The sequence below is a fragment of the Homo sapiens genome, chromosome 2 (assembly GCF_000001405.40).
Source record: "Homo sapiens chromosome 2, GRCh38.p14 Primary Assembly".
NCBI classification, from domain to species: Eukaryota; Metazoa; Chordata; class Mammalia; order Primates; family Hominidae; genus Homo; species Homo sapiens.
Window position 1 is genome coordinate 126466598 of NC_000002.12, and position 288358 is coordinate 126754955.

The following is a 288358-nucleotide window of genomic DNA, read 5'->3' on the forward strand; positions in this document are numbered from 1 at the left end:
ACCTAATATTTATCAGTGGCTTAGCATACGCCAAGCCTATAACGTACTTTATCTGCATTATTTCATTTTTGTTTTACAACAGATTTCTGAGGTAGATGTAATTATTGATCCTATTTACTGAACCCTGCTTTATAGGAGCTCATCAGCGAGGAGAAACAGCTAATAACAAAACACTGTGGATATTACATTCAGTCAAAGAAGTATCTGGGCACACTTGATTGGCAGCCCCTGCTGGGCATTGAGTTGTACAACATTGGACAAGACAGGCATAGTGTTGGGCCCCAGGTACCCCTGGGTCAGCAGGAGCAGATAAGCAAGGACAAAACAGCCACTGTGGGGGCCTTCCCGTGATTTGTGGAAAAACATCATAGGGCCAGGGTATCTCATCCAAGCTAAGAGTACATTTTCTGAAGAAAACAAGCATTCTAGTTTCTAATGACTGAGTGACAACCCTTCCCAACCTTGAAACAACAATGTCTTATTATCTCTAGTGGCTCTGAGGGTTCCCCAGGCTTGGCGGGCAGTCCTCGTCTTGCTTGGAATCTCTCCAGTCATTGCACTTCGATGCTGGACACAGCTGGAGATACCTGAGGTCTCGACCTGGCTGAACTCTGCGATGACTCCCTCACTCACAGCTCTGACCCTAGGCTGGCCAAGCATCCTCACCTGCGTGTGACCTCCCCACATGGCTGGCTGGACTCCTTCCGAGCACAGTGAAGGGAGGGGTACCTCTGCACGATGCCAACTGCCACCAGAACCTGCATTCCAAGACAGCATTTTAGAAAGTATAGGCATCCATGGCCTAGGTTGGAAGGCACTCAGAGGAGCATATGCCACATTCAGTGGGGTGTAAGTGAACCCCAAGCCAGCCAAGATTGAAGAAGGGGTGCAGCCTACAAAAGGCATGATTGCAAAGAGGCTGGTTCATCAGGTACCACGGGGACTCTCCACCACAGGAAGGGGCAGGGGGTGTGACTCGTGCATGAAAAAAAACCTGAGTTCCGGAGCAATTATAGGAAATGCTGTCATTCACCGAAGATCTACTCATTAGGCAACAGACACTTCACAGTTCTTATTTCTAGTAATAACAGAATAGTTTTAGAAATATAAAACATTCATATATTATACATAATAAAATACATTTCTAATTATGGCCTTCTTACATAGTAGGTATCACAACTTTTTGTTTTAAAAAGTGGAAACTCAGATTCAGAGAACTGGAGTGACTGGGCTCACATTTCCTTGTGAGCAGCCACAGTGGGATCTGAAACTGAAACAAGGTGAGTTTGACTCAAGCCACACAGAGGTCACCTCTGCCTCAGTGATCAGCAAATCATTCTTAAAGGAGGTGATGCCTGGCTGGGCACGGTGGCTCAGGCCTGTAATCCCAGCACTTTGGGAGACCAAGGCGGGTGGATCACCTGAGGTCAGGAGTTCAAGACCAGCCTGGCCAACATGATGAAACCCTGTCTCTACTAAAAATACCAAAATTAGCTAGACGTGGTGGCAGGGACCTGTAATCTCAGCTACTTGGGAGGCTGAGGCAGGAGAATTGCTGGAACACGGGAAGCAGAGGTTGCAGTGAGCTGAGATCTCACCATTGCACTCCAAATTCCGGGCGACAAAAGCAAGACTCTGTCTAAAAAAAAAAAAAAAAAAAAGAAATAGGAAAACTGCATTTGAACAATTCCTGGTTTAGAGTCTTTACTCTGCTCTTGTTGCTAAGGTAGGAAGTGCAGGGCCTAGGTGGAGCTTAGGGTGCACAGGAAGGCAAGGAAAGCTCCTGGAGGGCGATGCACTCCAGGCCACATCACAGAGTCTCCATCCGTAGCAGCTGAGAGTCAGAGGACGATTTTGAGTAGGCAGGTAGCATACTCTAGTCCTCTAGGCCTTCCTGGAGAGGTGTGAAGGTCTAAGCTCAGTGGGATCCAAGCTCTTCTCTTGATAGACAGAGGGACAGCCCTCTGCTGTGGCTGAACAGACTGACCTGGAAGGCAGCAAGTGTGCTCAGTCATAACACCTCCTCATGTGTTTAGCACCAAACCTGCCACACATTGGGTGACGATTGAATAATGGATGGATGGAGGCTTTATATAAATAAAAATTAACATCATTGGCGGCTTTTAAGAAAGAAACCTGCGGACAAAATCCTGCATTGTCCTTTCCTATGAGGCCAACCAGAGCCATCCACTGCCTCTGCTTGAAGTGCTGTGTGATCACATGGCCAAGCTCCGTGCCTCTCTTTCTGACTTTCTCTGCTTGCATCAGACCCTCCTAGGTTGGCTGCAGCTGTTGCCTATGCCAGCAGCCTGCCTTGAGGTTCTCTGTGTTTTTCTGCCTCCCCTCTCTTCTCAGGACACACAGTCCTCCTGGACAATGGCCCTCAACCCTTTGGTTAGCCACCACTGTGAGCTACTGAAGGACACTTCTCAAGTTGATATCCCCAACCCTGACTCTTCTCCTTGTCTCTTCCTCCTGAGGTCTCAAATGCACTACCCAAATCTGAATTCATTGTCTCCCCCAAAATCTTAATGGGTTCTTCTTAGCTGAGACTATGGTGCCACCATCTAGTAAGTCAGGAATCTGACAGCTAGTCTCAGCTCTCCGGTTTGATTTGCTATCACATGACATTAGTCATGGAGTCACAGCACTTTTGCCTTCACTTGCCCTCTCCTGGCCAGTGGTCCCACCACTCATCACCCTCCATACACCCTCATCACTTTGCAGCAGCCTCTCTCCTGGTTTCTCTGGCTCCAGGTTCGACCCTCTGCTTCGTCTCCAAATGATATCCTTCTGAAAGGCAGACTCTCTCATACCACTCCAAGATTCAGTAGTTTAATATTGTCATGCTAAAGCTCTGTAGAATAATTTTTGCTCATGACCAATGCCCACCATTCTCCCTGCACACACCTGTTTGCTTGGGCCTCCTACAAATCCTCAGATGCTACTCCTCCAGCCCCCTCAGATCCAGCCTGACTTGCTTTTAAGCCTCTGTACCCTCTGTTCCCTGATTCCTTCTACTGGGAATAATCCTCCCTCTCTCAAATCCTGGGTGAATACGCAACCCTTCAAGAAGCACCTTTGGGAGGCCGAGACAGGTGGATCAGGAGGTCAGGAGTTCGAGACCAGCCTGACCAACATGGTGAAACCCCGTCTCTACTAAAAATACAAAAATTAGTTGGGCATGATGACGTGCGCCTATAATCCCAGCTACTCAGGAGGCTGAAGCAGGAGAATCTCTTGAACCCAGGAGGCGGAGTTTTCAGCAAACCAAGATCACACCACTGCACTCCAGCCTGGGCGACAGAGCAAGACTCTGTCTAAAAAAAAAAAAAAAAAAAAGAAGCACTTTCAGCAGTGGAAGTCAGTGTTGCCCTCCTCCCTGCCCCACTCTATGTTGTGATCACAGTACCTTCAAATCAATTGACGGTGACAAGAGATACCTTTGCCTGTCAGAGCCATCCAGAGAAGTCAAGAAAATCCCATTCGAAAAGAATTACTTTCCAGCCTGTTTCTTAATTCCTAAAACACCTTTCCCATTCACACACTTGCCCTTATAGAAGGAAGTCCATGACTTACATCCATGCCTATGGGTGCAAAATAACCTTTGCTGTAAGCAACCTTGGCGGATGCAGGGAACAGGGACACTGCAGGTGCTCAGAGAAGGGTACAGAATGCAAAGATTGGTCATTGCAGGTGTGCTCAAGGCCACACTGGGTGCTTTCTCACCTTCGAAGCCCATCATACCAAGCCCAGGGCTGAGCTTGCTATGGATGCCCAGCCACATTATACAGTGTGATAAAACTGTTAAACTGCAAACCACACACCTTCTATTCCCAGGGCAGGATACCCCAGCCACTGGAATTTTATCTGTAAAGAGATCCCCTGCTGGCCTGTTACCATTGCTCAGGGTGCCTCATTTCCAACCCACGTGTCCAAGGATCCCTGTTCCAAATACTCCAGCAAGGGTGAGGGATCCTGGGGAACTGGCATTTGGTAAAAGTAGATTCTATTCCTTCACACTCCACTAGGCACTATCAACAAGCACTGTCTCATTTAAGCCTCTCTCAATTTGAAATGTGCTTATCTGCCATTATTCAGGGAACCACAAAGGTTAACCGACTTATTATCATCACATGACTTGTGACCTAGCCAGACGCCAGCCCAGGTCTCTGGGACTCCAGGCATCAAGTTGATCCTACTCTGCCACGCACGCCTCTCTGACTTGGTACCTGACGCCACAGAATATTCATTCCAGCTCCCTGTGACCTTTTCTACATTAACTTTCTTCTAGCTTCAGCAATGATGCTATTACAGATTTCTATTATTTGCAGATACTCACTGTGGGTGATTTCTCTAGAAAAAACACCCTGTCTCTGCTATGATAAGGTATGTGTACCAAAAGCTTGCGATTTGCTTTTTCACCTTTCTTTGTCTTTTGACAGTGGATATTTTTCTAAGCCCCACTTTTCTGCTTGTATTAACAGCATCTTATTTTTAGAAAATTACTTCTTAGGGTTCTTCTGATGCACCAGAAGCCTGTCCTCTCAAATGTGATTTCCATTACACCATCTTTCCAAAAGATGTGAAAGGGCAGGAGATAAGTAGTAGTTTGAAGTGCCAGAAAGAATCCTTTAATTGAGCAACAAAAGAGGAGGTTTTGATGCACTCCTCAAGCACAGAGTCCAGAAAACGAGAAGCTGGGGCATTTGCAAAGAAAAAAAAAGCCAAGTCGGTTCCTCACAAGCAGCCACTGGGGAGGAAATCTCAGTTTTGCAGAGGAATGAGGAGTGGAAAGGTGCCCTAGAAAAATACCTGGAAGAAGGTTCTGGGAACCCAGATTAGCTGGCATTTCCAGTATTCCCCATGAGTCAATAAAATCCAGAATCCGTGAAAGTGCTTTTATGGATAGGTGGGGGTGATAGAAACCTCTGTAGGTATCCATTTAGCTATTTTTAGATTTTTTCTATTTTTATATTACATTACGAATCAAGATTTCAAGATATTTATGAGGATACGCACTATACAAGCAAAAGGACTGAGCATTATGTGTGTCACACATAGGGGCTTAATAAATATGAGTTTGAGTGAATGAATGAATTAATTAATTAATGGAGATGACTGCAAGAAGAGACCAGGTGGTATGGATGGAAACCTAATGAACTGCCACACACTGAACCAATTTGGCTACCAACTTTTTGGAAGGCCAGTGTGGAAAGAAAAACAGGACCCTGGAATTTAGCCTTGATTCTCCTGCTGACCAATTTAGGGTCTGGGGCAGCTCCTCTCTGGGTGTCGATTTCTTTACTCATTGCACAACACTCCTGTGAGCCTCTGGCAGGTGGGACCTGCCCCCCATCCTCATCTTCCCCATCAGAAGTGGCTCCAAGTCCCTCGGTAAATGTTTGTTGAATGAATACTCTCCATTCATTTTACAGCCAAGCCTTCTGTCTGACATACTTCACACAATTTACATTGTCCCTTCCCCTTCATGACACTGACCACAGTGTAGAGCCCGCCTCCCCTGCGGATGAGATGGGACGGGACACCCAGCACCCATCACCCACTCACCGGGCCCTCCCCAGGCTCTGACTCAGGAGCTCCCCGTGGCACACACCTCATGGCTCTTCTGCAGAAGCTGACATCTCCAAAGAGATGTGGAAAAGGACACTGGGACACGGATGCTGGAGCCACAAAGTGCTTTTCTGGGAAGCTGGGGGGAAAAGCCTTGGGAAAACACACCTCTTTAATAGTCCCTGAGTCCCTGATTCCTTTAGGATTGTTCTCCGTGCCCACCCACCAATAACTCGCTTGGCATGTGCTGAAATGGAATCACAGGGCCATCTAATGCCCACTAGTGTTAATGCCAACCTTGTTTTGAGAAGACGTCCCTTATTCAGTGGGATTTTACCCTATATTGTGGCTAAGAGAATATCCTAAAGACAGGTACTTCAACTTTCAGAATAAATTAATGTGTAGGAAAATAATCTATATACAACACTCTTTTTTGCATCTGCATTCTCTGATTGCAAATTCTAACTACAAACTAGAGATATGTCCTTCTGGGAAACCTTTTGATCTGGAGACCACACTTATGCACACAAACAACTTATTGATGTACACACATCTGAGGGGAAAGCATTTCCTAATAAATGATTAATAACACTCAAAGCTAACTGTTCAATGGGAATGAAAAAGAGCTAGGCTTCTTTTTCATATTTGCCAGAAGAGCTTAGCTATATAAAAATGGAATAAAAACAAACAAGGTTGTCAATTAAACTAAGCAAAATATTTGAATGTTATAATTTCCCCAGGTTTTTCTCCAATTACCTTTTTAAATCTCTCAAGCAAGAGACGTGACACTTCATTTGGTGACAGAATAGCAGTCCATCAAACCAGCATTGGAACACTCCTGGAAATGGGTGCATACCCACAACTGGGTCTTTCTCTCTCTCCCTGGCATATATATATACTCTCAACTCATGACAGTATGAGGAGAATCTAGGGATCATGTTCATTAAGATACAACAAATGCCTTTAGGGAATGTAGAGCAAATCGGTTCACTTACAAATTCTTTGACTCTTTTTCCCAGGCATCTTCTGTGGCCAACACTAAATGAGTGAAGAAATATGTATCAATAGTGGAAAAACTATGAAACTGTGGCAGAGCCAACAGGAAGTAGAGCAGGGAAGGAGAGGGAAGGAGCTATGTATTTAAGAAAAAATAGAAAAGGTCTCACTACCCTGAGTCTTCAGCCTGAAACCAAGAAGATGGAGCCCCAGGGCTGTGGAGAGCTGTGATGTAAAGACTGGAGAATATAGCATGCAAATAGGTCCAAACTTCAAGGACAATATTTGACATTCTAGGGACTACGTGACTTGAAGGGGTTTAGCAGCCACACACGACAAACTCATGTTTAGGTACTTACTACTACACACAAAGACACATATACACACACACAAATACATTAATATATATGTGTATACATATGTGTGTATGTATACATAATTTCATAGTTATGGCACGCAGCTTGTAGAAAGTTTTAAAATACTGAAAAATAAAATAATGAAAAAGGAAAGTCCCCTGTCATGACACTGTCTCTCAGTAGCATTTTGGGATATTTTGAGGTGGCTTCTTTTCCCATGTAGTTAGAAAATAGAAAAGTAGATTTAGAAAAATAAAATCTGACAAGTAGATAGTCTAATAGACAGAGATAATTTAAAGAGTGGAAAATATAGATATATCATTAGAGAAATGCAAATTAAAACCACAATGAGATATTATCTAACACCAGTTAGGATGGCTACAATCAAAAAGTCAAAAAATAACAGATGCTGGAAAGGTTGTGGAGAAAAAAGAATGCTTATACACTGTTGGTGGGAGTGTAAATTAGTTCAGTCATTGTGGAAGACAGTGTGGCAGTTCCTCAAAGACCTAAAGACAGAAATACCATTTGACTCAGCAATCCCATTACTGGGTATATTCCCAAAGGAATACAAATCATTCTATTATAAAGACAAACGCTTGTGTACATTCATTGAAGCACTATTCACAATAGCACAGACGTGGGGTCAACCTAATTGTTCATCAGTAATAGACTGGGTAAAGAAAAAGTGGTACATATACACCATGGAATACTATGCAACCATAAAAAAGAATGAGATCATGTCCTTTGCAGGGACATGGAAGGAGCTATAGGCCATTATCCTTAGCAAACTAACACAGGAACAGAAAACCAAATACCACAAGTTCTCACTTATAAGTGGGAGCTAAATGATGAAAACACATGGACACATAGAGAGGAACAACACACACTGGGGGTATCAGAGAGTGGAGCATGGAAGGAGGGAGAGGATTAGGAAAAACAATTAATGGGTACTAGGCTTAAAAACTGGGTAATGAAATAATCTGTACAACAAACCCCCATGACACAAATTTACCTATGTAACAAACCTGTACTTGTACCCCTGAACTAAAAATCAAAGTTTAAAAAATATAGACATATATTACAAATGTAAAGGCACATATTAACATATATGTTAAAAATCATGCTGTGTCCATCATTTTATATTCTGCTTTTTTCCATTTCTTATACAATGTATTTTTCCTTGCTATTAAATAGTCTTGGAAATAGAATTCTTAAGGGCTGATTGTATTTCTACATTTGGATATGATTTAATTTATTTACTATCCTATTGTGAATCATTTTACATTATATAGTATAGAATATAGTATATGATGTATAATATATAATATAATATATAAATATATTATAAACATAATATAAAGCCCTTTATATTATACATATAATTATATTATAAATATTTATATTATATATAAATATTATAAATAAGTCCTTTATATTATAAATATATTATAAATATAATATAAAGCCCTTTATATTATAAATATAAAGCCCTTTATATTTTAAATATTATATTATAAATATAATATATAAAAATTTATATATTATAAATATAAATATATTTATATTATAAATATATAAATTTATATCTAACATATTATATAAAGCCCTATTTGAATATGTTAGAGAGCCAGAAAGTTAGAGATAGTTTTTACAGCCAAGATTTGGAAGAGGGATGTCAAGAAAAGCAAGCTCAATATTTGGCACGACTTCTCCCCTTAAGTGATTGCCAATTTTAAAAATAGCTAAAGAGTAGCTGGGAGGCTGAATGGGGGCTTTATCCATGCTGTCGGTTTGAGGGTACCTGAACTGGAGACCAGAGCCTGCCGAGGACAAGATTGGCAAACAGCACAGGATTTGCACTGGGTGTTGTAAGAGCTATGCCCTTGAAATAAGACAAAATTAGAAGGAGACATGAACCCCAAGTTTTAATCATCTTAATCCCTAATTTGATTAAGGCTTTTTACCCCTAGCCAGCTACTTGCAAGGGCAAACAGATCTTCTATGAATAAAAATAACATTATTAAGAGCTCCAAATTATCTTTAGACATTTTCAAATACAAGGTCCAACCTTAAAGCAAAAATTATTATGCACATAACAATATAGGACTTGACAAAAACAACAAAAACAGACAATAGACACAAGGACAAGAAATTCAATAGACCAGAGGGCTATAGGAGGAGTGGTTGAGAATATTAAAAAATGGACAAAATGCATCCAGCTTCAGATTGAAAGACATAAATGTTATGAGCTGAATATTTGGGACTCTCCAAAATTCATGTGTTGAAACTCTAGCCCCCAATGTAATGGTATTAGAAGGTGAGGCCCTTTGAGAGGTGATTAGATTTAGATGAGGTCTTGAGGAATTAATTAGTGTCATAAAGTCCTCATAAAGGAATTAGAAAAACACCAGAGCTTTTTTTTCTCTGCTATATGAGGGCACAGTGAGAGGGTGGCCATCTACGAGCTAGAAGAGAGTGTCACCAGGAACCAAATCTGTGGGGACCTTGACCTTGGACTTTCCAGACTCTTCAACTGTGAGAACTGAACATCTGTTATTTAGACCACTCAGTCTATGGCATTTTGTTACATCAACCCAAAGTGACCAAAACAATAAGAAAAAGTCAGATCTAGGTACATCATAATAAGAATAATGAAAACCAAAGACTATGAGAATAAGACATATGACCTTCAAAGAGTAACAATAAAATTGAGAGCTAACTTCTGTATACAAAGTATGGAAGTCAGAAGCCAGTGAACATGGAATTCTATGTTAAAGTTATGGGATGGGGTAAAGAGAACTGCCAAATAGGAATTCTATATCAAACAAGATATCCTTGAGAACAAAGATAAAATAGACATTTTTACCAAACGTGAAAAAGAGAATTTATCATGAGCAGACATGCACTAAAGGAGATATTAAAGGAAATACTTTGGGACAAATGAAAATTATGTCTGTTTGAAGTTTAGACATTCAGGAAGGATGAAGAAATGGGAAATAGGCAGGTAACTCTAAATAAATAATGACAAGATAAGATAATGTTAATGATAAAAAATGGAGTATTAAAATACACTGAAAAGTGACACAAAAAGTGAGAGACGGTGAACAAAGTTAAAGTGTTCTGACATTGTTACTTATCAAGAAAGCAATAAAAAGAAAACACCTAATACTTTAATATGTTAAGGGTTCATGTTGTAATATTTAGACTCGCCACTTCAAAAGCCAGGCACCGTTATAAGAGTTTTCACTGCTAGGTAATTTCTGTGGATTTCAGAGCCTGATTGACAGGGCAGCGTTCCCAGGCACCAGAGGCAACTAGGGAAGCTTGAGTGTTCAGGACAATGAAGACAATTCACTTATCAATAGCTTATCCTGGACGTCCCCTACTTTGACTAACAACAAATGCCAGCAGTGCATCCCAGGCCCTGCCAGATGCAAGCTGCACAGACACAGGAGATTGTCAATGTGAATTTCAACTCCACAGGTGCACCCAAAAGTAGGAATTATCTAGTATTTAGTGGAAAGTCAAAAGTTCGGGTAAGTAAAAGCAAACTCAACAAACAAAAGAACTTAATCCATACAAACAAAACAAACAAATATGCTCACAACCATAAGAAAAATAATCATAAGAGAAAATCTACTAGAAATCATAAAAATTTAAATTATGTTTACTAAAAAAAAATATCTCAGATGAAGAGTAGAATAAACACAGCCGAAAGCAAAGAATGAACCGGATGCCTGCGGAATACACGCTGAACATAGCACGAATGATAGAAATATGAAAAGTATGTAAAGAAACATCATAAAAATGAAAATAAACCACAAATTTCAAGGTCCATCTAAAAGAAGATTGAAGAGGAATGAATAGAAAATAATCCCTAATGAAAGAAATACTGATAAAGCGCTCCATATCTGACAGTAAGCAAAAAACCAGAAAAGCCTTTCCATGGTAAATCATGCAAAAGTCTTGGATTAAATATAATACAAATAATGTTGAAAAATGCCACCTACTCTTAAAAAAATGAAAGAAAAGTGCTGAAGTCAAAACCAACCAGGGAACTATGAGGACACTGAAGTTGTGGCTGCCCTCAGCTCATGCATCTTCTGTAATGTGGATGTTGGGTTTGAAAGGGCACATAAAAAGGCTTTCAAGTAGTGCAAAATGGAACTTGGGGACTGTGATTCTAGCATCAGTACAGGTCCTGCAAATGGTTTTGAATGCAGGGAAGGGTGGACTACAGAAATTCTATCTTCTGAAATGAAAAACAAATAAAAAAGCAAATCCATCTCAAAATAGACTGAGGATGGAAAAGAATGTCTCCTCTGAGCTTTTTTTCTTTTTTTGAGACGGAGTCTCACTCTGTCTCCCAGGCTGGAGTGCAGTGGCGCGATCTCGGCTCACTGCAAGCTCCGCCTCCCGGGTTCCCGCTATTCTCCTGCCTCAGCCTCCCGAGTAGCTGGGACTACAGGCGCGTGCCACCACGCCAGGCTATTTTTTTTTTTTTCGTATTTTTTCATAGAGACGTGGGGTTTCACCGTGTTAGCCAGGATGGTCTCCAACTCCTGACCTCGTGATCTGCCCACCTCTGCCTTCCTCTGAGCTTTTTCAGTCACGGGCTTGGAGTGCAAATTTACATTCTTACATGATTGATGTGATGCCACCATAATTGAAGATAACTTAATTTTAAGTAATCCTTGCTTAGTAGCAGTCTGGGGCAACTAGCCAAAGCAACACAATTTTCCTCTGAGTGGAAGCCAGTCTTCACTGAATTTACAACAAGCATATGTAATCTGAAATTTGTCTTTGTGTCGTGTATGTGTGTGTGAGTGTGTGTGTTTTGAAGAAAGTCATCATAAATATACATAAGCAGAAACAACTGCCCAAAATTTCACATAATAGAGTTATCAAAACAGAACATAAAACAAGTATGAATAGAATAACCAAAGAAATAAAATAAATGCATTTTTAAAATGAGAAAAAAAAATGATGTCTAAACTATCAGCCAAATACCACTGCACACCAACCAGAATGGCTCAGATGTTACAGAGCAGGGCTTCCCCAACCGCCAGGCCATGGACCAGTGCCAGTCCATGGCCTGTTAGGAACTGGGCCGCACAGCAGGAGGTGAGCATGGGCAAGTGAGTAAAGCTTCATTTGTAGTTACAGCTGCTCCCCATCACTTGAATTACCATCTGAGCTCCACCTCCTGTCAGATCAGCTGCGGCATTTGATTCTCACAGGAGCGTGAACCCTATTGTGAACTAGGCATGTGAGGGATCCAGGTTGTGCACTCCTTTTGAGAATCTAATGCCTGAAGATCTGAGGTGGAGCTGAGGCAGTGATGCTAGTGCTGGGGAGCAGCTGCAGATACAGATTAACGTTAGCAGAGAGGTTTGACTGCACAGAGACCATAATAAATCAATTGCTTACAGACTGATACAAAATCCTATCAGTGAGTGGCAAGTGACAATTAAGCCGCATCTGGTGACAGGCTTTATAGTGGCAAGACTCACTTGGTGTACTTCAATTGTACAGCTGCATCTAGTGGCCTTAAAAGAATGTTTGGGACAACTTCAAATCTCCATACGTTCTGGATTAAAGTCAAGGTGGAATATCCTGAGACTGCCACAAAAGCAGTGAAAAGCCTGCTTCCATTTCCAATATCCTATCTTTATGAAGTGGGGTTTTCTGCAGTGACAGCAGCCAAAATGAGATTATGGAGTAAACTGGACATAAGCAACACACTTTGGGTGTCACAGTCTCCCATCACCCCCAGATGGGACTCTCTAGTTGCAGGAAAACAAGCTCAGGGCTCCCACTGTGATATGGTTTGGCTGTGTCCCCACCCAAATCTCATCTTGAATTGCAGCTCCCATAGTCCCCACATGTCATGGGAGGGAGCCAGTGGGAGGTAACTGAATCATGGGGGTAAGTTTTTCCTGTGCTGTTCTTGTGATAGTGAATAAGTCTCACCAGATCTGATGGTTTTATAAAGGACAGTTCCCCTGCACACGCTTTCTTGCCTGCCGCCATGTAAAGTGTGACTTTGCTTCTCCTTTGCCTTCCACCATGATTGTGAGGCCTCCCCAGCCATGTGGAACTGTAAGTCCATTAAACCTCTTTTTCTTTATAAATTACCCAGTCTCAGGTATGTCTTTATTAGCAGCATGAGAACAGACTAACACACTGATTCTACATTATGGTGAGTTGTATAATTATTTCATTACATATTACAATGAAATAATAATAGAAATAAAGTCCACAGTAAATGTAATGTGCTTGAATCATCCTGAAACCATTCCCTCACCACTCCACCACTGGTCTGTGGAAAAACTGTCATCCATGAAATGGGCCCATGATGCCAAAAACATTGGTGACCACTGATATAGTGAGTAGAAAAATCAAATTTGGTGACAATGTGGCATTGTTGGTGGAATATAAATGGGTGCACTTTGGAAGTACATACTAAAGTTCAACATACACCAGTTCTATGATTGAGTATGGCTCTATCTTGCTCCTACCTATATACCCATAGACAAGTGCAAAATATGCACCAGATGACAAGGTCTAGAGCCACTGCTCATAAAAAGCCCCAATCTGAAACAATCTAAATCTCCTTTGCCAATACAAGCAAAAAGTAAATTGTGGTATAATCATTCATAAGAATAAGGCAATGAAAAATAATGAAGCATTGCTAATTGCGATGATGCAATCAATCTTATAAAGATAATATCAAACAAGAAAAGACAAACTCAAAAGAGAAAATACTGTATTCATTTTATTTATTGAAATTGAGAAACAGCCAAAAGTATTTGTGTTAGAAAGGAGGAGTGTGGTTACCATGGGGCAGAGGCAGGCAACGCCTGGAAGGGACCACAAAGAGTCACCCAGGACACTGTTAATTCACTATCTATAAAATCTAATGCTTTGTTTGTTTACTAGATATCAACTTCATTTGTTAAAATGCATGTTGTATTATATTTCAATTTAAAGGCTACCAGGAAGATTTGAAATACAACTAAATATAACCACTTCAAAACAGCAGATTTGATAAAATAAAGAATAAATTAGAAAACATAAAAATAGGTCTGAAGATTTTATCAAGAGTGAAGCACAACAAAGTAAGAAAATGAAAAATATGAGAGATTGAGATATAAAGCACATAGAAAAATAACATCTAACATATATCTACGTGGAGTTCTGGCAGAAGAAAAAATAGAAAATATGGGAGCTACAATATTCAGAAGAATCATTAGATGCCCAAGTCATCAGATTCACGAAAAACAACAAATCTTAATGAAGATACACAATCATAAACCTATATCTAGATGTAGTATATAAAGAAACATCCCAATACCAGGGGAAAATAGATGATTGTTAAAGTAATCAGAAAGGAAAAACAGATTAATATGAAAAGATGACAAACAAATTGGCAAAAGATTTCTCTTAAACAACAGAAGCCAAATGGTAATTAAATAATATCTCAAAGTCCCTAGAGAAGATGACCATAAATATAGGATATTGTACCCACTAAAAGTACTAACATGGATAACGAAGCAAATAAAGGCAGTTCCAGATAAACAAAACCCAAAGCAAAATTGTAGGGATGCACTAGCGGGAAAAGAAGCAAAATTATCCTAGAGATAATACTAGCTGATAAGATGATACTAGGACAAACTCCTGCCAATACTACACAAATTTTTGAAAAATAATTACAATTTCTGGAAAGTATAATTTTTTAAAACTGACTGAAGAACATATGAATAATTAATAAATATGTAATAAGGTGACTCTATATCCCAGTTTGTTGATGTTAGTTCTGGTCTGTGTCTATTGTCCCAGGGGATTTCTTTTTCTTTTTTTGAGACAGGGTCTCACTATGTTGTCCACGCTGGTGTGCAGTGGTACAATCTTGGCTCACTGCAACCTCCACTTCCTGGGTTCAAGCAATTCTCCTGCCTCAGCCTCCCGAGTAGCTGGGACTACAGGCACGTGCCGCCATGCCCAGCTAATTTTTGTGTTTTTAGGTGAGATGGGGTTTCACCATGTTGGCCAGGCTGGTCTCGATCTCCTGACCTGGTGATCCACCCGCCTCGGCCTCCCAAAGTGCTGGTATTATAGACGTGACCCACCATGCCCGGCCTGCAATTTCTACTTCCCGGGTTCAAGATACTATCCTGCCTCAGCCTCCTGATTAGGTGGGATTACAATCACAGTCCACCACGCCCGGCTAATATTTGTACTTTTAGTAGAGACAGGGTTCCATAATGTTGGTCAGGCTGGTCTCGAATTGCTGACCTCAGATGATCCACCCACCTCAGCCTGCCAAAGTGCTGGGATTACAGGCATGAGGTACCACACCCAGCCACAGTGAAAATACTAATAGTGATTTTTTTCACTCTCAAAATTGGTTTGGATAACACATTTTATTGTTACTTGTCTACAATTACCAAGGCTTTAGTGTCCATTGTTAAGAAACATTTAAAAATATATTACATCAAATATATAAAAGCTCTTATAAGAAAAAACACATCATAATACACAACTAATGTGAGGTGATGATAAAACACATGCTAGACAAGGTCTGCATGATGAAGGGTAATTATGAGCCAGTGTGATTTTTGAATAGGAATACATATTGCTAAACAAAATATAACAAACAGGATTCAGCAAGTTATTGTAAAAAATGACTAAATTGTTGGATTCATCTAAAGATGCAAAGAAACTTTAATAGGTATATATAGTCACGTGCCACATAATCATGTTTGGATCAGCAATGAACCATGTACGCAATGGTGATCACATAAGTTTATAATCCCATATTTTTACTGTACCTTTTCTATGTTTAGATATGTTGAGATACACAAATGTTTACTATTATGTTACCATTGCCTACAGTACTCAGTACAGTAACCCGCTGTACCATCTAAGTTGGTATAAAGTACACTCCGTGAAGTTCAAACAATGATGGAATCGCCTAGTGACATATTTGTCAGAATATGTCTCTGTCGTTAAGCAACGCATGACTGTATTTGATATTTTTTAAATGATAGTTTGAATAAATGTAGAAAATGCATTAGGTAAAATTTAAAACAAAGTAATGGTTAAAAGTGAGGCAGGATTTTTCTCGGAGCCGCATCGCCAGCCGGAGACCTCCACGGCCAGCGACACCACCCACTGGATCTCATTCATCCTGGGCTCCCTGCAGAAGGCACCCTGCCCACTCAGCCTGGTGGGCTTCACTTGGCTTGCAGTCCCCCCTAGATCCCATGCTAGCCGAAGGATCTGCGTTCAGCCTGAATCTGGGCAGGACGTGCCACAACCTGTTTCTGCCTTGGGCGCCAGCACCTGGCTGAAGGGAACGCAGTGCCAAAACAGGGATGCCAGTGACCCCGAAGCCTCAGAAGGGATGTTACAGCGTCCTAACAGCTCTTTTAGTCCTGTTGTCTCACCCTGGCTGTCCGCCCTGATGCTGCTTCCTGTCACATGTGGCTGCCCTCTGCTGGCATAAGACAGAGGGCTACATACAGTTTTACAGCCTTTTTCCATACCTGTGTTCAGCGGGTCCTGAGTTCTTGTCCTGCATCCAAGAAGAATGAGGTTATGCTGGCAACCCAAGGGTGAGGAGAGTTTTACTGAGTGACAGCTCTCAGCAGAGAAGGCACCCAAGAGGGAACCCCTTCTCTGAAGTCGAGTAGTCTCTTCCCACCAGAAGAGACCACTCCCCTCTCCGCCCAAAGGCAGCCAGTCTCTCTCTAGTGTGGCTGAATCTGGGGCTTTATATGAGCTCAGAACGGAGGCGTGCATGCTGATTGGTTTGTGAGTATGCAAAAAAAGGCTAAAACAAAGGCACCACTCAAAGATGGGCATGACAGTGTAAAAAACCAACTAGGGAAGGGTAGGTATATGTAAACTAGGGGAAGGGTGGGGATCAATCAGAGGAAAGCATGCCTAACAAGAAGAGAGGTTCTCAATCGGGTTCGTGGATTTATCCGAGACTTTTTAGCTTTGCTTTCAGGTTTTAATCTGTCTTTGGTTTGAAGGTGGGATTTTAACGGGGACCCACCTCTGTCTGCCTAGTATTTGTCTGCCTTTTGCCGCTATCAAAAGCAAACAACTTTCAGCAAATTAGGCATGTGAGGACCATCTTTAATTGTAGAAAGTATATCTATAATATACTTATAATTCTAGCATTGTTTTATATACAACTTTTTTTAGTAGTTCTAGCTGTGCTGTGAGATATCCTGTTAGCTAGCTAGGCAGCTAGTTAGTACGTGTGTATGTATATAGTAAACATAATATGACATATAGATTATATATTACATACATAGTATTATGTATTATAAAACATAATTATATATAGAATTAGCTATATATGAAAAAGAAATAAAAATAAAATAATTACAAGATCATAAGTTAATTTACATGTAAAACAAGAGAATTTACATACAAATTATTAGAATTATTATTTTTTGGAAGTTCAGAAAGACTCAAGTCAGCAAAATGGCAGAGGAGTCAGCTTCAAACTCCTGTTCCTCCAAAGAAGCACCAGAAAATAAGCAGAAACTGCATGAACCAACTGTGTCAGAACTCTGGACAACAAGGAAGGTTTACAGAAGCAAGTGAAGGCTGTAGGACAGCATTGTGGTGTATTACCCACCTTTGTCCCACCCTCCCCACTGCTAGGTGCTGACCTTGAAGACTAAAACCAACATTCTCAGTGTAGGCCTAGGACCTTGCTTCCAGAGTGAGCAGAGTGGAGCTTATTCTCATCTGCTGTTTGTGTGCTCTCACCTGTCTGGGGGCTACCTGAGGACTAACAGGAGGAGCTTGTTTCTGTTTCACTCAGGATAACTTTAAATTCCATAACTCCTGACACTTCTTGGAATGGAAGAATTAACTTTCTCACGTGCAACTTAATCAGTGGCCGTCATCTCTAAAGCCAGGAATAGGCTGAAGCCTATGGCAGGGCGGGAGGACCCTCAGTCTCAGATATGCTTATAAGAGATTAGTTTTGTTTAAAATAAATGAAACAAGACATTGCATTTTCATTCTAGAAACAGCCATTGATATTCATATTTGATTCAGGCTTGTTATGAATAGCCAGAGCTTTGCTTTTCCCATCCTGAGCAGCAGTGCCCTTACTGCAGATCCAAAAAGAGACTCTATCAATATATTCCCATCAATACTCAAAGGAGTCACTTCAGCCCTTGTGGTGGCAACAATTAGCTGAGAATAACGAGGAGGAAATTTACAGAATAAGACTCCACGCACTGCCACTCTCCAGAGAGGGTGAAGTGTACGCCGGAGAACTCTACACATAACCAGGTTTTGTGTCCATTTTTACTTTTCCATCACTAGGGAACATCTCTCCGAGTGTCTGATTTTTTACTGTGTTTCTCTTTAAGCACTGCACAAATGTTGCTGCTGCTTTTCTGTGTATCCTGCTTACTCTTGCTCCATATAATGTGATAAAGAGCTTAAATTTAATATAATGACATATCTGTGTTTAAAGTTACTTTACTACATGTTTTCTGTATTTGTTCTATATGTTCTATAATCCCTTTTCATTCTTATCTTCCTTTGAGTCAATCAAGAAATATTTTAATCATTCAATTTACCTATTAGCTTATTATAAATTATTTTATTCTTTTCTTCCTTTTTCTTTTTTTTAAAACTTTACTTTAAGTTCCGGGATACATGTGCAGAGTGTGCAGGTTTGTCATAGGTATACATGTGCCATGGTGGTTTGCTGCACCCATCAACCCATCATCTAGGTTTTAAGTCCTGCATGCATTAGGTATTTGTCCTAACGCTCTCCCTCCCCTTGCTCCCAACCCCCAACAGGCAATGGTGTGTGTTGTTCCCCTCTCTGTGTCCATGTGTTCTCATTGTTCAGCTCCCACTTATGAGTGAGAATATGCAGTGTTTGGTTTTCTGTTCCTGTGTTAGTCTGCTGAGAATGATTATTTTATTCTTTTCAATGGTTACATGCTTCTTTGACATATTAAAGCATAATATGAGTTCTTTGTACATGTTTTAGACAATGCAAATACTTTAAAACAATGTAACTCTTAAATCCCCTTCACACAAATGTGACATTATTATTTTTATGTATTTTAATTTTCCATTGACATTAAAGCCTATGAGACTGATTTTTTTTATAGTCCATATAAATTTAGATTTACCTTTCCCATATACACTGTTCCAGGACTATTTATTCACTTCTGTGTTTCCATACTTCCATCTAAAGTTATCTTTCCTCTGCTCAAATAAATCCCTCTAGAATTTATTTTAATGAAGATCTCTGAGTTGTGAAATTGTTGCTTTTGTTTGTCTAAAGATGCACTTAGTTTACTTTCATTTTTGGAGGATTTTTTAAATATAAAATTATATGTTGGCATTTATTTTATAGTAATACTTTTTAAATGGTGTTCCATGTCTCTGGATTCAATAATTTCTACTGAGAAGACTGTGGTTCTTTGGAAGTAATATTTTATTTTATCTATCTCATTTAAAATTATCTCATTGACTTTGGTATGTGGCAGTTTTACTCTGATGTGCCTAGTTATATATCTAGTTGCATATTTCTCCTTGGGGCTTGTAAATCTTCCTGAACCTGTGATTTGATATTTTTAATTGGTTTTGGCAAGTTACTTGCCAGTATCTCCTCAAATACTGCTGTGCCCTAGTCTTACTCCCCTCTTCTCTTAGGACTTTAGTCACACATATAAAGTCATTTTCACTCTTTCTCATGTGTCATTTATGTTATTTTGTGTTTTTAATTTTTTCTCTCTATGCTTCAATTCAGATATGTCTATGGACTATTTTATAGTTTTCATAACCTTTTCGTTTTTTTTAATTTGCTGTTAAATCACATATTGGACTTTTAATTTTATATATTTTTCATTTCTATAATTCCTGCTTGTCTTATTTTTGGATTCCAAGTTTCTGTAAAAATTGTCCTACTTGTCACTTATTTTGTTGAAAATATTACTATTTTAAAGTCTGTTTCTGATAACTTTGATGACTAAGGATCCATATGGGCCCATTTTTATGGTCTTTTTCCCTTCCTTTTTTAATTTAATTTAATTTAATTTTTTTGAGACAGAGTCTCACTCTGTTGCCCAGGCTGTAGTGCAGTGGCACAGTCTCAGCTCACTGTGACCTCTGCCTCCAGGTACAAGTGATTTTCCTGCCTCAGCCTCCCAAGTAGCTGAGATTACAGGCGTCTGCCATCATGCCTGGCTAATTTTTGTATTTTTAGTAGAGATGGGGTTTCTCTGTGTTGGCCAGGCTGGTCTTGAACTCCTGACCTCAGGTGATCCACCTGCCTTGGCCTCCCAAAGTGCTGGAATTACAGGCGTGAGCTACTGCGCCTGGCCTTCCCCTCCTTTTTGTAAAAAAAAAATTTAGTCCAGACTCTTGGTATACCTAGTAGTTTGAATTGAATGCCACACAGTTTTGTATTAGAATTTACACAGATAACTTTAAGCTCTGTCTGATTCTATCTTCTTCCAAGTAAGCATTTATTTTGAGTAGACAGTCTTACCCTGGTTTGAGCTCAGTTTTCTGAGAGTGGATTTACATCCTTACTCCTCCTATGAAGTTCATTCTTACTCCAACTAGTGGAAGTTGCAGTGTTTACCAAGCTCTTTTGGCAAGTTCAGAATTTCCCTCTGTCTTCTCAGCCAGGTGCAACTGCTATTTCTGCTCAACTCCCTATTCTCTTATTTACTGCTTTCCTCTTGCCTTCTGAACCCCTGTGCCTAAAGAGGAACAAATATCTTAGGAAGAAGGGTGAGACAGTTGGCTGTGAATACCTAAAGCACTTCCTCCTCTCTGCCATCTTGGTCTATCCTCACCTGACTGCCTTGTAGTCTAGGAGTTCAGGTTCAATTTCCCTATCCCCATGAGGCTGCAGAAGGCTCTGCTTGGTTTCCCAAGTTTTAGTTATTGCTTCCTGCTTGGCTTCTGAGCCTCCAAGCTCCACGCCACTTATGAACTGTCAAATGCCTCTATGGAGAAATCCTGGTGGAATATTGGCCGCATCTTAATATGCTTTCCTTTCTCTCAGATTCTGATCTTTTACGCTCTGGCTGGTTTAGTAGTCCTCTAACACCTTCAAAAAGATTTGGTTTTATATTTTGTTTCCACTTTGTAGTTGTTGTCAGTGGGAGCATCAGTCTATTAAAAGCAGGTTGCCCTTACTGAAGATGGGAAATCCAAAGGTCACTTATAGACGCTTGCTTTTATAATCAATATTCTGATACTAGTTGGATTCACTGAAAATATTCTCTGAAAAGTCAGTTACCTGCCTTACTTAATATTTGGGAAAGACAAAAATACCTTTCTCCATCTCTTTCTCTTTGTTCTATTCCGTTCATCTCCTTGTCCATTTGCCCAAATGATCATTCCTCTGCCTTCTAGTATCTTCAGTCTGTGATGAAACAGAGGGTTATAATTTACACTTTCCTACAGGAAGAACCATTATGTCTTTGGGATCTGGACTGGAAGTTAAACACTCAACTTAAAGAAACACGATGTTATTACACCATTAATTCTTCCTTCATGACTGTAAAAGTTTAGCATAGGTGTTTAGTCATTGTACTTCTAGTAGCATAAAGAGGACAGCTGTATACTCCCTAACCTTAAACCTGCCTAACTTAGTTACAGCAATGGATTCTCCGGGACTCCAACTAGATTCACTCTACAAAGCTAAATATGCATATTCCAGCTGGCCACACTATTGGATGCTGACAGTACAAAGCTGAATCTATTTCTGGGCATTGCCATCGGCTGTAGGAACTTCCAAGTTCAAGATTACACCTCCATAAAAGAAGCTGATACAGGGAAACAAAGGCCTTGTTCCTGTGAAGGGCTGTCTCAGCTCAAGAGTGTATCATGGATTGACTGGGGCCTCAGTTGAGACCACATTGCAGGTCAGCTTTCCCCTCCACCAAATTCTGACTTTTCATTTCTTTACAGGTTTTTCTTCTGTGATCACACTCCAAAAAGCCTTTTGCATGTCACTTCCCATCTTAGAGTTTACTTTCAGGGAACTTAATCAAAGGCATTCACCTAATGTTTGCTGTAATTGTCCATTTCATTTCCTAGTGCCCACACTAGCTTAGCGTCCCTTGCTGTAATGTTAAATTCAACCTTAGGCAGATGGCATGCAGCTGCAGGGGCAATTTGGGTCAAAGCAGGAAAAAAAGTTGGTGAGAAAATAATGACATGCCCACCTAAGCTAATTTTTAATCAGTTCAGCTCTGGAGTTTACAAGATAAACACAGTAGAGTGAACAACAGGGATTAATGGAAGCTAAATGTCTATTTACCAGCTTTGATAATGAGCCTATTATAAAAACAGGCACACAAGAGCATGTGGACTGAACAGATAGGTGTTGAGGATAGACTGGTGAAAGTTTCTGTCTTGCTATTTCTAATGATTTCTAGGCTCGAAAGAGAACTAATTATACTTGGCTTGATTTACTCTTACCTTCTGCAGCTCACAAAGTCAGGGTACACCACTGGAGAAAAATACAGAACAAGATTTTACTTCAGAGGAAATTTAAAATTAGGAAGTAACCAAAATATGAATAATTAACAAGTTGACTAAAGATAGCTGTAACTCTCAGTTATTTTGGCATGTGTTATAATTCTGACAAAGAGTAATTGGTTTCCATTGATTCTGTGAAGTAATTTGAACAAAAGGAGAGTTAAATTCATTGCAAACTCCTTTGTGGAAATCTGTGGACATAACGATGGATGGTTGATTTAGGAAGCAGTCAATATTTCCATAGATACAGGATTTACCTTAAGCAGCTTGTAAAATTCCCTCTGTTGCTAAATCCCAAGTGGCCTGTAATACACAATCTGCTCCATTTTATTTCAGTGTTTCCTTGTTTTTTAAAAAAATCTTGCATTCAGTACAAACAATATGAAATCTGTATTCTGATTCAAGCTTAGATTATGTTACCTCGAAGCCCCAACACATTCAATCTGTTTCTGAAAGCTATATTATACAGTCTTCAGCATTAGTAATAAAATATAACTTATCAAGAAAACCAGCATGCTATCAAATAAAACCCTCAGAGATTAAAATTCAAAGAGAAAACAGTAAAATTGGAAGGTAGTAAAGGTGAGCAGTTTAAGAACTCTTACCATGGAGAGCGGTGAGAATCATGCAGGTTTATTTGAATCATCTCCATCTTTCTCTAGAATTAAGGTCCATGGAAATAAGGAGTATCTGTCTACCACTTAGAACAGCACATAGTAAGAACTCAATAAATATTGAATAGATTAATAAAAAAGAAAGACTGGATGAAAGCTATGTAACTAATTTTTCCAAGCAATTAAAGAGAAAAGATGCATCAGATTTATTTTTAAAAAGAAGAAAATAAAACCTAAAAATTTTCATATGAAGAGCATAAAGCTCTTAAATGTTCAATTTTCTGTCCATGGCAGTGAAGGCCACTGCAGGAAAAAAGTTGTAAGGATTCTGACACCTGGTAAAGCTCATGATAGTGTTGATAGCAAAAAATTATCTGTGGCCAAGCACGGTGGCTCACGCCTGTAATCTCAGCACTTTGGGACACCAAGGCTGGCGGATTGCTTGAGGCCAGGAGTTCAAGACCAGCCTGGCCAATATGGCGAAACCCCATCTCTACTAAAGACACAAAAATTAGCCAGGCATGGTGTCTCATGCCTGTAATCCCATATTCTTGGGAGGCTGAGGCACGAGAATTGCTTGAACCTGGGAAGCAGATGTTACAGAGAGCCAAGATTGCACCACTGCACTTCAGTCTGGGCACCTGGGTGACAGAGCAAGACTCTGTCTCAAAAGATAAAAAAAAAAAAAAAGATTATCTGTAAAACATACTCTCATAATCCTGGCTTAAGAGGGTAGAATAAAGATATCTTCTTAGAAATGAACTTGAGGGAAGAAAAAAACACAATTAAAGATAATATCAAAAGAAAATAGAAAATACCTATATCCACAATATACAATTTATGAAGAAAACATGCTAAATACTATAAATATTGATCCAGGATGGTAAAGGCTATCTAGTGAATATATTGATCTCTTCAGGTTTATGAAAGAGTCAGAAGTCTTCAAAATAGATTTTATAACCCAAGGAACCACATGATAATTCCTTATTTCAATTGAAACAAAAAGATAAGGTTATCCAACAATCTAGAAAGGTAGCCTTGAAGCCTGCTGGACATTCGTGGAATGGTAAATAATATGGTGCTAGACAAAAAGGTACCAGAGATTTAAAGAGAAATTCACATTTTGCATGGAATGATGAAGTGAAAATTGTGAATGCTAAAAGGCTCTGCAGCTATTGGAGGTATAAGTAAAATTATACACACACACACATACACACAATCACACAGGCACACAATCACACAATCACTTTATTAAGGATTTTACAGTAATCCAGGAAGGCATTCTGTTAATCAGCAGAAGAGTCATGCCTGGGAGGTCAGTGAAATTTTATGAACAAGAAAGTGCCACTTATGTTGCTGAATTTCTTTAATTTATACTTCTGGTACATTCTTAAGGATGTCATTTTTTGGTTAGAACAGTAAAGCTTACTCTTCACCTTTCCTCTATCCCCTTTAAGACATGAGTGAGAATTCAAAAGGAAATATTAGCATTCCAACTAAAAATATGCAAAGTAAAAAATAAGAAAGGGAAAAAAACACCTATACAATTGATAAATATGCACTAGACATATTACACAAACTACATGATGAAATTTTGATCAGCATTTCAACTTGAAATTAAAGAAATAAAATATGGTCTTTATAAATAAAAATATATATATACACAAGATCTCAGACAAAAAAATATAAAACAAGAAAATGACATAAAAAGTGAGTCAGGAAAATATAATTATAAGGATTCCAGGAAGATATTGGGAATATAATAATAGTTTTTTAATTTTTCTCATTCCCCTAAAGCACACACAGATGGCAACTAGAATAAGCTAAAGAAAAACACGAAGACAACATATATTATGATAATTGGTGAGCAAGTACCCTACAGACTCCAACATGGGAAAACAGAAATACCAACAACATGTATCAGATCTGCAGAGAAAAAGACAACAGGGCTTATCGTGGCAATGGAAACAGACAAACACTAAAGTTAACAGTAAGTATTCACTGCAAAGTATGAATGCACAGCTAAGAAGAGCAATCAAAACTTGGAGGGAGCTCTAAAGTGTCCAATTCAGATCACTACAGAGAACTTTATACTGGAGCAATACACGTTCTGAGGAATCCCAAAATTTACTAATGAAAACTTCATTCCAGGAGGAAGAGAAACTGAGGAGAAGCTTTTGGAGATAGAACCCACATTGAACAAGAAGTAAATAAAAAGGAAGATCCAAATATAACCAAAAACGGAAGCAGAAAGAGCAGATGTCAGAAAACATGAAGCCATATTTTTATCTCTTTGGGAAAACAACAGAAATGAGATCTCCAGAGAAATAAAGCTGTAAATAAAAGTTATCCTGAATGCATCTCTCTCTTTAAAGTCACAGAATGCTTTCATATAATAAAAAAACAACCCCAGAAAGCCATGTTTTCAAAATGAAGCAAAAGAAATTAAGAGATGACAGACTCTAAGAAAAGATAACAATAAAGCATAATTAGAAAATACTCAAAAATCAGGGTGATTAAGTAAAGAATGACTGGAAAATAGAAGTGATAAAATTCAGCAAAGTTGTTTCTCAACTATCATTTCAGAAATGAGTATTTAACAGAAAGAATGCAAGATAACATAACAGATCATGACTTGTGTCAAAATTATTCAAAAGAAAAAATTAAATTGGAAACAAAATGATTCACAAGAAAATTAGTAGATATTTTCAATGAAAAGAGTCAAACTGTAAAATATTTGAAGAAATTTTTCCTGAACCAAATATGAGGACCATGACCTATAACACAATACCGAGGGATCCTGTGACCAGGTGCCCAAGGTGGTCAGGCTACAGCTTGGTTTTATAGATTTTAGGGAGACATAAGACATCAATCAATATATGTAAGAGGTATGTTAGTTCAGTCCAGAAAAGTGGGACAACTCAAAGTGGGGGTTGGCGGGGAGCTTCTGGGTCATAAGTGGATTCCAACATTGGCAATTGGTTAAAAGAGTTAAGTTATTATCTAAAGACCTGAAATCATTAGAAAGGAGTATGTGGGTTAAGATAAGGGGTTTTGGAGACCAAGGTTCTTATTAGGAGATGAAGCATCTTGGTAGCAGGCTTCAGAGAGAATAGATGTTAAATGTTTCTTTTATTCTGTTTTTATTTCTTCTAAAAAAAAAGAAATGGGAGGCCGGGCACTGTGGCTCATGCCTATAATCCCAGCACTTTGGGAGGCCGAGGCAGGCAGATCACGAGGTCAGGATATCGAGACCGAGACCGTCCTGGCTAACATGGTGAAACCCCGTCTCTACTAAAAACACAAAAAATGTAGCTGGGCGTGGTGGCGGGCGCCTGTAGTCCCAGCTGCGTGGGTGGCTGAGGCAGGAGAATGGCGTGAACCCGAGAGGCGGAGCTTGCAGTGAGCTGAGATCGCACCACTGCACTCCAGCCTGGGCCACAGAGTGGGACTCCCTCTCAAAAAAAAAAAAAAAAAAAAAAAAAAGAAATGGGATAAATGTTCAGAACGTGCAGGTTTGTTACATACGTGTACATGAGCCATGGTGGTTTGCTGCACCTTTTGACCCATTCTCTAAGTTCCCTCCCCTCACCTCCCACCCCCAAACAGACCCTGGTGTATGTTGTTCCCCTCTCTGTGTCCATGTGTTCTCGTTGTTCAACTCCCACTTATGAGTGAGAACATGAGGTGTTTGGTTTTCTGTTCCTGTGTTAGTTTGCTAAGGATGATGGCTTCCAGCTTCATCCATGTCCCTGCAAAGGACATAATTTCATTCCTTTTTATGGCTGCATAATATTCAATGGTGTATATGTACCACATTTTTTAAATCCAGTCTATCATTGATGGGCATTTCGGTTGGTTCCATGTATTTGCTATTGTAATTAGTGTAAATGTTTCTTATCGGACTTAACAAGGTGCCAGACTATTAGTTAATTCTCTTCTGGATCAGGAAAAAGACCTGGAAAGGGAAGGAGATTCTGTACAGAATGTAGATTTTCCCCATAAGAGACAGCTTTGCAGGATCATTTCAAAATATGTCAAATAAATATATCCTGGGTAAAAATACTTTGATTTCTTTCAGGACCTGCTGTCTGTCATGTTGGCATCTCATTGCTACAAAGAGTTGGTTTTGTCAGTCTTAAGGTCTCCGTTTTAATGTTAATGCTAATCAGTTGTGCCTAAATTGTAAAGGGAGGAGAGAATAATAAGGTATGTCTGACCCCTTTTTCCAATCATGGCCTGAACTAGTTTTTTAGATTAATTTTTGTAATACCTTTGGCCAAGAGGAGGGGGGCTTAGAATTTTATTTTTGGTTTCTGATATAGAAAAGAGGCAAATGAAATTCAATATACATAGATTTAGAGCACCTGAAGAAGAAAGTAAAAGCAATGAATGACACAAATAATAAAAATATATTTCAAGAAAACTTTTCCAAATTAAAATATCATATGAATCTATATATCAAAATAGCATGCAACATACCTGTGAACATCTACTATACAACACTAAAATTATTGCACCAGGAAAAAAGAAACAAGCAGAAAGAAGAAGAAGAAAGAAAGAAAAAAGAAGGATGGGAAGAAAAGGGGAAGGGGAAGGGGAGAAGAATCCTTTCAAACTTCTGGCAAGTAACTAATAAAAGTCAAATAACTTATGAAGAAAAAAAACCCTTATGGTCATTAGATTTTTCAAGAGCAACATTTTATATCACAGTATATTTAAAATATTCAATAAAGTAAAATTTAAGTCAAGGATTTTATATCCAGTCCATATAATATTCAAGTGTAAAAGGCACAGGCACAGTTTGATTTTTCTGCAAAAATAGAAGGACTATTGCTTTCATGATCTTTCCTGAATATCTAAAGAATAAGCTTCAGACAACCTAAATGACTGAAATTACATAAATATAAGGCAGGTGATGAACATAAAATTATGTATTTTCCATGGGGGTAAATAGTGAGTACAATAGAGTATGTACTGACTTTTTGCTGTGACAATAAAGATTTAGCTAAACCATCAAAAATAGGTACAGTGATTGACTAAAATGATGATGTGGTGACTTCTGTGAACTGCTGTTCCACAATAGCAATGAAAATACTAGCAAAGCAAAATTAACCATTAACCATTTCACAACTCTGGAAACTAACCACAGCTACAGAAAACCAAAAATCATTTATCCAAAAACAACTACTGAATATCAGTAAATCAGGGCAGGGTGTGCAACATTTTGATTATTCCCATTCCTACTTCATTGGCAGCTCAATAGTCTTATAGCCATGAAAAGCCAGCATTCATTCTTGCAACCAATCAAAATCATTTACCTCAACTAAAACTCCATTAAAAATAAAATCTTCAGAGCACAGTCAATATTTTGTCTAAACTTCCAGCTCCCAGAAAAAACTCTGTTCCCAGGTACTATGGCTATTCAATTTAACTCAGAGCTCAGCTCATCAGGAAGAAAATTTTAAAAGCCCTACCCCATGGCATTTCCAGAACAATAGCAATTTCTTGACAACACCGCAGCTTCCTGAAGCTAAGACTTGATTTGCTTATGGCAAACAAGAGCCTAGCCTGAAATATAAAAGGAAATAATTGAGAACAAGATGATCATAAGGAACTGGAATGTTCTGACATATTTCTGAAGATTGCAAAGGCTGTACTCATGCGCAAATCTGTACCCATGCCCAAGATAAAAGATAAGACCCAGTCACCACTGGCTGGTCTGGCAGCCCTGCACAAGCAGGAGGTCAAAGCTTGTAAACTACCTGAAACATGAAGTTATGCCTTCTCACACAGATCCCCTTTGCAAAGGGAGGAAGATAAACAAGTAAAACATGTCAGGAAATCTTCTGACCTGTATTGGCTGATCACAATGACATAAGGATGAACGCTAGAAAGCTAAGCATAAAAATTAAAACAGGCCAGGCACAGTGGTTCACGCCTCTAATCCCAGCACTTTGGGAGGCCGAGGTGGGTGAATCATGAGGTCAGGAGCTCGAGATCAGCCTGGCCAACATGGTGAAACCCCATCTCTACTAAAAATACAAAAAATTAACTGGGCATGGTGGCAGGCACCTGTAATCCCAGCTACTCAGGAGGCTGAGGCAGGAGAATTGCTTGAACCCGGGAGGCAGAGGTTGCGGTGACCCAAGATTGGGCCATTGCACTACAGCCTGGGCAACAGGCAGGGCAAGACTCTGTCTCAAAAAAAAAAAAAAATTAGAGCAGATTTTTTAAAAAGTAGCAGAGAACTCAGTGACTTCAATTCCAGAGAATGTAGAATCTACAGGATTAGTTCAGATAATTCCCTAAACAAGTAAATAGCAAGAGGAAAGTAATTAGCAACAAAATAAAAAAATTAAAACCCAAAAAGATAGAAAACTAGAAGGGGAAAAAGCATCTGATTAAAGTTGTTACAGTATATTATCTAAAATATTTAGTTTCCAACAAAAAGATAATTATGAGAAATGCAAAGAAATGGAAAACTATTCCACATACACAGGGGAAAAAACCAATAGAAAATTTCCCTGAGAGAGTCCAGATTTTAGACTTAGTAGACAAAGACTTAAAAGTAGCTATTATAAATGTTTAAATAACTAAAATAAATCGTGAGTAAAGAATTAAAGAAAAATACGAGAACTGTCTTGTCAAATAGAGAATATCAGTAATAATGTTGAGTAGAATATCTTGATATTGATAATGCAATAGAAAATGTAAAAAGAACTAAATATAAATTCTGAAATTGAAAAGTATAGTAACTAAAATGTTAAAACCCACTAAAGGGAAATAAATAGCCTATTTGAGCAAGCAAGAGAAAGAACAAGTGAACTTGAATAGAAGTCAAGAAAGATTACTCAGATCAGAAAGGAAGAAAAATGAGCAGAACTTCAGAAACTTGTCAAGAATACAAAAATACACACAATAGGCATCTGAGAAGAACACAAATGAAGTGGCAATGTTTATCTGGGGAAAACCCAAGGTTTGTTTTCTCACAATAAGGAAAACGGAAACGTAGATGCACAAGGTGTGGGTTTAAGAGTGGAAAGTTTAGGCCAGGCACGGTGGCTCACGCCTCTAATCCCAGCACTACAGGCAGCTGAGGCAGGCAAATCATGAGGTCAGGAGTTTGAAACCAGCCTGGCCTATCAGGGGAACCCGCCCCCAATATTTCAACATAAGTTCTTTTTATTTTCCGTAAGTGTCAGCCGGCTGAGAAATAAAGAGAAAGAGTACAAAGGGAGGAATTTTACAGCTGGGCTGCCGGGGGTGACATCATATATCGGTAGGACCATGATGCCCACCTGAGCTGCAAAACTAGCAAGTTTTTATTAAGGATTTCAAAAGGGGAGGGGGTGTAAGAACAGGGAGTAGGTACAAAGATCACATGCTTCAAAGAGCAAAAGGCAGAACAGAGATCACATGCTTCTGAGGAAACAGGACAAGGGCAAAATCAGAACTCCTGATAAGGGTCTGTGTTCAGCAGTGCACGTATTGTCTTGATAAACATCTTAACAGAAAACAGGGTTCGAGAGCAGAAAACTGGTCTGACCAAAAATTTACCAGGATGGAGTTTCCCAATCCTAGTAAGCCTGAGTGTACTGCAGGAGACCAGGGCATATCTCAGTCATTATCTCAACCGCATAGGACAGACATTCCCAGAGCAGCTGTTTATAGACCTCCCCCCAGGAATGAATTCCTTTCCCAGAGTATTAATATCAATATTCCTTCCTAGGAAAAGAATTTAGCAATATCTCTCCTACTTGCAAGTCCATTTATAGGCCCTCTGCAAGAAGAAAAATATGGCTCTTTTTTCCTGACCCCACAGGCAGTCAGACCTTATGGTTGTCTTCTCTTGTTCCATAAAAATCTCTGTTATTATGTTCTTTTTCAAGGTGCACTGATTTCATATTGTTCAAACACACATTTTAAAAACAATTTGTACAGTTAACACAATTATCATAGTGGTCCTCAGGTGACGTACATCCTCAGCTTACAAAGATAACAGGATTAAGAGATTAAAGTAAAGACAGGCATAAGAAATATAAAAAGTATTATTTGGGAACTGACAAATGTCCATGAAATTTTCACAATTCATGTTCCTCTGCCGCAGCTCCAGCCTGTCCCTCCATTCGGGGTCCCTGACTTCCCTCAACACTGGCCAAAATAGTGAAACCCCGTCTCTACTAAAAATACAAAAATTAGCCAGGCATGGTGGCACATGCCTCTAGTCCCAGCTACACAGGAGACTGAGGCAGGAGAATCACTTGAACCTGAGGGACGGAGGTTGCAGTGAGCAGAGGTCGCACCACTGCACTCCAGCCTGGGCAACACAACGAGACTCCATCTCAAAAAAAAAAAAGAGTGGAAAGTTTCATAGGTGAAAGAAACAAGAGAAAAGCTCCCTCATGTAGAGTAAGGAGTATTCGGAAAAGATTTCCCTCAGCAGCAGAATGCAGTTGGTTTTACAGAGCAGCTTGAGGAGGCAGTGTCTGATTTACACAGGGCCCAGGGGATCGGTTGAACCAGATGTTCCATTTACATAGCCCATGAAGAGGCTGGCCATCCCACCTTAATCTTTTATTATGCAGATGGGGTCTCTACCTGGACGGCGCCATGACACCCACACACTTAGCCACAAAGAAAAGAGAAGAGAAAAACCTCCATGCTGGATATACCTGGTGTCCAGCACAGCTGCTGGCAATTACCTATGCAAGCTTCCAGCTTGCTTATCTGTGCTTGCAGCTTGATTTTTCAGGCTGCTTTGTGTTGAAAAGAAATGATTTGGGGGCTGCTTTTTTATTTTATTTATTTATTTATTTGAGACAGAGTTTCATTCTTGTTGCCCAGGCTGGAGTGCAATGGCATGATCTCGGCTCACTGCAACCTCCACCTCACAGGTTCAAGTGATTCTCCTACCTCAGTCTCCCAAGTAGCTGGGATTATAGGAACCTGCCACCCCCAGCTAATTTTTGGTATTTTTAGTAGAGACGGGGTTTCACCATGTTGGCCCAGGTGGTCTCAAACTCCTAACCTCAGGTGATCCACCACCTTGGCCTCCCAAAGTGTTGGAATTACAGGCATGAGCCACCACACTTGACCAACTTTTTTATTTTTTATTAGAAGATAAATCTTACTGAGGACTCCCAAACCCTCACTAACAGCTTAAGTAATTTCTTTTTAACTCCTATATTACAAAGAGAATGGGGTATAAAAAATATGTGAAAGAATTATGGCTAAAAACTTCCCAAATCTGATTTAAAATATTATACTTCCAAGAATTTCAACAAACTCCAAGTAAAGCAAAATAAAATTTGAAAATCCATACCTAGAAAAATTATGGTCAAAATGACATCACATAAAAATAACTCATTAACAGCTTACACTTCTCATCAGAAATCATGGAGACTAAGGACAGCCGATAGCATCTTCAAAGTGTTTAAAGAGATTGTCAACCAGCAGAACTATCCTTATCCAGCAAAACTACCCTTCAAAAATAAAGATGAACTGAAGACATTCCCACATAAACTAAAACTAAAAGAATGTGCTACTAACAGCTCTGCCCTACAATAAATACTAAGGGGGTTTTTGGGCTACAATGAAAGGATATTTGAATATATTCACAAAAAATAAAAAGCACCAGTAAAGATAACTGGATAATATGAATGTATTTTTGTTTGGAACTGTCTTTCTTATAATTGACCCAAAAGACTGTGACAAAATGCAGTATTATAAAGCAGTGTTGAAGGGCTTATAATGTAAGAAGTGATTGCTGACATTAATAATACAAAAGAGAGGGGTTAGAAAAGAAAGTATATTAGAGCAAAGTTAGCATATACTATTGAAATTAAGTTAATATCAACCTGAACAAGATTATTTAAATGTAAGATGCTAATTATAATCTCCAGAAAGACAAATAAGAAAATAATTCAGAAAATAGTAAAGGAAACAGCAAGAGAATTAAAATGCTATACTAAAAAATTATCTATTTAACAGAAAAGGCAGGAATCAAGGACTAGAAAACAAAACAAAGCAAAACAAAAAGACGTATAAAAAATAGCAAATATGACAAATTGAAAGCTTATCTAATCTGTAATTATAATAAATATGAATGGATTAAATACTCCAATCATAAGGTAAAGATAAGCAGAAAATATTTTTGTATGACCCAACTATATACTATCTACAAAACACATACTTTATATTCAAAAACAAACAAGTTGAAAGTAAAATGATCAAAAAGACACACCATTCAAGTACTAAACAAAAGAAGGCCATAGTGGTTGTACTTATGTAAATAAAATGATTGTATGAGAAAGAAACTTTTAGTAGAGACAAAGAAATTGTATTTATTAGGTAAATCTATAAGTAAATATGCATCTAATACATGAAGCAAAATACATTAAGCAAAAACTTCTAGAATTGAAGAGAGAAACTGACAATTAGAATAGTAGTTGGGTTTTCAATACCTTCCTTGTAGTAATGAATAAAATAACTAGGTATGAAATAAATGAGTCTGTAGAATAGCTAAAAAATACCATAAACCAACTAGAGCTAACAGGCATTTACACAACACACTTCTCAACAATGTAGAATACATGTACTTCTCAAGCATGCAGGAAACACTTTCCAGGATACATCAAATGCTAAGGCTAAATAAATTTAAATTGCTTAGAGTCATACAATACATATTCTCTGACAAAAATAGACTTAAATTAGAAATCCATAACAAAATGAAATGTGAGAAATTCACCAATATGTGGAAATTAGACAACACATTCACAAAGAACTTAGGAGTCAATAATAAATCATAATAGAACTCAAAAACATTTTCAAACTTACAATATACTAAAACTTATGGATTGCAACTATAGCAATGCTTACATGGAAATGTATAGCTGTAATATAGAGCAATAAAAAATAAAAAATCTCAAGTTAATAATAAGCAGTAGGAGTAAAACAATAAAAATTGAGTGAAAATAAATGAAATATGGAATAGAAAAGCAATAGAGAATACTAACAAAACCAAAAGTTGATTCATTGAAACGTTTAACAAATTAATAATCTTTAGCTTATGCTGACCAAGAAAAGCAGACTGAAAATACAAATTAATACATTTATAAATAAAAGAGGCTGTATCACTACCAACTTTGCAGAAATAAAACAGATTGTAAGAAAATGTCATAAACAACTGTATGTCAACAAATGAGCTCACTTAAAATGGACAAATTCTTAGAAAGATACAACCAGCTGAAACTGGCTCAAAAGAAATAGAAAATATATATATATACACTATAGAGATCAAAGTAGTGATTTCAAAACTTTCTAAAGGAAAAGTACAAGCCCACAGAGCATCACTAATGAACTCTACCAAATATTTTAAATATCAATACTAATACTTTATAAAATCCTCCATAAAATGAGAGGAAGAAACACATCCCAACTTATCCTATGAAGTATTTCTTGATACCAAAGCCAGAAAAAGACATTACAATAAATGAAAACTACAGACTAATGTCCTTTCTGACTATACACGCAAAAATATTCAACAAAATACTAAAAAACTGAGCCCAGCAACATAAGAGAATTTCATGCTAAGACTACACGGAATTTATCGCAGCAATTCAACATTGGATTAACACCCAAAAATGAGTCAATATAATACACCATATTAATAGAATAAAGGACAAAAACAATATAATCTTCTCAACCGATGAGAAAAAAAAGACATTTTTTAAAATCCAAAATACTTTAATGATAAAAAACATATTAAAAATTATGAATAAAAGGGAACTTCCTCATCCTGATAAAGGGTATCTGATCAAAATCCACATATAACATCACATTAGGTGGAGAAAGATTGAATAATTTCCCACTCAGATCAGGAAAAATGCAATAATAACCACCTTTGCCCTTTCTATTCAACATTGTGCTGAAACATCCAGTATTCAACTGGATACCAATGTATGGTGGTAGGACTAGCCAAGGTGATTACACAAGAAAATAATTTTTAAAATTCTGTGAGAAAAGGAAGAAGTAAAGCTATTTTTCTTTAAAGATGCCAGGATCCTTTATATAGAAAATCCTAACACATCTACTAAAAAACTACTGGGACTAATAAGAGCAAGGTTGAGGTTATGAGATCAATATACAAAAATCAATTGCACTTCTATATACTAGCAATGAACAATTCAAAAATGAAATTAATAAAACTTGTATTTGTAATGGTATTCAAAGAGTAAAATATCTAGGAATAATTTTTTAAAATAAGTTCAAAACTTGTATACTGAATATCACCAACACTGTTGAAAGAAGTTTCAAAGATTAAAATAAATAGAAATGTAAAAGATTGAAATAAATACTACTTCAGTCTCTACTTGTTATTTTATGTTTGTAAATCAAAAAATTAATAATATTGTTAAAATGCTAGTATATCCCAATTTCATCTACAGATTCAATGCAATCCCTATTAAAATTCTAACTAGTCATTTATCAGAAATTGGCAAGCTGATCCTAAAATATATATGCAAATGCAAGGAACCAAAAATAACCAAAACAATCCTGAAAAAGAATAACAAATGGACTCCCACGTTGCCCATTTTTAAAATTACTACAAAGCTATGGGAATCAAGACAGTGTGGTACTGGCATAAAGACATACAGAGAGATCAATGAACTAGAATTGAGAGTACAGAAATAAACCCTCCCCATTTATGGCCAATTGACATTTTACACAGATACCAAGACAATTCGGTTTGAAAATGTTGTCTTTTTAATGTATGGTGGTAGGACAACTGGATACCCACATGCAAAAGAATAAAGGTGGATTCCTTACTTATATCATAATTAATTTACAAACAATTCCTCACAAATAATTAACTTTAAATTAATCATAAATGTGAATGTAAGAGTTAAAATTTTAAAAACCCACAGGATTATCATGATGTTAGATTAGTCAATGGTTTCTTTGATGTGACACCAAAAGCATAAGCAATAAAAGAAATAATAGATAAATTGGATTTCATCAAAACTACGAACTTTTATTATTCATAGGACACAATCAAGAAAGTGAAAATACAATCCACAGAATGGGAGGAAATACATATAAATCACATACATATATGTATACAAAGCAACTTCTATCAAAATCTTTAAAGAACTCTTATAATTCAATAATAAGACAAAAACTGAATTAAAATATAGACAAATTATTTCAATTGCTGTTTTTCCAAAGAAGATAATTTAAACAGCCAAGAAGCATAGGAAAATATGTTCTACATCATTAATCATTAGGGAGATGAAAATTATAACACAAAATTAAATTTAAAAGCCATCCTTACAAATAAAAAATAAATTAAGCAAATGATGCTAATTGAGTATTTATTTGGTAGCATAATGATGCAGGAAGACACTATTCTGGCTGACTTTAAAACAGTGATTTTTGAATGTACATACTCAGTGGGGATATACCCTAAGGAGAGAAGTAATTACCGCATACACACACTTAAACCTCTTTGCTAATAGTATTAACATTATCATTAGGAAATTGTGTGTTTGTGTGATACAAAATAAAGAAAAATCATTATGATGTTTAATTAGTGGAATCTGAAGTATCAGTATGAACTCACAAAGTGAGTTTTGGAAAATTTCTTTATCCACCAAAAAAGCCTAAAAGCAACAATTAACCAGAAGCAGTGAACACCCCGCATGCTCAGAATACTTTCTCTAAATATTATTTCCAACTAAGATAAACCAGAGTTCCTTGGAAAAATTATTCCATATTCTAGAGCTGGGGCAAGTAAAAACGGTACAAAATGGGGCTATAACTTTTTTTTTTTACCATTAGAAAGCAAGAAAAATATCAAATACCGCAAGGTTCATGTTCTAAGTGAGGAAAGCAAAGATCACCTGGTGGCCATCATGCAGGCCATCCAGAGGCAACACTCCTTATCTGAGGAATTCAGAAGTAATTACACTTCCCTATTCTATTATCTAAAGCTGGCACCTGGTTCCAGGCACCTTTCCCAAAAAGGTGTAAGTAATTAGCTTTTCTGTACATCTCCGGAATGAATGCATGTATATTGTAACTCATTGTGCAACCCTTGCTGACATTAAGGCACCAAAATGTCTACTAATGTAATCATTTATTATGATCTATGTGGCTAATATGGTTCAAATTGCCCTTAAGCTCCAACTTTAAGGTCTATAAATATCCCAAAGGAAAAATCCACAGCAGAACACTCAGTCCTTTCCTTCTTAGGCAGCACTCTGCACTCTGCTGCAACATTCTTTAATATAACTTTATTTTTCAAACCTCTACTATTGTCAGTAGATTCTTCTTACCAACCTATGAGTTGACCACTTTCCAATGGCAAGGCTCTGACATCTCCCCGCAAAAAGCACTCATGGCCAGAGTTTAACAAGGTACTCCTGTCCAGATTAGAAAATGTGAGCATTAATGAGGTTAATAACTGCAATGGGTTGTGGCACATCGAACAAGTCTAAATCCAGGAGTTCATAAAGATACAAAAGGAATAACAACAAAGCAAATCGAACTACTTCTCGTTGCTGTTCTTTGAAGGATGCTGAGAAAACAACTCATTATTTTGAAAAAAGAAAGCAATAATTAAGCATTTATCCTGCCTCTCCTATATGAACTATGCCACACAATAATTATATACTGATAAGAGAAAGTTTCTTCTAATAAAAGTCTTCCATCAAATAAACAAGAAAGAAATTATAGAAAGGTGTTAAAGAGAACTAAATATGGCCTGAGAAGGACTCCATAATTCTATATTTGAGTTCTTGTGGACTGACTGTAACCTAACTTAATAAGTAGACAACATTGAAAACCTAGCTTAGGAGTATGCGCCGGTAAAAATCACTGAGTCTTGGCTAATCCTCGCAGCTGTACTTCAACCACTCATACACTGTTGAGTGTTCAAACTGTGTTCAAATAAGGCAACCGTCAACGTGTCACCAATCCAGCTGTTTCTGTAGCTCACTTCCGATTTCTGTACATCTCTTTACTTTTTTTGTCTATAAATTTGTTCTGACCACAAGGCACACCTGGAGTCTCTCTGAATCTGCTGTGCTTCCAGGGGCTGCCTGATTCACAAATTGTTCGTTGCTCAATTAAACTCCTTTAAATTTAATTCAGCTGAAGTTTTTCTTTTAACAAAGGGATATCTGACATTAGCAATTCCCAGTGAATTACTGGATCTAGACAATGATTATCAATGGCTTCTAATATAATTGAAAAAGAAAAATCAGACATTCCTGATGAAAGTCCCCTACAACTATTAAGAAATACTCTTACAAAACTAAATCAGACATCAATTTGATACAAAGTCTCTAGATTTAATCCTAAATTTAGAGAAAATATAATGTGCATAAGAACATGATAAATGATACCAGGTTCCAAATGGATTCCATCCATCTTTCAGTTAACAGATTGCGCAAGTGCTTTCAAAACATTTCCAGAACATAATGATCAAAAGTTCCCAAATTATATTTATAAAACCATCCTACTCTGGATATCAAATTATGGCAAACACAGCACAATGACATGAGTCATAATGAAATATACTAACAATTGTCATTGTAAATGTCCTAAATGATATATTAACAAGCAGTCTTGAAGGACATTAATATTGAAATAGGTGGCCAGCAAATGCCTTACACAATGATCTTCATCATTAGCAGAAAAGGAGCGGATATCACTGTAGCTACTGGACAGCCAATATTTAATAAAATTCAATACCCGTTCTTGACTTTAAAAAAAGTAAGATTCTTAATAAAGTAGCCAAAGATTAAGCCAAAAGCCAGCATTATGCTTGATAGCAAAACACTGAAAGGATCCTTAATAAAATCAAGAGTAAATAAAGTTAGCTCTTCTCCTCACTACTTTTATCATTATTCTGGAGGCCCTAGCCAGTACAAGAAGACAAGGAAAAGAAATATGAGGCATAAAATTTGAAAGGATTTAAAATTATTGTCATTTGCCAAAGACAATAGAACATAGCTAGAAAGCCCGAGTCAGCTGAACACAATTAAGAACTAAAAGAGAACCCAGTAAAGTGGCTGATTATAAAATCAACATATAAAATTCAATAGCTTCCCACTATAAAAAGATCAACCACTTAGAAAACATAATGAGAAAAAGATTGTAATTATAATTGCAACAACGAATAAAAATATAATCGTTAACAAGAATGTGTTAGCACTCTATGAAAAAATTTTTAATTGCTAAAGAATGATAAAAAAGTCATAATGAATGGAAAGATACACTATATTTTGGGGTGAAAAAGTCAATATTATAAAGCTATCAAGAGTCTATAAACCTATAAGGTGTCAAAACTATAAATCTATAAATTTAAATTTATGAGATACTGATATTTTAGAAAGGAAGAGTAGGTAATAGGGACAGACAAGCTGATTTAACAGTAATAAAAAGGTAAACATTAAAGTATATCCAGAATAATTCTGAAGACTTTTTGAAGTATTATAAGGTATAGCAATTCTGAACTTAATATTTGCACATGAATGGAGGACAGACATCAATGAAATGAAAAAGAGAGTCCAAAAATAAGTTAAATGTAGTATAAGATATAATGTTAGGAAAAAGCAATTAGAAAAAGATGGATTAATCAATACATGGTGTTTGGACAAATGGCTAATCCTCTGGAAAGTAATGGAAAATGGATTCCTACTCCAGTCTTCACATCAAAATTATTTCTATATGGATCAAAGGTTTTTAAAAACCTAGAAAATACTGGAATAACCATGAAAGGATTTCAAAAATGATACCACCCAAATTAATTTGTAAATTAAATCCAAGATTCATCAGAAACTGAACAAGATTTTTCCATGAAATTTGACAATCTACTCCTAAAATTCTTACAAAGTAAAATATGTTTGTCTTAGAAAGTAAAACAAATTCTTACGAAGTAAATGGTATGCAACATTTTAATGAAGAAAAAAGATAGACCCATTTGCCCTACCTCACAATGAAAATAAAATGCACGCCCTCTATTCATTTCTTTAAAAGCAAATATTTATCAAGTGTAACCAAGTACCTGCATTTTTCTAAGAGAGAGTTTAACTATTTTTATGAATATTTTCTCTTTTCTTTCCCTCTCCCTTTTCCCCCTGTTCTCTGCTTCCTACTTAGCCGTTTAGAAATGTAAATACAACTTTTCACCTCCCACTCATCAGATATTCCTTACAGGGCAAGTTCATCCATGTGCTCAAAGAGGGATCTCTCCTCCAGAATTGACAGTTGATTTGCAAACCAAAGCCTGCCACCATGAACCCTCACCTCCAGGGGGTCACCTCAACAGAGCATGTCAAAAGTATGCCCATTTGGCCACTTTTACAATTTACTTCTGCCCAGGAAGATGCCAACTCAACTGCCTGGTAAATGAGGCACCCAGACAGCAGGGAGGATCCTGCCCTTGCTCATTTCCTCCTCTACCTTATAAAAATGACCACTCTCTACTCCAAAAGTGAAGCCATACTGCTTCTTCCCCAAGCTAGCTCTGGAATAAATTCACTTGCTTTGTAAATAGCCTTGCTCTTGTTAACTGGACTCTGCATGCAGTGAGCAACTAACCTGCTTTTTGGTTACATAAGTACTGTCTTTATCCTCTCTGACCTTAATTAAACCCTTTGTAAATTAAGGTCAATAAATGTCCCAGTGTAGTTCACTGTTGTTTTATTTCGTTTTTCAGTTCTGTGTGAGACAAGGATGTCTGTGTAAAACCCCTTTGAAGCACATGTTTTCTGTGCTCGCTGTGGCCTTTGTTGAAGAGTAATTGAAGAGTAACTGCTCACTGTCCCTAGAAAGAGCACACTGATTACTTGTCAGTGGCCTGTTATCTGAGGCAGGGTCCGAGCACATGACCTATTGAATTCCCACTGACTGACGGGAAGTGAAGGACACACCCATTGCCAAAACAGAGTCTTCCTTGTGTAAACACATATTCCCCTGGTTAGGAAGAGCCTGCTCCACAGTGGCTGCCTGGTAGTATTTTTCTCCCAGTGCTTTGTTGACAAATGAACAAGATTTGACACTAACTAGCGGTGAAATATGGCTCCCAGTACTGAGGTGACTGGTCCTCTCTGTTTCGATGACACATATTATTGAAGGCCCCTTCAGGACATTTTACCTCCAAATGAATTTTTTTTGTTGTTAAAGAAAGAGAGAATGCACTGAGCAGATTTATGAGCCCTGCCTGTCTGCCTGGGAAACTAGCTGTTTTGACATAGTCTCCAGAAGATGCCTCGGGTATTGAATTAACTCAACTCCGAGAGGCCATCACACCGGACAGCCAAGCTTTATTCATTTTCCAGCCCCTAACAACACCTGATCCAAGGTGCGTTAGCATCCAAAGGAACTGCTAGGATTGGCTGAACACCTTAGAGGACTCATTCATTTGTTTACTCATTCATATAATCAGTATTTATGAAATGCGTAATATAAACCAGATATTGTCCTAGGTTCTAAAGACACAAAGGTAAGCCAGTCAGGCAAAAACTGCTACCTTCAAGGAGCTCACATTCTAATATGATATACAGTATCACATTTATCATATTTGTGTTATTAATATTCATGTTAGCAGGATTCAAATAAAAAGTAAGTCTACACTTCCGGAGGCCGAGGCCGGTGGATCACTTGAAGTCAGGAGTTCAAGACCAGCCTGACTAACATGGTGAAACCCCTTCTCCACTAAAATTACAAAAATTAGCCAGGTGTCATGGCGGGCACCTGTAATCTCAGCTGCTTGTGAGGCTGAGGCATGAGAATCACTTCAACCTGGGAGGCAGAGGTTGCAGTGAGCCGAGATTGCACCACTGAACTCCAGCCTGGGTGACAGAGAGAGACCATGCCAAAAAAAAAAAAAAAAGCCTAGAGCTCCACAGAGAAGTTGCAACAGGAAGTGGAAACAGAGCAGGCATATGGAAGCAGTGTAGACAATAAACCTATGTGACCTCGTCTTTAATGGGGATGTTTTTCAGGTCGCTTCAGGTCGCCATCTATTGAGTATATAATATTGTGGTACACCAGTGGACAGACCACAATTCTGATTAACTTACAAGTAGAAAGTGGCAGGCTCAAAATAGGACATCAGCCTGTGTGCTTATCCAGTCCCTATTTCCTGTCTGTTTCAGCTCCCTCAAAGTGTTTCACATCATTCCTAATGATACTTCAAATACTAAATGATACTACTAGGAAATCACAACTTTAGTTTAACGTGGCTTTCTATCTTTGATCCATTGTTAAGCTCCCCATAGTAATTTACTCACTTCTTGCTATGCCATTGAATCTTACCAGTAATGTTCTGTTGCAACTATTTTGTATACTCACTTATTGGATAAGGAAACCGAGATTCAGAAAGGTTTGGTCAACCTCATGAGGTCACACAGCCAGAAGGGAATAAACGCATAGGCAGTCCCAGGTCTTCCTGCTTCACATCTTGCATTCTGGACAGTGCTATTAGATGTTGTGCTCTATATAATGCTCTCAGGTGTTACTAGGGGGAGCAGAGATGGTAAGTCATGGTCCTTGTCCTCTATCAATTTATAATCTAGTGTGGAAATAAAGCATCGACAAATAATTGCAAGGCAGGACTATATATTTTTAATGAATAAAACTCTTAAATCTAGGTAATAACAAGAAGGAAAATCTACAAAGCTCATATTACAAGAGAAGGCATGCGAGAGCGTATGCTGTCCCGGCAATTGGGATTGGCTAGAAAGGCTACAGATTACAGTTCACTGCAAAGGCTGATCACTGAGAATTCTTGCTGGTGGAGAGAATATACCTAGACTGTTTTTCCGAGTTGAAGTTGTATATATAACCCAACCAGAAATCAGAAGCTCTGGTTCCCCTCTTTTTCTCAGACCACATACTCTTCCAGAAAAGCCCTATATTCTTTTCCCCATTCTCTTATAGCCATTTCAGTCAAGACTTCATGCAAAATCAGCCTCCTCCAGGGAACTGTGCTGTCCAGGCCTGTGCCCTGCTGAAGTGGGAAAGGCTGTTCTCCCCATCTGAGGCTCACCTGTGGTGGAATCAAATGACCCAGCACCAGGCACTGCTCCTGGGCAGGAGGGGCATTGATAAATGTTTGCTTTCGTGAGAGGAAAATAAAATCTTGGGACCCCAACTCGCTATGCAAAAAGGAAAAAATTAAGCTGAAAGCTGAGTCATGTAAGAAACTGCCTTTCTGTTTGCTCCTAAGCAAATAGCAACAGATTAAAGGCCAGATATCTCCACAGGTTCTATGTTCACTTTATCTAATGTAAAGTGCCAATTTATTGAGCACAAAATGAATACATAATTGACGATTTCCCTACCTGCTCCTTTTCTCTAGCAAAATGTGAATTCAGTAATGTGACCACATGTTCTTTCTTTTCCCTCCAGCCTGCTTTTCTCCTTTAAATATTGAGGCCCTCAAAATAATCTTTGGAGAAAGACACAGACTGCAGGCCGTTTCCATGATTTCTGTGTTTCTTTCTTACAGGCATGTCCTTAACCTTGACAAAATAAACTTCTAAATTCATTAAGACCTGTCACAGATGCTTTTTGGTTTGCACTGAGATGCATCAACTTCCTGCAAATTGCTAGGGAAGCAGATGCCTGGACCTGTAAGAGAAATTTTCATTGTGCTTTTGCATCCTGAGAATAGTAATTAATTTTATTTTTGACTGTCTCAGAAGAAGTTTTGTTATATTCTCTACCCTTGCCTAGAGTGTTACAGAATATCTTGGCTGGGGCAATGTGGGGGATGGGAGTGTCTTTCTAGAGGAAGAAATAATTCATGGAATTCTTTTTTCAAATTCCCATGAAATCCTCAGTGCCTCAGGGGCCAAGTTAACAATCTGGTTTTTGTTAGGTTTCTGCTAGGTCCGTTTTCATCATGAAGTTGTAGAAAGTAAAGTCTCCACATTGTTATGAACCTTTAATCTTCTTGTCATCTGTATTTCAGGTCAAACAGCTGATAATGTGTGGAAGAGGCACTGCATCCCAAGATTACCATGAGCAAGGGATTTGGAATCCAATAGAAGAAGTTTGCGTCACTGAGATATCCAGGTGCAATCCTGTGGTCACACTTGACTCTTCCTTCCCTTCCTCTTTCCTCAGTCACAGGGTTCTGCTGGTCTTCATGAGGAATCACCTCCCATAGCCACGCCCACCACCAACCCCCACCCAGCCTATGTTGGGTGGTATCAGCAGCATCCTCACTGGCCCCTACCTCCCCTTACAAATGCATCAGTCATCTCTGCACTTGATCGCTGCATTATTTGGTTCTCATTATTTGCCTTCTAAAGCTTAACATTAGCCTTGAGGGGGGAAAAGAGGAAAGCCTTGGTGGAACTTGACCTGTATCGCTTCCCTGCCACAGCACCCTGCACCCCTTACTCTCGCCCTGCTCTGGTGCAGGGCCCAGCTCCCAGGCTGACGCCTCCTTGAGTCTAGTGGTGGGTAAAGCCGAGTGCCTGTCGGCTCATTGGATTTAAAGTGAGTTCTTCCAAGGCATTCCCTGATTCACTGTTGAGGACGGGGTCCTCCATCTCTCCCTCTCTTTCCTCACCACCCTCCTCCTCAGCTTAGAGCTTCCCTGTTTTTGGTGGAGATGGACATGTGGCATGAATAAGACAAATCCTCTTTGTCTTATGTTTTACATCTTGGACTTTGCCTCCTAAAATAATAACCTGACAACTTTTTTTTTAAATGGGTTCATCTGCTTTGGACATGACCCTGCTGGGGAAAATGACTCACGGAAGACAGCATTAATATTCTAATTTCCCAAATTATTTCTCTGCCTTGTCCCAGTGTGTGGTCCTTCTAGCTGCCATCCCTCCCAGAGGTGTTTGGGAAGCTTTCCACAGCAATCTTATAGTAAGGCAGCATTCGGCAGGAAACCAAGCAGGCCCACTTCAGGCTTGACCCTGGACCTGGCTGTCCCAGAGCACCCCACTAGACCATGAGGTCTGTGTGGGCCATCCTGTTCCATCGCCTATCCCTTCTTGTAACAGAGATAATGAAGCCATGAAATTTTGTTAAATGAATTAATGGACGATCCATCTTCACCCTGTACCACCCTACTTCCCACAGGAAGGCTCCTGCTAACTGCAAAGAGCCCTTAAGTACCCATGTGAATAATACAGGAGGTTTAGGAAACGTTTTCCTCTTAATATGGGAAAAGGGACTATTCTTAATGTAAGTTCCTTTGGACCAGAATGTGTCACTGGCCAAGAAAAAGAAAAAATGTGATCGTATAAGCAGGTATGAATATGTCAAGTCATTAATATCAGCCTCCATGCAGCAAATTGCTTGTCACGCTTCATTTATACTCATTTATGAAGAAACAGGAGTATTTGCAGAGAGAGGCCATAAATATATTTTACATCGCTCTCTGGAAGCTTTCATCTCCTGGCTTGGAAGAGTCTGACAGGGGTTCCCAGCCCAGGCGGACTGTGAAGGCAGAGCAGAGTCTGAGAGGAAGCGAGAGGGGCAGGGGAAGGAAAGAAAAGGGAAAAAAAGGATTGTCTACTAAGCAGGAGCTATAAAAATTTATGAGTCTGAAGCAGGCCTGGATTTATGCATTGAGACAATTTCGTTAAACTAAATGAAAGTTAATCTGTTGTAAATCTTCACAGTTCTCGGTGATTCTGCAGAAATTCATTTACAGTAATTGGGAATAAGAGGAAACATAATGAACTCACTGATCCTGATGTATCTGAGGTCACTGTGGACATGAGAAAATGCCCTGCCTGCATTTAGAAGGATACGTAGCCATGGAGGTACCTGTCACCTGTGTGTTCTGACCGCGAGGGGGACAGAGCCAGTGTGCTGGTCCCATCCCAACCCCCAAGTGCAGCATGACCTGCCTCGTGCTGCGTTTCCATGTCATCTGTACTCATGTGCCCAAGCCTTCAAAAGACCCACCAGGATGAGGTTGCCCGCCCTGCTTCTGGCCTGCACCATGAGCTCCCCTGCTGGATACTGGCTGATGGGCAGATGCCTTGCGTTGCAGCCACCTGCTGGGGTGACACAACTGATGCCTCTGGCAGTTGTTCCTGACTCCTCCCACTCCCAGAATCATCTCTGTCTGGCTCTGGACCCCAAAATCAGCCACTCAGACAAGTCTTTCAGATTCCACTGAATCTTGTTCAATCCTCTGTCATCGACTTATTAAGTGATCTATAGCCAGTGGATTCCAAACATGGAATCATTTTATTCACTTTTTCTGTAATCACTGCTTTCACCATGCTGCCCAACTTTCATCTCATCTTTAATGACATGCTATGTGAATTTTACACATCTCGGTCACTTCTGGTTTTTGAAAGTTAGCATTGTTTGAACCTCTCTTTTACCTTGGATGACAACTTTTCCCTTCGCCTCTTAATCCAGGCATCTGGCTCCAGGAAGGCAGAATGGGGAGGAGGGGGGATGGCTGGCTTTCTCACGCTTGCTCACCTCCTTCTGCTGGAGGCTAAGAGGGCTGTCAGGAGTCAGTCTGAGTCACCCCTGAGGATGGATGAGGAAATGCCAGGTCTCTCTCTGGCTTATCCAGCTGTATCCTTTGGCAGGCTCTGCTCTGTGCTGGACTGTAAGGATGACATGCCTGGTCTTCTTGGGTCTCTGCTCATCTATACCCTGGCTTTTTCCACTGCCGTGACCCTCTTTGGTCCCTGCTGGTGGTCCATGTCACACTCAGAGGGTAAAGGAACCCCTGGACTTCCTGAGATATAACTGGGTGATGAGAACACAGAATGTAGCCTGGGAAGGAGAGGTTTGCAGCTGTTAGACTCAGTAAAGTCTAACAACTAGAAACCTCCACTGTGCCAGAGGGACATATGTCGCTGCTTCTGTGTGGTTGAAGGAGGAACACAAGTTCATCTTTATCAAATTCCAGCAATAAGCTGCACTTCATATATGTTTTCTTATTCCATCCTTAACACCTCTGCAAAATAGATATCACACTTCTGGTGTCTATATGGGAATAAAAATAAGCAGAAATTTCATGGGCATGCATTGTATGATGTGCCATGGGAAAAGACTTTAGGGTTTAGGTGGAGAGCAAAGGAGTCCAGAGGGCACAGAATGGATGTTTTGGCAGTGCAAGGAGGCAGGGAGTGGCAGTGATTTGGGAAGAGAAGTAAAAACTGATTGCAGTGTACAGGAATGGAAAGTAGTTCTAATTCCCTAGAAAAACAAATGAGGGTTTGATGCCTGTGAGCATTGTGTTGTGAGCAAGCAGTTCCTTTCTGGGCCCTATTCCCTAAGCCTGTATATAAGCACAGAAACCCCTAAGAAACCTATATGGTGAGACTCCTCTAGTCTATCTCGAACCAAAGAAGCCTCTTGCAGGAAAGGGGAGTTTCTGGGATCATTAGGCCCTGCCTGAATTAATGTTAATTCAATACTCTGGTGTACCTTTGTGATTAGAACACCTGACCCATATATTGACTGGAACCAAAAGTTCTTAGAAGGGGGTGGATGGATATGCTAACCTGGACACATTTCTTAAAACTATATTAGGAAGTTTATTTTAATTTTTTCCACGCTTCATGTATTTAGGGAGGAAACTCAAGCCCAGACAGGTTAAAACTGTAGCCCAGTTTACAGTGCTCCTAAATGGAAAATTCAGAGCACTGGCTCAATTGTTTTCATTCCTCAGCACCTGGCAAGACCTTCCTTTCCCAAATAATGATTTGTTGACAGACTGGTGTTTGACATGCCATGCTACACATGAAAACATATTTTTTTTTTTTTGAGACAGAGTCTCGCTCTGTCGCCCAGGCTAGAGTGAGATGGAGTGATCTCGGCTCACTGCGACCTCTGCTTCCCAGTTTCAAGCGATTCTCCTGCCTCGGCCTCCTGAATAGCTGGGACTACAGGCTCCCGCTACCACTCCTGGCTAATTTTTTGTATTTCTAGTGGAGACAGGGTTTCACCATATTGGCCAGGATGGTCTCGAACTCCTGACCTTGTGATCCGCCTGCCTCGGCCTCTCAAAGTGCTGGGATTACAGGTGTGAGCCACCACGCCCAGGCTGAAAACATGAATTTTAAAGGACAAATTTTTTGTGGTACTTGTAGTTTTCACAATTTAAGTCTCATTAATCATTAGTTCTTCTTTTCAAACAAGCTTATCAGGTGGGAGTAAGTGCTGAGGCTGAGAAGGCAGTGAAGGCACAAAGATTCCTACGGGTGGATTCCAGAATTGTTCTGACAAGTCTCTGATACCATGTGGGTGTCCCACAATCCAATTCAGCTTTGACACCAACTACCCAGAGTTAGTGCAGACCCCACACATTAAAAACAAAGTCTCTCAGGTGACTATCCTCACTTCAGACAACAGTGGCAAGTGTGGATGTCCCAAACCATCCCTACCTTTTCCCCACCAGCTACAAATTCCAAAATACGATGTTTCCACCAAACTAAACAGACCACAATTCACCTCTGATGCTGACCACCCAAGATTAGTGTCAGATCCCACACCGGGTTTGGCCCTTGACGAGACAGACCTCAGTCAGATGTCAGCTGCAAGTCTTAGGACCATACACACTTCTGACTGACTGACTGTAAATCTAAGGGTTTCCATAACCCTCTCAGTTTTGATAATTTATTACACTGACTCCTAGAACTTCCTGAAAGTTCTATACTTATAATTCTAGTTTTATCTTAATGGACCTAGATCCAGAATAGCCAAATGAGGAGACGCAAAGGGCAAGATCTGGGGGTAGGGAATGGATCCTTCGTGCCCTCACCTCATGGAATCAGAGTGTGTCACTGTCTCAGCACATGAATCCATTCACCAACCAGGAAGATCCACTGAGCCTCTGTGTCCAGAAGTTTTTACTAGGGTTTCATCACATGGGAATGATTTATTAAATCACTGGCCATGTGATGGAACTCAACTTCCAGCCCTTGTCCCCTCTCTAAGGTCAGATGGCTGAAAGTTTCAGTGCTCTAATCACATGGCTGGTCTTTGTGATGACTAACTCTCATCCAGAAGTTATCTAGGGACCCATCAAGAGTCAGCTCACATGTGCCAGTCACTCAGGAAATTCCAAGGGTTTTTGAAGCTCTACGACAAGAACTGGAGATAAAGAGCAGATATATTCTTTATTATACCACACAATGAGATGGAGGAATAGCATCATTACAAGGAAGAAGGAACCCAGGAGGGGAGCCAGAGGTTCTCAACTTGGGGATACAATAATGAGTGAAAACAGATATGGTTCCTGCCTGAATCCAGTGGCTCTAGGGAATCAATATGGTGTAGTGTTTAAGAACACAGCTCTGGTCCTTCCTGCCTCTTACTTGCTGTGAGACTTCAAATAGCTTTGTAATCTCTCTGAGCTTGTTTTCCATATCTGTTTAAATATGGTGCTAGAAATAGGCCTACCCTCAAAGTCTTGTTGTGGAGATTTAATGAGATAATCCATGAAATGTGCTTAAAACAGTGTTTGGCATAAAGTAAGATTACTATAACCAGCATCACCTTTATTGTAGTGAAGAAGACAGACATGAAAAGTCTGTGAAATAATAATTACATAATTCTCTAAGCAATCAAGGAAAGTAAATAAGTTTTATTATAGTCATGTTTTTAAAACTGGGAGTCATAACTCATTGATGAGTCATAAAATCAATTTAGTAAGTAACGGAATTTCTGAAAGCTGAAATAAAATAAATAAAATACATAGTATCCCTAAAAAATTATTTCCATTGCATGTGTGTGAATGTGTTTGTGTCTATGCATGTGTGTGTGTGTGTGTGTGTGTGTGTGTGTTGTACTGAGTCACAATGGAAAATGTATTTCTTCACCTGGGCTGTAATTTCAGCTTACTAGACTGTGAGTTCTTTTATAGGACTGTAAGCTATTTGAAGGCAGGATAACATTATAATGATCTTTCAATTTCTAAAAGTCAAACAGGTCCATGTACAAAATACACATCAGTAAATGAGTGTTCATTAAAAGAGATTGATTGGTGGATACAGTTGGATTCTAGATGTCTTCACTGAATATGGGACATAAACAAATGTTTTTGAGATATACTGAAGTGGAGACAGAAAACAGGTAAGTTCTGGACCCTGTTCTCTAAGACTATATGTAAACAAAGAAAACCTCAGAAATGCTAGGCACAGTGGCTCAAACCTGTAATCCCAGCACTTTGGAAGGCCGAGGCTGGAGAATTGCTTCAGGCTAGGAGTTTAAGACAAGCCTGGACAACACAGTGAGACCCTGTCACTACAAAAAATAAAAAATAAATTATCTGAGCATGGGGGCTAGCACCTGTAGTCTCAACTACTCGAGAAGCTGAGGTGAGAGGATCGCTTGAACCTGGGAGTTCAAGGCTGCAGTGAGCTATGATTGTACCACTGCACTCCAGCCTGGGTGACAAAGTGAGACCCTGTCTCTAAAAACTAATAAAATAAAATAAAACCACTAGAATATAATCAAGAGAGTATTCTTTTGCTTATTCAAGAAATATTAAATAAGTATCTACTATGTAACTAGCACTATTCTAGGAGCAGAGGATAAAGTACTGAGCAAAGAACCTGTGCTAGTGGAAACTGAATTCTAACAAAGGAGATAGAAAATTAGCACCCAGATATATATATTCTGATAAAACACAGATAAATGCTCTGCGGAAAAGCAAAGCAGAAGGAGGAGAGAGTGCCTCAAGCTGCTTTCCTAGATGTGGAGATCAGAGAAGGACTTGGAAAAGCTGATGTCAGAGCACAGACCCAGATGTAGAGTTGAGCCATCAGCTGTCTTGGGAAAGAGCACTGCAAGAAAAGAAAATGCAAGAGCAGGTGTCTGAAGATGGGGTGTGTTTGATGCGTTTAAGGAAGAGCAAGAAGGTTGCAGTGGCTGAAGATGAGAGAGTGACGACATTGTGTGTGTGTGCATGTGTGTGCATGCATAATCAGGCAACCAAATGCTATTCATGATGAGCTAGGAAAAGAGGACAATGACACCTTGAAGATAAAAGAAATAGCATGCAATGGGCAACCATTATGTACCAATGACAATGGATTCCTTCATTTAACCCTCACAACAGCCACCATGACAATAACATTAGCTAATAATGTATCAGTTAATATCTTAATCACTTGTGTGTATGACCTCATTTATAAGAAACCTGTGAAGCTTTATAAAAGAGAAAAGAGGCTCAGAGATTTGAAATAATTTGCCCAAGTGATTTGGTCTAAGAACAAGCCAACTTGGATTTTGAATGATTGCCACATCGCCCCACATTCTGATTGCCCTCACACTGTCTCTTTATGGAGGGATATTTGAGATTGTGTCAGACTCAGGTAGATCTGGGAAGGCAGAACAAGCATGAGAAGGAAGGGACATTTCAGGTATATCAGCTTAGATTGAAGCCAGGTAAGAGGGTGGGGGCCCTGCAGGGCTGTAGAAGGAAGCACGACCCATGTGAGGGGTCTGCAGGCAATTCTGCTCCCGCGCTCCCTTTGCCAAGTGCCACCTGCCATCACAGTGGGAAAAGGGCAGCTACCTGAATTGTCATGGCCCAGTGGGGACTCACAAGCAATGAAGCTGCCCTCAAACAAAGCTGACAACGTTCTGGTGAGGAGAAGGGCTAAGGCTCAGGAAGGGATGTCCTTGAAGGATGCAGGATGCTGGACTGGAGCTGTTGCCATGGTGATAGTCCAAGAGTGCCAGTGTGCTGCCTTCCCTCCACTCTGCCCTTTCTGAACAGGTGCTGTGAGTGGGTGGCCTGGCAAGGATGCTTTCCATTATGCCCCAGACTGACTCCCAGATAACCTCCCATCAGTGTCAGCTCTAGACCCTGAAAGCCTGGTAGGAGACGAATTTTCTCACCTGCAGTGGATAGAAGGTGCAGGTGTGCCTGCAAATGCAGGGAAACACCACCCCATTAATCAAAGATGCCCCACATCCACTGACATATAAAAGGACCTACAAGACAAAGAGAGGAGCAGTGGGCATGCCAGAAACCTGTGCGTCTCATAAGTGATAGGGACAAGAGGCAGAAAAATTCTAGGCAGAAAAAGGCAGGGTTCCTAGTGAAGCCCCACCCTCAGACCTAAAGCCAGAGCCCAAAGTGAGAACTTTACATCCTCATTTTCCCACTGGAATGTTGCCTTTTCCAAAATCACCCTAGCCTGCCCACCTCCCATCCTGTACCCATAAAAACCCCAGGCCCAAACTGACAAAGGCATGGCAGAGAAGGAGAGAAGAGAAGAAGCAGCCAGACATCGGAAAGAAACATTTTGACTTCAGAGGGACAGCTTGACGGCGGGACCTCAGAGAAGAGTTCAGCTGGGGACCACCAAACTCCAGGGGAAGACCACCTTCCCACTCCATCCCCTTTCCAGCTCTTCATCCCACTGACAGCCACTTTTATTGGCAATAAAATCCCCCACATTTACCATCTTCAATACGTTCATGTCACCTGATTCTTCCTGGATGCCAAACAAGAGCTCAGGATACAGAGGGCTGTCACACTGAGCCCTTAAACACTCAAGCCATCCACAGGCAGGAAAACTAAAAGAGCACACTGCAACACATGCCCTCTGGGACTCTGGGGGTTGCGGGTACTCCCTACCTGCTGCCCCAAGGCCACACAGAGTTCAGCTCCTGCTAGCGCCCAGAAGCACTCATCCCAGCCCCTGCACCCACTCACCTGTGTGCTCCTCCTCCCATGAGGGGTTGAGAGCTGCAGGCTGAGTAAGTCCTGTGAAGGAGTCAAGAAAAATTTCCTGTTTCATAATCAACGTCCTGCATAAAATGTATAGCTTAATGCACAGTGCAGAATTTAACCTTGCTTAAAAGGAGGCCTGACCTTTGCCCTTGGCTACTGGGAACTGATCTCTAGGCTCCTGGAATGTCATACCTGATGGAGTGACTTGGCCTGGGGGTCTTGAGTTCCCCTGGATAGCTAACAGTGTGATTTAGAATGGGGGCTGTCCACATTGGATACTAACAAAGTGACCTGGGGTGGGGGCTTTTGGTCACACAATATCAGTCAGCTAAAGGAGGGCTGAAAACTGAGGTCAATCATGTGGACAACTAATCAGTCACACCTACGTGATGGAGCTCTACTACAGACTCTGCACACCAAGGCTCAGGTGAGCTTCCCTGGTTGGCAGTACTCAGTGTGAATGGTCACACATGAATGCAAGGAGGGAAACATTGCCCTCACTCCACAAAGGGAGGACGACTAGAAACTCTGCACTTCATCCCCTCCTGGACTCTCCTCTAGATATCTCTTCCCTTGGTCAACTTTTATCTGTATCTTTTCCCTGTAACAAACTGTAACTGCAAGTACCACTGCTTTCATGAGTTTTGTGAGTGCTTTTAGTGAATTATCAAAAACAGAGGGTAGCTTGGGTGCCCTCCCAAAATTTCAATTGTTGTCAGATGTAAGGGTGGTCTTGTGTGAGCTGATCCCTGGCTTTCACACTCACCAACTGGTAGATGATGCCTGGGGTCCATTCTCCCACTGGTCTTGGCTGGCTATGACATCCCAGGTCTCTGGGTGTCAGCATGTGCATTTCAGCATGTGCGTCTCTAAATTTGACATGATATGTACGAAATATGGCTGCTGTGAGGATTAAATCATGTGCTAACACAGGAGTGACCTGCAGAATAAACCATAACAATCCAGAAATTATCTACCACTCTTCCTCACTCCCTCTGGTCTTACCAAACAAGCCAAACTCACTCCTAACCTCTGGACTTTTACTTTGCTTCCCCCTGTCCTGGGAAGGAGTGCCCAGCACCTCCCATCACATAGGTCTCAGCTCACATGTCCTTTCCTTCAGGGGGTCTTCCTTGGCTCTCTCCAACTTAGCTCTCACCCCGGGCAGCTCCAACCACTTCTCTCTGTCTTACTTTCTTCATAGCCATTGTCACCAGCTGAAGTTCTCTTGATCATGTCTTGATTCATGGGTTTAATGTCCATCTTTCTCTACAGAATTAAGCTCCAGAAAAGTAGTTCCAGATAGGTCTTGTTCATAGCTGAATTTATGGAGCCTACAGCTATACTTGGCCCATAGTAGAAGGAGGATTTGTTGAGTTAATGAATCTCTTTCTTAATTCAAGTGAAAATCAAAGACCAGCCAACACAGAGAAAGAGACCGGTGGACAGCACACAGCTCCATTGACACAGATACCAGCATGAGAATATTTCAACTAAACCCTTTCCCCACCTTGTCCAAGTTTCCTCACCTTTTAAACAGATGTGAATTTGGTTTTAATAAAGTGAATTGAATGTGAAATTTTTCCAGGTGAAGTCAAAGCTTTGAACTCATGTTGGGTTCCATTTTTGTGAAGCCAATAGTTATTGTTGATGGTAGTAGTTATGTTTGGTTTTTCTGTTGTTTTCTTTGCTTTTTTGGAAAGCGAGGAGAAATATTTTTGGTGCTTCATTTTTGTTTTTTAGCTTGTGGTTTTGTAATGAAATAAAAAAGAAATGGCACAGTCAGAAGAGAGAAGTGTCAAAGAAAACCTCAGCATATGTGTGGATGAAGGAGGCAAATGAAAAGGAAATGTTAATTATGTGTCTGTGACATGCCTGGATTATAGGGCAGCATGTCTTCCATGAAGCCCCTCTCAGATCTCTTCCTAGTGTGGCTGCTGAGAGGATTGCGGGAGGAAGCATGAATAAATCCCTGGCACGTGGTGGGCTCCACAAATGCCAGACCACCCTAGATCTGGTCCTGGCAAATAACTCCAGAATTCAAATTCTAAGGCTTTCCTTGATTGGGCAGGATTTTTGCACCTGTAATGTTTCACAGAGTGGAGAGTAATGCATTTGATAATGGCAAGGTGTCCCCTGAAGGGGGATAAATTGTGCAAATTGGCTTCTCTAAAGAGTAGGCCCCTTGATGCTGCCCTTCAGGCTGACAGAGACACAGGCACTGCCACCTTTACCCTGAGGGGTGTCATGAACAAGGCAGACACAACTTTGGAGATGTGTGCACATGAAACACACATATCTCTGTATGTGTATGTGTATGTGTGTGTGTGTAGTCTCTCTCTCTCGCTATGTGTAATAAACTGACTTTATATTAATGCTGTCAGTATTTTATATATTATATTAATATATATTGTCAGTTTATTTTGATAAAGGAAAAGAAAGTGAGAGAGAACTCCAAATCCAAACACAACCAGGAATAGAAATCCAGAGTGAACACAGACAACATGAATGGCTTTTGGGTGTGCCCTTTTCATCCCTTTGTAGTCATTGTGGTTACCTCCCAAATGTAGCTCTCCTCTCTTTAAAATCGCCCTATTTAGATGCACGTCCACATCTCTCCCTGTGTTTTCTTCAAAATAATCTTCACTCAGCTCTAAGGCAGAGCACATCATTTGTTAGCAGATCTCATAGGATGTGTGTGTAGGTGTGTATATAGAAAGAGATTTATTATAAGGAATTGGCTCACATGATTACAGAGGCTGATAAATCCCAAGATCTGCAGTCAGCAAGCTGGAAATTCAGAAAAGCTGATGGTGTAAATTTCAGTCCAAAATCCAGCAGGCTCCAGACTCAAGAAGAATCAATGTTTCTGTTAAAGTCCGAAGGCAAGAAGAGACAGATCTCCCAGCAGTCAGAAAGGAGGAGTTTCCTCTTACTCATGAAAGGGTTGGCATTTTTGTTCCATTCAGGACTTCAACAGATTGAGTACGGCCCATACACATAAGGAAGAGCAACTCACTTCACTCAGTTTACCAGTCCAAATGTTAAACTTATCTAGAAACGCCTGCACAGACATGCCCAGAATAATGTTTGACCCAATGTCTAGGCACTCTGTGGTCCAGTCAAGTTGACTCATAACATGAACCCTCACAAGTCCACATCCACATACATCTCCTTAAACCATACTTAACTGTAAAATAAAGACAATAACAAGGCCATGACTCTGCTGCACATGATACAACTATCCTTTGTACAATATAAATGGTACTAACTCCTCCAGAAGAGAAGGTAAAGTCCTTCAGTGCTGTTAACTCTCCTCCTTGATATCCATTGTTTAAATACCATGATATAAAATTAGCACTATTTAATACTATGATATAAAGTAAATAGATCTCACATTACATGATAAGAGGAGAGGAGAAACAAAGTTATTTTTATATGTACATGTTTAAAGACACACAACACATGGTGATTCATCAAAGATCTAGAAAGAGAAACACCATTTGACTCAGCAATTTCATTACCGGGTATATACCCAAAGGAATATAAATCATTCTGTGATAAAGATACATACACACATGTGTTCATTGCCACACTATTCACAACAGCAAAGACATGAAATCAACCCAAATGCCCACCAATGATAGACTGGATAAAGAAAAGGTGGTACATATACACCATGGAATACTATGCAGCCATAAAAAGAATGAGATCATGTCTTTTGTGGGAACATGGATGGAGATGGAGGCTATTACCCTTAGCAAACTAACACACGAACAGAAAACCAAATACCACATGTTCTCACTTATAAGTGGGAGCTGATGTTGAGAACACATGGACACATGGGGGAACAACACATCCTGGGTCCTGTTTGAGGGGGTGGGGAGAAGGAGAGCATGAGGAAGACCAGCTAATGAATGCTGGGCTTAATACCTAGGTGATGGGATGATCCCTGCAGAAAACTACCATGGCACACCTATGTTACCTATGTAACAAACCTGCACATCCTGCACATGTACCCCTGAGTTTGAAATAAAAGTTGAAGAAAAAATATTTAAAAATAAACACACACACATGTTCATAACAAAATAAGGAGAAAATACCCATGCCAATTTCAGTCCTCATTTCTCTAATTGATCATATAGTTGTAGCTGGTGTTAAAATTTCAATAACACTTGTAAATCATGACATGAACAATTTTATTCAAGGCCATTGTAGTAGATATAGGGACAACTATAATGGGATTTTGCAATAGAGGACAGAAATTGGGCTCAACCCTGAATACAGCATGGACAAGTGGGAATTTATAGCCAAAAATCAGGGTGGCAGTCAGTGGTTAGAAAATTACTAATAGAAAACTTCAGCGTAAGAGGGATTCTGGCTAAATAGACCTAACAGAATTCTTGCTTAAGACAGGCCAGGGTAATCTGACATCACCCAGGGGATAGTGGAGGATGAGGAATCTGATCAGGTATCAAGAGTGATCAGAAACTATGATCGTGCCACTGCACTCCAGTCTGGATGACAGAATAAGACCCCATCTGGACCAAAAAAAGAAAAGTGAGTGATCAGATATTGAGGATGATGGGGGTGATTCTTACTAAACTGACTTAGCAGGGTTCTTTGCTAAAACTGGACTTTACGAGGAAGCACACAAATGAACCTAGGAGAAGGTTCAGGGACTTGAATAAAAATGGGATCAAGCCAAGAATCTCTGTCACTGGTATTCACGATTTACCTTCTTCCATTACTAATTCTGCATTTGCTTTGCTATTAGCAAGCAGTTCAGCTGGTCATAGTTCTTAATCTGGTGGGATGTCTTAGTCAGTTTGGGCTGCTGTCACAGAATGCCACAGACTGGATGACTTAAACAATGAAAAAAATGTATTTCTAACCATTCTGGAGGCTGGAAGTTCAAGATCAAGGATCTAGAGGATCAGGTGAAGGCCCTCTTCCTGGTTTGCAGTCTATGTTCTCACTGTGACCCAAGTGGTGGAGAGCAGGCAGAGACGGCTAACACGCATGTGTCTTCTTAGAAGTGCACTCAACTTATTCATGAGGGCTCTGCTTTTATGACCTAATTACTTCTCAAAGGTCTCACCCCCTAGTATCATCACATTAGGGGTTAGGCTTTTGCCATATAAATTTTGAGGGGACACAAGCATTCAATCCATAACAAGAAGTAACCCAAACCTTTGTTCCTGAAGGATCTGGACCATTCATAGTCCTGTCTGGACTGGGTTATTTTAGTTTCTTATTGACTTTTATCATAGAATGTGGTAACAATAAGACACACCCTAAGGGGTCTCCTGTATTCCAGCACTTACCTTTACCTCCACTGTGGAGTAGTAGTTCAATATCTCCTTAGTAGTCAGCGTCTATCACCCTGACCAGCACACTAACTCTCTTCTTCGTCTGTTAACTAAGTGGCATAAGGAGTCCAAAGTGGCTGGGTAGCAGTCTTAACTTCCAGTTCAATGGAATAACTCTCTTGGTGGAAGCATTCCTACCTCTGGAACTAAGACCTCTAGGCCAGCAGAGCATAATAGGAAGGAAAAATTCTGCTGTAGGTCACTAGGGGTAATAGTGAGTGGTGCCACTCCTATTTCTATCCTTTAATTCCTAGACCCATAAATCTTGGCCATGAGAGAAACAGTATCATATATTGAATGTATATTGAATACTTATTCAGAGTATTCACATCCTTATGGAAAACCCTGCCCAAGCCTTACAAGATAACGTCGCCTAGCTGGCACTGTAACTGGGTCTTAAAAAGGCCATTCTACCTTTATATAAAACTAGCTGCAGGTGTGAAATATGGTAAGATCAGTGAATTCCATGGACATGGGTCCATTGCCACACTCTTTTTCTGTAAAGTGAGTTCTGTAATTAGAAACCATGCTGTGTGGAATACCATGACTATGGACCATTCAGGTAGCTGGCTGATCACCAGGGAATGGGACCACATTGGAGGCTTAGTGTTGGTCTTTGCTGCTGGCAGATTGGGCACTCAGGATAAAGCATTCTGTAAATACATGAATGATAGTTTTGGCAGAAGCATTGTGTGTAAGGAAGGAAAATCTATATCCAAAGTAAATGTCTATTCCACTAAGAACAAAGCACTGCCCTTTCTGTGATGGAAGTTGTTTTAGTCCATTTGTACTGCTATAAAAGAATACCCAAGGCTAGGTAATTTATAAAGAAAAGGGGTTTATTTGGCTCGCAGTTCTGCAGATTGTACAAGAAGCATGGTGCCAGCATCTACTTCTGGTGAGGAGCTCAGAAGGTTTCTACTCATGGCAGAAGGCAAAGAGAAGCTCTGTGTGCAGGTCACATGAAGAGAGGGGAATCAAGAAATAAAGGGAGGAGGTGCCAGTCTCTTTTTAACAATTAGCTTTTGCAGGAACTAATAGAGTGAAAAATCACTCATTTAGGATGGCACCAAGCCATTTATGAGGGATCTGCCCTAATGACCCAAACACATTAAATTTCAACATGAGATTTGGAGAGGCCAACCAAACCAAACTACAGCATTCCACCTTTGGCTCCCCAAATCTCTTGTCCTTCTCACATGGAAAATACAATCATCCCTTTCCAGTAGTCCCCAAAAGTCTTACCTTGTTCCAGCATCAATTCACAAATACAAAATTGAAAGTCTTATCTGGGACTCAAAGCAAGTTTTTTCCAGCTATAAGCCTGTAAATCAAAAATAAGTTACGTACTTCCAAGTTGCAATTGTTGTACAAGCATTTGGTAAACATTTCTATTCCAAAAGTGTGAAATCGACGAAAAGAAAGGGGTAATAGGCCCCATGCAAGTCTGAAATCAGCAGAGCAAGCATTAAACCTTAATGTTTCAAAAAAATTCTTGACTTCATGTTCTCATCCTAGGCACACTGGTGTGAAAAGTGGGCTCTCAAGGCACTGAGCAGCCTCATCCCCATGGTTTTGCTAAGCATGGCCCACATGGCTGTTCTCATGGTTTGAAGTCTAGTGCCTACAGCTTTTTCAGTCGGTGGTTGCATATGGCTGATGGCTCCACAATTCTGGGGTTAGGAGGGCAGCAGCCCTGCTCTCACAGCTCCACTGGGCACTGCCCTAGTATAAGTTTTCTGTAGTGGCTCCAACCCTGCAGAGGCTTCTGCCTGGGAATCCAAGCTTTCCAACACATTTTCTTAAATCTAGGTGGAAGCTGCTGAGCCTCCCCATCTCTTTCATTCTGGGTTCCTGCAGACTTGGCACCACATGGCAGCTGCCAAGGCTTAATGCTGTGCTCTCTGGAGCAGCAACCCAAGCAGTACCTGAGGCCCTTTGAACCATCTTAAACCAGAGTGGCCAGGGTGTGAGCAGCAGCCTCCTGAGGTGGGCATAGGGAAGAAGTGCTCCATGTGGGTTCCCAAAACCATTGCATTCTCCTCAGCCTCTGGGCCTGTGATGAGAGCAATAGTTTTGAAAATTTCTGAATTGCCTTCAGGGCCATTTTCCCATTGTCTTGACTATTAGCACCTGTCTCCCTTTAATCCCTGCTAACTTCTCCAGCAAGTAAGTGTTTCCCAGCACCCTTGGATTACTGAAAATGATCTTTCCTTTTCTAGCACATGGCCAGGCTGTGAATTTTCCAAATTTTTACACTCTGCCTCCCTTTTACTTGTTAATTCCAGCTTTAGGTCATTCTTTTGCTGCCATATCTGGTTGTAAACTGTTAAAAGCAGCTATGATGCTAAGAAATTTCTTTTGCCAGATACCTGAGGTCTTCAGTCTTAAGTTTACCCTAGCACAAAGCCCTGAGGCATAAATACAATGCAGCCAACTTCTTTATTACACCATAGCAAGAGTGATCTTTCCTCATTTCCATCTGAGACCTGGTCAGCATGGCCTTAACTGTGTATATTTTTGTCAATATTTTGGTTACAACCGCTAAACCACCCTCTAAAAAGTTCCAAACTTTCTTTCATCTTCCTGTCTTCTTCTGAGCCCTCCAAACTCTTCCAACTTCTGTGCCTTAGCCAGTTCCAAAGCTGCTTCCACATTTCCAGGTATGTGTATAGCAACACCCCACTCCTCAGTGCCAATTTTCTGTCTTAGCGCATTTGTGTTGTTATAAAATAGTACCGGAGGCTAGGTAATATATAAAGAAAATAGATTTATTTGACTAGTCATTCTGTAGTCTTTATAAAAAGCATGGCACCAGCATTAGCTTCTGGTGAGGACCTCAGTCCGCTTCCACTTACAGTAGAAGGCAAAATGGAGCTGGTATGTGTAAAGATCATATGGTGAGAGAGGAAGCAACAGAGACTGGGGAGGTGCCAGGCTCTTTTTAACAACCAGCTCTCCCGGAAACTAACATAGCGAGAACTCACTCACTACCACGAGGATGGCATGAAGCCATTCATGAGGGATTCACCCCCGTGACTCAAGCACCTTCCATTAAGCCCCGTCTCCAACACGGGGGATCAAATTTCAACGTGAGGTTTGGAGGGGTCAAACAACCCAAATCATAGCAGAAGCAGACCAAAGTAATCAACCTGTCTCCAGGTGCTGGCTGATTACCAGGGAATGGGGCCACATTGGAGGCTTAGTATTGGTCTTTGCGCTGGCAGATGGCACACTCAGCAATGTCCACAGCCAGTTCAGCCATGGTGAGTGGAAGTCCATATTGCTGAGCTCATGCATAACCTCCATCCCTGCCACCGTGGCCACTTGGTTCATGAACCCATTAGGCAATGATGGCCAATGGAACTGGAAAAAAAATGCTACCTAGTGGGTTCTGAGGAAAATAGCTCCTCTTTCTTGAGAGAGTTTTCAGAGGAGGACTTTTCCTTTCTTGATGTGGACCTGGAAACCTGCAGGTCTAGGAGCTTGCAACCACAAGGGGGAGCCAGGTACAGGCAAAGCAGAAAGACACCTAGCCCTCCTCACTTTACTGAGCTGCTGAATGTCCAACCCTGGGCCTAGAACTCCATGGGCACTTCGTATGAACCAATTACCACTTAAGCTAGCTGAGTTGGTTTGCAAACATACTAGCATCCTACTTAACGCAACTGCACGTGTCCTGTCCTCACCAAACTATTAGCTCTACATCATTTGTTCATTTATTTATCCATGCATTCATTCAACAAATAGATGACCTACTTTGCATCAGCTACTTAGTAAGCACTTGGAGTAGAGTCCTCAGTATTACATGGAATACATGAGCCTTCTCTTTATGCTCGGAATGTAGAAATAAGTACAAAGAATTTTTATTAAAATAAAAAAGGATGGGCTGTGCGTGGTGGTTCATGCCTGTAATCCAAACACTTTGGGAAGTTGAGGTGGGTGGTTTGCTAGAGCCCAGGAGTTCGAGATCATGCCCGGCAACATGGCAAAACCTCATCTTTACAAAAAAAATACAAAAATTAGCCAGGCATGGTGGTACACACTTGTAACTCCAGCTACTCATGAAGCTGAAGTGGGAGGATTGCTTGGGCCTGGGGAGGTCGAAGCTGCAGTGAGCCATGATCACAACACTGCACTCCAGCCTGGGCAACAGGCTGTCTCAAATTTTTTTAAATAAGTAAATAAATAAGGATGTGGAATAGTAAGACAGGTGCCATTATTAAGGTGGTATAAGATACAGAATGAAACAAGGAGAGCATTAATCAACTCTACCTTAACTGGAGAAAAGAATAGTCTTATTTTTTCCATCAACTTTTATTTTCAGTTCCAGAGTACATGTACAGGATGTGAAGGTTTGTTATATAGGTAAATGTGTGCCATGGTGATTTGTTGCAGAGATCAACCCATCGCCTAGCTATTAAGCCCAGCATCCATTAGTTATTATTCCTGATGCTCTCCCTCCCCCATCTCCCACAATAGGCCCTAAGGTGTGTTGTCCCCACCATGTGTCCATGTGTTGTCATTGTACAGCTCCTCCTTATATGTGAGAATACGCAGTGTTTGGTTTTCTGTTCCTGCATTAATTTGCTGAGGATAATAGCCTCCATCCGTGTCCCTGCAAAGGACATGATCTCATTTCTTTTTATGGCTGCATAGTATTCCATGGTGTATATGTACCATATTTTCTTTATCCAATCTATCACTGATGGGCATTTGGGTTGATCCCATGTCTTTGCTATTGTCAATGGTGCTGCAATGGACATAAGTGTGCATGTATCTTTATAATGAATGATTTCTATTCCTTTGGGTATATACCCGGTAATGGGATTGCTGGGTCAAATGGTATTTCCACTTCTACATCTTTGAGGAATCGCCACACTGTCTTCCACAATGGTTGAACTAATTTACATTCCTACCAACAGTGTAAAAGTGTTCCTTTTTCTTTGCAACATCACCAGCATCCGTTGCTTCTCTACTTTTTAATAATCACCATTCTGACTGCTGTGAGGCGATATCTCATTGTGATTTTGATATGCATTTCTCTAATGATCAGTGATGGTGAACTTTTTTTCACATGTTTGTTGACTGCATGAGTAGCTTCTTTTGAGAAGTGTCTGTTTATGTCCTTTGCCCCACTTTTTAAATAGGGTTGTTTGTTTTTTTCTTGTAAATTTGTTTAAGTTCAAGAAAGAAATTGCCTTAAAAGCCTCCACAGAAAATATCTTTTACAACAAGGAGACATTCTTTTCAGGCAGAAAGGTGGTCAAGGATACCTCAGGCAGAAAAATAAGCATGTTCAAGACTCAGAGGTATGAAATAGCAGGAAACAGCGCAAGGGATTAGATTAGTATGATTAGAATGTGTGGATATGAAAAAAAGCAACGTTGGGAGACAAAGCTGAATAACTAAGGAGGTAAGGATATGGAGGGCTTTGCATGCCACCATTAGGGAGACCCTGCAGGGTTTTAAGCAGTAATTTTCCATTTGGAAGCTGCTCACAGAGTCACCTTACCCCCAGAAAGCCTTCTATAATATTTTTCAATGAGCCCTGAAACGTACTCTATCAAATTTGGTAGCCTGCAATTCTCTGGCATAATACCAGAGTCCAACACCCAGAAAGGTCCAGATCTGGTGTACTGGTGACTCAGTTCGCTCTCTGGAGTAAGTAGGTAGTGTATTAAGCCTGGTCAATCAAAATTGAGGATCCTTGGTGACTTCAAATTTATCCAATGGCATTTGCCCTTGAAATAAATTAAGGAGACTGCTTTGATTTACTATCATAGTGAGGGTTCTTTGTGATGTAATTACAAGGAAACATGGGCAAGAAGGAAGTATTTGTTTTATTTGATGTGTTAAGTTTTACATTCACTTTATATGAACATAGCATCACCCTCCCTAGAGTTTGGCATTTGGATAACTTGTTAAATAATTAAAAGATTTTTGTTATTTCCTTTGACAGCTTCTTGATTATTTTTCTCAGGCCTGGAGGAAAGGTTAGCAAGCACCATAAAAATGTGTGCGCCCTCCATTGCAGCCAGACTGGTCTGCAAAATGCTCCCTGGATCCTCAACTTCCATTCCTGTTCCAGTGCCTTTGCTTAAGCTGTTCCCCCAAGAGTAATGCTCTTTTATCTGTATGTCCCTATGCTTTTGTTTATCAAAGTTCAAGTCCTCTTTCATGAGATCAGGTTGGAAAAAAGCCCTGGGATGGCAGTGGGAAGACCTAGTTGTGAGAAGTTTGCAGAGTCTGCACCTGAAGATAGCTGAGCCTCAGTTTCTTTAATTGTAAAATGTGCTATTACAATAGTGCAATTCAAGACACAAGTGTTGAGAAATTAATAGAGATAATTAAGATAGTGTCACTTTTGTGAGAAATTTACAGACTGAATGGGGAAAGACATACAGACTCTCACACACACGTAAGTAATTATAGCAGGTAAATATTATTGCACAATATGGGAAATTATGTCAGTAATTTCCAAAACTGCACCAAACTAATACTCTATAATTTTTTGCTCTCATAGTTTATTCAGCATTTTATACTTAATTCGTCATACTGTTTATATGAGTTTAACTTCCTTTTCAAACTCAATTAAAGTATAAATACGTATTTAAAGAAACATTTGCAATATGCTTTAGAGTTGACAGAGATGTCATTGGTAATAGCTAATTAAGTTATCACATTAAATCAGTGACTAAGTTATTGTTCTTCTTTTACAGAATAAGGAACTCTGAGGTGAGAGCACCTGTCCAATATCAGAGAGGTAAGTTGCGGAGCCACAGTGTAAGCCTTACTAGTTTTCTTTCTGTGCCACGATGCTTGGTCTGCATGCCCTTAAGTCAGGGTTCAGATGTTAAGCCACTGTCCTTTTCCCTACCTATCCTACACCCAAATCAACTCTCTGCTCTATACTACTTTAATCCTAAAATATCCTTCTTCTTCCAACTTGCTTGTCTCTTTAGAACAGACACCCCTCTCTCTCTGCCTATAATCCTCATCACACACTGAACTACTCACCTCATCCCTCCCATCCACATCCAGACTTTTCTCCCTTGACTCTTTCTTCTCAGTGGCTCTCCCCCTCTGCTCACTGAAAAATGTTAAAATGCCGATTCATTCAAAGCCAACATTATGAAGTGGCTGCTCTATACCAAGCCTTGAGTTGGACGTAGGGGTTACAATGATGAATGAGGCCAGTCATGGTGGCCTTTAATCCCAGCACTTTAGGAAGCCAAGGTAGGCAGATCACTTGAGCCTAGAGTTCAAAACTAGCTTGGCCAACATGGCCAAATCCCATCTCTACAAAAAAAATTTACAAAATACTAAAATTACTCGGGCATGATGGCATGTGCCTGCAGCCCCAGCTCTTCAGGATGCTGAGATGTGAGAATCACTTGAGCCCAGGAGCTCAAGACTGCAGTGAGCCATGATACACCACTGCACTCCAGTCTTGGTGACAGAGTAAGACCTTGTCTAAAAAAATAAAAGACGAATAAGACATAGGCTTTCTCCTCAGTGAGGTCATAATCTAGCCTTGGGAGTCAGACAAGGCCATAAAACTACTTCTCTGCAAGAAATTCTTGCTCTTACTAAATTTTGGGTGGAGATCAAGAGAAGATTGTGATTTTAAAAATGTGGAACCATGAAAATCCTGGCCAAATACCCAACCACACATTTAAAATTGATCAACTTGCCACTCCCCATAAATGTTTCAGTGATAATTTATCCCCAAACCCAACTGCAAGGTATTCTCTGTACCCTAAGTTGCCTTCCCTACAATAATCAGCCTTTTCTTCAAATATCTTCGGCTAGAAATTCCATCTCATTCCTAAAAGTATTCTGCCTCCCTTCTTTTTTTTTTTTTTTTTCTTTTGACAGAGTCTTGCACTGTCTCCCAGGCTGCAGTGCAATGGCGCAATCTCGGCTCACTGCAACCTTCATCTCCCAGGTTCAAGCAATTCTCCTGCCTCGGCCTAGTGAGTAGCTGGGATTACAGGCACCTGCCACCATGCCTGGCTAGTTTTTGGTATTTTTAGTAAAGACAGGATTTCACTATGTTGGCCAGGCTGGTCTCAAACCCTTGACCTTGTGATCTGCCCTCATCAGCCTCCCAAAGTGCTGGGAGCCACCACAGACGTGAGCCACCACGACCGGCCTTTGCCTCCCTTTCAAGGCGATGTCTTCTCCTTATACCATCTACATTTTGCAAAGTGGGCAGGGTTTGTCCCACGTTCCCTGACATTCTTCTGGTTAGTCCCATGTGCTTTTGAAGAGGAAGGGCTCGATGCCCTAAACCAGAAAGAATACAGTGCTCCATTTCTAATTTAGTGTCTTGTCATCATAGCCCACCCCATCAAAGAAAAATTTTAGATGGGTTTGTTTCCTTTATAGTGTAATTTGTGATGTAACAACATCAAAGTACACACGGCAATTGTCCTTACAGACACCAGAATATAATCCCATTTGGGAAAAAGAATAATTCTCTTATGAGTAGTACTGGCCTGTCCTTTGAAGAATAGTAAGCCCACCACCATTGTGATTTGATGCATTGAGTGGTTGGGCAGGTGTCCAACCAAAGTACTCATGGGCACAAGCTCAGATACCCCAGTACCAACTATTTTAATTAGAGGTTTTTTTCTGACCAAAGAAGACTAGTGAACAGTCAACCAACCAATTCACCCTACATACAAAAATTACAGTTATTCTAAGGGCTGAAAGTAAAAACACTGGGTACTACAAAAGCATATAATGGGTGGGAGGGCTGAACTAGTCTAGAGAACAGAAAGGAGATGTAAAAAAGGTTTTAAGCTGAAAACTATCAAAGATCAGGAATTAGCCTAGAAAAGGGAAAGGGGCTTTCAGAGGGCAAGCATTGTCAAAGGCTCTGGGGCAGGAAAGAACTGGGCACATTCAAGGAACTCATGGATGAAGAACTGGTGGGACTGGAGCAGGGTGAGCCATAGGGCAGTGATGAGCTCAGAGGCTGAGGCATTTGGCAGAAGCCACATCAGTGTAGGGCCTTAGAAGCCAAGCCATGTCAGATTTTGGCCTTGATCTTAAATAAATAAAAAGTGATTTAAGGATTTGGGTAAGGAGGTAAGGAGGAAATCGATTTATTTTCTAAAAAGACAGTGTCAGGGAGGAAAGCCTACTCCATCCTCCTAGGGTTCCTGATTAGGTCTAAAAATAAAACCGGCAAAGACAGATGGATAGGAGAAAGCACACAAATTTATTGAATAAAAGTTTTACATGACATGGGAGCCTTCAGAAATGAAGATCCAAAGACTCAGGAACAACTGTCTATTTTTGTGCTTAGGTTTGATGGAGAACAGACGGCCATGTAGAAATGTGGTTGGACCAAAGGGTATGATCTAATGGTGAGAGACTGAAGCGGGGAAAACCTAGCTAGACCTGTCTTTCAGATTCTTCTTGGCCTCTCTGTGTGGCATTCCTTTCCCCTGGGTGTAGGGCAGGACCTCTGGAATGAGGGTCTTATGATCTACTTTCAAACAAAGTAGGTCAGAGAATTTCTTTATAGCCAGCTCCTACACAGAAAGGCAGAGGAAGGTCAGAGTAGTATTTCTAGGTTTTATGGCTTGCTTTAGGGAAGGAGAATTCTAGTTTCTAGGTCTGCCTTGGGGGAGAAACAGGAACAAGAGAAAGGAGGGTGGGAGAAGGTTGAAAGACCTTGCTTCTAAGGCCCTTTCAATCTACTTCCGTTGAAAGCACTCAGCATGCCAAGGTGCCATAGTTTGGGGTATCATGTTCTGACCCCAGCAACGGCTCAGACTACTGCACAGGAAACAGGTACAGAGAGGGAAGTGGATTGCAGGGGTTTCAGTTGGAAAGACGTGACAGTGGTTAAGGAGAGGAAAAGGGGGGCCTGGACTCTTCCCTGAAAGGGCTGTGAATTGGGTGTAGCTCAATGTCACTTACAGAAAGAGCCCTCATGGTAGCATTCTGTGTGACGTCAAGCCCCGCATCCTGTAGACCAGTGAGTGGGTCCACAGGAAGTCCCTGAGGTGTTCTGAGAGCAATACATTTACAAAACCTTGGGGCAAAGCCAGAAGGACAGTCGGGGGCTATAGGAATGGATAAGACTTGTGGACATGCTTAGGCACAAGAGCTTTTTAGAGGATTAAATGAGAAGAAGCATATTAACTCTTTTGTCTAAGACACAGAATATTTTTAAAAGCTCTTCAAATACTGGCTAGCATTGCTTGATTCCACCCCCTGTTCTATGACCTGCATCGTGGCTCTCAGCTCCATGAAAGGAAAGGTGAGCCTCGTATGTAGCTTTTTCTCCAGCATTAAGCACAGTTTCTGGTATACATACATCAGGTTATCTGTGAGTCCTTGTTGATTAAGTTAAAGTAGTAGATTAAAAACTTTCCCAAGATAGGAATTCTGGCTTCAGAACCTCCTGTTTCCCTTATGACACACTAAGGTGCCCGGAAAAATCAAATCCAACAAATGTTTAAGATTGATCCTAGAATTTCTAAAGAATGGGTCTTACTCCAACTCAAGGTCTGAGAAAACCCAAGGAAAGGCCTCCCACAGGAGTGTAGACCCAAAGAAGTGGCTTCTTGACCAGGGCACAGTAGGAAAAGGCTGCCCAATGTGGCTGCTGAGGAAAGAGCCACAAATGACCACAAAGGCAGGGCACAGCATCTATTGTGAAAGCCCAGCCAAGGACAAAGCAGGGAGGACTGAAAACCAGGCTGGAAGCTTAATGAGCTGACTAGCAGTGTGGAATGCGAGTGAAGAATGGGGCAAGCAAGTGGTTACGAACTAAGACCATGAGGACGCAGCAAGCCTGGCCCTGCCACAGTTGAGTCATGACCATCGTCCCGGGCAGAGGAGACTTGCAGTCAGAAGAAACCGTGCAGGGAAGATCTCCAGAGAAACATCCTGGGTGCAGTGCTGAAAGGGGACAGCACTACAGGAAAACATCCAGGAGAATGTCCAGAAGATGGTATAATAGAGGAGGAGAAGGAGAGAGAAAGCTTCAGGGAGTCAGTACTCAGAAGCAGCCCCCTGTGGTGGGAAAAACACGGGCCCTGGGTCAAACCAGAGACCAATTCCCTGGAGCCACATGGAGTCTCCAAATTGTGGGGGACCATGAATGCTTTCTCACCAAGATGATCTGACTATGAAATGAGATGAAGTACATAAAGCACCTTGCACAGTGCATGGCCCACTCGAGATGTGTTCCCTGAAGTCATGCATTTAATACATATTTAATGAGCACCTACTATGTACCAGGCAGTGTCCTGAGAACTAAAGGTGCAGTAGTGAATGAAACAAAATCTCTGTCTTCAGGAAGCTTATATTTGAGAGGAAATGGCAAAAGATAGATAAACAAATACATTTACTAGTTAGAGGCAGGGAGCAAAAAGAGCCATAAAAATATAAGACAATGTAAGTGTGCTTAGATAGAATGGTCTTCAAGTGGTATTTGAACAGATATCTAAGTGAGGTGAGTGAGGGGGCCATGCACAGATCTGGGGGAAGAATGTTTTAGGCAAAGAGAACAGCAAGAGTAGAGATCCTGAGATGGGATGTGCTTGGTGGGTTCAAGAGGTAGTAGATTCTTTTTCTTCTCATTCTGTTCCTTCAGGGCAGCTTGACACATGACATCTGTGGACATTCCAATCCTCAGTCCTGAAGCTGTATCAGTCATTCTTTGAGAGATGTATTCCATATTCATTCCTTCATCTGCACATCTCCCAATCTGTAAGCAGAGTGTTCACATCATTTAGAGAGATAAGATTCAGTCACAGAACTAATGTGTCCCTAGGCCCAATGGTGGCCCCCAGCCCCTGGACCCCTAGATTTTTAGATCTCACACACTACTCAGAGTACCTTTCAATGCATGTGACAGCAGGGCACATGCTCAGGAGGGAGTGAGACTACTCACAAAGAGTGAGTGATGGAAGATAGAAAGAAGGTGGAGAAAGGGGCAGAGAGGTCCATGAACACACCCCCTTCTCATTTCTGAATAGAAAATAGAGGCTTGGATTGTACCTCCTAGACAGGCTCTCCCCAGGGCTGCTTAATGGAGAAGGCAGGTGGGAGTGGAAAGGCAGGGGGAGGTCTGGGACATTTTCTTTTGCTTTGTTGGCTTTGTAAAGCTAAAAAAAAAATCCACCAACTGTGATTCTAGTCCTGATTGCAAAACATTCTGTTATTTAGCTCTGGGGCTGCAGTTAGCAGATTGTCAGTTTGGCCTCACAGTGAAGCAGCAGCCAAAAAAGATGAGATATTTTAATTTCCTGAGCAGGTGCAGATATCAGGATTGGTTTCAGAATACCTGTGAAAAATGAAATAGAGGTGGGGAAGGAAAGCAAGAACTGATGTGATGTGGGCTGGGGGTTGGAGGTACCCAGAGAAGGAAGAGAGAGATGAAGCAAAAATGAGGAGAATACAAGCATGTGAGAGGAAACACCATGAGAAACAGAAGCAGGGAGACAGGGAGATGTTGGTCAAAGGGTAGAAGGTATCAGTTAGATGTAAAAATAAGCTTTTGAGTTATACTGTGCAGTGTAGTAACTGTCATGAATAATAATGTATTGTGTATTTCAAAATTGCTAGGACAGTAATTTTAAATGTTCTCACCACAAAAAAATGATGAGCATGAGAGGTGATAGATATGTTAATTTACTTGATTTAATTATTCTATGATGTATACATATATCAAAATATCACATTTTACCTCTAAAACAATTATAATTTTTCAATTAAAAATAAAAATACATTTTAAAATACAGTAATTTTTAAAAAGAAACAGAAAAAAGGAGGCAGCCAGAAGAAGCCTGATGACCTTAGAAAAATTACTAAAAATTTTGGGCTCAAAGTGGGAAGGGTTGTTCCATGCATTTGCTCCCTGGCCGGTTCAATCCTCTGTATTGTCAAGGTCGGCACCAACTCGCAAAGTGCCTTTCTGAAAATCTGAAGGACACCACTCCCTGTAGGCACGGCCCCTGCCCTAACTGTCCTCAGCAAGCCCAGCCTGGGCTGTCTTTCACCCATGCACACGCCTTTGTGCAAATCACCACCTGCACCCCCCACCTGGCGATCCTGTTCCTATGATAAAATTGATTTTCAGTAAGGCAGCAAGACTTTGAAGTGTTGGGAAACAGACAATATTGAGAAAGAAGGGGGCAGAGAGTGTGAGAAGTAGCAGGTAGAATAACACAGCCCAAAATGCATGGCTACAAAGTTGTCAAACAGCCTAAGGCAGGCACCAAGGCCACATCTCAAAGGGAATAGTCAATCTCCTAAAATAGAGCCATTAATAAGGTAGAAAGAGGCAGGGCACCTGCCCAGATCCCACACTCTGATTGCCTTCCCACCACTCTCTCAGCCTCACACATTCAATAAATGAATGCATGCCTTTACTAGCATGTAAATCCTTTCCTAGCCTATCCCAGTCTATCAGTGATGATGGGAATGAGAAGGAATAGGAGAGAATGTAAAGACTATCTTATATGTGCCTGAGGTCTGTGTTTGCATTAATTCACTCAGCAAGCATTTATATAGTGTGCGGTAGGTGCTAAATAGTCCTCTAGGTACTGGCCATGTAACAGCATCAAGATAATCGGATTCCTTTCCTCAGGAGACTGATGTGATGATATAGGAGATAACAAAAAGGGACTAAATAAAATGGTTAAAAGCATGGGTAGGCATGGTGATAATAACAATGTGGTTCATGCCTCAAGATTGTGTAATGATTAAATTAAAGGATACGTGTAGTGTGGCTCAGTGTGTGGCTCTGAGTGGGTGCTCCGCGACACTAATTATCTTTCAATATTTCTTTCTCTCCAACCCCAAACTCTAGTAATGGGAAGAAACTAGCAGTTTCCAATGTACAAATCTAGAAGAGTGTTGCTTGCACTGTTACAACAAGAAAAATGTTCATAAGACTTCAAATTCATGACTGTCCTTGAGCTCATTAAAGAACTGAGATGATAAGACAAAACTAATGGAGAATTTGGAGGGTAAGTCACTGGCAGAGAGAAACAAGACCCAACAAGATACCTCTGAATGCCAGTAAGACAAATTAGCAAGAACATTTTAATAAATTACTAAAATCTGAGCATGGCCTAGTGTGACAGTGTGAAACCCCCACAGGCCACAGACAGAGAGAGGTGCACACCCTCTGGCAGGCTTTTCCTCCGGGATCTCAGGACTTGCTCCCAGAGAAAGTCAGGCAGAATCCTGAGAATGCTTCCCTTTCGAGATTGCTGGTGGATGCAGGATACAGGAGTCATTATTGAGATCTGCCCACACCCATTTGCCTATTTTCTCTACAGAACAAAAATCTTAATAAATCTTGATTAATTAAAAGGCAACAAAAATAGTTGCCTGTAGGCACTGGAGAAAACCCTCATCAGCTGGGAGAAGGGACCAGGAAAAAAAAAAACTACTTATGGAAGAGGGACAGGAATACATGCTATAGCCACCAGCTTCTGGGAAATGGATGGAAAAACTTGAAAAAGCCACACCCTCAGGAACCAGATTCACAGTGACTGCCCAGAGCAAAGGCTTAGTCATAACATCAGACAAGGTATCACCTTTGCCTCTCACATCGTACTAACAAGCACTGAGTGCACACGAAGGAAAATAGAACTGAGCGCCATGAGAGAAAAATATCCTCTCTGCTATGCAGCACATAGTGAAAATACAAAGCTAAACATGTAGACCTAGAGCCACAATTGGGGTCAGCATTGAGAAAAAATGCTGTGGTTTATTAGCTCACACACCAACTGCATTTTACTGGTGGAACGTGAAGCCCCTGGTGCACTGAGGGCAACAAAAGAAACAACAAATATCAAACCAAGCCCAACTCCCAACTAGATTAACACAACCCACTCCACATTGAAAACCTAGCAGACAAAGTTGTACCCACCTTCCAACATTAAAACATTGTCTTAGGTATACGATACGTCTGACTTTGAAAAACAACAGAAACAACAGGTTAAGGTACATGCCAGAAGGCAAGAAAAAGCAAGAGGTAAAGCGATAGTCAGAACCAGACTCGCCTGATGAGACACAAACTTTTGCAGACTTTTCCTCTATTAATCTCTTCAGACTCTATAGGAAAAGGAAGATCCAGCTCTGTCAGTAAAAACAACATAAAAGTCAAATAGAGAATTTCAGTAAAGAGACAAAAGCTATAAGAAAGAATCAAATGAAAACGTTAACAATCTAAAACACAGTCATGGAGATGAAAAATGACTTAAACAGGCCAATCAGTACACTCAACATAGCTAAGGAAACTGTCAACAAACTGAAAAAGTTGAATGGAAACTACTCAACTAAAAAAAAGTGAAAAATGAGAAAAAGAAAAGAACAATAGCAATGACAAAACAATAGAACATCAAGGGCTATGAACCACATTAAAAGATCTACTCATCAGAACCTCATAAAGAGAAGAGAGACTGTGAAAGAAGAAATATTGAAGAAATATTTCCCAAGATTTTTCCAAAGTTAGTGACAGACACCAAACCACAGACCCTAAGAGCTCACAGAGAGCAAACAGCATAAAAACCAAATAAGCCACAACTAGGCAAATGATATTCAAACTGCTGCAAACTGAAGACAAAAGAAAATCTTGAAGACAGATAGAGAAAAAAGGCACATTACCTACAGAGGAAAATAAAATTAATTATTTCAGACTTATCATTAGTAACCATGCAAGCAAGAAGCCAATGGCACATCTTCAAAGTCTGGGAGAAATAAACTGCCAAACCATAATTCTATACTCAATGAAAATAAACTTCAAAAGTGAAGAAGAAATAATTATTTCTCAGATAAATAGAAACTGAGGTAATTCATTGCCAACTGACATACTTTATAAGCAACATTGAAAAAAAAAAACTTCAAGCAGAAACATGGAAATACACAAGGAAATAAATAGTATAAGGAATGGAATAAATGGAGATGAAATAAGTTTTTTCTTACTTTACATTTCCTTGAAAGATAACTAATGTTTAAAGTAAATAGTGGAAGTGAATTATGTATTTATGATATATATAATATAAAAGTTAAATATACAAGAACAAAGTTATAAGAAGTAGATGAGAGGAATTGGGAATATAGTGATATAAGATGGTCTAATTATATGGTAAATTGCATAATATTATTTGGGGGGTAGAATAGCATTATTTTAAATATATAATGCAATTTTTAGAAAGGAGCATAAGTCAATAGAAGACATAAAATTTTAAAAATGCTCAAATGAGTCCAAGGAAGGAAGAAATAAAAGAAAAATAAACAAAGAACAAATGGAACCAATAGAAAATATATGCAAAGATGATAGGTTTAATTAGGCATAAAAATAATCACTTTAAAATTAGTGATTTCAATATGCTATTTAAAAGATACATTATTAGATTAGATTATTTTAAAAAAGAAACCTCATGTATCTGTATCTATATCTATCTGTTATCTATCTATCTACATAGTCTACAAGAAACACACTTTAAATATAGAAAGTAAGAGACAAAAATAAACAGAATTGGCAGGAGTTATAGAGAGAAAACTGCAAGTAAATCTTAGAAATAAGAGAAAGCAAGACAAGCTAGACCCTAGAATAGCATGCGACTATCACTTGTATCACTTCTCTGCTAAAATTATTTAACAGATTGCTAAATTCCATATAAAATGTAGAAAATTAGAAAAAGCATCATTCTTATCATCATTTTTTGCCAAAGAAAAACCTGAAAAATGTGAAAATTTGCAATTTATTTTTAATCCATCAGAGAGCCAAGGTCACAGGACAACGAGTTAACTTGAAAGCTAAAGAAAGACAGGAACCTTCAAATAGAAACAGGATGTAATCACTTACTTACCTGAGGCGGACACTGCTAGACACCAGAAATAATAATTCAGCTAATGATTTTAATGAATTGTTTGATACAGTGCATGGGCTAGTGAGAGAATATAGAATCCCTAGGTTCTGTAAACACAAGAGGTATTTATACCCACTTGAAGGCTCTCCTTCATGATTCTAACTGAATGCTCACCAAAAAAAAAAAAAAAGAATAAATAAATAAATAAAATAAATGGGAGAAGGAGGAGTGCAGAAAAATCATCCCTCATGGCACAGGCCTTGGGTAGGGGAATAGAAGTAGTCATGAGAAAGGCACAAATACCTGTCTACATCCCCTATTCCTCTTACAGTACAAAGATTGAACTATACTGGAAGGGAAAAAATAAATAAATAAAACTCTTGACATTATCAAATTATAGAAAGCCTAGTACAGGTGGGAGTAGAGAGTGAAAAACAATCTTCTATCATAAAAGAAGTAAAGAAATAAGTGCTAGACCCAGCCATAAAACTGAGAGTACAAAAGGATCATTGAGAAGGCACAAATCCCAAGAACCATGGAGACAGCATGTTCCTAATACTAAGGCGATAATTTCCACCACAACACCACATCAAACTAACAAAAATGAAGCAACAAGTAATATTGATATAATGCTGGCATAAAGCAAAAAGGATGTACACTTGCTTTTTTTTTTCTGAGATACAGCATAAAAGAAATAACTAAAAGTGAAAGTTGAACAGACTTAGAGAAAAATCATCTGGCAAACCAGGGCCCTGCCCCACTGAAGAATGTGCGAAAAGAGTTTCAAGGCTGTAGCACAGTGTAAGTAACCATAGCAACAACAAATTTCAACCCAGTTCAGCTCATGAATAGACTTGGCCCCTTACATAAAAGGTCTAGCATAAGGAGAGACATGCCAGTTTTTAGGTATAAACATGATTTATCTTATTCTCTACAGAACTATACAAGATATCCAACTTTCAGCAAAAAAGTATGAGGCATAAAAACAACCAAGGGAAAAAAAATACAATATCAAGAGATTAAGAAACCAACACACCAAAAGAGATATGACACTAATGTTAGAAATATCATAAAGGAAATTTAAATAACTAAGATTTATATGTTAAAAGCCCTAAGGAAAAAGTATTTCACAACAAATAACAGGTGGGTTACATAAGCCGAGAGATAAAACTCTAAAGAATGAACCAAAGGAAATTCTAGAAGTTAAAGAAAGTATTTTATAGTGTCATTAGTAGATTTGGGACAGATAAGGAAATAATCAGTAAAACTGAGTATCCAGCAATAGAAATGATACAAATAGAAACACAAAAAAAAACAGAAAAAAAAATAAAAGTACAGACCATCCAAAAGTGATGGGATAGTATGTCAAATGATGTAACATATGTGTAATTGGAATCTAAGTAGGGGAAGATAGTGAAGAAATATTTGAAGAAATAATCAAACATTTTCCAAAATTATGACCAAACCATAGATCTAAAATGCTCGGAGAATAATAAGCCAATAAAGAACAAAATAAAAACATGCTTAAACAGAAAACATCTACACATATTATTTTCAAACTACTGAAAACTCAATACAGATAAAATCTAAAAAGCAGTCATAGAAAATAAAAACATTACCTACAGATAAACAAGGAAAAGAATTACAGCTGACTTACCTTCAGGAACTATGCAAGCCAGAGGAAAATGGAGGGACATCTCTAAAGTGTCAAAAGGGCGAAAATGTTAATTCAGAATTCTATATCTAGCCAAGATGTCTTTTAATTCAGAAAGAAAAATAAACATTTCCACAGTAAAACAAAAGTGAAAGACTTCGTTGCTCTTAGACCTGTGGCTACAAGAAATATGCAAGGAAGTTCTTCAATCAACAACAATTACAATACTACAGATAATTTAGATCTATACAAATTGGTGTATGATGCTATAAATAAAATAAACGAAGATAAATATAAAATTTATTTTGTTCTTAACAACTCTAAAAAACAACTGACAGCCTAAAGCCAAAATAGTAGCAATGTATTTTGTGATTATAACATCTGTAAAAGTAAAAAGGTATGACAAAAATAGCATAAAGGATATGATTTAAGAATTGAGAGTATATTAGTAAAAGATATGTTGCACAACAAATAAGATGGCATAATATTTTTGAAGGTATACTCCAATTACCTAAATTTTAAACCCTAGGTAAATTTTTAAAACAATTTCAAAAGGATATATAAATATTAAGCCAATAATGGATATAAAATTGAATCATAAAAATAAGCAATCTAAACAAAGGCAAAAAGGGGAAAAAGAAAACAAAATACAATAAAAAATTAGAAGAAGATGTTAACATATTAATTTAACCTATATCTTATTAAGATATAATAAGGTAGAAGGTTTTAATCCAAATTTATCAATAATTACATTAAATAGAAATGGTATAAGCAATTTATTTAAAAAGAGACTGGTAAAATGAATTGACAAAAGACTAACTGTCTGCAACAAACACATTTTAAATATAAATACAAAAATACGTTAAAAATATAAGTATAGAAAGATAGGTACCATGTAAAAAGTAACCAGAAGAAAGCTGGAGAAGCTAGAGAAGCTATATTAATATTTAAGAATATTAACAAAGGTAAAGAGGACCACTATGTAATCACAGAGAGGTTAATTATCAAAGAAATATAAACGTCCTAAACGTCTGTATACCTAAAAAGAAGATTTTAATATGGATTAGGCAAAAACTGATAGATCTGAAAGGAGAAGCAAACAAATCCACACATATTAGTGGAGATTCTGATACTTATATCTCAGAATATAAGTACACTTATATATACTTATTCTGATACTTATAAAATCAAGTAGACAGAAAATCTGTAAGAATATAGATAGAGGAAGATAGATCAGATGGCCAGAACAGCACTGGCAATCAACTTGAATTAACTGATATTTACAGAACATCCTCCAAAAAGCAGAATACAATTTTTTTCAAGATCACATGGAACATTCCCCAGTTTACACCATAATCTGGGCACAAAAAAAGCAAATCTTAACAAATTGGATGAAATTTAAATTGTACAAAATATGTTCATATATTATAGAATTAAGAAGAAATCAAGGTATCTTCAAATATTTGAAAATTAAATAGTACATTTCTAGCCAATGGCTCAAAGAACAAATTACAAGAAAAATTAGAAAATGGTTTAAAATGAATGAAAATGAAAATAAAATATAACAAAATGCATGCTGCATGGAATGCTGCTGAAACAGTCGTTGGAGAAAATTTTATAGCATTAAGTCTTCATATTATAAAAGAAAAGATCCCAAATCAATGATTAGGGTACCTTAAGAAACTTTGAAAAATCAAATTAAATTGAAAATAAGCAGAAGAAAGTAAATAATAACAATATTACCACAAATTGATGAAATTGAGAACTTTCTTTCTTCCCTAAAATAGAGATAATCAATAAAACCAAGAGCAGGACCTTTGAAAAAAAATAATTACATTGATAAACCTCTACCTAGACTAACCAAAAATAAAGAAAACATGAATTTAAAGTATCAGAAATGAAAGAAGCACATCATGGCAAATTCTACAGACCAACTAAAAAGGATAACGAACTACTACAAACTCTATGCTCATGAATTTGACATGTTAAATGAACTGGAAAAGTGCTTTGAAATACTAAACTCATTCAAGAAGACACAAACATCTTGGATAGTAAAATATTTATTAAAGAAATTAAATAGGCTGGGAGTGGTGGTTTGCACATGAAACCCCAGCAATTTGGGAGGCCAAGGTGGGAGGATCACTTGAGCCCAGGGGTTTGAGATCATCCTGGTCCACATAGCAAGACCCCATTGTTACAAATAATAAAAATATTAGCTGAGTGTGGTGGCATGTGCCTGTGGTCCCAGTCACTCCAGAGGCTGAGGTGGGGGATGCTTGGGCCTGGGAGGTTGAGGCTACAGTGAGCCATGTTTGCATCACTGTACTCCAGCCTGAGTGACAGCAAGACTCTGTCTTTAAAAAAAAAAAAAAGGAAAGAAAAGAAAAAAATTACATTTATAGGAAAGACATTCAGCAAAGAAAATTTCACAGACTGTTAGTTTTACTGTTGAATTCTTCCACACATTTAAGAAGTAAAAAGTACAAATCCTATGAAAATATTTCAGAATATATAAAGTAAGGGCCGTTTCACAACTATTTTATTAGCTCATTTGGTATTACGTTACCAAGATACCAAATGAGACAATGACAGTACAAGAAAAAGAAAACTAAAGAATAGTATCCCACATGAACATTAGTGCAAAAATTCTCGACAACATACTAGCAAACCAATTTCAACAATTCATAAAAGGGATAATACATCATCACCAAGTGTGACTTATGAATGTAAGTCTGGATCAACATGCAAAATTAGATCAATGTAATTCACCCTGTTAACAGAAAAATAAACCAATAGATCTATAGATATAGAAAAAGTCTTTGACAACATACACATCCATTTGTGATAAAAACTCTAAGCATACTGGGAATAAAAGGGATCTTCCTCAACTTCCTAAAGAACATCTACAAAATAACCTACACTTAAAGTCATACACAATGATGAAGTATTAAATGCTTTTCTCTGAAAATAATAACATCTAAGGGTATCTGTTCTCACCATTTTAATTCAGTTTTTTTTTTTTTCTAGACAGGGTCTCACTCTGTTGCCCAGGCTGGAGTGCAGTAGTGTGATTATGGCTCACTGCAGCCTCCACCTCCCAGGCTCAAGGGATCCTCCCACCTCAGCCTCCCATGTAGCTGGGACCAAAAGTTTGTGGCACTACATCCAGCTAATATTTTTATTTTTTGTAGAGACAGGGTCTCACTTTGTTGCCCAACATGGTCTCAATCTCCTGGGCTCAAATGATGCTCCCACCCACAGCCTCCCAAAGTGCTCAGATTATAGATGTGAGCTACCATGCACGACCCTTTTTTTTTGGTTTTAACAGAAGATCTTGGTCAGCAAAATAAAGCAAGAAAAAGAAATAAAAGACATATAGGTTCACAAAAGAAGAACTAAAACTGTTTCTGTATGTAGAACTAACAAGTGGCTTTACCAAGGTCCCAGGAAACAATACATATCAATGTGCCAATATTCTATATATGATTTCACACATGGTTGACAAGTTGAATCTAGAATTTATATGGAAAAGAAACTAGAATTGTCAAAAGCTATTCAGGAAAAGAAGAGTTAGTGTACTCCTGCTACCTGGTATTATAAAGTTGTGGTGATAAAAATGGTGTTATTGAAGAAAAGATCGAACAGAACAGAGTACCCAGAGTTATACCACACATCTATTGTGATTTTATCTTTAACAAAGGTAGAAAGACAATTTACTGAAGAAAGAATTGTGCTTTCAACAAATTATGCTGGAATAATTGAATATCTATGCCAAAGTAATTAAAAAGAAAGAAACTCTGAGCCATGTGTTTACATCTCACTGAAAAATTATATTAAAATTGTCATGACCTAAATGTAAAGTCTATGAAACTTCTAGAAGAAGACATAGACAATCGACATAACCTTGAATTCTGAAAAGTGTTGTTAGATACTATGCCAAAAATGTAATCGAGTAAACAATATATAAATTGAATTTCATCAAAATTAAAAACTTATGATGTTCAAAAGATACTTTTTAAAAACAGGCTCTTGCTCTGTCACCCAGGCTGGAGTACAGTGGTGCAATAGCTCACTGCAGCCTCAACCCCCTGGGCTCAAGTGATGCTTCCACTTCAGAAAAAGACACTCTTAAAAGGGTGAAAATAATAAGATACCAAGGAAAAGATAATGGGTCTAAAGTGATCAAAGGCTTGAGAAGCAGCTTCTTGATTCCCTTGCCCTGTTGCGCCTCTGCCGTCACCATGAGAAGAGCTTGCTCCAACTAACCTACCGGCTTCCAGAAGGGGATAATAGATGCACAGAGCAGAGTTTAACCCAGAGTAGTCAATCCACAGACCCATGAGAAAAAGTATCTGTTTTAAACAATTTTGTTTGGGTGTATTTTATTGAACAGCATATTTTTTGTTAAACCTTAAAGGCAGGGAAACAACACTTTCTGGGAAGTAAGATTTAGGGTGGAACACTCCACTGTGTTTGAGTTAGAAATACCTACCTTAGAATTCTGGCTCCACTTCTATTTGACCATAAGTAAGTTTTTAAAATTATTTTATCCTTTGTTTCTTTGTCTGTTAAAATTGGACACTATCATAGAATTATGTATTATATATTACTTATGTGTAACAGCCCAGTCTGCTATAGGTGAGATTTATGTTTAAGATTTCACCTAGAATAGAGTGGGATCTTATACATAAGATATATTGCTTTATATTGGCAAGATTTAAAAGGACAAGAGAGTCCTTTGGATTTTATTAATACTATTGATAAATAAGGAAAAGAAGGAGAACCAGGAGTTTGTTGGCTTAACTTCAAATTGGATTTCTGACTAGCTCCCAGTAGAAGGTCAGAACAAATCTTTGTCAACGCAGGGTAATGTGAAATCATTCATGTATTAGTTATTTTAAAAAAGCAAGTTATCAAAGCAGTATAAATCAAAAGTGGCAGCTCCTCCCATGGAGCTGAACGTATTGACTTGCGGTAGCCACTGGTAGCCACGGCCCGATAGCACAACACTTGGCTTTCTTACTCTCATGCTGCCATTAAGCACGTTGAAAACACTGACAACCTAATGAGGCATTTCCCAAAATGTGATCTATGGAATAATATTTTCTTCGAATGTTACTAGATGAATCATGGGGAAAAATGTGTTCCATATTCAAAGTTGTTTTAAAACTTTGGGGCTAAACAAAATTCCGTCTTTACTACATTAACACATTTGTGCATCTCCAGAAAAGCAAGATAAAGAAAGACACTGCATGCAGTGTACAGAATTACCCACACTCGCTGACCACAAACACGTATTCACTAAGAGGCATCTTGTGGCACTGCATCTTAGAGAACATATCTAGGTAAATGCTGAGTTTCTAAAAATATCTGCCATGATTGTAAGTTTCCTGAGGCCTCCCCAGCCATGCTTCTTGTATAGCCTGTGGAACTGTGAGTTAACTAAACCTCTTTTCTTTATAAATTAACCAGTCTTATGTAGTTCATTATAGCAATGCAAGAATGTACTATAATACAAGCAGCCAGAGAAAATAGACACATTATGAACAGAACAAGTGTGAGAATGATAGATGGTTTCTCATTGGAAATAAGGCATGGCAGAAGACAGTGGAGCACCATCTTCAAAGTAATAGATTAAAAAGTCAACCTAGAATACAATACCTAGTAAAAAAATTTTTTTAAATAAAGAGGTTTTACAGTGGAAAACCTGAGAAAATATATCACTCTTAGAACTGCACCCAAGAAATGTTAAATGAAGACCTTGAGATTGAAGGGAAAATAGAAACAGATCTCCCAGAAATAACAAAGAGCAATAGAAATGTTCAATGCATACATAAATACAAAAAGCTATTTTTCTTATATATTGTTAATAAATTTTATTGAGTGAGAATTAGCTATTTAAAGCAAACATAACAAAAAAAAGAAATATACTACTGATACAAGCAACATGTTTGAGACTCAAAATCGTGCTAAGTATAAGAAGCCAGATCTCCCTCCAAATTGCCTGTTTCCATTTATATGAAATTCTCATGAACATACATACAAAATTGCTACTGAACATAAAAACAAAATATTAGCACACTGGATCCAACAATGCATAGAAAGAATTATTCACCACAATCAAGTGGGATTTGTCCCAGGTGTTCAAGGCTGGTTTAACATTCAAAAATCTATTAATATAACCAATTACATTCAAAGGCTAAAGAAGAACAATTATATGATCAGTAAAAGAAAGCATTTGACAAGATTCAACATGCATTCATAACATGAACTCTCAGCAAGGTAGAATATGGGAACCTTTGTTCCCTTGATAAAGAACATCTGCAGAAAAGCCACAGCTAAGACTATACTTAATGGTGAGAAACTGGATGTTTTCTGCCTAAGAAGGGAACAAAACAAGGATGTTGCCTCTCACCACTTCGATCAACATTGTCCTGGAAGTCTTGTCTAATGCAATAAGATAATAGAAGAAAATAAAAGGTGTACAGATTAAGAAAGAAGAAATAAAACTATCTTTGTTTATGGATGACATGATTGTTTATGTAGTAAATCTCAAAGAAATAACAAAAATAAAACCCATCTGGAAGTAATAAGCAATTATCGCAAGGTTGCAAGATACAAAGTTAATATTAAAACATCTATTTCTCTTATGCCAGCAATGAAGAACTGCACTTGAAATTTAAAATACAATACCTTTTACATTAGCATCAAAAAATACTTAGGTATAAACCTAACAAAATATATACAATGATCTGTTTAAGGAAGTCTACAAAATTCTGATGAAAGAAATTAAAGATGTAAATAAATTAAGAGATAGTTGATATTCACATACAGAGAGACTCAATTTGCTTAAGATGTCAGTTCTTCCCAACCTGATGTATAGACTCAAAGCAGTCACAATCAAAACCACAGCAAGTTATTTTGTGGATATCAAAAAACTAATCTTAAAGTTTATATGGAAAGATAAAACACAATACAATATAGAAAATATCTTTATATCTGGAAAGATAGAAGCCAACACAATACAGAATCACAAAGCTAGATAACTAATACTACCTGACTTCAAACCTTCTTATAAAGCTGCAGTAGTCAAGACACTGTGATATTGGTGTCTCGTTTACTTACACAAAAACACATATATGTCAAAATTCATCATTTTGTCCACTTAAAATATGTGCACTTCAGTATAAGTCAATTATACTTTAGCAAAACTGGAAGAAAGAATATCATAAAGCATATTACCCAAGTATGTGAAACAGAGACAAGAAGCAGGAAGGCCACTGAAATTAAACATATATTGTCCCTCTGGCCTTGAGCAGGAAGAATATTTACATAAAAGAAAAGAAAATATTTTACCCCAAAAGGTCTTTCAGTAAAGCAATAATTTTAGACATGATATGTGAAAGAAATGAAATGAAAAGAAACTGGAAGCCAAAATAATGAAGGACAGTAGAGCTACAGTAGAAATAACACCACCGATAAGCCACATCTCATCTGTGACCCAGCCCCTAGACTGGAGAAAAATACTGGATACCATTGAGATGAGGTAGAAAAGAATAGAGTCATGGAAATGCCTGTGACTTAAAGCAATTTCTTATGAGACAAATCGGCCGTGAGAATGCCAAAGATGAGAGGAAAGATACTCCTGGGACAGGGAAGTAAACTATTTTCTGAACGTATGTTTGCAACACGGCATCTAAAACAAAAGTCATTCAAATACCACTTCAATGTTGTTTAATCATTCATGTTTCTTTCTTGTTTAATTAATGGTATCCTTGCATCCTCAATTTGATTTTTCAGCTACGCCTGGTTAAATATTGGGTTTACTTCTTAGGTTGACTCATATTCGTGTCTGGCACCACTGTTTGCAAGACTATGTCAGGCTGAGCTCAGTGGCCTCAGCATCTTCCTTCAGAGAGAGGCTCCTAAAATCACTTCACATAAAATGAAATAATGAGACAATGTAAGCCAGCAGAGAGAACACAATCTTAAGAGATAGAAAGACTTAGGAAATAGAAATAAAAAGGAGATAGAATTCCAATTCCAGCATAGTATTTATCAACTATGATATTTGGAGTATCAGTTAGGGCTTCAGCAGAAAACAGATTCTACCTCAAATGTCTCAGACACTTTAATAAAATGTAACCTACAGAATATGGGCTAAGATATGGAAAACCGGGAATGTTGAGGCATCCAGAGACTATGAAAATGTGGAAGTCATTATCAACCCTAGGCCTAAAGGACCAGGGAAAGAATTGCTGTTATCAGGGCCTATCAAGACCTGGAGTCACCAAGAGTGACAGTTGCTGAAGTCATGGGGAGAGGCAGCAACTGGTGGAACCTTGGCCAAAAGTAGGAAAGGAGGTTGAATAATACCAAATACTCCTTCCACCCTCTGACGTCCTGCCAGTAACTCCCACTGACCAAGCCAAGTGGAAACTAGCTGGTGTGGAAGTCCAGGTGTCTCAGCTCATAGCAACTAGCCTCCTGGGGTACAGAGCAAGACGGAGAAGGGCAGAAATAGATATAGTGGTGGTAAGGGGGTTCTCTAGAGGGACAGAACTAATATATATATATGTGTGTGTGTATGTATATATATATAAAGGGAAGTTTTTTAAGTGTTAACTTACACAATCACAAGGTCCCACAGTAGGCTGTCTGCAAGCTTGAGGAGCAGGCAGAGCCAGTCCAAGTCTCAAAACTGAAGAACTTGGAGTCCGATGTTCAAGATCAGGAAGCATCCAGCACAGGAGAAAGAGGTAGGCTGGGAGGCTCGGCTAGTCTCTCCTTTTCACATTTTTCTGCCTGCTTTACATTCTCTGGCGGCTGATTAGATGGTGCCCACCAAATTAAGGGTGGGTCTGCCTTCCCCAGCCCACTGACTCAAATGTTCATCTCCTTTGGCGACATCCTCACAGACATACCCAGGATCAATCCTTTGCATCCTTCAGTCCAATCAAGTTGACATTCAGTATTATCCATCACAGGGGAGTATAAAAAATAACAAACACATTTGTTAGTCATTTGGAGTTAGTGTCCTAAATTATCTGAACCTCGATTCTTTCATGTGTAGAAAGTGGATCAGAGCACCTATCTCACAGGCTTTTTAAAAAAGAATAAATGAGCTTTGCAGTATAAAGCATTTAGCACATTGTGGGTCTCGTAGAAATGATTCGGCAAATGTTGGTTTCCTTCTTCTACAGCATCAGGTAGACATGGACACAAAGTAGATCCTCAGACTATGCCTGAAGAATCTATCAAAACAGAAGTTCCTGAGGTTACAGAATCCACAGCATCTGAGAGGACCTTCCTCCAGGTGTGAGATCACAGAAGAGGGGTACAGCCTAAGCATTGGGGCATAGCAGCCAGTGGGGGTCAGACCATATCAATAGCAATCTAATGTACAGTTTGAAACTTATAGCAACCAGATTTTATCAATGATTTCCTCATTCCAAAATAGCAGCGTGAAATAAATCTTAAGAGATGGTATGCCAGCCTATACAATGATCCTCTCAAGAGTTGAGAATACATATTTTGGTAATTAGCTCATGATGACTGATATGTATTCGAACACAGTATGTTCAAACTATTTGCAAACGAGTCTAGCAAGGAGCAGATCTAAGTCTCACATTTGGCAAGTATAACTAAAGCAATGTTTTATTGGTAATTAATGCCTATCTTAATGCAACCAATATCAGATTTGTGGGTGGCTTGCAAGCCACAACAATATACCGCTCAGGAGAGGGACGAAAGACCTCTCACAAGAGTATACTCATAATATTTTCTGGCAGAAAAACGAAATTAAGAAAACTAGGAAAAGGAATTCCTACTATCACTAGTACTCACAGATTTCTCTGGCAAAACTCCACAGTTCCCCTCAAGACATATTGTTGAGTGTTTGGCCCACTTACACCATCACACAAGGTAGAATGACATTTGCTATATTCAGCCTAGATTCCTCGGTCTGACTTAAATCCCTCTAGAATTTGTCTTGCCAATATATTCATTTATTCATTCATAAATGTTCCTTGGATAAATTGTTCTGTCCCCAGAGACACAAAGATCAATGAGACATGGTCATTAATCCTGGGAAGCTCTTAGTTGTATGGAAAAGCAAGCCATGTAGACTAAGTATGTCCAGTGGTTAGAGGCACATTCAGTGTAGATTTGAACACAAAGTAGTCGTGAATTCTACCTGGAGAAGAGCTGAAATGCTATGTACCACCCTCCTCTACCTCAGCATACCCATTCATTTAGTACCATGTCTGATTGGCCCCTACACTAGACACAAGATGAGGCTGGGAACACAGCCAGCAGAGATATTACGTGTGCCTATCATGCTCCTGTGAGAATTATGTGTGGTAAAAAAAATATATATATATGAAAACCAGCTAGCAGAGCCAGAAAATTATAATGACTAAATTTTGAAGGAAGGGGGAGAAGGAGGATGACCAGAGGGAGGAAAAGTAAAAGGAAGAAGAAAATGTCTCATGGGTTCCCATTGCTATACTATCATCCACAAAGGCCAGAATGGGGTGTGTTATAAGACAGTTTCCTGAAGTGCTAATCTAGTTTATAGTGCCTTCCCTCCGCCCAGTCTTTTTACGTGGAAATAAAATGAATCTCTTCTCAGGATAGTTTATAACACAAGAGAGACTGAAACAGCAAAGAAGAAAGAAGTTATTTTCTCTCAGCAAATGAGCAAAGTAGTCTTCATTGTGATGTTCTCAGTGGATGCTTGAGCACTTTGTTCTTTTGAGTTCAATCACTTTATTTTAAAACCCCTGTTTATATGCCTGTCTGTGAACTAGGAAATTGGTGTCAATTCAATTACACAGGCATTTTTTTAGCAGCTATGATGTGCCCAGCACTGTTCCAGGAACCGGGTTCTGTTCTAAGTGCCAGATTCCCTTGTTAAAAGTCACTACTGCCCTCAAGAATCTTCCACTGTAAGAGAGAAGTTAAATGTAACAATAATAAATAAATTGCAATACAATAAATACAACTTGATCAGTGCAATAATAAAAGTCTACTAACAGGCAGAAGGAGTTTAGAAAAGAAGAGAAATGACTATCAGGAGAATTAAAGGAGGATTTCTGGAGGGAAAAAAACAAAAACATCTGCTTGATAGGTTTAAATAGTGAGTGTGAAGTGATGTCACAGAAATGGTGGACTAGGGTGCTTCAGAAATTGGTCATCCAAATGAGGCACCCACTAAGCTAGCAAAATCTGAGATAATCAACTTTATTTTTTTTTTTTTTGAGACAGTCTCACTCTGTTGCCCAGGCTAGAGTGCAGTGGCGTGATCTAGGCTCACTAGGCTCACTGCGACCTCTGCCTCCCGGGTTCAAGTGATTCTCTTGCCTCAGCCTCCCGAGTAGCTGGGATTACAGGCACTCACCACCACACCACCATGCCCAGCTAATTTTTTGTATTTTTAGTAGTGATGGGGTTTCACCATGTAGGCCAGGCTGGTCTCGAACTCCTGACCTCAAGTGATCCGCCCACCTTGGTCTCTCAAAGTGCTGGGATTACAGGCTGAGCCACTGCACCCGGCCTGAAATATCAACTTTTTTGGGATTCTGGGATCCAGTCAAAAACATATTGCAATCAAAGGAGTGCTTAATGAAGAAAAAGGCTGCGAAAAACAGATGATAAAGCATCGTGGCAGTTTTTGCTTACCCGCCTGCTATCTTCCACTCCCTAGATCAGCAGTAACTGTGGGGGTGACAACTCACATTCCTGGAATGGCTTGCTAGTGTCAGAGAGGCAATGTAGACAATTTTTTCTCAAAACTTGTGGTTATGCATTTTGACCTGTCTAGTGGTTGTCTGAGGGATTGATAGATAGGCTTTCCCTTTGTTGTGCTCCCTTGGAATAGAGTGATTTTCCAGGCAGCCTCTGTAGAAAGCACTTAAAGATGGATGGCCAGCTAATGCAAGGGATGGTGGACAGACCCAACAGCTGGAAAGGAGAAAGCTGGAGAGGAATATCCTTTTTTTTTTTCCTCCATTGCACTTTTATTTGAATGTAATATTTGGGACAATTATTCAAAAGGGCCAATATTTCCCAATTTAATCTGAGGTCATAATAAAACAAGCAACTAAACAGTGTTTGGGATTTCGGTTTCTCACCCTTATCATCAAGACTCACTGCCTCCCATCATCAGTATTTATTGAGCATTTACAGTATACTAGGCACAGTAGAACATACGGAAAACATTGTCCCTGCTTTTGAGGAGCTTACATTCTAACATTCTAAAAGAAAAAATACACCTCTTTTAAAATGGCATTTTTGTTTGGTGTTTTCTGCAAAGTACTGAGGAAATATTTTGTAAAGTGAGCTTTGGGTATAATTTAGCCCCATCATTATTTAGAGAATAGAGAAGGAAGAAAGAGGAAGGATTTTAAAGGCAGACAATGACAGATCATTCAGGATAGGTAGGGTTTTAAAGGGAGATAAACACAATCTCGTCAACTAAGGAGACAATTGCTGCAGTAAATAGGATGAGGGAAATAGTCTGTGGGATGCAAGCAAAGGAAGCAGGGTGCCTTAGACATTGAGTGGAGCCAGAAAGATCATGCGGCCTTTTTCCAAGTACATGGCCACCAAGTAGGAATGGTTGGTGACAAGACAGATGGCTAAAAAAGGAAGGTAATCTTGTGCACCTGACAAACAGAATAAAGGATCAAAATCGAAGGCAGGCTGTAGGAGTATCAAGAAATTCTTAAAAACCGAAAAGTGATTTGGAAGCACAAAACTTATAGTTAATGCTACCCATTGTCATGATGGGCCAAGAACATTGTGGCTTCTTAAGTTAGAAAATGCCATATACCAAAATTTTAAATGGAACATATTAACATTTTTTTCCAATTAATCTCCCCTCTCCCAGAAAAAATAGGAACTCATTTTTTTCAGGGTGGGGAGGAAGAGACGGGATCATGGGACATGGAAACAGTAGTTATATTAGTAGTATTTTTTGTTGTTATGATAAATTTTTTGTTTAAACTTACTAAAAGCCCATTAGCTGCCAAGAGGGAATAAGGAATAAATTTCAAAAATGTACAATTTCCTTTAGAGAAATTTCAGAACCAAAAGACTAATTTACACGAAAAGCTGTAGAGAAAGTAGTTGAAAAGTCCATTCATAAAACTTTTATTCCACTTACATGAATTTAATACACGTGTTCTTAACAATTATGCTTGGATTATCCACGAACATTTCATAAGACATTAAACAAAGCTAGCCATCATCTCAAGTTATTTCCTTGTTAACTATTTTTACAGCACATGCATGTTAGGCAAGTATCAAAAAAAAATCACAAAAGCAAAAAACCTAAAAAAAAGTTAAATACATGGGTTTTTGTTTTACTGCTGTGCTTGATATACATGAAGCAATGAATACCAAGCAATTCATTTTTACTGCATCTTTACTTTTACATTTGTTCTTAGGTTGCCTAAAACATTTAAATACAAATAAAATGAGTGTAGCAAAAATAATGAAAGCTAACAGCAGGTAACTTTACAAATAATGGAATGTGAACTGTTTCTGCCCTTATCCAGAGTAAAATGGGTCACAACTTTATCTAAAGGAAAACTTCTGCAGCTGTAGTCAAAGGTGTGCACAATGAGACTGAGTATTCCACAGATATACATGGTTTAACATGTGGTATCCATGGGGTATGTTTCTACCACAGCCTTGTAAAGTGCTCCAAACCTTAAAAGTACCCACAATTACTACACCTCTGACTGGAATCAATGATCCCTTTTATTCTCCACCAGGACAAACCAATATGTAGGCAGTTTTCTTTGCTTAGACATGGAAGCAGTTTTACACTGGCCCTTGTGAAGCCACAATGTACCAAAAGTACTATGCCAAACATTTATAACTTGTATAAAAATTCCACATCCCAATATTGGCCACCTCAAGATGAAAACAGATACCTCCCTAAATGTTGACTGGCTCTACTCCCTTAATATTAAACATAAAAACCACATGGGAAATATAGAAATCCAAATAGAAGTAACATAAACCTGTCATAAATCATAAACAAAAAACTATTTGTGGGACAGCATGGATGACAAATGGTCTACTGTGTAAATTTTAGAATGAGGCAGACAAAAGTTGGAAGGCCGGTTAATTTTCCCCTCCTTCTCCTGCTTCAGCTTCGTCTCCTTGGGTATCCGATGTCCACAATGTCAAGTTGTCTCTCAGTAATTGCATTATTAGCATGCTGTCTTTGTATGACTCTTCACTTAATGTATCAAGTTCAGCAATGGCTTCATCAAAAGCGGTCTTTGCAAGACAGCAGGCTTTCTCTGGGGAGTTCAGAATCTCATAATAGAACACAGAAGTTAAGGGCCAGACCCAATCTGACAGGATGTGTTGGTTGCATTTCTTTTTTGCTGATTTCAAAAGCTTCTTGGTATGCTTGTTGTGACTGATCCACAATCCCTATCTTGTCATCACCAGCAGTAACCTCAGTCAAGTAACGGTAGTAATCTCCTTTCATTTTCAAATAGAAGACTTTGCTCTCTGCTTGTGAAGCATTGGGGATCAAGAACTTTTCCAAAAGAGACAATACATCATTACAGATATCTCTTAGCTCCGTCTCAATTTTCTCTCTGTGTTCTCGAGCCATCTGCTGTTTTTTCTCAGCACCTTCCGTTTTTTGTTCAATACTTGAGACGACCCTCCAAGATGACTTACGGGCTCCTACAACATTTTTATAAGCAACTGAGAGAAGATTCCTCTCCTCATTGGATAATTCAGCTCCTTGCTTAGTTACAGACTTCATGCAGGCTGCCATGTCATCATATTGCTCAGCCTGCTCGGCCAGTTTGGCCTTCTGAACCAGCTCATTTTTATCCGTGACTGGATGTTCTGTGTCCGGAGTGGGTGGTGGCTGTGGACGAACAGGGGCTCAGCAGTCTCTGGGCGGCGGCGGCAGCAGCGGCGAGGCTGAGACTCTAGAGGAATATTCTTAAGGGAATTAAGGCCTTTGAAGGGGTGCCGCAGATGCTAGGGAATCCAGAGTGCGATGCACATCCCCAGGGCCAAACACATGCTCAGGAGAACTGTGAGAGGAGGCTAGGCTTATGCCTTTAGCTAACTCTGGACTCTGCATAAGCAGAAATTGAAGGTGAAGGCAGAGGTGTAGGTGAACAGGCTTAGCACTGAAGGTGCATTTTGGCTCAGAGATCTCCAAAGATTTGTGGGGGGAGGTCTTTTTGCTCAAGGTGTTTAAGGAAATTTTTGCCAGATCATTGCTTGACTGCTAAGATAACGAAGTAGAGATTTCAGTGACCACAGATGACAAGAAATACAGTCTTTTATTTCAAAAAATAGTTTGAAGAAGTCACTAAACAAATTAATAACTATGGTGGCCCCAACAATCAACAACAGCAAACTTTGAAGACAGATGTGAATCTGATTTCCACAGTTACCACATTATAATATTTAAAATGCTCAGTCTTCAACAAAAAATTTCAATGCAAACAAAAAAAAGAAAGCATAGTTTATTCACAGGAATAAAGAAAATTTATAGAAACCACTTTTGAGTAAGCATAGATATGGACTTACTAGACAACGCTTTAAATCAACAGTCTTAAATGTGAACAGAGAGCTAAAGAAAAACATGGACAAGGACAAGTAACTAAAGAATATCAGGAAGAAATGTATAAATAGATGAAGAACATCAATAAAAGGCAACCATATAGAAATATAGAGTTGAAAAGTACAAATACTGAATAAAAACTCACTAGAGGGGTCCAACAGAAGAGTTGAACTGGCAGAAGAATCAGAAAACAAAAAGATAGGGTAATTGGATTACTCAGTGAATAGCAGAAAAGAATTAAGAAAAATTAACAAATCATAAAGAACATGAAGCCATCAAATATATATATAAATATATTATATATATTTATATATAATATATTTATATATATACATATATATGTGTATATATATACACATATATATGTATGTATATATATATATATATAATCAGAATCCCAGGAAAATAGAATAAGTGGTAGAAAGATCATTTGAAGAAATAATGATCAAAACTCCCCAAATTTGATATAAAATGTAAACCTACACATGCACAAAGCTCAATGGGCTCTAAGTAGGATAAACTCAAAGGTCCACATCAAGACATATGATAATTAAATTGTGGAAAGACAGAAACAGAGAGCATATTTTAAAAGGAGTAAGAGAAATAGTGATTTGTCATACACAATTCATTCTCAATAACGTTAAGAGCCAATTTCTCACCTGAAACAATGGAGACTAAAAGGCAGTGTAATAACATATTTAAAGTTCTAAATTTTTTTAAGTCAATCAAAAATTCTATTTCTTGTAAAACTATTATTAAAAATTGAAGGAGAAATTAAGGCATTCTCAACTAAAAAAATGTTGAGGAACTTTGTCACTACTATATCTGTCATACAAGAAATGCTAAAGGGAGTCTTCAGGCTGAAATAAAAGAACATTAGCCCAGGACTTGAAGTTGTATGAAGAAATAAGGAACTACAATAAATGTAAATAAATAAGTAAATAAAAGACAGTATAATTGTTTTTGTCATTTGTGACTCCTCTTTGTTGTTCCTATATTATTTAAAAGACAAATGAATAAAACAATAATTATAAATCTATGTAAATTAACACACAATGTATAAAGATACATGTTGTGACAATAGCAATATAGAGGGGAGAAGATTTTTGTTAATGCTACTAAATTTTGTATGCTACTAAATTAAGTTGTTATCAGTTCAAACTGGAATGTTATAAATTTAAATTTTTTAAATTGTTAGTCTATGGTAATCACTAAGAAAATAATTTAGAAATATAAACAAAAGGAAATCAAATGCTACACTAGAAAAAAATCAACCAAACATGAAAGACACATTATGAGAATAATTATTGTAAATAATATAAAATATACAAAAAACAAAAAATGGAAGAAGCATGTACTTCATTGGTAACCACTTTAAATGTAAATGGCTTAAACTTGACAATTAAAAATCAGAGACTGACAGAATGGATTTTAAAATGATCTAATTATATGCTGTCTATAAGAGACTCACTTTAGGTTCAGAGACACAAATAGTTTGCAAATAGTAACCAAACAATATCTGTAGTGGCTGTTTAATATCAGACTTAATAGATTTTAACTCAAAAATTGTTACAAGAAATAAATAACATCATTATATCTTGTTAAAATGGTCAATTCATTAAGAAGATATAACAATTATAAGCATATATTCATCAAACATCAAAGCCCCCAAATATATAAACCAAACATAGCCTGAATTGACAGGAGAAATGGACAGCTATACAATAATAATGAGAGACTTGAATACACCATTTCAATAATGGATATGATATCTAAACAGAAGATAAATAGAGATATTGAGAATATGACCAACACTATAAGCTAACTAGACCTAATAGACGATAGACAGATGATAGATAAATAATACTTCACCCAACAACAGATTACACATTCTTCATATGCACACATAAAGCATTCTTCAGCATAGACCATAGGCTAGACATAAGACAAGATGTAATAAATTTATTTATTTATTTATTTATTTATTTATTGAGACAGAATCTCACTCTCTTGCCCAGGCTGGAGTGCAGTTGTATAATATTGGCTCGCTGTAACTTCCACCTCCCAGGTTCAAGTGATTATCGTGCCTCAGCCTCCCAAGAAGCTGGGATTATAGGCACACACTGCCATGCCCAGCTAATTTTTGTGTTTTTAGTAGAGATGGGGTTTCGCCACATTGGCCAGGCTCGTCTCAAACTCCTGACCTCAAGTGATCCACCCACCCCGGCCTCTCAAAGTGCTAGGATTACAGGCATGAGTCACCATGCCTGGCCAAGATGTAATAAATTTTTAAAAATTGAAATCATATAAAATGTCTCTCCAATCACAGTGAAATAAAGCAATAAGTCAATAACAGAAGAAAAACTAGAAAATTAACACATATGTAAAAATCAAACAACTCGCTTTTAGACAATCAATGGGCCAAGGAAGAAATCAAATGATAAATTGGAAAATACTTTGAGATGAATGAAAACAAAAACACAGCCTTCAAAAACTTATAGGATGCAGTGAAGGTCATGTTCAGAGGGAAATTTATAGCTGTGAAGCCTACATTAAAAAGAAAGAAGAATCTTAAATCAATAACCTAACCATAATATTAAGAAACTAGAAAAAAAAGGAGTAAACTAATCCCAAATCTAGCATAGGGAAGGAAATAATAAAAATTGGAGCAGAAATAAATGAAGTAGAAAATAGAAAAACAACCTAATCAAGAAAACCAAAATTTGGCTGTTTAAAACACAAATAAAACTGACAAACATTTAGCTAAACTGATAAAGATAGAAAAGAGATGAATAACTAAAATCAGAAATGAAAGTGGGGACATTACTACTGAGCTTACAGAATACAAAAAATATTTTAAGATAATATCATAAACAGTATCGCATAAATAAATTATATAACCCAGATGAAATAAACAGATTCTTAGAAACACACAAATACCAGAAGTGACTCAAGAAGAAATAGAAAATCTGAACACACCTGTAACAAGAGATTGAATCTGTAATCAAATACATCCCAACAACAACAAAAAATATCTAGGACCAGATGGCTTCGCTGATGAATTCTACTGAAAATCCAAAGTAGAATTAATACCAATGCATCTCACATTCTTCCAAATAAAGAAGAGGTGGGAATACTTCCTAACTCATGCTACAAAGTCAGCATTACCCTGATACCAAAGCCAGACAAAGAAAGATACCACAAGAGAAGAAAACTACAGACTACTATTTCTTATGACTATAGGTGCCAAAACTCTCTGCAAAATACCATCAAACTCAATAATGAACACATATTAAAAGTATTATATGCAGTGACCAAACAGCATGTATCTCTCTTTAAACAAGGTGGTTTGCCATGAAATAAAGTACATTAATAGAAAAAAGCAAAAGGAACATGATGATTAATTCATGCAAAAGAAAAGGTATTTGGTGAAATCCAACAACCATTCATGATTTTAAACACGCACACACTCAGGAAACTAAGAACAGAAAGGAATTTTCTCAATATGTCAAAAGCATTTATGAAAAACCCTTAGCTAATGCCATACTCAATGGTAGTGAATTAAGTGAAAGCTTCTTCCCTAAGATCAAGACAAGGAGGTCTGCTTTTATCACTGCTATTCAACATTGTATTGGAAATTCTAACCAGAGCAATTATACAAGAACAAGAAACAAAAAGTATCAAAATTGGAAGTGAAGAAGTTAAACCATCTCTCCCATGCATAGACAATCTCAAAGAAACAAAATCAACTTCAGTAAATAAATGAATTCAGCAAAATTGTAAAGTACAAGGTGACACACAAAAATCCATTGTGTGCTATACCTTGAAAAAGTAATTAAGAAAACAGTTACCTTAATAATAGTATTTTTGTAAAAGCATGAGTTATCCAGCAATAAATTTTACCAAGGAAGTGAAAGACATAAACACTTAAAACTAGAAAACATTTGTAAAATAAAGCCTTAAATAAATGGTAGTACATCCCATGTTCATGGTTTGGAACACTTAATATTGTTTAGATGGAAATACTATCCAAAGCAATAATCACATTCAAGGCAATTGCTGTCAAAGTCCCAACAGCCTTTTGTGTGGAAATGAAAAAGTGTATCCTCCAATTCATATGAAATGCAAGAGTGCCTGAATAGCCAGAACAGTCTTGACAAGGAACAAAGTTGTAAGGCTCACAATTACCAATTTCAAAACTTACTACAAGCTACAGCAATCAAAACAGTGTGGCACTGGCAAAGGATAGACATTTAGCCTAATTAAATAGAATTGAGAATCCATAAATAAACCTATACATCTATAGTCAATTAATTGTTGACAAGTGTGCTAAGATCATTTAATGAGGAAAGAATAGTCTCTTCACAAGTGGTACTGGAATAACTAGATATCCAGAGGCAAAACAATAAATCTGAACTCATACCTTATACCATACACAAAAATTAACTCAAAATGGGTGAAATTCCTAAATATAAGAGCTAAAACTATAAAACTATTAGAAGAAAACATAGGAGTAAATCTTCATTATCTTTAATTTTTTAGTGAATTATTAGATATAATACCAAAAGAATAAGCAACAAAATAAAAAAATACATAAAATGGATTTCATCAAAATTAAAAACATTTGCATCAACACATTAATAAATAATTGAAAACATCACCTAGGGAATGGGAAAAAATATTTGACAATGATATAGCTAATAAATGTCTGGTATCCAAAACATGTAAAGAGCTCTTACAAGTCAACAACAAAAAGACAATTCAACTTTTTAAATGGGCAAGGTACTTGAACAGACTTTACCCCCAAAAAAGATACAAATGGCTAACAAGCAAATGAAAAGGTATCCAACATCACTAATCACTAGGGAAATGCAAATCAATACCACTTAACACTCCCTAGGATGCCTATAATCAAAAAGATGGAAAATAATAATTGTTGATCAAGATCTGGAGAAATTGGAACCTTCCAATGTTGCTGATGCAAAGATAGAATGGTGCTGGTTACTAAAGTTTAAACATAGAGTTACCATGTGATTCAAAAGCTCTACTCCTAGGTATGTACAAAAAACAACTGAAAATAGGTATTCAAACAAATACTTGTTCATGAATGTTTATAGTAGCACTACACTAGCCAAAATGTGAAAACAACCCAAATATCAATAGATAAACAAACACATTGTTGTATATACATACGATGGAATATTATGGAGCGATAAAAAACAAAGAAGGGTTGATACATGCTACACCATAGAGAAACCTTAAGAACATTATGCTAAGAAAAGGAAGCCAAAAGCAAAACATCACGTATCATATGATTCCATCTATATAAAATATCCAGAATAGGTAAATCCAGAGAAACAGAAAGCAGACTGATGGTTTTCAGGTCCTGGGGAAGGATGAAACGGGAAGTAACTGCTTAGTGTTAAAGGGATTTTATTTTGGAGTGATGAAATGTTTTGGAACTAGATAGAGATCGTGATTTACAACATTGTAAATGTACTAAATTACTTACTTTAAAATGATTAATTTTTTATGTAAATTGTGCCTCAATTAAAAAATACACTTTTAAGTAAATGAGACTAGTTTAGAGGGAAAAAGGTGGAAAGGGAATTCCAGGCAGTGGAACCAACACAAATAATGTTACGCAGTTTTAAAACAGGAGGATGCGAGCAAGAATCTACAAAGAATTCAGTTTAAAACCTGACATTTTCAGGCCAGAATTGGAGAGTCAAGAGACTGGAGAGGTAGGGGGAATAATGGAAGGCCTGTGTGGCATGCCAAGAGACTTGGATTTAATCCAGCAGAAGATAGAAAACCATTAGATGGCTCTACACGAGAGAGGGGCATGTCCAAATTTGGGCTATGTGTGAAGGATTATGTTAGCCATTGAATGGAGGATGAGTGGGGCAGGCCATAGCTGCAAGTAGAGAACAATAGTTACGGGCCCTTGTGGAAGGAGTCTGGTCAAGAGGTAATGGGATACATGGACTAGGGCAATGTTAATAGAACTAGAAATAAGGAGAATATTTAAGAAATTCTTGGGAGATAAAATGGGCAAGACTAGATTGTTGTTTGATGCAGGAAGTAGAAGGAGTAACTCCTCAGTGCTGATGTCCAGGTTCTAGCCTGGGAGCCTGGGTGGATCCTGGCACCATCATCTGAGATAGGGAGGAAATCTCATTCCAAACACACTCCTTCAGAATCCCTGAAGGTCTGGAACCTTGGGTGTGCTCTCCTGGGATAACAACTTTCATGTATCAAGAAGAGATACATGTATCATCTCAAGCAGCTGGTACAATTAGCCAGGTCATTACTACTACTACCAAGTCTGCAACTCCACCTCAACCCCAATTACCCGACGCCCTTCCCCTGAGAGGAGCCCTTATTCTTGGGTTTACCAACCGAAAGACCTGTCTGCTTCACCCATCATTCAAACACTTGTAGTTGACTGCCAACATAAACAGGTTTATAACCTTTTTGTTGGATGAAATGACATCTGCTTTTCACTATGCTTAACATCTGGTTAGTCCAACAAAGCCTATAATTATATTTAATGGATGAGAAGTGTCTGACGGATTGCAGCCAAGTATCTGAATAAGACAATAAAGCTAAATGCAATGTGTAGGGATTTGCCTGATAGGATTCCCAGGCAAGGGTGAAAAGTGCTCTTTTTTCCAGTTGTACTGTTTGGTGTTCATACCATAGTTGGTTTAAAAAAAAAAGTGTTAAGCCTCCACACTGAAATGCACACCATGTTAGGTCCTGAGATGCACAGCTCTCTACCTTCTAAGAGCTCTTAATCCAGAGGGGAAGGCAAAGAAGTCAACAGCTCTAGCAGCATGACAAAAGATAAGACAGGGCCATAAACCAGAGACCTTAAGAGCACCCAATAGGAGCACTAGAATGAGACTGAGAAGGTTGGGTATCAAATAAGCTTTGAAGAAAGAACAAGATTTCAAATAATAAGCAGGGTTGAATAAAACAAAAGAATGGGAAGGAAATCTTCAGGCAGAGGTAACAGCACGTGTAAAGTCATAATTAAACAGCGTGATATTTCTGATGACTACTGTAGTTCCATAGGGCAGGAGCAAAGTGCACTCCTAGAGATGGAGAAGAAGCCAGAAGATCAGCCAGGTTGGGTCACTGAAGGCCTTAAGGCCTGAAGAAATACTTCTGAATGATATCCTGAAAGCCCGGGAACCACTGAAGGATGCTCACCAGAAGCGCCAAGTGATAAAATTTGCTTTTCAACAGGCCTGGGCAGCACTGCAAGGAGAGAGGGCAGGAGGCTGCTAGGGAAAGGCAGGCCAGGAGAAGACTCATGAGCAATCCAAGAGAGAAGTGGCAAAATGAGAAGGAGCCAGCCAGAGAGCTGTGAGAGACATCACAGAACTGAGGAAGCTGTGGACCTTGGGAAAGACACTTAACTATTTCAAACCTCAGTTTCCTTTTCAGCAAAATAGAAACAATAAAGTCCAACTCATAGTTGTTTTTTGTTTGTTTGTTTTTTGTTTGTTTTTTGAGACGGAGTTTCAATCTTGTTGCCCAAGCTGGAGTGCAATGGCGCAATCTCTGCTCATTGCGACCTCCGCCTCCTGAGTTCAAGCGATTCTCCTGTCCCAGCTTCCCAAGTAGCTGGGATTACAGGCTCCCACCACCACGCCTGGCTAATTTTCATATTTTTAGTAGAGACGGGGTTTCACCATGTTGGTGAGGCTGGTCTTGAACTCCTGACCTGAAGTGATCCTCCCGCCTTGGCCTCCCAATGTGTTGGGATTACAGGTGTCAGCCACTGCGCCCGGCCACTCATAGGTATTTTTTATGTTAAGCCCACTGAATGGCAGTCATGTTTATTTTTGCCGTATTCCATGAATACGGCAAAAGGCAAAAGTGCCTTAAAAGAAACCATATAAGCAGGGCCTTAAGAATTTTCCAATGCATGAAAAAAAAAAAAAAGCCACCACCACCACAACAACAGCAAACAAAATGATTCAGAATCAAGTATCATAGTCAATGCATGTTCAGATCCTAAAGTAAACCCACAAATGGAGATCTGAAGGCAATAAAATAGAGTAGTACAGTCCTGGAATCTCACAGACCTGGGATTGCACCCTGGCTCCATCACATAAAGGATGTGCTACCCTCTCAAGTCAGCTCTTTGAGCTTCCATTTCCTATTTTTAAAAAAGAACATTTTCCTCATTATTAAATAATATGGGGGAAGCTCTTACCATGGCCCTTGATGCCTAATAAGGCTCAACAACCAAACAGAGGTTGATAGAATTTAAAATTCACCCCTGAGAACAAGTTAGAAGCAGAGGGAGATCTTTCACCTAGGTCTGTCTCACTTCAGAAACGGTATGCTTTTCCTGAACCATGTCAAAAGTACTAAACCTAAAAGTGAAACATTTCATCAAATCAAGTTCCTGTTATCTGAAAAATTATAAAACAAAGCAACATCAGTAAGTTAGATGACTTACATAAAATGGAAAAGTTTCCAGAAGGCACAACCTGTTGAAATTGACAAGAAGAAATAGAAAATCGAATAGATTTAGTTAGACAACAGATTCAATTAGCAATTTGGCCAGGCACAGTGGCTCACACCTGTAATCCCAGCATTTTGGGAGTCCAAGGCAGGAAAATCACTTGACCCCAAGATTTCCAGACCAGCCTAAACAACACATTGAGACCCTGTCTCTACAAAAAAAAAAAAAAATTAACCAGGTATGATGGAGCATGTCTGTAGTCCCAGCTACTCAGGAGGCTGAGGCAGGAGAATCACTTGAGCCCAGGATAGAGCCTGCAGTGAGCCACAATTCCACCACTGCACTCCAGCCTAGGCGGCAGAGTGAGACCTTATCTCAAAAAGCACACACACACAAATATGTGTGTGTGTGTTTATATGTATATATGTTTTACATACATATAGCAATTTTGTAATTCCAGAAAAAAAATTCTAAGCCCAGAATATTTAACTATTGAATTCTAACAAACATTTAAACATTAATTCTAATAAATACTTCCAAAAAATAGATGAGAAAGAAACACTTTTCAACTCATTCTTGGAGGCTAGTATTACCCTGATATGAAACCAGAAAGACATCTCTTATGAATGTAAACATTAAAGTCCTCAACAAAATACCAGACAACAAAATCCAGCAACAAATTAAAAAGATTATATAGCACGACTAATTGGGATTCATCCCAGCAATGTAAGATTGTTTTAATCAGTTAATGTAGTACTCCATATCAATAAAGGATATACACCATGTAATCATCTCCATAGATGCAGAAAAAAAGCGGTTAACAAATGCCAACACGCTTTTATGATAAACACACTCAACAAACTAGAAATAGAAGGGAACTTCATCGAACTGATATAGGACACATACGAAAAATCCACACTTAATGGTGAAGACTGGATGTTTTCACCCATAGAACAGAAACAAGACAAGGATGTTTGCTTTTCCCACTTTTTTTTCAATATTTTGGTGGAAATTCTAGTCAGGGCAATTAGGCAAGAATATATATATATATATTTAAAGGCTCTTATGTTGGAAAGGAGGAAGCAAAACTATATCTGTGTAAATGGCATGAACCTAACTGAAGAGCTAACACTATAAAACAGGATCTTCACAACCTTGGCTTAGGGAAGGCCTCTTCAGATTATGATACTATAAGCTCATGACAAAGATAAAATAGACAAATACGACCTCATAAAAGTTACAAACCTTGTGGTTTATAGTATATCATTAAGAAACCTAAACAATGACGCATAGAATGGAGAAAATATTTGCAAATACTATATGTACTAGGGAACTTGTTTCTAGAACATATAAAGAACTCTTACAACTCAATGATAGAAAAGATAACAAATAATCCAACTTTTAAATGGGCAAATTATCTGAAGGGATATTCTCTAAAGATTATACACAAATATTCAATAAGTATGTGAAAAGGTGTTCAACATCATTAGCCATCCAGGAAATGCAAATTTAAAAAGCCACAGTGAGATCCACTTTGCACCCACTAGGATGGCTACACACACACTCACCTGATGATGTGTTTGCAAAAAGGGGAGAAACTGGAAACTTCAGACACTGTTGGTGGAATGTGAAATCATGCAGCAGGTTTGGAAAACACCTGGCAGTTCCTTGGAAAGTTAAAGATACAGTTACTATTTGACTCCTTAATTCCACACCTATGTATATTCCCAAGAATAATAACAACATGTCTCCACACAAAGACTTTAGAATAAATTTTCATAGCAGCATTGCTCATAATAGCCAAAAAGTAGGAACAACTGATGAATGGATAATGGTGAATGGTGGTACATCCAATAATAGAATATTGGCTCAGCAACAGAAACCACAGTAAGTTCTCACTTAACATCCTTGATAGGCTCTTGGAAACTACAATTTTAAGTGAAACAATGCATACTAAACCAGTTTTTAAGTGAAACGATGCATACTAAACCAGTTTTACCACCATCTCTGATATAAGACAGAGTTTAGTTTCCAAGGCATATTTCTGGTCACAAAAATATCACCAAACTTCTAAATAAAGACCCAAAACAGGCCAAGTGCAGTGGCTTATGCCTGTAATCTCAACACTTTGGGAGGCCGAGGCGGGTGGATCACTTGAGGCCAGGAGTTCGAGACCAGCCTGGTCAACATAGTGAAACCCCATCTCTACTAAAAATACAAAAAATTACCCGGGCATGGCGGCAGGCGCCTGTAATCCCAGCTGCTCCGGAGGCTGAGGCAAGAGGGTCGCTTGAACCCAGGAGGCGGAGGTTGCAGTGAGCCAAGATCGTGCCAGTGCACTCCAGCCTGGTTGACAGGGTGAGAGAGAAGAAAGAAAGAAAGAAAGAAAGAAAGAAAGAAAGAAAGAAAGAAAGAAAGAAAGAAAGAAAGAAAGAAAGAAAGAAAGAAAGAAAGAAAGAAAGAAAGAAAGAAAGAAAGAAAGAAAGAAAGAAAGAGAGAAAGAGAGAGAGAGAAAGAGAGAGAGAGAGAGAGGAAGAAAGAAAAGAAAAGAAAGAAGGAAAGAAGGAAGGAGAGAGAGAGAAGGAAGGAAGGAAGGAAAGAAAAGAAAGAGGGAGGGAGGGAAGGAAGGAGAGAGAGAGAGAAAGAAGGAAGGAAGGAAAGAAGGAAGGAAGGAAGGAAGGAAGAAGGAAGGAAGGAAGAAAGGAGGGAGGGAGGGAAAGAAGGAAGGAGGGAAGGAAGGAAGGGACTATTCTAATATTAAACACTGAAGTAACAGTGAGCTATATGTACATGTAAGAAAGATTAATAAAAACCAAATACGATAATTATTTACCAAATTACTCCAACTTAGGGTTGATAGTGTCTGTACTAGGTCCCAACAGCTCCAGACACAAGGCCAGAACCAGCCCCAGACAGGAAGCTATTCTATCGCAGGGCACACACACTCAGGTCACACTTACTCAGACAGGGACAATTTAGGCGCCCATTAACCTAACATGTGCACTGCTTTGAGAAGTGGGAGAAAACTTTGAGTACCCAAAGAAAACTCATGCATACATGGGGAGAATGTGCAAATTCCACTCAGACAGTGGCTCCAGCCAGGAATGTTTTGTTTTCTAATCATCAGCATCCTAATGAATTTACGTTGAACGAAACAATGTTATTTGAGGACCTATTGTACTGACACATGCTTCTACATGAATAAACCTTGAAAATATGATGCTAAATGAAAGAAATCAGACACAAAAACCACAGAATATACAATTCCAGTTATATGAAGAGTCTAGAACATGCAAATCTATAGAAACTGATATTAGCAATTGCTTACATGGGGTAGAGAGTAGTTTGAGGGGAAATGAGAAGTAATTGAACAACTGTTACAGGTATATTTGGGGAATAATGAAAATATTCTAAATTTGACTATGGTGATGGTTGTGCGATTCTGTGAATACACTAAAAACCATGATTCAATTTTATGGTATGTGAATTATATCTCAATAACGCTATTATATTGAAAACAACAACAGAAAAATTTAAAGTTGTGGACAAAATTAAATGAGTCTTATGTTTTAAAACTTTATTTGACTTTCATTTTGACTGCAAATGTCCCACCCTCATCAGGAGCAAATATTTACATCTGAGGATTACAAATTTTGGTGTTTGTGACCATTAGAAACACAGAGAAAATAAATAATATTTTAAGTTAAAATTTCATACGATTTTGTTAAAATTCTCACTTGTGGCCTTTCCCTTCCAGGCCAGCCCTTAATATCCTTTGCCACTGCCCAAAGAGGGTCTGCAATATGCAGCTAGCAGAGCTGCGGGGATGCCAGCGGATGCTGAGCGGATGCCAGCTACAATGCGAGCAGTGCCTCTGGAAGGCCATGAGGGGCTCCAGATGTGAGTGGTGGATGTGGAATCCCAAAAGCCAGGAGCCCCTGCTCTGGCTATGAGACACTGAACAAGCCTCTGAACTTTTCTGGGTTTCCCATTCCTTTTTTAATTATTAGTACAAACGCTAAACCATGGTCTAGCAACTTCACAGGACCACTGTGAAAGATAAAACCAAAGTGTGTGAAAGCCACTTAAACACTTTTTAACTGCTTTACAAATGTATACTCAGCTATGGGAAGTGGTGCCAAAGTCCTCATTTTACAGATGAAGCACGGAGGGCTAGGGAGGAGTTACTGGACCACATGGTGGCAGAGGCGGGTCTAAAATCTGGATCTGACTTGCAATCCTCTCCCTCCAGAGAAGAATCCTGGTCATCCACAGGCCATTCTCAGGACATACCCCTCTTTCAGGAAATTATAGGAATTGATTTCCTTTGCAATCCATGCATGTGGTTTTATAAGTCAATTAGTTCCCAAAATATACTGCAGGTTACCACATCTGTTACTTCAGAATATTGATGGTTTCTGGATAAGAAATTCTTGTTGTTTGCTGTTGGTTGACTGAAAAAGATTAAGGAAGTATCTTAGGTGGCCACTAAATTGACTGTTCAATTATCAATGGGCACATTTTGGACACTTTTTCTACTTTTGTATATTGCTCTCAGGAGAAAAACAAATGTTCAGAGGTCAGTATCAAATAATATAATTCATATGCAAAGTGCTTTATGGCTGTCAAATTTGCAAGGATAAACATGTTATTTCTAAGGTCAAATTTGCTATCTGTGGGAAAATGTATGTACTCCTGCATGAATTCCTTGAAATCATAATATACTATTAGGAAAAGTCTCCCGCTAACAGATTTCCTTGGCTGTGAGCATTTAAGCTAAGAGTCAGATATTTGCTTTAAAAAAAATTGCCGGACTCTAATGGGTCTGATCAGTCTAAGCCAGACCTGCAAAAGAAAGCAGGTCAACATTTCCATCCTGCCTCTTTGTAAAGGAAAATGTAACTAATCACACAAGCTCAATATTTAACATTAGTCCAAACTGAACCCTGACAAACACACTCTTTGAATGCTCAGCACCCTCTCCGCTGGCTGTACTTTCTGCCAAAACTTCACTGGCTGCTTCTTCGTGAGTCAAGGACGATGCCCAATGCCAGTACCTAATTATACTCCCACTTCTTAGTTGCACACTTCTTTCTTGGGGTCAATCATCCCTGGCTTCCATCCCTCATTGTCCCCTCACTCCATCCCAGCCACCCAAGTAAAATAAGAACCAGCACTCTGAACTTTTCTTAAGACTACAAGTCTTACGCAGTCTGTTTTTTTTCTTTCTCTCCCCGTCTTGAATGTGGCTTCTTGAGAACAGGGATCATGTTTGACACGACTATCTTTCACTCCACATACTTTTTACTCTTTGACAGAGCCTGCCATAGAACAAAGGCTCCATAGATATTTGATGGGTAAGCAAATACAATGAAGGACTGAATGTAAAGGACTCATACTTGGAACAATGACACCTAGACCCTTGGCTTTGGGAATTGATTCTTGCCAGCAGAATAGAGCACAAGGCAGGCCCACCATCTTTCTGAGGTGCACGTCCCTTTCGAGGCTGCAAGCTCCTCAAAGCCAGAGGCCACGTCTTAATCCTCTCAGGGCTGGATCCTTGAGAGGCACTTGGGAAAAGCTAGTACATGACCGCCCCATAAAAATTCCAGCACAAAGAAGGGTCACTCTGGCATGTGCCAGGAGGGAGAGCATGCTTGAGTTGGGGTCATGGCCTGAGTCATTTTTAAGGCTGAGAGTTTAATGATTTTTCTGTATGCCTATGACTGCCAATTCACAAATCACACACAGCCCTCCATGTAGTGTGTGGAAACAAGAGAACCTCCCTCCCCCTAGGCCCCTGAGAAGCCACAGGCCATAAAGGCATCTAAACTGTGTCAGACATGAACCTGGTGTGGTACCAGAACTCTGCAAGTGCATGAGGATCTACCTGTCTCTAGGTCCTCAGTTTCTCTTTCTAGTCACTATTCTTTTTCTTCTTCTCTTTTATTGTTTTTCCTTTTTGCACACTGGGGCCTCATATCTAATCTTTCCTTATGCCTTCCAGTCTCAGCTGTCTTGAGTGGCCTTCCCTCTCTACCTAACCCTCCTGCCCTTCCTCCTCACCTTGAACCATTTCAAAGGGCCCTCCCCAAGGATGCGGGTGCGGGGAAGTGAGTGGTTTAGAAACCACACCTTTTCCATGCCTCAGTGGCCTGCCTGGCCACCCTCTTTCTATGCCTTTGCCCCAGTGCAGTGTCTGGATTGGACTTGTAGAAATGACCCAAATTGTGGTTATGCTTTCAATACAGTCATGGTGCTGCTTTTGAACATGGGGGCGTCTCCACTCGAATACATGAGTCCAATGCATATACGTCAAGAGACTTGAAACAAACCCACCTTGGACTGCGCTAATTCGCTGCCTATGGTCTACCCTAGTGAAATTCTATCAAACAAAAAGCTTCTTTTGTTCAAAGGTGTTCATTACAGTTTTATTTGTTGTAAACAAAAATAATGTAAGCAATGTACGCACCTAAGGATAGTAGCCCATTTTATTTATAAAACACAGTAACACAAAAATATGTACATTATGTTATGTTAAAAGACAAGATCCCAAATTATCTATTTATTGCATTCAAAAGTGTGTTAAAATGCATAGGGAAAAAGAAAACTATAAAATATCTCCCCTCATACCCAGCACAGGCCTCATGTATTGTCCGATAAGTTGCCCCCCCCATCAGAAGAAGGTCCTGGCTTTCAGGGTTGCTGAGAGGGAGTGAAGGAGTGTAGCTCCATGTGGCTGACATGAGGCAGCCTCTCCTCACTGCTTCCCTGGCTGGTTTGGAAAACAGGCTTATTATTTGCTATCTGTGCACATAGCAGGTGTGCACATGGCCATGTTGAGCTTCTCATTCAGAACCAGTTTCCCGAAGCAGATTTGCTCTGGTTTGAATTTAGCATCCTGGACCTGCATCCTCCTTTGGGGTGAATCCATCCACACCTCAGACATTGATCAAGGGCCAGTCCTTCCCTTACGGAGCTCTTGGCTGAGGGGGACACAGGCACAATCTCCTTCCACTCTTGTGGGATCCTCTGGAATTCCAAAAGCTTGTAACATCTTCAGACATGAGTGGGCCGCTTGGCACTGGACACACACAGAGGTCCATGTTTGGCTTTTGTCCTTTGACATTACATCTTGATACCCTTTCCGCTTCAGTATAAAGGGAATGCGTCATGATGTTTTCACAACTGCACAGGATCTCAATACTTGGGCGTATCATTATTTTACAAGTCTTTAATCAGTGAGTATTTAGGTTCTTCCCAGTTCTTTCCCATTACAAACATGGCTGTAATGACTGTCCCTGTATACAGTAGGCATATTTTTAGTTCTAATACATCAGACCAGACTGTTTTCCAGAAATACTGAACTTACATTTCCCCAGGAAGATCTAAGAGTGCCCATTTCCCCAGTATCTCCAGCACTAGGTGATGATATTTGGCAAAAGAACAAGCAGAAGAAATGGTTTTGTTTGCATTTCTCTATTAGTGAGGTTGAGCATATTTTCATACTGTTGTCAGGCTTTGGTGTTTTCTCTGTAAGTCCTGCAAATCACGTATTCAGCATATGTTCCCATAAGTTGTATTAAATGGTTTATCATTTTTTTCCATTTGTAGGAGCTTTTAGTATATTATGCCGTCTCATCTAATAGTACTCAATGGGTATGTGTCACACATGGGTCATAAGGACGCTGAAGTGTAGTGAATACTCCTCCGGCAGCCTGGACGGCCTGAGGCACCATCCCTCAGGCCTTGTCGCTAAGGATGCATGCAGTCCCATCCATTTACCCCATTCATCCACACGATGCAGAGCTCATATTCTCTACTTTTATATGTGTTGTGGCATGAAGTAAGTTGGCAAGTGTTATTTCACACATAGATCTTTATGTGGCATATGGAGTGCAATTTGTGTGTACTCTTTTAGTATTTTCCTTTGTTTATGGTATTACTTAACATAGACTTTTTGTCATCATATAAAATCACATTTGATATTCCCATCTCATTGTTCAACTGGCTATTGTTTCCACAAGGACAAGAATTTGTATTTGTTTTGCCCACTGTACATCTTTAGAGCCTAGAACAGCATCTGGCATACAACAGATGCTCAATAAACATTAGTTAAACTAGTGAATTAACTGCAATGCAATGTGGAAAGTGCAGTGTAGTAGAGCTGCATATACTCTGTGTGTGTGTGTGTGTGTGTGTGTGTGTGTGTGTGTGTATTTTTGTCCTTAAAGAAGTAAGGCTTAACTTAATTGGGGATGGGGAAGGTGCTGCTGTGAATCTTTCTCAGTATTTGTTTTTCTTAGTGCATCTTTCCCTTTCTCTTTGCATTTCACATGGCAGCCTGTTCAGTGCCTCCCTTCTCTGAGCCAGAGGATTAGGGATGAGAGAGGATATGGGATGAGGTCAAGACTATGCAGGGGTTCACTGGAGTTCACTCCAAGAACAAGCTTCCAAGAGGCACTCCATCCAAGTCCTCTCACAGCACTGAAGCAGAGCCTGTTTGCAGCTGCCAGGCTTTCTAGACTTGGCTGCCCCTGGTTGCCACAGCACTACACAAATCAGCCAGGTCCCACTTTCCTCTACTACTTCCAATATCAGAACCTCGACTACTACAGAGAAACAGAGAAAGTATAGGCAAGCAAGACTCATAGAAGAGGTGGGTGTGGGTGGTGGTGCAAAGCACTGAGAGAGATGAGTGAAAAGGAGGCAGGCATGAGCTCAGGTCCTGCCTCTGTCCATTACTGGTGCATGATCTTGTGCTTTAGATAAATTGTTTTGGACCTGGGGATTTGGTATGTAAAATGGTAATAGCATCACCTATCATAGCATTGTGATAATTATGTGCCACAAAGTGTCTAAAACTTTTAGATGATCAATAATAGTTGTTATTGAAAAAGCACTATTTCTAGAGGCACTTATCTCCATTTATTCTGTACAAACACTCCTTTGACAAGACTTGTACATATTTGCAAATAGCCTCCCACCATGTTTACACTGCAAGTACAGAGCTACCTATGACACCAGATGTGCTATCACAAATTATTGTTGGATTTCCTCACCTTGTTTAGAGCATGTTTTATCATTCCTACTCTGCTGCCAGGGTACTTGCAGGCTGGAGGAGGCTCAAGGAAGGCTTCAGGCTTCAGATGCATTGGTGCTCAGCCATCAGGGATTCCGCTCTAAGACTTAGGGCTGTGCCTACTCTCAGGGAGAAGCTCAGTCAGAACTGCAGAGTACTCAGATGAGAGAACAATGTTGAGGGAACAAGATTGTTGCTGCTTGTGCCTCCTCTGTTCCAGCAAGCCTGTGCTGGTGTCCCACTGTTATTCATAGTGCCACTGGAGTCCCCAGTCTACCCTCATCTAACCTGCCCCTGCCCTTCATAGTGCCAATCGCACTTCAAGACCCAGCCCACATGCCACTTTCCACCTCTTTCCTTCTACCTCTATCATTGACTGTCATCTTCCTTGTACTTTTACAATACAGACAGCAGTTCATGTCATGATGAGACTTTGCATCCTAGATGGTGGGCTGGGCACACACATTGGTCTTGTGTTCTCTCCTAAGACCCTGAAATGACAGCAGAAGCATAAATGGGAAGAAATCTACCTTGAAACATGGACCATGAGAAGGCGGTCATCAGTGGTCAAAAGATACCCAAAAAATTTCTGGAAGATAAAGAAAGAAAAATGGCACCTTATTACCACTTAGAGTGACAGGAGCTATAGCTCAGAATTCTGGAGAGGAACAGGGTCACAGTCAGCAGGGGTGGGGAACAAATAGGAGGCAGCTAATATTTGGCCTGACATTGAACCCAGGTAAAAACACACATATGAACAGCAGAAAGGAGCTGAGGCTTCTAGGGTGATTGCTGGAGCCATGGATTATAGCACAGACAACCTTGGCAATGGGGAAGGGGCTGCAGTGGATGAGAGAAGGTGATGAGTCAATGGTTGTCTCCCATTCACCTTGAATCAAACCCTGCCAGAAACAGGGGCAATGATACACAAACAACCTTCCTTGCCAGGAAAAAGACTTATCTACCATCAGGGGACAAAAGAGAACTCAAAAATTTCAATGTTTATCCTAAAATGTTAAAATAAATGTTAGATTTAATTTTTAAAAGAATTGGATACTATTTAAAAAAAAAGAAGAAGAGATAATAAGAACAAGTTGTTGGGAAAAGAAGAAAAAGATTGCCAAAAATATTTAATTAGGATGCCTAGAAAATAATGTCAGGAAATTGTATTTTCCAAGTGACGGAGTTAAGGAGATGACAGAAAAGAGGCATTAAGTTTCAGTGAAGGTGCTCCAAGGAAAAAAGGACATAAAATAGGGGTGAAGAAATAATAGAAGAATTGTAAAGAAATAATGGAAGAGTGACTTCCCAGAGCTAGAGAGAAGCATAAGTCATTGCACTGAAAGACCGTATTACAAATTGAGCAGAATAAATGAAAAATAACTCCCATGTCAACACATGTTTCTGAAACTCCAGAAGACCAAGAATAATAAAGGATTAAAAAGCTTCAAGAGAAAGAAAAAAGAAACTCCTTAGAAACTCCTGAGAATCAGACTGATACCATATTTCTCTTTAGCAACACTTATGTAAGACAGAATGGTGCAACAGCACCAAGTTCTAAGGGAAATTATTTCAATCCTAGAGTTGATACCAAGCCAAAAGCCAAATTATTAATCCAACAGGAAGGCAAAATAAAGATATTTTCAGACACGGAGAGACTCAGAAATTTTGCCACGCATACATCCTTCCTGAAGAAATTACCTAAAATCTAACAAAAGGAGGAATGAAATTCAAGATAAAGAAAAACAAAGAGTGCAATAACAATAGGCCTAACCAAAAGTCCAATAAAAAGAAAATGTAGGATTCCAGCTGTCTAGTGATGCAACAGTCCATGAAAGAAGATGGTATGGCGGGCTCTCAGCAGAAAATCATCAAGAAAAATAGAATACAGCCCTCTCAATAACATGCACAAGAAGCCAGAAACTCTTAGCGATATGATAAAGGGAGGGTACGTTGGTTTCTCCTTGATGAACATAATCATATGCACTTAGGAAAAAATCAAAGCAAACAAATGAAATAGGATGGCAGAGCAATTCAAGGAGAGTGGACTCCTCTAAGGATGCAGGGAGGAGAATGGAGGTTGTGGAGGTAAAAGCAAACTTCACGTGAAACTATAACATTTAGTTATTTTTTTAAAAAAATCTGAAGCAAAAGAAAAAAGGCAATTGCATTTGGAAAATGGGACTGAGGGTGGGAAAGAATGAGGCAAGTTTGAAACGGGTACTATTCTTTTCTATCATAAGACCTTAGCAGCCCTGGTTTCCTTCCCAGATACACATATTATCCAGATAAAAGTTTTGAAATTAATCAACTTCATTTTAATGTATTAAGAGTCCAGACATTCTGACTATGTTGCTCTGGGTGGAATGTGAGATCGTTGCTTTTCAAAAACCCCTCTGGTGCCTCTACTGTCAGCCTGTCCTAAGGATGGCACTGAGGAGTCTGCACTGATGGGTTTCTCTCTTGGGGGAACCTCTTGGCCCACCCATTTGCACATGGATAGAGAGCTGGTGCACCTTCCTCCCTCCCTCAGCAGTGTACATCACCTTCTTAGAAAAGCATGGAGATCTCTAGATTCACCAGGGTTTGCCTTCTCTTCTCCCACAGCACTTTGGACTAAACGCATAAGGGGCACTTAATTACTCCTCTGACTCTTAAAGTTAGAAAGCAGTTAAAAGATCATCAAGTTCTTAAATTAACATTCTGATCAGCAGTGGATTAGCAAAAGATATAAAAGCAGGCCTCAAAATAACTTCCCTGGAGTCATTTAGTCTGTAAAAGGCATATTTCACAATCCTGCATCTACTCAAGAGAGCCAATTGCCCAGGGAGCCATAAGATCTAGGACATTCAGGGCATGTGAGCTCCCCATTTCCTCTCCCTCCAAGAACTCCTATTCATTCTTCAAAACCCAATATATTGTTGTCTTTTACAGCATCTGATTTCAATTCCACTTAACACATTTTTGTATATGCAGTCAGTCCTCTGTATCCACAGATTCTCCATCCACTGATTCAACCAACCACAGATCAAAAATATTTAGAAATCAATCAATCAAAAATAATACAACAATTTAAAAATAATACAAATTTTTAAAATACAGCATAACAACTATTTACATAGCATTTATATTGTATTAGGTATCATGAGCAATCTAGTGACGATTTTAAGTATAAGGGAGGATATGCATAGGTTATTTGGAAATGCTATGCCATTTTCTATCAGACACTTGAGCATGGGTATCCAAGGGAGTCCTGGAACCACTCTCCCTGTCCATCCTGAGGGACTAGTGAAGTTAAACCTCAATAAAATGTATCAATTCTAATATGTTATGTAATAAAATTTTGCACAAGGGACTCTACAACATTCTCACGTGGGCACGTAAGTTTACCTCAGATTAAAGTTCCTCTCTTACCATCTCCAAGCCTGTATTTGAACTTCTTGGAAGTTTGCTACTGACCAGAAAGGGATTCATCTGGTAGTGATATCCGTTTGAAGTCAGAGCTGCACATCTACTTACAGAATCTGTGCGGGTGAGGACACCCCTCAGCACACGTGCAATCTGGGGGCTAAATGCTGGGTGCACTCCACGTGGTGGCAGTCACGTGGGCAATCACAAGTGAAAAAATGAAAACGCTGCATTCTGCGGAGTGCAAACACACTGCCACAAATTGCATTTGGAAAATAGGACTGAGTCGGTCCTTATGTCAGCAAAGAAAGTGAGCAAAGAAATATGTTAGCAAAGAAAGTGAGGCATGACCTCAAAAACCAGCGTTTCTGTTCAAGGAAATAAGAGAGGGCACAAACAAATGGAAAAATATTCTATGCTCATGGATAGGAAGAATCAATATCATGGAAATGGCCACACTGCCCAAAGTAATTTATAGAATCAAATGCTATTCCCATGTAACTACCATTGATAGTCTTCACAGAATTAGAAAAAACTACTTCAAAATTCATACGGAACCAATAAAGAGCCAGTATAGCCAAGACAATGCTAAACAAAAGGAACAAAGCTAGAGGTATCATGCTACCTGACTTCAAACTATACTACAAGGCTACAGCAACCAAAACAATATGGTACTGGTACAAAAACAGACACATAGACCAATGGAACAGAATAGAAATCTCAGAATAAGACCACACATTTATAACCATCTGATCTTCAACAAACCTGACAAAAACAAACAATGGGGAAAGGATTCCCTATTTAATGAATGGTGCTGGGAGAACTGGCTAGCCATATACAGAAAACAGAAACTGGACTCCTTCCTTACACTTTATACAAAAATTAACTCAAGATGGATTAAAGACTTAAATGTAAAACCCAAAACTATAAAGACTCTAGAAGAAAACCTAGGCAATACCATTCAGGATATAGTCATGAGCAAAGATTTCATGATGAGAATGCCAAAAGCAATTACAACAAAAGCAAAAATTGAGAAATCGGATCTAATTAAACTTAAGAGCTTCTGCACAGTTTGTGAAACTATCCTCAAAGTGAACAGACAACCTACAGGATGGGAAAAAAGTTTTTGCAGCCTATCCATCTGACAAAGGTCTAATATACAGAATCTACAAGGAACTTAAACAAATTTACAAGAAAAAACAACCCCATTAAAAAGTGGGAAAAGACATTTCTCAAAAGAAGACATGTATGTGGCAAAAATGCTCAACACCACTGATCATTAGAGAAATGCAAATCAAAACCACAATGAGATAACATCTCACGCCAGTGATAATGGCAATTATTAAAAAGTCAAGAAATAAGAGATGTTGGCAAGGGTATGGAGAAATAGGAACACTTTTACACTGTTGGTGGAAATGTAAACTAGTTCAACCACTGTGGAAGACAGTGTGGCAACTTCTCAAAGACCTAGAAGCAAGAATACCATTTGACCCAGCAATCCCATTACTGAGTATATAGCCAAAGGAATATAAATCATTCTATTATAAAGATACATGCACACGTATGTTCACTGCAGCACTATTCACAATAGCAAAGAAACAGAATCAACCCAAATGCCCATCAATGATACATTGGGTAAAGAAAACGTGGTACATACACATGATGGAATACTATGTAGTCATAAAAAGGAACGAGATCATGTTCTTTGCAGGGACATAGATGGAGCTGGAAGCCATTATTCTCAGCAAACTAACACAGGAACAGAAAACCAAACACTGCATATCCTCACTTATAAGTGGGAGCTGAAATATGGGAACACATGGACACAGGGAGGGCAACAACACACACTGGGGCCTGTTGGCGGGGTCAGGGGAGGGAGAGCATTAGGATAAATAGCTAATACATGCGGGGCTTAATTATCTAGGTGATGGGTTGATAGGTGCGGCAAACCACCATGGCACACATTTACCTATGCATGTTCTGCACATGTATCCCAGAATTTAAAATAAGACAATAAATAAATAAATAAATAACATACATAAAAGAAACAGTCAAAAATAGTCTTTTCCTAAATAAAAAAATCAGTGGTTAATCCACATGGAACATTGAACCAAACAATTGATTGTTTTCATGTTTGAGATACTATGCAGGAAAGAAGCACTGAGGAACCAGAGGTTTCATGGAATGGCACTATTAAGCTTACTAGCTGGGAGATGCCTTGCTATTACACTTATTAGCTGGGAGATGCCTTCAACTTTCCAGAATAATCCAGGGAATAAAAAAGATTTTAAAATAAATTTAGAGAAATGGTACAACTTCATTAACTTTTGGAAACCTCACTGTAAAAATGGAACAGAAACACTTTCTTGAGGGTTGCTGTGAAAGTTTTGGGCCCAGCTTTTGAACTCAGACCAGGGCTTCAAGGGCAGCTCAATGGCTCACTGCCTGCCTGACACTGGGTCTGTGAGTTCAGCTGCCTTGAGTCTCACCTTCCTCCACTGTCAAATGTCCTCACCTGCCCCACAGCCTCACATGGTTGTGAGGATAAAACACCATGGAGACCAAAACATGCAATCCCAGCGCCTTGTTCTTAGTGTGGAAGCCACAAATGATCGTCTGTGTTACCCTATGCAAGATAGTTTGCTTTCTCTTATATCCTTCTCAGTATGTTCTCATGAAAAGAAAGTCCAGACCAAAATTATCATTGTTGTGTGAGCACAAGTTGTCTTCGTGAGCCTCTGAAATCACAGCTTTTGGATTCCATCTCCTCCATGTAGGCATGCAACGTATCCAGATGCCAGATTTCAGTATGCAATGCCCATGCCCCTCTTGATACCTTCAAGCAAAGAAATCAGACTGACACGAGATATTACTATCACTATCATTATTATTATTATTCACCCTCAAGCAATAGTGATTAATGAAACACAAATAAATCTCACTGATCTCCAAACAGCAATACTTTGAGAACCAGAAGAGTAGCTTCCACTTTATTAGGCAGAAAAGTTCCTCTGTTCCTCACTGAGAAATTATAGGCTTTCTGAGACATATTTGACAATCACAAAAAAATAGAACTCCATATTTTAAAAACCAGATGAACAATATGTAATTTAAGGCATACCTATGTCACAAAAAAAAGTCTTCCACTCACTCATTATGTAATTCACTTTTCGGCACCAGCCCCTGGCATATGATATGTGAATGATAGATTAAACGGAGCTAGGAATGCACATCCCTGCTTGATTACAAAAGGAATAAAAAACTTCCATGACCCCATTGGATAGAAAGGCCATTATTATTTTTAGAAATCCTTTAGTTGAAGAGAGTTTTGCTGGCTTCCCTCAATAAACTTTTAAAAAAATACATCAGGTCCGAAAACTCTTTTAACCCATGCTCATCTTGAAACAAGTATTCTCAAGAAAACTCCCTAATTTCTACTCCTCTTCCCCTGGGTAAGCTGCTGGGGTAGTAAAGAGCTGACATTTCTTAACATTTTGTGTAGGTATGTAGACAGTAGGTCATGATGCCACTGGTGGGCTTATTGGGGCAAAGAATTACTAAGGGGAGTCATAGACCCTGGGAGTGCACAAAACACTGTGAACTGCTGAGGTTGGGCCAAGCAGAGGTGCCCACCTGCCTTGAGCATCCCTTGAGAAAAAGGTCCACGACCTGGCCAGTCAAGCAATGCCAATGCTAATTCCGTAAACTCACCAGCCAAGCAATAGCCAATGCTTACAATGGGACCTGTGACCAAGCAGGCATGGGGCAGTGAACACCAAGAGAACAAAACAAGAGCCCCAAGGAAGTGCATGTCTACCTCCCAACTAACATGAGGACACAGTGAGCTCTGCTGTGCACACAGGCCACATCTCGGGGTGGGTAAGGAGGAGCATGGAGTATGAGAGTCTTATCATTAACCTGAAGGAATACATTTTCAACCAAAAGAACACTAATTAAACCAGTGTAAGTTTTCCCACTACCAGGCCAGGTGAGAGCTCATGGGACAGAATAGGTTGTAGATAAAGAGGCAACATTTGCTTTGTCCATCTGGGCAGTGGCATGTGTGAATATTCAACCTCATCAAATGCATATAATATCTGTGTTTCCATTTGCATGAATAAATAAATGTGCATTTGCCACATTTCAGTTGGTCAATCTATAGTGGATCATCACCATTCCTTCGTGATTATCAACCGCATGTACCAGACATGGTGCTGCCTTTTATACACAACCTTACCATACTGCAAGTTAGATGGGACTACCCTATTTTACAGATGTGGAAACTGAGACTGGAGAATTTCAGTGTCACATGCAGGGTCACTCAGCTGGTAAGTGACAAAGTCAAGTTCCCAACCCAAATGTGTCAGACGCCAAGACATGTGTTCCTTTCCTACGCCTGGCAGAATCTGGAAAGCCACATAGTAGGAAAGAATAGGACAATGGCAATAGAGAAAGGGTGGAAAGAGCCTTCCAGTTTAGGGTGAGCAAAACCTGGACACCACGGCAGTGACAGAAGATGAAATTAGGAAAAAGACAGGCTCCAGGAAGGTTCTGGTGTGATGAAGCATTGAGGATACATAGGCTGGGGGCATTGCAGGGAGTGAGGTTGCCAAAGGAGGCCGGATCCTGCAGACCTGCTTGGTGGCAGGTGGAGAATGGAGGCAATAGACTGCCAAAGGGCCCTGTTTCTCCAAGTAACAGAAGTTTCTTGCCTCTTGTGACAACTGCAGGGCCAAGCAGCCCTCTACTCATGAGGCAGAAGTGTGTGTCACATCAGCCAACTGCTCCCATAACATAATTCCCCTACCTTGTACCTGCAGTGCACATGCTGTCCAGGGGTGGGTCCTCTGGCTGTCAAAGATTATTATTGAGGAATTTCAGCCCAGGCCTTCCTCACAGAACAGTGTGTCTATGTCTACACTTGCCAAACCTATAAGACTGGCCCACCTTGTGCTCCAATCCTAAGGTACACTCTAGTGTCGAGATAGGAGATGAGTCTCAACAGCTAATGGATACCATATGGCCAAATTCCATAAATCTGTGTGGTGAAGTCAGGGGTCATCTGCCTGGACAAATCCCAGCTCCACCTCCACTTGTTGTGAGACCTTAGGCAAGCCCTTGCTTCCCTAGCTCTTATTTCCTCACTCTAATATTGGAATAATAGCATCTATTTGATAGTGCTCTTTATAAGGACCAAGTCAGTTCACTCCTGTAAGACACTCATTCCCAGAAGACACTCATTGCATGTTAGCTATTGTTAATAAGTTACTCCTTCCAGTAAACACGACATTCATGGGAGATAATGTTTCCTTCATAAACAGGAATGAGACTCCCAGTTACTGATGGCAGAATGTGAAGGAAAGTGTGGGTTTCAGTATTTGGCAGCACAGGGTTCCATGCATGCTCCCAAGACTTCAGAGGTATAGGGGCCCCAATGTGCAATGGCAGCCTGGGAGAGAAGCAGGCACTTAACTCCAGCCTGTGAGATCTGCTACAGCATGAATAGAGAGAGGGTCCCCAGAAGCCTTGGAGACCCAGCCCTTACCCCATTGTGTCCTGAAGGCAGGACATGGAGTCAAAGAAGATAATTCTCAAGTCTTGAGATTTAGTGTTCTCTTTGTTGGGTTTAGACTAACTTGGTACCTGTTACTCCTTTCTTCTTGCCTATTCTCCTATGTCTGTCCTGTGCCTGTCCCATGATTGTATTTTGGAATCCCATAACTTGCTTGATTTCAGACTCACAGCTAAAGGGAAATTTGCCTCAGGATGAACCGTGCCTTGAGCCTAACCCATATCCAATTTAGATGAGACTCTGGACTTTGAACTTTTGAGTTCATGCTGAAATGCGTGAAGACTTTGGGGGGTGATGGGATAAAACAAATGTATTATGCATGTCATGAATTTTGGCAGGTATTTCGGGGCCAGGATTGGAAGGCTTTGGTTTGAATGTGTCCCCTCCAAAATGCAGATGTTGCCAATGTAGTCAGATTAAGAAGCGGGGCTTTTTAGAGGTGATTAGGCCATAAGGGCTTCTCCCTGGTTAATGGGATTAAGACCTTTATAAAAGAGGCTTCACACAGTGTTCAACTAGTTTGCCTTCCTATTTTTTAGCATGTGAGACCCAGCATTCATGGAGCCAACCTGGAAGCAGAGAGCAGCCCTCACCAGACACCAAACCTGCCGATGCCTTGATTGTGGACTTTCCAGCCTCCAGAACTGTAAGAAATAAATTTCTTTTCTTTATAAATTACCCAGTCTCAGGTATTCTGTTACAGCAGCATGAAATAGACTAAGACAGTGAGGATGTAGAATTTCAATTTGGGTAGGTGAAAAAACTCTGGAGATGAATGGTGATGATAGTTTCAAAAGAATGTAATTATACTTAATTTCACTAAATTGTACATTTAAAATGGTTAAAATGGTAAATTTTCTGTTAAGTATGTTTACCACAATTAAAAACACCTTCTAAAGTCTTCCCATGGCCAATAAAGCAAAGCTCAATCTCTCCGGCCAAATGCGCAACTGTTCTCATGGGCTGGGCACATGTGCTAGTCTGGCGTGGTCACTTTCCATTTCCTACCCACAGTTCAGCTACAGTGAGTTCCCTGGTGTCCCTGGAGTGTACCCTTCTCTCATTTCCGTGCTTTGTGTATGTGCTTCTGTCCACTGGGAATTTCCTTTGCTTGTTTTTTCCCCTTTGTCTACGCTTACTCTGGGTCACTCAGCTCACATGCCGTGCTCCTCTGGGAAATCTTCTTCGATCCTCAGGATGGATCAGCTTTGCTTTCCTGGTGCTCCCGCTGCTTTATGAGAGCATTGATAACACTGCAATCTAATCATCCCATAACAATGCAAGGGGGAACACCTATTAGAAAGAAATAAAGCCATATTGTGTTCACATTTTAATGAGAGGAGAAAATTCCGTCCATAAAAATAGACCCAGAAGTGACATAGACAATATAATTAGTAGACAAAGATGTTAAATCAGTTCTTATAACTACATTCCACATGCATAAGAAAAAAAGGGACGCGTGAGCATGGTAAGCAGAGATATGGAGCATAAGTAAAGGACTCCAATAACATTCCTAGGTGCAAAAAAACATAATGTTGGAGATTTAAAATATAATGAATGGGATTAAAAGTACATTATACATTACAGATGAAAAAGGGGTAAACTTGAAAATATAAAAATAGAAACGACAAGATGAAAAACAGAGAGAAAAAAGGGATAAAAAATGAAAAGCGAATCAGTGAGTTATGGAAAAACTTCAAGAAACCTAATCTATGTATAACTAGAATATGTGAAGAAGATAAAAAGAGAGTAGAAATAGAAAAACACATACTTGATGAAATCATTGCCAAAAATATTCAAAGTTGATAAAAACTAGAAACCCACAGATCCTAAAACTCAAGGAACTACAAATACAAGAAATATGAAGAAAACCACACCATAATGCATCATAGTTGAAAATATTAAAACCAGTGATAGAGAGAAATCTTAAAACCAGCCAGTAAAAAAAGTCTCATTACATACAAAATGGTAAGAATGACAGAAGTCTTCCCATTGGTAAAAATGAACACAAGTTAATAATAGTGGGACATCTTTAAGGTACTGAAAGAAAAGAAGTCAACTTACTATTAAAAAAAAAAAACTCGGCAAAAATATCTTTCGAAAACAAAACTGCCTGGGTGCAGTGGCTCATGCCTATAATCCCCACACTTTGGGAGGCCAAGGTGGGAGGATTGCTTGAGGCCAGGAGTTCAAGATTAGTGTGGGCAACATTGTGAAACCCCATCTCTACAAAAAAAATAAAATAAAATTAGCCGGGTGTGGTGATGCGTTCCTGTAGTCCCAGCTGCTGGGGAAGCTGAGGCAGGAGGATCATTTGAGCCCAAAGAGGTCGAGGCTGCAGTGAGCTATGATTGCACCACTGCACTCCAGCCTCAGAGACAGAGCAAGACCCTGTCTCAAGAAAAAAAAGAAAACAAAGATTTTCATAGGCAAACAAAAGCTGAAAGGATTTATCATTAGCTACCCTGCACTACAAAAAATATTATGGAAAGTCTGTTAGAAAGAAAATGACATCAGATGAAAAACTCTATGTAAAAGAACAAAGAACTCCAGAAATAATAAATATGTCAGTTAAATATATATATATATATATTCTTCTCATTTTAAAAATATCTTTAGAACATAATTGATTGCTTAAAATAAAAATAATAGCAATGTATTGTGAAATGTATAAAATACATAGAAGTAAAATGTATGGCAACAACAGCACAACAGCCAGGAGGGAAACACAGAAGTATAACATTACAAATTTCTTATATCATGTGGGAAAGGGTGTGATATTACTTATGGGTAAACAGTGATAGGTACAAGATGCTAACTATAAATCCCAAAGCAAACATTGCTATGATACACAGATTCTTCAGGTGGCCCCTCAATCCACTCCTCTGAGTGTTCATGCTTTTGCGGGATCCCTTCCTCTTGAGTGTGGGTTGGACCTGTAACTTCTTTCCATTCAATAGAATATGAGAAAAATGATAGAATGTATGTGATTATGTTATACAATATTGCAACATTCATCTCGCTAAAGTCTGTCTATAATTTGGAATAAAATAATGGAGTGAATGTTTTCCCACTATATCATAAATAAACAATATCTACTGTTATAACTCCTATTCAACATTATAATTAATGCTTTACCCAATACAATACAGCAAGAAAAATAGATGGCATAAGGTTGTAAGGAGGAAAAAAAGCTCCCTCTATTTGCAATTGTTGATTGCATAGAAAACGATAAAGAATTAACCAAAACAACCACTAGAAGTAATAAGTGAATTTAGCTATGTTGCTCGACACAAGGTCAATATATAAAAATCAATTGCATTTCTATGCAATAGCAATGAAAAAATTGGAAATAGAAAATGTTAATATAATTTATAAATGTATAATAATGCCAAAAAATATGATACTTAGGTATAACTATAGCAAAAATGTGAAAGACCTTTATGGTAAAAATTATAGGATACTGGTAAGAGAAATGAAAGATATCCTAATTAAATGTTAAGATATGCCTTGTTCATGGATTAGAAGACTTAATATTGTTAAGAATTCATTTCTGTCTAAATTAAAACATATATACAACCCAATTTCAACGAAAATTCTGGCAGAATTTTTAGAAATAGGAAAAGTGATTCTAAGATTTGTGTGGAAAGGCAAAGGAACTAGAATAGCCAAAACAGATTTTACAAAATAGAACCAACTTTGAGGAATTTTAATAACTGATTCAATACTCAGTTATAAAACTACATTAATGAAGACATGGAATACTATCAAAAGGACAGACACAAATGTCAATTGAACAGAATAAAGAGGCTAGAGTTAAACCGACATATACGTGATTGTTTTTACAAAGGTGCAAAAGTACTTCCTTGGAAAAAACATAGTCTTTTTCATAAGTGGTTCTAGAACAATCAGTTATTTACATGCAATAAAAAATATCAATCCTTTCCCCAAAGCACATATAAATTGATCAATTGGACTTTATCTGACTTTAAAAGTTAAAAAGACAATTTGCAGATTGGGAGAAAATAATTACGAATCCCATATCTAATAAAAAACTTGCATACAAATTACACAAAAAGACTTTCAAAACTCAAAAATATGAAAACTAATAGCCCAATTTTTTAAATGAGAAAAGACATTAATAGACACTTCACCAAAGAAAATATGAGAATGACAAAATAATCATAGAAAAGATGATCATTATTATTAGTTATCAGGGAAAAGCAAATTAAAATCACAATGAGTATCACTATACACCTCCTAGGAGGAATGTTTTTTTTTTTTTTTTTAACTGAAAATGCCACGTTCTGCTAATGGTGTAGAATAGCTATAATACATAACACTTTGTTGGTGGGAATGCAAAATGGTAGATATTTGTAAAACAAAGTGCCAGTGTCGTATAAAGTAAAACATAGATTTACCATGTGGCTCAGAAATTCTCCTTGGTATTTACCTTAGTGAAATGGAAACTTATATTTGTACAAAAACCTATGCATTCGTGTTTACAGTGGCTTCATTTTGTAATCCCTCAAACTAGTAAACTCCAATTTTTCTCTAAGAAACTAATAAATACAGTGTGATATGTCCATATAATGAAATACTACACAGCAATCAAATGGACATGGAATATCACTGGAGACATGGAAGCTACGAAACAAAACCGAATGAAAATTTTAGAACTAAAATGAGCACTATCTAAAGTGAAAAATGATTGGTTGGGCTCAACAATACACTGGAAGCAAAAAATTTAAAAAAAAAGAAAGAAAATACAAATTTGCTGATGATTTGAGGGAAATTACCATTTTAAAAAGAGAAGATTGAACAAAAATAAACAAAGCCTCAGGGACTGTGGGACAACACAGATCATTGGAATTCTAAAAAGAGAGAAAAGAAAATTAAATGATGAAAAGATCTTTAAAGTCCCAAATTTGGTGAAATCTATCAACTTATAGATCTAATAAATGCAGGAAAATAACCAGCATAATGACTGCAAATAACTCTATATGTAGGCAGAACAGAGTCAAAATACTGAAAATTAGAGATAAACAGGCTGGGCGCAGTTGCTCACGCCTGTAATCCCAGCACTTCAGGAGGCCAAGAAGGGCAAATCATTTGAGGTCAGGAGTTCGAGACCAGCCTGGCCAACATGGTGAAACTCTGTCTCTACTAAAAAATACAAAAATTAGCCGGGCATGGTGGCGGGCACCTGTAATTCCAGCTACTCCGGAGGCTGAAGCAGGAGAATGGCTTGAACCTGGGAGGTGGAGGTTGCAGTGAGACGAGATTATGCCACTGCACTCCAGCCTGGGCGACAGAGCAAGACTGTCTCAAAACAAAAAATAATAAAAATAAAATAAAGATAAGCAGAAAATCTTAAAAACAGTCAAAGAAAAAAAGGTAATATTATACACAAGAGAACAACAAAAGAAATTATGACTCACTGCTTCTCAGAGAAAAATGGAGACCACAATAAAATGGAATGGCAACTTCAAGAGCTGAAAGAAAACTATTAACCCAGAATTCCATGTCTAGCCAAAATATTCTTTAATTCTATATCTAGCAAAAAGAGATATCCTCAAATAACAGCTGATAGAATTTGTGTTCTAATAATTAATTCTTTTTTTTTTTTTTTTTTTTTGAGACGGAGTCTCACTTTGTCGCCCAGACTGGAGTGCAGTGGCGCGATCTCTGCTCACTGCAAGCTCTGCCTCCCGGGTTCTCGCCATTCTCCTGCCTCAGCCTCCCGAGTAGCTGGGACTACAGGCGCCCACGACCACGCCCGGCTAATTTGTTGTATTTTTAGTAGAGACGGGGTTTCACCGTGTTAGCCAGGATGGTCTCGATCTCCTGACCTCGTGATCCGCCCACCCCGGCCTCCCAAAGTGCTGGGATTACAGGCGTGAGCCACCGTGCCTGGCCTCTAATAATTAATTCTTAAAAAGAAGACTGTCAGTTTAAAGAAAAAATAGTCTATTGCTGAGTTGAAAGTATACATAATAAAATGCAAGGTATAGGAATGTAAATGGAATTAAAAAGTGTTATGTTATGGAGGTGGATGGGAAGATGTTGATCAAAGGGCTTGAAGTTTTAGACAGGAGGAATCAGTTTCCAAGATCTATCATCCAGCTTGGTGGCCATAGTTAATAATAATGTATTCTATATTTCAAAATTGCTGAAAGAGTAGATTTTAAATGTTCCCACTACATAAACACTGGTATGTGAGGGGTTGGATATGTTCATTAACTTGATGTACTCCTTCCACAATGTATAAATAAATCAAAACATCACATAGTACCCCATGAATATATATACTAATATTATTTGGCAATTAAAATAATTTGTTAAAAAGAAAGTGTTATAAGGGTCTTAAGGCTTAAAAATGTATAGTATTAAATCTAAGAAGAGCATAATAAGACTCAAATATATACTATAACTCCAAGAATAACCACTCAACAATAGTACAAAAAGTGACAGATGAAACACCATTATAAATGAAAGGTGAAATGTAAACATTATTTAAAATTAGTATTTGAAAATTTCAAATATGTAAAATTTTTAAAAAATATTTGAAGAAAATATATAATTAACTCAAAGGCAGGGAACAAAAACTCCTATGTAACATATAAAAAGAGACAGCAAGACAGTTTACTTAAACTCAACAATTTAAATAATTACATAAAACATACATGCACTAATCTGACAGCCTACTTCTAAAAACAAGACATAACTATATACTATCAACAAGAAATAAATGTTAAATATAAAGTAGATGGACTGAAAGTAAAAGAACGGAAAAAAATGTCTTCGTGCAAATAATAAACATTAAAAAGCTTGTTTGGCTATATTATCACAAAATGTGTATGTTAAGACACTAATTATTACTGGAGAAAAAAATGTGTTTTAGATTCTTCTTCAAAGAGTTTACATTTGTTCCTCCAATGACGCATGAATCAAAGAATTCCTAAAAAAAAGAAGTGAGAGAAGGCACTTGAGTAGCTTTCTAACCTATGATAATAAAAGAGTTAATTCACAAAGAAACGTAAATATACTTAATCTGCTTACATCTAATTACAGGTCTTCAAATCGACAGAATGAAAGGAGAAATAGAAATATCCACAATTGTAAATTGGAGAGTTGAGCACTCCTCTCTCAAAAAATGACAGAACAAGTAGATAGAAAATCAATAAAGAACAGAAGATTAAAACAACATGTCAACCAACTTGATCATTAGAATGCTACACCTGACAACTGCAGAATGACAATATTTTCAAGTGTACATGAAATGTTTACCAAGTTAAACCATATTATGACATATATAATGGCCCCAGTAAATTTCGAAAGATCAAAATCTTAACAGATTTCTCTAACAAGAAAAACTATTATAATAAAAAACTTTATATCAAAAATCACTGTTTAGAAAATAAGCAATAAAAATTGTAAATAATTCACATGTCAAAGAAAAAATAGAAAATATTTCAAAAGTGATGGCTAAAACACAACATAATCAAACCATGTGGATTCCAGGTTAAGCAGTACATAGAAAAAAAGTTATCTTTAAATGATTTCATTATAAACAAGAAAGATTTAAAGTGAGTAACCTAAATTTTCTTATTATAAGCTAGTGATAAAACAGCAAATGAAACCAAAATTAAATATAAGAAAGGAAATAATGAAAATAAAATCAGAAATCAATGAAATAAGAAACATAATTAAAAGAAGATTTTTTAAAACAATTAACAAAATTGATAAACCCGTTACAAGAATGATAAAAAAAAAAAAGAAAAAAGCACAAATTATAAATTTCAGGAATAAAAGAAGAGATGTCATTGTATATTCTAAACACCTTAAGAATATAGGCCCAGCGCGGTTGCTCACGCCTGTAATCCTAGCACTTTGGGAGGCCGAGGTGAGCGGATTGCCTGAGTTCAGGAGTTTGAGACCAGCCTGAGCAACATGGGGAAACCTCGTCTCTACTAAAATTAAAAAAAAAAAAAAAAATTAGCTAGGTGTGGTGGCATGCACCTGTAGTTCCAGCTACTCGAGAGGCTGAGGCAGAAGAATTGCTTGAACCTGGAGTGGAGGTTGCGGTGAGCCGATATTGCACCACTGCACTCCAGCCTGGGCAACAGAGTGAGACTCTGTCTCTAAAATAAATAAATAAATAAACAAATAAATGAATAAATAAATAAAGGAATATTAAGTCAATTCTATTTTTTAAAATTTGACACCTTTTGAAAAACCCAACTTGCCTCACAAAAGAAGAAATAATATAATTAAATAAGTGCATTTATAAAGCATATAACATATACATATAGACATATATAGCATACATATGGCATATACACAGATGTATGACATATACATTGACATAAATAGACACGTTTATTGATAAACTAAATTCATAATAAAAATTTCCAGGCCCATATTATTTCATTGGTAAATTAGATCAAATGTTTAAGAAGGAAATCACAGAAATTTTACACACACACTTTCAGTAAACAAAAAAGGAAGAACACTTCCTAAATCCTTTAAGCCAGCATAAATTTACAAAACCTGACACAGTTATTACCCTAACAGCTACAACAAAAAAAGATGACCAATGTCATTCATATACACAGATGCAAAAGTTCTTAACAAATAATAGCAAATTAAATCCAACATTATGTAAAAAGAATAACACAATATGATTCATTTGGAGTTACCTCAGGAATGTAAGAAATGTCAGGTTGGTTTAACATTCTAAAATTAATCAATGTTATTTTTTACATAGCAGAATAAATGGCAAAAATATAATTATTTTTAAAAATGGAAAAAATCATTTGATAAAATTCAATACTTTTTTATGATTAAAACTATCAGCAAAGTAGGAGGGAAAGTGACTTTTATAACCTGATAAAGGGCATCTAAACAAAACTCACAGCTAAAATTAAACTTAATGATGAAAAACCAGATGATTTCCCTGTAAGGTCAGGAACAAAGAAGCACGTCTGTTCTCATCAGATTCAACATTGCACTAGAAGTCCTACCTTGTGCAATATGGCAGAAAAATAAATGAAGGGCATACCCATTGAAAAGAAGTGAAACTATTTATTAACAGACAAGATGGCTGTGCATGTAAACATCCCAGAGTCAACAACAACTAAAATAAGTCTACTTTGAAAAGTCACAGGATATCAATATGAAAACCTAAAACGCATTTCTACCTGCCATAAGCAAAAAATGTGTGGTGGCTTTGAACTGTGTCAAATAAGTGAAGCTGATTAAGTGATGGACACCAAACAATTTTGTATGATATGTTAAAGAGGGAAATAAAAGGGTACCACTTTTAGACCCAGAAACAGCTGAAGCTATTGTAACTTATTATACATTGCTATTGAACTGCCAGCCTACCTCATAGGAGAGAGCAGCAGCTGGGCCAAAAGCTCCTCCAGCTTCTGCCCAGTGCCTTCATTCAGCTTATGTGAATCCCGGGCCAGGTCAGTGAGTAGCTACATAGTGAAGGATGTCAGCCTATCCTACAAGTCACTTGCATCACAAAGGTTGCAGGTGATCTTAATCAACCCAGTCTGTCATAACAAAATATCATACTGGGTGGCTTAAACAATAGAAATTTATTTCTCACAATTCTGTAGGCTAGAAGTTCAAGATAAGGGTGCCAGCATGGTCAGTTTCTAGTGAGGATTCTCTTCCCAGCCTTCAGACAGCTGCCTTATTGGTGTTTCTTCACATGGTGGAGAAAAATCTCACTCTCACTCTTCCTCTTATTAAATGACCACCAATCCTAGGATCCCTCTCTTATGATCTCATTTAAACTTAATTATCACCTAAAAACCCTATGTCTAAATACAATTATTGGGGGTTAGGGCTTCAGCATATCAGTTTCTGGTGGATTCAGGGAGGCACAATTCAGTTCATAGCAGAAGTAATGAGAGACAGACACAGTTCTATTGTGTCATTACAGGTTCTGGTTTGTTCTTAGTTTCTCCCACTCCGTGCCCATCTTCCTTTCCCAACCACTACCACATGCTCTCTGTACCAGAAACTGAGGCAACAATCCCAGAGGCTGCTTAATGACCTCTCATAATTGCATAGAGCCTAATAACTATCATTAATCTCTCATTCTACATTACTTTCTATATGGTAGTTCTGCTTCTTTGATTAGACCCTGGCTGTTACATGATGAAATATGAAATTTAAAAATACGTCATTTATAATTTCATCAAAACCACGAAACACTTAAAAATAAATTTAATGAAAGAAGACAAGAACTCTATACCAAAAAATACACAACATTGGTAAAGGATATTAAAGAAGTCCTAGATAAATGGAGAGGTCATGGATTAGAAGACTAGACTGAATATAGCTAAGATGTCAATTCCCCACAGATTGATAGAGATTTCATGCAATTCCAATCAAAATCTTTATAAGTTGTTTTATTGAAGTTAACAGCTGACTCTAAAATTTATTTAGAAAAGTAAAAGACCTAGAAGAAACAAAACAATCTTGGAAAAAATAGACAAGGCTGTACGATTCCCACTTACTGAATTTAAAACTTCCTGTAAAGTTTCAACAATATGACAGTATGGTATTGATACAAGGATCATCAATATCATCAATGAAATAGGAGAGTTTAGGAAAAAAAATATATATGATTAACCAATATTTCACAAAGGTGCCAAGGTATTGGAACAACTATATATCCACATCAAAAAAATATTAAGCTGACCCCTACCTTACACTTTACACAAAAATTTATATAAGAAATATCATATGCTGGGCAAGGTGGCTCATGCCTGTAATCCCAGCACTTTGGGAGGCCGAGGCAGGCAGATCACCTGAAGTCAGGAGTTCAAGACCAGCCCACCCAACACGGTGAAACCCTGTCTGTACTAAAAATACAAAAAATTAGCTGGGCGTGGTGGGCACCTATAATCTCAGCTACTTGGGAGGCTGAGGCAGGAGAATAACTGAAATCTGGGAGGCAGAGGTTGCAGTGAGCCGAGATCACACCATTGCACTCCAGCTGGGCAACGGAAGTGAAACTCTGTCTCAAAAAGAAAAAAAAGAAGAAAGAAATATCATAGACCTAAATGCAAATATAAAAAGTCTGAAACTTCTGAAAGAAAAAAATAGGAGAATGTTTTCCATGACCTTGAACTAAACAAGAATTTTTTAGAGAGAACACAAAAACACAAACTATATAAAAGGAGCAGTTATGCATTGCTTAGTGATGGGATACATTTTGAGAAATGCATCATTAGGCAATTTTGTCATTGTGTGAACATCATAGAGTGTACTCACATAAACCTAGATGATATATACATTTTTTATCTGCATATACTTTTTCATATGGGAAACCAAATGTTCCAGCACCATTAGTAAATACCAATGATTTCTCTTCCTTGATATGCAATGCCAATATCAAGTGCCATATATCAGGTTTCTTTTTTAAAAAAAATAGAGACGAGGTCTTGCTCTGTTGCCCAGGTTGGTCTTGAACTCCTGGCCTCAAGTGATCCTCCTGCCTTAGTCTCCCAAAATGCTGAGATTATAGGTATGAACCACCACACGCAGCCTCAGGTTATCTTATGGGACCACCATCATACATGCAGTCTGTCGTTGACTGAAACATTGCTGTGCAGTGCATGGTTATATACTGAAATTTACCAAAACTAAAAATTTTGTGCACCCAAAGACACAGTTAAAAAAACTGAAAGGCAATTCACAGTTTGGGAAAAAGTATTTGTAAAACACATAATTGACAAAGGGCTTTTATGGAGAATAGTATATAAAGACTCTTAATATTCAATAATAAGAAGAGAAACAACCCTATAATAATGAGCAAAAAATTTGAATAGATACTCCAGAAAATAAGACATATTAACAGTCAGTATGCACATATCATTTGTCATGAAAGAAATGCAGATTTAGAGCACAAGGAGATACCAAGAACCTAGGAAAGTTAAAGTTTGGCAACACCAAATGCTGATGATGCTGTGAATAAACTAATACGCTTGAATATTTCCGGTGTGATCTTTTAAATTGTACAATTGCACTGAAAACAGTTTGGCAGTGTCTTAGAAAGGTTAATACGCAATTATCATTCCTAGATATTTGATTGAGGCAAATTGAAAATATGTTTATGCAAACAGAAGTTTATTATATAAAAATAGTGATAGCTATTTTATTTATTATAGCGCTCAACCAGAAACAATAGAAATGTCTGTCAAGAAGCAATTTAAGGTGCATTTATACAATGGAATACTTTTTATCAGCAGAGAAACAAACCATCAACACATGCAACAACATATTTATAGCTATACCCCCCTCCTCCCTCCCTTCCTGGCAACCACTAATGCGTTCTCCATTTTCAAAAGTTTGTCATTTGAAAAATATTATTAGCATTTGAAAAATACTATAAATAGAATCATAAAGTGTGTAACCTTTTGGATGGACTTTTTCCACTTTGTATAATTCTGTATTGAATATATCATGAGTAAATGCAAAAGAACCATTTGTGGTGGATCTTCTGACTTTAAGAGGCCTGTGTCTAACATTTTTCACTTCATCCAAGTTCTATTTTCTTTCCAAGGACTATTTTTTTCAAGTCTGTATTTGAGTCAGAAATAATGTTGTTTTTCTAGTAGCATGATATAGCCTAAAAATGTAAAGTTGAAATTATTGATTTGTCTTTTGATGCAAATTGCCTTTTTTTCAAATATTAATAAAGATTCTTTTTAAAGTGACAGTTTAAAAAATGTTTAGATGTCTGAGAAGAATGGTGCGTGTACTAGGAAGCTCCAAGCCCTGTTTCTTCATAGAAACATTAAAAACAACCAGAAACTAACTGGACAACTTTTATAGGAGCTCTGGAAAACAATCAAGGGTCTAAAGAAACCAAGTGAACACCCAGTTAAGAAAAAGCCACTTTCAAAATGGTAGTAAATGTCATGGGGTTTCTATTTACCCTTGCCTTACTCCCTAAGTTACAAGATATTCTTGGTCTATAGGAGGAAGCATCCCAGCTCCCAGCCTTCTCTCTCAACTGAAGGGAACAGAGCAGACCCTACTGACAGTATTCCAACCCATCTAGGCACTACCTACCGGATGTTTCTCTGCCTTGTCTAACTCAGATCTCAGGCAGGGAAAAAGCAGCAAGAACAGCTCATGAGAGCAGTGCACAGACTCCAACCTGGGAATCTGGGGCAAGACACTTGGAAAAAGAGATTTATAGTGGAGACATAAAATGACCACTTCAGGCCCTAGGGAGAAGCTGGAGTGAGACCATTTGGGAAATTAATACATTCAAAAGTAGCCATGGATAAATGGGAATTGAGAAAGTCACATGAAGGCCCAGGTAAGATGCATGCTCAGAAAGGGCCTGAGAAGACTGTTTTCATCTTGGACTGATCCCCAGGCTCAGGGTGAGGATTGCAGCCGCACAGAGCCAATTGGCAGAGACTGGAAGAGGTGGCTGTTTTCTCAAATGTCCAATTTTTAACAAAAATAACAAGGTGAAGAAACAGGAAAACATAACCCACTCAAATAAATACAATTAATTGGCAGAGATACCATCCTTAAAGAGGAAGAATTGGAATTACTAGACAGAGACTTTAAAATATCTTCCATAGTATGTTCAAAAGCAAAAGGAAAAAATGAACCAAGGACTAAAGAAAATCAGGAAAACAATATACGAACAAAATAAGAATACCAACAAAGAGACAGGAATTATGAAAAGGAACCAAGCAGAAATTCTGGAGCTGGAAAACATAATGACTGAATTCAAAAATTCACTGGAAGGATTAAGTCAATCTTGACGCAGAAGAACAAAATTAGAGAATTTATAATATCAGGCTTCAAGACTTATTCTAAAGCTACAACACTCAAGACAGTGTGCAAGTGTATAAAACTGAACTAGGAAACAAAATAAAATATCCAAAAATAGACCTATATATGAGACAGTCACCTTATTCATAACAAAGAATTCACTGCAACTAAGCAAGGGAAAGGATGATCTTAATAAATAGTGCTGGACCAATCGGGCCCCCAAATGAAAAAAAATTAACATTGACATCTACCTTGCACTATACACGAACATTAATCTAGGATGTAACATAGACATAAACATAAAAGTCATATGAAAGATAAAGCAATAACACTGCTAGAAGAAAACATAAAAGAACAATTTTATTAACCCAGATTAGGCTAAGATTTCTCAAACAGAAACAAAAAAGCACTAAATATAAAGGCAAATTATAAATGCTAAACACATTAATACATAGCTTCATTCAATTAAAAAATCTTGTTTGCCAAAAGCCAGCATTAAAAGTGAAATTGTCAACTCACAAATTAGCAATGTATATATTAAACCAAGGACTTTCATTCAGACATATCCTTACCTGTTCCTGTATCTGTATTCTCTGCCCCACTCCATGCTTCCCTGACTCTAGGTTCAGTGTGTGACTTGCTTGGGCAGATGGGATGTTACCAGAAGTGATACAAGGAGAGATACAATTGGGCTCCCTTACTCATTTCTCTGATAGGTCTACTGTAAAAATTAAGAAATCAACTTCATGCAGAACTCTGTGCAGTAATTTGTAATCAATAGATGTCCAGTGAAGGAAAACTCCCTTCTTCCTTGGGTTCTTTACCAGCTAAGGCTGAGAGGGCCCCTATGGCCCTGGTGAAAATCATTAGCTTTTCCTAGTGACCAGAGGCAGGTACTGTTGGCTTCCAGTTCTATCTGAAAATATGGAATAGAGGAAGAGTAGGATATTAGAAACCAAAAACAAACAGGAGATATTTTAGTTTCACTAGTCTTCAGAGGCTCTGGAAAAAGAAATTTTCCTTTGGAATTCATCTTCTCATTTCACAAAATAAACAAATAAGCAAATATGGAGGTGGAAGTTTCTCTTTCTGGGATTGTCTGAGACTGTCAGCAAATAGTGAGAAAGTGCATAGCTATTGCAAGCAGCTAATTACAAACCCCTTAACGTTCACACTGCAATTAAAGACATTTGTTCTTGATGAAAGCCGTCCCATAAGCTTGCATGAGCCCAGTCAGGAGGCATTTCCTGGGCTCCTGAAAAACACATTCATAAATCAGGACAGCCTCTGAATAAAAAGGGCCAATTAAAGTGATTAGTTCTCTATATAATATAGTTATTTGCAGTCATGCCTTTCATTCTCCCTCTCTCCTCTCCTCCAAGGACAAGGTTCTAAAAGCTAAACATCCATATTTCAATGTGTGCCCACATGGCTCCAAGAAAAACTCCATTAGGTAAAACAGAGAAAAGGCCAATTCTTTAGTAGTTTTCAACACTTTTTACCCACTGGAAAAAAAATTGACTCAGTCATGCCTCTTCACAAGCAAGCCAAAGTGTCTCACAATTTTTCCAATGCCAAGTTTGGTCTGCAGATCCCTTGGGAGGGAGGCAGGGTGGCGAAGTGTGAGGGGAAAGGCTTAGCGCCAGAAAGATCTCATCTGAGTCACCTTGCACTCAGAGCTGCCTATCCTTGCCTGGTTCTCAGCTCCCTCTGTACCCAATGGTGACAGCATCATAGCACCTGCAGGGTGTGGCACAGATTAAATGGAACATGTGGTGCCCATAGGTCACACGCTCTTGCCCTCTTCTTCCCAGTAGAAAAAACAGCCCCTCCTGCATCTTGCAGAGGGGATGGGCCTGCATGGTAGGTGGCAGACACAATCCCTTCTGTCATTCCCCATTGGGACTAAGGGAAGCCTCTCCATGAATGTTTAATTTCAAAATGACCTTACAGGTTTGCAAAGTGGAGGAAAAACTTCACCCCACCCCACTTTCCCAATATGAGTTCCATATTTAGTGTTATAACTCTTAGAGACAAGTCACTTGCAATTGTATACTCTTTTACATTTTAGGTGAATCATGTGCACAACAGTTCCCAGAAGTCCCCTGGGTTTCCAGCCCTATCCTCTAGTCAGCAGTCCTGAGATATACAGTGACATGAAGCAGAAGGAGTCACCTGTGGGGAGGCCTGGCCCCAGAAAGGCCTGAACTCTCTGTCTTCACATGGCAGAAGTGGGCAGTTCGCTCTCTGGGGCCTCTTTTATAAGGGCACTAATCCCACTCATGAGGACTCCAGCCTCCCACAAGCCCCCCTCCAAATACCACCACACTGGGGGTTCAGATTCAACATGTGAATTTTGGGACAATGCAAACATTCAGTCTATAGTACCCCACCCACTAGGGAATTGTCATTTGTATTTCCCAACCACTTGCCCTCTGTCTCACCTTCAAGGACAGACACAGCTCTTACCTGGGTCTGCCAGGCCACCCCTGAGTGATTGGACTCTACCCTTTGTGTCTCACTCTTTCCAGTTTCTCACCTTCTGATTCAGAAATGGCCAAAGCAAAGGGGTGCAGGTAAACCAGTTATGCAGATTTATTTAAAACTATATTTTAAAATATAATCTTTATACCTAGATTTTTTTTTTGGTGTGTTAAATGAACAACAATAGTCTTTACTTTGGTGTGAAAATAATATGTTCTCTCCCATTTTTTTTAAACACTTGGCCCTCTCAGTCTTCTTTTTCATCTTCACACTTCTAATATAGACATGCAGGTAAGAAATATTTTATCATTCCAAATTTATCGTAAGAAAAAGAGCTGTGGAAACGTGTGGAAACTAACACTCGCCCGACAATAAGGAAGGTTGGGACTTGGGTGGCTGGGGGAGCATTCTACTCATTCGAAGAGACAGATGTTGCTCTCCACCCAGGTGCTGCCCACAAAAATGCAAACCCTGGGTACAGCTACTTAAGAGAAGATGGCCTCTGGATTTGTAACATGAAACCCACTGGTTGTTAAATGTACAAGTAATCCAGTGTTTTAAGCAGCCTATGGCCCAAAACCTGCAGGACAACTGCTGACTTGATTTGACCAGAGTGTGCTCTCAGCTCTGTCCAGCCTTCACGTGGCTTTTCCACTCCAAAACTCCACCCAACAGGCTGCAAGACAGACCCAAGACTCAGTCTGGTTTGCTATATTCACATCCCGACTCTGGCCTCCTACTCAGTCTGACCTCCAGCTTCTATCTTCAGCAATTACTACTGCATAAGAATTACTACAGCCAGGCTGTCATCAATTTTCCCTCTGAATGCCTTTCATGTTGTCATTGCCCAAGCAAGCAATATTCTCTCTCATCTTGCAATTCTGCCTGTGCAGATCCTCCCCATGCTTCACACTTCCTCCAGGGTAGTCTCTGGAGAAGACTCCTGCCTCTTCTGCAAACTCCCAAGGTCTTCACTTGTACAAATCTCAGAAATTAATTTCAGCCTCTTTTACCATTCTATTTCCAGTGTGTTTCCTATTGCTTATCAGCTAGACTAAACTTTCTAAGATCAGATATTTCTTAGATTTGCTTATTATGATTTTCTCAGTACTTTGCACATAGGTACTGGGAAAATAAAGTAAGACCTACTTTAAGACTTGTATTTTAGACACTGACTACTCCTCCAAATGAGACGGAAAAAACACTAAAAATGCCCAGCAAAATATTGAAAGTTTATTTTTTAGTATGTTGATTATCTGACAAAAAAGTAGGAATATTTCAAATGCCAAAACCAAGTGAAATCTGGAACCTAGAGCATTAAGCCAAACACAGAAGGAAAGTTTCTTTTTGGGGACATTGAGCATCCATTTGTGATGTTGCAGGACTCACGGATCAAGATGCAAAGCTAAGGTCCTTTGAAGGTGAGAAGCCTAATTCTTTAAAGCCGGAACAGAAAGTGTTACTGGAAATAAACCTACATTCTGCACTTATTCCCCTTACACACATCCACATCCACTGAGTAGGGGTGGACAATGAAATGTACCTGTGAGAATTGTGGCACTGAGTGAAGAGGAAAATAAATGTATCCTGAGAATTGCTAGAAAAAAAATATTGTCCTCACTCAAATTGCAGCATGAATTCACAATACCCAGAAGGTCTAAAAAGACTCAAAGTGAAAACTCACTTTAAAATGTCAATCTCAGCTAACCAGTAAAAGTAAATGTTCAACACAGGCTTTAAAGAATCCCCACAGATGAACTTCCAAGGATTCAGATGTCACAGTCAAAAAATACACAAGGAATGTAGGCAGGTTGAGTGAGAATCAGCAATAATAACAGGAGGTAACACATTCTCAAAAGTTCGTGTTAACAATTACTGGCAAGAATATAAAATATTTTTATGTAATGGGTTTAAAGAAATAAATATAATACTGATAAAATGAGCAAAAAAAAAGTAAGACTAGTAAAATACCAAAACCATTTGATCAAAAAAAAAAAAAGAAAAAGAAAAGCTTCCAAAAATCCAAAAATATGTTTAATGTATAACAATTAAAATGAAGAATCTGGAGCCAAGAGTGGTGGCTCATGTCTACAATCTCAGCTATTTGGGAGACTGATATGTGAGTATCACTTGAGTCCAGGAGTTTAAGGCTAGAGTGAGCTATAATTGCCAGTGTACACCAGCCTGAGTGATAGAACAAGACCCCATCTCTTAAAATAAATAAACATAGAGCAACAATACAAACAAGCTGGCATAGTAGCCAGCTAACAACACAATGACAGGATCAAATCCGCACATATCAGTTCTAACCTTAAATGTAAATGAGCTACATGCCCCATTTAAAAGACACAGAATGGCAACCTGGATAAAAAAGCAATACCCAATGGTATGCTGTCTTCAAGAGACCCATCCCCCATTCAATGACACCCATAGGCTCAAGATAAAAGGATGAGGGAAAATCTACCAAGCAAATGGGAAACAGAAAAAAGCAGAGGTTGCAACCTTAATTTCAGACAAAACAGAATTTAAACCAACAAAAAACAAAAAAGACAAAGAAGGGCATTACATATGGTAAAGGATTCAATTCAACAAGTAGACCTAACTATCCTAAATATATATGGACCCAACACAGGAGCGCCCAGATTTATAAAGCAAGTCTTTAGAAACCTGCAAAGAGACTTAGACTCACACACAATAATAATGGAAGATTTCACTCCACTAACAGTATTATACAGATCATCGAGGCAGAAAATTAACAAAGATATTAAGGGCCTGAAATCAACATTGAACCAAATGGATCTAGTAGACCTCTGCAGAACTCTTTACTCAAAAGCAATAGAATATACATTCTTCTCATCACCACATGGCACATACTCTAAAGTTAACCACACAATCAGACATAAAACAATCCTCAGCAAATACAAAAGAATGGAAATCATACCAAACATACTCTTTGACAATAGCACAATAAAAATAGAAGTTAAGACTAAAAAAAAATTGCTCAAAACTACGCAATTACATGGAAATTAAACATGCTTCTGAATGACTCTTGGGTAAAAAATAAAATTAAAGCAGACATCGAGAAGTTCTTTGAAACTAATGAGAACAAAGGTACATCATACCAGAATCTCTGGGACACAGCTAAGGCAGTGTTAAGAGGGAAATTTATAGCACTGAATATCCATGTCAAAAAGTTAGAAAGATCTCAATTTAACAATTTAACATCACCACTGGAAGAACTAGAGAAGCAAGAGCAAACCAACCCCAAAGCTAGCAGAAGACAAGAAATAATGCAAATTAGAGCTGAACTAAGGGAAATTGAGACACACAAAAAAATTCAAAAGATCAATGATTTCAGGAGTTGGTTTTTTTGAATAAATTAATAAGACAGATAGGCCACAAGCTAAATTAATAAGAAAAGAGAGAAGATCCAAATAAACACAATTATAAATGATGAAGAAAATATTACCACTGACCCCACAGAAATGAAAATAACCATCATAAACTACTATGAACACCTCTGTGCATACAAACTAGAAAACCTAGAAAAGATGGATAAATTGCTTAACAGATACACCACAAACTGGAAAACCTAGAAGAGATGGATAAATTCCTTAACAGATACACCACTGAACCAGGAAGAAATTGATTCCCTGAACAGATCAATAGCAAGCTCCAAAATTGAATCAGTAATAAATAGCCTACCAATAAAAAAAGCAGCCCAGGACCAGATTGATTCACAACTGAATTCTATCAGATGTACAAAGAAGAGCTGGTACCAGTCCTACTGAAACTAGTCCAAAAAATTGAGGAGAAGGGACTCCTCACCAACTCATTCTATGAGGCTCTATGAGGCCAGCATCTTCCTGATTCCAAAACCTGGCAAAGATGCAATGAAATAAGAAACTTCAAGCCAATATCTTTGAACATTGATGCAAAAATCCTCAACAATATACTTGCAAACTGAATCCAACAGCACATCAGAAAGCTAATTCACCACGATCAAGTAAACTTCACACCCAGGATGCAAGGTTGGTTTGACATACACAAACCAATACATGTGACTCATCACTTAAACAGAACTAAAGACAAAAACCACATGTTTACCTCAATATATGTAGAAAAGGCTTTTGATAAAATTCAACATCTCTTCATGTAAAAACCTCTCAATAAACAAGGTATTGAAGGAACATATCTCAAAATAATTAGAGCTATCTATGACAAACCCACAGCCAACATCACACTGAATGGGGAAATGCTAAGCGTTCCCTTGAAAACTGGCACAAGACAAGGATGCCCTCTCTTACCACTTCCATTTGACATAATATTGGAAGTCCTAGCCAGAGCAATCAGGCAATGGAAAGAAATAAAGGGCATCTGAATAGAAAGAGAGTATGTTAAACTATCTCTGTTTTCAGATGACATGATTTTGTATCTAGAAAATCCCATAGTCTCAGCCCAAAGGCTCCGTCAACTGATAAACAACTTCAGCAAAGTTTCAGGATACTAAATCAATGTACACAAATCACTAGCATTCCTATACACCAATGACAGCCAAGCCAAGAGCCAAATCAGGAATGCAATCCCACTGACAATAGCCACAAAAAAATAAAATACATAGGAATACAGCTAACCAAGGAGATGAAAGATTTCTACAATAAGAATTACAAAACACTGCTCAAAGAAATCAGAGAAGACACAAACAAATGGAAAAACATTTCATGCTCATGGTTAGGAAAAATAAATATCATTAAAATGGCCATACTGCCAAAAGCAATTTACAGATTCAATACTATTCCTATCAAATTACCAATGACATTCTTCACAGAACTAAAAAAAAAAAAAACTATTTTGAAATTTATATGGAACCAAAAAGGAGCTCTAACAGCTAAGGCAATGCTAAGCAGAAAGAACAAAGCTGGAGGCAATATGCCACCCAACTGCAAACTATACTACATGGCTACAGTAATCAAAACAGTATGGTACTGGTACAAAAACAGACACATTGACCAATGGAACAGAAGAGAGAGCCCAGAAATAAGGCCACCTACAACCATCTGTTCTTTGACAAAGCTGAAAAAGAATAGGCAATGGGGAAAAGACTCCATATTCAATAAATGGTGGTGGGATAACTGGCTAGCCATATCCAGAAGACAGAAACTGGACCCCTTCCTTACACCATTTACAAAAATCAACTCAAAATAGATTAAAGACTTAATTTAAAAACCCAAAACTATAAAAACCCTGGAAAACAATCTAGGTGATACCATTCTGGACATAGAAATGGGCAAAGATTTCATGACGAAAATGCCAAAAGCAATTGCAACAAAAGCAAAGGTTGACAAATGAGATCCAATTAAACTTAAGAGATTCTGCATAACAAAAGAAACTATCAACAGAGTAAACAGACAACCTACAGAATGGGAGAAAATATTTGCAAACTACGCATCTGACAAAAGTCTAATATTCAGCATCTATAAGGAACTTAAACAAATTTACAAAAAAAAAAAAAACCAACCCCATTAAAAAGCAGGCAAAGGATATTAACAGACACTCTTCTAAAGAAGACACAGATGCAGTTAACAAGCATATGAACAAAAGCTCAGTATCACTGATCATTAGAGAAATATGAATCAAAATCACAACGAGATACCATCTCACACCAGTCAGAACCACCATTATTAAAAAGTCAAAAAATAACATGCTGATAAGGCTGTGGAGAAAAAGAAATGCTTGTACACTGTCTGTAGGATTGTAAATTAGTTCAACCTTTGTGCAAAGCAGTGTGGTGATTCCTCAGAGAGCTAAAACCAGAACTACCATTTGATCCAGCAATCTTATTACTGGGTATATACCCAGAGGAATATAAATTATTCTACCATTAAGACATATGCATGCAAATGTTCATTGCAGCACTATTCACAATAGCAGAGATATGGAATCAACCTAAATGCCTGTCAATGACATTGGAGTGAGAAAATGGGGTACATATACATCATGGAATACTATGCAGCTATGAAGAATGAGATTATATCTTTTGTGAAAACATGGATGGAACTGGAGGCCATTATCTTTAGCAAACTAACACAGGGACAGAAAACCAAATACCACGTATTCTCACTTATAAGTGAGAGCTGAAGGATGAGAACTAATGGATGCAATGAAGGGAACAACAGACAATGGGGTGGAGAGTGGAGGGTGGGAGAAGGGAAAGGATCAGAAAAAAATAACCATTGTGTACTAGGCTTAGTGCCTGGGTGATGAAATAATCTGTACAACAAACCCCCTTAACTGTTACCTATATAACAAACCTGCACAGGTACCCCAAAAGTAAAATAAAAGTTAAAAAATAAAATCAAATAAATAAAAGTTAAAATGTGACATCATAGATTATTATTTTGTGCATTTACAAGAAACTAGCCTGCTAATTAAATAAGTGTAAATGTTTATTATTTAATTTTTATGCATGTATGTGAAGTAAAATTAAATAAAATAAATAAACAATATAAATAAATAACCCAATGGATGGTTTTAACTGTAAAGTTTCCAAGGCTAAAGAGATATTTAACAAAATGGAAGCTAAATTTAAATACGTTATCTATAATGCAGTATAGAAGCACAAAGATTCAATAAATAAAAAAAGAGATTTAGAAGACATGGAGGACAGAAAGAAGAAGTCTCATATTTGGCTAATTAAAGGACCAGAAAGAGTGAAGTGAGATGGGGAAAGATGGTATTTTAAGAAATAATGACTAAGAAACTTTAGACTGACAAATGACATTGGTACTTACATTACAAAAGCAACCAGAATAAGAACAAAATTAAATCCACCTTAAAAACGTAACTGTGAAGCTGCATAATACTAAGGCGGAAAAGAGACAATCTTAAAAACCTTCAAATAGAAAAGACAAATAAACAATAAAAGAATGACAAATAGAAAATGGAAGTCAGAAGATACTGGAATAACATCTTAAATGTGCTGAGAGGAAATAGCTCCAGTGAAAATATCTTTCTAAAAGTAGATGAAGGAAAAAAAATCAGCCTAACAAAAACTAAACAAAATGCTTTTACTAAATATATTGTAAAGTTATCCTATAGGCAAAATGAAAACAATCAGATGGAAGATGTCAGATGTGAGAATAAATTTTTAAAAAGGCAAGATGTAGGTAAATCTATCCAAACACTGGCTATATAAGACAATAATAATATTGTTTATCAACAGTTGGGGAAAAACTATCGTTGGCAATAATATATGATAAGGAGGCCACACGACTGCTGCTAATTTATTATCAGTCCTTGTATTGTTTAGGACTGGTGTAAAGATAACAGGCATCTTAAATTTCCTGAAGTGACCATTAACACAACCGAAGATGGAATTAATCAGTTCCAAAATATTAGAGAGAAAAAGGTGCAATGAGAAAACTTACAGAAACAATCAAAAAGGGAAAAAGGAAAGGTTAAAAGCACAGGAAATGCATAACACAAAAAAAATTCAAAATAAATGACATGAATAAATGTAATTATAATGGTAATTTGAATGTAAAAGAACTGCATTCAAGAATTAAGACAAAGATTGTCACACTAGGTGAAAAAACAAAAGCTAGCTTTATGCTATTCGTAAGAAACACTTCTGAATTATAAATATTAGAAAAAATAAGGCTAAAAGAATAAAGAAAATTATACCAGGGAAGTGCTAACCAAAATAATTATATAGCTCTCTATTAATAGCAGGCAAAAATAGATGAAGGCATAAAGCATTAACACTATTAATCTATTAGTGTTTAATAGAAACATTATTAAACAGTTAAAGGTTTATTATTAAGGAAGATATAACAATTATAAAGTTGCATGTATATACAACATAGTTTAATATATAGTAACCAGAAATTAAAAGAACTAGAAGGATAAACCATTATCATCAACAAAAACAATATCATAGAAGGAGATTTGGTACAATTTTCATAGTAGATAATAAATATATCAGGAAGTTACATAGTATGCATATGTAAAATTAAAACAATGCAACTAACAAACTTAAACACACAAAGGTAATACATTAACCATGCCGGTAGAAAATACAAATTTTTCTTCAGCATATATTTAACATTTATAAAATTGACCAACTGGACTGTAATTCAAACAATAAAGAATTAATGAAATTAAATTAAAGATCAATAACAAGAATATAAATTTTAAATTTTAATACTTAGAATTTCTCATATAGCCTTATATTTTTATAAATTAGAAAGCAATAACAAAAAGATAAATATCATTTTTTAAATATAGTTTTTAAATTATTTGTGGATCAAGTAAGTTATTACTATGTTAAAATATTTTGAGTTGAGCAATAATTAAAGTACAGTATGGTTTGAGTATTTATCTGAAATGTGTGCACCAAAAGCATTTTGGATTTGAGATTTTGAAGTATTTAAATATACACAATGAAATGTATTGGGGATAGGACCCAAGTCTAAACACAAAAGTCATTTATGTGTTACCTATACCTTATACACATAGCCTGAAGTAATTTGATACAATATTTTTAATAACTTTGTATAAGAAACAAAACATCTATACATTGAACCATGAGAAGCAAAGGTGTCACACATACCTATGGCGTCATGTCAGAGCTCAAAATATTTCAGATATTGGAGCATTTTGGATTTCAGATATTCAGATTAGGAATGCTCAACCTGTGTAACAAAATTGCAGGATACAGCTAAAGCAGTATTCAGAGGAAAATTTATAACATAATAATTTAGATTGGACTACAAGGATGAAATATAATGAGCAAAGAATCCAATTTGAGTGGCCACAGCATGAGTGAAAGGAAGGAAACACAGAGCAGAGAGCAATTCCATGAAAACCGACAGATCCTCTGCACGACTAATGGAGAGGGAAGTCATCAATATTAGAAGTAATAAGTGTACGTAACTACAGATGCTGCACAAATAAAAACATTAAGGGATTTGATAAATAACCTTATATCAATAATTTGAAAACATGCAAAATCCACAAATTACTTAAAAATACAAGAATCAACACCAAAAAGAACAAAAAGTGTAAATAATCCTGTAACTATTCCATAAATTATATCAGCAATTAAAAATCTTTCAATTCAGAAATGGTCTCAGATGGTTTTCTCTGTTAGGTCTGACTCTCAAGAGGAAAATAATTCTAATTTGACAAATATTCCAGATGATAAGACAGTGGAAATACTCTGCAATTCATTTTACAAGGGAAAAAAATTAATAGGCCCATCTCACTCATGAACTTAAATGCAAAATATATTTGAATAAATGTGAACAAACCAAATAAAAATGTATGGAAAAGGTAATGCACTACACCGTTAGAGATGTAGGACTAATCTAACACTAGAAATAATTTTATATAAGTTCTATATTAAGTTTAAAAGAGAATAATTGTAGAATTTTGTATTCGATAAAAACAAAATTTATTTCATATTTTAAAAATAAAGTCTTATCAAACTAAAAGTAGAGATGAGGTTTATAATTTTTTTATTACACTTTAAGTTCTGGAATACATGTGCAGAACGTGCAGGTTTGTTACATAGGTATACACATGCCATGATGGTTTGCTGCACCCATCAACCCTTCATCCACATTAGGTATTTCTCCTAATGCTCTCCCTGTCCTAGGCCCCCAACCCCCGACAGGCCCCAGGGTGTGATGTTCCCCTTCCTGTGTCCATGTGTTCTCATTGTTCAACTCCCACTTATGAGTGAGAACATGTGGTGTTTGGTTTTCCGTTCTTGTGTTAGTTTGCTGAGAATGATGGATTCCAGCTTTATCCATGTCCCTGCAAAGGACATGAATTCATCCTTTTTATGGCTACATAGTATTCCATGGTGTATATGTGCCACATTTTCTTTACCCAGTCTATCATTGATGGGTATTTGGGTTGCTTCCAAGTCTTTGCTATTGTGAACAGTGCCACAATAAACATATGTGTGCATGTGTCTTTAGAGTAGAATGATTTATAATCCTTTGGGTATTTGCCTAGTAATGGGATTGCTGGGTCAAATGGTATTTCTAGTTCTAGATCCTTGAGGAATCGCCACACTGTCTTCTACAATGCTTGAACTAATTTACACTCTTACAAACAGTGTAAAAGCATTCCTATTTTTCCACACCCTCTCCAGCATCTGTTATTTCCTGACTTTTTAATGATCACCACTCTAACTGGCATAAGATGGTATCTCATTGTGGTTTTGATTTGCATTTCTCTAATGACCAGTGATGATGAGCTTTTTTTCATGTTTGTTGGCTGCATAAATGTCTTCTTTTGAGAAGTGTCTGTTCATATCCTTTGCCCACTTTTTGATTGGGTTGTTTGTTTTTTTTCTTGTAAATTTTTTTAAGTTCTTTGTAGATTCTGGATATTAGCCCTTTGTCAGATGGATAAATCGGAAAAATTTTCTCCCATTCTGTAGGTTGCCTGTTCACTCTGATGATAGTTTCTTTTGCTGTGCAGAAGCTCTTTAGTTTAATTAGATTCCATTGGTCAATTTTGGCTTTTGTTGCCATTGCTTTTGGTGTATTAGCCATGAAGGCTTTGCCCATGCCTATGTCCTGAATGGTATTGCCTAGGTTTCCTTCTAGGGTTTTTATGGTTTTAGGTCTTACATTTAAGTCTTTAATCCATCTAGAGTTACTTTTTGTATAAGGTGTAAGGAAGGGGTCCAGTTTCAGCTTTCTGCATATGGCTAACCAGTTTTCCCAATACCATTTATTAAATCCTTTCCCAATTGCTTGTTTTTGTCAGGTTTGTCAAAGATCAGATGGTTGTAGATGTGTGGTGTTATTTCTGAGGCCTCTGTTCTGTTCCATTGGTCTATATATCTATTTTGGTACCAGTACCATGCTGTTATGGTTACTGTAGCCTTGTAGTATAGTTTGAAATCAGGTAGCATGATGCCTCCAGTTTTGTGCTTTTTGCTTAGGATTACCTTGGCTACTCAGGCTCTTTTTGGTTCCATATGAAATTAAAAGTAGTTTTTTTCTAATTCTGTGAAGAAAGTCAGTGGTAGCTTGATGTGGATAGAATTGAATCTATAAATTACTTTGGGCACTATGGCCATTTTCACAATATTGATTCTTCTTATCCATGAGCATGGAATGATTCTCCATTTGTTTGCTTCTTCTCTTATTTCCTTGAGAGGTGGTTTGTAGTTTTCCTTGAAGAGATCCTTCACATACCTTGTAAGTTGTATTCCTAGGTATTTTATTCTCTTTGTAGCAATTGTGAATGAGAGTTCACTCATGATTTGGCTCTCTGTCTGTTGTTGGTGTATCGGAATGCTTGTGATTTTTCACACTAATTTTTTATGCTGAGACTTTGCTGAAGTTGCTTAACAGCTTAATGAGTTTTGGGGCTGGGATGATGGGGTTTTGTAAATATGCAATCATGTCATCTGCAAATAGAGACAATTTGACTTCCTCTCTTCCTATTTGTTTGAATACCCTTTATTTCTTTCTCTTGCCTGATTTCCCTGGCCAGAACTTCCAATACTATGTTGAATAGGAGTGGTGAGAGAGGACATCCTTGTCTTGTGCCAGTTATCAGATGGAATGCTTCCAGTTTTTGCCCATTTAGTATGATATTGGCTGTGGGTTTGTCATAAATAGCTCTTACTGTTTTGAGATATGTTCCATCAATATCTAGTTTGTTGAGAGTTTTTAGCATAAAGGGGTGTTGAATTTTGTCGAAGGCCTTTTCTGCATCTATTGAGATAATCATGTGGTTTTTGTCATTGGTTCTGTTTATGTGATGGATTACATTTATTGATTTGCATATGTTGAACCAGCCTTGCATCCCAGGGATGAAGCCGACTTGATCATGGTGGATAAGCTTTTTTATGTGCTGCTGGATTCGTTTTGCCAATATTTTAATGAGGATTTTTGCATTAATGTTCATCAGGAATATTGGCCTGAAATTTTCTTTTTTTGTTGTGTCTCTGCCAGGTTTTGGTATCAGGATGATGCTGGCCTCATAAAACGAGTTAGGGAGGATTCCCTCTTTTTCTATTGTTTGGAATAGTTTCAGAAGGAATGGTACCAGCTCCTCTTTGTACCTCTGATAGAATTCAGCTGTGAATCCATCTGTTATCTACCAGCAATTTAAAACATGAATCACACACTAAATAAATGGAAAAATGAAAGCATTTTCTTTATGAACAGGAAAATTCCAGGGTACTTGTTATCACCATTTCTAGTCAACATTTACTAGTGATTTACCATGCAATAGGAATAGACAAATAAATGAAAAGTTTAAGAACAAGAGAGAGAGGGAAAGAAAACAGGAAGGAAGAAAGGAAATTTTATAGATAATATGTATTACCTCACGTCATACATAAACATTAATTCCAGATGCTTTAAATATTTAAATCTGTAACACAAAACTATAAACATCTTAGAATGCTATATGAAAGAATATCTTTGACTTCAGGATAGAAATGGGTTTCTTAAGATTCAAGAAGGGCAAATCATAAAAAAGTAAACATATTAAAACTAAGAACTTCTGACTATTATAAGGAACCATGTTATGTTTTGAACATAAGCCACCAACTGAAAAAAAAAATTGCAACATATATCACTGACAAAGAAATAGAACACAGAGTATTTAAAGAACTACTGCAAACTGATAGGAAAAAGGTAATTCACAAAAGACAAACATGCAAAAGACTTGAAGGAATACTTCACAAAGAAATGCCAAAGGTTAAAAAATACATGAAAAGCTGCTCAACTCATCATTAGTCAGGAAAATGAAAGTTAAAACCACAATTAAATGCTGTTTTTACATCCACCAAATTGGCAAAAATTTCAAAGTCTCACAATATCAAGTTTTGGCAAGGATGTTAGGAAAAAACTATCTACTGCTGTGGAGTAACAATCTGGCATTTATCCAGTGAAATTGAAGATGTGCATTTCAAAAATGCAAGAATTCCTTTCCTAGGAATTTATGGAATGCTTCCACACATGATGTGCTCCAGGGACTGTCCATGAAATGTTCATAACAGCACTGTTTATAACAGCAAAACCTCAGAAAAAAGCCAAATGCCCAATGACACGAGAATACCTAAAGATTTGGGTACATTCATCCCAAGCAATACTGTATAGCAGTGAAAATAAATGAACTATGGCAGTGAGCATATGGTGACTTACTCTCAGAGGGGTATGTTGAGTAGTGCAAAGCAAGTTGCAGATGAATGCATATGTTATGATTCCATTTAAATAAATTTTGAAATTTGCAAAACTACACACTGTATTCCTTTTGGGGGTGCTGCAAGGCAGAGCTGTGCTGGCCCTGTACTAACCACATCAGCAGATAACCCTTGGAATTTGACAGTGCACATTCTCTGAGGAATTCCATAGTAACCCTGATATGGATTCAGCCACAGTTGTTAAAACTATAGAGAAATCCAATACAATTATTGACAAAAAAAAAAATGTGGTATAGTGGTTACCTCTAGGGAAGGTACAGGTACTCTCTGGGCTTCAAAGATTTTGGTAATGTCTGTTTCTTAAACTATATGGGGATATTCTGCCGTTTATTGTAATGTGTATTATTTTATATTTAATACACATATTATATATTATTTTGTATCTAACCAACATTCAATAAAACCAATTAAAATAATGACTTGTCTAGTTGTGGCCTTGCCTGTACAATGTGACTCATGGTATTACCATTTCAGTCCCAATGTCTTCCTGCAGGATCCTAGCTTTCTATCATCCCACCATGAATGAACCCTTATTTCCATGGACCATGAAAACCAGTGGACACTGAGAGAAGCCATCATGGCACAGAGAGTGAAACTCACCTCGGGCAGATCTTCATTAGATTATATAATACCTGTGTGACATAAAGAAAACTTAACCTGTCTCTGGTTCTTCATCTTTGCAATGGAGATGGTAATATACAACTCATCATGTTGCAGGGAATTGAACTACATAGGCAGAGGAAGGGTAAATCAGATGCAACATTTTTGGTGGACAATTTGTGGAAACTATTAAAATATAAAATGTTCTTCCCATTTAATCAGCAATTCAGTTACTTCTCATCTATCTCATCTATTCCATAAAAATTTTCTCCAAACTTTGCATAGATCTACAGGAAAGCTAGTTCATTGCTACATTGTTTTGTGTAGGGAAAAAAATTAGAAGATACCTTCAATATGAGAATTGTTAAATAAATTATGATACATCAATACTTGGGAATATATCATGTAACCATTAAAATGAATAAGGTCGATGATGTATTGATATAAGAAAATGTCTATGATATATGATTCAATGAAAAATATTCATGTAGACAGAGTCTGAAGCCCAGAAAATTTTAGAGAGGTCTAGTTTTTACCAGCTAGTAGGATGAAGAACGGGAGCTGCAATCCATATAACGTCATTCTCAAGTGAGAATTATTCCTGCTTCAACATACAGCGACCCTTAAGAAATCTTCTGTTAGCTATGTTTTGCTCTTTCTCTCTCCTAAAAGATTTCTTTAAGTTATTCAAAGTCATAACTGCAGCAATGAAAACCTGATGATTTTAGCAGCTTTCTGAAATCTAAAAATGCCACTTGTAAAGACAAGGTCTGTGAGGCTAGGGCACCTGCATTTTGTGGGGTTTTGAGGAGGAGCTGCTATATTTGGGGCGTATGGTTGATCAATCTTCACATGGTCACCACCTGTCTGTGGTACTATTTTTTCCTGAAAAACTGGGTTGAAATGTCACATAAAGGCCTCTCCAAGGCTCTTAGATGAATAATTTAATCACCCTCTAGTTGTCTCAATGGAGCTGAGCCTGTCTCTTTTCAAGCATGATCATAGGAGGGAATTCAGAGGTTGCACTGACCCGGCCTTCATCTGCCATCGCCAGCGTCATGCTTGTCTGTCTCCTTTGAAGGCAGGCTCAGAGAGTGATTAGAACAGTCCCTGGAGAGGGTTAGGGGGAGGATCATTATTACAGGTTTTCTCAAATGTGGAGGGGAGGTGGGCAAGGCCGTGAGAGCCATCCATCCTGAGTCCCAAAGGCAAAAACGCCCTCAGGACTGGCAAGGTGATTCAGTTGGTGGTGCGGGGGTCTATTTGGGGTTTGTGTTTTTTTATTTCTTGAGAGGCTGAAGCATTTTCAAAATGAACTGTGATATTGCCCTAAAAATTTCCCCCTTGTTGACCACTTCCTTTTCTATAAAAAGAGATTAGAAAGGCATGGAGGGGCTGGTTTGTGCTTGTATGTGCCTGGGCAACTAGGAGGCAGTGTAGAATCAGCCCCTCACATCAACCAGGAGGCTGACAGGGCCCTCCAGAGCCAGGCGGCCAGGCCTCCCACCCAGTGCCCTCACCCTCAATCAGCCACCCTGTCGAAGGTCTGATTGTTGGGTGATCATCACCGCTGCAAGACAATGACAAGCCTTGTCAAAGGTGAGCTATGTCAGCACTAGCTTTCCGCCAGAGGATTTCATGTGAGGACTCAGAAAGTGGAGCCATTGCTATTTACCAGCTTAGTACATACATAATCTCATAATCCTCTCCGTGATTTTACAGAGTCAGTGTTTATATCCCAGCTCTTGTAGATAAAGGGCCTGAGACTCAGAAGATAGGAAACTACCCAAGATCTCCCTATTCCAAAATGGCAGGATTGGGATTTGAGCCCAGCCCCAAATAATTCCAAAACGCATGCTTTTCTGGCAAATTCTCCATCCATAGACGTCGATGTGGTCAGAGCTGTTTGGGGCCAGCATGAAATAAATCTCATTCGTGGTATTTTCTGCAAATTCCAGCTAAGTTTGAGAATTCACTGAAGTCTACATTCAGATCCCCCAAGGACAGAAAGGCAGATGAGGACTCATCGCAGCAAGTCCCACAGACGGGACTCCATTACCCCATGTGAGCACAGAGGCTGCTCTTCCACCTCTTCTGCATTGAGAGCCAGCAGGGATGTCCTGGATGGACAGCTCCTTACCATGCTGCTACCACTAGTCCAGGACAGCTTTGTAAGGATAGTGGGGACACAGGCTACTTCTTGAAAGAAAAGTAAAAACATTGTTTCTGCAACAACTAACAAAATGCCTACAACCACTGAATGCACCAGGCAACAGTGCCTGATACAAATCAGCACTCAAAATAGCTTTGGCTGGGCATGGTGGCTCACGCCTGTAATCCCAGCACTTTGGGAGGCCAAGGTGGGTGGATCACCTGAGGTCAGGAGTTTAAGACCAGCCTGAACAATATGGTGAAAACTCATCTCTGCTAAAAATACAAAAATTAACCGGGTGGTGGTGGGTGCCTGTAGTCCCAGTTACACAAGAGGCTGAGACGGGAGAGTTGCTTGAACTCCAGAGGCGGAGGTTGCAGTGAGCAGAGATTGCGCCATTGCACTCGAGCCTGGGTGACAGACTGAGACTCCATCTCAAAAAGAAAAAAAAAAATAGCTTCCATATGCCAGCAACTCTTCTAGGGGTTTCCTATAATTTTAATACCCACATGACCCTTCATGGTAAACATAATCACCTCCATTGAACCTATAATGAGATCGAAGCTCCAAGCCCATGTTCCACAGGGCCATGCACAGTCAATTCATTCCATTGTGTTCATCTACTGGGTGTGTAAACCTGAGTCGTGTACCGATGAAGGCCCCAAATGTAGAGAGAAAGGTCTTATTCTACTCCTCATAGAGCTGACAATCAGACCAAGGACAAAAGTAATACAACATGAAAGAAAAGCAGCAATGAGAGGTGATGAGTTGTCCTTGTCACACAGACTAGAGGCTCTCTTGGCAAGGCAATGCCTCCTCCAGAAAGCCCTCCCAGAGCCCCAGATAATATCAACCACTCTCTCTTCTGAGCATCTCTGCCCACCCTCTGGATTCTAGGCACATTTCTCTCTACATACATCATCTGTTTTGGAGGCAATTTGCTTACTTGCCTATTTCCCTAGTAGACTCTGGGCTCACTGTGGCAGGCATTGTGACTTAGGCTTTCTTAGCAAAAAGTTGGTGCCAGGAAAAAAAAAGTGTTTATTGTTACAGAATGTGAATATAAGAGCAGGTCTTCTGGGTCTGACATAGGCTGGGCATTTCATGCAGAGCAATTTCTGCAGCAGAGAACAGTGACAATGGTCAAAATACCATCCAGAGGAAGTCATATTCTCTGCTAGTCTCTCCTGTCACCCAGCTTTGCCTGTTTAAATGATAATTCACCATGGTGTGTGAATCCATTTTTTGTTAACCTTACAAAGAGTTCTAAAGTGATAGAGTAGAAAAGGGGGCACTAGACTGGGCCAAGAGTTCTGAGTTTGCATTTCAGTTCCGTCACTAACACCTTCTGACAGTGAGGAGGCCCCAGCACCTCTCTGAGCCTCAGCTTGCTCATCTGTAAAATGAGAGGGTTGAATTAGCTAAACCCCAACGCCCTTTCCAAAGCCCACATTCTGTTAATCAGAGAGGACAGATATGGAGAAGCCATTAGCACTCCACAAGCCAGCAAAGGGTGATACTAACCCCAGACATCAGGGAAAACAGGAGCTATTTGAATAATGACTTTGCAGATAGGCATTGGGGCATCAAAAACCTCCCTTGCCATTCTCCAAGTTATAATTCCACCTCATTGTCACTACCACCCTAATTCCTGCAGTAATTTCATTTAATTTTATGACCTGGCTCCTCCAGCCTTCCTAGTCAGATAAGCAGGTTCAACAGCACTGAGGATGCTGCCCGGCAGTGATTTGCAAGGTTGGGAACAGTGTATAAACCAGGCTGATCAACAATGTGGGTGGAGGCATTGATTTACCTCTGAAGATGAAAGTCAGATCTCCTTGCAAGCAAAACAAGCAGGACAGTGGAGGATGCTGGCTGGTGGGGAAGGGCCTGATAATGTGCCTACCAAAGGCATATGAATGGCTGGTAGGTTATCATCAAGGCAAAGAGATGAACCAGTGTAATCTGCTCATGAGTAGAAAGAAGGAGCCATGAACCAATTTCTCCCTGGAAGGGTCCTGCAATGGCCAAGTACAAGAGCAGGACAGCCGGGAGCTGTGGGCAGAGTCACTTGTTATTGTCATGTGTAAAAGACACTGGCACTGCTGTATTCAACTCCCTTGGGCAAGTCACTTCACCTGCCTGTGCCTTAGTGTCCCCAGGGGTGAAGTGGGTACAGAAATAACTATGTTCATGATTGTGAGTGTGGTATTCATGAGGAAGTCAGCAGTGACCCCGTCACAATGGCCATGGAGATGAGACTTTATCCTCTGTTCTTGGTAGCCCTTTAGCCCCAGAGTTTCAGAGCCAGATTCTAGAAGAGTGTTAAGCTGAGAGGGCCTCCTGATATAAACCCTGACACTTCCTTATCCAGTGTGTTCTGCTTGTCTGTGACCTTCTTGGGCAATCATTGAGTGTGTCTTATTTTGCCTTGTTTCTCCAGTTTAGCAAACTGCCTGACCAGGGACGACCCAGGGCAAACTTGAAGGGGGCATGGAGGCACCCATGAAATCTGGGAAATCACAGAAAAACTGCTTCCAAACAGGCCTGAGAGTTCAAAGAAGAAGCCTAGAGGGAAAAGGCCCCTTTTCTCTTATCTCCTCCTAACTAGCCCTGATGAGATGACGTGCCAGCCTGGAGCTGAGTTACCACTGAGTCAAGGTCAAACACACAGAAGGCTAACTCCATCTCACCAGAGGGCTGTGAAATGGAGGACAGAGGAAAGAGGAACTGCCTTCCTCCTTCCTCACAAGTGTAGCCGAGCCCTGGCCAGACTGGTGTGACTAGAGTCCAGTGCAGACTGGTTACTACATGGGGTATGGCTGGAGGGACCCTGGCTCCCTAAAGGCCCAAAACTCCACCAGGAATGGAGCTGTGGGTCCAGCAAGCAGTCACCAGCCCCTTGCATGCTGGACACTGTTCTGAGCACATTGCACACATTCACTCCTGTAAGCCCCACGACAGCTGGGAGGAGGTGGGAACCCAGTTATAGATGAGGATGGAGCCTTAGAGGTGAGAAACCTGCTGGGGAGCACCCAGCTAGCAAGCAGAGCGGAGGGACTTGACCTTGAAGCAGGGCTTCTCCACTGTGGCACTACTGACATTTGGGGCCAGATTGTCCCTCATTATGGGGCTGTCCTGTGCATTGTAGGATATTTGGCAGCATCCCTGGCCCCCACCCACTGGACATCAGTAACACCCCTCTCCCAGCTGTGACAACCAAAAGCATCTCCAGATATTGTCAAGGGTCCCCTGGAGAGGGTCAAATCAGCCCAGTGGAGAACTACTGTATCAGGGCAGCAGACACGGGCCAGGCAATGGCGATTTCCACATACAAATTAATTGCTTGCTGAGATGGAAACTAGAATTCGGGATGGGGCCACAGGGAGGGGCACTGAGCTCAATCTCATGGGTCATGGGGAGTAAATAGGTCTGAGGATCAGGAGTCAGCTGGGGAAGGACAGGGGGAGGGTGTCCCAAGCAGAGGGTCAAGGATGGGAGTGGTAGCTGGCAGCATGTCGGAACCAGCTGAGAGATTCTCATATACACAGTTGTCTAGAGGGTCCTGTAAACATACCCACTGGGTCAGAAGCTCCAGGGTAAGGTCCTAGGATCACCATCTTAACAGGTGCCCCACATAATTTGTGTGCAGCCAACTAGTGCTGAGGTCTGGGAATTATAGGACTTCAGTGTGGAGGATGCTTAAAGTGTGAGCAGAGGCTCCTGGAAGCCTCTGAGTGACACAGGATTTTCTTCTCAGTCATTTTGCAAGCCAGGGACCTCCAGCCAGTGACACCCTGCCTGGTCCTTGCCTGACCACATTACCTGCTGCAGGAGACTGCCCACCCACTCAGCCCACCTGAGCCACGTCTGGCTTATGCATGGGTTCATGAGTTCTTGTCCCACTCCCAAGAGGAATGAGGATACACTGACAATCACAGAGTGACCAAGGTGAGGAGTTACACTGAGTGATGAAACAGCTTTCAGTGGAGAGGGGTCACGGGGGTGGTCCCCTACCCAAAGGGGCAAAGTCGCCCTAATATGGCTGAGCCCAGGGCTTTTTATGGGCTCAGAATGGGGGAGGTGCAGGCCATAGGTAGTATTGGAAAAGGCAGCATTCGATTGGTTAAAAGGCATTATTCAGAAAGAGTCAATTAGGAAAGGGTGCACAATTAGGAAAGGAAAGAGTCAGTTAGGAAAGAAAAGAGTGAACTCTGGGTTGCAGGTTTCATCTGGAATCAGCAGTTCGGACTTTCAGCCTTCAAACTGTTTTTGGCTTGAAAATGGGATTTCACCAGGGACCCACTCCTACAGCCTAGGCATTTGGCTGCCTCCTGTCGCTATCACAAGGACTCCCTAGGTAGACTCTGGGCAGTGAGAGGCACTAGGTGTGTGGTTACCCCTGTGGAACAGGCTGCACCTTATGTGAAATATAGTCATGCCTGAGCTTCCTCACCTAACCAGATGCTATCACAGCCTTTACATCAGTGGATGGTAAAAAAGCATAGGTTTTGGAGTCACACGGAATTGAGTGTGAATCCACTATTGACAGACCATCACCGTTAGCCCCTTGAAGATGTTTCTTTTTATCTGTAATATGAGTACAAAACATCTACCTCCTAGGCATTTTAAGGCTGGAATTGTGTATTTGAAGCATTGTAATATGGTTGACATCAAAGGTTGCTGAACGAATCCAGAGCTAAGTAGCTGCTCAACAGACAGACCTCCCAAGTAAATGATGCTGCTGAGATGCATGTGGAGATTACTAGAGAGTCACCCAGAGTGCTCATTAAAACACAGAGATCGGTATTAGAACTGGGCCCCACCGCATGGAGTTTTTCCTCCCAAATAACTCCTAGCAGCCATGATTTCTAAATCTCTCCCTGGATCTGTTCGTGACTGGGGGCAAGGTAACAAATGATCCCCAAGCCATACCTCTGCCTTGACAGCCAGAGCCAGGTACCCAGCCAAGGCCCAGAACTCATTTCCAGGCAGGCTGGCCTGGCTTTTTCACAGCCTGAGAGCCTTTCTCTGAACCACAGCAACTGTACCACCACATGCCACTCACTTCTCAGGGCGCTGTAATTCAGTCACTCCCAATGGTTTCCTGAGTATGAGTCTTTTTTCCACCAACACTATTGAAAGCTGGGGCCAATGTCTGTAAGTGGACATTATCACTTACTCTCCTCACTTCTTGGGGACTGCATTTTAATCAGGAGCTATGCAATCCTTCCACACTGGGCCCTATGTCCTACAGTCACCAATCAGTGCCCCTGTATGGGCTGTTTTCTCCGCAATGAATCCCAAATCTGCTGGTTGTACTCAAAACCCACATTTTAAACATGCATTTTCTTCCTGGCCTTAAAAAAAAATTCAGCACCTTCCTCTACAAACAAAATCACAGCTATCACGTATAATACATGTTATTTTTTAGCTGAGCCTGCAATTTGTAAATAAGCCCATTGAAAATATGAAGAAAAATGCAGTATTTGAAGCAGCTTGGAAAATGATACTGCCAGGGTTGCTCTCCAATTTAAACCCATTTGGGTGACTAAGCAGCATAATTGAGGAGGTGGTCCGTTGCTTTTTCCAAACCCAGCAAATTCCTCTCCCCACAGTCATGATGGCAGAGGTTTTTCTCAACATGGAGAAATGACAGTAGAAGGAATTGATCCCTGGGCATAAAGGGTATGGGGGTCAGGGAAGAAGCAGCAGCACTAACACTCTCCAAGGGACACGCTGCGCCAGACACTGCATGAAGACCTTGAATACACATTAGGTGATGCTCACAGCAATAGCTCTCAACCTCCGTGATTATGCCTCCTGGGGCAAGGGCAACGCCTGCAGACATTTTTAGTTGTCACAATAAGGGAAGGAGAGGTGCCACTGGCATCTTGTGGGTAGAGAACAGGAATGCTGCTACATATCCTAGCCCCTCACAAGAAAGAATTATCCAGTCCAAAATGTCAATGGTGTCAAGATTGAGCAACCCTGGCTTTCAGTATAGTTGTTGATGAAAAGAGTCAAACTCTGTAAAATACCTGAAGAGATTTATTCTGAGCCAAATATGAGTGACTATGGCCCATGACACAGCCCTCAGGAGATCTGAAAACATGCCCAAGGTGGTCAGGGTGCAGCCTGGTTTTATACATTTTAGGGAGACATGAAACTTCAATCAAGTACATTTCAGAAATACATTGGTTCAGTCCAGAAAAGTGGGAAAAATTCAAAGTGGCAGCAGGAGAGGTAAGGAGGTGGGGGGCTTCCAGTTTATAGGTAGATATTTAAAAATTTTGGTTGACAATTGGTTATCTAAAGACCTGGAATCCATAGAAAGGAAATGTCTAGGTTAAGATAAGGAATTGTGGGGACCAAAGTTCTTATTATCCAGATAGAAAGAGGATAGATTGTAAATGTTTCTTAACAGACTTTTGGTCTGTGTTGATGTTAGTGCCAGAGGAGTAAAATGAAGCATGTCTGACCCCCACTTCCCATCATGGCCTGAGCCAGTATCCCGGGTTACATTTTAACAGGGCCCTGGCCAAGGAGAAAGCCCATTCTGATGGCAGGGCATTGAGAATTTTATTTGTGGTTTACATAGTTATCACCATCCTTATTTTCCAGATGAGGAAACCGAGACTCAGAGAGATGAAATCACTTCCGAAAGGTCAGTAAGTGAAGGAAGCAGGGTTCAAGTTGAAGTCTAGCTGACCTCACAGCTCCATAGTCAACTTTTAAAAGTCATCATTTTCCCTGTATCCAACATAAAGATGGTTGTGTGGCCTGTTTTTAGCACAATCTGAAGCTATGTAGTCAATCACACACACAAATGAAAGCAGAGATAAACAATATCCACATACGCATACAATATTTAAAGTTAAGAATCACTGATTTCACAGCTCTTTTCTTTTCACAGGAAAGTTAAGAAGCATTTCACAGTTATTAAATTGCCATGTAGCATTAGTAAAATCACTGAACGTCTCTAAACCTGTTTTCTCATTTAAATAATTCATACTGCAGTTATATTTATTGAGAATGACCTAATGTAGTCATCCTTATCTGAAATCTTTTTAGCTAATTAATTGATGTGATGATTTATTAGTCCAATCTAAAGTTCAATTTGCATGTCAGGAGGGGACCATGTGCATTTCAGGCACCATAACAAATGGCAAGAGACATTGTTGGGTGGCAGGTATCCACCTGCTTGTCCTAGAACTGCTGCATTGACCTTGGTATCAAGTGGAACCAGCCTGAGGACCAACTTGATGGACTGAGGAAGGCAGAACCCACCAAGACTCCCAGTTCATTACAAACTTTATACCTACACCATGATCTTTAGTGAGGTCACTGCTGCCTTGGGAGGTCTCTGCACCCTCTCTGGGATAACACAATATCACAGGCTGTTTTGCTTTGTGGATTCTTCTCCTTCTGATATGGAGACCACTATTACGAGGCCAGAGAGTTTGGGCTTTGGCCACAGAGGGCTCTTGAGGGCTTGCAATTGGTGGGCTAACATCATCACTTGTTTTATAATAAAATGATTTGAAACATGTTTAATGTAAATAGGTTTGCAGACAATATTTGCAAACAAGATTGTTTATGTAGAAAATCCTGGTGAAACCACAAAATAAAAACTATAATGAATTTACATATTGAATAAACTAATTTAGCAAGGCTACAAGATAAATGGTCTCACACAAAAATAATTTGATTTTCTGTAGTTAGCAACAATTAGAAAAGAACATTTAAAACAACTATACTAACAATAGCATTAAAGAGTATTTAGATACCTAGGAATAAAGTTAACGAAAGATGTTTAAGTCCTCTTCACTGAAAAACTACAAAACAGTCCTGAGAGATATTAAAGATTAAGTAAATGGAGAGAAATGCTATGTTCGTGGGTTGAAGGATTCAAAATATATAGTTTAATTCCCATTCAAATTTTGAAATCCCATCATTTTGAAATATGCCTGGAGCATTCTCTTCTCCCCTAACAAAGGCCCTCGCACAGAGGAAACCACTTTACCAGAGTCTTATCTGACACATGGGAAGGGCAATTAGACAACTCCAAGCCTCCACCAACCACCCTTTCTCACATAAATAGAATACAAAAAGGTAAGACACATTTCTGAAGGTCACAGCCCAAGGACTCAGGCCCACTAAAAATTACTGAGATTTAATGATAAAGATACTGAGATTTAATGATATATAATGCTTTCCCTCCCCATATCTTACGACCTCACCAACAAGGCTCCAGTGTAATTGCAATGAATTACAACCAAAAAACCTACAAGACACAAACTCTTTAAAGAGTTCTTAGGGAAACACAAAGACAAGAGAAGAGAAAGAATTAACAAGAAAACTGAAACCCTCTGACATCTATAACTGCAACAAACCATGTAGACTGAGTGAATCTGTGTATTAACTCACTATGCATTGGACATTTCTGTGACCAAGTGTGTGGGGGTTTATCACACACCAGGCAATTCTCCAATTCTCTGCAGACACTACCGGGGTGTCCCACAAGTAGTAGGTCCTCTGGTCACCACCACCATGGTGTCCCACAAGTAGTAGGTCCTTTGGTCACTCACGACTTCTGTCCAACTTGGCTACAAATCAGAGGTTCTCAGGACCCTTTTCTTAGGTTCAACCATTGGCTAGAATGGCTCACAGAACTCTGGGAAACACTTCACTAACGTTTAACAGCCAAATGGAAGAAATGCATAGGGCAAGATACGGTGGAAGGGGCATGGAACTTCTATGAGTTCTGCAGGTATGCCACCCTCCCAGTACCTCCACACATTCAGCAAACCAGAGACCTTCAAACCCCATTCTTTTGAGTTTTTATGTAGGCATGATTGACTAGAATAGCAGTCCCCAACCTTTTTGGCACAAGGGACTAGTTTCATGAAGATAATTTTTCCACAGACTGGGTGGGGGATGAGGCGGGGATGGTTTTGGGATGACTCAAGCATATTACATTTCTTGTCCACTTTATTTCTATTATTATTACATTGTAATATATAATGAAATAATTATATAACCCATCATAATGTAGAATCAGTGGGAGCTCAGCAACTAGATGATCCCATCTGGGAGTGATGGGAGACAGTGACAGATAATCAGGCATTAGATTCTCATAAGAAGTGTGCAACCTAGATCCCTCACATGCACAATTCACAATAGGGTTCATGCTCCTATGAGAACCTAATGCTGACATTGACCTGACAGGAGGCAGAGCTTAGGCGGTAATGCAAGCAATGGAGAGCAGCTATAAATACAGATGAAGCTTGCTCACCTACTACTCACCTCCTGCTGTGCAGCCCAGTTCCTAACAGGCCACAGACTAGTATTGGTCCATGGCTCATGGGTTGGAGACCCCTGGTCTCGATCATCGACCATTGGCAATCAACTCAACCTTCAGCCCCTCTCCTCTTCCTGGAAGGTGGAACTAAAGTTGCGACACTGTAATACATAGTTGGCAACCATCCCAAAGCTATCTGAGACACCCCCACCCCCCTCTAGCTACCAGTAATTTAATTAGCATACAAAAGACACTTATTACTTCAGGGTTTCCAAGAGCTTAAGAGCTGTGTGCCAGAAAATGGGAATGAATATCAAATATATCTTTTAATTATATCACAATATTACAAAGGTAGAACAAAGTCTTTTTCTTCTCATTTTTGATTAATCTAATAGTTCAAATTGTTACTGAGCCAAAGGACTTGCTGCCCTATGCACTAGAAACCAATACTATGACATGGTGTTTTTGAGAATACAAAGCTTTTTATAAAGTCAACCAACAAAGAGATAGGAGTCCAGCTCAAATCTGTCTCCCTGTGCTTTAAGGCAATCATATTACTAGAAAATGTTTAGTGCATGGATTCCGGGATTAGTAGGGAATTGGTGGAAGGAAAGAGGTCTGAAAAGTCCTTGAGCATGTGCAGTTATCTCTCTGTGCTACCTTATGAATCACATGTGCACATTCAAGGGGAGTTAGTATAAAACATTCTGTGGAAATTTGGGCTGTGACATTAGCATGCTCCTTCTGGCAGACTCCAGTTAGCCACATTTGTGCCAAACAATTTCAGCCACTTTTGATATCTGACAGGCTGAGGGAGTTTCCATGTTTTAGCAAGTTGTTTCTTTTCTTATCTGCCATCCTGTAAACTCAAGAATTTCTGTTAGTCACTGATTTCTTTAACTCTTTGGGGCGCAGTTTCAAAAGTAGTAATAGCAACAGGGTATTGGGTAATTATAGCTTAAGAATGAGTGAAATGAACAACAAAAATGTTATATGAAAAAAAGGGAGAAATTGAGAACGCTTCCATTATAAGGTAACTGCACTACTCATGAAGAAGTACATGGTTATTTGAAAGTAAGCTTAAATTGGTTGTAAATTGCAAACATTAGCTCAACAACTTGAAACAATATTAAAGACGTATAATTTATATGCTAAGAGAAGAGATGAATAGAATTATATGAAATCCTCAATTAAAACCAGAGAAGACAGAAAAAGAGTGAAAAACAAACAAAAAGAACAAGGGCAATGAAAACACTTACAAACATGGTAGATATTAATCTAACTATATCAATTATCACTTTAAATATGAATATCTCAAATACACAAAACAAGAAACTGTCACAGAGAATTTTTAAAAGACCCAATTACATGTTGTCTACAAGAAACCTATTTTAAATATAAAGACACATATACATTAAAAGCAATGAAATAGAAAAAGATATACCAAGATAACACTAATCAAAGGAAAGCTGGAATAGCCACATTAATTTTAGACAAGGCAAACTTCAGGGAAATTATCAGGAATAAAGAAGGGCGTTACATAGTGTTTAAGGGGTCACTTCTTTAAAAATATATAACAATTTTTAACACATATGTGTCTAACGACAAAGCATTAAAATATGTGAGGCAGGCCAGGTGTGGTGGCTCACGCCTGTAATCCCAGCACTTTGGGAGGCCAAGGTGGGTGGATCATGAGGTCAGGAGTTCAAGACCAGCCTGGCCAACATAGTGAAAACTCATCTCTACTAAAAATACAAAAATTAGCCAGACATGTTAGTGTGTGCCTGTAATCCCAGCTACTCAGGAGGCTGAGGCAGGAGAATTTCTTGAACCTGGGAAGTGGAGGCTGCAGTGAGCTGAGATTGTGCCATTGCACTCCAGCCCAGGTGATAGTGTGAGACTCTGTCAAAAAAAAAAAAAAAAAAAAAAAATATATATATATATATATGGCAAAGCTTGATAGAATTGCAAAGAGAAATGAATAAGTCCACTGCTATATTTGGAGACTTCAACATTCCTTCATCATTGACAGATCCAGCAGGCAGAAAATTGGTAAGGATATAGTTTAACTGAACCATGCTATAGATCTCCTGGTTCTATTAGGTTGGTGCAAAAATTACAAGTTTTTTTTTCCATTTAAAAGCAATGACAAAGCCGCAATTACTTTTGCACAAACTTAATACTTGCCATATATAAAGTATTTCATTCAACTACAAAAGGAAATATATTCTTTTGAAGTTCAAATTGAGCACTTAATATTGAAGATCACTTTTGGGGCCATAAATACCCTCTTACCAACTTTAGAAAATAGAAATCACACAATCTCTGCTCTCGGATCTCAGTGGAATTAAACTAGAAATCAATAACAGAAATATATATGGGAAATCCCAAAATAATTGAAGATGAAGCATATGCCTGAATAACACATAGGTCAAAGAAGAGGTTTCAAGATAAATTTAATATACTTTGAACAAAATCAAAGTGAAAATACTAATTATCAAAATTTATGGAATGTAGCAAAAGTAGTGCTTAGAAGGAAATTTATAGCATTAAAATGCATACATTAGAAAATAAGATTGATACAAAATTAATAATATAAGCTCACATCATAGAAAACTGGAAGAAAAAAAAAACTATAAACCTAAAACCAAGAAGAAAAACATTTAAGATAAGGCAGAAATCAGTGAAACTGATAAAAGAATAACAGTAGTGAAAATCAATGAAATCAAAACATGATTCTTTAAAAATATCAATAAAATTGATTAATAAATTGGTCAATTTGATAAGCCTTTACTCAGGCTAACCAAAAGAGAAAGAGAGAAGTTACAAATTAATAATATCAGAAATAAAAGGATTATCACTACTAATTTTATGAATATTAAAAGGAAAAGAAGAGAATATTATAAACACTTCTAAGTGATAACTTAGAAGAAATGGAAAACCACAAAACTCTAAGGAAAGAAATCTAATAAGGACTAAATAAATAGAGACATATTCCATGTTCATGGGTAGGAAGACTCAATATTGCTAAGATGTCAAATCTGATAACTTAGATTAAATGGAACAATAAAATATGGAGATGCTGTCTTTCAAGAAAAAAATAACAAATCTGAATTGGCCTATATCAAAGAAATTAAATCAATAATTAATGACTTTCCAAAACACAAAGCACTGAACCTAGATGGTTTTACTGTTGAGTTCCTCCAAACATTTGAAGAAGATGTAATATCAATTCTCTACAGTCTCATCCCAAAGAATAGTAGCAAAGGAAGCACTTCTTACCTTATTCTATAAGGTGAGTATTACTTTACTATCAAAATCAGATGAAGACATTACAAGAAAGGAAAAATACAGGCCAACATATTTTATGAACATAGATGCAAAAATCCTCAACAAAGTATTGCTAAATCAAATTTACAATATGTAAACAAAACTATACACCATAACCAATTGGAATTTATTATGGATATGCAAGGCTGATTCAACCATTTGAAAACTCAATTAATACAATTCAACACATCAACAGGCTAGGAAGAAAAACCATATGATCATATCAAAACATGCAGAAAAAGCATTTGACAAAATCTGGCACCAATTCATGTTAAAAACTTTCAGTAAACTAACAGCAGAGAGAAACTTCCTGAACCAGATGATAAATATCTATTTTTTAAAAACCCCCTACAGCTAACATCATATTCAATGGTAGGAAAATAGATGATTTACCCTTAAGATTAGTAACAAGGCAAAGATGTCTCCTCTTTCTACTCCTACTCAACATCATACTTGAAGTTCTTTTAATGCAATAAAACAAGAAAAGGGAAAGAAAGGTATACAGATTGAAAAGTAAACAAATAAAATTGTCTTTGCAGATTACATGATTATGTAGAAAATCTCAAAGAATGGAGAAAAAACTTTCTGGAACTGGGAAGTGAATATTGCATGTTTGCAAGATTCATTGTTAATATACAATAATCAAGTGCTTTCCTATATATCAGCAAGAAACTATTGGAATTTGAAGTTAGAAACACAATACCATTTATAATAACAACAAAAGATGAATACTTAGATATAAATATAATAAAATATGCACTAGATCAATATGAAGAAACCCACAAAACTGATTAAAGAAATCAAATAAGAACTAAATAAATGAAGAGCTATTCCATGTTTATGGAAAGGAAGACTCAATATTGCTAAGATGTCCATTCTTCCCAACTTGAACTATAGATGCAATGTAATCCCCCCAAAAATCCCAAGATGCTATTTTGTGGATGTCAACAAACTCTTTTTAAAGTTTATATCAAAACTCACAAAAGAAACAGAATAGCAAACACAATACTAAATATAACAAAGTTGGACAACTGACACTACCTTAACTTCAATAATTACCTTCAACATTACTTCAATAGCTACAGTAACCAGGACAGTGTCATACTGGCAAAAAAAAAAATGGACAAATAGAACAGAATAGAAAACAGATCAATAGAACAGAATAAAGAGCCCAGAAATAGACACAAATATAGTCAACTGATCTAGACAAAGGAAGAAAGGCAATACAATGGAGAAAAATATCACCTTTTCAAAAAATTTCACTAAAACAGCTGGACTGTCATATTAAAAAAAGAATGAACCTAGATACAAACCGTATGTCTTTCACAAAAATTTACTCAAAGTAGATCATACACTTAATGTAAAATGCAAAGCTATAAAATATCTAGAAGATAACATAGAATAAATTCTCAATGACCTTGGGTTTAGGAATGAGTTTTTAGACACAACATCAACATCACCATCCGTGAATAAAAATTACTCGTAAGTTGCACTTCACTAAAATTAAAAAATTCTGCTCTGGAAAAGACATCGTTAAGAGACTGAAAAGACAACAGTAGGGAAAAAATCTTAGCGAAACACATATCAAATGAAGGACTTGTATCCAAAATATACAAAGAGCTCTTAAACTCAATGATAAGAATACAAACAACCCAATTAAAAATAAGTAGATAATCTGTACAGGTACCTAGATGTCAAATAAGTATATCAAGAGTTGTTCAACATTATATGTGTTAAGGTATTGCAAACTACAGTAACTATGTGGTACCACTATACACCTATTAGAATTTCTTTAAAAAAAAAAATTGACAATTCCAAGTGCTGCAAGGGTATAAGGCATCCTAGCAGGAATACGAAATAGTACAGCCACATTAGAAAACAGTTTGGCAGTTTCCTACAAAGCTAAACAGTCTTCTCATACAATCTAGCAATTGTACTCAGAGCATTTACCAATTTAATTGGAAGGTTATATCCACAAAAAACCTACACATGAATGTTTATAGCAGCTTTAATCATAATTGCAAAAAATTGAAAACAAATAAAATGTATATCAATAGATGATATTGAATAAACAAACTTAATATATGTCCATACAATGAAATATTATTTAGTAATTTTTAAAAATGAGCTTTTCCTCTAAGCCACAAGAGGACATGAAAGAACCTTAAATGTATATTTCTATGCATAAGAAGCCAATCTGAAAAGACTACATTCTGTATGATTCCAACTGTATGACATTCTAGAAAAAAGCAAAACTATAGAAACAACAAAAAGAGATCTATGGTTTTCAAGGACTCAGGGAAGGAGGAGGATGAATAGGTGAAACATAGGGGATTTTCAGGGCAGTGGGACTATTTTTCGTGACATTGTAATGGCAGGTACATGATATTATGCACTTGTCAAAACCCATAGACTATATAATACAAGGGGTGACCCTTCATATTGCTATGGACTTATAGTTCATAATAATGCATCTATATTGGTTTATCATAACAAATGTATCACATGAATGTTGGTAAGTCAGAGACCTCATCTAAATGCTGAGGCACTTACCAGAGCCCATCCTCTTTGCTGAGTTGTGAACTTCATTTTTCTCCCCAGCCTCAAAAGATTGTCATCATCTCTTCTCAGCTTTCTCAGCCACCATTTGTTTATGAGAAAATGCCTCTGGAGACAAAGTGATACCAAATGTCAGAACTACTTTTCTGTGCTTCTCCTTTCTATAGACTTTTAGCCCTTCAAGTCTTCCTGCCACATTAGTTCTTCTATAACCTCAAACTAATTTTCTTAATATTGTGGTCAAGTGTTTATAAATGTTCTTGGCTGCATGGTTGATGCCCTGTCCAATCCTAAAAATAAATGGAAGTAGTATAAAGAGTGAGATCAGTAGCGAATAGTCAAAAGACCATGACAGGAAGAAAATATTTGCATATGTAACAGTTAAATTGTTATACACAATATACAAATAACTACAGTAAATCAATCAGAATATAGAGAATCAACAAAAAAGAGAAGTGTGCAAAGAACCTAAACAGGTCATTCACAAACAAAGCACAAATAGGCTATATATGAATAGATCTAGTAGGTATGCAGGCTTGCTTTTCACAGGAAGGGGAGCATCACACACCGGGGACTGTTGTGGGGTGGGGGGAGCGGGGAGGGATAGCATTAGGAGATATACCTAATGCTAAATGACGAGTTAATGGGTGCAGCACACCAACAGGGCATATGTATACATATGTAACAAAACCTGCACGTTGTGCACATGTACCCTAAAACTTAAAGTATAATAATAATAAAATAAAATAAAAATAAAAATAAAAAATAAAAAAATAAAATACAAATTAAGCTAGCTATAAGATGCTATTTTTCATACATTGGATTTTTAATATTTTACAGATTAATACAATACTCTATTGACATGCGATGGTGAAATAAGGACTTTCATATTCTATGGAAGTGGGAGTGAAAATTGCCAATTAGCAAATATCTTTCTGTATTTCAAATTTATTACCCTTTCACTCAGCAATTTGATTTTTCAGAATTTGTTATTCAGAAATTTTCATAAAAGTACTCAAAGATACACTAGCTAATAAAAAAAAACTGTTGAGAGCCCACTATTTGTCAGACATTGTTCTTAGTGCTTTACATGAACAAACTCATACAATTCTCACGATGACATAGAGATGATAGATGTATGCCAGTCTGAATGGTAGTTGAGGGAGGAAACTAAGGCTAGAATTGAAATAGACTGAATTGCTATAAACTATAGAAGAGTTTACTGTTGTCTCAAACACTCATTAGTAGAGGTAAAATTAAAAGAACAGGAGAGAGAGAGATTGAGAGAGAATGGCTGAATGTACCAGGCTTGGTTTTGGCGGGTAGAAACAGATCAGAAAGTGTTGCCCAGATGTATCAAGGGGCTGTGACATGGAACCAGGTGGAGACGGCCACAGGGCTGAGCTGGTCGTGTCCCTAAAATGAAATAACCATGGGAGAAGATTTAATTGCTTCCATACCAAGTATTTTTAATCACCTGCCACTTCCCTGTGCTCCACAGCGCCGACTGCTGTGGGGTCTGAAGAAAAAGTACAAAACGGAGTCTCTTTACCTAAGATCTAGACATCTTTATAGGAACACCGTGGACTCCGTTCCAGTCTCCCAATGGAGCCCTGCCGAGGCATCCAGGAAACATCTATAGCACTGTGTGGGATTTACTGTAAAGTTATTATCTCCACTGCTTGACGCTATTCTTCCTGAAGGCAATTCTGCATCTGATTGACCTCTGTGTCCTCCACACTTAGCACAGTGTCGGGCACACGTGGACTGTAGGTGAATGGCTGTTGAATACATAAATGATTGGAACCACAGATGGATGAATAGATGAGTGGGTAGGTGTATAGGGAGATAAACAATAGTTCATATTTAGTATTAACCCTTTTCTTATTATATGTAGATGAGAGGGTTGCACTCAATGATGTCTAAATATCTACTATTCTGCAAATATTTCTATATTCTGATCTAGCTTATTACCATCCTTCAAGATTCCAGTTTGCGAAATTTATTTTCACCCTTCAAGCTGCATCAATATAGAGAGAACTATGATTTAAAATGGTACTGTTTTTCTTTAACTGCATTTTCTCCTTTCCAAGCAGAAAAGCCTTTCATACCTATTGTTTCATGTTTCTGAGAAAACAAACACTAACAGCTTCAGGACTGAATATCAAAATATCTGTCCACTGTCATATTTATTCTTATACCAAAAGAAAATCTATTTCATGTTTTTTTTTATTGTTGCCATGCACAATAAAATTCTGATGTTTCAGATGGTCATCATTTCCAACAATTCTTGACAAAGTCAGACACAGCTGAGTCAAGGCATCAAGCTGGCATAGTAAGAGCCATCCAAGCTTCCAGGAGCATGGCCCAAGCTGGAGAAACAGTGGCTTCCTGCACATGCTCTTCCTATGAGGGAGAGCTGGAGGGCAAGAGGCTGAACCTAGCCATCTAGCACATTCCAAACTGTGCTGGGATACACTCAGGTCATGTTCACTCACATTCCCCCAGCCAAAGCAAATCCCAGAGGACTAGGGTAAGGCAGTGCACTGGGCTCATGCTGGGGAAGGGAAGAGTAAATATTTGTTGCACAACAGTACAAGCTATCCCAGGGGACCATTCAGCAGTGAACCCTCAAGACTCCTGCTGCTTCCTCACAGTCTGCTGGAACTCTGCCTGCTTTGTTTCCATTGGTGACTTTACCACTAATAAGTGAAGATACGAGGTAAAAACAGTCACCACTTATTGGGCACCTACTATTCCCCAGTCAATATATATATATATATATATATGGGGATTTACAGGGGTGAGGCACAGTGTCTAGCTTTATTATTTTTAATCCTCTCCATAAATCTGCAAGGTGAAAGTGATGCATGCATTACATAAAAGAAAGCTACAGATCAAGGAGAGAAACTAAGTAGTCCAGTGTCAGTAAGTGAGTCAATGCCTAAGACAGATGTCAAGTCTAGTTCTACCGGCCCATGTAATCAACCATGAGCTCCTTCCTGTTTCTTTTGATACTCAGCCTCATAGGTCATCCTATCTGATTTCTTTATCTATGCCAATAGAGACCACAATGAAATACTCCTATATACCAGACAGAATAACTTAATTTATAACACTCAAAATACCAAGTGTTTGGAAGAAGTAGAATATTGAGAAATTTATATACTGCTGGTGCCCATGGAAATTGGCACTTTGGGAAAAAGTTTACATTATCTAACAAAGTCGAATGCATACTCTATGAAGCAGCAAGTCCACTTTTTTGTGCATAGTGTGAAGTGTGTGTGTGTGTGTGTGTACATAATGTATAAGTGTCTGTGTATATTATGTACATTGTGTATGTGTCTATACATAGAGTATGTGTAGTATCTGTATATATTATGTATATAATGTGTATACATAATATGTATAGTATGCACATATATTATATATAGTATGTATATATAATGTATAGTGTGTGCATGTGTGTATATATCTGTGTAAATACATATCCAACAGAAATGTGTGTACCTGAACACCAGGGTACATGTACATGCACAAGAATTTTCATAGCAACATTACTTATAATTGCCCCAAACTGGATATAATCCAATGTCCATTGGTGGCAGAATAGATCAAATTAATTCTAATATATTTGTATATTAGGATACAATGAAAATGAATGAACTACAGCTACGGATAACAACAAAGTGAATTAATTTTATGGACATAAGTTGAGTGAGAAAAGCCAGACTCCAATAAGTAGACACTATATGATTCCACTTATGTAATGTTCAAAAAGCAAAGAAAACCATATTCTTCCTTAGGCGAAACTTGAAAAAGAAAAACGAAGGCCAGGCAAGGTGGCTCACGCCTGTAATCTCAGCAATTTGGGATGCCGAGGCGGGCGGATCACGAGGTCAGGAAATTGAGACTATCCTGGCCAACATGGTGAAACCCTGTCTATACTAAAAATACAAAAATTAGCTGGGTGTGGTGGCATGAGCCTGTAGTCTCAGCTACTCGGGAGGCTGAGGCAGAAGAATCACTTGAACCCTAGAGGTTGCAGTGAGCCAAGATCACGCCACTGCACTCCAGCCTGGCAACAGAGCGAGACTCTGTCAAATAAAAAAAAAAAAAGAAAAGGAAAGGAAACCAAATACAATAAAGTTAGCATAGCTGTTACCATTGTGTGGGGAAAAGGAAGGTAAGATTTGGAGATGGCATGAGAGGCTTCTGGGAGGCTGGACATGTCCTGTGTCCTGACTTGGACGGTGCTTCCATGGGGGCTGATGTTGTGATAATTCATTGAGCTGTATGTACACTATTGTTTTCTGCATGTTTTGTATGTATGTAAAGCTTCACAATTTTAAAAATATAGTCAAAGGAGAAAGAAAGAATGGGAGACGAATTGGAGGCAGTAACTTTAGGTGACTTTTTAAAGAAGTTTTGCTGCAATAGAGAACAAAAGAATTGGTAGTTGGGGAGGAAAATGGAAGGGGTTAAAGTGCAAGATGTGCACTGATGCAAGTGATCCAGGAGGCAGAGGAGTGAGACCCTTAAGAAAGAAGAGATGACATTGAATGCCCCTGCGGAAAGGTGGCCAGAGACGGAAGCAGGACTGTGCTTCTAGGCCTGTGGAATCATAGATTCTGTGGTGGAAGGAGGAAGTGGCCATATCTCAGTGGATTCTATTTTGAAAGTAATAAGATGAGAGAAGAGCTTCAGGGGTCTGGAGAAAAAAGAGAAGAGATGTGCAACAGCATTCCCAGAGAGAGGATCCAAGTGACCAGAAAATGTAACAGGCCACTGGGCAGAGTTTATATAAGTCCAGTGCTTATAAATTTAACACAACGTTGGCAGCACACACTGAGCTGCGAGGGTGAAAGTGCAGGGTAGGAGGTGAATGGTGTTCCATCGGGGCTGGGCTTTCTTCAGACAGCGAGTCACAAGGAGAGAAGGGCAAGGTCGCTAACGGGCAAGGAGGAGCGGAGGTTGAGGTTGCAGGGTGGGTCCCATGTGGACTTCAGAGTCTAACCGGGGTGAGGAAAGAACTGTGGACATGAGAGACAGGATAGGGTCAAAGTATCGAGGATTCCAACAAGCCTAGAGAAGTGTCAGAATCAGCTCCAGAGAGAGTGTTGAGAATGTGGGGGTGCAAATGGTCAGGGAGCTGGATGGTGCTACACTGGAGGCAGTGCAGCAGTAAGGTCGGCCTGCTGCCACCGCAGGGGGCCTATGAGACGGAGGAAATGGTCGGTGCTGGCGAACATGCCAAGGAACTGTGAAATCAGACTAAGGTTTATGTGGATCCTGAAAGGCAAACGTTGTGCTGGAGAGAAAAGCACGAAGCTGCAAGGTATCCCCAGGAAACAAGGGAGAATGACTGGGGGGCGGGAAGCAGGAATGGAATCTGATAAAGGGCATTTCAAACAACTGGGTGTTTGCAAGAAGAGGAAACGGAGACAGAACAGCCCTCCTCACCCAGGCATATTGCCCCTTGGTAGATCCCAGTGGTACTTAGGATGAGAAAAAACAACAAACAACAACAAACAGTCCCCACTTGAGTGGACTGAAGAGAGAGCAATGTCCTCAGGGAAAGCAGGGCTCCTGAAAGAGCATGAACATTAGGTCACATTTAATGAGAAGTCAGAGAACACAGAGAAAGTTTTTGACAAGACTGTGAATTCCAGGGCACCTGGTGGAAGGGTTTGGAGGAGTAGGAGTAATGGGAGATGGATTTCCATGAAGGGCCTTAAGAAGAGACTGGGAAACTTGGAACTTTGGGTGGTGACTCCAGTAAGCAGGGATATTGACAATGGTATTGGCTTGATGGTGTACTGGGAGAAGGTAGGTTATCATTTCTACTTATAGCCTCTGGAATTGCTTTTCACGTGCAATGGGGAAGCAGGGTCGGTTCTTTAAGGAGATCACAAAGCTGTGGGCATCCCCAATGCATCACTTAACCATGCCGTAGGCAGAGTTGAAGCTGGGAGGCCTATCTGAGTCATTTCTTTGTACTGTCCACGTGCCTTTTTTTGGAAAAAAGGTCATTCATTTAAATGAATTGCTGCTAAATTTCGTCTTACTAAATCAAGTCCATTTTCTCAGCCAGTTGAGATGTTTTTGATATCGTATGCTTTCCCTGTGGTTTACAAGTTTTCTTCAAGAATTAAAAAAATAATTCAAATAGTACAGAGAGCTTTTGTTTGAAAAGCAATCCTCTCCCACATACACCCTACCCACAGCCCTGCTCTCCAAAAGCCCTTTCACCATCTTTGATTATAGGTTTCCAACGGGTTACTTCATTTTTCTAGATAATATGCTTATTATCCTAGTTTTGGACTCACCAGCTTCAAACAATGTCTATTGGCTTTCATGCAGGTAATTCTTCATTTACCCAACCTAGATTCATTCTCCCCTACTCTGTGCCCAGGAGATGGGGGCAGACTGCAAGGGCTTCATCAGCAGAACATGCAGGTAGGTTAGGCCAGAGTGGGCCCCACCTGCCCCAACCTCCCTCTGTGCTTCTGCAGTGCTATGCTCCGATAAAGCAACAGGGGAGGGGAGGCCCCTCACCCAAGGCCCCCACCTGGCCCAGCTCCAGTAACAACATTCGTCTCCTGTCCCTTAAGACCTAAGGGTGGTGCTTGTGCTGGGATGAGAGGCCCTTAACCCAGCCCACAGCTCTGAAATGAGTTCCCCTCAAAATACTCTGTGCCTCGTTAACCTCTTTGAGTGTGCCCATCATCTTTGTCACTTCAGGATGCTGCTGACTCACCTCGCATACGAAGGATGGCAGTTCAACACTTTGACATCACTCTCCACATCATTTTTCATTGCTTTCTCCAAATACTGGACACTTTTATAATTACATTTGGTTCTCCCCTGAGTTGATTTTCTCTGCAACTTTAAACAATATGGTAAAGCACGTGTTCCTCTGTGATCCAATGTCATCTGCCTCTCAACCTCCCTGTGCAAAGTAGACCGTCAGCATCCTCTCCCTTCCCTCCACTTCTCACCTCCTCCTCCTACTTGCCACTGATAGGCCTGGACTTGCACAATTTCAATCTCACCAAAAATCACATTCAATTCAGTGACCCTGATTATCTTCAGTGTGTGTGTGTGTTTTTCTATAGGCTCATTCTAAACCGGAATACCAACGAAGTGACAACAAGTAATCGTATCCGATTTTGCCACTGCAGAGCCAAGTGGGGTGAGAGGCTTGTCTCCTGTTTTTGGGGTTCCACTTCTTGGCCCCTGTACTTCCCCAGGGAAAGTGCCCCCAGCCTGGGGCTGCAATGGATTAACGTTCCTCACACTCCATCAGTGGCCCAAAGTGATGCTGTACTTTAGTTATAGCTTCAGATTTGGCCCATGGCTTATTTGTACAGCTTTTTGTTTTCTGGGGTTTCGGCCAACATTTTTCCTTGTGGAAAAACAAAGTATGCATTCTCACCACGTTTTCAGGTGTCTCCAGCCATTCAATCACCCTGTTTCTCCTGTGGAGCCTCCTTTTCATTTTTTTCTGCAGCGTTGTCCCTCCAGAAGTTTGCCATTCTCCAGAACTAAAATGAAACCCTGTGGGTCCCTCCACCGCCCTCCAGGCACACCACTGTGGCCCGATCCCGGGGCTCTTCTCCTTGCCATTCTCCCTGCTCTAATAGATTTTCTTTTCCAACAGCTTTCTTCTGTGTAAAAAACTTTTTCAGTCTTTAAATCTCCAAAGATGTCTTTATTTTCTCTCACAGTCAATTGATCTTTTAGCCAAGTATAAGATTTAAGGTTCAAAGACATCTCCACCTGAACTTTGAAAGCACTGATCTGTTGTCTGCTAGCTTCTGCATTATTGATGTGAGTTCTAAGGCCAGTGTGTGACTTTATTTGCTGTAGAAGCCTCTCTCTCTCTCTACCCACGTCATTTGTGAAGCTTTTAAAACCTTTCTCTTTAAAATATTTGTTCTGTAATTATATTATGTATATGTGTGTTGTGTGTGTGTATATATAGATAGATAGATACAGATATAGATAGATGTAGTCTTTAAATTCAGCCATTTCAGTCTGAAGACTATCTTTCATTAGCTCTGAGATATTTTCTTCTGTTTCTTCTCTTCATTCTTGTTTGTCTTCTTCATATATATACACATCACATATATAGTTATACCTATAGATATATATACTTAGGTATATAGAATGATATGTATATATAGTTATATATCTGCAGTTATATATATATAACTCTCTCCCTTCATTTTTTCTGTTCTCTCTTTGGGAAGTTCATATTACTTGGAGGTCCTTATATTATCTATCATTTTTTCTATAGTGTTTTATCTTGTTTTTCTCTTAGTCTAGAAGATTTTCTTTAGCTTTAACTTCCAATTTTTTTAAACTTTTATTTTTATTTTTGAGACATCATGGCAGAATGCAAAGTGGGAGCAGGCACGTCACATGGCAAAAGCAGGAGCGAAGCCGGGCGTGATGGCTCAAGCCTGTAATTCCAGTACTTTCTGAGGCCGAGGTGAGCAGAATACTTGAAGTCAGGAGCTCAAGACCGGCCTGGCCAAAATGAGGAAATCCCATCTCTACCGAAAACACAAAAAATTAGCCAGGCATGGTGGCACACATCTGTAATCCCAGCTACTCAGGAGGTTAAGGCAGGAGAATTGCTTGAACCTGGCAGGCAGAGGTTGCAGTGAGCTGAGTTCGTGCCACTGCACTCCAGCCTGGGTGATAAAGCGAGACTCTGTCTCAAAAATAAATAAATAAAATAAAGCTGGAGCAAGAGAGAGAATGGGAAGGTGCCACACACTTCTAAAGAATGAGATCTTAGGATAACTCACTCACTATCTTGAGAACAGTACCAAGAGCAATGGTACTAAACCCATGAGAAACCCACCCAATAATCCTATCACCTGTCCCCAGGCCCCACGTCTAACATTGGGGATTATGTTTCAATATGAGATGTGGGCAAGGCATACATCCAAACTACATCAGGAGGCATTCACTTCCCACACTAGTGGCTTTCTTACAGTTTCTTAGAGACATCCACACTTTTTTGTCCCTGTGGATAAACTTTTGTGGCCTGCCTGACATTTTGTACCCAGAAGTGGGGAAGTGGGGAGGATATACATGCTCCTACTGCAAGCAGAGACCTTCAACCCTTGTCTTCATCCCTAGTTCAGACCCCCACCCTCCAACCAGCCATCTCTGAGCCCAGACCCCTGTGGCTCTGGCAGTCTAAGACCCCCGCACCCCGCACGCACACACACCCTTCCTCTGGGCTTCCTTTGGGCTGCAGTCCCCAGCTCTCTGTTGCCTCCCCCTCAGCACACTCCCACACCCCATCCAGCAGCCAGGAATTCCCAAAATCTCACAGGTGGCTGGAGGAACCCCTGTGCAGCTCGCAAGCTTATTTCTTCCAGTATTCCTTTATACAATTGGAATGGGCTCCCCAGAGGGAGAGAGTACAAAACATGCTAAATCTATGAACTTGAGCCAAATACTCAAAGGAACTTATAAATGAGAAAAAAACAGTTAAGAAATAAACAGTCACCCATATCCCATGGCCTTGGTATGACCATTCCTACCTGTGGGTGGAAGTAGTTATATCTGGATGTGGTCATGGCACAGCTAATCCACGCATGTGTGTTTATTTCACATGGTATTTTCTAGTTTTTTCTATAGCGTTATGAAGCCTTTGTCTTTATCATCATTAATGAAGCTGCAAACCTCCCAGGAGAGCCTGCCTCAACCCTCCAGAGCACGTCAGACACAGATGTCATTAACCTACGTGGGGGCAAAGTCACTAAGCAAAGCGGTAGGTGGCGAACCAGGAACGAGAGGCCACATCTGCCACATTCTAAATCCTGCTCTGTCCTTGCTTGTGAGACCATTCTGGAAATTTAATGAGGTTACCTAGCAAAGCTTATAGCAAAATTGTGGCAAACATCATTACCATTCTGTTCCCACTTCTTGGTAGCTGTTGGGGCTCAGAAAATAATACCCCAAGGTGTGGTGCTTGGACGCACTGAGTGCTTTGAACTAAGGAGCAGTCTCAGAACCAAGGTCTCTCTGACTCTCCCCCTGCCCCCTGTCTCTGGATCCTATTTCTCTCCCAAAGCACGTGGAGGGGCTTTCTCTGAAGTTTTCCTTGGGAAGTTTCTCCAAAAGAAATTCAATTGTCATGAATCCCCTCCCTGGTATCTACATTAACAAAAGAAGGTGAATTCTTACTGCAGAGAAAGAAACTAAGTCTCCACACCCAGGATACCATGTCCAGACGACTATCCAGGACACCATGCCCAGACAGACTTTTCACCTATTCTTCACAGGGCTAGATTCTGAGAGACCCCATCTGCATAATTCCCAAATTCCTGTCTCCTGTTGGCCAAAAAGAGAAAAAGCCACAACAAAAGGCCTAAGGAGGAGCTGCTTTCATCCCTTAGTGGGCTCCAGAGCTCAGCAGGGAGCAGCTCGAGATGCAATGTGTTAGTTCAGTGTCATACCAACAAATTATACCCAAAGGGAAAAGGGCTGGGACCCAAACAAGGCTTCCTGAAAGTTGGTAACTCACTCCCTCATTGTTGGAAGTTTTTAACTGAACCTCTTTCGGCAGCTCCCTGCCTCCTCTCCTTGTGTCTCAGGTGTCCAGCATGAATCACCCCCATGCAGCTGTGCCGTGGCACCAGGAGTCCATGGGGACATGGGGATGTGGGAGGTGGGAAGGGAGCCCAAGGAGAGTGAGCTGGCAGCACTGCCATGGCAGGGCTTTAGAGGGCGACAGCCCTGGTTGGAATTCCAGCTCAGGCACCGAGCCGCTGTGCGAGAGTCACTCCTCTGGTCCTCAGCTTCTGTCAAATGAAGAGTGAACAGGAAAATAAACAAAAACAAAGCACCACCTGTTGTGACAATTAGCTGTGACAGTTAATAATACTCATATGCTCAGGAAATGGGTCCTATAATCCTGTGCCTGCTGCCATGCATTTTTAGGGAAAAATACACACTTCCTGGAGCATCTGAACCACCCAGGTTGCCTATGTGTTGCCTCCTTTTTTCACTGACTTGCTAGAAATTCAAGCTCCTCCTCACGTTTCTCTGGGCTCTTTCTTTTTTCTCCCCTCAGTCTGAAGCTTCCCAACTTTTCTCAACCCCAGTCCATAGACATCGGCTTTTAGAGTGCACACCAGCAGTTGAGGCTGGCCTATGCATCGCCTCAGCCCACCCCAGACCACCCAGTGTTCCCATTGAGTTTTTATGCTCTTCCTGTTCTCTTAGAGATGCCCATTAGGAAGCTTCCAGAAGGGGGCCATTCTGGATGCTGAAAGATCTACCCTTGAATGAGGTGCTGCTGTAAGTCAGGGGAGTAGACTACAGCTCCCACAGCCTCACACAATGCTTGGGTGCTGTTGGGGCTCAGAAATCAATACCTCAAAATATGGCCCTTTGACATGCTGAACTGAAGAATCCTCAAAGTCTGTCTGGCTTTCCCCTTTCTCAGCTCCCCACCAACACCTCCTGGGTGTTAATCCTCTGTCTCTCCCAAAGCCCAGGATGAAGTTGTTCTCTGAAGTTCCCTAATCTGTCTAAAGTCTGGACCTTCCTAAGAAGAAAACATGATCCCTGGTCCCTTCCCTGGGCTTTCATTAACTGAACTCACATGTCAGGAAGAAAGTCTGAAGTCTGTCAACGCACCTGGGCAGACTTTTGTCACAAACCATGGTCTGTTCTTTAGGCACAACAGTTTGTCACAAGCCATTGTATGTTCTTCAAGCCCATTGAATTTCCCTAAAAGTCACTTATTACTCTCCTAAAATTACCCAAACTTCCTAATATGGTTTGGATTTGTGTCCCCACCCAAATCACATGTCGAATTGTAATCCCAGTGTTGGATGAGTGCCCTGGTGGGAGGTGACTGAATCACAGAGGTGGACCTCCCCCTTGCTGTTCTTGTGATAGAGTTCTCAGGAGTTCTCGTTGTTTAAAAGTGTGTAGCACCTCCCCTTTCTCTCTCTTCCTCCTTCTTCAGTCATGTAAGACAGGCCTGCTTCCCTTTCTGCCATGATTGTAAGCCCCAGCCATGCTTCCTGTACAGGCTGCAGAACTGAGAGTCAATGAAGCCTCTTTTCTTTATAAATGCTCCAGTCTCAGGTAGTTCTTTATAGCAATGTGAGAATGGACTAATACACTTCCCCATTTCTCCTTCTCCTAAGAAGAAGGATATAGAAGTACCCCATTGGTTAATTGGGTAATTATTCTACAATGCTCCTATGCTATGCATGTTAAAATAAACTTGTAGACCTTTTCTCCAGCTAATCTGCCCTTTACGAGTTAATTTTTCAGTGAACTTTCAGAGGGCAAGGGAGTTTTCTCTTGGCCCCTATGGTGGTTTCCCATCTATCTGCCTTGCATGGTGACAGCCAGCCTTTAGCAACTTCTAAAAGAAAGAGGATCTATCAGCTCAGTCTGAGCAGGCATGATAAGGTCTCCTCCCTTGCCTGGAGGCACTCATCTGAGCCTCCAAACCACCCCATTAGTGAATTCTCAGAAAGAACATTCTGCTGAGAAAGAGGAGGATAGGTTCCCAGTCAAGGCTGGGAGCTTGTAGCCACTAATCTCTTGGTGTCTAGATCAGGTACAAGGCTGTCTCTCTGTCCCCACCCTCTCTGGTCCCCTCCTCTTACTGTCCACTCCTTTAGAAGGAGCCTGTGGCAGCATGAACAAAATAAACTTCTCCTTCTTGTCCACATCCATCATAAAATATGCATAGCTGGACTTGGGTTTTCTTAAAAGCTACCAACTTGCCAATCATGTAAATCAACCTATGTTTCTGCATTAATTGAAAGAACCAGAAAAAGGCCAAAAGAGAAGATATTTGCAATACACATGAAAAGGTGATGTTTCCTTTTTTGTATAAAAGGTTCACATAAATCAAAAAGAAAAACATTTGCCACTCCTTCCACTCCTTCTCTATTAGTCAGGGTTCTCTTAGAGGGACAGAATTAATAGAATATATATATATATATATATATATATATATAGAGAGAGAGAGAGAGAGAGAGAGAGAGAGAGAGAGAGAAGTTTATTAAGTATTAACTTACACGATCACAAGGTCCCACAATAGGCTCAATAGGCTCTCTGCAAGCTGAGGAGCAAGGAGAGCCAGTCCCAAAACTGAAGAACTTGGAGTCTGATGTTCAAGGGCAGGAGGCATCCAGCAGGGGTGAAAGATGCAGGCTGGGAGGCTAGGCCTGTCTCTCCTTTTTATGTTTTTATGCCTGCCTCTCCTTTTTATGTTTTTATGCCTGCTTTACATTCGTTGGAAGCTGATTAGATTGTGTCCACCAGATTAAGGGTGATCTGCTTTCCCCAGCCCACTGACTCAAATGTTACTCTCTTTCGGCAACACCCACACAGACACACCCAGAATTAATACTTTTTATGCCTCAATCCAATCAAGTTGACACTCAGTATTAACCATCACAAGTTCACCCCTAGTCAACTTGAACCCATACACATCTCCTGAGATCATACATAATCTCCAAATAAAGACAATCATAAGGTCATATTTACATCTAACATAATACAACTATCCTTTGCACAACTGGAAACGCACCAATCCCCAACCCAAATACTATTACATAAAGTTAACAATACTTAAATGTTGATATGAAGTCAATAAATCTTATGTCACATGATAAAAGAAAAAGAATTAAAATGAATATATTTTCTTAGTACAAGTGTATACAAACACAAACATGTTTTTAGCAAAAGAATGAGGAAATATTCATGACAATTACAGTCCTGGTTTCTGCAGCTGGTCATGTGGTCATAGCTGGTATAGATGACTACCTTCTTCTACTACCTATTCTGTATTCCCTTTGCCTTTAACAAACACCTCAGCAGGTTTTGTTATTTTTCCTGGTGGAGTAACCCAAACCTTCATTCCTGAGGGGTCTGGGCCATCTGTAGTCCTGCCTGAATTGAGCTGTTGTAGTTTCCCATTGACCTTGATCACAGGGCACGGTAATACTAAGACACGCTAATGGATCTCTTGTATTCCATGCACACTTTCCCATACCTCCATTGTGGAGTAGTAGACTGATTTCATCTTAGTAGTCCGGGTCAATCACCCTAGCCAACACAGTAACTCCCTTCTTAGCCTGTTGACTTAAAGGTAGGAGGATCCCAAAGTGTCCAGGTGGCGATCTTAACTTCCAGTTTAATGGAATTGTTCTTGTGTCTCCTGGTGGCACTGTTCCTCCCTCTGGAACTAAGACCTCTAGCAGCAGAATGTAATGTCATGGGAACAGGAAGCAAAAATTTTGAGGGGTGATGGTAAGTGATGCCATTTCCATTTTCACCCCGTGATTCCTGGACCTGTGAATCTTGGCTATGGGAGAAACAGTACCATATATTGGATGCTGATGCAGAGCATACATGGCCTTCTGGAGAACTTTGCCCCAGCCCTGCAAAGTATTGTCTCCTAGTTGGCGTTGTAATTGTGACTTCAAAAGGCCATTCTACCATTCTATCAATCCAGCTGCTTCAAGATGATGGGGAACATAGTAAGACCAGTGAATTCCATGAGCATGAGCCCACTGCTACACTTCTTTAGCTGTAACATGAGTGCCTTGGTCAGAGCCAATGCTATGTGGAATACCATGACTGTGGATAAGGCATTCTGTGAGTCCACGGATGGTAGTCTTGGCAGAAGCATTGCATTCAGGACAGGCTAACCCATATCTGGAGTGTCTGTTTCAGTGAGGACAAATTTCTGCCCTTTCCATGATGGGAAGAGGTGCAATATAATCAACCTGCTACCAGGTAGCTGGCTAATCACCCCAAAGAATGGTGCCATGTAGAGGGCTCAGTGTTCATCTCTGCTGCTGGCAAATTGGGCACTCAGCAGTGGCTATAGCCATGTCAGCCTTGGTGAATGGAAGTCCATGTTGCTGAACCCATGCGTAACTTCCATCCCTGCCACCATGGCCAGTTTGTTCATGGGCCCATTGGGCAATGACAGGGATGGCTGGGGAAAGAGTCTGAGTGGAGTCCACAGAATGAGTCATCCTATCCACTTGATTATTAAACTTCTCCTCTGCTGAGGTCACCCATTGGTGAGCACTCACATTGGATACAAATATCTTCACAGTTTTTGAACACTCAGAGAGGTCCATCCACATACCTCTTCCCCAAATTTCTTTGTCACCAATTTTCCAATCATGTTTCTTCCAAATTCCTGACCATCCAGCCAAACCTTTGGCTATGGCCCATGAATCAGTATGTAATCACACATCTGACCATTTCTCCTTTCATGCAAAGTGCACAACCAGGTGTACTGCTTGAAGTTCTGCCCACTGGGAAGATTTCCCTTCACTGCTGTCCTTCAGGGATGTCCTAGAAAGGGGCTGTAGTGCTACAGCTGTCCACTTTTGGGTGGTGCCTGCATATCATGCAGAACCATCTGTGAACCAGGCCTTAGTCTTCTCTTCCTCTGTCAACTGATCCTAGGGAACTCCTTATGAGGCCATCGGTGCAGGCTCGGGGAGAGAAGGCAGGGTGGCAGGAGTAAAGACCGTGGACATTTGAGCCACTTCCTCATGTAACTCACTTGTGCCTTCAGGACCTGCTCGAGCCTGATCACGTATATGTCAGTTCCAATTGATGATGGAATGTTGCTGTGCATGACCCACTTTATGGCTAGATGGGTCAGAAATCACTCAGGCCATGGTAGGCAGTTAAGGTCACATGGTGACTCAATGACCCATAGTCAAACATTCAGTTTCCACCAAAGCCCAGTAACAGGCCAAGTGCTGTCTCTCAAAAGGAGAGTAGCTATCTGCAGGAGATGACAGGGCCTTGATCCAAAATCCTAGAGGCTTCCACTGTGATTCGCCTATGGAGCTTCCCAAAGGCTAACACCTCAAGCACCACTGGATCTGATGGGTCATATGGCCCAAGTGGCAGAGCAGCTTGCACAGCAGCCTGGACCTGTTGCAGAGCCTTCTGCTGTTCTGGACCCCACTCAAAACTGTCAGGCTTTCAGGTCACTTAATAAATGGGCCAGAATAACACACCCAAATGAGGAATGTGTTGCCTCCAAAATCCAAATAGGCCCACAAGATGTTGTGCCTCTTTTTTGGTTGTAGGAGGGGCCAAATGCTGCAACTTATCCTTTATCTTAGAAGGAATATCTTGACAGGCCTCACACCACTGGACTCCAAGAAATTTTACTGAGGTAGAAGTTCCCTGAATTTTAGTCAAATTTACTTCCCATCCTTTGGCACATAAATGTCTTACCAATAAGTCCAGTGTGTTTGCTGCTTCTTGCTCACTGGATCCAATCAGCATGATGTCATCAATATAATGGACCAGTGTGATATCTTGCAGAAGTAAAAAGTGATCAAGCTATCTCTGAATAATATTATGACACAAAGCCGGATAGTATATCAGTATGTCCCCTGATGTAGGACAGTAAAGGTATATTGCTGGCCTTACCAGCTGAAGGCAAATTGCTTCAGGTGGGCCTTATGGACAGGAATGGAGAAAAAGGCATTTGCCAAGTCAATGGCTGCATACAAGTTACCAGGAGATGTGTTAACTTACTCAAGCAATGAAACCACATCTGGTACAGCAGCTGTAATTGGAGTCACCACTTGGTTAAGCTTACAATAATCCACTGTCATTCTCCAAGCTCCATCTGTCTTCTGCACAGGCCAAATGGGAGAGCTGAATGAGGATGTGGTGGGAATCGCCACCCCTGCATCTTTTAAGTCCTTGATGGTGGCAGTAATCTCCACAATCCCTCCAGGGATGTGGTATTCTTTTTGATTTGCAATTTTTCTAGGTGATGGCAGCTCCAATGGCTTCCATTTGGCCTTTCCCACAACAGTAGCCCTCACCCTACCAGTCAGGGAGCCAATGCAGGGGTTCTGCCAGCTGCTAAATATGTCTATACCAATTATGCATTCTGACACTGAGAAAATGACCACAGGATGAGTCCGGGGACCCACTGGGCCCACCGTAAGTCAAATCTGAGCTAAAACTCCATTAATTACCTGACCTCCATAAGCTCCTACTTAAACTGGAGAACCACAATGACAGTTTGGGTCCCCTGGAGTCAACGTCAGCTCAGAGCCAGTGTCCAGTAGTCCCTGAAATGTCTGATCATTTCCCTTTCCCCAGTGCACAGTTACCCTGGTAAAAGGCTGGAGGTCTCCTTGAGAAAGGATGAGAGAAAGATTCATTGCACAAACTGTCAGTAATGTATTGGGGTCCTTCATCAAGGGGACCCGGCCTGTAAACTGGGTCTGTAAACTGGCTCAAGTATGCAAATTGATTGAGGGGCCATGATTCTCTGTTTTCATAATTCAGATTAGTATTTTGTCCATTTGACCTAGAAGTTTTCCATTTGTATAATGTAAGTAGGAATGTGGTAGGCTTCCTATCAATTTCACTTCTAGGAACACCGTGATTATTTAGCTGATGCCAGAGCTCTACACAAGTCAGACTATTCTTATTGCCGCTTTGACTCTGCTGTCCATTACGGTAGCTATGGCCACCTTGCCTTTGACTGTTTAGTGCTGCCACGTGGCCCCTGCCACCTCAGGATCCAATTATTCCAATCGTATTTAAATTTTGTAGCTGAGTGACTGCAGTTCCCACAGTTAGATCTGACATACAGAGAAAAGCAATACAGGGCTCTTCAAAGATGCAGTTGCTGCCCTCAAAAATCTATTTCTCAAGGAATTGGTCAAGAGTATATCTTCTGGACCCTCCCAGTTGGGATGAGTAGGTCTAAAGTGACTAATGCACTCCACCATCCCAATCTCTCTAAGCCTCTGGATCCCTTCCTCTACATTAAACCAAGGGAGATCAAGCGTTTCCAGCTCACTCACAGTGGGCCATCTTTTAATCGATATTTCAGCTAACCAAGCAAATAAACTATTAGAACTTTTTTTTAACTCCCCAAGCTGCAACATTAAATGCAGAGTCCCTACTTAGTGGGCCCAAATCAATAAATTCAGCCTGATCCAACTCATGTTCCTTCCACCATTATCCCACACCCTTAATATCCATTCCCATGCCTGTGCTCCAGATTGCAGTTTACATAAATTAGAGAACTCAAACAGTTCTTTTCGAATGTAGTGCACCTCCTCATGGGTCACACTCTGCACCTCACCTCTAGGGGCCCACCAAGCCTTTAGTCTAGTTATAGGCCTAGAAGCAAACAGAGGTGTTGGGGGTGGCTTCTGAGGAGAATCAACATTATTTTGCCTGGCAACTGCCTCAGGCAGCGCAGGGTTTATCTCTTCAGACAAAGGTGGAAAGGCTGATAGCAGCATGGGTGGGGGAGAGGACGTTGCCACTACTGGGGATGGGGAAGCTGTTACTTCTGGCCAAAAATGTTCATCAGAGTTTATTAACTCAGTGTCCCCAGCTTCATCAGGGTCCTCCCACATGTCCCCATTCCAAGTTGCAGGGTCCCATTCTTTTCCAATCAATGCCCTCATTCTAACAGTAGACACCTGGTGAGGCTGTGCATGCATCTTTCATTGCAGGTCAGCCACTAGTATAAGAACTTGTGTCTGTTTTTCCACAATTTCAGCTCTTTCTCTATAGAAGTTCAGACTTTCGCTCAGGGCAGTCTTAGCAGATTTGAGGCTCAGTATCTGCTTCTGAAGCCGGGAGACAGAATCCCTGAGTTCATCATTTTTTTCATCACTTTGTCCCCGAACTTAGGGGCAACCAACCAGCTTCAATATGTTCCTTGTTTCTCCACATATGGTCAAAGGCATTATGTATAGGGTTACTAAACTACTGGCCTCTCACGAGTGAAGAATCAGGAGTGTCAAATGCATTTATTTTGCATAACTCTCTAAACAGTTCATGCCAAGGACTATCAGTGTTCTCCATACTATTAGAAGTAGATTCCTTAGCATTTTGGGGTCTAATCATCTTAAGCAGCCAACTCCAGAAACCCCAAAACAAATGAAGGAACTCCATCCTTCATATTCTGTTCCTCTAGAACCACTCCTGGTACGAATATCTGTGTTAGTCAAGGTTCTCTTAGAGGGACAGAACTAATAGGATCTGTATATATATATATAGTGTGGAGCTTATTAAGCATTAGCTTACATGATCACAAGGTCCCACAATAGGCTGTCTGCAAGCTGAGGAGCAAGGAGAGCCAGTCCAAATCCCAAAACTGAAGAACTTGGAGTCTGATGTTCCAGGGCAGAAAGCATCCAGCACGGGTGAAAGATGTAGGCTGGGAGGCCAGACCCATCCCTCCTTTTCATGTTTTTCTGCCTGCTCTATATTCCCTGGAAGCTGGTTAGATGGTGCCCACTAGATTAAGGGTGGATCTGCCTTCCCCAGCCCACTGACCCAAATGTTAATCTCTTTTGGCAACACTCTCATAGACATACCCAGGATTAATACTTTGTATCCTTCAATCCAATCAAGTTGACACTCAGTATTAACCATCACACCTCCAAATGAGGAAACAGTGTGAACAAAATATTCACCTAAAAGAAGCTGTGATTTGTAAATAAGCAACTGACAGCATATTCGGCCTCTCTGGTAATCAAAGAAAATGCTGACACAAATAACTATGTATGTTTCTTTTCTATGGAATTAACTATGATTTTAAGTTTGCTGTTTAATTCTGGCAAGAGACTCTGAGATAAACACTGGTACTCTTGATTGGGAAGAAAGTAAAGGTCACAGCCAGAACTTATGAATGTATCAAAAGCTTTAAATGCATTTGTAACCTTTGATTGAGTAATTCTGCTTGTCAGAATATACCCTAAGGAAAAAATTATGAAATCCAGATATTTATGTTCATATGGTTATCACAGCACTATTCAACCAGCAAAGAAAATGAAACAACCTAGTAATTAAAATGAGTTAAAGAGCTTTTCTACTTTTACATGAGAAAATGCTCATGACATAATGTTTAGTAGTAAAAGCTCAGCACTTGAAATCACGTATTCAGTAAAATCTCAAGAGTATAAAGCAAATATTCGTAAATGCATAAAAAAGACTAAAGGTAAATAACCTTAATGTGCTGGAGATTGCAAGCAATTCTTAGGGTTTAGGTATCTTTTTGGCTTTTTCTTTTTTATTTTTTCTTTTTGCACAAAGAGCATGTGTTACTGTGATGAGGGGCAAAACCTTTCATTAAAGGCCCAAGCAACATCTACCTACCACCATCTGTAAGGGCTCACCCAGGAGACAGCAACAGCAGCAGGGGACCGCCAACTCCACTCCCAATAAGGAACTAGCACTGAGGATTTGGAAGGCAGTTTCCCATGAGCAGTTTCTTCCCTGAAGAGGAAGAGAAAATTCATCTCCAGGACTGGATCATACCATCTCACATCTTGGAGGGCTCTGCAGCTTGTATCAGCCACAGACAGTCAATGAAGACACAGCTAGAACCGTCCATCCCGGCTGCACTGCAGAGCAAGTTCTTGTCACTGTGCTGAACTTCTGGGTTCTCATCTTTACAATGGACTCTTGGCAATACTCCGTTTAAGAGTATTTATGGGAACTAGACAAGATAAGAACTGGTTTATTATTGCAAGATATAGCTGAGTTTTTTTTTTAACTTCATTAATAAATATCCAACACATGAAGACACACTAATAATACATTTCTTGACTTATGTCAGACTGTTACCATATAATTAAATTTTTCACATAATTATTTTCCCTTCTTAAGAGTCATTTATTTAACATTAGACACTTTCATAGTTAAATTTTCTAAAATATGTCAAATGTTTCCCTGTTAGCTAATTTGCTACACACTAAGACACACTATTTACTTTCTTTTTCAAATGACTTGGGGTCCTTACTATGAACAAAGTATGTGTTAGAGGAGGAAGGGGGCCAATATCTTTAAGTAACTCCAGTGTACTCTCATTGTAATTACCTCTTTAATTATTATCGAATATATTACTCACAACAGCCTAACTTTGCAGATTGCTCCAATTTCCAGGCTGAGAAAAATGAGGCTCAGAGAAAGAAAGTGAAATGCTGAAGGTTACGCAGCTAGTAGGCAGTAGAGTAACTAACCCAGATTGAGTTCCAAAGCCCTGTGGTCTTTAATAGCGCAAGGAACTGTCACATCCTCCAGTGATGGCTGGAGCTGAGATTGCTTTAGTTCTGTAACAAATGCTACTTCGTTCTTGTATCTGACCTCTGCAGTTTGTGGGGCTTTCAATTTTCACTGTTTAGTTCGTTAGTTTATTAATTTTTGGCTTATTTTCTGTAAGGAATTCTCTGCAACATTTTGATGCCTTCAACCTGTCTTACCCTAAGAAATTAAGGAAATCTCTTATGATTACGTCTAAGGCCAGTAGGTTCTAAATGAGTCTGTAAAAGTGACTTCTCTAAGTGTGCTGCAATGACCTAATGACTTGTCCGTTGTTACCTGGCAGAACTTTCTGCTTCTTTCCAACTTTCCAGCTGCATTTCAGATAATTAAAGTTATTTTCTCTCAGGACAGAGGAGCGGGACTACTGTTCCACGTAGACGTATGTGTATGTATTACCAAAAAAAAAAGTTAAACTGTTAAAGTAATCACGGGTGCAGTGGCTCACGCCTGTAATCCCAGCACTTTGGAAGGCCAAGGTGGGTGGATCACCTGAGGTCGGGAGTTCGAGACCAGCCTGACCAACATGGAGAAACCCCGTCTCTACTAAAAATACAAAATTAGCCAGGCGTGGAGGCACATGCTGGTAATCCCAGCTACTCGAGAGGTTGAGGCAGGAGAATTGCTTGAACCCAGGAGGCGGAGGTTGTGGTGAGCCGAGATCACGCCGTTGGACTCCAGCCTGGGCAACAAGAGCAAAAACTCCGTCTCAGAAAAATAAATAAATAAATAAATAAAAATAAATTAATCATTACTCATTGCTGTTTATTAAATGCCTTTTCTGTTCCCACTGTGATTCTACAATCACTGCCTCTGTAAAACCCCGGAATGCAGGTGTTCTTGCCTCCATTTTATAGATGAGGAAATCAAGACTCAGGGCTTCCCCACCAGGCCAAAGGCATTCTGTGAGTAGTTTATTTCAATTCAACATGGCTGTGCTGCACATGGCAGTTGGAGTAAAGATCTATCAGCATCGGGGGTTCTTCATGATCTAACTAAAGTGAATCATGAGTGCTTTCCCACTGCGTCAAGAAGGCCTGGAGTTTGTGCAGCCCGGCTAGAGGTGAGCAAAGCCTCTGTGTTGCAAATCTCCAGGGCGCAGCCTCTCATTGTATTCAATGCAGATGACAGTCCCAAAGGCACCGCCCATACATTGTACAGACAGCTGGCCTGGCTCTCCGGATTGTGCAGGATAGGCCTTAATGGCAGAAGGTAGGGGAGAGGTGGGCGTCACAAAAGTGCTTGGGGAACTATAAAGTAAACAATGAAAAGCAGCACAGGAAGGTTCAGACATCACACAGGAGAAGCACAGGGTGTTCCCCTGGGTGGGGATTTAAAACAAGGGCCTCAAGTTCCCTGCCCTTGTCTCTGGGCAGAAGGGGCAGATAATGCTATGATACATTTTTTGTAGGTGGTGCCATTTGACTGCATTTAACCAACAAAGGTATGTATCGAAATCCACGTGGAGATTTTCATGGCAAAAGTAGAGCGAATTCACAAACTGCACTGTGTCTGGCAGCTTCAGACAAAAGCAATGGGAACAAATCACGACTCTTGTCCAGCAATTCTTCCTGTTTTGGAATGATCTTTGCTCAACAGCCCATCCATGAGTACAGGGCCCCCAAAGGCCAACAAGACAGGGACTCTCTCCAGGGACAAATGCCCCGCAGCTGAGAGAGGCCGCCCAGCTATCCAGCGGCCGCGCAGCCAGCCAAGATTTCAACACAGGTCTGCCCTATTTGGTCACCATCCCCGACAGTGCTGGGCCAGGCCATCATGTCACATTGGGGAGTTTTCCCTGCACTCCAGGGGGAATTCTCAACCACAACCTCTGTATCCGGTAGTGGCAGATGGAAAGAGAAACGGTTAGAAAAGCGTGGTTCTTGCGCAGGAAAGTTGGAGCAAAGAAGAGTTCAGAAGTGGGCGGGTGTGTGTTTAAAAAAAAAAAAGGGGGTGGAAACCCCACCAGCCAAGTCTGCAGAAAAAAAATAAATGAAGTCTGCCTATCTCCGGGCCAGAGCCCCTCCCCTCGGCCCGCGCGGGAGGAGTGTGACCCAGGTGCCGCTTCCTCTCGCCGCCGAGGGTCAGGAGCCCGGGAGCGCGACCCTCCCCCGGCCCGGCCTGGCCCGGCCTGGCCAGTCCCCGCGGTCTCTGCCCGGGCTGACGCCCAGGAATGTGGTCGACGAGAAGCCCCAACAGCACGGCGTGGCCTCTCAGCCTCGGTGAGTACCCGCCGTGGGGAAGGGTCCTGGGGACCCACTGGAGGCCGCGGCCCGCAGCAGCCAGGGGCCGAGCCACGGCCACGGACGCCCTGGTGTCCCGGTCCGTGCCGGGCCTCCAGGCGGAGGAGGCGTCCGCTGGGCTCAGATCCCCGACTCCAGCCCCGGTTCCCCGGCGCCTGGGCTGCGCGGAGTCCCTGTCCCGCGTCCCGGACCCCTACGCGCAGCCTCCACGCGCTCCGAGCTGGAGAAGCCGCCAGCCCGCCCTCCCAGGGCGTGTCGCCCGCTTTCTGTTTCTTTGTGCGGGGCATGTGAAATGTGTGGGGCCAGAATTGTCTCCCTAAAGAACAGTTAGGTGAGAGTTCACATCACAAGTTGCTTCTGTGCTGCTCCCCAGCCAGGGTCCGACCGGCCAGGCTCCGGTGAACTCCAGGCAACTCCAGCCTTGCCCAGGGACTTGCTCGCTCCGCTGGGCGCCGCAAAGGCACACAGATGCGAGGGAATCCTGCGGCCTGGATCCTTTGGGGATTTGTAATTCCTCGCTGCTGGTTTTCTCTTTTAAACCATCACGTTTTCTTGCTGAGAGGAAATCATCTGTGATGAAAGTCTTTGTAGATGCTTGGAAACATTGCTGGGCCTCTCTCTGCCCTCTTCCTCTGCCGTTGGACTTTTGCAATAAAAACTACCATTTGATTTTACCAAAAAACGTAATGTACATCCCTCTTACCCCCACCCTGCCGCGGTCTGATTCTTAGAGTCTGTCAGAGAGGAGATACCCTGAGCCTATCATGTGACAATGATACCTTATTGATATGATAATGATATGGGTATTGGAGACACCAACTCTTTTATAAGTCTTTGAAATCCAGGGGGTTGTGAGGCCTCACCCCTCACCCCGCCTGAGCTTGGAGCTTGGCGTGGAGGAGTGCTGCTTCGGTCTACGTGTGTACACGGCACTCCATGTGCCTGTGGTTGTGCTTGCGTCAGCCTGGGAGTGCGCAGGCATCAGTGGTGCTTGGGAGCGAGGCCCCTCAGTCTGCACTGGGATCATCTGCACTGCCTATAAACAAGGCAGCCTCTCTTAGCTCCAGTTTCCTCATCTGCAAAGTAGGAAAGTAGGAATAATAACAGGAGATAACTCATCCAGCAGCACGAAGTGCGTATAAATGTCCCGGCACGGAGTCTGACACATCCTAAGTGCTGGATCCGTGCTGGGCATGTTTATATAATTGCACATGAGACTGTGGTTCCCGGAGCACGTAACTTGAGCATATGTTTATGTGTGTGTATACGGCAGGTCCTGGGTTAAAGGGACAGGAGCCACTGTCATTATTCCAATTCAGTCACTGAGGAGGTGAGGCTGAGAGGCATTCTCATGTCTGAAGAGGATGGGCTTGCCTGACCCCCGCCCCCGTGCCCAGCCCAGCCCAGCAGCCCAAGCAGTTCTCCAGGACTCAGGTTTCAGACCTTCAACACTTGCCTTGGGAGACAAACAGCGGTGCAGCCCTTGCTTGCAAGCCATTCCACATTAGACTTCGGATTGATTTATGGCAGGATCCCTGCTGTGCGAGAACTGCAGGGGGGGTGGGGGGCGGCTATTTCTTGCTGCTAACTCAGGCAGGATGTGTCTATATCCTGTCTCAGTTTATGTAGCTGCTCATCAGAGCCAGAGGTTAGAGCGGAGAGGACCCACTTCCGCCAGGCCGGCCTGCTCTGCTCAGCTCAGCTGGGCTAGGCCCCAATGCCACAGTTACTGCGCGTGAGTCATGCACAGCAATCCATTGCCTTGCCCTTGGATGGAAGGGGTCAAGGCTCAGTGAGAAGACGGCCAGGTTTGGCAGCTTTATATAGAATTCACCGCCTCTGGCAGAAGCAGAGGATTGCATTAAGTGCCAAATGAAATTCCACCTCAGCCATTGCTCAATTCCTCCAGATGTCACTGGCACTGGGAGTCACATGATGCTGGTGGTCAGCAGCTGGACCCTTCCAAGGGTGCCCGTGGTTGGGCAAGTATTTCTGGGGACTTGCAGAGCTCCCTGGGGAGCAAAGGGTTGTGAAGTACAAGGCATTCTGCGCTTGTGGTGGGAACAAGTGAACCCATCTGCAGTGAGTAGGAAGAGGTCCCCTCAACAGAGGTGAGAGGTTGGGCCAAGTCAAGTCAGTTTGCCTCTTCAGGTGGCAGACCTGTATGTACATCTATGCCTCAAGTGCCTGTCTGAGGCCACAGCCAAAACATCTTCCAGTAACTGAGCATACCCAGTGGGCCAACAAGCACGCTCTAAATACAAAACCAAACAAACAGTAAAGTTAACAGTGAATGAAGAGTTAAAAATAGGAGAAAGACACCTTCTCCCTACCTCAATGGCAATTACTTTATTTATTGAGGATAATCCTTCTAGAAGTAAATTTGCTGATACAAATATTTCTTATTTTACATAATAAAAATGCATTTTATATATTTTACTTCATCTTGTTTTTTTTCCATCAGAATATCTCTTAAAGGTTATACCTTGTTATTTTCTTTAATCAGTTCCTCTGCTGATGGGCATTTAGGCTGTATGCAGACTTCATTTAATTTTTTTAAACCACACACAGCAGTCCTGTGACAATGAGTAAGGAGGATTTTACATGCATGTGTCTGTAAACTGTTAGGATAAATTCTCCCACCTCAGCATTTGATTTCTGGGACAAAGTGTGTATTCATTTAAAATGTTAGTAGATCTTAAGAAACTACCCTCCTAAAGGTCACACCGGTTTCTCATGCTCACAAATAGCCTATGAAAGTCACTATTTCCCTGCGTCCTCACTCACACTGCATTTTTTATCTTGGCCAAACTGAGAGGTAAAACAACAAAACAAACGCTGTCACTTTGGAATGAGCCTCTGTAATTAAGTGAGACTGAGCATGTTTTCTTACTTCCATAAGAGGTTGTATTACTTTTCGGGGAAGTGTCGGTTGATGCTTTTGTCCATTTCCTGTCAGCACCCCACCCCCGTGAGGAAACGTGCCCCAGAAGTGAAAGGACATGTCCTCATCACATGACGAGTGAGGGGCAGAGCAGAGGCCAGAGCAACATCCGTGCTGTGGAGTCAGCCCTGGGTTTGACTGCCCTCCAATGTTCACCAGCTTTGGGAGAGAGAGGAAATACCTCAGCACCTCAGTTTTCCCATCTGTGAGTGGGAATGATAACAGCCACTTCCCCAGAGTCACCCGAAGAGCAACAGCAGAAGGGCCTGGACCTGCTCCCAGTGGCAGAGGCTTGGGAGGTGGCTTTTGTTAGCGAAATTTATTGGAGCAAACCTGGCCTGAGGATGCTGGTAATTTCAGGAGTCACCCTCCAGACAGCTGTTGTTTTTCGCTTTTGATAAAATAACAACAAACTTAGATGCCGAGCCCTGGTAAGGGGCTTTCCTGGGTCTCCCCTGCACACCTGCTATGATAGGCATTTTCTTTTCTTTTTCTTTCTTTTCTTTTTTTTTTTTTTTTTGAGACAGAGTCTCGTGCTCTGTCACTCTGGCTGGAGTGCAGTGGTGTGATCTCAGGTCATTGCACCCTCCACCTCCTCCACCTCCTGCGTTGAAGAGATTCTCTGCCTCAACCTCCCAAGTAGCTAGGACTACCGGCATACGCCACCACACCCAGCTAATTTTTGTATTTTTTGTAGAGACTTTCGGATGAAACACCAGAGGCTCGGGGGAGATAAGCCGCCATAGGGCACCCAGACACTGAGGGCGCAGCCAGGCTGTAGTTACAAACTGCCAGACCCCACAGGCAACTGAGGCCAACCCAAGGAGAGAGTTGCAGGGTATGTGGGCCCACAGCTTGTATGTGCCAGGCAGGGCCTGCTGCTGTGGCTCTGCACACTGAGGAACTGCATGCACAGACACTCAGGACCCGCCTGCCTCCCCCAGCTCCTCAGCCGGGCCTGTGTCCCACCCCAGTCCACCGTTGTGTCCATGCTGTGCTTTCTGTGGTCAGGCCTGGCATGCTCTGGGCTGCTGCTGCCCTTGCCCGCCTTAGCAGCTGGCTCGGGGTGGCCCTCGAGCCCTCCCTCACGCACCGTCCCAGGCTTGCTGCCTTTCCAGCTGCACCTCTCACAACTGTTCACGACAGGCCCCTCAACACGCCGCGGGCCTGGCACACACTCACCTGCTGGTCTGCTAGGACCCAGTTTCCCAAGCCTAGAAAACGACCCACCACAGCCTTGGGCACAGTTTGCAGCCCTGACAGATTCCTGAGTCTGCCTTTTCCCAGAATTCTGACCTCTCCAGGGGCTCTGTGACCCCGCCTGTCCCCCACTCAGGGCCTGTCACAGACAGGGGTTTGCTGAGCCACTTTGAGGCAGGTGGATGATTGCAGGGATGACCCAAGGCCCACGCTCCCAGGACTGCCACCATTCCAATACCAAAAGAGCCTTTAAAAAGCCTTCACTCAGGAGCTCCTGGTCCAGAACTTGGCATGGACTTGGAGGCCAGTAAATACTAAGTTGAAATGGACAGGAGTCAACCCCAAACAAATTCTAAAGGCACAGTTGTTGGGCCCCAGGAATCCCACCTAGTCCTTCCCACCTTCTCACCCAGCTGGGGTTCATTTTCATATCCACTCCCTTCCCCTACCCCACCTCCCTCTCATCTTGGCCTGGGGTTTTCTTCAGATCCTTACATAATCGGAACTTCTGACAGAATGCTGGCTCCTCTCCTTAGACTATACATTTTCATTTTTCTACATTCTTCCAGAACAATGTTCCTATACAAAATCTTAACCCATGGCAGAAACTGGCAAGAGCCCATTTCCCATGTGCAGGCAGAGCCAGGCCGGCGACACTGGGTTCCTTCTTAGGCAAGGCGAGGGTTGGGTGGACCCTGGCATGACTTCTCCAGCCCCTGGAGAGCCTCTGCAGTTCTGACCCCTTCACAAGTGAGCCCTGGGCTTGGTGAGGGGTGCCTGCCTCGCCTGGCATCCCCCAGCTGTAGATGGGGGCAGAGCAAGACTTGCTGCCAACCTGCCTGGCTCTGTGGTCCCTGCTCCCTCTCCCGTTCTGCTGGCGTCACCACCCCTCCTTCAGAACTCTCTATGGAATTGCATTCTAGTCTCTCCTGCTTCTGCTTATGCATGTGAAAGCCAGATGCCCCTTCTCTCTCTCTCTTTTTTTTTTTTTTGATACGGAGTTTTGCTCTTGTTGCCCAGGCTGGAGTGCAATGGCGCAATCTTGGCTCACTGCAACCTGCGTCTCCTGGGTTCATGCAATTCTCCTGCCTCAGCCTGCCGAGTAGCTGGGATTACAGGCGTGCACCACCATGCCTGGCTAATTTTGTATTTTTAGTATAGACAGGGTTTCTCCATGTTGGTCAGGCTGGTCTCGAACTCCTGACCTCAGGTGATCCACCCTCCTTGGCCTCCCAAAGTGCTGGGATTGATTACAGGCATGAGCCACTGTGCCCAGCCTACCAGATGCCCCTTCTCTTATTGCCAAAACACTGTGGTCACACACTGCTTGGGGCCCAGCAGGCACAACAGTGACCTCTTTCCAGGGCTCAGGGGAGGAAGCTCCGCTTCGGGGCATGTAGAGCCAGCCCTGGGCAGGGTGGCCTTGGTTATCTCCCTGCACCCCTGGCACACCCTGATGGCTCTGTTTATCTGCACTTTGCACATGATGGTCTTGACTGACACATCCTCGCAGAGAGCCACTGCCAGGGCGCCTCACACCCGCTGCTCCCACACGCAGTGGGCATTTTTACGAGGGGCTCAGGCACAGGGTCTCCAGCTGACCCAGCCCAGCACTGCCACTCTTCCTCCTTGAACTCTGGCATGGAGAATCTTCACATTTTGTCAGCAGCCGATGAGCACATGTATTCTCAGCACAGTCTTAAAAGGGGGGAAATTATGGGTTGCCAGATCAAAACCTGATAAAACAATGATGCCTCTGGTGTGGGGCCCAGCCAAGCCCTTCTCCTGTATTCACCGGGCAACAGGGGCCCATTGGATATGAAATCCACTTTCGCTTGAGAAACTCATCCAGTGCTCTTGCTGAAACCTACACACAGGCCTTAGCAATGCTTGAAGCTTCAAGTTCAGGTTCCCCTTCTGTATTTTTTCTTAAACCTTTAGCTCAAATAGACTTTGTGTCAATTTGCTAGTGATAAAGGGTTAGCTTTGAAATCTGAGGATGAGGTTTTGGGTCTGGATCCACTATGAGCTGGCTGTGACCTGGGACAAGTTGCTGGTCCATCGTCTGGCACAGGGATGGCTTCACAGGGATGGGACCTGCCCAGCAGGGTCCCGCACTTCCTAGGTTTAATGCTCTGTCACTGCTATCTTCAAATTCTTCTCTTTTGAATAAGAGGCCTCATGTTTTTATTTTGCACTGGGCTCTGCAAATTCTACGGCTAGTCCTGAACCTGTCAATGGAGCTAATAACAGTCTCTACCTCAGGGCTTTGTTCGGAGGATTCAGTGCATTCTCACAGATAAACATCCTAGTGTAGTGCCTGGTATGTGCTCATAATTGTGCTTAATTGCTTCCGCTCACTGAGTGTGTGCGTGTGTGCTTAAACGCCAGCTTCCTCCCCACTGCCCTGCTCCCTCCTTGCTCTCCAGACTCCTCAGATGTTTGCCCCTTTGCCACTGAAAGTCATACCCAATGACAGGGGGCCATCTGCATCTGTGTGGTCCCACAGAGACCAGGGAAAGGCCCTCTCGCTCCCGATGCTGCTCCTTCATGGTTTTTATTGTTTTTGTTTTTCTTTTGAGATGGAATCTTGTTCTGTCCCCAGGCTGGAGTGCAGTGACATGATCTTGGCTCACTGCAACCTCCGACTCCCTGGTTCAAGCAATTCTCCTGCCTCAGCCTCCCGAGTTGCTGGGATTACAGACATGTGCCACCACGCCCAGCTAATTTTTGTATTTTTAGTAGAGATGTGGTTTCACCTTGTTGGCCAGGATTGTCTCAATCTCCTGACCTCCTGATCTGCCCACCTTGGCCTCCCAAAGTGCTGGGATTATAGGCATGAGCCACCACGCCCAGCCTCCTTCATGTTTTTATCCAAGAGTCAGCACTGCGGTGGAGACAGCCCAGAAAACACACGCAGGCCCTGCTCTTGGCCACGCACGCCAGCTGTGTGATGGGGAGCAAGCCTCTTACCTTCCGGAGCTCCATTTCCTCACATCACCCTGGAGAGAGGTCATCTTTGCCCCCACCTCATCGGGGCACCAGCCCCTCAACCACTCATACCTGGGCCATCTGGTTCTCCATGGAGAAGAGTAGGCTCTTTGAAAGCACCGTATGAGTGAAGGAATGAGTGAATGAGTCAGCAAACGGATGGAGGGATGTGAAGGTCCATCCATGTAGGCAAACAAGGTCTGCAAAGAGTGCCCTGGGCCCCAGCATTCACTGCACCCTCTCCCTGCCCTGGGCAAGGCCCTGACCCTGGTGCACTCTAAGCTCCTCTCAGCTCAGCCCCTGACCTCTCCCCTGTCTGCCAGTGCCCCTCCCCTGAGTGTGAAGCCGGGGGCCTCCTTCCCTCGGCTCACCTGGCCCTCATGCGCTCTACCTTTCAATGTCTTCTTTAGGCAGTCATTTCTCCTTTTTCCTTCATGCTCCCCTTTGAATGGGCTTGGAGCTGGGTCTCTCTAAGGTTCTGGTCTCTCTCTCTCTCTCTCTCTCTCTCTCTCTCTCTCTCTCTCTCTCTCTCTGGAGAAAGCTCCTTCTCAGCCTTTTCCAGCTTTTCCAGGTCCCAAACTCCTGGGAGGGGAGCCAGGCCTTGCTTGATCATGCCCTGGATGGATTTGTCATATTAATCCCTTTCCTTCAACTTCGGCAAAACTTCTCATTTTAGCGAAATTAATTTCAGTTATGGTTGAAAATCCTGAGTATTCCCTTTTTAAAAAATTTTCATAGTCTTTTTTTTTTCTTTGTCACTGATTCTTTACACTATCCTGAGCCATCCTCCTCATCTGGTGACAGTAGCCCTGTCTCAGAGAGTAGAGATGAGGCTCCACTCCACAGACGCCATCTCATTTAGCCCTCTGGCAGCCCCAGGGAGGTATTTTTATCTCCATTTTGCATGTGATGATACCGAAACTAGCAAGTGGATGTGACTTCCAGAGAACCTACCAGCCCCTCACACCTCCTTCTCTTCCCCCTCTACATTGAAAGCTCAGCCAGGGCCTGACCCCAGACGCAGTGCTCAGAGACCACAGTGCTTCTAGAGGCCCACAACAGTATTAGAGCTTCTTTTAAAATCAGAAGGAAGGAAATGAACCTCTAAGATCAAATAGTACATTTGCCTTTATACCAGTGCAGCTATACAATATGATTTCTAATATTTGGGAGGAGAAGGGACCCATAAGGTAAAGCACCTTGGCCCATGGAAGTCACCCTGTGACCTGAGCTCAGCCCATTGGAGGTTGAGGGGCTGAAGCCCACTGCCTCTGCTCTCCCTGCCTGAATCTGCCCCTTGCTCCCAGGGCTCTGATCCTCCTCTACGTTGGCAGTCCTGGTTCCTTAGCAGTTCTGTCTGTCACGGGAGGACTCCCTGGGCTGGGCATCTGCAGGGGCAGCCTCTACCTCTCCCTGTGGGACTTCACTAACACAGCTGGAGTAGATGCTAGGGAGGCTCAGGTCATGCACTACTTGCTGTCTTTCTCTCTCTCTCTCTCTCTCTCTCTCTGTGTCTCTCTCATTTTCTGTCTCTATCTTTCTCTTACTCTTTTGGCCTTTTAAGTCAGAAGAATAGGCTACTCTTCACTTACAAGTTTAAAAATAAGTTGTCTTTGCCCTATTTCATTATTGCAGAAGCAATTCATGTTCATTGTAGAATTGTAGGAACAAGATCAAGAGGAAGGATGTAGGAAGAATCTCTATGGGGAAGAGGGTGACTTTGAGATACAATCTCTTGCCCTGATCTGAGCTTTCAGTTACCTAAGGTACAGTACAGTAAGATACTGAGAGAGAGAGAGAGACTAGTTCATATAACTTTTATAGAGTACGTTGTTACAATTGTTTTACTTCATTATTCATTGTTGTTAATATCTTACTGTGTCTAATTTATAAAATAAACTTTATCATAGTTATTCGCATATAGGAAAACTATCATGTATGTAAGGTTCAGTCGTATCTCTGGTTTCAGGCATCCGCTGGGGGTCTTGGAAAGCATCCCCCATAGGTAAGGGGGAACCACCGATTCATGGGACAGATAGATGATCACCCAGTGGCAGCTCGAAGGGAGATTAGGGCACAGATAAGGCTGGAGGACATCAGTGTAAAGAGGCCACCCTGTGAGGGGCCCAGAAGGGAGCCCTGGAGACCCTCTGGGTGCATTGATCACCTCAGATGGGGGCCCAAGGGATGCCGACGCAGGGCAAAGCACTACAGCAGACTCGGCACAGGTGCCTGGGGCTGTGCACGCCCTGGCAAGCGCCCACTCTGCCCTGCTCCGCACCTAGTGAGGACGTGTAACACACACAGTGCCTCCTTTAATGCTGAAGGCATCACACAGATGCAGATATTATTAATTCCAGTTTAGGAAGACAAAAAGTGAGGCTCAAAGAGGTGATTTCCCCAGTGCTTCCCTGTGCATCACTGACACGCTCTCTCCTGGAAGCCAGGTGTGTCTTCCTCCAGCTCTGGGACTCTGCAGCCTGCCCTGCTGGGAGGGGGCTGCCCATGACCCCTTGCCCTTCTGCTCAGATCGTTACAGCCCTGAGGTCGCTCTCCTGGCCTCTGAAGAAAAGGCCTTTCTTTGTTCCCCCCACACCCGGAACCACTTGTGTTCCCTCTGCCGTCCTCCGCAGGCACCCACCTGTGTCCCAGCAGCTGCGAATGCAGTGCTCAGAGTGGTACACAAGGGCTGGGTTGTGACAGTCCTGCCAGCCCAGGCCAACCCACTCTTCCCCCGGGGAAGGAGTGGGCAGCTGCCTCCCAAGGTCACTACAGGGGCACTGGGAGAGAATAATGCCCCCACCAACTCCTGGCCAATTCCTGGAATGCCTCCACCGTGGAACCACCCCTGGGCTGGCAACTTTATTCTGTGTTAAAGTACAACAAGCCAGCCGGAGGATCATTGTCACTGCATGACTGCAATTTCTGTTACACTTTGCTAGGCACTTTCAAATCTGTTTCCACTCTTCATTCGAGACATACTAGTCTCCCTCTTTTGCAGGTAAATAAAGCAGACCTCAGGAAAGTTCAGTGACTTGGCAGAATTTACACAACCAGGTTGCAATAGAGGAGCCAGACTGGACCAGTCCTCGGTCCCTGTCTCCTTTGTGAGTGTACTGTTCAGGCCACTGAAACTCATTCATCATTCTTAAGTGGGAGGGGCTGAGGCTGAAGAGTCATTGCAAGTAAGAAACTGTGATGCTGGCCTTCCATTCTCCTGCCCCCCTCCCCTCCCTCCCTACACACACACACACACACACACACACACACACACACACACACACACACATATGCACGCACACACACAAGCACACACACATTTCTTCCTACACACCATCTCCTTGCGTTTCTTAGCAGCAGACAGGTATCAGCCCCAGACCTGAGGCAGACACTTGGGGATCTGGTTCGGGACAGGGCAGACAGGCATTTGGTGCATGGATCCTACTGACCTCCCAGAGATAACTAGAAACAAATGTAAGAACTGCTGCCTACAACATCTTTTGGCCTTGGGTGTTAGGTGCCACATGCTTTTGAAACTTTTTCTACTCCACTATTTTTAGGACTCTGTTCCCACTTCTTTGCTCAGTGTAGAGCATCTGCCATGTAGAATATCTCCTCATAGCCTCTTCTGTCTGCTTGTCACTCAAGGTCATTGTAGCCATCAGACCCCACCTAGCAGACAGAGGATTTAGAGACAGAGGATTTAGAGATACGTGGATTTAGAGAATTCAGCAAGGCTGTTTTGCTTATTTTTGGTTTGGGTTCAGCACTAAGTCTCCCATACCCTTCTGCAATGAATCCCTCTGGAGTGTATCAGTAAAGAAAACAGAAACAACCTTCCCCAATCATACCCCAGCAGTTAAATATTTGGGTCAGTTTCCAGACATGACTCCTACATGCATTGCCTATCACATGATCTGGATATCTTTTTTTTTTCTTTTTTTTTTTTTTGGAGATGGAGTCTCGCTCTTGTTGCACAGGCTGGGGTGCAGTGGCATGATATCGGCTCACCACAACCTCTTCCTCCCAGGTTCAAGCAATTCTCCTGCCTTAGCCTCCCGAGTAGCTGGGATTACAGGCATGCACCACCACGCCTGGCTAATTTTATATTTTTAGTAGAGACGGGGTTTCTCCATGTTGGTCAGGCTGGTCTCAAACTCCCGACCTCAGGTGATCCGCCCGCCTTGGCCTCCCAAAGTGCTGGGATTACAGGCATGAGCCACCACGCCTGGCCTGTGGAGTCCTTTTCTAAGTTCCAAGTCTGCAGGGACCTCTTGTGTAGCAGGTGACCTGAGCCCTGAGCCTTGAACTTTTCATCCACTTATAGTGAATACAGTCAAGAGCCCCACCATTCAGATCATCCCAGTCCAATCTGATGCATTTGATTTTAATCCAGGGAGTCCCTACTGCATGCAAGGTGCTGCACAGGAGACATAAAGGGACAAAGACCATATCTTCAAAGGGGCTTCAGCCTAGTAAGGAAGGGGAGATCCAGGAGCATCAGAAAACAGAATAAGTCAAAAAGCTGATTAGAGACACGTGGCCCAGCAGACTGCTTGCTGCACCTGGCTCAGACACAGGTAACAGTGCCAGGCTGCTTTGAGATTAAGGCCACATCTTCCTGAACTTTCAAAAGAAGGGGTTCTTCACCTGGGATCCCCACCCTAAAAGTCACACACACACAAAAGAGCGTCACAACTACAAATCTCTGTTGCAGTATTTTTGTTTTTGACTTTTTTTGCAGCAGTGGCAATTTTATAAAATTAATTCTTAGATGAAGTCTAGAAATACATAAGAGATAAAAGTCCATCTGACCCATTTGAGTAAGGAATAAGGCCTGGTGGCCACACCCCCAGGGCCCCTTGTGATGGCTCACTCCCGAGACAAGTTTGAGATCTCCTGCCTGGTGCCTTCCAGAGCCAGAGCAGTTAACTGATGCTCGGTCACTGTTTGCTCTCAGGGAGGACACTTTGAGGCCTGGATCTCAGATGATCCCTCCATAGCAGACGTCTCTACCCCATGCAGTTGTGAAATGCTCTCATTGTGGTTAAATATTTGCCTACAGCCAACTACAATGCACACACAGCTGTTTATCACTTTACCAATTAGTTCCATGAGAAAAATGCTATCAAACTTCAGAAGGTTTACGCTCAAACTCCAGGAAGAAATCTGAAATGTTAAAAAAGAGACTGGATACAAAATTGGATTGCGAGAGCAATTCATCCGCAAGCAATTACTAATCACTTTAGACATCCCTGGTTCCACCATCATTGGAAACACTTGGCGTTATGGTGGTTCTCCCCTGCCGTCAGTCCTCAGAATTGAGAGGGGACAAAGGTGTGAGATGAGATGGCTGCCCTCAAAGCCTTGTTGGGCTTCTTGGGACAGCAAGGTTCACATCATGACAGGAATAAAAAGCATCCAGTCTTCCTGGTGAGAAATTTCTTATCACACGAATTCAGGTTTCGGATCGAATTGCCTATGACTTACTGCGATTAGTTGCTGAACTGGCTCAATAGCTATGTAGCTACTTAGAGAATAACTTCAAGGAGTATAATTCCCCCAACGTAAATGGGTGCTTTTCTAGCTAATAGGAAATTATAGTAAATTTTGACCTAGTTAGACATAGTCGCAGCTTGTTGAATTAAAATCCTGTGCTTGAAGAGACAGGTTGTTGGTGATCAATGCTGACTGCTGAGGATGCTCTAACTCTGGAGAATGAATTGGTAAAGACAAGTTGCAGGGATACGAAGCAGGAAGAACAGTGCTGATGTCCAGAGCTCACTACGTGCGCAGTGTTGCCTGGCGACATTTGTCCCTGGTCATCATCCTGTGCTGCGAGTGGATGCTCCAGGCCATGCCCCCTCCTCAGGGTACAGGACATGTCTGTGAGTGTCAGGGCTGTGATTCAAGCCCAGGGGTTCCAACCCCTAGTCTATCTCTTAATCCCTGCACGGCACCACCCCTCCCTCATATGTGCGGAAACTGGGGAGTTTCAAGGAAGAACAGAGTATCCTCTCCCAAAAGGAGGGAGAGAAAGTTGGTTCAAGCAGGCTGTCGAGTACATTGATTTATATCAGGCCTTGGTAATTCGCCCTGGGTCATTTCTTATTTCAGAATCCTGGAGCCTCTGAAAAACCCTTTTGGGACAGGATATTTTTAAACAATTTATTTGAGCGAAATGAAGCTTGTCACTCACTGAGAAAACTAACAATGCTAGAGGAAGTCAAAATGCCTCTTTCAGGACGTGGCGGTCACAGGAGGATGAAATCCACGGTGTTCCTTCGAAGTTCCGATGAGCTAGTGTTTCCCGCTCATGGGCACTTCTGAGCCTTATTATTATTATTTCCTGGAGGCTTTTGTCCTCTGCCTAACTCTCTTCATGGTCCTAATCTCTTCTGTTTCCAGGGTGGTGCTTTTGGTAAAAGCCTTCTCTGAGGTTGCAACATCCCAGAGGCACAATTATCTGAGTTTCTGGCCACATCTCGTCTTCCTCGGCCCAGGGCTGTGGGAACAGAGGCTGAACTGTCTGGAGGATGAAAGGATGAAAGGCTGGCCTCTCACTGCCCTGCCTCCTGCCCTGAGAGCCCCAGTGGTTCTCAAAGACGGTTCTCCTTTGAATTCCCTGCGTGTGAGGCCCTCCCCAAGGAAAAACAAGTTCTCTCTGCTCCAGTTCATGATGTCTCCTTCTGAGACCGCAGCTCCCACTCAGGGAGGCTTGTGCTGCAGCACGCCACTGCCCAGAGCTGCTCTAGCCTCACTGGACCAAGCCTTAAGTTTAGCCAGGACTCACTTGCTGGGGCCCTTCTGGGACACCCCGATTCCACCCTGGGGCTCAGGATTGCCTGGAGAAGTCTCACTGTGCAGCGCCTCTCCAACCAGTGCACTCACAGAGGGGCACAAAGAGCCCAGCAGGCCACCCACCTCACCTCCCCATTGCTGTCTCGGCCCTGCCATGAGCCAGTGAGGGTGGCCTTGGGGTACTGGTTTCACCCCCTTTGGCCTCTGCTTCCCCAGCAATGCCTGTGTCCTCACAGGCACTTCTGTAATCCCTAGAAGGGACTGAGGCAGCAGGGATGTGCCTGCGCTCTGACAAGAAGCAGGATATCGCATGGGTCACAGGCTTCGAGGGGGCCAGGCTGGGCTACAGGCACAGCTCAGCCTCTTGGTGGCTTAGTCCCCACAGGCACCTTGCGTGAGAGGCTGTGGATGAAGTCCCAGACCTAGCACGGGGCACACACTCAGTAAATGTTAACCAGGGAGGGACCAGAAAGACTCAGAGACAGGGAGACTTCAACAGGAGGGCTGCAAACTGAGACCCACTGCCAAATCCAGCTGCCCCCTATCTGCACACTTGAAGCTTTCTTGGGGCCCAACAGCACCTATCATTTACGGAGTGTCATGTGCTGCTTCCCTGCTACAATAGCAGCATTGAATCTTTGCCATAGAGACCGGTGGCCCCCAAGCCTAAACTATTTACTGTCCAGCCCTTTATAGACTCCTGACTTTAACCAACAGGAGACTCTCTGATGGCACAACTTCTAGGCCTGGGCCCACCTGACCCCATTGCACCTCAACCCCGTGAGTGGATGGGAAGCCATGGAAGAAAAATCCACCCTGAGGTCAGGGAGCAGGCAGCAGCCAGGGAGGCCCACTAACCTGGGCCCACGAGAAGAGCATCAGTTCCCGTTCCCTGACCTTCCACTGCCCAGGCTGCTAGCGGGTAGGAGGGGCTCTTGTAGTCTTCCCCTCTCTCCTGCCCTCCTCCTACCTCCTCTGGAAATACAGGCACTCGGGGCTTTGCCTCTGCCCTGCAGAAAATCCCCACCTCACTGGGCAGGTGCCGGAGGGAGAGCCAGAGCAGGTGCAAGCATGCGAGGCAGGCTTCCCTGAGCCCGACAGCCAGGGACAACCAGCTAACACCCAAGTTCAGAAAACAGTGCTTTATCACAGGCACGAGCACAGGGGAGCAACCTCTCCACGCACGGGGCCAGGTGTCAGCTGTGCACTTGCATGCTTCCTTATTGGAACCTCTCCCTACCGGGAGGCCATCATTAGATTTGGAGATGGAGCCTCGGGGGTCAATGTGTGTCCGTATTCTTCCAGTCATAACCTGGTAGCTCCAGAGCTCAACCGTGGTCTCCTGGAGTCCACACTTCTGCTGACTGCCCTAGCACACACGTGGCCTGGGAGCTCAGATTCCACAAATGGTCACTGAGCACCAGCTGTGTGTCAGGCCCAGGCCAAAGCCCTGGGAATAAGACAGTGAACAAACCAGCAGGAATCCCAAGAGGACCTCACACTTTGGCGAGGTGGACACATGGGTAGGATGCCCAGTACATCAGATGGCACTAAGGGCTGGGTGGCCAGTGAAGCCGGGAAGGGAGATGGAAGGTGAGGAGTGAGGGGGTGCCATCTTATAGGGTGGCCATAGAAGGCTTCACTAAGGGTGGCAATGTTTGAGAAAGCCCTGAAAAAAGTGAGTGATCCAGACATGGGGCCATCTGAGAGAAGCATGACAGGCAGAGAGCACAGCAAGTGCAAGGGTCCTGAGGCAGGTGCAGGCCTGGTCTGACCAAGACACATCCAGGGCCAGGTGGCTGGGGGATGAGGGAGGGAAAAGGTAACTGAGAGATGCAGGTGGACAGGTGAGGTGGTAGAGAGATGAGGGGACCACCTCCCGGCACCTGTTACAGCATCCAGAATTCCACCATCCCCTCTAAGTCTTGGAGCCTTCAAGGCCCCTCCAGAAGGCTCATGACTCTGAGGAGGTGCCCTTCTGCATCTCACCTTAGCCCTAACAAGAGACTGAGAGGAAGGCCCGGGCAACCTGTGACATGCGGTGGGAGCTGGGAAGGAGGAAGAGAATAGTGAGCCCTCCTGCAGTCCCTGAAATGGGGGGCTTCACACAGTGCCCAATTTGCACATTCACCTGCACACACACAAACACACACATACACGCATACACACACAAACACACAGAGGCCAGCTTTCAGAGCCTGTCTGAAATTGTCAGATGTATCTTTCGGGTGCCTGGCCCTGCAGGGAATGAGTGTGAGTGTGGGTCCCCTGTCCCCTCAGCACCTGCAGTCCACAGAGCACACAGGACCCTTAGGGAGCAGGGAGAATGTGCATGGACCCCTCAACCGCAGCTCTGGGTCAGTGCGAGCCCTGGAGGCATCAGCCTCAGAGAGAGCACAGAGCAGCAACCTTCTCCCCTCAGGGTGGAGGGGCTGGCCCAGCAGTGGACAGAGAACAGAACTGTGAAAGGAGGTGGATAAGGGAGGTCTCGACCTGATGCTTCTAGGTCCAAGCTGCCACCTAACCTGGGGGAGGAAGGCCAGGAACCACACTCAGCCCCACCCACACTTCCCTGGCACAATGAAAGCACAGCCCATATACATAGCCTCCTTCTCCTCTCTGAAATCAGAGAGGCAGAGAGAACAGCTCGGCCTCACACAGCTCAGGCTAGAACCCAGTATTCCACCACCTCAGTCTTATCCTCACCCATGTCAGAGGTACAGACTAATGTAACTCACCCAGAAGGCAAGTCACACTCGAGGTCAGGATCCTAATACCCAGAAGGGTATTGGGAGACCCAGAAGGGTATTGGGAGGTACTTTTCATCTGCTTGATGTGATGAACGGTCCAGGGAGGGCAAGTGAGCGAAGCCCTCCAACCCAAGCACAAGGGCTCTTTCTGTGCTCTTTCTGTGTGCCTCCTGTCCTAAGTAATATGATGCCAGGACAAGAATCCAGTTGCTCCGGAAGAGACTGACTCCTGATTCCTGCGCTTCTCATCTTCACCTAACATCTTGGAAGTTGGCCCCCGGGCATCTGTCTGTACTTGGAATCGCTCATGCACACCAAAACACATTCACATTTCTTATCCCTCTGTCCTCACCACAGCCTGGGACAGTGGCAGGGTGGGGGTGGAGAAGGTGATCACGTTCACTGAGCCCTCCGTGTGCCAGTCGAGCTGCCAGTGTGCTCTCGGGAGGAGAGTGTCATTATGCCCTTGTTTAAAAGACAAGGTCTGGGGTCCTAACACAACTTGGTATCCTGAGTGTTCCTAAATAAATGGGATTGGAAAGGTGTGAAATAACAATCCTAAAGCCACACCAATAGCAAATGGCGGAGCCACGACTAGAATTCAGGTGTTTTCCACAACCTCTGTCCCCCACAGATTCCTGGGCAGGCAGACCGTGCCAACTCCTCTTCTCAGTTCAACCAGGTGCTTTAGGTACCATAATTTTAAGTGGACAAATGGTTTCATGCTTAAACACTGCCAGATCCTCTCCATGAGATGCACATGTGTACACACATACATGCACACACACTCACACACACACATGCACATGGGCACAGGCACACTGTTGGGAGACTTAAATGACACCTCTTAAATCCAGGAGGATCAGCCTCTTGGATTTAAGCTCGAGTCTCTGCTGAGCTTGGACCCTATGCGACCTGAGGGCTCCCAAGTCCTTCCAGAGCAGGACTGTGGTGCCTTGTCCTAAGAGACCCTGTCTCTGAATAGAAAGTAAGACACCCGCCTCCTGTCAGCAACATCAGGACACAAAGCCCGGACTCACAGGCAGGCTGTATGTGGCTGTGTCTGAGTGTGCCTGGGCATTGTATTATAATATTTCTTCCAAGGGCCTTCTTTCCATCCTCTTATTCAAGCAGATGGAAATGGCTCCTCCACCCAGGCCTGCCTCTGATAAGCCTCCGAGCGGGAGAAGCAGAACTGAGCCTCTTATCAGTCAGCTGCAGGGGTACCTGGTGGGCCTGTGCTGGGTGGCCTGGTGTTGATAAAATGGGCTTGGGCCAGCCGCTCACCAGCTTCTCCCTCAGACCCATCCCCAGGCCCCAACCTCTTAGAAATGGGAGCAGTGAGACCCAGAAAACTTCCTTACTTTCTGAGATACCAAAGCAAGGCAGGCTTCTGGGGGCTATGGGCAACAGGAAGGACCTGATGGGAAACAAGTGGGGGGGGAATACAGGCTCGGCAAGGCCGCGGGTGGAGAAAGGGGCACTAGAGAGGCCCTCGAGCCCTGAATGTGGTGGTGGGAGCTGGTGCCTCCCACAGGTGTGACAGGATTTTGCGTGTGCTGAGAATTCCCTGTGAGGCAGACTCTACTGCTCCCATGTGACGGCACTGAGCCTCAGAGAAGATGGAAGCCTTTTTTTAAGTGTTTTGTTCATTTAAGGTATGATGTGGTGTGGTCGGGTTGGAAGCCAGATCTGCTGGTGCCGAAAGCCCAAGCACCTTGCTCCTTCCTGGGAGCTCTGGCTGGAGGGGTTCACCCCTCCGAATCCCACCCCTGCCACACACACACACCCTGTTTGAGACAGCACATTTTACCTTCAGAAGTTAACTTTTTTCCTCAGCTTCTGTTACTGTTAACCCCCCAACACATTTGGTGAGTTCAAACGGAGGCTGGCATGCAATATTTGGGACATACTTGTATTCAAACAATTTTCATTTTTTATCTGAAAGTCAGATTTCACTGGCTTCCTGTATTGTGTCTGGCAGCTGTGGTAGAAAAGGACCTGAACATGGGTGTTTCTGAAAGGGTCCCAGATGATTCCAAGGTGCAGCCATAGCTGAGTGCCCAGGGTGAGTGGCTCCTGCTGAGCACACCCACCTGCTGCAGCCCTACCAGGCCCCGCCACAAAGCCCAGGGTGGACGGACCCTTCGTCATCAGAAACATCCTCCAAGGGGCTTTCCCAGATTCCCTTCCCATCCTTTGCATCCATCTCGTGGATTCCTCCCACAATGAACAGAAATCTATTTTGTATGTAAATGTAGAATCTGAGACACATCTTAATTTTTAATACTTTACTGTAATTGTGGAAGTGATTCAATAACGGGGCATGTGGAAACATAGAATAATAAATAATTATTCATAACCCTCCTACATCTCCCATCACACTGATGTTCCCTTCATTCGCTTCTACTCACACTCCTGCTTAAACCCCAAATTCTCAGACCGCCAGCCTCTCCTGCAGCTCCTACCTCATACCCAGACCCTTGTCTCTGTCCATCATCCACTCCTGTGAGCCTCTCATTGTGTCATCCTGATTCTTTCTCAGTAGCTTCAAAGTGCTATTCTAAACAATGGGCTCTCCTTTCCATCCCTACCCTGCTTCAAAACTCTAGAGAATCCCCTTCTCTATGACCTCTTCACCTGTCGTGGCTGTTCGTCACTACCCGAGAAAACGCAGACTTCTTAGTCTGATCTTCAGGATCCTTCATTGCCCTTTCCTCACCCAAGCAGGTGAGTAATAAAATTTATTAGTGATATTCACCGTAGTAGTGATGGTGGAAGAAGTAATAAGACAAGGAAAAGAAAAAGAGAAAAATAAGCTAATGATATGTACTGGGTTTAGCCATTTATATTCTTTCATTTTTTCCCACCTAAAACCACAGAGTTTATACTTCCCAAAACAACTCAGAAGTAGTTATGTTAAATGTGTAAAGAAAAATTAATGCATTTGTTTCATTATGAAACCATCTATACTTGAAAATGATACAATTATTTGAAATCTGTACAACCTGGCTTCTTCCAGCTGTGCTGTGAGCCCTCCACACAACCTGGCTTCTCTAGGAGCCTCTAATCCTGATTGAAGAAACAGATCCACCCCTGTAACTGCCTCATGTCTTTTTGGGTAACTGCTTTCACTCTGTTACTTGGTTTGCTTAAGCAAAGGTTTCTTGCCTTTATCAAGGAAATTAGCACACCAGTCTGACAGAAGAGTAGATTGTGTTTGTGCTTACCCTTCTTCTCCTAAAATTAAGTGTTAGCTTTCAAACTTGCTTTTGAAGTGCTAAGAACCCTGATGATAAATGATGAACAAAGCCTCCTGTTTACATTAGAAGCATCAAAACAGCAGGACTGGGCCAATTCACCCATTCCTGTTGATCATTAGACATTAACTGGTTGTCCAACTTCAACCACATCAACTACAAAATCCTGAAGTGAAACAAAGTCTAAGTTAGTTGACTTTTCTTTGATTAGTCTCTAGTGCATTTATCACTTTCTATGAAAGAAGCATCTAATTTAGATGGCAGTTGATTTGTGTCATGGGATTTCTTCTGACAGGAGGCAGAGTTATGTATGTGTTTATGGCTTCTTTGCCTTTAAAAGATTAATGTTGGGCAAATATAAATCACAAGACCTGGATAGGGGGCTGGGAAGATGGAGCAGGAGCTTGCCAGGGTGATGGATTGAGACGTATTTTAGAGGATTTTCATTGCTAGAAAAACACTGGGAAGATGTGGCAGAGGGGTGGTGGGGCAGGGACAGTGAAGAGAGATGGCTTTTTCTCCCTAAGCACAGAGAAAGGACAGGATGGGCACTTGAGCCAGGGCAGGTGGCTTTCTGGCTCTGTTTCAGAAGCAAAATGAAATTGAATTGGTAACTTCCTGAAGCTTCTTTCCTGCCCTGATACCCAGAAGACAGGATTGGAGGACAAAGGAGGGTTCACAGCACAGCTGGAAGTGCTCAAGGTACCCAGCTGCTCCAGGAGATAAAGTACTCCCTGCCTGCCCCAGTCACAGGAACTGGCCCCTGAAGCCAGGCTGCCACACCCTATCTTCCCATAGACCAAGTCTAGGCTTCTGTCCCCTGAGGCTGTGTGTGTGTGTCAGTGTGTGTGCATGTTTGTGTGTGCACCTGTCTGTGCATATGTGGAAAAGTGTGAGAGGAATGTGCATGAGAGTGTGTGTGTGCATGTGTGCCTGTGTGTGCATATGTGGGAGAGTGTGTGTAAGAGTATATGTGTATAAGTGTGTGAGTGCATGTGAGAGTGTGTGAGTGTGTTAGAGTGTGTGAGTGTGTGTGAGAATGTGTGTGATAGTGTGTAAGAAAGAATGTGTGTGTGAGTGTGAGAGAATGAGTAGGAGTGTGAGTGTGTTTATTAGTGTGTTAGAGTGTGTAAGTGTGTGAGAGAATGTGAGAGAGTAGGAGTGTGTGTGTATAAGAGTGTGACAGTGTGTGTGTGAGCACGTGTGAGTCTGAGTGTGTGTATGAGAGTGTGTGTGAGTCTGTGTGTGTGTGAGTCTGTGTGTATGTGAGTGTGTGTATGTGAGTGTATGTGTGTGAGTGTGTGAGTGTGTATGTTCATCCTTAAATATATGAGGACAATAAGAATAGCTCCCATGTGCCGGGCAACACCCCGAGAGCCACACTCAGTGCTGCTTTGTATGTGTTGCCTGCCGTAATCCTTCGCTAGGGATGAGCACACGAGGGTCCGGGAGGGGTGCTTGGAGTTGGGACCCAGAGCACCAGGACTTACTGTCAAATCTCTCTGGCACCAAAACGCATGCTCCCTATGCCACCTATCAGGATGCACCCTTAAAGCACTTTTAAGATGCTTTTTGGAAAGAGCCATTTGTTGGTGTGCATTTGTCTTCACCACTGCCCCAAACATAGCTGTCCAATATTCAGGTGAAAATGTCCCCCATCGGCCGGGTGCAGCGGCTCACGCCTGTAATCCCAGCACTTTGGGAGGCCAAGGTGGGCGGATCACGAGGTCAGGAGATCAAGACCATCCTGGCTAACACGGTGAAACCCCTTCTCTACTAAAAATACAAGAAAATTAGCCGGCCCTGGTGGCACGCACCTGTAATCCCAGCTACTCAGGAGGCTGAGGCAGGAGAATCACTTGAACCCAGGAGGCGGAGCTTGCAGTGAGCCGAGATGGCACCACTGCACTCCAGCCTGGGCCACAGACCAAGACTCCATCTCAAAAAAGGAAAGGAAAGGAAAGAGGAAAGAAAGAAAAGAAAAGAAAGAAAAAAATAAATGCCCCCCTTCTTTCCAACAGGCTTTCAAATGCGAGTCTGACATAAAAGACAGATCACAGCATCACCAACAGCAATGGCTAAGATGTACAGTGTATACACTACCCACAACCTTCACAGGCATCCTTTCCTGCGAGCCTGGTCACCACCCTCTGCTGCAGGCTCCCTCCCCATCCCACTGAGCCTGTGTGCCTCTGGCTCATACAGAGCCAGTGTGCCTCTGGCCGGCCTGAGTAGGGAGAATGCAGTGGCCTTTCCTGAACCCTTGAGTTCTCACGGAGCCCTCTCTGGCTAGGGAGGAGGAGAAGCCTTCTAGGGAATGAGGAGAAGCGGCCCCCTGCATCCTGCTCCTGCACTTTTCCTTCCTTCCAGCATCCTTCACCACTGCATCTCCACCCTTTGTGCCCATAAACTGTGGGTCCTGTTGTCTCTGGGCCACTTTGGCCTCCCCTTCCTCAGCACATCTCCTGGGGAAGCACGGCTATCTGCCTTGGGATGTAGCCACGAACCTCCTCCTTGGAGCCAATCCTCCTGAATGTTTGAACTGAGTTTCCAGGCAGCAGAATGTTCCCTCCTGCCTCCTGCCGCCCCTGCGGTCCTGCCCACTCCCCACACGGGCTCTGCTGCTCCTGCCTGTCAAACCCGGTGGAGGAAGGAGAAAAACACTTTCCACATCCTGTTAACCAACTGATGAGCCTTCTGGAAACCCAATAACAAAGCGTACCTAACTAAATCATCATTATTTACACATGCAGCCCAATCGAGGACATTTAGTCATGTAATTAAGTACCTAATTATGCTGAAAATGCAATTATATGATTTTTTAAATGAATTAAGTCCTCCAGAGAAGTGGTAAAGATTAGCACGCAGCATCTGTCTGGGGAGCAGGTACCTCGAAGGGCACCCAAATGTGACACCAAGCTGCACAGGGGCCAAATGGTCTGAACCCAGATCACATGTGTGAGCACACACGGGCCCACACAGGCTCACATGCAGAGGATGCCAGCTTCACCTCTGTGTCTCCAGGACTCTACAAAGGTCTGGTGCACACCAGGAACTTGATAAATGACAGTCATTAATGTCATTGGAAGCATAGTATACATCTATGGAGTGACTATTGAGCGACTTAGAGAATCTTAGGAAGGTTATTTATCCAGCATCTGAGAGGCAGGTGTGTAGAGAAAGAAAAAAAAATTGAGAGAAGGATCAGCCAGGATATGTCAGAGGATATTTTAAGCAACATCACTCATTCATTCAGATGCTAAAGCAAAAAAACACAGTCAGTGTCTTCTAGGAGCTCAAAAATTAGTGCAGAGTTGGCTGGGCCTGGTGGCTGACACCTGTAATACAAGCGCTTTGGGAGGCCGAGGCGGGTGGATCACCTGAGGTCGGGTGTTTGAGACCAGCCTGACCAACAAGGAGAAACCCCGTCTCTAAAAACACAAAATTTGCCAGGTGTGGTGGTGCATACCTGTAATCTCAACTACTCCGGAGGCTGAGGCAGGAGAATCGCTTCAATCCAGGAGGCGGAGGTTGCAGTGAGCCGAGATCGTGCCACTGCCCTCCAGCCTGGGCAACAAGAGTGAAAAATCCATCTAAAAAAAAATTAATTCAGAGACAGAAAAAGCATCTTAATGGTGATATGAACAGGTTGTTCAGCAAACTACAACTTGTGGGCCAAATGCAACCTGTGGCCTGTTTTTGTACAGTCAGGTAAGCTAACAATGATTTTTACCTCTTTACGGTGTTTCCTCACTTCCATCCCATGCAACTCAGGTTCCGAGGCCATAGTATTAATCACTCACTGTACATGCACAACTCCAGTGGGGGGTCCAGAGTGATCATTGCATCCAGGAGCCAAATCTCATATTTCTTTATAAATATTGAAACAAAACTGTGGAGCCAAATTGTTAATGAAAGAAAGATTCATTATATCTTGGAAAAGGAAGCCAATGATGTGAATAAGGATGAAGAGGTTGAAGATGGTCACAGGAATTGTCAGAGGAGGAGATGGAGAAAGATGAGGCCAAGAGGGGAAACTGAGTCTACACACTTCAGTGTAGGGTTTCCCTCCATGAGCCCAAAATCCAAGGGACAACCCGGAGCCTCCCCTCAAATAATCCTGGCAGCGGACTCTCAATGAGCATAGGAAGTGAGAGGAACCTTTCCAGTGTCTCTAGGAAACCGTTCACACTGGAGACCCCTGAGAGGACAGCTGAGTAACACACCAATAACAAACTCAGGGAGCTCGAGAAGCAAAGTCTGTGGCCAGCGGCCCTGTGATTCCAAATGCCCAGCCTCTGACCTGCTCCCTGAGAGGTCAGAACTTCCCTTCATTTCCACCTGCAGAAGCAAGGGACTGGGGGTGAACCATGGACTGAAGCCACAGCGCACATTTCTCAGTGTGCAATTGCAGCCCAGGGAAAGGGTGAAAGGAGCAGTGGTCACTGAATGTACTGTCTCTTTTCCACAACATGCATGTCTTTCTTGAAAATGAAAATGACTACTTGGAGCATCTCCTAACCAGGTTAGGCAAAGGATGTGTGGACACGAGACTCAGAGGGCCATTCAGAGAGGGTGGTCATGGTCCTACTATCCAACAACAGCCTGACGCCTGCTCACGGGAGACACCGCCAAGCAGGTGCAGGCATCCAGTGGGAACCTGGAGCAAGGCGGGCAGGTCAGGGCGGCGGGAAGGGACCTTAACAGACCTTCTAGTCGGCGACTTTGAAGATTCTTCAAGACAATAGCCAGTTCTGAAGATTCATCCCCGTTTCTTCACTGTAAAAATAACACGTTTTTTGTAGATGACTTGGAAAATACAGACAGCCATATGTTAGAAGTAAACAAAACCACTCCTAACCCGTCTACTTCTTAAAAGCCGGTACTTAACATTTGAAGCGTATTTCTTTTCATCGCTTTGTTTTAAGGTTTTTGTGGAATATTTTTCATCATTTCTATTTAGAGGGTCCCGTTTTCTTCACTTAACATCAATACCCTAAGCATTTCTTCCTGTTGCTAAGTTCACGTGCACCCCTTCCCTAACTGCATAATACTGGGTCATATGGGGGTATCATAATTGACATAACCAATGCCCAAATATGGAACATTTAGATTGCTCTCTCTCTTCAATTTTTCATTTTAGACTGCATTACCATCTACTTTCCCGAGCACGGACTTTTGTTCCTGTTCCAGATTGTTTCTCTAGGATCAATTCCTAGAAGTGGATTGCTTGATTCTCAGGGTGATACATATGCCAAATAGTATACCAGAGTATTGAAGGTACTTGTTTCTAGGAATCCCACTTTGACATATCGACGATGAGAATAATTAATATTCAAATAGCCTGACCTATGTCAGGCACTGTGTACCACAAACTAGCTTACAATGGGGCTACACTGTTGTGCCACCGGGTTTTACATGTGAAGAAACCATGGTTTGCAGTGAGCCAAGATTGCGCCATTGCACTCCAGCCTGGGCAACAGAGCAAAAACTTCATCCAAAAAAAAAAAAAAAAGAAAGAAAGAAAGAAAAGAAAAGAAAGAAAAGCTACATAGCATTCCTCAAAATGGTCTGGCCATGAGTATCGTCACTGAGGGGCCACTCCCTCACCTGTCTGCGCCATGCCTGGCAAGTGTGCTGACTTCACAGCAGGGCGGCCAGATGCCTGGCCCTGAGCCTGGCAGATGGGTGACCCCAGGAGCATGGTGCGCAGGATTGCACACCCTCACCCTCCTCAGGGAGGTGTCTGGGTGGAGCTGGGACTGGAAATAGGTGTGTCCAGGGTGTTCTGCGCTCCAGCCACCTCCGGTGGAGCTTGGAGCTGGCAAGTCAAGCAGATGCTGATTGGGATACACGGGCCTTCCTGGCTCCTCAGAACACCTGCACACAGCCATTTTCTTTGCCATTTTGGTACCCCAAACACCTATTTTTGGAGAAGCATTTCCCTGCTGCCTCACTGGAGCTCAGCTATCCTTAAATCAATCAGCAGTGGTCTGGTAGGTGGATCAGCTGGGAACACATGCTTAATTTCCCAACAACAAGGCCAAGGAGACTGCAGTCTCAGGAGCTATGGAGCAGAAGGGTGTGTGCATGGACCAGACCCCGGCACAAGGGCCCCAAATCCCTGAACCCAGCACCAGGCATGGGGGTAGACAGGGGACACGCAGAAGGAATAGATTCTCCGAGTCCTCCACTGTGCCCGGTCCTCATCTCTGTCAGGGTGGGGTTCTTGAGAGCCTGGTTGCCGCTCACTCTCAGATGGTATCTCCCGCTTCTCCCCTCAGCTTCAGTTCCCTCTTAAGGACTCTGTTCTCCTTCCACTTCCGCTGTGAAGATCCCTCAGCGTGATGAAGATGCAGGGGCAAGTCAGAGGTTACACAGTGGGGGCTGCCCTGCTAGTGTGCTGAAGCCACGCCAACTGTTCAGGGCAGCTTTCTGCTTCCAGGAAGAACACATTGACCTGGCTCCTTTCAACAGTCTGGGCGTTGTCTTAAGCCTGAGCTTCTTCAGTTGCCTGCTGACCCCAGACACCCCCTCCAGTCCCTACCCATCTCCAGCAGCCAGATGCTGACCAAGCCCCAGGAGCTTCCCAGACGTAAGAGCCACTAGAATCGCCTCCTCCCCACTCTTCCTGCCTCTTTCAAATTTGATTTCCCTAGAAATCTTCCGGCAGGGTGTGTCTGCTGGGGGTCAGGCTGGGGGAATTGTGGTTCTGCTTTCCTTCAGTCTATGCCATGAGTAAAGAAGGATATTTGTGAACAGGTGAGATGGCTCATGCCTGTAATCCCAACACTTTGGGAGGCCAAGGCGGGCGGATCATGTGAAGTCAGGAGTTCGAGACCAGCCTGGGCAACATGGCGAAAAACCCATCTCTACTGAAAATACAAAAATTAGCCAGACATGGTGGCAAGTGCCTGTAATCCCAGCTACTCGGGAGGCTGAGGCAGGGAGAATCACTTGAACCTGGGGGGCAGAGGTTGCAGTGAGTCTAGGTCACGCCATTGCACTCCAGCCTGGGCAACAGAGCGAGACTCTGTCTCAAAAAAAAAAGGATATTTGCTGCTTTCCTGATAAACTACAAATGCTGCACCATCCACAGCTGACAAAGTCCTCTCCCCAGTGGTGGACAAGGGCAACTCCACCTTGCTCAGCCAGCTTTTATCCCCAGATTCTTCCTCCTTCAGAGTGCCTTGCTGATTTCTGCTGTTGTCAGGATCCTGGACTTTGGAGACGATGGTTCCACTTTTTCATACTCTCGCCTCACAAGGGAGAAAAAGCACTCTTTCCTTTTACTTAGATGTCATAGCTCAACTGAGGCAGATTGGTTATGGTGTTGAAGTAAGGTTCTGTTTAAATTTTTTTTCTAAGGCTCAGGGCGAGTAACAGGGAAATCTATACAGAGGAAACCCTGGAACCAGACATTTCAAGTTCTAAGTCACGGCAGCCTCACTTTCTTTCCAGTTCCCCTCCTGGGAGTACATCCCAAAAGCAAGTGACTAGGTATGAAAAGTTATCCAGCAAGACTCCAAGATGTACATAAGGAAGAGATGTCCTTTCCTGACTCTGCCTTCTGAGTGTTGAGCCTCTGCTTCATCCCAATTTACTGACATAGGAATGACTGTCTTCTCCAGGGCAGAGAGGCCACATCTCCTCCCCCCTCACCTTTGCAGGCCTCTACACTTCCATCCAGATGGTGCAGTGCAGCCTGCGTGGGTCCAATTCTGTCATCGATGTGGTGTTTTGATACCGCAGCAGCAGATAAGACCGGATAAGGGTTAGGAGGAGGAAAGCACTGCTGATCATCTTATAGAGTGTCAAAGCAGTACAGCTAAATTGCACAGCACCTTGGCAGCCTTGGGGATTGTTGGGGGACTGTTGTAAGGTCACCCATACAGACCTTCAGGGCAATCATTTTGACCTTGAGACTTTCAGACACGTTCTGAACAGGCTGGTCAAGTTCACATCAACCTCACCTGTGTATTCCATCTGCAAGACCAGACGAATGCACATGTGCTTTATGCACAGATAGGAAGAGTGGCCATGCCTGAGAGTGACGGCAGATTGAAGCCCTCATAGCATACATCCAGCAGGTCCCTGGAGCCCATGGTGATCAGGCATCCAGGGAAGCTCTCCACCCAACCCAGAGGCTTACTGACCACTCTATCATCATGGCCTTCCCTTCATGTATCCCTCCCACCACCATGCCCACTACCACACTGGCATTGCCCACCCACTATCTCAGAAGGACAGACTTGGGGCCACCTCTTCAGGAAGCCTTTCCTGAGGATACTGGAGATCTATGGGTTCCAACAGAGAGCAACCTTTTCCCAACTTACCCACATGCATTTGTCCTTGTCGGTTACACAGCGTGCTCCTGATGGCAGGGACTTGGCCTTAACGGTGGAGCATATGGCTGGAGCGTAGAAGGTGCTACAAAAGGTTTGCTGAAGGAAAGAATGAACCGGCACAATTATGAGCATCCCCATTGCCATAGAATCCTAGAGTCCTGGGGCTCAGTCTCACAGTTGTGTCTCCACAAGTCTCCCTAGCACCTCGTCAATGCTCATTTTGACGCTTCATCACATAGAGACTGTGGGCAGTCTGACTTTTGCACCTCCCCAGCCAAGTCATATGCTTCAGGGGGACGCGCACCATATTCTCCTCTCCCCTGTAACTCTGTGGCTGAATAAATGCTAACTGCTTAGCCAACACTGGCTGGCTTCTAGGAGAAATGGATGCGTGGGTAATAAGCTATTCATTTATTTCTTGGGGGCACTTTATTCTGAGACCCTACAGCCTGTACACTGCGTCTTTTCCGGAAGCAATGATAGCCAGCCATCAAGGGCAAGTAAACGCATTTGACCTTTCCTACCAAAAAGAAAAGTTAGTTAATGTACTTCAACTCTCATCTGATTTCTGCTTCACTTGTGCAAGGATGCTCAGGAATCTAGAGTAGGAAGAAAAACCACAGTGCTAGCTGAGAAGCACTTACCATGTCCCCAAAGGTTACTGTTCCTTCCCCCATTGCTGTCTGGCTCTTGAACCCCAAATCAGATTTGCACAAAGCCTTTCTGCTTCAGAGTGCTTGTTAAATTGACTTTTCTTTCTTTCTTTTTTTTTTTTGAGAGGGATTCTCACTCTGTCGCCCAGGTTGGAGTGCAATGATGCAATCTCAGCTCACTACAACCTCCACCTCCCAGGTTCAAGTGATTCTCCTGCCTTAGCCTCCTGAGTAGCTGGGATTACAGGCACCCGCCAGCATGCCCAACTAATTTTTGTATTTTTAGTAGAGATGGAATTTCACCATGTTGGTCAGGCTGGTCTTGAACTCCTGACCTCAGGTGTTCCACCCACCTCAGCCTCCCAAAGTTGGGATTACAGGCATGAGCCACTGCACCCGGCCTGGTAAATTGACTTTTCTAACCAGGCTTGTAGGTTCCTCGCAATTGAACACTCCAGGTAACTGCCACAGCACCTGGCCAACTGTCAAGCAGTCAACGTTGCTGTTGCTGCTGCATCACTGTCATCAACAAGGTTTGTCATTGCAGGAAGTCTCCAAGGACCCCCATGAAACACCTGCATTTCCTGTCATGATTTTGAGGCTGAAATCATCTTCCTCCTCCCAGAACACCTAGGTGTTCTAGTCTGAAGCCATCCTCACTCTCAACTCCCCTCCTTCGAGCCCTCACCCTGTGCCTGAATTCTTCCTTCTTTGCTGGGACAGATGGACAGGAGGAAGACAGGAAGTGGGGAACCCCTTCAACAACTCCTATGGCAGAGGGGAGCCATAGGAGATGGGCCGGGAAATGTAAAGACCAGCCCACGCAGGAAAAAAAGAGAACTTTTTAGCACAGTGTCATCTGAAAATGCAAGAGAAGAGAGGCTCTTGGTGGCAACAGAGGAGTGTGACTTCCAGCCTCAGGGCTAGCACCTGACCCCTGCTCTCCGTCCACATCTGAAAAATACCACTGGCCCTGAGAATCCATTGCAACTGAGGTTCTGCACCCCAACAGCTGCACTCAAGCTGCCAACTGAAGCAGAGAGCACTGCCCGCACTGCAGGGTTGTGCCTGTGTGCCCCGCTGCCTCCAGGGGTGGCTGCCTTCTGCCAGAGAATGGACAGCTGACATCCTGAGGACATAGAGAGTTAGTAGGAATGACTGTAGCCAATGGCAAATCCCATGGATGAAAAGCCACTCCCAACTCCACAAAGATGAGCATAGTGAAGGCTGCAGTTTAGTTGGTTCGTGGTTCCCCAGAAGGCTTTCAAACATTCAGCAGTTGTCATTCAGTGCCAGGCACCCAGTCTAATGCTGAGTATAGAGTTGTGAGCAAGACAAGCCTGAACGTGTGGAGCTTCCTGTCTGGTAGGGTGTTGCAGGGGGCCGGGGGGACCTTGCAACCTGGAGGAGGGCTGGGAAGAAAAAAAGTAGGATGCTTGGGTCTTTCCAAAAAATAGGTCCTCTCATGTCTGTCCAATCGTTGTGCTGGGTAATTGTCTATTTCTGATACCAGACCCAAGCTTGGCCGTAATCAACACCTTATTCTGCCATGAACCCACCCCCAAGGCTGCCCGCAGATCACCCCCATCCTAGTTGCTGAGCTCAGCATGATCCTAATCTCAACCTCAGAAGTATCCCTCAGCTCCAGCAAGGGGCAGGCTTTCATTCCAGGCCCCTTAAGCTGGATGCAGACCAACCACCTACTTTCTGGGCTGGATCTGAGCTCACTCAGCCAGTCTTCTCCAAAGACCTGATATCACTGCTGCTAGCTGAATGGGTACAGTGTAAGGGAGTGCGCCAAGGGGGGCTCTCACCCCTCCATCTCCAGAGGCTTCCGGAGCCTTGGAGCCGTGGATGGCAAGCAGACACTGGGGAGAAAGCTGAGAAGTGGGGAGAGCTGCCTTAGATGCTGAGCTCTCTGCCTGGAATGCTTATAGGCTTTGTGCAGCAAACTCCTATTTGCCCTTAAAGGACTAATCCTGATGTCACCGCTTCTGGAAGCCCTCTTTACACCAGCACTTCCCAGCCTACAGCATGAATCAGAATCTACTATAGTAATTACTGGGTCCCAGTCCTAGTGTTTTTCTTCAGTAGGTCTGGGCTGGGGCCTGAGAATTTCTATTTCTAACAGGCTCCCAGAGGATGCTGTGTATCCAGAGACTATGCTTTGAGAATTGCTGTCTCACAGCATCCACACCTTCCCAGACAGCCTTGAGCTTCCTCTCTATGCTGATTCTGATCTATCAATATAGGGCAGCTCTGGTTGGGCTGAAATGTCACTCCCCTGGAGTCTGTCACATTGTGAAACATGTGTAAATTCAGCTCCACACACTTGGTGGGGTGGGGGGCATGGAGAGAGTAGTTCCAGCTGAGGGAACTTTCCTGCCCACCACGCTCCTCAGAGGGCATGAGCTTGGAGGGAGCCCACATTGGGAGGCCCAGCTGGCAATCCCAATGGTCTCCCAATGAGGCCCCGAAGCTCTCAGGTCCTACCTCCCCTCCCAGCCTGGCTGCCCTGCTGGAAGTGTGTGTAGTCTCCCAGTATACAGATTTGAGTACAAGGTCCCTAACCAGAAGCCAAGAAATGCACCCCAAGTTGTTCAAGCCAAATATCTCACCTGGAAACCAGCTTACCAAGGCTCTACACTTTGCAGTGCCCTGTAAGGCTAAACACACTGACTCAAGGCTGCCAGGGCTTCAAATGATTGACTTCTGACTCTCAAGGTACAAGCCGGGGAAAATAACACTTTTCTGGGACGCAGCTGCCAAATCTGGAAAATGGGGCTAATAATAACTCCTATCGAATGGAAATGTTGCAAGGTCTGAGTTAAAATACATTAAATGTTGAGAGCAGCACCTGGCATTTAGTATGAAATTATTAACTGTTTTAAAGGAAGGGAAAATAACAGTCCCTTCTAACCCTGATTGTGTTGGACAAACTGTCATAAGAAATGCTGGTCTTTACCTGGAAAATTTCTAAGGGCAGTTCTGGGTATTTGAGCTTCTATAACCATCCATGCCTACTTAAGCAAGATGTTATTCTTTCTTTCCGAACTTTGAGGTGCATAGTGGTTAGAAAAGTCTAGAACTCCACCACTAAATCCATTCATTTATACATGCATGCATTTACTCATGCATTCAGTGAATATTTATTGAGTACCTACTATGAGCTAGATACTAAATTGGAGGCTGCACTTGTTCACTGTAATAAAGTCTAGCACCCACTTGAACTTGCTATGGCTCCTGCTTCAGGTCTTGCTACTGAGAAGCACTGTGAATGCTGGATCCTCTACCCTGCCTGGTTCCTGGTTCCCAAGGTGCTGACTCCAGACCCAGAGTTCACTGGGTCTCTTGGCGGCCTCAGTGCCTTGTATTATCTTCTTCCCCACCTCCAAGCTCCTTGGTGGCCCCAGACACCACTAGCTTGGCCCACCTGCTTCCTGCTGTGGACCCCTAGCTGGGAGTCTGTTTTCCCCTCACCCACTATGACTCCTGACTCCAGCAGGCAGTTACTTATAAGAAAGAGGCATCTGGCAGCTGCACTGGGGAGAATGACCTCATAGCACTATAATTAAAGTGATCATCTGAGTGGAAATGACTATTATGAAGCATCCTTCTCTGTTTTATTATGTAGAGCCATTGTAATGGGAATACGGGATTTCCTATGTTAATGCTGATATTTCTGTGATCCAATAAATCCTTCTTCACAATCATCTCCCAGAGGAAAGAAGGCATTCTGTGCAGCAGCTCTAGGAAACATCAGGTCCCCAATGTCCTAGACATCCTACCCTCTTTGGCCAGGCCATTAAGCTGTGAAAAAACACACTCAGTAACTTGGATAATGTCATAGAGTGGTCCTTCCCACAGCAGAGTCAATGTAAAGACCTATGGGAGGGCTTCAGGAATGACTCCTCAGACAGGAGCCCTGGGAAGGGCTTCTCCAAGAGAGAAAGTGCACTCCAGAGGCAAGAGCACTGGCCAAGTCCTGACCTGATACCGGATGAGCTGTGTGATCATGGGCACATCACGTCTCTGAGCCTTGGTGTTCTTCCTGTGAGATGGGCCAATAACACCAGGCACCTCATAGGATGGATGTGAAGACTGCATGATAGAGTAGATAGAAGGCAGTTAAAGCAACACCTGGTGCTATGGTTTGGATGTGGTTTGACCCTGCAAAAGCTCATGTTGAAATTTGGTTCCCAAGGTGGCAGTGATGGGAGGTGGGACCTAGTGGGGGATAGTTGAGTCACAGGGGCAGATCCCTCATGCATACATTAATACCCCCTTGAGGGAGGGAGGGAGTTCTAGCTGTCGTGAGACTGGATTAGTCACTGGAGAGCAGGTTGTTATAAAAGCAAATTCAGCTTTCTAAACTCTCTTGCTTTCTATATCACCTTGTGGTCTCTTTGCGAATGTCAGATCCCCTTCTGCTTTTTGCCATGAGTGGGAGCAGTATGAGGCCCTCACCAGATGCAGCTGCCCAATTTGGACTTCCCAGCCACTAGAACTGTGAGCCAAACAAACCTCTCTTCTTTACAAATTACCCAAGTATTCAGCTATAGCAACTCAAATTGGACTGAGACACCTGGTGTGAGCATCAGACACTCCACAAACATTCTTTCTTAAACACAACAAGAGTCCCTGCCTTCATACACAGCACAGATATCTGTTGAGCATCTACCACATGCAGGCACCACTCTCAGTGGAGGCATACTGCAGAGAACTTAAATGGGCCTGGAGTGACCTGGTGGTTCAGGTTCAAACAGTTCCATCCCAGTCAGTGACCAAGCAGAACCTGGTTCCTGGTCTGTGCACCCCTGCTAGGAGTCGGTGGGTGCACCACACTGTCTCTGTCCACTTGAACCCATTCTCAGAGCTGCTCACACCTGAGCAAAGGATGCAGCTTGGGCCAAGGTGCTGCTAGGCATGGAGAGTCTTCCTCTCTGACCTCAGATTCTTGTCCTCTGTTCACAGAGCCTGATCCGGGGATGGCCTCTGCCTCCACCACAATGCATACTACCACCATTGCAGGTGAGTTCTCATCACAGAGCCTCACCATAATGGAAACTGCCGTGACTTCAGATGAGCTCTCATCACAGAGCCCTTTAAGCAGCCAGGGTTGGGGGACTTGGTGAAAACATCCAGGGGAGAACTGACCTAAGGACTTGGACAGGGGTGGCTGTGGCCATTTTTTCTCTCCCTCAGAGGTGGTTTTGAATGTGGAATGGAGGAGTCTACCCCTGGGTAAATAAATATACATAGGTATGTCATATGTATCTGTATTTATATTTATTGGCCTTTCTCAGGGCTGTTGACTCACAGGAACTCAGGAGCTGGAGAGGCAGCAGTTTTGGTGAGGGAGGTTGAGGGTGGAGGTGAGATGAGGGTAGACTGACCAGGCTACTTAGACTTCTCCACCGTCTCCCTCATCCCACATTATTTTCTTCCCTGGGTCCATGACCCCCAACCCTCCATCCTCAAGGAAACTTGAGCCTGCCTTTGCCTTGCTTTGAACCCTGAGCAACGGGCTCCCCATGGGTCATGGCTGTGACTGCAAACTGTGTTTGAAGAACAACCAAGTTTGGGAGGTGCTGTGTGCTCTGCGACCTTCTTTGAGATCCACACTTCTCAGCAGCTTATTAATAACTCAGGAAACATCTACAATTTGAAAAGAAAGAAAAAGCAGCAGAAGCAAGCAATCAAAGACACCTGTTGGACTCTGTGTAACCTGGCATTCTCCAACTCATTGCACCACTGAGCTTTTATTCTTCCTAGGTGATATTATTAACATTATGCAGATACAAGTGTTCCCCTGAAGGCAGTAGGAAGTTTAGGAAATTGTTCTATAAAGGTGGGACTTGGGAGCAGTTTCAGACTTTCCATATTCTTCAGCAGTCCCTCCCCAAGGCCTCCAAATAAACCTGCATTCTAAGAAAAGACAGAGGCTTGCTCTGCAGCTTCAAAGTAAATGCCCAAACTCAAAACACCCCCACCCCATGAGACTGCTGCCCCCTCACTCTCAAGGTCCTGAGTGATCTGACCCCTCCTGAGCAGCCTTACACTGTACTTCCCCACCCCTCTGGAGTCCCAGCAGAAGTGAGGGGTGACTGCCCCTCGCACAGCCAACACCTTGGCATTCTCTGCGTTACCCTCTCCCACTTCAGTCCTTTGTGTGGCCAAGTCCTGCTCCTCCTGCAGACTCACCCCAGTCCTCAATCGCCAGGAGGGAATGGGAGCAGGGTAGGCTGAGGAGCAGTCATCGGGCCATTGAAAAACACAAACCACACAACCTGCCCCAAGCACAGTTAATAGCCTCATTTTTCCCCCTGTATAGTGTACATACAGCAACCAGCTCTGCCCTGTTTTCTGGGACTTCCCTGGTTTTAGAATGAATAATCTCCAAGCAGTGTTCTTGCAACTGTTGCAAGGACCATGTTAAATTGCTTTAAATGTTGAGACCTGCACCTGGCACCTAGTAAGCGATTGTTAGTTGTTTTAAAGGAAGAGGAAATAACAGTCTCTTCTAACGCTGATTGTGTTGGACAAACTGTCCTAATAAATGCTGTCTTCACCTGGAAAATTTCTGAGGGCAGTTCTGGGTATTTGAGCTTCTATAACCATCCATGCCTACTTAAGCAAGGTGTTATTCTTTCTTTCTGAACTTTGAGGTGCTTGTTGATTGGAAAAGTCTAGAACCCCACCACTAAATCCATTCATTTATATATGCATGCATTTACTCATGCATTCAGTGAATATTTATTGAGTACCTACTATGTGCTAGATACTAAACTGGAGGCTGCACTTGTTCACTCTATATAATAAAGTCTAGCACCCACTTGAACTTGCTACGGCCCTTGCTTCAGGTCTTGCTACTGAGAAACACCGTGAATGCTGGATCCTATACCCTGCCTGGTTCCTGGCTCCCGAGACCCAGATCCTGAGCCAGTGTTCACTGGGTCCCTGGGCTGCCTCAGTGCCTTGTATTATCTTCTTCCCCACCTCCAAGCTCCTTGGTGGCCCCAGACACCCCTAGCTTGGCCCATCTGTGTCCTGCTGTGGACCCCTAGCTGGGAGTCTGTTTTCCCCTCACCCATTATGACTCCTGACTCCAGCAGGCAGTTACTTATAAGAAAGAGGCATCTGGCAGCTGCACTGGGGAGAATGACCTCATAGCACTATAATTAAAGTGATTATCTGAGTGGAAATGACTATTATGAAGCATCCTTCTCTGTTTTATTATGTAGAGCCATTGTAATGGGAACGTGGGATTTCCTATGTTAACACTGATATTTCTGTGATCCAATAAATCCTTCTTCACAATCATCTCCCAGAGGAGAGAAGGCATTCTGTGCAGCAGCTCTAGGAAACATCCCGGTCCCCAATGTCCTAGACATCCTACCCTCTTTGGCCAGGTCATTAAGCTGTGAAAAAACACACTCAGTAACTTGGATAGTGTCATAGAGTGGTCCTTCCCACAGCAGAGTCAATGTAAAGACCTATGGGAGGGCTTCAGGAATGACTCCTCAGACAGGAGCCCTGGGAAGGGCTTCTCCAAGAGAGAAAGTGCACTCCAGAGGCAAGAGCACTGGCCAAGTCCTGACCTGATATCGGATGAGCTGTGTGATCAAGGGCACATCACGTCTCTGAACCTTGGTGTTCTTCCTGTGAGATGGGCCATTAACACCAGGCACCTCATAGGATGGATGTGAAGACTGCATGATAGAGTAGATAGAAGGCAGTTAAAGCAACACCTGGTGCTATGGTTTGGATGTGGTTTGACCCTGCAAAAGCTCATGTTGAAATCTGATTCCCAAGGTGGCAGTGATGGGAGGTGGGACCTAGTGGGAGATATTTGAGTCACAGGGGCAGATCCCTCATGCATACATTAATACCCCCTTGAGGGAGGGAGGGAGTTCTAGCTGTCGTGAGACTGGATTAGTCACTGGAGAGCAGGTTGTTATAAAAGCAAATTCAGCTTTCTAAACTCTCTTGCTTTCTATATCACCTTGTGGTCTCTTTGCGAATGTCAGATCCCCTTCTGCTTTTTGCCATGAGTGGGAGTAGTATGAGGCCCTCACCAGATGCAGCTGCCCAATTTGGACTTCCCAGCCACTAGAACTGTGAGCCAAATAAACCTCTCTTCTTTATAAATTACCCAAGTATTCAGCTATAGCAACACAAAATGGACTGAGACACCTGGTGTGAGCATCAGACACTCCACAAACATTCTTTCTTAAACACAACAAGAGTCCCTGCCTTCATACACAGCACAGATATCTGTTGAGCATCTACCACGTGCAGCACCACTCTCAGTGCAGGCATTAGGCAGATAACTCAAATGGGCCTGGAGTGACCTGGTGGTTCAGGTTCAAACAGTTCCATCCCAGTCAGTGACCAAGCAGAACCTGGTTCCTGGTCTGTGCATCCCTGCTAGGAGCAGTGGGTGCGCCGCACTGCTCCTTTCCACTTGGACCCATTCTCAGAGCTGCTCACACCTGAGCAAAGGATGCAGCTTGGGCCAAGGTGCTGCTAGGCATGGAGAATCTTCCTCTCTGACCTCAGATTCTTGTCCTCTGTTCACAGAGCCTGATCCAGGGATGTCTGGATGGCCGGATGGCAGAATGGAGACCTCCACCCCCACCATAATGGACATTGTCGTCATTGCAGGTGAGCTCTCATCACAGAGCCCTTCAAGCAGCCAGGGTGGGGGGCCTTGGTGAAAACATCCAGGGGAGAACTGACCTAAGGACTTGGGCAGTGGTGGCTGTGGCCATTTTTTCTCTCCCTCAGAGGTGGTTTTGAATGTGGAATGGAGGAGTCTAGCCCTGGGTAAATATATATATACATGCATACATCGTACGTATCTATGTATGTATTTATTGGCCTTTCTCAGGGCTTTTGACTCACAGGAACTCAGGAGCTGGAGAGGCAGCAGTTTTGGTGAAGGAGGTTGAGGGTGGAGGTGAGATGAGGGTAGACTGACCAGGCTACTTAGACTTCTCCACCATCTCCCTCATCCCACATTATTTTCTGCCCTGGGTCCATGACCCTCAACCCTCCATCCTCAAGGAAACTTGATCCTGCCTTTGCCTTGCTTTGAACCCTGGGCAAGGGGCTCCCCATGGGTCATGGCTGTGACTGCAAACTGTGTTTGAAGAACAACCAAGTTTGGGAGGTGCTGTGTGCTCTGCGACCTTCTTTGAGATCCACACTTCTCAGCAGCTTATTAATAACTCAGGAAACATCTACAATTTGAAAAGAAAGAAAAAGCAGCAGAAGCAAGCAATCAAAGACACCTGTTGGACTCTGTGTAACCTGGCATTCTCCAACTCATTGCACCACTGAGCTTTTATTCTTCCTAGATGATATTATTAACATTATGCAGATACAAGTGTTCCCCTGAAGGCAGTAGGAAGTTTAGGAAATTGTTCTATAAAGGTGGGACTTGGGAGCAGTTTCAGACTTTCCATATTCTTCAGCAGTCCCTCCCCAAGGCCTCCAAATAAACCTGCATTCTAAGAAAAGACAGGCTTGCTCTGCAGCTTCAAAGTAAATGCCCAAACTCAAAACACCCCCACCCCATGAGACTGCTGCCCCCTCACTTTCAAGGTCCTGAGTGATCTGACCCCTCCTGAGCAGCTTCACACTGTACTTCCCCACCCCTCTGGAGTCCCAGCAGAAGTGAGGGGTGACCGCCCCTCGCACAGCCACCACCTTGGCATCCTCTGCATTACCCTCTCCCACTTCAGTCCTTTGTGTGGCCAAGTCCTGCTCCTCCAGCAGATTCGCCCCGTCCTCAGTCCCCAGGAGGGAATGGGAGCAGGGTAGGGTGAGGAGCAGCCATCAGGCCATTGAAAAACACAAACCACACAACCTTCCCCAAGCACAGTTAATAGCCTCATCTTTTTTCCCCCTGTATAGTGTACATAGAGCAACCAGCTCTGCCCTGTTTTCTGGGACTTTCCTGGTTTTAGAACGGAAAATCTCCAAACAAGGTTCAGTCCTGGGGTATGATTCTAACGTGTCTGCAGAGTGCTTAGAGTGGTTAGTAGCAGAACTGTGAGGAAGAAAAAGAAAAGGGAGGGAAGGAAGGAGAGGAGGGAAGAGGAAAGGAGAATCATTTTAGGAAGGCACAGGTTACAGTGCCACCACACAACAGGTTGGTGAAGCATGGGGAAGGAATGAACTGGCCTGTTTGGTGTTGGTACAGTTGTCTCCAGTGTACACGGTTCAACTTATGAGTTCTTGAGTTTGGAATGGCGTGAATGCAAAAGCATTCAGTAGAAACGGTACTTTGAATTTTGAACTTTGACCATTTCCCAGGCTGGCAATATATAGTATGATACACTATATTATAAAATAGTCTCTGGGTCAGATGATTTTGCATGACTTTAGGTTAATGTTAAGTGTTCTGAGCCTGCTTAAGGTAGGCTAGGCCAAGCTTCGATGCTCAGTAGGTTTGGAGTATTAAATGCATTTTTCATTTACAGTATTTTTAACTTATTATGGGCTTACAGGAACCTGGCTCCCATCATAAATCAAGGAGCATCTCTTTTGGTTGTGGCATTGTATCTGTCCTCACACAACCCCTGTGGGTCTTGACCACCATCCCAGGCCCCAGAGCCCCTGCCTCAGACTGACCCTTGCACCTCTTCCCACCTGCAGGTGTGATTGCTGCTGTGGCCATCGTCCTAGTCTCCCTCCTCTTCGTCATGCTGCGCTACATGTACCGGCACAAGGGCACGTACCACACCAATGAGGCCAAGGGCACGGAGTTTGCTGAGAGTGCAGATGCAGCCCTGCAGGGAGACCCTGCCCTCCAAGATGCTGGTGATAGCAGCAGAAAGGAGTACTTTATTTGAGGGACAACAGACTTCACTTCCCTGAATGCCTCCCCCATCTCCATCAGGAAAAATACACCCCATCGCCCAGCACCCCTGCTGATACCACCAGACAGAGAGAGAGAGCACTTGATTCTTCCCGAGATAGCCACCTGGAAACACTAGGTGCCTGCCCAGGGAGGAACGGAGGAGGACTCGCGCTACAAGAGGCCACTCCCAGGGACCCAGGGAGGCGATGGCCACCCCAGAGGCCACCTTTTGCTCCACGGAGGTGGGAGAAAATCTGGGCACATGGGGCCCCCTGGGCAGTGCAGGACAACATCAGCTCACTGGCAGGAAAGTCCTTGTTGAGGGTGAGGGGGTGCTGGGGTACCCGGGGGCTGGGGAAGCAAGGAAATAAGTCATCTGTATGCTGACTGGGGATAATGGCATCAAATGTCAGTCCTTGACATTTGGGGGGAACAGCAGGTGCCAGAGCTAAAAGGTACCTTTGTCTGCCATTGATCCAGCTCAGAACGATTGGAAATAAATTTGAAATGTAACCGAGCATTCCGAGTCCAACAGTATTACTGTAGTTATCTGGGGAAAGATAAACGCCACCCAGGGCTTGCTTTTCACCTGTGCAATATTATATTCTCTGACGGGGCCAGGACAGTTCATTTCTGGCTCTTGTGGGGGCCAGTTCCCAGAGAGCACAGCCAGTACAGGCGGCTCCCAAGCCTGCCAAGGGAGGAAGGACAAGTGACCAGCTTTCCTTTCCCTACAGGGGCACCAGCTGCAGGAAACAAAAGGAAGGGTGAAATGTCCCTCTAGAAATAGCCGTTCCCAGTGGCCAGGGCACTAGCTGAAGTGTTGATTTTCCAAGGTGCAGTATTAGAACAAATGGACCTGATCCAAAAATATGAGTGAGTCTTGTCCTTCCAATCACAGTGACCGTGGCACCCAGGGGTGGAAGCAGAGGCTGCAGAGCTCCGCTCGATGGCTTTGGGTCCCAGCTCCCCTTTCCTGGTCCCAGGACCTTGAACAACTTGTTTGACCCCTCTGGCCCCCGTGTTCTCCTCCCTCACGTACAAATGATGCTGATAATGACACCTCTGTTGTGCCTGACTCCCAGCGTTGAGGGTCAAGTGCTCAGACCTCCCTGTCTTCCAGTGTCAGCAACTGTGTGCAGCGGTAAACAAACATTCTTCATTGCACTACTTCTGCACACTTCCTGAGGAGTAGCTGTCACTCAAAATCACAGAGTAACAGGAAGAGAAGATGAACTGGTTAACCATCCCCTTCCAGGCGAGTTTTTCCAAGATTCCCAACAGCTCAGCTGTCACTCCAAGGACCAGCAGCTATGAGGTTAAAGACTGCACGCCAGGTGCTGGGGTCACCTAGGTACTCCCTGGGGCTCAGGATTCTTGAGGCTGCACCATCTCCACTTGGGAGTTGGCAGAAAGGTCCCAAAGATCTCCCTGGGAGGATTACGGGGAATGTGAGCTCAGTGGGGGGTCCACCTGTCAGAGGAGCTGGCAATCCTGGGGCCGTGGTGGGGGAGATGAGCTGGGAGCTCACAGAAGCAGTGATGGCAGAAGCCTGGTCCAAAAGTGAGACCTTTTCCTGGTGACCCGAGCTCGCAGGCCTTCATCTATGAAATAAAGGGCTTGGCTGTATCTGCATGGCCCACACTGATCTTCAGAACACCAGTGTGGCAAAAATGGCGATAAATAGGCCCAATGAATATGCACAAGTCAGTTTAGAAAATGATGTATCATGTAAAGTGAAAGCAGTGCAGGCTCCTCAGCGTCTTCACTGGCCCAGTGTGGATGCTGACACTGGTGGGAGGGGAGCTGTGCACATAGCCTTTCCCAAGCATGTTGAACCAGAGACCCCATTTGCTCACACGATACCTGCTAGGAACTCGTGGACCAAGTGGTCCTCGGAGCACATTTTGGAAACACTCAGGTAAATGGTTTCTAACATCCCCTCCTGTGGCAATGCCATTTCAGGTTTTTGAGCACCCACATCTTCCAGGTTTGGGAGCACAGATCACTGTCCAGTGAGCACAGAGGAGGCACCAGAACCTACACATAGACACTCATTGGGGTGAAAAGGCTCCAGAAGAGGATGAGCCCAGGGCTCTCGAGGCCTCCTAGAGAGCAGGTGCCTATGTGGGGGAAGGATGATGGTAACTCATTCCTTTCTCCCTCATTGGGCCCAGGGGCTGTCTATACTAAGCTTGACTCCCTGGCCACTCACCTCCCCTTCCTCACCTCCCTTTATCCTCACTCTTTTGCCTGCCTAGTGTCCTGGAAAACAATTGAAACACAGTCTGCTCCCAGTCTACTGGGTCCCCAGACCCAGCCAGAATCAGGCTCAGCAGCAGTAGTGATGACATGGAAGCTGCAGAGCTGGTTTGTCCCAGGTGGCCTAGCTCAGATGCCACGAGGAGGGAACTGTTGCAGGCTAACTGCAGAGGCCAGATGGCCACACCAGAGAGCAGGGCAACTTAAAGAGATAATGCACACACACACACAGAGTGCACACTGGTGGACACTTGTGGGCAATTAATAATCCTCTCTTAGATTAGGGACCAGGTTTTTAAATCTGATACTTCCTCCAGCAATGCACTAAGTCATTCTGCAGCACGTCTGCAACCAGTGTTAGTTGGGGTAAATAATGCACAAATTTGCACACACCAAAGAGTCAAAAAGACTGTTAAGAAGGAAGAAAGAGGAGAGGAAAGGAAGAGAGGGGATGGGGCAGAGAAGGGCTGGAAGAAGAGGGAAAGGGACAGAGCTCTGTCTGTAGAAAATCCCAGCTTCTTTGCACATAAGCCTCCTTTAATCCTCGAAATAATCCTGGCAAGTGGATATCCTTATCCTCCCTTTAGATCTGTAGAAATTGAGGTGCAGAAAGGTCAATGAGCTTTACTGGAGGTCTCACAGTTTCTAATGGCAGAGGAGCCATTTAACTCAGGCCTGTCTGGCCTCCCTTCAGGAGGTTGAGATGAGTCAGCAGGAGCTGCCCAGGGAGCAGAGCAGGTGGCATCAAGACTCATGGATGCTGGCATGACTGACCAGTGCTGGGATCAGAGAATCCCCAGCCAGGTCTCTGCCACCCAGTGGCCCTGGACAGTGATGGCCCAGGCACCTCTGCCAGCATCCCCATCCCTAGTCAGAGCTGGCCTGGTTGAGAGGTCTCTCCTGGTGGCGAGAGATAATGCAGTGGAGCCTATCTGCTCTTGGTGGGATGATTAGCTTATAGAGATAGCAAGTGCTGCCAGCCCGGTCACACCTCATCCACACTTCCAGCACCCAGGACGCTTGCACCCAGGCCAGTCTTATGAAAAGGAAAGTGATCATCTAGATTACATCATGCCAAAGCATCCCTACCAACACTTCTTAGATGATTTGTGCTTCTTCAAAGTGCTCATTCCCAAACTAAGAGTATTTAGTGATTAAATTTCAGATTCAGAGACAGATAGATAATATATATGTGTGTGTGTCTGAGTATATAGCTGTAATCCACAAACATTTATTAGGTACCATGTAAGTGTTGAAATTACATAGCTGAATATAGCAGCCTCTGCCTTCAGGGGTCCCTAGCTTAGGGGAGAAGATAAACATGTAAATATATATAAGCCCTAAAGTATTATGGATGCTGAGAGAGTAGTGATACAGATCAATTTAAAACACTAAGGAGAGAGAGATCAGTTCTATCTTGGGAGTGAGATGGACTTAGGAAAGGCTTTAGAGAAGAAGGGAGGCTTGGGCCAGTTGCACAGTATATAAGGGCTTGACCACAGAGCGGCTTCAGTCCCAAGCTAAGAAATTAGGACTTTGTTGCATAGGTAATAAAGAGTCACTGAAGGAACAAGTCAGTCTCTATCATATGGATAAGATAATGATCAAGTTAAACAAGACAAAAGATGAAAATGCACCATGGAAATTCACAAAGGGGCTTCAAAAGATCTAGCAAGGCTCAGACCCTGCCTGTGGAGCTGGAGGCCTCCCCACCCTGGGGCTCACCCACTCCTCCAGCTGCTCCATTGTTTAGTCTGAATTTCACATGACTTGGCCCATCCTGCCTGGAGAGAGATGGATCTCATCTATTCACCAGAAGAAGCGGCAGGAGGTCAAGGCTTTGAGCCAATTGTTATGTAAATATTAGAGAGAATTTTTTCTTCTTTTTTTAATGGAAGGAACTCCCCTTCATGATTTTATCTTTTTGTCCTCCCTGGAGAGAATCTGCTCAATTGTTTTTCATTCCTTACCTAAAGATTTTTATCATCATAGCAACGGGAATGATTTAGGGGCCAACAGTACTTTAGCTGGCCCACTGCCACAAGTAGAACTACAGGCATTTTAATGTTTGCAATTTAGCATGTCAGCATGATGCTATGAAAAGAGAGTGGCTCTGGAATTGGACAGACTTGGACAAAAATCTCATCTCAGGCACTAACTAGCTCTGCGTGACCTAGGAAGAGTTACTTAACTTCTCCGTGCTCCACGGTTCTTACCAGTAACATGGTGACAAAATATTTGCATTTTCATGTTTTGAATAGTAAGTTAAAGGAAGATATAAACTTGCCAAGAATTGTGAAGGGTCTGAGGTTTTGCCCTGCTTTTAAGTGAGCAATTCGGCCTATACCAGTTTCATAGATGCTGACAGAAGACATGAGATACCTGGGTCAGAGATAAAGGCACTTACAGCCCAGCAAGCAGCATGACATCAGCATATTTGAATGGCATCTCTTCATCTCCAAGTTAGACGTGGGTGATGTGGGTGATCTCAGAGGATGTTTATCCATATGGTGGGTGGAGTTCCAGAAGAGAAATCTTGAACCAAGAAAATCAGAATCTCATAATGGGCAGTAAAATGCCTGCCTTTTGCACTGGAGGGAGCTACTACTGGGTCTTCCAAGTCTGTTTAATACACAAACATCCTGGAAAAGGTAGTCAAGAACACAGTGCAGTTCCTGCCTCACTCAACAGATGTGAAAAATGCAAGAGACCCATGGAGAATTGTCTCCCAAAAAGGTAGGCACTGCCTAACATTGTGCCTGGTACCTGTGAGTACTCAATAAATACATGTTGAATGAACAATGCAATGAACTAAATAACAGGGCTCATAGGTCTTTAAAGTGTCCCAGCTTTCTCTCCAGAAAATCAAAAACATCTTCTGTTTCTCAAACCACATGCAAGAGTTTAAAGCAGAAAACTTTTCTCCATCCTCTGGCCAGTGTATGAGAGATCTCACTGCAGGCTTGGTCTTTTTTATTGGTTTGCTATGACAGGAACACATAGAGGCATACAGCTGTGAGAATGTTTTGGTTCATGGGTGGATCCATAAATCCAGAGCCCTGGCAATAAGGTTGGGTGGAGTTCGCCAGCCTCTATTCTAAGATCATCCTGTAATCAAGAGGTCTCTTGCCAACATTATAGACCTCCAAAGCTGATGTTAAGATATGCAGATCTCCTAGTTTTTTTAGAACCAAATACAAAAAAAAAGCCACCTTTTATTTTTCAAGTAGCTGAAATTATTATCATTTTTTTTCTCTCAAAAAGTACTTAGAAACAAGTTCTATATTCAGCTTTCTCAAGATAAAGCTTCCTCTGGGCTTACTGAGATTCCCCAAGTCAGAGTGAGGCCACTCCTTTCTCCAGGGAAGGACCTTTTTTGTTTTGTTTTGTTTTGTTTTGTTTTTGAGACAGAGTTTTGCTCTCGTTGCCCAAGCTGGAGTGTAATGATGCAATCTCGGCTCACTGCAACCTCCGCCTCCCAGGTTCAAGCAATTCTCCTGTCTCAGCTTCCCAAGTAGCTGGGATTACAGGCGTCCACCACCATGCCCAGCTAATTTTTTGTATTTTTAGTAGAGAAGGGGTTTCACCATGTTGGCCAGGCTGGCCTTGAACTCCTGACCTCAGGTAATTCGCCCACCTCAGCCTCCCAAAGTGTTGGGATTACAGGCGTGAGCCACCGCGCTCAGCCCAGGAAGGACCATTTTGTTCATAGCTGCAGTGCACGGACATTGTCTTCTTAAGGTAACAAATGGAGGTGTTAGGGTGAAAGGATGGTAGGCATCCAGACCTCAGCTCCCAGGCAGAGATAACACCATTAATTCCTTCATTCGGAACACAAATGTTCTCTGCATTTACACTACAGGTGGTGCAATGCCAGAGATTTGGAGCTGAGCAAGGCCTTACTGGCTCCCTGGAGGACACTGGCTGCAATAAGAGATGTGTTAAAATAGTTCAAGCTGCAAGGGTTCCATCACAGAGGACCAAATGGCCTGAGGGGAAGTCAGGGAAGGATTGTTGGAGGGAGAATTCTGACATGGGTTTTGAAGGAGCTATCTAGGTGAGGGGATGACAAATGCAGAGAAATCGAGGTGATATTGGAACCTGCAAGTGTGCAGTTCTTCCTGCAGCTTCAGGCATGTATGGAAGTAACCAAGGATGACTCCGACACAGAGACTGCAAAGAACCAGCTAATGAGGGGGCTGGCCACTATGCTGTAATTGAAGGTGGTAAGAGCCCTTTACAGGAGGAAAGTGGGTGCAGATATGGTCAGATTTGCAAATTATGTTGCATCCAATGTTGAGAGGAATTAGAGGTTGTACTCTGGGGAGGAAGACAGCCTAGAAATTACTGAGGCCTGAACAGGGAAAAGCACCTTATGAGAGATCTTTCAGGATGAGACAAAATCCAGTTAATTTTTTTTTTAAATAAAAATATGGAACGCTTCATGAATGTGCATGTTATCCGTGCACAGGGGCCGTGCTAATCTCTGTATCATTCCAATTTTAGTATATGTGCTGCGTAAGTGAGCACCAAAATCCTCTTTTAACACAATTGTGAATCAATATGACCCTGAATTGGTTATGAAGCACCATGTGTACAGAACACAATAGCCCCTGGAGCAAAAGATCAAACTAGACCTGTTGAGTTTGTGGATGAAGACCGTTCATCTGCCTTTGTACTAAAATCTCTATGGAATAAACCAAGTTTTTAAGTATCACATAGACACATCTGCAGCTCCTCTGCAACAAAAGATACCTAACCAGGATCCCAAAGAGAAAATGAAAGCAAAGGATTCAGAAGGGCTACCTCATGAGGCCTGGCCTCTATGCCTCTGGGAGGCCAGGGGGAAGGCCATTCCACCCAGACTTTTGACCTGAGTCAGAAATTTTACCCTGCAAGTTTTCTTCTTTGGGATGAGTATTAGAAAGCTCTCTGCCAAGTACGTCCCTCCAGGCAGGGAGGAAGCAGGGAGAATAGTGAGAAGGCCCACCACCTTCCCTCTTCATCTGGAGACAGGAGAGCCGAAAGGGATGCCGAGGCATGTGTGTGGAGTGTGTGGTGGGAGGGACACAGGAGGGAAGAAAATGTAGATGATTCCAAGTTCACTACTCTTCCCCGGCTCAGCTCTGACACGCTTCTCAGGTCGGAATGCCATCCTGTGCCCATGTGAGAACATGAGACCAAAAAAAGGCTGTGCTAGAAGTCAGGCAAGTGTTTCAGACAAGGTCATAAAATCCAGTATGGGACTCGTGTCCCACTTTCTCATTTTCCTAAGAAATGAGGTCATGGAGATGCCAGAGGGAGCAGGCTTCACATATGTTATAAGTACTGGATACCTGTGCAATGCTATCATCTGTTCCATACTGGGCACCTGTGCAATGCTGGCTAGCTGTGGAATACTAGCCACCTGGGCAATACTGGCACCTGTACAATACTAGCATCTAAGCAGTACTGAACAGCTGTGTACCACTAGCATCTGAGTAATATCAACACATGTGCTATGCAGAATACCTGTGCAATACTGGCCCCTATGCAATACTGAGCACCTATTCTATACTGGGCACCTGAGCAATACTGGCTCCCATGCAATACTGGACAGCTGTACAACATTGGCATCAAACAATGTTTGCACCTGGGCAATACGTACCTGTGTAATACTGGGTATAGCTGTGCAGTACTAGCATCTGATCAATACTGGCACCTGTGCAATACTAGATATTTGTGCAATACTAGATACCAGAGCAATACTAGTCATCCATTCAATACTGGGTACCTGTGCAATTACTAGACACCACATGTGGGCTGACAATTGAATGAATCTGTTGGTGTCTTGCAGTTGATACTCACTAGGTGAATAAGACAAGGCAGCTCCTGGGAGATGACATGGAGCAGAGTCAGGTGGCTCTCCTCTTGGAGTTTTGTTCCTCATTAGTAAAAAAGGGGTGATAGGCCAGGTGCAGTGGCTCACATCTGTAATCCCAGCACTTTGGGAGGCCGAGGTGGGTGGATCACTTGAGACCAGGAGTTGGAGGCTAGCCTGGCCAGCATAGCAAAACTCTGTCTCTACTAAAAATACAAAAATTAGCCAGTTGTGGTGGCGCGTGTCTGTAATCCCAGCTACTCAGGAGGCTGAGGCAGGAGAACTGCTTGAACCCAGGAGGCAGAGGTTGCAGTAAGCCAAGATTGGGCCATTGCACTCCAGCCTGGGTGACACAGTGAGACTCTGTCTCAAAAACAAACAAACAAAAAAACCCCCAATAAAAGGGGGGGGTGGGGGTTGATAAACCTTGCTCCTTTCTTCTTCCTTAAACTTAGAATTAGCCAATGTAGTGAGATGCAGAGGTGCCTAAAAGTGAAGAAAGCTCTTTACCATGAGTATTTTTCATTCCTTTCAATACCCTGTTGAAATGTATTATCAGAAAGATATTTTTTGTTTGTTTACATGGAGAGAGATTTTCCCCTCACAGACATGTTTGATTTTTAAAACAAGGCTGGAGATTTTAAATAGCAAAGCTGAATTGGAATTCTTGGCAGCTAACAGCAGCTACCCCCCAGGGAGGTAGAAGGAAGTTCTGTAGCTTGTTTATTCCACCCACTATTAATCACCTGCCATTGAAAAATGATTCTAACAGGAAAAAAATGTGCAGCTGCCTTACTAATAAAAAATACATATATGCATGTATATTTGTATATATGTATGTATATATACACCACTGACCCTTGAACAACACAGATTTGAACTGAGCAGGTTCACTCGTATGCAGATTTTCTTCCACCTCTGCCACCCCTGAGACAGCAAGACCAACCCCGCCTCCTCCTCAGCATACTCAACATGAAGATGAAAATCTTTCTGATGATCCACTTGCACTTAATGAATAGTAAATATATCAAATATATTTTCTCTTCCTTATGATTTTCTTTCTTTATAATTTTCTTGAGACATAGGTCTCTCTCTGTTGCCCAGGTTGCAGTGCAGCAGTAGAATCATACCTCACTGCAGCCTTGGACTCCTGGGCTCAAGCAACCCTCCCACCTGAGCCTCCCAAGTAGCTGGGATTACAAGTGCAAGCCACCTCACGCAGTCCTTATGATTTTCTTAGTGATGTTTTCTTTTCTCTAGCTTACTTTATGATGAGAATATACTATATGATACATACAACAATTGATTAAGGTTATAGGTAAGGCGTCTACTCAACAGTAATCTATTAGTAGTTAAGTTTTGGGAAAGTCAAAAGACTTATTCATGTATTTCTGACTGTGTAGGGATGGGGGTGGTATTCCTAACCCTCACATTGTTCAAGGGTCAACTTTATAGGGATGTAGATATAGATAGATAGATTCGATTTAGATATAGATAGGTAGATGTATATGTATACACTTGTATATATACATGTATGTGCATATATATGTGTAGTAAATATGGGTGTACCTGTGTGTATTGCATTTTAACATATTAAATTAGGCCAGAGATCATTTGAAAGACTCTTACCCAAAGTCACTAGGCTCGCACTGGCTAGTGAATATAAACGTGGGCATGACCTCTCTGACAGTACATGTGGCAGTGTGCCAAGAATCTTGTAACTGTTCGTATTCTTTGATCCAAAAATTCTACCTCTAAAAGTCTATCCTGAAAACAATATGCTGAAATATGGGCCAAAATTTCCGTTTAAAAAAGGCTTATAACAGCTCTATTTGCCATAGAAAAAAAATAGAACTATTTAAATTTGCATCATTAGGGGAATGTTAAGAGAATTATGATGCAGACTTGCAATTAAATATTCTACAGCAAGAAAATGATGTTACAAAGAATTTTTAATAAGTTGAGGAAATGCTTATGATATAATGTTAAGTGAAAAACAGTAAAATACACAATATACCCACTGTAAACTCAAGCATGCCAAAAAAGCACAGAAAAGATTGGAAAATTTCACCTGCATATTAAGGGTAATTACTTAGGGTACTAGGACCATTAAAAGAAGTTCCATCAGAATCAAGAAGTTTTCCAAGACCCCACCCGCTTCAGAGGCTGAGACAGGAGGGAGCATCAGCTTGTGCCTCTTCTCTTTGCCTTCCAGGATCAGACACCTTTATGAATGTCTTTATGGGTCATTGTTTCCAGATACTTTTCTCCTACCAAGTACTTTTCCACATCCCCTACCAAAAATATATAATAAAAAGAATTTTAAAAATTAGATGAGCCTCACCAAGAATTGGCACTGTTGTAAATTGCAGAGTATTTCCCAGCCCACGCCCAAGGGGGTGGTCTTTAGAATCAAAAGAGAAAAAGTGAATCATCAAGATTATCACCCAAACTACAGTCAAGGCCCTTCGTTCAGAGAGGGATTCCAGACCTGTGCCCAGCTGCACTGCTAACATGCCATGAGTGTTTGGAAGCGAACTAGGGTGGGACTGACTGGTGAAATGGGAGAGAACTAGGGCCCTCAGATGCTAGAAGGCCAGCTAAGAGATGGGGCAAGGGATTTTCTAAGGCTACACAGTGCATTAGACATGAGTTCTGACTAACATTTCTAAGTGTACTAAGCATTTACTATGTACAAGGTATAATCTATTAACTCATTTAATGCTCAAAACAATCCTTTGAGGTAGGTATTATTATTTTCTCCCCATGTTACAGATGAGGATATAGAGAAAATAAACGTTAGAAAGCTCACCCAAATTGCATAGCACGAAGTGGCAAAGCCCAGAGCTGAACCCAGGCTTTAGCCAGTACACATAATAACTACACAATGTGTTAGAAAATGCTAGCTCTGAGACGGAAGATCCACACTGAGATCTGGGAATGTGGGGTTTAGCCAAGGGACCTGCAGAAGAATTGCTCTAAGAGGGCCCAGACACCCTCCTGCTTGCCTCAAGGCGAGTGGGGATGCCAAGCCAGCATCCCCATTTGCAGAGCTGGCATCTATTCCCATTGAAGTAGGTACTTTCCCAAGCAAACCCTCAGGAGCAGGGCAAACATGTTCTCAGAGATACCCCACAAGGTAGCTGTCCCTTTGGGATTTCCCTGCTTTACCAGAGATGTCTGCCTGGGATGGGATAATGGAGGTGGTAATGGTACATCCTTCCAGAAATGTCTTATCTGGATACAAACAGTTAATTCTCAGGATAGAGGAAAGCCCTGGGGGATGGTGTTGCCCTAGATTCAAGTGGGAAGCTTTGTTCCTAGGCCAAGGCAGAGCAGGACTTGCAGGGCCCTGAGACAGCCCAGCACCACCCATACACCATAGTGGGAGAACATACCTTCATTCCAAGTCACCAAGCGTGCATGCAGGACCTTCTATGTGCCTGGTCCTGTGTGTACACTAGGTCTATAGAGAAGAATACCTGTCCTCAGGGAGGTCCCAGAGGCAGCAACAATAATAGAAAGTAACCCCCAAATGGCAATAAAGCTTGCTAACTATAGGGAGAGAGAAAACTACAGGGAGAGAGAAAACTGCAGGATGCTTCAATGGTCATCTTCAATGACCCAGAAGATGGTGGGATGGAGAGAGAGGAGCTGGTCAAGAAAACCTCAGAGGAAGAACTCTGTTAGTACTGAATGGGTAAGAACGTATGATTGAGTTATCAGAGTTATCAGTTATCTGAGCTAGCAAATGGAGGATTTCAGGAAGAGGTAAATGATTAGGTAGAAATGGCTGTGACATGTCCAAAGTGCTGTGAGTCGCTGGAGCATATAGGTGGAGTGGGGAAGGTGGCAGGAGGCAAGCCTAGAGAAGGAAACAGGAAGATGCTCACTGACAGCCCTGCGGGTCCAGCTGTGAAGTTTCTACTTTGCTCTGTAATCCTCCTGGGATCCCCAGGAGGATTCTCAGCAGGGAGTGGCATCACCAAATTTGGAATTCAGAAACATCGCTTTTAGTGTCATGAGAGGGAATCTTCCTTCACCACAGGCCAAAATGATAAAACTCCTGCCATTTTTCAAAGTTCCTAATTTAGAAGAACCCATTATCTCTAGAAAGGAAGTGAAGAGCATGCAAATACGTTCCCTGGGTATCTCACCTTACAATTCCTTAACATTCACCTACTAAGACATTAAAGTCCACAAGCATGTAAACTTTTACAGCACATGAACCTGCACCCCTTTCTCAGATTACATGACAAAGCAAAACTAGGCTGAACGCTCATGCAGCAAAGGAAAGCTCATTTAATTTAGGCTTAATATCATTATTATCACTTTTTTTTTCTTTTGAGATGGAGTCTCGCTCTGTCACTAGACTGGAGTGCAATGGCACAGTCTTGGCTCACTGCAACCTCCACCTCCTGGGTTCAAGCAATTCTCCTGCCTCAGCCTCCCAAGTAGCTGGGACTACAGGAACCCACCACCATGCCCATATAATTTTTGTATTTTTAGTAGAGATGGGGTTTCACCATGTTGGCCAGGATGGTCTCAGTCTCTTTTATATACTTTGACTTTCTGTCAAGATAGCACATGTAAACTTCCTCTTTAGATGCATCCCTTCTGTTCTGAATATATGGTTATAAGAGAGAAAGCACTGAAGAGGGAAAGTAGCCTCAAATGCAAGGAGGACGTTTCTGTGGACTCAGAAAAGAAATAAAAATGCAGAAAGGCACCAGCTTGCTGACTGAGGAAGTAAAAGTATTTGCCTGGCAAGGGAGACCCAGAGTTAGAAAACCAGACTCATAGCAAATGGGCCCCGCAAGCACCAAGTATGTTAAGCAAAATTAAGTCCATACTTCAGATGTGTGCCAAAAATATATGGAGGACTGAGTAATGAAAGCTAGACTACATCTAATCCGATTTTCAGAAGGGGAAGAAATGGTGGGAGGTAATAGGTGACTGAGAACTTCCCAGGATTAATTAAAGGCACCAATCTTCAGAATACAGAAATCCCAAAGACCCAAATAGGATAAATACAAAGAATCCACACCTAGCCATATCATAGTGAAAGTGCTAAATAGTGATGAGAATAAGAATGTATTAGCAGTAATGTGAGAGAAAATACAGGCTAAATTTTAACGTGTCAACAGTATTTTGGCAAATGTCTTCTCAACAGCAACAAAGGAAGCCATGAAAACAGGAATAATACTTTCAAGGAGAAAGTAGAAAAAATTGTCAACCTAGAATTCATATTTGACAAGAACATGATGATAAAATATAAGTAAATCTAAACAAATACTGATTTTATACAAATAATAATTATTATTATGTCCAATAAGATTAGAAATATGGTTAAAACTAAAAGACTGGGCATCAATACTGTATTTAGAAAGGAGTTAAAATTAACATGTTCTTGGTTCCTATATTGTTTGGGGAAATTATAATTTATTAAATTTTGACTTTGATAAGTTAAACAGACCTGTTAAATACATAACAGAAAAACATGTATAAATTCTAAACCAGAGCCCCCAAAAAATGGAATAAGAAAAAATATCTAATCAATTCAAAAGAAAGCAAGAGAAACAAATATAGAAAAGATTGGACAGAAAGTACAAAATGACTTATTAGAAACCAATCAATTATATTAGAAATACAATTAATGCAAATCTATTAAATTTTCCACTTAAAAGAGAAGATTGTCATAATAGAAAAGTAAAACACGCTATTTATAAGAAATAGGTCTAAAACATATCAATGCAGAAAGGATAAAAGTGAAAAAGTAAAAAAAAATGCAAATATCAACTCCCCAAAGCTAATATAATAGTTATAAACTTGTATGCATCTAGAAATACGGTTTTGAAATATATAAAGCAAAAGTTGGCAGGAAGTTCACAGAGAAATAGACAAATCCATCATTATTTCAGGAGATATTGACACAGCTGTCTTGCAAAGAGAGGAAAAAAGGAAGGAAGGGAGAGAGAGAAAGAAGGAGACACACAAGATTTGAAAAATACACCAGTCTTGATATAATAGAGATCAAGAAGGAAGGTAGGTAGGTAGGTGGATAGGAAGGTAGGTAGAGATGATAGAAGATAGAAGATAACAATGGACGGATAGATAGATAATAATTAGTATCCACAGCATCCAACAGTAAAGAAATACACATTCTCTTCAAGTCTACATAGAATATTTACAAAAATTGAGCTGGGCACAGTGGCTCATGCCTGTAATCCCAGCACTTTGGGAGGCCGAAGTGGGCAGATCATGAGGCCAGGAGTTCAAGGCCAGCCTGGGCAATGTAGTGGAACCCCTCCTCTACTAAAAAAATATGAAAATTAGCCAAGCATAGTGGTGTGCACCTGTAGTCCCAGCTACTCAGGAAGCTGAGGCAGGAGAATCGCTTGAACACAGGAGGCGGAGGTTGCAGTGAACCGAGATTGTGCCACTGCACTCTGGCCTGGGCGACAGAGTGAGACTCCATCACAAACAAACAAACAAAAAACAAATATTTACGAAAATTGTTAACATACTAAGACCAAAAAAAAAAAGTCTCAACTACTGTCAAAGGATTGGTGTCTTGGTATCTTATAAACCCTAATCTCTGGCCATGATGAAATTAAGTTAAAAATCAATAACATAAAGATAATTTATATATATATTATATATACACACACAAATTATATATATATTAAAAATATATATATACACACACGCAAATTCAACAACATATTTCAGAATAACACGAGTCAAAGAAGAAATAATAATAGAAATTAGAAAATATTTAAAAGACTGCATATGAAAATGAAATGAAATGCTAATTTGATATTCAAAGGGTCTTCAAAACATTCATAGAAAATGCTTATAAAAAAACTAAGCATGGATTTGAAAATTTTTTTGCATCAAAACAAACTCATACTAACTTGTTATAACATGTCTGTCAGGATCTAGTTTGAGGCACTAAGAAGGATAAGACATCGTTTTGAAAAGGGCCCTTATCAAAGCAACATGAATTCTGCTAAAATTGAAGCAAAAACAAATGCAAATTTGTGGTGAAGCTTAGGTAGGTGGAAGAAGGATGAAATTATTGGTACCTTATGAAAAGTTTGTGGAAACAATGCCCCCAAAATCAGCAGTTTGCATATGGATAACTTCTTTAAAGAAAGGACAAGAAGATGTTGAAGATGAAGCCCATAGTGGCCAACCATTCACATCAACTTGTGAGAAAAAATATTAATGTTGCTCATGCCCTAATCGAGGAGGGCTGAAGATTAGCAGCAGAAACAAGAGACACCACCATAGACATCTCAAATCATTCAGCTTACAAAACTCTGACTAAGAAATTAAAGTTGAACGAACTTTCCACTTGATGGGTGCCCAAGCCATTGTGCCCAGATCTGCTGCAGACAGGACCAGATCTCCCAATGGAAATTTTAAACAAGTGGAATCAAGATCCTGAACCATTCCTTCAAAGAACCGCAACAGGAGATAAAATGTGGCTTTACCTGAAGACAAAGCACAATCAAAGCGATGGCTACCAAGAGGTGGAAGTGGTCTATTCAAAGCAAAAGCGGATGGGTCAAGAGCAGAGGTCATGGGAACAGCTTTTCAGATGCTCAAGGCATTTTACTTGTTGACTTTCTGGAGAACCAAAGAACCATAACATCTACTTATTATGAGAGTATGTTGAGAAAGGTAGCAGTTTCTGCTTTAGCAAAAAAATGCCTGGGGAAGCTTACCCAGAGGATCCTTCTCCACCACTACAATGACCCTGCTCATTCCTCTCATCAAACAAGGGCAATTTCATGAGAGTTTTTATCGGATATCATGAGGCATCTGCCTTCCATCCTGATTTGGCTCCTTCTGACTTCTTTTTGCTTTCTAATCTTAAAAAGTTTGTAAGGGGCACCCATTCTTCTTCAGCTAATAATGTAAAAAAGACTGCATTGACATGGTTAAATTCCAAGGACCCTCAGTTCTTTAGGGATGGACTGACTGGCTGGCTTCATTGCTTGCAAAAGTGTCTTGAACTTGATGGTGCTTATGTTGAGAAATAAAGTTTATGTTTTTAATTTTTATCTTTTAATTAAATTTTCCATGAAATTTTTGAAGTTCCCTTGTATGGATGGAAACGTATATCCTTAAATGTTAATAGTAGGAACAAGAAAGGCTACAATTTAATGAACTAAACATCTTAAGAAAAACAATAGAACAAACCTAAAGAAAATGGAAGGGAGAGTACACTAAAGATGAAAGCAAAAATTAATGAAAAATAAGCATATACAATAGACAAAAAATGCTAAAAATTGGTTCTTTGAAATGGTAAATTTTAAAACTTCAGGCAAAAGTAATCAAGAAAAACTTGAGAGAAGGCATGAATAAATAATTTAGGAGTAAAAGAGAAAACATAACTTCAAATTCTGCGTGATTAAGAAGGCAATACAAGGACAGCAACATTATACCAATAAACTTGAAAACTTAGATAATATGTGCAAATTCATTAAAAATATAACTTACCAACACTGAGGAAAACTAAAAAACAAAAATTTTGAATGGTTCTATAGCCACTTAATGGAGCAGTAGCTAGAAAGATCCCTTTCCACAGAGAGAGCACCGGGTCTGAGTTCCACAGAGAGCTGTATCAAATACCCAAGAGATGAACAATTCCAAATTTACTGAGAATCCTCCAGAAAATAGACAATGGGATCATTTTATGAAGCTGGCATACCATGGATTCCCAAATCCAACCACAACAGTGTAAGAAAATAAAATTACAGGCAACCTGTCTCTCATGAACCCAGATGTAAGAAAATCTTAAAATATATTAGCAAACTGAATCCAGCAATGTATAAGAAAGCTTATATATCACCATTGGGTTTATTCTGGTAGTGTAAGGTGGATTTAACATTTTTTAAAATCAATGAATGAAAGTCATACATTCACAGTTCAAAGGGAAAGATCAGTATCTCTTAGTTGAAGAAAAAGCATTTGATACAACTTTACTTTCATTATAAAAATTCCTAGCAAGCTAGAAATAGAAAGTTTCTCAACCCAATAATGCAAACATCACATAGAAGAGTGGCATGTTAAAAGCATTTCCCTAAGGTTAGGAGGAGGTAAAGGGCCCATTATCACTGCTTCCATTAAACATCATACTGCGGGTCCCAGCTCCCAAAGACAGGCAAGGAAAATATTGTTATGAAGATCAGGCAAGAACAGCCAAAACAGTCAGTACTTGCAGATACTATGACTGTCCATGTAGAAAATCCAGAGAATCTACAGGTGAATTATTGAATTAATAAGAGAATTTACCATTACTCTGTAGGGTACTAGTAGAGGTCACTTTTTAAAATTGCATTTCTATACACTAACATTTTAAAATGTCATTTGTAAAGGTATCATTTAAAATTGTCTCAAGCTTATAAAGTTCACAAGAGTAGATTTAACAAAGGATATACCTGACCTATATGGACAAAATTATAAGCCTGATTTAAAAACATTAAAGAATATCCGTTGTCTATGTCTTCAATGCATTCCAAAGCACACAAAGCACTTATTGTGTTTTGAACACAAAAGTGGTTGGATTTTTTGTTTTTGTCGTATTGTGGTTGTGATTGTGTAGCTTGATCTGCTGCTTCTGATACTGACAAAGAGGAACAAAGATTAAGAATAGCCAAGATGGTCCTGAAGATGCAGACTTAGACAGGAGGACTCACCCTGTCAAAGACTAGGAATTATTACACATCTCAAGTAATTAGGCAATGAGGTATTGGTGCAGAAGGGGAGAAAAGACAAATGGAAATGAGTAGGGAGCCAAAAATTAGAGCAGCACATCCATTCAACCTAATTCGTGACAGAACTAGATTGAACTTCTAGGAGAAAACTCTGACTTTTGAGGAAATAAAGAAAATATGTTTTCTAAGGTCTTGATCCTTCTCTGAACTTTCTCATTTCTGCTATTGGTGCTGGTGTCTCTGGGCCCAAGAAGATCTGGGGCCCAGGCCTCAGGAAGGGGCACTGTTCGGGTGTTGCTGGTGCGTCTCAGGGGAACAGTTCAGAGGCTGCAATGGAAAGGAACTGTCACTACTATGAGGAAGAACCAGGGCTGGCTGATTCTCCCAGGAACAGGGAGGAGACAGAAAGGCCACAAGAAACAGGGAGGAGCCATTCCCAGGCTTGCCTCACAGAGGATCATGGGGGCAATTAGAGGAGCCTAACAAAGAGAAGCTGGCAAGGTAGAAACCTGGTTTGCAGTCTCAAGTTCGGCATTGCAAAATGTAAAAGGGTGGAGCTGGGGCTGAGAGACAACAGCTTCATATTAAACTGAACAGGATTCAAGAGCCAGGGTGACCTGGTGCCTGGGTCCCTCTTTTAGACTCCCTGTCTCTGTGCTTCTGACCCACATTTTGTTCCAGCCTTTTCCTCACTTCACGCCTCTGCCTTAGGCTCCTCACCACTCATCTGCTTCCTCTACCTCACTTATTCTTCCAGGTTCAAGTCAAATGGCAACCCCCTCCCCAGGGTGACCTCAGCCTGCTCCCAATTCCTTCCTGGACACCCCGAAAGCATGGCTTCTGAACTCAACCACCTCTGTCAGCTTTGCCTTGTCTGTGAGAGCCTTGGGACACCAGCAGGCTAGAGCACAAGACCCAGGGTCCGGGATTCAGAAGAGGGTCCTGATGCTGCCCAAGAAACATCATCTCCTCCCACTTGCCATCCACACTGGCCCCAGCAACCAGGATTGAATCAACGCCTGAGCTTTGCTCTAGCAGTGCAGGTGGACAAGACTTCCTCTGAGACTCATCGATCAAAACACCACTTCATTGTTAATTATGGTCCCATGAAGCCCTAGATATCTGAAGCCTCTGATCCCTCTTGTCCATCTTCCCAAAGTACCACAAGACCATTTCCCTTCTTCAAGGACACACCCCTCCCGCTGCTGCTCTGCAATTTATATAGGACCCTCCAGGTTCACAGACACACACCCTCCAGCCACAGTTGATTGGCCCAGGGGGAAGTACCTGATCCAAGCTCAGCCAATCACAGTACTTCACACCCACCCCATTTATAGTTGATTCCTTCCAAAGACGGCATTTGACTCAAGTTGGGCTGACTCAGGGCCCTTCAGTGGGATTTTTTAATTGAGTCCAGAGAACATATGTCTCAGTCCTCCTGTGCTGGTGGGATGCAAGGGGATGCAAGGTGATGCCAGGCAACTCGGTTGAAAGCTCTGGGCAAGCATGTTGCCCTCCATGGACACAGTGGAGAAAATACAATTTTTAAAATGAAATCCTACAGAGGACCAGTGTAACTTGGTCACATATGCAAGCATCACATGCTCTTTCCTCAGGAATAACAGTTGAAGAAACTAGGGGAAGGAAATTGACAGCCTCCTGCACTGATCCTCTGAAACAGAGCTCCACATCCCACCCACAGCTATATAGGCTTTTGATCTCACAGTGCTCCCTGCACAGGGTTTTTAAAAACATTGGATTACTTGCCCACACTTAAAAATTGATAGACATCCTATAAATATCTGAATTTCTGGATTCTCTTGAAAAATTAGAGAAGCCAGAAATAGTAGGCATTTTCCTCTGCTGCAACAATATGCTGGAAGCACGTGACAGTGCCTGCTTCAGGCTGGGCACATTCTCCTGTGGATTCTAGTCTTCTTTAAACCCCATCCCTTAGCCTACCTGAAGCCATGTGTTGGCTGCCATTCCTCACTGTCTCTGCACTGTTCCTTTATGGGAGATAAAGAGCTGGACCAGGAAGGCCATGCATTTTGAGAAGTTTGGGAGAGAGTGTGTTACTTTGTGGGACAAAAGAGTGCTCCTGCATGATTAACACAAAAACAAAATCTGTGCCAAAATAATACAGTTGAAGATGTCATTCTGAAACGAATGACTGTCAGCTCATACATCGTGCCCAGTCCACTCAGGGCAACGCTGGGTGGCCCTTCTGGGTGTGTGGTTCTGCAAGAGCTGCTCTAGAATAGTCATCATTGTGGGCACCAGTAATCCAAACTCAAGGCCAGCGGTTAGGACCCAAAGGGCAAGTTGTGCTATTCACACACAGAAGGTGCACTCTGGGATTTATATTCTACTGTCTTGGTTTTGTTTCTGTTGTTATAACAACAGAATGGGTAATTTATAAAGAAGAGACGTTTCTTTCTCACATTTCTGGAGGCTGGGAAGCGCAACATCAAGACCCCAGCAGGTGTGGCGTCTGCTGAGGGCCCAGCTTCGCTTCCCTGATGGCACTGCGTGGCTGTGACCTCCAGAGGAGAGGAGTACTGTGTCCTCACATGGCAGAAAAGGTGGAAGGGTGAAAGGAGACCTACCTAGCTCCCCCAATCCTTTGGTCAGTGACTAATTCCATCCACCAGGAAGGGGCCTCATGGCCTAATCACTTTCTGGAGGGCTTACTGCTTTTTTTTTCTTTTCTTTTCTTTTTTTTTTTTTTTGAGATAGATTCTCATTCTGTTGCCAGGCTGGAGTCCAGTGGCACGATCTTGGCACACTGCAACCTCTGCCTCCCGAGTTCAAGCAATTCTCCTGCCTCAGCCTCCTGAGTAGGTGGGACTACAGGCGCGTGCCACTACACCCAGTTAGTTTTTGTATTTTTAGTAGAGATGGGGTTTCACCATGTTGGCCAGGATGGTCTCCATCTCTTGACCTCGTGATCCGCCTGCCTTAGCCTCCCAAAGTGCTGGGATTACAGGCGGGAGCCACTGTGCCCGGCCTGCCTCACTCTTAATACTGCTGCACTGGGGATTAAGTTTCAGCATTAATTTTGGAGGAGACACAAACATTCAAACTATAGCATCTACATATGGAAAATTAACACATGAGACTGTGTTATGAAATGCAGTGATCTTGCTTTGTGTCCCTTGAAGGTCTGTGGCCAGGAATATCAAACTCCCCATGCTTACAGGGAAACAAAAAAAATCTCCAAGAAGTAGAAACATAATCTTCCAGGAAGGAGTTAATGTTCAAAATGTATGTTTTCATCAGTAGGACTTGGTAGGATGTGAATAAAAATTTACGTATCTTATTTATCTAGCAGTGTTGGCCTGCCTGCCTCATCAGGAATACTCACAGTTTCTAATAAAAAATTCAATTTACTAACTTACTTTTCATCTGCCATCCTGTGCCTCTCCATTCCCAGTCAACCGCTTCATAAAAGTCACCATGTCGGCTGGGCGTGGTGGCTCATGCCTGTAATCCCAGCACTTTGGAAGGCCGAGGCGGGTGGATCATGAGATCAAGATATCGAGACCATCCTCGCTAACACGGTGAAACCCCGTCTCTACTAAAACTACAAAAATTAGCTGGGAGTGGTGGCATGCACCTGTAGTCCCAGCTACTCAGGAGGTTGAGGCAGGAGAATTGCTTGAACCTGGGAGGCAGAGGTTCCAGTGAGCTGAGATTGCGCCACTGCACTCTAGACTGGTGACAGAGTGAGACTTCATGAAAAAAAAAAAAAAAGTCACCATGCCCCCCACGTCCAGCCCAGATACATTCCACTGGCTGTCGGGAGTAGGTGGAGGAGGCTTTTAAAGGCAATGAAGTGTAATAATAGCTCTTCATTTAGTGCTTAGTATGTACAAGATACGTGCTTCATATGCTGGCCTGACCTTAGTGCATATTATCTCACTGAATCCTCATAATAACCATGCGTGGGGTGTATTATTTCATCTTGTAGTAAATAAGGAGACCTGGCTCCCAGGGGTCAGGGGCTCCAGCACACTAGTTTTCTCTTCCTCAAATCAGTCAAGCTCTTTCCACTTCAGGGCCTTTGTGTCTGCCGACTCCTCTCTCCAGAACACTTCTCCCTGATCTTCAAATGCCTGGCTCTTTCTTATCCAGATGCCAGCTCCTCAGAAGTCTGCTCTGGTCATCGCACCTGCTCTCCTGTCCCCAGCCTGCTCCCTCACTTCGCCATGTTACTCCTTCACAGGTATCTAATAAGCGTTCTCTGTCTGAATGACCCCTGATCCTGTGATTCTTTGGATTTTTCATGTAACTTTCTTCTTGGAAACCTCTCCTAACTCAAAAAGGTAATCTCAAGATCAAATCCACACTGATGCCTGTAGCCCTCAAGGTACCCCACTGTCTGGGGCCAGTGAGCCCTTCCAGGGTTGTCATCAATCTATCTATCTCTTCAACCACCCCCCAACCTGACCACACAAATGAGAAGGGCTTTAAATACACCCCAAGGGCAGTTTAGAAAGAAAAATGGAGCCCAAGGATGTATGTGGTGCAGGATATGGGCAGCCTGGCTCTTCAGACACAGTGAGTGACAGAGTGCATTACAGCCAGCAGAGGTGACCCGGGAAAAGGGAATGGTGAGGGGTGCTACAGGACGTGTGGGGTTGGGGTGGGTGCTGTGGAGGGTGATGCAGGGGCGAGTCTTGGTATTTGGGCTGGTGCTTCTGTTGATGGTGGGGTTGGAGTTGCGATGGGGTAATCTGCCAATCTTGGAGGTGGGATGGGGTATTAATGATAACGGTTGTAGTTTCACGGTTGGGATGGGGTAAGGATAGTGGCGATTATAGTTATATGTTTGTTTATTTGTTCATTCATTTACTCATTTGTTTTTTCCAGCTGACATTCACTCATTCATATGGACATTCATTTTTTCTTACACCCTTTGTTTGGAGGCAGCAGAGGTGGCAGTGAGGATGGATAGAGATGGGGTGACCGAGATGGCAGGCATCACATTGGGACCATTTGCATCTAACCCCAGATCACTGAGCTGACAGAGCTTCAGGGTCTTCCTTGCAGGTTCTCACCTAAGTCACTATCCAATTGGGATAACCCAGAGGTAACCCAATCCCAAGGCCCTTGGCAATCATCACATCCATTAGGACACTTGAAATGATGCAGATGTGTTGGTCGAGGGACACACAGGACTTAGGTGTGGAAAACCTGTGACTCTGAGAGTGAGGTGCTGGACAAATCCCCTGTAGACAGATCCAGGTGCCAGCCCCACAGGGCTGCTTCACCCCCACTCCTCCCAGGCGTCCCCCCACCACCAGCTCACAGAAAAGTCAGCTGAGGGATCAATCTGCTTACCATGCATTGTTCCAAGGCAGCTGATGGCAGAGTATTAATAGCTCAGCGGTCCTGGCAACAGCCAGCCGGAAAAAGCAGGCAGAGGCCATTGATAATCTGGCTGTGGAATCTTGGGCCTGTGCATGTCCTGAGTGCTCTGAGGGCAGAAAAAGCCCAGGGGCCTTCTGCTGAGCCATGGACCCAAATGGGCCAGTTTGCAGCTGGATGAAACTCAGTCAATAAGAGCTGAGCAGATCAAGTCAAATCAAATGAAGCTCACCCCCAATCTCAGCCACTTTCTAAAGAGGGAAGAGGTTTCAGGAAGGAAGATGAAAGCAAGTGACTTGGTTTGTGCTATTTTTGGAGGGGTGCAGGCATGCAATGAGGTCTGCAATTCTTTATTTGTTCATTTATTTACTCATTTGTTCTTTCAGCTGACACTCATTCATATGGGCATTCATTTTTTCTTACACCATTTGCTCAGTCAATAGAACAGTTGGCTGAGTGTTTCAGGACACAGGACCTATAAGAGGCAAGAGCACCTCACTTTAAACTGTGAAGCAGGATGTAGCAAACATGCATCCAGGAGTGCAGTCCTTGAGTGAAGTAGGAAGTCGGGGGATTGGGATGAGATTAGCAGGAAAGGCTTCCTTCCTGCTATTATAAAAGGGCCAGCCATTCCAAGCTGAAAGAATGTCATAAGCAAAGGGGAGGTGGCAGACATAGAGAGAGTGCGTTCAAGGCGAATGGAACAGGCTACTGTGGGCCTTGAGGGAAGTGGGAGAGCTGACTAGAGATGTGAGGATGAAGGAGGGAGATGACACATCCAAGCCCTGACCCAACACCCAGACTCATCAGCCCTGACTCCCAGCTGCTGAATCTTGTGCAGAGGAAACAAGGTTTGAGGATCATGTTCTCATGCATCTGACTCACCTGGGGAGAATTCCAACACTGTCACAGCCAGTCCCCACCTCAGACCCCCGAATCAGGATCCATAGAGGTCAGCTTCAGCATGTCCACTTGGGGGAAATAAATGCCAGCGTGAGCCTGAAGACACACGTGATTAGGAAGCAGCACTCTGAGGGAACATGGAAAAGCCAAAAAGGAAGCCGACAGACAAGAGTGTCCTGGGATGATCTGGTGGTTGTCACCTTCATTTTCAGAGACTCACCCAACCCATAACAGACTGCCCAGTACTTCAGTGTCAGCAAGGAGCGCCAGAATGCATTCCGAACTCCCTGGCTGGGCCTAAGTCTTGCAGAGCTGCAGCCTCCATCTGAGAGCTGATGGCGGCCTCCCACCTACAAGGCTTTTCCTTCAGTATGCTCAAGGCTGGCCCCCTCCAGACTCCATTCATAACCCCCCTGTGGAGAGAGACTCTGGCCATCCCTCCCACAGGCAATGTCCAAGGGGCTGTAGCACCTTCCAGTTGTCGCATCTCTATCAGTGTTGGCCTTTTGTCTTGTCCTCTGCCACCTGCCCTGTGAACACTCCACAGTGACTTGAGCTGAGGGGAGCCCCTCCAGGCTTAGTCACACAGCCTGGGGAAGTCTGGAGGCTGAATCATAGGTTAGAGAGTGTCAGGGCCCTGGTTGCGGCCATGCTGGGGCCAGCAGCACTCTCTGGATAGAGAAATTCAAGCTGCAGTTCTTTCTTCCCTCTGACCCTCAATGTCTTTATGAGTAAATGAGCTGGTTGCACACTATCTCCAAAATCTCCCCAGCTGCAAGACTCCCTATGAACTATGGAAAACTGTGGTCTACTTTCTTCAGTTGGCCTTTGGCTACTGAGCCTCTCCAAGCAGAGGCCAACTCTTCAGTCAACCTTTGCTTCTGCAGGTAAAGCCTAAATCCTCTTCTAAAAAAGTAGCGATTGAGACAAGGAGAGGTATAGTCCATAGTGATGCGAGAGGCCATCTGCCCAGGAGTGGAGGACCAGGCCTGGGTGTTAGGATGAGTTGCCTTGGCTTTCTCTTTGGCCCAACAGTGTTTTGGGGTCCTAGAGGCTCAGGGAGGGAGTTCAGGACCATGGGGGACTCTGTGTGTGGAGAGGGGGCAGGATAAGCTAAGCCCTGCAAAATGGGACAGCAAATGGGACAAAAAGGAAAGACCCTGTGAAGGGCTTCTAGATTATAGAAACAGCAGTGACTAATCTCATGTGTGCTTATTGTTTGATTGATTGAATTGGAAAGGGGAATATATGCAACATGATTTAAATTTCAAGTGCAACATTCAACACATTTGGACCAGAAAGCAAATCTCCCATTCATCTTTCTCTCCAGCAACCTAATCCCTACTATGTTACAGGATACCTGTACAACATTCCTTAGATATTCTATGTGTGTGCATGAGACTCAGTGTGGAGTTGTCCTCTTCTCCATTGTAATCTCCTAGGTCATGCCCAAGCTTCTAAGGAAGTCGTGTTAAATGCCAGATCTTAGCGTTTGTTATGCTTTGGGCAAACAAAGGAGGGTCCTGTTTCCATGCACAGGGAGAAGAGACAGGGGTAGAGCAGGACAATTGTCAAAAGTGGTCAGAGCACAGAAAAGCTGATCAGCAAACCAGATGCTGCTTCAGCAGGAGGGGATGAGGTACCCCAGGTCGGATCTGCAGAACACAGGCAGAGGCTCTGACGACCCTCAGTGACGCTGGACAGAGTGGCTCTCAGAGACTGGTGTGTTCTGCAACTCTAACTTTCTACAAGGAGCAGTTTAGCTGCCAAGAGAGCTGGACCCCCTGCTAAAGACTGCCCCCAGTGCTTTTAGAAACTACCAGTAATGAACAAAAAATCCCAAATGATAATGACTAAGTGGCTCCATGCTACGCTCCTGGACCAGGCAAAACCTGGAGTGAGAGCACATCCCTCCAGGAATTCAAGCATCTGGTGCACATTTGAAGAGTCACATGGGTGATGGGGGGGCTATTGGCCAACAGCTGGAAACAAGAAACAATTATCCCTTATTGGCAAACTTGGGGTAATAATCACTGGCAAGATTAGGCCTAGGCAAAATGAGTGCAAAGAACTCACCACACTGCCTGGCACAGAGCAACAAAACAGTTCTTCCTGATCCATTAGTTCTTGCTTGTGGCTATGCACTGTTCACTCCAGAATGTCCCCCAGTGGCTAATCGAGCCCCTGATTCCCCCAGGGTCTCCTTTCTTCCTCCCACAGGATCAGCTCACCTTCTCTTCCTCAGTGGACCAGACATTCAGTGGTCCAATGATTCCCTGGGGATTCCCCGAGTCTGGCTGTGAAGCAGGATGCAGATGCCTCTGCATCCATGCTCCTATAAAAATAGCACTCCACAGTCATCATCATAATTTCATTGTGAATCCCAACAGAGAGACAACAGAAACGACCCCTCAGGGATTTCTATGATGTGTGGGATGTAGCAGATGCCATGGGCCTAACCAGAAGCCCCTCCTGCCCACGTGTCTGGAGCACAGCCCACCCTCTACCATGAGGCCCAGAAGAGTAGCCCTACCAGCCCGCACTGCCTGCAGAGTTTTGGGCACAGGGCCAGCCCTGGCCAATAGCACTAATAGGAATTCTGCCATGGACTCCAAGGAAAAGATTTTTTTCCCTATTGATAAGGAATGGCTGAGTAGGAGAACTCTGTTTTTCTGCTGCATGGAAAGGCCGCAGTCTTCCTGCAACCACTGAGAGTGGCATCACAGCAGACAGCAGTGGCAGAGGGGAAAGATGAAAAACCAGTGGGGTCCCTGAGGACCTCTGGAGCGACCACATCAACTCTGGGACCACCCACACCTATGCTTTTGCTGTGGCATATCATACATACCCTTGTTCTTATAGCTGTTTTACTTTGGGTCTTCTTTGCTTTCAATCCAAAGCATCTTGAATTTGTTGTTGTTGTTCTTGTTGTTGTTGTTTAAATGTTTGTTTTCAAAGCCATCTTCCTGGTTGTTATTCCCTATTTCCCTGCTTGAGGAAGCCAGTGGAATGGGTTTCTCCTCTGCTCCCTCCCTGAGAGGATGACTCGAGCCCACTCCTTGCTTGTCCTCCTCCTGTCTGTCACAGAAGCTCAGGGCTCAAAGGAGTTAGATCAGAGCAATAGGTTTGAGCCAACCAGCACCCCCAAGCCTCAAGTGGTCATGTGCATCCCAATAAAAAGATCAGTGTAAAATAAAATCTGTCCATGTTCCCTTCCCATGCTTGTCATACAAATGCTTGTAGCCTGACTTCAGCAGAAACCATCCACACCCCAGGCCTTCTGAGTGTGGATGTTCCAGCTTTTTCCTGCCAAGACTCTGGCTGCCAAGACCCAAAGCTGTGCAGAGAGAATAGGCTGTCCCAGGAAGGAGGTTCCATGCTCTCTTCCATGGAGAGCTGAGTGTGGCTGATTGGCCTGGGCAATGGTGAAGCAAAGGGCCTCTGTGTAGTCCTTGTGATTGGTCCATAGACATTTAGAATTTCTCTCTAACTTGAGGACCAAGGTTCTATGGAGGCAGTAGCTTCAGTGAGTGGAACGGAGCAAAAAAAAGCATAAAAAATTATGTCACCTGGGAGGAGCACTGGCCCTAAGAAGACAAAGAGCTCTCTGTGGCAAAGGCTACCAGCCTGGACAGAAGCAGAGGAGGGGAGCAGGAGATGGCTAGGAGTGAAGGAGGAGCGTAGAAACCTCTCACTCTTGCCTGCTCCTCTCCACTTTTTCTCCCTTTCTCCTCCTCCAACTTTTGTTTTCCCACCTTTCTCACTTCCTCTCCAGCACTTTAACCTCTCATCTCTCCATTTGTTTCCTCTTCCCCTGTTGCTCCCTCCCTTTTGATGGCTTCATCCTTTCTCTCACCCCATGGATGAGATGTCCTGAGATGAAAGCCAGAAGATGATGCCATCAACAATCTGACCTTAGGCTTCTGCAGCTTCTGACAACTGTGGGCAGTTGGGGCTTTTATTATATTATTAAGCCCTGACATTGCAGTTGCTAGTTATAGACTAGTATTCAGAAACAGTGTGTGCAGAAGGATTTAAATTGAAGGTTGTCTGAGTTGCCAAAATATATAACAACCAGAGAGTGTGACATTAGCAACGTGGCAGAGTAAGAAGCCCTAGATCCTCCTTTCCTCCACAAACACACCGATTCAGAAATAATTCTGAAATTAGGAATTATTAAAATTATTCTTAAATAATTAAATTTTTTAAATTAATTTTTTTAATTAAAAACCATTATTCTTACATTATCAAAATTATTGAGCCTCACTGAAAGGCTCCTGCACCCCAAGAGAATGTGCAACCAGACTTATCAAAGCTTGTAAAAACTTTCAGGACACCCTGCACCAGAGATTCTGCCTCCAGAACAGGATCATATGATTAGAAAAGACCCCATTAGCTCCCAGCTTCTCCCAAAAAGGGCAAGGTTTGATTCACTGTTCAATGTCCCAACTTCCTCAGGAGGGTTTGCCAGAGAATTAACTTTGTCCTGCCAGTCTTGGGACATGAATAAGTCCACCACAGCCTCATAGCCTGAGGAACAGTGAAGATGGCAGCTTGGGCTGATAAAAAGCATAGCCCTCTTCCTTCTGGTTAAACACAGAGCTAGTGGGCATAAACCACAGCTGCCTGCTTCTCCTTGGGGGAGAGGAAGAGCTGATAAAAGCCCTCAGAATCTCTGACCCAGCTGATGGTTGGGAGTCTTCTGTACAGGGCCAGTCTGAGAGATCCTGCTTTGTCTAAGGCACAAATGTGAATACAGAGTCCAACACAATGAAGAACAGGCAAAGTGTTCCAAACAAAGAAATAAGAAATATCTCCAAAAACTAGTCCTAATAAAGCAGAATTATATGATTTACCTGACAGAGAATGTAAAATAGTTCTTTTAAAGATGTTCACCAAGAGAACAATGCATAAGCTAAGTGAGAATTTCAACAAAGAGACAGAAAATATTTTAAAGTACCAAATAGAAATTATGGAGTGGAAGAACACAATAACTGAATTGAAAAATCCACTGAAGAGTTCAATAGCAGACTATATCAAGCAGAAGAAAGAATCAGCCACTTGAAGACAAGTCACTAGAAATAATTCAGTCAGAGGAGAAGAAAAAGAATGAAAGAGAGTAAAGAAAGCTTAAGGGAATTGTGAGACACCATCGGGTGAACCAATACATGCATTGTGGAAGTTTCAGAAGGCAAAGAGACAGAAAGGATCGGAAAGCTCATTAAAAAAAATTAATGGCTGAAAACATCCCAAATCTGAGGAATGAGTTGGACCCACATCCAAGAATCCCAAAGAACACCAAAAAGTGAATCCAAATATATCCACACCAAGACACAGTGTATTCAAATTGCCAAAAGTCAAAAACAGAAAGTTTTGAAAGTAGAAAGAGAAAAGCAACTTGTCACATAAAAAGAAACTCTGATGAGACTATCAGTGAATTATTCAACAGAAACTTTGTAGGCCTGGAAACAATAGGACAATATATTCAAAGTGCTAAGAGAAAAAGACTGCCAACCAAGAACACTACACCCAGCAAAATTCTCCTTCAAAACTGAAGGAGAGACAAAGATGTTCACAGACAAACAAAAGCTGAGGGAGTTCTGTACCAGTAGACCTGCCATCCAAAAAATGCTAAAGAAATTTTTCAAGTTGAAATAGAATGATGCTAAAGAGCAATATGATATCATTAGAAAGTATAAAACTCATTGGTAAAGGTAAATATACAGAAATGTAAAATATTATATTACTGTAGTATAAAAGTGGGTGATTCACTTTTAATTCTAGTATGAAAGACAAAAGCACAGAAAGTAAACTAAAGCATGTTTAAATATTTACAGTATGAATAAATGTAAATCATGACCGCAGTAACATAAAGTGATCAGAGAATAAATTAAAGTGTATAGTTTCTATACGTAATTGAACTTAAGTTGTTATCAGCTTAAAATAGACTGTTATAGTTGAAGATAGTTTATATAAGCCCCAAGGTAATCACACAAATAAAAATAGCTGTGGAAGTTACACAAAACAAAAAAAGAAAGGAATTAAAGCATATCAATACAAAAAAAATTATCAAAACACAAGGGAAGACAGCAAGAGAAAAAAAGGCAGATAAAAGAACTACAAGACTAAGAGAAACAACTAACCAAAAAATAGCAATAGTAATTTTTTCTCTATCAATAATTACCTAAATTTAAATGGATGAAAATCATTACCAAAAGACATAGAGTCACTCAATAATTTTATTTAAAAAAAAAACTAATTATATGCTGTCTATGAAAAACTCACTTTAGATTTAAAGACACACATAGGCTCAATATAAAGAGATAAAAAGGTACTTCATGTAAATGGCAACCAAAAGAGAGAGGGGGTGGTTAGACTTATATCAGACAAAATAGACTTTAGTCAAAACTTCCACAAGAAACCAAGGGGAAATTTTGTCATTATAAAATGGTCACTTCACCCGGAAGATATAACAATCATAAATATATATACACCTAACATCGGAGCACTTAAATATATAAAGCAAACATTAATAGAACTGAAGGGAGAAACAGAAAGCAATGCAATAATAGTAGGAGACTTCAGTACCCCACTTTCAATAATGAATAGAGCATTTATACAGAAAATAAGGAAACAGAGGACTTGAGAAACATTACAAAGCAAATGAACCTAACAGATATATACAGAGCATTCCATCCAACAGCAACAAAATAAGCACCCCTCTCAAGTGCACACGGATCTTTCTCTAGGATAGATAACATGTTAGGTCATAAAACAAGTTCTAACAAATTTAGGAAGACTGAAATCATAGCAAGTGTTTTTTTTTCTAACCATAATAGAATGAAACTATAAATAAATAGTGAAAAGAGAACTGGAAAATTCACAAGTATGTGGAAATTAAAAAACATACTCTTGAACAACCACTGGGTTAAAAAAGAAATTTTTTAAAGGAATCAGAAAATACTTTAAGACAAACAAAAAATGGAAGCACAGCAGACCAAAATTTATGGAATGCAGCAAAACAGGACTAAGAGGGAAGTTCGTAGGGATAAATGCCAAATTGAAAAAGAAGAAATATCCCAAATAAGTAACCTAACTTTATACCTCAAATAGAAAAGAACAACTAAGCACAGAGTCAGCAGAAGGAAGGAAATAACAAAGATTCAAGCAGAAATAAATAAAATAAAAAATAGAAAAACAATTGGAAAAAAATCAATGAAATTGAGTTGTTTTTCTTTTGAAAAGAATAGAACAAAGTTAACAAACCCTTAACTGAACAAAGGAAAAAAGAGAGAGAAGACTCAAATAAAATGTTAAATGTAAGAAAAGACATTGTAGTTGATACCACAGAAACACAAAGCAACATAAGATACTACTATAAACAATTATATGCCAACAAATTGGAAAACCTAGAAGAAGTTGATAAATGTTTAGAAACTTGCAAACTACAAAAAACTAAATCATTAAAAATAGGAAATCTGAATAGACCTATAAATGATATGAAGATTGAGCCAGTAATCTAAAGTTTTCCAACAGAGAGAAGCCCAAGACTAGAAGGCTTCACTGGTGAATTCTACCAAACATTCAAAGAAGAATTAACACCAATCCTTCTTAAACTTTTCCAAGAAATTGAAGAGCAAGAATACTTCTAAATACTTTTTATGAGGATGGTATTACCCTGATATGAAAGCTAGATAAAGGCACCACAAGAAAAGAAAATAACAAGCCAGTATCTCTGATGTGTACAGATGCAAAAATCCTCAACAAAATACTAGTGAACTGAATTGAACAGCACAGTAAAAGGATCATATACCATGACCAAGTGGAATGTATCCCTGGAATGCAAAGATGGTTCAAAATGCAAAATTTAATTAATATAATACATAAACAGAATAAAAGATAAAAATCACACAATAATATGTATCATAGATGCAGAAAAAGTGCCTGACAAAATTTAACACCCTTTTATGATTTAAAAAACCTTTCAATGAGCTATGAATAAAAGAAAATTACTTCAATGTAATAAAGGGCCATGAATGAAAAACCTACAGCTGACATCACACTCAGTAGCAACCATCTTAAAGCTTTTCCTCCAAGATGAAAAACAAGGACAAGGATGCCCATTCTGCCCATTCTATTCAACATAGTACTAGAAGGCCTATCCAGAAAAATTAGGCAAGAAAAAGAAATAAAAGGCATTCAAATCACAAAGAAAGTAAAATTATCCCTCTTTGCAGATGACATATTATATATAGAAATTTCTAAAGACTTTATAGAAAAACTGTTAGAACAACTAAACAAATTCAATAAAGTTGGAGGATACAAAATAAATTTACAAAAATTCAGTTATGTTTCTGTACGCTAATAATGAACTATTTGGAAAGGAAATTAGGAAAATGAGTTTATTTATAATAGCGCTAAATGAATAAGATATCTAGGGATTAACTTAACTAAGGAAGAGAAAGACTTGAACATTGAAAACTACAAAATATTGGTAATAGAAATGAAAAAAATATTTAAAAATGGAAAGATAGCTTATGTTCATGTATCAGAAGACCTAATATTGTTAAAATGTCCAACTACCCAAAGTGATGTACAGATTCAAATCAATCCCTGTCAAAATCCCCTTGGTATTGGTTACAGAAATAGAAAAAACAATTCCAAAATAAATACGAAATAAAAAACCACGAATAGCCAGATCAGTTTTAAGTAAAAAAAAAGACCAAAGCTGGAGGCATCATACATTCTGATTTCAAGCATTGATGTTATGGACTCATCTGCCAGGATTTGATTCCAAGCTCCACGCTCAGCAGCTGTATGACCTCAGGTAACACACTTAACCTCTATACCTCAGTATACTGAAGATAAAATGGGCATGATGATGACATCAGGTTCATCAGCCAGTTGTGAGGCTGAAGGATGTAGCTAGAGAAAGGCTGGCACAAAACCAGGACTCATGATGTGCAGGCTACCCTCCTATCGCTTCTATGGTGAACTTCTCACAAACTGAGTATGCGATACCCCCAACACCTCATAAAACTCAAACGTGAAGGGGCTAAAGAAACTGGGCAAAGACCCAGGCAGTACCCCAGTCTCAGTCAAGGCATCTCGGACAGCAGGCTGGGAAAGAAGGCAGAGCCTCCAAAGAGCTCAGCAGGCAGAGGGGGCTCCATTGTCAAGGCCCAAGAGCTAGGTTTCCCTAGGAACCCTGCAGAGGCCACAGCTGAGCCAGAGGTCAGAGATAGATAGAGACCCAGGATTCTGAGAGGGGATGGTAACCCCAAGTCCTCGTCTTTGTCCCTAGCCAGCTGGACCAGCAAACCAGAGCTGAACAGGATGAGGTGTGAGGCCCAAAGGGCTCTCCTCTCATCGAGCTGTGACATGCTGTTTCCAACACACCAGGTACAGAAGGGGCCACCTGTAAAGGCTGAGATGGAGGTCTCAAGGGACAGAGCCCAAATTGACCCTGTGAGGGAGGAAAAGCCAGGCAGAATCCCTGGGGAAGGTTTGGAGACACCACTCCCCACTGGAGAGGTGTCAGACCTGTACTGTGAAAACTGGGGATATGAGAAGCCCATAGAAGCAGGGAGGGGATGCAGGCAAGACCTCCTGTCATCCCTCTGCATGGCTCAGCCACAGAAGAGGCTGCACTCACCCCAGCAGAGAAACCTCCAAGATAGGGCAGGAACAGGGGAGAATCTGTCCATTGCTCACTCAAGCCACAGACTCCCTGGAACGGAGAGCCAGCTCCTGAAATCACCATGGTGAGAGTGTCCACACTCCAGTATCAGCACATGCTGCAGATCAGGGCTGCTTTTCTGCAGATGCCATTGCTCTGCTCAGTAGTACCAGTACACCCCTGATTGTAGCACAGCGTGGTCAGTGCTGAAGGCGGGAAAGTGAACAGTCTGACCCGACCTGGGATCAGCACAGGCAGTGCAGGGGAGCAGTCATGTAGTACCCCAGAACCCTGCATGGGGGCCAGTGGGCAGAGGTGCATTCCAGGCAGTATGTGTACCGTGGACAAAGCCAAGAGGTAAGAATCGTCCCATCCAGCTCCAGCGCAGGTGCCCTGGGACCCTCACTGAGCAACAGAGACACTTGGATGATTCACTAGGAACCAGCCTCCTCTGGGCTCCAGGGTTACGGCAGCCTCTGATGGAGTCGGCTGGACCCAGGGCCCACCACAGACTGAATCTCCCATGCAAGGTGCCTAGAAGAGGAGTTCACGCTCCTCTCCAGTGCCCCCGTAAGCCCGCTGACTTTCACAAGCCCTTGTCATGCTTGGACATGAGACATTTATTGAAGTTAGATGACAGTCAGGAGAGCTCTCTGGTTCCTCTCTAGCGGTAAATAAATGTCACAGGGAAATGCCCTGACACTGTCCCTGGTAAGGAGGAAATGTGAGAAACCCAGAGAGAGCCCTGGAAAACCGCCTGCAAGAGGCCCTGATGGGCAGAACCCGATCATCCTGCACTGTGGGGCTGGGGCTTCCTGCACTGCTGTGTGGGTGGTGATGGTCACAAACCTTCCAGCTCACCTGAAAAATGACAAGGTAGATCCTAACCAGGGTTCTCAAACCTGGCTGCCCATCAAAATCTCCCCAGATGAGGCTTGTGAATGGAGGGCTCAGACTGGCACACCTCAGGGTCGCTAAAGAGGGACGACCCCTCAGCACGTGCTTCTGATGCCAGATAACAGCACTAATCACAGCATCTCCTGTGATGGGTCCTTGCCAAATTAAAACTGGTCCAAACAGCCTCCAGATCTGACTCCCAATTTTTAAGAAATGTGGGGGATAGAATAACAAGTTAAATTATACCACAAAGATGCAATTGGCCAGACCTAGTACGTGGGACATTCTACAAAACAAATAACCCACTTTTTTCAGCGAATAAAGAAAAAGAGGAGGAGAAGGGAAGTGCTCATGGTGAGCCACTGGTTCTCAGTAAAGGCTTAACTGCACCCTTTTTCTTTCCAATGTTGAATACATAACCAAAATCCACTTATCTCTACTTCACAGACCACTCTCTTTTTTCCCTTTGTCCAGAGCTTTCTCTCTGGTAATTAGTTGTTATTTCATAATGCAGTCTTAATAGTTCAATAAAAGCACACAGAAGGGGCATTCAGTGATTCAGTGGGGGTGGAATGTGGTGGTCCTTGGTGAAGTCCCCTGTCTGCCATGGGCCAGCTGCCGCTGAGCTTGTCTGAGCCGGGATGGTCACAGGGGAGCTGTCACCAATGCAACAGGGATCCTTGGGTACAGGGGGCTGCCTCGGTGGGGAGGGGCTCACAGAACCAGTTTGGAAAGGTCCAGATTCCACAATGGGAGGTTCACGGGGTGAAGTCAGGCCAGCACAGTGAGGGGCTGCTTGAGAATAGGAACCAGGAGAAGCCACCACAGCAAGCCGGAGGAGAGGCCTGTGCCCAGGTAAGAGAGCAAGGCCACCTCAGCATGCAGCAGAACAGGGGTTGCAAAAACATTCTCAGAGAAGAGCCCAAAAAGATGCAGCAGCAGCAGCAGCAGCAGCAGCAGGCAGTGAGGCAGAGGCGAGAGGAAGCTGAGACAGTTCCCACAGGCCCAGTCCAATGTCCTGGGCCCCAGAGCCACCCTGGGCTGCTCTCAGGCCATGAAAACCCTGATAGCCCCAGCCCTGAGTCCTCTGCTTTCCACCTTCACAGCCCCAAGGGAAAGATGCCTGCCATTGTCACCCTCCCTGCCACCCCAACCCAAGTATTGTCTCCCCTGGATCAGCTCAGCCCTAGCCCTGCCTGCAAAAGAAGGAAGGGCAGGCTGGGCATGGTGGCTCACACCTGTAATCCAAGCACTTTGGGAGGCCGAGGCAAGTGGATCACCTGAGTTCGAGACCAGCCTGGCCAACAGGGCGAAACCCCGTCTCTACTAAAAATACAAAAATTAGCCAGGCGTGGTGGTGGGTGCCTGTAATCCCAGCTACTCGGGAGACTGAGGCAGGAGAATTGCTTGAATCTGGGAGGCTGTGGTTGCAGTGAGCCAAGATCGCACCAGTGCACTCCAGCTTGGGTGACAGAGTGAGACACCATCTCAAGAAAAAAGAAAAAGAAGAAGGAAGGGCAGTGTGTGTGCGTGGTGATGGGAGGGGAGCCAAATGTGTGGGAGACCAGGCACCATGGTTCATTCCCACACCAGTGGGAGCAGAATAGGGTGCAAGGGCAAGGAGGGTCATTGAGGATTTGGGTGGCATGACAGGTGGTGAAAGCAATCTCTCCTCATGCACCCTCTCTGTGCCAGACCCGTGAATGTCCAGTAGATCTAGTATGCCCAACAGCAACTTCACTGAATGACAGAAATTAAAGACAAGGACTCTGAAGTCCAAAGAGGTGCAGTAATTTGCCCAAAGTCCCAGAGAACTCTCGATCTCACTCATTCTGATCCATAGACATTCTCTTTTTCATCACAGCACACTCGGCAAGGCAGCCAGGGCTCAGGTGGGTGGGACTGTCTACACGGGGGCTGCTTGTTCCAATAACTTAAGGGAGGAAGAGAGGCTGGTGAGCATCAGGGATATTTAGGATTTGACCGAGAAGTGATGCAATCTGCTCACCCTCTTCCCAGTGAGGTCGGGGGAGCCCACAGCTGAGAAAATGTGGGGCAGGGGTGGGTGGAAACTCTTAGGGAGGATAGTGAGGTGTATAGTCCTAAGGGAGAAGCCAGTCAGAAAAGGGAGGTCCCAGTGAAGAAGGAAGCCAGGCGATGGGCTGACAGGAAGCAGTGCTCTGGGAGTGTGAGGAGGCACCAGCAGGTCCAGGAAGGAGGAGGAAGACTTTCAAAGATGAAGCAGCCAGCACCTCCAAGAGGCCCTGCAGACGTGGAGCACCCAGGGCAGACATACGGCTCTGCAGGTCCTGGAGGGGACTCCTGCTTGGGGAGGGGGCTGCAGAGGCCAGCAGGACAGACATTGGTGTTTGTAAGAGATAGAAAGCTGCCATGGCACCCAGGGGAAGGGGGCCGAAGAGGTGAGTGCAGTTGCTCAGGACCTGGAGCAAAAGTCCTGCTTCTGTGAGGGCAGGGAGGAGGGGGCAGGCAGCAGAGTCCCACAGAAGGAGAGTTGAGCCTTGGTAAAGCAGTTGATGGTGTCCCTAAGTCCCACCTAAAATCCCCTCAATTCACCCAGCTCTTCAATCATCCCACACACATACTATGTGCCAGAGTCTGTGATGGGCACTGGCTGAAGAGATGAGCAGGAAACCGTCCACCCCTCAGGGCCGTCTGATGGGGAAGATGGGTGGACCATCATGGATGGGAGTCATGGCAAAGTCATGGCACAGAGCTTGCTAAGACCCTGCCCAGCCAGGCCTCTGGGAGGAGGATACAGCTGCACCCCCAGGGACGTGGAGCCCAGTGGTGACTGTCTGCAGGGAGCCTAGGGAGCCTGAGAGAGGGACAGAAAATGACGCCAGGACAGGCATTCTGGGGCAGGCTTTAGGTGCTATTTTGTGAAGTCATTTTAACCAGGCCATGGTTAGGAAGGGATTATTATTTCATTTATATATCAAGAAAACTAAAGCTTACTGCAATGGTAAATTTTATGTCAACTTGGCTTGGCCATCATGCCCAGATATTATTCTGGATGTTTCTGTAAAGGTGATTTTTGGGAGAGATTAACGTTGAAATCCATGGGCTTTGAGTAAAGCAGATTGCCATCCACAAAGCAGGTGGGCCACATCTAATCAGTTGAAGGACTTAATTGAACAAAGATGGACCAAGCAAGAAGGAATTCTGCCAGCAGATATTTCTGGACTCAAACTGCAACTCCTCCTTGGGTCTCTGGCCTTCTGGCCTAACCTAACCTGCAGATTTCAGATTTACCAAGCCTCTGCAATCACATGAGACAATCCCTTAAAATCTCTCTCTCTCTCTCTCTCTCCACACACACACACAAACACATGCAAACACACCCTGTTGCTTCTGTGCTTAAGTTCTATGCCCAAAGACATGCCAATTGTATGAGGCTAGCAGATTTGAATCTAGGACAGCTGAAACCCCCCTAGCTGCCCTGGTCCACAGTAAACTTCACACTGATCCTTCAAGAAAGGAGAAAGAGGAAAGAAAGAAAGAAAATATCAGAAATTTAATCTATTTAGTCAACATAATTGATTGTCCTTTATTCTGAGAAATTGTTTTCCTTCTCTCAGTGTCAAAATGGACTTTTCTTGGAGAAATGATAAGTTCTGATTAGCAATTGTTGACTTTTACAATTTCTTAATTTGGGAAATTAACAGATGAAATTCCTTTCAATATATCAACTTTTAAAAATGTCACCGGCATCTCAAAAAACGCAAAGTCTAGGATCCCACTTCCAGGTGGCATGCTTGCTTGGACAAATGCACCTGACTTGAGGCTGTGAGTATTTCAGCAGCAGAGATGGCAGGGTGCAGGGACACAGGTCCACGCCAGTCCCAGCGGAGGGGGACAGCATTTGTGCCCGAGGAGGAAGCAAGCAGCAGAGGCCTGGGGGCTGTGGAAGAGGGGGAGCTGGCTACCCAGGAAGCCTCACCTACCTCTGTAACTCTGCTCCCATCTCCTCAACCAGTGCTGTGTATTCTGCTGCATAGCCCGTGTGCTGCAACTGAACAAAACTCAATTGCCTAGATTAACTTGGCACTTCGATAATGCACTTAACCTCTGAGCCCCAGATATTTAGTAAGACTAATGGCACCACCACTGGGCTTCTTTATTTTACAGAATTTCTCCTCTCTGCCTGTGCCTTGGGTTGCTGCTCATAAAGGCCTCCCTGCAGCCTTTCTCCAGCCTTGTAGTCATAACCATCACCTTCTGTTTCATCTCCTGAGATATTCAAGCCTTGCTCCTTCAGGGTCTCGGGACTCCTGCAGCTTCAGGATCCCTAAACATTATATATATATATATATATATAATCTCACACTCATAACCTGTTCCAGTTTCGAGGACTTCTTCTCTGGCCAGCAGTGTGGTCTTTGGACTAAGGGCCAGCTATGGGGTCCAGCCATATGGACCAGCTGTGTGACTCCTGCAGGTCTTAATAGTTCAAATGTAGATCAAAACACTTTCTCTTTTAATGTCAAATATGGCCAAGTGGAAGCCAAATAATACAAAGTGTTTCTCTGATTCAAAACTTCTTTTCTCTTTTAATTTTACTGGTGGAAATATTCCCACACCACCCTGTCTTCTAGCATCCTAAATCCAACTGAACATACCACTATGGATGGGGATAGTCTCTGGTTTACCATGACTGTGCTGTGCTGCCCCTGGACATTTTGGGGACAGAGGGGACACTCTGGCTCCTCTAAAGGGACTTAGACTGAGTGTTCCCTTTCTTTCTCAGTAACTTTTCTTTCTTTTCTTTTCTTTTTTTTTTTTTTTGAGATGGAGTCTCGCCCTGTCACCCATGTTGGAGTGCAATGGTGTGATCTCGGCTCACTGCAATCTCCACCTCCACCTCCTAGGTTCAAGCAATTCTCCTGCCTCAGCCTCCCAAGTAGCTGGGACTACAGGTGCACACCACCGCGCCTGATACTTTTGTATTTTTAGTTGAGACGCAGTTTCACCATGTTGGCCAGGCTGGTCTCAAACTCCTGCCCTTGTGATCTGCCCGCCTTGGCCTCCCAAAGTGCTGGGATTACAGGTGTGAGCCACTGCGCCCAGCCTCTCAGCAGCTTTTCTTTTGACCTTGGCCCACCTAGCGAATCAGGGCAACCTGGAGGTGGGGTTTGGATCCAAAGTGTTATACAGAAGGAATGTGAGTTCAGAGCGTGGCACAGACACAAGACCTGAAGGGCAATACAGGTGGGGATGCCACATGGAGCCTGATGGGTGAAAGCACCAGGGAACCATCAAGGCAGGTGGAATGAAAGCCCGAGGACAATCTGAGGTCAGGGGGCTGCAGCAGCTTTTTAACATTTCCCACTCCGACCACCTTGGGTGAGTTGAGTGCATTGTAAAAGCAGAGACAGGGGCATGGGTGTCTTTCTGTTGTTCTTTTCCTTTTTGCTAACCCTCGGGTACACATACCCACTGTTGTCTGCATGTCTGTGAAGGGCAGTCCTCCTCGCCACAATGACCACAACCACCACTACCACCATGACCGCATATGCCTTCCATGAATCTGCTATGACCTGGAGACAAAAGAAATAGAAACTTCTTATCTAACTTGGGATAAAATAGGAATAACTGAGCTGAAATGAGAACCTTGGAGACTTAACAAACCTCAAGTACCTAAATTTTCCTGCATGGCCCTTATACCAGCAGTTTGACTGCTGCAAGCCTGTGGTTTCAACTGGAAGCCCTTCTCACATCCCGTCACCACTTAGAGAAAGCATTTACAACCGTAATAACAACAGCTGTTTATTGCACACTTACCACAGGCTAGGCTCTTGGCCAGCCCACAGTATACACAACATTTAACTCCTTTCAGTGGCCCTGAGAGATTGGGCAGGTTAACTCCATGGAATATGATGATGCAACCTTGAGGCAGTTATGAACTTTGCTCGGGCCCCACAGCCAGTTAGTGATGGAGTCAGGATTCAGTATAAGGACTTTCTGGCTGCAAAGCCCTTTAATGTTTTTCCCAATACTTCCTGTGACCTGCACATGCCTGTAAGAGCCGCAAAAAGCCTTACAGAGACAACTGGGGGATTGAGGTTCTTGCCACACTTCCAATTAAAGCACACTTCATCTGAGGAAATTAGCTTCATCCACTGCATAGATAGATAGATAGATAGATAGATAGATAGATAGATAGATAGATAGATAGATAATAGAAGATGATAGATAAATAGATGATAGACAGATGATAGATAGATGATAGAATATGATAGATATTATGATAGATAGATGATAGATAGATAGATAGATAGATGATAGATAGATGATAGAGATAGATAGATAGATGATAGAATATGATAGATAGATAGATAGATGATATAAGATAGACAGATTGATAGATACATAGATACATAGATGATGATGATAGATAGATAGATAGATTAGATAGATAGATAGATAGATGATAGAAGAGGATAGAAAGATAGATAGTAGATAGGCTGATTGATAGATACATAGATGATAGATAGATTGATGATAGTAGATAGATACATTGATAATACATAGATAGATAGATAGACAGATGATAGATAGATAGAAGATGAAAGATGATAGAAAGATAGAAGATTGATTCATAGATACATAGATGATAGATACATAGATGACAGATAGATGATAGATAGATAGATAGATGATAGATAGATAGATAGATGATACATAGATAGATAGACAGACAGATAGATAGATGGGAATGGAAACTTGTTTTGGAAGACTGTTTAGCATTATTTACCGAAGCTGAACATAAGCATCCCACTTGTAAGTATTTTCCCAACAGAAATGTGTATCTATATGCACCAAATGATGTATTCGAATGTGTTCATTCCAGACAATCTGTAGTATCTTTAAACTTGGAGCAACAAGATTTCCACCAACAGGAGAATGGATGTTTAAATAGTGTGTGTTCATGCCATGGAATGCTGCTAGCTCCCTGCAGCAGTGTAGCAGGGCCTCCTGCAGAGGACATGGAGCCATAAGCCGAAGTCAGGACCCTAATCTTCCTATATTGCTCCACCTTTGCACCGTGTGTCTTCCCACAAGCATGAGACCTCCTTAGGGATGGAAATGGCCTCTATTTTTCTCATTTTTACTCCAGACTCACTCAGGTGCCATCAACTTTGGGAATACTCCCTGGCTTAGTTAACTGTTGCCTTTCTATGTCTCCAATATATTTCATCTTTCTACTTTCTTTATTAGACAGTGATAAACTTGTCTTATTACTTGTCTGCTTCTTTTTTGAAGCAGAGTCTTACTCTGTCACCCAGGCTGGAGTGCAGTGGCCAGATCTTGGCTCACTGCAACCTCTACCTCCCAGATTCGAGCAATTCTCCGGCCTCAGCCTCCCAAGTAGCTGGGACTACAGGTGCCTGCCACCATGCTGGGCTAATTTTTTTTACTTTTAGTAGAGATAGGTTTCACTATGTTGGCCAGGCTGGTCTCGAACTCCTGACCTCAGGTGATCCGCCCACTTTGGCCTCCCAGAGTGCTGGGATTACAGGCACGAGCCACCATGCCCAGCCCTACTTATCTGCTTCTTAAGGGCTGGAATTAAGTCTTTTATCTCTGTAATGTTTGGGCCTACAGGATCCGACCCTAGGGAAGAGCTCAATAGCTGTTTGTTGCATGGATGATGATGAGTGGTAAAACCAGTCCAGTGCCTGGAAAAGGAGTATGGGAGCTAAAAAGGAATCTAAGAAGGAAGCAGACATCATCAATAAGAGAGGTCTTACAACATTCAGAGATTGGCCCTCTGAGGAAAGAAATTGCAGCTGAGGCCGGGCGCTGTGGCTCACGCCTGTAATCCCAGCACTTTGGGAGGCCAAAGTGGGCGGATCACCTGAGATCAGGAATTCGAGATCAGCCTGGCCAACGTGGTGAAACCTCGTCTCTACTAAAAATACAAAAATTAGCCAGACGTGATGGTGGGCACCTGCAGTCCCAGCTACTCGGGAGGCTGAGGCAGGAGAATCGCTTGAAACTGGAAGGCGGAGGTTGCAGTGAGCCAAGATCGCGCCACTGTACTCCAGCCTGGGCAACAAGAGTGAAACTCCATCTCAAAAAACAACAACAACAAAGAAATTGCAGCTAAATGACTAAACTTGTTCTTGCCTTGGCTGTACTCTCACTGGTCCCACTGCCACCCTCACATAGACGCCAAGGGACCTCCTTTGACACACTGTCCCCACGAAGTTCACAAGCTGGTATTTTGGAAGGTGGGCCCAATTGGTAAAGAAAGGAACTCTACAAATTTTACTAAATCATCAGGGAAAAGAAGAAAGCTAAACACAGTTTTCTCTGAACAAAAATACAGCTTGGCTCACATAACACAGGCCATCTGGTCACATTCAAGTGAGCACATTCTCCAAAGCTCCCAAACCTGTACTAGACCATATTGGACACCAAAGATAAGAAGTTTGGCTTGGATTTCCTGGATCACAGTTATCTTTTGCTGCATAACCAACCAACTCAAAACTTGGTGTCTTAAGGCAAAAACTATTTTTCATTTGCTCAAAATTCTGTGAGTCAGACATTTGGCCCAGGTTCCAGCGGGAGGTCCTTCTGCTTGTCTTGTCTGAAGTCACATATATGACAGTGGTCACCAAGTGACTTAAATAAAGCCAGATGGTCAAAGATGCCTTCAGTCACATGTCTGATGTTAGCACTAACTAGGGGTTGCTAATTTAGGGAATCTTAGCTGGGAAGGATCGTCTCTGTTCAATGTGGACTTCATCCTGTAGGAAACTCGATCAGCCCTTTTCCACATGATGATCCCAGAGAAGTATGCCAAAAGAATGAGAGCGGAAGCTGTAAAGCCTCTCAAGGCCTAGGCTCAGAAGTTACACATCACTTCTTCCATATTCTTTTGGTCCAGGTAATTCACATGGCCAAGCCTGTAGTCGGTGTTGGAGGACACTGCTTGCATATAGGAAAGGGCACGATGGCAGCCACATCGCAAGTAATCTACAGGAGGCATTGCTTGCCTGCTCTGCAAACCCAGCCCCAGGCTGCTTCCACGAAATGGATACCATCTTTAATGTCCACCACCCAAGAAAATGCTGAACCCTTGGCAATTGTCAGTAACTGAGAGGAAAAGACCAGGAAGTACAAATGTGGTGGTAGAAATGAGGAGTTTGTCACGCCTGTAGTCCCAGCACTGTGGGAGGCTGAGGCAGGCTGATCATCTGAAGTCAGGAGTTCGAGACTAGCCCGGCCGACATGGTGAAACCCTGTCTCTACTAAAAATACAAAAATTAGCCGGGCATGGTGGCACACGCCTGTAGTCTCAGCTACTCAGGAGGCTGAGGCAGGAGAATTGCTTGAACCCAGGAGGCAGAGGTTGCAGGAGGTTGCAGTGAGCCAAGATCACACTACTGCACCCCAGCCTGGGCTACAAGCGGGACTCCGTCTCAAAAAAAAAATAATAATAATAATAAAAAATAAGGAGTTTGGATTAAGGCCCACTAAATTCCAGATGCAATCAATGTGGAGATTCAATCAGGCATATATGAATCTATAATTAAGAGAGAGGTCCTAGAAGGATATAAACATTTGTGAGTCAACATTACATAGATAATGTTTAAAGACAAAGGACTAGATAAAGTCACAAGAGTGTGAGCATACATAGAAAAGTGAAGCAGTTGTAAGATTAAGCCCTGGAGCACTCTTGCAATAAGAGATCAGAGAATTAAGGAGAAATCAGCAATAAAAACTGAGAAAGAGTGGTTTATGATGTTGGAGAAAAAAAAAGAATAGTGTTGTATCTTAGAAGCTGCACACAGAAAATATATCCAGAAGTAGTATATCATTTTGTCAAATACCACTTATAAGTCAAACAAGGACCAGGAATTTAATTTTTGGATGGTAAAAATCTGCCCCCAAATCTAGGTGACGTTTGGTTTGATTATTAGTTTTTAGATACAATACCAAAAGTACAATCCACGAAGTTTAAAAAGTAGAAATTTGGACTTTATTAAATTGAAAAGCTTCTGCTCAGTGAAAGACAACGTTAACAGAATCAAAAGGCAAGCCACAGGCTAAGGGGAAATATTTGCAAAACACATACCACATAAAAGACTTGTCTCCAAAATATACAAAGAACGCTTAAAATGCAACCAATTAAAACAACTCAATCAAAAAATGGGAAAAATATCTGAACAGATATCTCACTACAGAAAATATATAGATGGCAAATAAGCATATGAAAAAGTGCTCAATATCATTTTATCATTAGGGAAATGCGAGTTAAAACAATGAGATTCCACTACACACCCATTAGAATGGTTAACACTCACAAACGTAACTACTCACTTATTGCTTCGGGAATGCAGCATGGTAGAGTTACCTTGGAAGGTGGTTTAACAGTTTCTTAGAAAGCCGAACATAGTTTTACCCCATAATCCAGAAACTGCATGATTTGGTTTGGCTGTGCTCCCAACCCAAACCTCATCTTGAACTGTAGCTCCCATAATTCCCATGTGCTGTGGGAGGAACTCTGTGGGAGAAAATCAAGTCATGGGGGTGGTTTCCCCCATACTGTTCTCATGGTAGTGAATAAGTCTCACCAGATCTGATGCTTTTATGAGGGGAAACACTATTGCTTGGCTCTCATTCTCTCTTGTCTGCCATCATGTAAGACGTGCCTTTTGCCTTCCACCATGATTGCGAGGCCGCCCCAGCCACATGGAATTGTGAGTCCATTAAACCTCTTTTTCTTTATAAATTACCCAGGCTCACATATGTCTTTATCAGCAGCATGAAAATGGACTAATACACTGCATTTGTAGATATTTACCAATTGAGTTGGAAACTTACGATGACATAAAAGCCTGCTTGTGAATGTTTATAGCAGCTTTGTTCATAATGACCAAAAACTTGAAGTAAACAAAATGTTCTTTGATAGGTGAATGAATAAACAAACTATGGTACATTCATATGATAAAAAATTTATTCAACAATAAAAAGAAATGAGATATTAAACTGTAAAAGACATGGATGAATCTTAAATACATATTGATAAGTGAAAGAAGCCAGTTCTGAAAAAGCAGTATACTCTATCATTCCAATCATATGACATTGACAAAAAGATCAGTGGTAGCCGGGGAGAGGAGATGGTCGAACAGGTGAAACATGGAAGATATTTTAGAGCAGTGAAATGTTTTCTATGAAGCTGAAATGGTGGATATGTCCCATTAAGCATTTGTCAAAACCAATAGAACTTTAGAGCACACAGAGTGAATCCTTATTGCATGCAAATGTTTTTGATAATCATTTTATCAAAATAATTTTGATAAAATGGCTGAGGGACACTGGACTGCAAATGCAAGCCATGGCAAAAGAATCTGACTTACAAATGTATGAAACAACCTCGTTGAAGGAAATGGGAAGAAAAGGGACTGACCTAAGTAACTTTGGAAATGAGTGGAGTCTGTAAGACTAAAGATGAAAGAAATTGTACATAAATGCTACCTGATAACGTTTTCTCACAATGGGGCACTGGTTAATAATTCTGTATCACAGCCAGAAGTGGTGGCTCACGCCTGTAATCCCAGCACTTTGGGAGGCCAAGGCTGGCAGATTACCTGAGGTCAGGAGTTCGAGACCAGCCTGGCCCACATGGTGAAACCCCATCTCTACTAAAAATACAAAAATTAGTCAGATGTGTTGGTGCACACCTGTAATCCCAGCTACTCAGGAGGCTGAGGCAGGAGAATCACTTGAACCCGGTAGGCGGAGGTTGCAGTGAGCCAAGATTGTGCCACTGCACTCTAGCCTGGGTGACAGAGTAAGACTCCATCTCAAATAATAATAATAATAATAATTCTGATAATCACTGCACACATCTATTGGAATTGAACAATTAAGTAAAAGAATGGGAGATGGTGGGAGCTAGGTTTCTCACAGTTGGAGTGGGAGTTTAAAGATAAGTAAGAGAAGGAGACTAGAATTATTTATATGATAATGGATTAGAGTCAGATAATCAGTAAGAACTCATGTTAGCTTAGTATATGTAGAGATGGTTACATATAGAAATAGGAATAGATATGTATACATACACAGGTTAATATACATTTAAAGCAGTGACGTCCCAGTAGCAATTAGCACACCTAGTGCCCAGAGTATGGTTTCTACCATCATATTACAATAAAGGAACGCAGAGATCTTTGGATAAATGGCTGATTCTAGGACTAGGACAGGAACATCCTGTAGCATCCAAAACATCTTATAGGACTAGAAAGTAAGAAAGTGCTCAAAAAAAAAAAATGATAGGGGGATGTCAAACATCAACAGTGATAAGTCATATTGATAGCATATACCCTTGATATGATGTGTGAAAATCACACTTTTCTTCTATGTCCTTCCCTCCCCAAACCCATAACTCCAGTCTAGTCATGAGAGAAACATCACACACATCCCAATTGAGAGACGTTTCACAAAATATATAACCAGTACTCCTCAAAACTGTCAATAGGATCAAAACAAGGAAAGCGTGAAACTCCAGATACAGTGACATTGCACTAGATGTAATTGGTGTCCCAGGCCGGGCATGGTGGCTCGCGCCTCTAATCCCAGCATTTTGGGTGGACCACTGGAGGTCAGGAATTTGAGACCAGCCTGACCAACATGGTGAAACCCCCACCTCTACTAAAAATACAAAAATTAGCTGGGCGTGGTGGTGCATGCCTGTAATCCCAGATACTCAGGAGGCTGAGGCAGGAGAATTGTTTGAATCCGGGAGACAGAGGTTGCAGTGAGCCGAGATTATGCCATTGCACTCCAGCCTGTGCAACAGAGCGAGACTCCATCTCAGAAAAAAAAAAAAAAAAGAAAGATGTAATTGGTATTCCAGATGGGATCCTGGAACAGAAAAAGAACTTTAGGTAAAAAGTAAGAAAATCTGAATAACAAACATTGAATCAAGAGAGACAACTTCAAATGGTAGAACAACGTTGTTGCATTTCTACTTGTCGGCCCTACACCCTCTCCAACTTGGTGGCAGTCTTGAATATAGCAGCCCATATTCCCAGCATGGGCCCCTCAAGTCCCTAGTTCAGAGAGCAGAGCAGGTCTTAATTCTAAATTCGTGTTTGGATGCTCAAAACATTACAAGTCAAATGAGAAATCTGCATCCTCTGGGGGTGAAAGAGTTGAGATATAGAGTAGAACCTCTAAAGTCAGAGAGGAAAAGCTGCAGAGCTTCTTTGAGAAATTGGAACATTCAAAAACACCTGTGTATGCTATGGAATTTAGAAAGCCATTTGCATGCCTGGAACAAGATGCATCTCAGAAAAAGCCTGAGAAGATCCTAAGCTTTCACCGCTGGCTGATCTCTAAGACAAGCAGGATGTGAAGGCTAAGGCAGAGGAGTAAACAGCCTGGCTAACCAGTACCACAGCACAAAGCCAACCTGCAAAAAAAAAAAAAAAAAAAAACAACAACAGAGTGGTGGGGTCTCGTTGTTGTTGTTTTCATTTTTGTTTTGGATCTTCTTTGTTTTGTTTTTAACCACTGATACTCGAAAAAATATCTTTCAAAATCCTAACTGAACACCAGCTCAAGGAACAGACTTCAGAGACCACACGTGACAAAAAAAAAAAAACAAAAAACAGTGTTTGCAAAACATCTGGAAAAGTCACTAAACAAATGGACAACTGCAGCCTTCAACAATTAAAAACAGCAAACTCTAGTGAAGGGGAAAATCAGATTTCCAGAGATGCCACCTTATAATACCCAAATGTCCAACTTTTAACAAGAAATCACCAGGTCTAATAAACTTATGCTATTAGGCAAACAGTATGTAAAGATGTAATTTCTGATAACAACAACATAAAGTGGGGATAGAGTTGTAGGGGAGCAGAATTTCTGCTGTTGAGGCCGGTTGGTGGTATTTGTCCTGGAAGCCCTAACAGACTAATACAATCTGAAACCAACAAAGAGACTGAATCAGCAATAAAAACAATCTCCTAGACTGCTGACAAGGATGCGGAGAAATTGGAACCTTCATTCATTACCGATGGGAATAAAATGGCTCAGCCACTGCAGAAAACAGCTTAACCTTCCCTGAAAAAATGAAACATTGAATGACCTGTGATCCCAAAATTCCACTCCTAGGCATATTCCCCAAAGAACTGAAAACAGATACCCAAACTAGTACATATGTCAGTTTGTTCATATAAGCACTATTCACATGGCCAAAAGGTGGAACGAGCCCAAATGTCCATGATAAACAAACCATGGTATATATGTACAAAAGAACACTATTCAGCCATAAACCTGTACTGATACTACAACACTGATAAGCATTGAAAACGCTATGTAAGTGAAAGCCAGACACAGGCTATATTGGGGAAAACTGCTTAAGGGTAACAAATTTTCCTTTGAAGTGATAGAAATGTTGTAGAACTCAATAGATGTGGTATTTAAACAACACTGTAAATGTAGTGAATGCCAAATGGCTAATTTTATGTTATCTGAATTCCACCTCTTTTTTTAATTTTATTTTATTTGAGACAGAGTCTCACACTGTCACCCAGGCTGGAGTGCAGTGGCATGATCTCGGCTCACTGCAACCTCCACCTCCCGGGTTCAATTGATTCTCCTGCCTCAGCATCCCGAGTAGCTGGGACTACAGGCACACACCACCATGCCCGGCTAATTTTCGTATTTTCAGTAGAGATGGGGTTTCACCATGTTGGCCAGGCTGGTCTGAAATTCCTGACCTCAGGTGATCTGCCCCTCTTGGCCTCCCAAACTGCTGGGATTACAGGGGTGAGCCACCATGCCCAGCCACCTCAATTTTTTTAAAGGGCAACATGAGAGATCCTTGTGCTGACCTGTTCTGTATCTTGACTGCAGTGGTAGGAACGTGGACCTACACATGAGACGGCATTGTACAGAACTAGATGCACACAAACACACCTTCACACACACATGCGCACACACACGCGCACACACACATGAGTGCAATAAAACTAGGAAAACCTAAATAAGGCTTGTGGGTTGCATCAGCGTCAGTGTCCTGGTTATATTGCGCTATAGTTTTCCAAGATGTTGCTTTAGAGTCAATTGTGTAAGGGGCACACAGGACCTCTCTGTATTACTTCTTAAGCTGCATGTAAAGTTACAGAAACTCAGAGGGATGGCCTGGCCACCATATTTCTCACCATAAAAGGCCAGATGTGCCTCTTTCTGAAGGGGTCTCCAGGAATTTCAAAAGGCCTCCTCTCTGATTCACCACCAACTATGCTGGTGCCTGTTCATTTGATACTGTGACCATTTTTCCTCAAGTTGCCTGATTTTACATTTTTCCCTATGCCTAGGGCTGAACCTGGGTTCAAAACATTATTTCCTTTTTCAGAACCAAGTATTTTAATGAAATTCAATATTGCAGCTTCGTAGTGCCCATCTCGGCTGGAGTGACAGCTCATCAGCCACGTGCATGCTTGGTGTTTCCACAGGGGAAGAAGGAATGCAATTTTCTTATATTGTCTCAATTCCCCACCTAGGGAAAAATAAAGTAGCAAGGGGCATCCATTTTTAGGCATAAATCTCTTTTTTTAAGGAGAAGTGAAGGAAGGCTGGCGATGCAGCGGCTGGCTCTGCCTGCCTGGCTCCCACTCTGCTATGGAAAGACTGCTCACGTGAGAGTCCGGAGGGCTGCGATTTAATTGCAGTGAGACCCTGGGAAGCTGCTTCCTCTCTCCTGAACTTGCTTCTCTCATTTGTACCCTGTGGAAGTTAGATTGGATCCTTTAAAAAGTCCCTTCCAGCTCTAAAGTTCTCTGATTCTTCTTATTGCCATTATGAATCCAAGCTCTGCCACTCACTAGCTTGGCACTGATGTAACCCCCTGTGAGCCACAGACAGTACTGTATCCATCTCTACTAAATCAATAGATAAATAAGGCTGGTGGAATTTTGACTGGATTTTATTGAATCTATAGTTTGAGGAGAACTGACATCATACTACTAGGTCTTCTGACCCATGCATAACATATACCTCTCCACTTATTTAGATCTTTCATTTCTCTTAGCAATGTTTTATAGTTTTCAGAGTACAGGTCTAGCATTTTGTGGTCAAATTTATCTCAAAGTATTTAAATTTTTGTTATTCAAAGATGTTTTTATTTTAATTTCTGATTGTTTATTGACAGTCTACAGAAATACAATTAATTTTTCTGTATTGATCTTGAGTACTGCAAACTTGCTAAACTCAGCTATTAGTTCTAGTGCACTCAAAATTAAAGGTAGATTTTCTCTTTTTTTAATTCAATCTGGATGATATTTATTTTGTCTTCCTGCCTAATTGCACTAGTTAAAACCAGCTAGATCCAAGAAGCTTTCCCTTGTGGCCTTAGCAGGAATTCCCTTCCCAAGTGGAGATTTGGGGATATCTCCCCCAAGAGGAGGAGTTATTTCATGGTTTATAGGTACCATATTTTCTTTATCCAATCATCCACTGATGGACACTCATTTTGATTCCATATCTTGGCCATTGTGCATAGTTCTGAAATAAACGTATGAGTGCAGGTGTCTTTTTTGTATAATCCCAGTAACAGGATTGCTGGATTGAATGGTGGTTCTATTTTTAGTTATTTAAGAAATTTCCATACTTTTTTCCATAGGGGTTGTATAATCCCTGTTTTCCATAGGGGTTTTGCTAATTTATATTCCCACCAACAGTGTATAGCCATGCTCATGTAACAGAACTACACTAGTACCCCCTAAATCTATACAAATTTAAAAGGGCGCTCAAGTTGATGAGCGTTTCATTAAGAGTTTTCTGCATAGTGAAATGGGAACTCCCAAAATCCCTTCCTCTCGTGGACCATCTTTCAAAAGCACTGATGACAACAGGACAGGTAACATTTGAAGGTGCAGGTGCCCAGAGCAACTCAAGTCATGTGAAGTTAGTGGTTGGGGCTCTAGCATTTCAAGCAACCCAGGTGATCAGTCTGTAACAATACCTGCATGGGCCGTTTACTTCAGTACTTTTTGAGATAACAATGAGAATTGATGGTGAATAATTAAGCCCATGCTTTAACATGAAAATGCTTTAACAGAAATGCAATTAATTGTTCTATATTGATGAAAATGATATCCTATATCCATGAAGATGATATGAAATTTACTCTGTGTAATTAGGTTATCCTACTTTTTCAAGCTGGGGTTCAAATAATGTCACTCCACACCACATAGCTGTCCATAGAACAAACAGAACCTCTGCATGCCCAGATTAGGAGGAAGCCCAGGCCTGCAGAGCCATTCTCTCCACAAACATCACCTTGAGATGCCCTCCTTTGACATCCCAACATACGTGGGCTGCTCACTATCCTCCAAAAGTCAAAGCCTGGCCATCTTGGCCCATCTCTGGAGCCAGCAGACGGGGCACATCTGGGCACCCCAGGGCTTCCCCAGCCTCCTCGACTTGAAACTGTGGTGCTGTCATGGTAGCCTGGGCTGCTTGTCCCTTCAGATCCCACAGACAGCTCCTCAGGCTGGAGGGGACACACCTTCATTCAGGGCATCACTCAGCTTGGCTGTCACAGGCCCAAATGCACCTGGGGGTCCCCCTGTGATGGATGTAGGGCTCACCAGTAGCCTCTTTTCCCTGCACCCGCCTTCCCCTCTTGTGGCTGCTCTTCCCCAGCCTTTGTGCTTGGGCTCCTGAAGAGAGGGTAGGCAGTGGGGACTTTCCAGCTCTTAATCAAAATGTTTGCTTTTCTGTTTAACTGTGATTCTCCTGGGTATAGCTCTGCTGGCTGGAGCCAAGAGAGGAGTAAGTAGAAGGAAATAAAACCAAGCTGAATCCCTAGCAAGGGATCTTCTCCCTTTCCAGCAAAGAGGGTCCTCTGCTCTGATCCAAGTGTGCCTCATTCAACTAGAACATCTTCTCATCCTTCTCTCCTCTCTCTCTCTCTCACCTCCCCCACAACCCACCACACACACACACACACACACACACACACACACACACTCAGTGAGGGGCTTCAGTGGGTTATAATATCAACCTCCAGTGCCTTTCACCAAAGCCCTGATGAGAAACTAAAACAGAGATTCTGAGAACACCACGTGGGTCCACAGCCGTGCTCACTCTGGGTGGTGGTCTCTCAGTCACCCGCTCCTCAGCTCACTCAGGTCACAGAGCTTCCTCAGTAGCCAGCCTTTAGAGAGCAGTTGGCTTTTCAGAGGGTGTGCTGTCCTGCAGGCTGCATGTGCTGTGTGGCCAGCAGCTCCACAGTGGGCGAGGCTGGTTCCCGAGGCTGCGCGACCTGTCCTCCTGCAGAGGTTCACTCTAAGAGCCCATCAGTACCATCTGCATTTTCTCTACTTTTGTCAGAACAGGAACTTTTTAAACCCCAACTGATCACACAAGTCACCTCCAGGTTGCACTATGAAAACATAGACCCCTTTATGCTTCCTGATAACCACCATTGGACATCCCCTCTGACCACACACAACAGAGGAGTACTCTATAATTACTTCCTGCTTCACAGATAAATCTACACCGAGATTTCCCATTGTAATAGAAATACTTCTACGCACTATCTTTTCTCCTCCTCTATTGAAAATGCATAGAGGTTATGCTCCTCTTCTGATAGATTAGAAAGGTGAGAAATCAAGAAGTAAATTGGCCGACCAGAGAGTCTCAGTGTCTCCATCTTTAAAATGGGACTAATATCACCAACCCAAAGGGGTCCATGTGGGTTAATGGTGTAGGGAGAACAGCTACCACCATGGCCAGCAGGTAGTGAGTGCTCAGAATCATATCCCAGCTGTTACCTGCATGGTCATCAGAGACACAGAAGCAGAGGCAGAAGCTTTGACTTTCCCCTGGGCCACGTTAACATCCAAGCCTCTCCATCAGTGTTCTAAACACAGTGGATGCTGACCCCTAGGGGGTGTCTGGGAACTCTGTGGGGTGTTTGGGATTATCAGTATGATGGGTGGTACTTCTGCAGTACCTGGAAGAGTCCCAAACTCACTTCTGAATGTGCTGCTGGACATTTGTGTAGATGATAGGCCTGTTTATTATTTGAACTTTGTGTCATTTTACATATAAAAACAAAGTATATTCACCTAGTTTCACATACACTGAATCAAATGCAACAATTATGTGAATCAAGGGAAGAATTACTCCTTTACCAAGTATTGCTCTTCTTTTGGAAAAACCCTATCACAATGGCAATGCCTTTCCAAGAATTTGAGTCATCTCCAGCCCCAAACACCTGGACACACCTGCATCTGTGGCTGTCACTGCAGTCCCACAAGGGAGTACCTTCCATGTATAAGTACTTCTGCAGCTCTTATTTCAAAATGTCAAATGTAAAGAAAAACCTTTAATAAATTTTTTGTCCTTCTCTTCATACACATTTATTCATTTTAAGTACATGCAAACATTTGATTACATTATTACATTTGCTAGGAAAGCCAGACCTGAGCAATTACAATATATTGTATTTTACTATAGATTGCTTTGCTTTTATTTCTCCTTTCTACTATAATTATGCTCAGGGCTTCACTGTCTTTTTATACAATTATGTGTACAGGTAAGTTGTACTATCTATATTTCATTACTATATAATAAAGAGAATGTTACATAATATTTGATACAAAGCGGGTATTGGATCTGTTGGTCTTGAGAAGCACAATTCTATATTACTTAATGCCCCCAAGTATTCTGCTCTGCAAGAAAGCTCTTTTAGTAAAGGAAGAATGGGATTTGATTGCGATGAAGCATAAACTAACTTGGGGCTGAGGAGGTAATGTGAGCTAGACACACATTAAATATTTAGCTGGATTAGAACAACTGAGTCAGCATAAACCTCAGGCCTTAACACAGGTGTCTGATGAGATCACATTTCCGTCAGCCAGATGCCAGGGTGTCAGATCTCAAGCAGAAGGGAGACCGTTTAACAAGATTTTGGTTTCTCATTAAAGCTGAATATTGAACCACTTTCAGAAAGGGTAAACTACCTTTTCATTATTAGGAATAAAAGAATATTATTTTCTTTTAGCCACTCTCCCTACGCAATTAACCCACATGGACCCCCTCAGTTTGGTGATATTAGTCCCATTTTAAAGATGGAGACACTGAGACTCTCTGGTTGGCCAATTTGCTTAACTTCTTGATTTCTTGCTTTTCTAATCTATAAGAAGAGGAGTATAACCTCTATGCATTTTCAATAGAGGAGGGAAAAAGATAGTGAATGGAAGTATTTCCATTACAAGGAAATTTGGATATTTATCCAAACAAGGAAATAAGAATATTCACCCAAATTAACATTACTTGTAAAGCAGTTGTCTCAATGAACATAATTCTCTCTTGGTCATCTAATTGATCCTCAAGAAAGATAAATTGGAATAACGAATGTCCAGACAAACAAAGGCATGACTGCACAAATACAAAGGCTGTTGGGGCAAGGAGGAAAGCTCACTGAACTACCAGTAAGCACCTGTTCCAGGAGGGACCCGAAGACACTTGAGGCTGTGTACGGTCTGGAGTGGGGCTGTCTGGCCTCTGGGTCTGAGCACTCCCCTCCCATCTGTATCCCCTACCCACCCCCCGCCACCCCACAGATCACAAATCCCTACACTGAAGGAGAGGTGGGAATCATTCCTACGGGAGGAAGTGCCCAGGTGAAGGGCCTCTCATGCCAGGGCCTTTCAGCCACCACTGAAGATGCCTACCCTGATGCCCCCAGACAGCCTTCTTGCTAGCAAGGGCAGGCAAGCCCTTCATCTATCAAAATCCTCCTTCCTGGGCCCCACTGCCTCAAGGACTTGCCAGTTAATTTATTCAACAGATCCATTTGGGGGTGTCTATTCTTTCCAGGTGCTGGAGACAGGCGTCCAGCAAAGCAACCACGGTGCCTGCTCTCATGGAACTTGCAACCTGGCAGGGAGCAGACGTCAGATGGAGGAATAATCACATACACAGTGTGCAGTTATAACAGGGCTGTGTTAACCTGTGAAGGATGGAATATGGTGGGGGCGGGCATCAAGAAAGTTCTCCTTGGAAAGCAGTGCCTGCACCGAGAGTTGAAAGTTGGGTAGGAGTTAACTGGGAGAAAGGGAAGGAGAGCAGGCGGTGGAGAGTAATGGGGCGCCCTGTGGGAAGGCCCTGTAGTGGGTGGGACAGCACCAGACCCAACTGTCCCACAGGCCAGAGTAGAGGAGGTAGGGGCATGAGGTGTGTCTGGGCAGCAGGTACAGACCACGCCAGTCCTGTAGTCACATCGAGAGACATTATCTTAAGAGTGGTGCAAACCCATGCCAAAAGTTTATGCAGGGGAAGGACATTGACGTTTTCACATTTGGGAGCAATCACTGTGGCTGCAGACTAGAAAAAGCTGGATAAAGAGTGGATCAGCAATCTGGGAGATGAAGTAGGAAGCCACAGCCACAGCATGCCAGCACTCAGAGCAGGTGATTTTGGAGAGCTCCAGTCTGAGAGGCAAATCCTCACTAAGATGGGAGGGACTGAGAGTGTCTAGCATGCCACCTCTTAGACCCATGGGCTCCTAAAGTCCAGCCTCCAGAGAGTGCCGTCCTTGTACATTCCTCACACCTGACCATCCAGCCTCTGGCCAAGTTGTTCTGATGATGGTGAGGGGGTATCGCTGCTTTATGGAAAGTTCCAAATGCAGAAAACTTTTTCCTTATGATGAACTGGGATTTCCTGCCCATCTCTTGGGCCTCCTGCTCCCTTCAGACACTCAGTATAACTGGTGTGTTCCAATCTCCCCACTACCCTCTCCCCTCCCAACTCCAGGAAATCTGGGTGTGGAAAGAGCACAGACTCTGGGGTCCCCTTACCAAGAGATGACCTCGGGCAGACACTTACCTTGCCTGAGGCTGTTTCCTCTTCTGTAAAACTGGAGGAGCAGCCCATACAGCACACTCAAGGAAGGGGATTCCAGGAGTTGGCATCAATAATCCTGCCCAGCACTTAACAGCTCTCAAGGAGCCAACCGTGGGCCATCCCCTCAAACACTGCTCCTGGCTCCACTGCTGGATCCTTGGTGTAAATCACCCTGACTCCTCAGTGGGCATCTTCAAGGTCTTCCAGGGAAAGGCACATTCCCCACAGGCCTGGGGCCCTCCTCCCTGGCCCTGCCCCGATGTGAGGCAACCCTTAGGAAAAGCAGCAGGGTGGCAGGGGCCGAGGAGACCAGAGGGACCCAGGAAGGCAGAGGGGTCTTGGCTGCCTTAGGCCAAGACTGGCAGGTGGAGCATGGGCCAGGCACTTGGGAGCACAGCAGGTAAGCAAGGAGCCCAGGCCTGCAGCGCGGGACCCCAGGTAAAGGGGCTACTGCAGCCACCTGGATTGCATGAGCCACCCATGCTCAGTGCATGGGCAGACTTTGGGACACTACCCTATTCCCTGCTGGGAGGAAAATAACTCAACGGGGGCATTTTTGCCCCTGCTTCCAGGCCAAACAGTAAAGGAGGAAGCCAATGCTTTACAGGGAAATTCTGTGGTGCGTGTGCTGTGTGTGTGAGGAAGGGAGGGTGAGCTTGCCTGTGAGTGTGGGGCTGGGGATGGGGGCACACGTACTTGGAGATGCCTGGGCCTGCCCTGCACACACACGACCCGGCTCCCTGATCTCAGGGCTGTTGCATGGACGCTGAGGCATGAAACAGGGCATCCTTTCCTGGTCTACCCAACTTCAGGTGGGGGAACTCATTCAATTCTGCCTACGCTGTTTGCCCAGGTTTGAGCAGCGAAGAACCAGGCTCCATAACGCCCCTCAGGTGAGTGGGCAAGCTCACTGCTCCATCCCGTCCCTCCTCACAGGTGCGCAGCCCTGACTTTCACCTGGAGCTTCTGAAGATGCGGCGCCAGCTGCAAGCCCTTCTCTGGAGGAAGAGGCAGCTTCCGGGTGTCTCCAGGATATTTGCCTCAAGCCTCACACCTGCTGGGTGAGAATGACCAAAGGCAAAACTGATGCCCTGGAACACACACTGGACAAATTCAGGGCTCCTTCCTGGCCCCTGCAAGATTAGCCAGCAGGCCCAAGACTGGATACAGCTGCTGGGCAAACTTACACCATTCGATGACTTTAAAAATATTCAAGAGCAAGCAAAGCACTGTAATCAGTGATAAGAGCATAGCAGTCACCCCCACAGGCCAGGTGGAAGCCTCGTCACCACTTACTCACTGTGTGACCTTGGGCAGTTTAATTAACATCTCTAAGCCTCAAAGTCCCATGTCTGAAATGCAGATCCTGATAGCACCTACCTCAGAGGTTTGTGGTGAGGATTAAATGATAATCCATGAAAAATGCCTGGCCTAATAAACATGCTTGATAAATCTTACCTGTTGATTATTTGCGACAGTGAATACCTAGCGGTGGGTATTAGAATCCTGTTGGTGCAACTGCAGCTCAGGGGGTGGGACAACAGGCTGAAGGCCGCCAGCTAGGCAGTGGCAGGCCCAAAGGCCATGTGGGGTCTTATTTTTGCTGCCATGGGACAAGTGGTGGGCCCTGGTAACTGGCAGTGCCACAGGGGCCCTTGTTTGCCAAACACATCAGCTGCTGCTCAGGCATAGCCACGGGGCCAGTCCCAGGGCACACAGCATCCCAGCTGGGACAGAGGAAGAGAACCTGGGGCCAGGGCTTCACCAGCTGGTCCACCTCCCTTCCTGGACCTTCAAAATAGACTCAGTCTCATCAGAGCAACAGGAAGTGGGACCCTGATCTTAATCCAGTTTCACACCACACAGGCCCAGTTTGGGGTTGTGCCAGGGCCTGAGTTAAGGTGCCCTCCAGGGCACTGGTTACCTCCTCACATGGTGTCCTCACTCTACAAATCTCCAGGAGACATCCTTGTCTCACCTTTCTGCTTGTGATGATTTTATCTCTTAGAAACAACAATAGCAACCACCAGCCCAGGGTTTACCTTGTGCCAGACACTTGTAAGTGCTTTACATGTCTTAACGCTTCAACCTCATCACACCCTGAAGTGGGCACTGTTATTATCCTCATGTTACAGATAAAAAAGCTGAAGCCCAGCTTAACCCGAGAGGTTAAGTAACTTGCCCACAGACACACAGCTAG

At 41.8% G+C, this 288358-nt stretch overlaps 1 protein-coding gene, 1 long non-coding RNA gene and 2 pseudogenes across 7 annotated transcripts, besides 13 other annotated features; 1 reads left to right on the forward strand and 3 right to left on the reverse strand.

Moving 5' to 3' along the window:
• Window positions 1–69157: 69157 nt before the first annotated feature.
• On the reverse strand, window positions 69158–167758 carry LOC105373602 (uncharacterized). Of its 2 annotated transcripts, none has more exons than XR_001739693.1 (3): window positions 167663–167758; window positions 166353–166466; window positions 69158–69920 (listed from the first exon to the last, which is right to left on the reverse strand). It is a non-coding gene; the product is annotated as an uncharacterized LOC105373602 (long non-coding RNA). The 2 variants fall into 2 exon arrangements; XR_001739694.1 differs by lacking the exon at window positions 69158–69920 and adding an exon at window positions 133264–133602.
• On the reverse strand, window positions 88704–91582 carry YWHAZP2 (tyrosine 3-monooxygenase/tryptophan 5-monooxygenase activation protein zeta pseudogene 2; annotated as a pseudogene).
• Window positions 178119–178168: an enhancer, noted in NCBI's record as "active region_16475". NCBI's record gives its function as "activates an Ori minimal core promoter by ATAC-STARR-seq in GM12878 lymphoblastoid cells {active_cell/tissue: GM12878}" and the evidence as "EXISTENCE:reporter gene assay evidence [ECO:0000049][PMID:35858748]".
• Window positions 178249–178348: an enhancer, noted in NCBI's record as "active region_16476". NCBI's record gives its function as "activates an Ori minimal core promoter by ATAC-STARR-seq in GM12878 lymphoblastoid cells {active_cell/tissue: GM12878}" and the evidence as "EXISTENCE:reporter gene assay evidence [ECO:0000049][PMID:35858748]".
• Window positions 178524–179187: a transcriptional cis regulatory region, noted in NCBI's record as "candidate enhancer chr2.4504 targeted for multiplex CRISPR interference". NCBI's record gives its function as "positively regulates GYPC gene expression with high confidence in K562 cells {active_cell/tissue: K562}" and the evidence as "EXISTENCE:mutant phenotype evidence [ECO:0000015][PMID:30612741]".
• Window positions 184467–184806: a transcriptional cis regulatory region, noted in NCBI's record as "candidate enhancer chr2.4505 targeted for multiplex CRISPR interference". NCBI's record gives its function as "positively regulates GYPC gene expression with high confidence in K562 cells {active_cell/tissue: K562}" and the evidence as "EXISTENCE:mutant phenotype evidence [ECO:0000015][PMID:30612741]".
• Window positions 189211–189500: an enhancer, noted in NCBI's record as "active region_16477". NCBI's record gives its function as "activates an Ori minimal core promoter by ATAC-STARR-seq in GM12878 lymphoblastoid cells {active_cell/tissue: GM12878}" and the evidence as "EXISTENCE:reporter gene assay evidence [ECO:0000049][PMID:35858748]".
• Window positions 189561–230070, forward strand: GYPC (glycophorin C (Gerbich blood group)). 5 transcript variants are annotated; one of them, XM_047444034.1, is made up of 5 exons: window positions 189561–189715; window positions 209035–209152; window positions 223658–223714; window positions 227267–227350; window positions 229349–230070. In XM_047444034.1, exons 2-5 carry the CDS (start codon window positions 209050–209052, stop codon window positions 229543–229545), a joined length of 441 nt encoding a protein of 146 aa, XP_047299990.1. In that variant the 5' UTR covers window positions 189561–189715; window positions 209035–209049; the 3' UTR covers window positions 229546–230070. The 5 variants fall into 5 exon arrangements, with proteins under 5 accessions (XP_047299990.1, XP_047299991.1, NP_001243513.1 ...); XM_047444035.1 differs by lacking the exon at window positions 209035–209152 and adding an exon at window positions 215967–216277; NM_001256584.2 differs by lacking the exon at window positions 209035–209152 and adding an exon at window positions 219231–220048.
• Window positions 189591–189960: a silencer, noted in NCBI's record as "silent region_11926". NCBI's record gives its function as "represses an Ori minimal core promoter by ATAC-STARR-seq in GM12878 lymphoblastoid cells {active_cell/tissue: GM12878}" and the evidence as "EXISTENCE:reporter gene assay evidence [ECO:0000049][PMID:35858748]".
• Window positions 190294–191133: an enhancer, noted in NCBI's record as "H3K27ac-H3K4me1 hESC enhancer chr2:127414467-127415306 (GRCh37/hg19 assembly coordinates)". NCBI's record gives its function as "activates a minimal SCP1, AML or CMV promoter by ChIP-STARR-seq in naive H9 embryonic stem cells {active_cell/tissue: H9 hESC(naive)}" and the evidence as "EXISTENCE:reporter gene assay evidence [ECO:0000049][PMID:30033119]".
• Window positions 190294–191260: a biological region, named in NCBI's record as "H3K27ac-H3K4me1 hESC enhancer GRCh37_chr2:127414467-127415306".
• Window positions 190591–190840: an enhancer, noted in NCBI's record as "active region_16478". NCBI's record gives its function as "activates an Ori minimal core promoter by ATAC-STARR-seq in GM12878 lymphoblastoid cells {active_cell/tissue: GM12878}" and the evidence as "EXISTENCE:reporter gene assay evidence [ECO:0000049][PMID:35858748]".
• Window positions 191031–191260: an enhancer, noted in NCBI's record as "active region_16479". NCBI's record gives its function as "activates an Ori minimal core promoter by ATAC-STARR-seq in GM12878 lymphoblastoid cells {active_cell/tissue: GM12878}" and the evidence as "EXISTENCE:reporter gene assay evidence [ECO:0000049][PMID:35858748]".
• Window positions 197945–198104: an enhancer, noted in NCBI's record as "active region_16480". NCBI's record gives its function as "activates an Ori minimal core promoter by ATAC-STARR-seq in GM12878 lymphoblastoid cells {active_cell/tissue: GM12878}" and the evidence as "EXISTENCE:reporter gene assay evidence [ECO:0000049][PMID:35858748]".
• Window positions 200029–200078: a silencer, noted in NCBI's record as "silent region_11927". NCBI's record gives its function as "represses an Ori minimal core promoter by ATAC-STARR-seq in GM12878 lymphoblastoid cells {active_cell/tissue: GM12878}" and the evidence as "EXISTENCE:reporter gene assay evidence [ECO:0000049][PMID:35858748]".
• Window positions 203746–204289: an enhancer, noted in NCBI's record as "H3K27ac-H3K4me1 hESC enhancer chr2:127427919-127428462 (GRCh37/hg19 assembly coordinates)". NCBI's record gives its function as "activates a minimal SCP1, AML or CMV promoter by ChIP-STARR-seq in primed H9 embryonic stem cells {active_cell/tissue: H9 hESC(primed)}" and the evidence as "EXISTENCE:reporter gene assay evidence [ECO:0000049][PMID:30033119]".
• Window positions 236242–236345, reverse strand: RNU6-675P (RNA, U6 small nuclear 675, pseudogene; annotated as a pseudogene).

Excerpts from the sequence above, each read along its gene's own strand:
- GYPC (XM_047444034.1), top strand. The coding sequence starts at position 209,050 with ATGACCTCTTCACCTGTCGTGGCTGTTCGTCACTACCCGAGAAAACGC. Across the intron at positions 209,153-223,657 it reads CCCTTTCCTCACCCAAGCAG|AGCCTGATCCGGGGATGGCC; the intron begins GTGAGTAATAAA and ends CTCTGTTCACAG. Across the intron at positions 227,351-229,348 it reads GGACATTGTCGTCATTGCAG|GTGTGATTGCTGCTGTGGCC; the intron begins GTGAGCTCTCAT and ends TCCCACCTGCAG.